The sequence below is a fragment of the Larus michahellis genome, chromosome 2 (genome assembly GCF_964199755.1).
Source record: "Larus michahellis chromosome 2, bLarMic1.1, whole genome shotgun sequence".
Classification (NCBI taxonomy): domain Eukaryota; kingdom Metazoa; phylum Chordata; class Aves; order Charadriiformes; family Laridae; genus Larus; species Larus michahellis.
Genome location: NC_133897.1, coordinates 17,047,810 through 17,278,193, shown reverse-complemented (window position 1 = coordinate 17,278,193; position 230,384 = coordinate 17,047,810). Strand labels below are relative to the sequence as shown.

Sequence of the window (230,384 nt, the reverse complement as noted above, 5' to 3'; positions counted from 1 at the left end):
ATAATTAAGAATTTTATGATGTACAGTATTTACATGCACTACTTACAAGAGTATTAGTAGCTTAGGGTAATAAACTGACTAAAAAGATTTCATAGTCTTAAAGCCTACATTAATTTTTTCATATTTAGCAATGTGGTATATTTTCAGAATTAAATCAATAGAGATGTTTGCACAGTAGTGCTTTTGCCGTATATCAGCACAAGTGGAAATGCCAATACATTGTAATAAAGGGGTGAACCAGTGTCTTCTGTGGCGCTTTGAATTGAAACCTTTATGGGGAGAGCAGCTTGAACAGACAACTGTAATGCTTCCCTCCCTCCCTCCCATCATCCATGAAGTTTTAGAACATTAATCGTTAATCTGCTGTTTTCTCTTGCACTTTACATGGAGGAATTTTACATCACATTTAGAGAAAATCCACCCACATGCAGTAAGGTATTACTGCATAGTACTGGATTGATTTAGACCAGGTAGAGAATGGTTTAGGTTAGTTTTGGTTTAGATAGTGAAGTTTGGAGTACTACAGCAGCCTTTGAGAATACTATGGGTTTTTTTAAAGATGATTAAGGTATTTAAATTCACTGCAGTAAAGCACAGACTCAAAGAGTTTGAGAAGCTTGGAAAACACCAAACATGAGCTTTGAAAAACCTCTAAGTACCAGCCTTCTCCTGCTTCCCACAGATTAGGCCTCCTGCTGGCTATTTGTACCTGTTAAATATATAAGACGGTTAGGCTTTAATGTCTGCACCTCCGTTCCCCTAGCTTTAAAACAGCAGTGATAATTCTGACTTAAATATTGTGAAGATACATTAATACATATGAGAAAAACTCTTTGAAGTTGAAAAATATAATGAGGTTTAAGTATATTCCTTTTTGTCATCATTAACCTGTCAAACCTTTAAATACTGAAACACTGCTTTTGAAAAAAAAAGAAAGCAGAAATGCCAGTTAAGATAATAAAGAAGCCAAGATCCAGATCAACTAAGCAGAACAAGCAAGTAGAATAAATATGGAGAAAAAGTCCAAGGAACAGAGCAGATCTGAAAAGATACAAGTCAGAAAAATTAGTAGAAAATCTAAAACAAATGCTGCCAGCAATTGGAGGGTCACTTAGTGCATTAGTAAGAAATACCTTTGCATAAAATTCAGATTTGATGAGTGTTAATGTGTCAGACAAGTCTGGGCAGCAATTTGTCTCCTAAAGTCTCAAATGTATCAATGGTGCCCTGTAAGTCCCTGTTTCTTCTCCTCTGATGAAGAGGACCCTACGGCAACTGCCTCAAATAGTTGAATCCAACCTCTTCAGAGTTCAGGTACCTCCAGCGTTAGAGTATGGTTGAAATTAAGGTTTTCAGATAGCAATTTTGATCAAATTTTAAAACCAACTGCACAAGAAGGCTGAGACTGAGCAGAGGTCCGTGAGTGAGATGGATGATAGACTTCAGTGTGCTGAAGTGGGAGAAAATAGACTTGCATGAGTAGGTAGAAGGAGGAAGGTTCACATTTAGAGACAACAAGCAGAATAGTGTTGCACACAAGAACACATCCCATTCCAAATCCTGGAATGGATCCAAGGTGCTTAGTTTTCCTATTTCCCCTTACAATAACGTATATTTGAAGTCTAAAGGTCAACAACATATAACTTCATTTGCACAGAAGATGAGAATCCATCATTGCTAGTAGTTAGCCCGGTAGCCAAACCAACAGAGGTCTGTATGGTGGATCACCCACCCAGCCATAAAAAAGCAAATACACGATAATTGCTCATTTAGTGAACCTTGTGTTCTGTTTTGAAATAAAAGGTGGACACGCATAACTAAGAACTGTATCATCATGCGTAAGTGCACAGAAGCCAAAATAATGCTGGTTGGCATTTCCTAACTTCTCAGGATGATTTCTCAACCTCCTGAAATTCTTTCAACACAGCTTTTGTGTTGTGATGTGTGGAAGGCCAGAATTTATATCCATTATTATTGCTTCATAGAAGAGAGTAGGAACATATTTTAAGTATTTATTATCCTTCTTTTGAGGTGACACTTTCAAAAGCATCTAAGAAATCATAAAGTAAGAAAAATCTCTCTTTGAACTGATTTTGTACCAGCTTAGGATGACTGATTTTTCAAAGACAGCAATAGATCTCAGCAACATGAAAAGCTTGACTGGTGATGCCAAATAAAAATTATTTAAAAAAAAAACAAGCTGCTTTTTCTAAAGTTTTCATTTTGTCCCCAACAAGTTGATCTCTGTCCTTCAAGGTAATAAAATACTGTGACAAGCCAAGAACACATAGTTCTTGTCTCTTTTTTTGTTTTTCTTAATGAGAAGCCAAGGAAACCGGCATGACTGAGAGGAAATCTGCAGGCTTGCAAGCAGGAAGAAGTAAACTCACTTCTCTCAGCATCATGAAATGCTTTTTACTAGTGCTGTGGACTAAAAAGCCTCTACAAAGAACTATAGCAATGGGAAGAAAAACAAAACAAAACCAAACCCCAGAACTTTTTGGAAATGGAAAGATGAGAGATATAAGTACATAAAAAAAAATATTTTTTAAATGGGAGGATAGAAAAAAATAAATGATACTTAAAAATATGGGATAAATAAGCTTTTGTGAACAGAATAAAGAGGGGGAAAGGGAAACTGAAAGTAAACGCATGTTTGAATGGGAAGGACAGAAAGGAATGAATCAGAAGTAGTGAAGACATCATTTTGTATTTGTTTGGAAAGAAATTTCCATGAACGTTGGACAACTTAGAAGTAACAAAAGATTTATAAAAATAGCTGTTCCTAAAAAGCAGTTAAGGAAGCATTTGAAAAATGTGCAGAGTTGTAAGTCCGTCAGCCAGCCCAGCTGCTACGCATCCTAGGGGATAAAAGGTATTTGCTGCAAAACTTCCTGTAGCATTGTCAATGAAACCTGAAAAGAGGGACAAATACTAGAAGACTGAAAAAATTCTTTTTCCAAAGAAAGCATGGAGTGCCCTTTGTAACTGCAATCCGGGAAATAATACTTCCCCACTATATTTTAGAAATGGTGTATTGCAATAGATGATGCTGTGCTTTGGAGACTGAAGGACTGAATTATTTTTGCATAGAATTTTGAGTTAGTTCGGGAAGCCATTACGCTGGTGATGAAGAAATACCTTATAAAAATACACCTTTGAATGAAGATTACGGCTCACAGAGAGGCCCTTCAGGGCAGTGACTGGAGCAGGTATCCTGCACAGATAGCCCTCCTTTAAACACCTGATGATCTGTGGCAGGGATACACTACCAGCTTTCTGGAAGATTTATTACACATTCTCATAAAAATCTTCATTTGCATGTGTTTTTGCAATATGTCTGTGCTGCAGTGGAAGGATGTGTATCTCTGCTTCGGTTTCATAATGCAGAAGGCTCACTCATTGGGTCTTCACTTCTCACGGGTGATCCTCCCAGAACACAGTTTGCACTGGACGTACTGGGAGTGCAAAGGTGGCAAACATGCAGCACCGTCTAGCAGAGCTGCAGGACTCAGGGTGAGAGAATTGCTCTTGAATCACAAGGTAAACCAATGGTTTTAATGAAAATTGCAGTCTCCTGTGTTGCTCTGGGACTTCTTTTACATCATCCTAGAGGTCTCTGCAAAATGTGTAGGAATGGGATGTGTGGGAGAGTGGACTGCGAAGAATTTTCTTCATTTTAACCTCAAGAAATTTAAAATAGTTCTTTCATACTTCTTAGAGCAGTTCTTTCTTACTTAGTATTTCCTTTTTTTCATTTTAAAGAAATAATTGAAATACTTTCTCCGTATGATACCCAGTGAGCAAGAAAACGATATTCTCCTTTTCCGGTGAGGCACCGAGGCGAGAAAGCCTTAATGTTATTGCAAGGTTCCTCGGAGGACGCCAGCCAATCTGTTCTGCCCAGACTCTTAAATAAGATGGAGGCTCCTCTTAGAGGCAAACCAGGTAGGAAAAGGATCCTGGTATGGAAAAGCTGAGTGTCACTGAGCTGTTGGCATTCTTCTCTGGAAAGTTTGGGGTTTTTTTTCTTGTCTGCTCTACATAATGTGTATTTCAAGTTGTGTTTATTGTTGTTTTCATTTACCATTACTGGCAATCTGTAATTTCTACATCCCTTGTCTTCAGTGTACACAAGAGAGTTATAAATACATCTAAATTTATTTGGTCGACTTCTGTGTTTATACAGTTCCCACTGAAGTGAGGTCACTGAACTAGAGAACTGACTCTCCGACTGCTTCTCAAACCCCTGTAGCATCACGCTGTCATTCTTGGCACGTGAAGCGTGACCTCTTGTCCCACAGTGGCCAGGCGTATTACCAAGAGGTTTTATCATAGTCACTTGCTCCATATTTAATTAGCAATTTTTTTTTTTCACAGCAGTGCATCTGCATGGCAGTTTTATTTTTTGTTACCGTGAATAACGCTATGGCCTGCAAATAGAAGTGAGAAATCAAAGGTCCTCATAAATGCTTGCGTTTCTGGAAAAACATAACATGAAATAAAAACCTGAAAATTATATTTGGATTTTATGTACTCCTATTCCCCAACTGAATTAAAAAACCATGGGAACCAGCTTTGGTCACTATGAAGTATCGTGTGCTGAGACCTCAGCACATCGACACATCACCAGCTAAGTTTAGAGTAAACTTCTGGATGCAATCAAGTGACCCGTGGCCTTGGCAAAGATCTGACTTGAAGTCTCATGGGGAAATAATTTCTGGCTCTTAATTTAAGACAAGACCAAAGGAATTGAGCCCTGCGAGTCCTACAATTAAAACCCAGAAATCCTGTTTTGATTTGAATAGTGAGCTTCTCTGTTGCTAGCAGGTATGTATGTAAGAGTTAGTGAGGCACAGATCTCCTGCTATTTTGCCCTTAATGTGGAAAAATCAATCACCCTTTTTAAACGGCAGACTTCAGATAAAACATGCAGTGCCTCAGTGGTCGTGAAAAGGCTCTCTTTTTCCAAGGTTTTGATAAGAAGAGGAAGTTAAACAGAATTTTAACCTTTTTTGTGAGTGCATTTGAAGTGACTGGAGACCTGATTTTTCATTTGCATCAAGGCTTCTGCATTAAGCTTAAAGAACCTTAAATGGGCATAAGCTGTAATTAGGACCTTGTCCCCTGTCTCTCCTAGCTTAAGGTATGTAACGACTCTGAATCTTTAATGTCTATAGATGCAGCTCCAGGGGAGAACCTCTAATGTCTGGAGATTCAGCTCTAGGGAATACTGACAGCCTGGCAATGGCCCAGAAACACGATTAAACAAAAGTCAGTCCTCTGAAACCCCCAGAAAATCAGTATGTTTGAAAGCATTCCAAATTTATTCTTTCTACTTGCTCTTTTCAGGATTAATGTCATACACGTATATGAAACCAACTATTACGGTTTCTAACAATTCTGAAGAAGCCTAATAATTTTCATAGTTTATTATCTGAGTATTTTACATACTGGACACATTTTTTTTTAATATGTATTATTTGTACATAGGTACGATAAAAAGGTATCCACCAAGAAAAAGCTTGAGCCGTCCTTTAAATGAGCAAAGCGGGGTTACATGTTTTACTTATTAATACAGCGAGTCCCTAACTTCAGAAAGTGTGTGTGAAAATAATCCGATGCTCGTATAGTACGTTGGGATCCTCAAATAGGAAAATTATACAAACACCAAACCTGATTTTAGCTTTAAAACCATGAACAGTATGTTCTTAAAAGGATAGCATAAGGCAAGAAAATAAGTTGTTCCAATAGTCTTAGAATTCCTGAACCTTGATTTCCTAGACGTTTGCCCAGTCCCATTCAGGACCATCCTGATGCTCGCAGGTTTGCAAGGGGCACCACTGCTACGGCAAGGATGCTCTGAGCTTGCTGGCACATCAGCCAGCCACTGCCACCTAAAATATGTCACAATTTATGTCCAGTAATCCCCCACAATGGCACTATCTTAGCTTGCTGCTCTCTCCACTACCTGCATATTGCCACAAAACCAGTAAGAACACCATTTCTTTTGAGACTCTACCTCTTTCAGATGTAGACAAAGTTTCTCAGTGGTTTCCTGTGTTACTACCAGGGCACTGAGAGGCACAAAAAAAAAAAAAGCCATATGAAAAGTAGTATTGCAAATGTCTCATTTCCTTAAGCAGCCAGGTTAAGAAAAGAAGCTTTTAAGTCCTGTGACAGTCCAGCTCTTGGCCATGAGCAGTCTAGCAGTGAGAGGAAGGAAAAGCCCGGTAATACTGAGCTGTGATTCTTCAGTGCAAATCCTGTGCCAAGACATCTGTGTCCTGAGTAGAAAGAAATGGAACCATTTTAGTAATTTGTCTCCTGGGTTAAGGGCAAAATATGTCACAAGAAGGATGCAGGATATCCTAGGGAATTCCTACCAATTATAGTCCACATAGTAACAAGAACACAAATGAAGGGTGATTTAATATACTCATTGGATTACTTAGCAGATGTAAGGGAGATGAGACGAGATGCCTGGTCTCAGGAACGTCGCGAGTAAGAAGTAAGACAGATCCTGGTCATTATGCGATAGATGCAGCAGAGGCGTGAGAAGGATCCGTTCAGTTTCAAAGCCATTGGGATTGTTTCCGTGCCAGGGGCTTGTTGGGACCTCAAGTCTCCCATGGCTGCTTCCCCCCACACCGGGTTCCAGAGCAGCAGGGCCAGTCGGGGAAAAAAGTGAGGAGGGCTCTTTTCTTTGGCACAAGCAATCTAGCTAGAATTTCCAGCTGGTGGAGTAAAGCTAAAGAAAGGTTTTAGCCTAATAGTGACAAGTATACCATATATAATATATAGAATAGTATATCGTACATAATATATTATCATATTCTAATAATACCATAATAATATATACAATAATACTATAATAATATATATAAACTGTAGCTAAATTTCTCTGTAGAAACATAAGGAGTATGAGAAATGGATAAGAATGGAGTACTGAGCAGATCCAAAAGCTGATGTATTTCAATCAAAAGGTGTATAGAAGCAACCTTCTTTCAGCTAGCGTGCAAGGCAAAAGTGTGGAAAAGCAGCATCAGTTAAGAACTACAATTAACGTGTAACGCAATCTTACCGACAGCATTCAGTGGGCTGCCAGTTCATCTGGCTCACTGTGTGTCTTCTATTGATTATACTTTCAGATGCATTTAGATGTTTACCTGGATTCAAAGAGCAAGTGGAAAAATTCTTGGCAGAAAAATCCACAGAGGGCTAGTACATGCAAGAAACTGAGCTCTGGGCCAGGTAGCCCCAGGGCCGCAAGTTATGGAAGGTGGAAGAGTATTCCAAAGAAGTACTGAGAAGAAGTACAAAGGAAGTACAAAGAAGTACTTACTCTTCTTGTAGTACTCTTCCCTTTATATCTGCTAGGAGACGGGATACTGGAATAGATGAAACTTTGGTCGGAAAAGTGTTTTGTTAGTCCATTTGTTCATACTTGAATTACTGAGATTTAAAGTTGAATGTTTCATACTGTAGTCAAAGGAATAATTCAGTAAAGCTCTCTTTGATGACAATGATAACATACACCCTGCTGTTTATTTCCTTTAAAAAAGCAACAGCTATCTTTTAATTCATGAGAATGCATGTTCCATAATTTAAGTTACATGAAACTGAGAGTCAGAGCATCATATTTAGAGATGAAAAGTAATGGATATAAGTTACAAGTCTGAAAGAAAGGCTGAGTGTGAGGGAGCCAAAGTTTGATTTACATCTGGAAGGAAGAAGGAGAAAATATAAGTTTTGCTATTACCAGGTTTTTCCCAAATGACAGACAAAAAGGTTATTTAAAGCATCACTAATTAATTGGTGTTTACACTCAGTACAAAACTGTCAAGCCTTTAGGACATAGGTGTACTCCTAGATAACTTCAATGGGTGAATTTGAGAAGAAAACAAAGGTTCTAATGTGTGTGAATGGCTTAATATTTATATGAATTATCTGCTTTAGTCTTGAAAATGTAGTCAGAATTATGTTGAAATAAAAAAAAAAAAACATAAAACAAGGAACAGGAGGTAAAAGCTGAAGTTTAGTTACTGTCACTAATGACTCTAGATCTGATGCTTTCATGCATAGCGTACAAAGCCCAACGAAGGTGCACAATGAAAAATGTCACTGAATTGAGGATGTTAATTTTTCAGGAGACGTTGAGTTGGTGTCGTCTTTTTTTATATATTTAGCTAGGAACACATACCAAATCATGTTCCATGTTATGTATGAATAAATACATCCTTTCCCCCATGCAGAGAGATCGTGTCTCTGAAGTCGCATTGGTAAAATTCAGGATGCCAGAATATACACAATGCAAAACCAGAATATGGGAGAAGGGCTATTTTGATTTTTATCATAAAAGCTTTTATCGCTGCAGAAGAGAGAATGAAATGGAGTTATTGTAGGAGTACTCCTGATTGGAACAGGCTGAAAAATGAAGTGTACAAAATTAGAAGTCCCCCCCATGGACAGAAAAGATGCAGGGAGTGGGTATGCCATGGGGAACATCAGTGGGAAATTCCTGGATACGTCTACTTGTGGTTGTTCCATTGGAATAGTTTATTCATTCATTAAAAGTGCAGTAATTAAACTATATTAAACAGAAGTGCACCCATACCACTTTTTCCCCGCAGTCAAGGTGCTTTTCTTGTGAACCATAAAATCTCCACAGCTCTACATCTATGTGAATAAATACTTCAGTACTGCATGAAGCTATTCCACAGTGGTTTTACTAATGGTGAATTCTAGGACACCTACCACACACTGAAAGAATTTGGAGATTGGACTTAAAACTAACAATTCCTGTGATTCTTCTGCTGGCATCTAATGGTTTTGCCTGTGCCGCTTTTGACCTGGTGACCGACAGCGCAGGGGATGCTGCTGAGTGCCATGAGCGTGTCTCTCAGGGCATCCGCGCACTGGCAGGCCTGTGTTTGGCAGCGTAGTTTCATAGGGCTTCTGAGGACGTGGGAATATGCTTAATGAAGAAGGAGCAGGGGGATGATGACTCAAGAGCTGTTTTTTCTGGAATCACTGCACATGATATGAGACGCGTGTGGACTCAATGAGCTAGCAGGTCTCCTGGGACAGGCGGTGAAGCAAAACTCCGACAAACTTGGGGTCATAGCATATTGTCAGAAAGACAGGGGGGATTTCCTAGAACTCTGTGTTCTAAAAGTCACCGAAGAGTTGCAGCACCAGAGCAGCAGTGTGAAAGTTGTCCACACTGCAGAGGAAATAGGTCACTTTGCTCCTTGGGAAGCCGGCTATCCCCACTCACTGCCTGCTAGTAGTAACCAGGTTGGGGCTGGCAGATCAGCTTCTGGGCTTGTTGCCATGGAAGATTGAGATGTTTCTTTGAGTAGTGCTGCTCTACCAGGTGTATACACAGGAGGAACTGGCATCTCTTCAGAAAGCAGAGGGGAGATCTTTGTGTCCACTGATTTTTGGGAGCACCTTTTCTGCTTCATTTGCTCTGACAGTGCCTTCTAGATGTTCGTGTTCAGTGAATCCTAGATGGAACTAAACGTATCGCTTCTAAAGGACAGGATTGAGCCCAGGACCTCTGCCGCAGTCTACACACGAGCACGGCAAGGCATTGTTGATTACTGCCTGGCACCTATGGCTAAATTTGCCTCAGACAGCAGTAAAGGGTAAAAAAAAGGAAAGGACTTTCCATCTAGCTGTCTTACACAGGTGCCACTTACAAACACTAAAATGCAGCCAACCCTTTCAAGAGCTGAAAAGGAATAGAAAACCTGCTTGGTGATGTTCTGGGTGAGCAAGGTAACATAAGAAAAGGCAGAAACTTCCTTGATGAAGCTTTTGGAAAAGAAACATAAGGATGGCATGTAACTATACAGGCTGGCAGAGGCAATGGCAACAGAAGCTGCTCCCCAGTAGGCTGGACACTTTAGAGAACTTCACTGCAATCCTCCTTTCTCCCCGCTTCTACTCTTGTTTTTACATCCTTATTCAGCTGTAAATAAGAACCCTTAGTTTCACTTCTTCCACTTAAATGAATGAAAAAAAATATTAGATATATCTGGATCCCAATCTCACACGTGTAAAACAAGATTAACTTGGTTGACTTTATTGCCATCAGTGGGGACTTACGTTACTGAAATTTATCAACAGTTAGATCCCTTGGCTTAAGTCAAATGTATAAATAACAAACGTATTTCCACTGCTTTCTCTGTAAGGTGATTTCACTTGGCTGTCCTTGGAGTCAGTCTTTACCCTGAGTTCAAAAAGACGTGGATTTCACCCAGAGGTGTTCCATCAGCATAAATCTGGCTTAAATGTTACCAGAATAAGCTCTACCAGCTTCTAGTGAACCATGCGAACACCTCTTCCATTGCAAGTTTGGGGCTTTCAGTACACCTGTCCAGTACTCTGCTAAGGTTGAAAGGGAACACGTTCCACCAGTGATGGGAAAACAAGAGAAGAGAAAAATATTCGCAATTCAAAAGGAACAAAATGGAAAAGCATTGCTTAGAACCCTCCCCCCACACACACACACATCCTTGCATAAATATCTTTTGTCCATGGGTCAGGGCTAACTTGTACTGTACTCTTTGATGTGGGATTTTATTTTCATACCACTGCAAACACAGACTTCTTCAAAGCAACAACTGTACTATTTACTGCATGCCACAGCCATTTTTAGAAAGAATTGCCGCAAAATGTGATTTTAAAAGAACGTTCATGTGAGGCCCACGAATCTCTAAGTCCCCTTACTGAATAGTACATCGTTCTATCAAAAAATAAGCTATATTTAATTTTGCTCACTTAATAATATCAAGTTATTACATAATTCTTTACCTCGGTAGACATCAGCGCTCCCTCCTTTTCCTGTATGTTCTGGGAGGGAACAAGAGGTTGCTTTGATTCTGCTTTACCTTGTCATTATGTATTATACTTATCATGCAAAATAGATGCAGGCTACTATTGGGTACTTGAGCAGCTTTCTGTGCACAGTTTGCAACTAGTTTGCCCAGACAGCTGCGTACAAAGCAATGCGTGGGAGCATCAGGGTCCCAAACCCGACCAAAGATATGGACCTGAACTGAGGGCCATATCCCTGTATGATGTAAGTCAACATCTTTCTATTCTTAATGGAGCCAAGTTTCCGAGGATAGGGTGTGGCCATAGGGGTCCTCAAACTGTTAAAGCTGAGAAACTGCAGCTGGAAACCAGAATGGGAAAAAGAGTTTGATGTCCAACTTTTCATTTGATTGTACTGAAGATTAATTGTCTCCTTTCATTAAATGTGATTTGAAAAGGTAGAAGACAACTGATGCAAAACAATAATTGCTGCATCCCTTTTTTCCTACTTGTGAGCAATCCTCTCTCCTGAATCTTGGCCAGAAACCTGTCTTTCCATAGAAAGCTTTGTATAAGACATGTTTACTCAGTCTTGTAGCAAATTTGACTTAGTTTCTGCACATAAATAAGAGATATTTCTTCTTTAGTCTTTGTTTTGACCATAAAAAAAAAAAAAAGAAATTACGCATTTAGACACACAACATCCATTTTCACCCTTATCTAACTGGAATCCCTGCTTATTCAATAACCTCAGACATGTGCATACAGCTTCTAATGGGTAAATTTATACCACTGCCATACGGAGCAGCACTGCGTTACTCGGATGAATAGCTCTGCCAGTTTACAGCAGTTGAAAGGACAGCCCTTGAGGTCGAGCACTGTCAGTGTCTGCCTGTCTGGGCTGCCCAGAACTATAGTTTTTCTAATGTGCTTTTCATGTTCAAGTATGAACAGGCCACTGAGGGTAAGAAAGTCCCCTCATTTTGCGCTTCAGCGCTATTGTATCCGAACTAGTGACAAACACAGTGGACTGAAACCAAGTCCTTTAGCTAATTAGAGCTGTCATCTAGACAGGCCTTGCAAAGGATAGAGGGAACTCCAGCATCTTGTCTTATCTCATTTTGTGCAGCTGTCCTCGCCACCATTTTTTTTTTTGAGATAAATACAAGCAAATATATGTTCATATTATCCACAATGTTATTTTATATAACTCAAGATTTACCTGCTATTTATATGCTATATATAAGCACACGGAGTATTTTCTAGCAGAAAATTTAAGATGACAACTGAAAAGCTACTTCTAGGAGAAACGCATATTTTCAAAGATGTGAAAGCGCTATCCGCTGAGGAGCAAAGCTCTAAGCAATGTATGTCATTTTCTCGCAGACCCCTTTCCTATTGTACTCCCTCCTCTGCCTTTATTGATGCTACTGCACCATAAAAAAAACAGTGCTCTAGGGTAGACCTCGGAGCCCCAGTTTCTGCCAGCGTCTTCCTTCCTTATTCTCAGTAGCAGCAGCCGCTGCAAGGTTACTTTGCGATCAAGAAAAGAAGTTTGTACAATGCCCCAACTCTGCAGCTTTCAACTGTTCCTTATTTTTCCAGATTAGTGCCTTAATTAAGTCCAAATGTTTTTCATTTTCTCCCTTAAGGTCCCTACTCTGAAACCTGATGCTGGCCATGGACAGTGTCCTCTGGTGACCTTTTCTCTTCCTGTTCCTGCTGCTGACTGGCTTTTAAATTGTGAGCAATAGTAAAAGGGCGACGGTTGCGCACTTTCTCAGTCTCCACATGCACCTGGGGGCTGTTCACTGTGTTACTGAAGTCGGAACCAGTCGGGAATCTACTTTGCTTTTTTCCCCTCTCTGCGAGGCAGAAGAGAATGGATTTTCAGCTGGTGCGTACAGCAGTTCATACCATCCACCTGAGTCACTCTCGGTATAAACTCTTAATACGATGCAGCAGTAGTTTGTCATATCACGTAAAATGTATAAACCAGGTTTCTTAAGACCGGCCGTTGATTTCAAGGTGGTGATTTTTAGGCACCTGTCTTGCAACTTGGGCCAGCAATTTCACAGAAATTATTTTAGCAAACTGCATGGGTGCCCACGAGGGCAGGAAGAGAGCTCAAAATATTCAGCCCAGAGGGAAGATTTCAGTAGAACAGAACAGCAGAAATTTTAAGTGACTCATTTCAAAGTTAACTTGTAACGATGAAGGGCAAATTTGGCCAATGGAGTAAGTCAGCAGAGCCACACAGAAGACAACAGAGAAAAATTAAATCAGCTAAGAATATGGCCCAAGAACTTTAGGAAAGAAAAACTAAAGGAAATAAAAAAGGGCTTGGTGCTTTTCTTATGGCGTGAGTAGCCCCAGTTACTGGAACTCCACTGATGTAAAATTGGTTTATGTAGCAGAAAAATCAAATCATATGTCAACTGGAATTGCTTGACTGATGGTAAACATAAAAATTAAGCATGAAAACCATGGTCAGTGGAGAAACTGTTACAATGTGAGAAAGATGGCAGTAGCATCTTGAAGAACATTTGCATGAAATTACAAATAAGTTATTTTTTATATATGCAGAAAATAAAAGAGAGCACTTGTAAAACTTTAATAACTATATTTTATCTTAATACAGACAAACAGCGTGTTCTGCCTCTCAAATAAAACTTTGTATCTCCTACCTCATTTCTCTATGTGAGGTGTAATAGGATTTGTAGAAATCATGCAGATGTGTCCATAAGAATTGCAAGTACCAGAAGATGAATGATGTACAGGAAAGGTAATTGTTTATTTTTTTTTTCCGTGAGGGGTTTTTTCGTTGTTCCCCTCAGGGAGACAGATGTGCAGACAGTATGCACTGGGTGAAATGAGTACCCCTTCCTTTTTGACACCTTTGAAATTGTTAGAATTAAATCTATACTTTGCTAAGTGAAATGTTTCAATTTAATGAAACTGTGCTGTCATGACTATACTCACGTTAAGAGTTTAAGAGCCCTACTTTGCCCTCAGCTAATCCCTCACATATGAGGTTTTCATGGTTAAATTGTCTCCTGTGTAAGTAATCAAGTACATATGAACTCTGCTGCTAGGGAAATTGAGCACAAGTCAAAATCCCTAAGAATGAATTGCTAAGAAGAGCGGGGTTAAGGAAAAGAGGAGGAGCTGGCCTCAGCCACCAGGCCCTCCTGATTCTCTTTCCTACCTTGCAGCTTGCTCTGGTGAAAATCTTAAAGGTGAACAAAATCTGCCCCTGTATCATGAATTCATATTCAAGCAGTGTGCTTCTGCCACCGCCATTCATTCTGTTAATCGTTCTCCTCTTTATGTTTTGAAGGACAAACACCCGTCGCCTTAAGATTTTGAATGTGCTTACCATTAATCTAGTCTCGAAATACTCTTTTTTTTCCAAGTACCTGTTTGATATCATCTATCTAGGAACGATAGCATAATACGGATAGAAGCAGTGATCCAGTTCCTCCTTCCTAATTTTATTTGCCATTTAGAATAGGTTTGACCATGTAAAAGGAGTTACATAGTCTCAACTGATGCTAAGAATTAGTGTCTCTCAAAACAGTCTATGGAGCTGTATTCTATGCAGACAACATAGGCAAAATAATGCTGATCCGTGGAAAAAGATGCAAGACCTGAAGGACAGGGATCACTGTGTAAGAGTTTCCAAGTGGCAGCAAAGCGTGCCCAGCAGGAATGGAAAGGGCAATAGCAGAACTTCCAGTTCAGGGGATTTTTTTTGTAGGATCACTGGAAAATATTGTCGTCAAAAATGCAGGGACTATAAACCTGAAAGCAAGTAGGACAGTTCCAAATTTTAAGGAGGACAGGGGTATACTGGCCAAAGCAGGACCATCATGAATTTTAACACTAAAAATCCACAGAAAGGAAGTGATAAACAAGTAAGATTTAGGCCTCTATGTAATGAACCCCCCCAAAGGGACCATGTGAACAAAATGCAAAATTGAACGATAAATGGACCATAGTTCCATAAAACCAAATACATGGCTAGAAAGATAGTCAAGAGATCATGTAGCCCACCGCTTTAACCACTAATAGGAAAAACTATTTCCAGATGAATTTAGACAGTTGTCTGCCTTCCCTGTTCCTAAAAACCTCCAGTGATGGAAATCCTGTGATTTCTCTCCTCACAAACAATCTAACCTAGCTCTCTCCCGCTTTACCACTAGAAAGTTTTACCTAAAGCTGAAATTAAAAATTTTGCTATAATCTAAGCCTGCGGTTTTGTAAAAAAGAATTACTTATTTTTTTATGGGTTCTTTTATCTATTTGAGAATAGTTATCATGTATAACTCCTTTTCCCTCTGTCTTCTCTCTGTGTTGTTTCACAGAATCGCAGAATGATAGGGGTTGGAAGGGACCTCTGGAGATCATGTAGTCCAACCCCCCTGCCAGAGCAGGGTCACCCAGAGCAGGTTGCACAGGAACACATCCAGGCGGGTTTTGAATGTCTCCAGAGTTGGAGACTCCACCACCTCTCTGGGCAGCCTGTTCCAGTGCTCTGCCACCCTCAAAGTAAAGAAGTTCCTCCTCATGTTTAGGTGGAACTTCCTATGCTCAAGTTTGTGCCCATTACCTCTTGTCCTGTCCCCGGGCACCACTGAAAAGAGCCTGGCCCCATCCTCCTGACACCCACCCCTTAAGTATTTGTAAGTGTTGATAAGGTCCGCCCTCAGCCGTCTTTTTTCCAGACTGAAGAGACCCAAATCCCTCAGCCTTTCTTCATAAGAGAGGTGTTCCAGTCCCCTAATCATCTTTGTAGCCCTTTGCTGCACCCTCTCCAGCAGTTCCCTGTCCTTCTTGAACTGGGGAGCCCAGAACCGGACACGGTACTCCAGATGCAGCTGTGCTTTCCTCCCAGGTCATGTTTCCTACTGCTAATCCGTTGGATTGTTCCGTGTTGGTGTCCGTTGGATTGTTCTGAACTAGTTTCCATTCTTTTTGAAGGTCATTGGTTAAAATGGGGTATGGTGCTCCAGCTGATGCCCTGACAATGCTCAGAGGTCCCAGAAGGACCTTCCTGGGCCTTCTAATGTATACCCCTGCTTACGCAGTCCAGTATTGAGTCTGCCTTTTTGAAACAGCGTGACTGCGTTGAGTCCTGCTCTGCTCATGAGCCACTGCAACTCCGGACTTCTTTTTGAAGAGCTGACAGGTAGCCAGCTGCCCCCACAACCCATATTTGTTCAGGTGGTCATTCTTGCACAAGTGTAGCACTTTAAACTTGTACCGATTCATTTTCATTCTGGTTTTTGCAGGTCATTTCTTCAATAAATTTCTTCAAGATGATTTTGAATTCTAATCCCATCGTGCAGTCCATCTGCAGTCCCTCCAGCTCCATGTCATCTGCAGACTTATTAAATATGTTGCATTATTCAGGTCCTCAGGAAAGACATCAAGCAGAAAATGAGCAAGAACAGATGCCTGTGGAAGTCCTCCAGAAATATACCTGCACTGTAACAGAGAACTGCTGATAGATATTTTTTTTCTGGATACCTTTTCTAACCAAGGTTTTGTGCCATCCACAGATGGAGTTTATCAAGCAGGTGCAACTGATCCGAAAGTACCTAACCTTGTCTAAGAATTCCTTAATCCATTCTCTGTTCTAAGCCCTGTGATTATCGGTCTTAATTGTGCTAGACAGCTGGTGAGAGCTAGTCATGTGAGTTGAAAACATGCAAAATGATCTAATTCATCCTGCTTGGCTTTATGTCTTCCCTTCATTTTTAAGTAGAAACAATCACTTTCCTTGGATTCACCCTCATTCACTCGTTGGCCTCGTGTCTCTTGCTCTTTGCATCTAATTTTGGATCAGAAAAGACAAAGCACAGATTTTGGTCCTACATGATCAGGCTACTTTTTTTCAGTGCCCTGAGTAATCTGACTTGGTTTTATTTTAGTTCCTTTGGGCATATATTATGAATGATCATAGCTTAACCAGTTTGGTCTCTTTTTACACCATCTATAGTTTCTCTGATGTGGAATAATGTATACTACTGTCCTTAGAAACATTTTTTTGAGGCATTTACATCTGTCTTTAATGCTTATGTTCACTTAGCTACCAGCTATCTAGTAATTTATTGAAGCCTCTGCAATTCTACTCCATCACCTTTTTTTGCTCTTCTTCATTTCCTTTCCAAGGATCATATACCCTCTGACTCCAAGGTTACTTTTACACATGTTATCTTTCACCTTCATGCTCTTGCATAATTCTTCACTGCTTAGCATCAAACCTGGAAAAATCTGTGTTCTGACTCCTTCCTCCACATTTTTAAAAAACATTGCCAGTAATTCCAGGAACTCACTGGACATCGATGTTTTGTTGCATTCTTTCACCAGTGAATACCTGGATTGTTAAAATCCTTCATTAATATAAAATCCGGTCCTTTGGCTGATTCTGCTTTTTGGACACAGAAAGCCTCCAGTCTTCCTTGTTTGATATTTTGCAATCCCCGCAATCAAAGCCCTCATATTTTTTTCACCTTTTACCTTCTCAGAGATTGTAACTTCCTCCACATTCTGGATCTCCCAGCACACATATGTACCCTTGAATGCACAGCAGTATATCTCATTCCGTCTAATCTTGCCTGTCCTTTCAGAGCAAACTAATGCTTTATTTATTAATATTCTAGTCATGCCGCCACCTCGGCACAATTTGTGAGTGTACCGGTGAAAGCAGTACCCATTAATGGGTTAAAAAAATCTGAGTGCCATTAAGAAGATGCATTTGTTGGAAAAAACAAGGACTTAAAAAACTGAAAAATAATTAGGGGAATCTTCTGGGGAAAAAGGAAACTCTCAGAAGCAGAGGACAGAGCAGAGAGGGTGCAGCATGACAACAGTTCATAGCACTCACCTTGAGGCAGGAGCTAAAATGGGACTGGATAAGTGCTCTGAGAGAGCTGAGAAACCGCGAGTGGCTGTGATTATTGGACACTGCAGCAGGGAAAGACAGGAGCATTCACTTATATAGAGAAAACCAAAAAAATGAAATAAGTATGTTAAAAAAAGAATACTTTCCACTACCTACAAGGAGAGAAATCTTTGGAGACGTGGCTTGTGCCAAATATTTTCCTATGCTTGATGCATCAGCAGGATTCTGGCAGGTGTCCTTAGGAAAACAGAGCACATGTTTGTGCACATTCTGCACCTCCTCTGGGAGACACTGTTTCTGCAGACGGCTCTTTGGGCTGTGTTTGGCACCCACAGTATTTCACAGGCCAACACAGAAAAAAAGCAACAGTGATAGTGAGGGTACTAAAGTGATAGGTGATATTTCCACCTGGGGAAAACAGTGGAAGAGCATGACCAGAAGCTCTGAGCACCCAGAGCCAGAGCTTTACCTAAATACCAACAGGTAATAGCGGTTAGCAGAAGTAACACATCTGGGAGAAACATTAGGCGGGACACAGATAGGCCACTATAAGTCCACCCGGGACACATTTGCTTCCATAGACAAAGGCAAAGAGCATGTTCCCCAGCTGTCCCTGGCAGGCAGGGGAAGCACTGGCCGCTCAAGCTGTCCAACCCCAGACCTGCAGGGTGCTCCTGGGCAGAGATGTCCTATGACCGTGGCCACTGTGACTCATGGGGGGCAGCCCATGGTGGCTTATCAGCAGCTGTGGCAGCTTGCAGAGCAGTGGCTTTGGTTGGAGCCAGAGACCCACAAGTTGCACATAATGGGTACAAATAGAAATGGTGTCACTGCACTCATAGAGATGGAGGCTTCAGCCTGAAATCATGGGTGAAAAGTAACTAGGTTCCGTAGAAAGCTGGGGCTGTGTTGGCTGATCAGAAACCATTGTCACTAAGGACCTAGTAAACTTCCTATAAGGATTTGAAACTTATTTTTGCAGCTACACATATCAGATTTAAAATCAAATGCAAAGCTGGGAAAGATTTATAGCTGTGAATACATTTTCTATACCACAAAAATGCAGAGAGCAAATCCAGAAGTAAATTTCTCTTGGGTCAGTCTGATAAAAGAAAACAGTGCAGCCTTGAGCACAATGATCGCCAGAACCTCAAGTACATATTAGGCAGAGCACCACTATACTTTTTTTACACTCTTCTCTAAGTAATCACGACTGATCTTTGTTGGTGACAAGGCACTTGGCTAGGTAGACCTCTAGTCTGGCAGCTATTTTGTTCCTCTGAACCACTCGTGAGAACAGGGTGTACAGAAAGCAGTGACATCCATGAGCAGTGGTGTAGCTGGTATGGCTTATTTCCTTGCCCAGAGAAGATGAAGTTCTCATTGTTTGGAAGTATTTCGTTTAAAGGCACCGAGTAGTGATTCCAAAGGCACCACAAAAAAATGTGCTTAAAAGGATACGTGAAAGTCAACCAAGGGACTGAAAAATCTAAGAGAAGGGCCAGGGATGTTTCATATTGGCCTTAAATAAACAGTGCCATTGTGGGAAGTTAAATATGGTAGCATCTGCCAAAAATACTATTCAAGCAAAAGAGCCTATGTTGGTAGCAAAAGAAATATCACCCCATCTCTCCTCCCCTGGCATGAAGCAGGCATAGGTTTGTTTATGTTGGCTATATAAACTTCGTTGCTCCAAGAGAATTATTCTCAATTCCTGAAATAGCCTCATTTGAAGATATTAGAATAAAAAAAGACGATATCGTGTACCAGCTTTGTTTCACTGCAGCTGAGTTTTCTCCATTATGGGGCATTATGCTTAAGATGACGTAGGGATTTGGATGTGTGACTGACACAGAACTAGGACTGAATCAGTCGTATTTTTCAAAAGAGCCTCCAACAGGCAGCGATCCCAGGAGGGTGAGAAATTTGAGTCCCAGAACATAGTATAAGCAAAACAAAAAGGTTTACAACCAACCTGAGAACATGAGACCTGTGGAGCACGATTTGTCCCTCAACTGAGTAAACACAGTAGCTGCACTTTACAGCTCCGAATTCGAGAGGTCATTCCTGCCTGAAAAAGTACCACCATGTGTTTAATGTCCACTGAAAACCACTGTAATCTGAGCCCTTAGCCAGTCCAATAGGCAGGTCACGGAGCAAAAATATCTTCAAAACACAGTGAGATTTCCATGTAGAAGGACAACGCTCATGCGTCTAGAGAACCACAAAGGGCAGAAGAGGTACAAAGACTTTGCCTAATGTAACTGCATCTGAACAATGACCAGGAATCGGCTTCTTACATAAAGCCAAATTGCACAAACCACAATTTCTTCTCTCTGGGAACTAACAGAGCAGTTGAGCTAACCACCTGCGTGCAGCTGAGTTTGCTATTTTCTGCAAGGAGAACACTACATTGAATCCAGTGGGGAGGTCCTCATTCAGTTCTCTTCTGAATGCTGCCTTCAGCGTAATGTTTAATGATTCAGGCTGCCCTCATACCTTTATGAATATAATATAAAAGAGATGGGAAAAGAACTATTTGCCTCTAAGATTCATTGCCATCAGATAAAACTATGATTTTTATGAAGTGTATGATACTAAAGAACATTATTTTACTGGGTCATAGCTCAGTGCTGGCCAGAATCATGAAAAAGACTCTTAATTTCTGGAACTGCTGTGAAAGACTGAAGAAATTTATTATTTTGGTGTCATAATAAACAATATATACATTTAATTTTTATCCCATAAAAGGCCATATACTAACATTCAATCAATGAGACCTTTTCTTTTGTGTTTGTTTTTTTTTCCCCAGGGATTTTATTCGGGTCACACCTTGGAAATGAACAATGAGAACATAAAATTTAAACTTTTACATTAAGTTACTCAAGAGCTGAGTAGACTGAGTGCATGTGGAGAAAAATGCAAAGGATCTTCTTTTCTCCACTTAATCACGCGAGTTACATTTTACCATTGTTCTGACTTGGAGATATGCAGGAAGCAAACTGTATTTATAGCATAAAGTAATTTCACTTGCCATCCTTTATGCTTTCAAATGGAAGATGTTGTGAAAATGCCACAGGCTGAGATTTTTAGTCATGTAAATATGTATCGTTATGTTTCAAGTGTTTATCATGCCAGGAGAGTATAAAGAATTGAGTTTGACAGTTAATTTCTAATCACCTCCTTTATCATCCCTTGCAGTGCAGTAATAAATCCTACCTCACCTCTCCCGTGGACTCTTTTCATTCTGGTCACTGCGTTTCGATGGCTGTTGTTTTCATACATCAGGCTCCTTTTCTAGGCTCTAATGTGTGCTTCAGGATCCATCATCAGAACTCCACTGACTTGCAAAGCCCACAAGCACCTATTATTTAGAAATATTACATTAAAGAAGGGAAGGAGGTTTATAATTGGATTTTCCTCAACGTATTTTCTACATTTGGTGATGTATATCCTTTTAGCATGTCATCTTCTGGCATGATTCACATGAGAAAATGGTTAGCAAGTAATAAAATAAGTTGGTGAGACCTTATCTGGAACACTGTGTCCATCAACAGCCCCCTGGGCCAAAGGTGACCTGGGAACAAGGGCAGCAAATAGGTACTGTGGTGATAGGGGATGGAAAGCCTACTTTGCATAAGGAGGCCAGAAGAGCTTGACTTATTTAGCGTAGCAAAACAAAAGCTGATATGGAATGTCTTTGCTTTCTATAAATACACCAGGAGGTTAAACATCAAGGAAGGAAAAGATCTTTTGAAGATAAAGTACAGCATTGGCACAAGAACAAATGGGCAGAAACTGCCCATGAATGCATTTTAACTGGAAACTGAAAGACATTATCTAGCCAGTTGAGCAATCAACGCTGGAGAGAACAGGCTTCCAATGCAAGTATGGGGGCACAAGAGGGGTTGTAAGAGGGAGTGCGAACAGATGATGAAAGGCATTGTGTGATGTGGCCTGGGGCTCGCGGGGGACTGGTTTTGGAGACACAGGGGGTCCCTTCCAGCCCTCTGTTCCTTTGTTTTAATTTTCCTCAAAGGTATTTGGAGATTCTGCATGGTGATGTCTCACAGCTGGTAAAGGATATGGCTCAGAGAAGAAAAAGAAATAAGCAACATGCTTTAGCTCGCCAGATGTATGTTATTACTTTATTCCCAATTCACAGGAAATGAACAATCATTTAGTACTGACAGGTACATACTAGAACTTACTATCTTTCTTTTAAACCTTAAAATAATGTACTACAGAAGTTTAGCATTAACCTTAAAGCAGATTTCACATTTTTGCCAAGGTTACTGTGATATCTTGTGAAACCTTTTGAGGAAAACAGAAGAAGGAGGCAGCCGGCAGAAACTGTATGAATCGCTGCCAGCACGGCTGAAATGTTAGCAAGGTTAAAAAAAACATCATCCGGAGCTCTTCTGCTCATAGAGATACCTTGTGAAAGGTCTCTTGGGAGCTGCAGAAGGTTAGGTATGTCTGTCTTTAATTGGGGTGTAACCCAAATTACCTTCTAAATAGACAATTAGACTTAACACGAAAGTAATGGTAAAAGCAGCAAGTGTCTCACTGAATCAAAGGACTACAGTTTGTTAACTGCATGAAATGGAGGGGGTTACAGCTATATAAGGGTAGGTCATTACAGGTCTAAGACAAGGTCAATATGTTTTGCACTTGTTTACCAGGATGATTCAGTTTGGCTTTTTACATAACTTTTTAGTGTTCACCTCTGAAAAGGTGAAGGTTAGGTATGATATCAACCAAAAAAAAAGTCAGACCAATACTTTCTAGCCTTGCTAGAGAGTTCAGCATGCCTTTCTTTAAAAACAGAGAAGGCTGGGCTGCCAGAAGCAGGCAAGTATCCAGCTCCACCAGCAGCCAGTTCGTCTAAAGGAGGAATCTCAACAGCATCTGAAACCCACCACCTGCTGCTCAGAGGGCCACCGTCCCACTTGCTCCTTTTCTGCTGAGCAAGTAAATACCAGAAGTGACCTCAGAAAGTCTTGGTTTCCCCACCCAGCTCTTGAATGGGCAGGTCAGGATGCTTTCTAAATAGCAAATAGGAACAGAAGCCTTCAGGTTGAATGGAAATCACCTTGCCCAACGTGCTCGTCAAAGCAGGGTTAACTTGTCCAGCTGAGTTTTGAGTATCTCTAAGGTCAGAGCTATCACAACCACTCTGGGAAACCTGGCCATTGTTCAACCATTCTCACTGGGATTTTTTTCTCCCCATTGTCCAATTTGAATGTCCCATTCGGTTGTTTGTCTTACCTCTTATCTTTCTGCTGTGCAGCTTCAGGAAGAGTCAGTCCTGTCTTCTCTACAACCACACCTTACGTAACTGAAGACAACAGTGAGATTTCTCCTTATCCTTCTCTTCCCCAGGCTCAGCAAAGCCAGTTCTGTCAATCTCACTTTATGTGCCTTGTGCTCCAGCCCCTTGAGCATCTTGCTGGCCGCCTTCTGGACTCTCTACCATTTATCAATCTCTCTCTTGTACCAGGGGACCCCAAAACGGACACATTATTTCATAGAAGGTCTCATGAGTGTCAAGGGGAGGAGAAGAGTCACTTCCTTTGACCTGCTGGCTTTACTCTTCCTAATACAGCCCAGTATGCAGACGGACCTTTGTTGCCACAGGGCACACTACTGACATGTCCGCCATGTTGTAAGCCAGGATTGCCAGCCCCTTTCCTGGCGAGCCACCACCAAGCCAGCTGACTCCGGCCTGGTCTGCTGCATGGAGTTAATTCAGCCCAGATGCAGGACTTGAATTTCCCCTTTGTTGAACTTCAAGAGTTTCCTCATGGCCCATTTCTCCAGCTTGCCGAGGTCCTCCTGAATGGCAGCGCTGTCCTCCAGCATATTGACCACTCTCCCCAATTTGATATCATCTGCAGATTTGCTGAGAGTGCATTATAGATTATTGTCCAAGTAACTAAGTAAGACATTAAACAGTATCAACCTCACTATTAACTCCAGGAAACCACTCAACTGGTTACCAGTTAGACTGTGAATCATTGGCTGTGCCTTGAGCCTGGGGATTCAGCCAGTTTATCACACGTCTTCAAGTCCAGCCTTCCAGTCCATATCTCCCCAGCTTGGCTACAAGGATGCTGTGGGAAATAATCTTCAAAGTCTTGCTAAAATCAAGGTAAAAGCCATCCATTGTACTCCTCTCATGTGCCGAGCCAGTCATCTCATCACAGAGGGCAATCAGGCTGGTTCAGCACAATTTGCCCTTAAACAATATAATTTATTTTTCATTCTGAATTTCATATTTAAGTTATGAGATTGACATCTTTTTCAACACCCTCCCTCCAACATTATCTCACTATATATCACTTCCAGTATACCACTAACGTGATCGGGTTTCATTCTTGAGGAGGGATGAACTACCTAAGACTTTCCGATCTCTTTCACCAAATGTCCTGGATCGAGATAGAACAAAACCAATTTTCTTTTCAGTAATTCTACTTTTTGGTGAAGTCTCTTCTAACTCACTGTGCTCTCTGAAATTAACAGTATGTTTTTCAGTGTCTGCTTCTAGCAAACATATGTAATACTATATATACTAAGTATATAAGTATATAATACTATATAATACTAAGGAATGGTATGCAGGGAGGCTCTTGCTCATATTTATTCCTATTACAACCAAAGGCAGCTAACTTTTTTGTGTACCAAGTTGAAGGGCTGGAGGCAGAAGAGTGTAAAGGGGTCACACCTGTGGGGAGGAGCGGACAGGACAGGTGACCTAAAACTGACCAACAGGGTACTCCATCCCATCTGCATCATGCTCAGTATAGAGCTGAGGAATCAAAGGGGTTAACTCAGTGGCCAGCATCCAAGGAGGACTCTGTCCGTTCTTCTGCCTTTGATCCCAACCTGTGTGTTTCTGAATCCAGTTTTTAAATCCAGTTCATGTCTGACACTGAGTCCAGTCCCAGTGCTGGCGGGTGATGTGACGGTCATCCTGGGAGCTCTATATTGATTTTGTATATATTTGTATATATTTCATTATTTTCTTATTAATATTATTATTTTTTCTTTTTATTGTTAATATTTCATTAAAGCTGGTTTAGATTTTTTTTCAGCCCATAAGTCTCTCTCTCTCCCTTATTCTATCTCCCTTTCCCTTCTGGGGGGAGGGAGGGGGGTTGAGAAAACATCTGTCGTTCGTTTAGTGGCCAGCCCAGCCTAAACCTTGACACCAAGACTGAGAAGCTATCCTGACAATCATCCTGATCTTACTTGGCTCATGAATCTGTGTAAACACCTTTAAAAAGAAGGCTAAGCAGAGGCCCCAGCCCTTCCCTTATTAATTCATTTTAGGCGAGCCAGATTTAAAAGATACAGGTAGGAAAGCTAAGTTCACTTTTCACTTTCCATCTTTGTATTTTTCCCCTGTGTGTACTTACATTTGTTTCACTAGAATCTATAAAATCTTTTTTTCCTCTTTTTACGTTGTGCTAGGAAGGATATAAATGGACTAGCACCCTTTTTTAAGCTTATGCACATTCTGATTTTCGTTTCAGGATTTTTTTAATGGATATTCACGTGGCTTTGACCAAACTGAAGTCTTGCAAGTAACTGTAAGGCTGAACTACCTGCAGGTAATTTTTAGTACCCTCAGAGGAATGCAGTTAACTTCAACTCATCTCCAGTCTGAGTTGGTGCTTTTTGAAGTAGGTCTTCATGGGGTGAACAGGAAGACTATGAGGGTTTTATTATAGTTGGCTTCCTTTACTGCATTAGCGTTTATATTTTCCCAGTAGAAATCCCCAAATTGAAAATATAGAGGTGTCAGCTAGCACCACTTTAGTTAAGGTTGTGTCAACATTTCCTATAAACGTTGTTTTTCTAGGGTTTATAACTAGACCGTAAAAATGTGCTCGGCACAGAAACTTGGCATAGAAGTGTTCAGCCTGGGAGAGAATTTTCACAATTAAAAAAATAAAAAGTCCGTTCGGCTGTTTTTAACTAATATCCATGTAATTAAATGGAAATTAGTTGATTTAAGGATGCATTTTTCTTCATCATAATTCAAAGCAAGCTTTTATTTAAAAGAGTAAATTCATCACGGGATTATTCCGTTAATGTTGTCTTGTTGCACTTGGTAATTTTGAAAAAGTCAAAATTACTGAGCTATTGCACACTAGGAAATAGTGACTACATCTGCAAATGCTAGTTTGTATAAAGCTCTTTGCTACGCATAAGGAAATATTTTTAATAGGCGGGGCTAATAGTTCATAATATGAAGTTTGCCCAATATTTCCTATTATAAAACCACATTTTGAGACTTTGTCAAATTTTAACCATTTGGGCTGCTATTTTATATTCCAGGTGTATGCCTAAGGCTGAATTTTTGGAAAAATTTCTGTCAAAACAATGTAGCGGATTCTGGGAAGAGGAATTGAGAAAACATTTTGTTTTGTTCATGTTAGAAAAAATGATAAAAAACTGCTTTTCAAAAAGGTATAATTTCTTAGGGGTTTGTAGCAGTGACTCAAAATGCAGGAGTGGAGGCAAAGGGGTCTTTTCAGTTGTGAAGTGCCCCTTGCTGTTTTTATAGAAGTTTCTCATTTAGGTCCAGTTAGCAACTTTCGAAATAACACCTATTTTGCCCATGCTAAGTAGAGACATTTTTATTTTAGGAACTGATATCTCCATATAACCCACCAAGGTGCACATGCAAGTTTCTCAGGGCTGCTGGAGCGAAGCAGAGAGGGTGCTGTTCATCCACACAGAGTTCTGTCCCCTCACACCTCCTGCTTTGGGACCAAGACAATGTGTGCACCATCTTCTCCCTGGGCTGAATGTACTCCATCCAAAGGCAAAGAAAGTGGATTTCTCCAGTAATGGTTGCTCCAGGTAAAAGTCAGGGATGGGAGCTCTCAGAAACGTCCTTGCCAGCATCAAGGCAGTGTAAACAAGGAATTCTTCAGCGCAACTGGAAAGGAGGCAAAAACTTGGCTAAAGGAAAACCACAAATAGATGGTGGGACCAAGAAGTACAAACTGGTTAGGAATGGGAATTCACTGACCAAAGATGGAGGGAGGTAACAGCGGTGGGGTCTGGACTGCTAGGTTAAGAAGGCTGAGGCTGAGAGCCGGGATCCGGGACTGTAGTGGATATTGTGAGAGAACTGGACAAGAAACAAATATTCTTTCTTGAGAAGTCCTTTGTTCTCTCTGACATTTCCCTCATGTATTATCCCTGTCATCTTCCCCAAGACTTTCCTTTCAAATGTCAAAACTGTCCCCTGCCCCGGCTCAATGGTGAAAGAGTGTGGAGAGAACCATGCTGATCCATGGTCCTGCATTTGGCTTGTGCCTTACCCATCTTATGAACTCTGCTTCACGTGCTGCATCCAAGGACATGCTGTTGAGAGTAAAGATGACCATACCCCAAACGAATTAACCAGGACGCACCATGTTTAGCATGTAGCACTTAGCAGGCAAGGTTTCCCTTGCTTTCCCTGAGATGGGAGCAGATTCTAGTGCCTGCAAGACTTCCCGTCCATTCTCTCTAGCTGCTGCAGAGCTTTCTTGAAAGAAGTGTCCCTAAAGAAACCTCCCAGCTCTGATCCCAGGTTGAGGGTTAGAGCAGTTCAGATCCAGCTGGCATCCTTGAGACATAGCTTATATCTCCAATGGTCAGGGAAGGCCGAAGTTTGACACACATCTGAATTTCAGAGAAGGGGTTGTGGACTGTGAGTGTGGAGTAAAGCACTGCTCCAGACTCTAGGAAGTCCTAAATGGTGACTGGTAGCAGCTGTGTTGGTAATTCCAAGAATTCATCATCTGGATGGTTTTCTCCTTCTCTGTTGTAATACTTTAAAGACACCCTACCTTATGGTGTACTGTTAGTGTCACTTTTTTACAGACACAATTTATGTGACTGAGGTAAAGATGTTCAGCCACCACTGGGGAAGGGCTGCTCCACGCAGCTGTGAAGAGGACGGCATGGTCTTCTGAGTGGAAACAGCAGATAAGTACTCACAGGGCAGCCTCCTGTAAAGTTCAAGGCAATGCTATGGATAGTCCTAGAGTCCTTGTTCCAGGTGAAACAACAAAGCTTGGTGTCCAGAATGTCTTTCTTCTGAGCACAAAGCAGAACAATGGCAGAGTGAAAGATCTAAGAGAAACCCTCTTTGGTGTTGAGCTCTCCAAGTTGGAAATACTGTATATCCCAATTAAATACAGCCAGGCTGTTTGAACTGCTGTGTTTTAGTAAGCAAGCAGTATATCACAGCAACACCTGAGGGTGCTGCTTTGATCACGGCCTGTCAGCATTTCCGCTGTGAACTTTGTTTATTAGAGGTTGGCTGCAAAAATCTCTCTATGCTGAAATTTCAGCACAAAGCCTGTGCAAGTCACCAGTTAGGAGAATCAGGAGGATAGAAGCTCACATCATAATGTCGTACTCCTACGTGGGATTTTCTTTTTAAATTTGAGGCTTTTTTTCTTTTCTGGAAAGTAAAGTTTTTATATCATCTCCAAAGTGCATTAATCCTTACTGCATACTGAAGAAGAAAATCAAACATCTGAATTATTAAGAGAGGTGCTTGAATGGCTGAAAAACTTCTCATCAAATTTTCATCCATTCATTTTGTACAGTTTTCAGGACACAAACGAAGCATTCCTCAACCTGTCTTCCTGCCGGACTCCGCGGTGGTTAAACCACATCTAACCAGCATGAAAGATGGCGTGGGGGAGAGAAGAGAAAGGAAGTGTCACATCCTCCATTGTGAATAGCTAACATGCTCGCAGCCGTGCTGAGCCGAGTGCTGGAATCCTTCATCCTTCATCAGCAGATCAGGTCCTTCTGCTGCGAACCGTGATCTGTGAGTCTCGCTGCCCGGGTCTCTCCCAGGCTCCCCTGCTGAAGCTGCTCCCCTTCGTATGGGCTGATTAAATGTTCAGAGGATGGGAGTGAAAAGGGCTCTGCGGCTTGGGGTGAGGGTGCTCATCAAGGAGGCCGGCTCCTAGTCCCTGCACCAATGAATATTTAATTGCTTTGTACAAAGTGGAAGAGTTTCAAAGGGAATCCCTGAAACCTGTAGCTTGGCAGCTCGGGTATTTAACCAAGGAGAGCCTTGGGTCGGAGCCCCGTTTCAGTATTATGCAGGAGAAGGGATTTAAGAAGTAAAACCCTGAGAAGGGCTTTGGCCACTACAGTCTTCTGGACACAGCTTCAGGGGCGGTGTGAGAGCTGGCTCCGGTACTCACCTGAGTGGAAGGAGCGATTTCCTTCCCACCCCGAATTAGCCATACAGTGCTTCTCCCAGGCGCCGGCGTGGGCAGTGCCATGGGTGCTTCACTGGCCACCGAGCACTGCAATCCCCTCCAGGCGACATGCAAGGAAAGTGAGGCACCTGCATTGCACAGGCTGCGGCGGGGAGCTAAAACCTCGCCATTGCAATGCTGCTAAGTCCCCTTGTGACTTTTGCGTTGGGGCTGTCACTTAGCAGTGTCATTTTTCACCTGCCTGACAAATGCTTAGCTATTCCCTTCAACAGCGGTGAGGTTGCATGCTTGCTTCAGACGAGGCACTGCTTGCTGGGAGGATGGAGTCTGAGTGGGTCCTCTCAGATCAGGATGGACACACAGTGTTGGTCAACTTGTACTGCTGTCTTCTTGCTCTGTGCTTGTCCTTAGGAAGAGAGGAGACTTTAGACAGCCCAGCATCTTTCGTCACTGCAATATTCATGGAAAAATGAAGAGTCTCATTGTAGATGTTTGGCCTCCTGTTCTGTGATCACAGCAATCTTCCCTGTGTATTTTTATAACTGCATAGGAAAAGGTAACTATGCTATTACAGACTGAGTCGATTTGTATCTACACCTGTATCTATGTAACCTACAGATACAAGCATACATACAAATAACATATACATACAAGCGTGTACCTGCGTCTGCATCAATAAAACTTTGGTGTTTGCAGAGCCTGGAAGTGATCCTGCCTGGAGATGAACACAGCTGTCCTCCCCAGCTCCCTGCCAAGCATTGCCATAGCTTATTGTATCACTTCAGCAGTCAAACAAGTCCATTGTGGATGAAACCCCAGCCTGCATTCGGCGAAATGCTTACAGATGTGCTTAACTTGCCAGGAGTGAAATCCCACCCCTGTTCAGTGACACACTTGGTGTCGGCAAGACCCAGCTGCTGAATCAGGACCTCCACCCCTGGTCATGCTGGTCCTTCTCTGGAGCAGCCTAGGCACACCAGTACTACTTGCAGATTATTGGTTTTGTACGGGGGCCTGATGAAAAGCAGACTTGTTATTCCGTGTCAGATTTAGTGCCGAGGGGAATAGAAGCAGCAAGGACTGAGTAAGGGACCCCAAAGGGGCTCCCTCTGTCCTACCACCGGAGCTCGGAGCACCCTGCCCTGCCTGCAGCACTCACCTCCTGGCACTGCTCCTCCTGTAGCCAGGGCATCCATCAGCCAGTGTGGGCCCCTGTGGTCCCCAGGGGGCTGCGCTGGCACCCCCCGCACCAGCTGAGGCGCCTGGCCTTGGTGCCTTCCCACGGGGCTGCTGCTCCCCCCTCCCCAAGCAACGCGACACTCGGGGAGCATCCTCCTCTGCTTTCACCCCTTCTCTGCCGGGTCACAACCTCAGTGCGAGGAACCGCCCCGGCGTTTGGGTGAAATCGGACCCGGCGCTCCCGGTGAAGGTGACCAGATGTCTCGGTGTCACCAGCTGCACCAGCAGGGAAATCTCCAGGCCACCACGACGCCCCGCTCTGCCACCCCGCCCCGTGCAGATGGCCAACTTGGAGATCCCGCCCCAGCGCCGTGGCGGAGGAGATGCCGATCGGCCAAATCTGCCACCGTCAGCAAAAGACAAAACCTCTGGCAATCCTCGCGGCTGGCGATAAAAGGGAGTGGGCCACAGGAGCGGCCCCACAGAGGCCCCTTGGGAACAACGGCAATCCTTTCGGGAGCCGGCGACGGAAGGCCGGACAAAGGCACACACTGCCCCCAAACTCCAGCTGCTGCCTCAGCACAAAACCCGGGGGTGGGGGGTAGAAATCTGGTTTCTCTCATCTAAATCCTCTTGGGCGGTGCAAACGCGGAGCGCGGGCGTGCACCCTTGCGTATCACGCTCCTTCTGGCTGCCATCAACGCGGGCAGCCTCGAGGGCCAGGTGACATGTTATTGCAGGTTTGTTTGACTTCATGGGAATGAGGCACTTTCCGTGGTGGGAGCAGAGCAGGGAAACAGGCAGCAGAGGGGCACGGAGAGTATCGTCCTGAGCAACCGTGCCTGCCCTGCGCTGTTTTGCCTGGAAGAGGCTGAGCTTTTCATGTTCTGAAAAGCCAGATGAGCAGCACAAGTCATTAGTCACCCAGGTATTTACAGTGTTTTTCCTATTTCCTTTCTCCCATGGCCTCTGTGGTCAGCAGTATAAAATTCCTAGGCACTCCCACCTAAACACAAGTTTCCTGTTTATGTTCTCAGTGGCTTTTATGTTTAGCTGTTAAAACCCGTTGTCTAAAGTACCATAAAACAATATGAACAGAGACTGCAGGTGAGCAAGGGGCGGAGGGAGAGGGGGAAAGCAAAGCCACGACCAGGCTGCACGGAGGTTGGTCTGGACGGGGAATGGGGGCCGGGGGGAACAAAGGAACAAAGATTGCCGACCGCCAGCCTGCTGCCCCAGTGCCGCCCGACATGCCGGCACCGCTGCCGAAGAGCTGGGCTGGCTGAGCTCCCTCATCTCAAAGCAGCTGAGAGCACCTGATATTAAAAATTAAATGCGACAATGGCTAAGTGAGGCTTGTGGTATTAAACGATGTAGGGTTATGACACTTTTTTAAAGTATTTTCATTACAGTAACCGCTCCTGCTGCTCCTCTTTGGTCTCTGTCAGCATTTACACTATGTAAGTTCCTCTTCTAGTGTCAGTAATGTCTGCTTCATCCTGAAACCTAGGATAAAAGCCGGTGGCAAGAGCAACGCTGGGACTCTCTGGAGCTGCAGGAAGGGAGAAGCCCCAGCTGATAATCAAACTTACCCCAGAGCCAACACAAATTCCTGCCCTGCTGCAGACTTTCGTACACCTTGGTCAGACTGCACGAACATTTCAAGTCATGCTGACATCAGGAGCATCCAGTTTAAGACATTTTGTTGTGATCACATGAGGTCAAAATTGCTGAAGACACAAAACTTGGTAGCAGTCACGCTGCAGATTTAGATTGCTCTTCCCAGAACCTTTAGGTAACTTTATATATTTGTATTTATATCTATAGCTATATCTATCTCTCTATCTCTCTATATATCTATATCCATATCATTTATATCTATATCACCTATATCTATATGGTAAGGTGATATTACACATTTGTCAACTCATTTTAATCCCCCCCCTCAAATATGCCAGCTGTTCAATATAACATTCTCGTTGGCTTTTGTTACCATAAAAATTAAAATGAATAATCATAAAAATGCAAAATAAACCTTAATCTACCAGAAAATTCATAATTAAAATTAAGGCGATTTCTGTGATAAACTTTTATTCACAACAGTGTGATGTAAGGGCTTTGGTCAATATTATCTTTGAATATTTTGCTCGATTTGGTTTAGCCAGACACTTACAGCTATTTAAACATAGTTTTGTGTATTTAATTATATCATACATGATGTCATTTTTTACTACAGACACCTTTGACTTTTAATTTATTTCAGCCAGTAATTAGTAAAGAATAATTAAGCTTTCACTACTATAACTGCTTTTCATGAACCTTGTATCCTGTAGAGCAAGATACAGCAGCAGCAGCAAAGTTTATGTTTCAGATTTTAAGATTTATTTGCTTTCAGGTTATACATCAGTAATTTTACAGAGTTTCTGTATGCAAAGGAAGGACTGGGACAAAACAAGAAGAACCTATGTATTCCCTTACAGAGATTAGCATGAGTGAAGAATAGATCCACTGTGTTGAAAATCACAACGTACTCATGGAGACTATCTTATGTGTATATGTACATATATATATATAAAAGTACTTATTATCTATATATTACATACATATTAATATATATATTTTCAGGGGACTAAAAGGTTTCTAAAATGTCTAGAAGGGCTTCATATGCAATATATGTAGCAGCTCTTAGATGGCTCTGTACTGATAAGTATCTCATGAGCGATCTGTCGCTTCACAAACATTTTTCTAAGCATGGTTATTGGCCATAGATGGTCTTATTCCCAAATACAATTAGATTTTCTGTGTATGATGCACAGTGGAGCAGTGGCCACAGTTCCTTAGTTCCTGCTGAAGGTTTGAGTTTTTTGTTATGTTAAGCCTAAAATTCAGGCCCCTCAGCAGCTGCCTCATGGGAATGATGTGCTACCTGAAGTGTGGTACGGACTGAATATTTGTTTGTACATGGAGTGCACCAAGTGGGCTCCTGGAGCATGTTTTCCAGCGTGTGTTTCATCTGAAAGGCACTGGGTTCATCTCTTCCAGATCTGCTCCACGAGTCAAAAGGAAGCACGGTAAGTGGGGACAACTGGGAGACTGGCTTTGGAAGCTGGCTCCTGGTCCAAAATAAGACACTGGTGTAGATGTGCCAAGGTATTCAAGTTGGGACCTTACTGTCACGGTTCCTTTGGATCCTCCATTTAAGTGCACAGACTTCACAACAGCGTATTTCCAAACCTTGTCTTTTGATAACCTCTTCATAGACCTCCTTCCCTGCAGCAATTTGAATATAGTCCTCCTGGTCCCCAGCTGACATCACTTTCTCCCACTGCAGAGAGGGGAAAAACATCTATTTGAAAGCACCTCTTTGGTCTGGCCATCAATGGAAAATGAAGACAGTCTGCAGACCGAGCTTATTTGTAGATATGATGAACACCTACAATAAGGGGGGTGGGGGAGGAGCGAAGATGGGAAATCTTTGAAAAAGTCAACAAAAAGGAAATACTTTAATGTAGGCTTGATTCAGCAAATCACTTTGGTTTCACGCTCAACATCCCAGCAAAGCTGTCAGCACCTGGACTCTGTAGGCAGAAGGTAGACAGGGAAATGACTCACTGGTGCAGGAATACAGAGGGGAAGCCACCGAGCATCAGCTGTGGGAACCTTTGAAGGGAAAAGAAAGTGTCTCAGCTCACGGAAGGTTACAAACCTTCAGAGGCATTGCAATGAGCACATCCGACCGCAGTACCATTTTCTTTTCAGAGCAGCTGAGAAAGCAGGAGGAGAAAAGGCTACTTTAAGAAAAGTGATCTGAAACCTATGTTTAATTTTACAAGCAATAAAGCTTTTGCCTGTGCTGAGGCAAAAGCAGATCACAGGCAAAAGCAGACCTGGCAGAGTGTGGTCTTTGCCTTGCTGCTAGTTCTCAAGTGAAAGCAAACAGGAGTTTCTAGCAGAGGGCATTTTGTCTCCTCTACAAGTTACAGGGCTGCTACATAGCAAGTGAGGACCCTTCTTGTGGTCGTCTTCCACTGTCACCAGCAATGGTGTATGAGTATGTCCTTCATTTCTCAGTCTCTTAGAGTATGACCTTCCCTTTCCCCTGTCACAGAAGTTCTAATGCCAATAAAAATATAAAACAGGAGTAACACATTTGTTTCTTTGTCAGGTCACTCAACAGCTGCGCTCCTGAAAGCCGGAGGCCTGTCGGTGACCCCAAGGGAGCCAGGCAGTGTCCAGGCTGGCAGCACAGAGGGCAAGTTGAGGCAGAGGAAGCAAGACTGCACAGGCTTGCTTCTCGAGGGCTCACACCGGTGGCAATGATGCTCCCCGTGGTGGTGGTGCTGATGCCTTGGTGGCTCTTGCAGGCAGGGCTGTGTCCGCCAAGCTGAGGCTCCAGAGCAGAATTTTCTCAGGTGACTTGAGGCTGCCCCATCAGCAACCCACCTGGGTGATGGTGTCCCTACTCTGACCATGCTCCCCGCCTCTGCCACCTGCATTTCTAGGAGCATGTCCTACCAATCACTGCGCTGCTCCGTACAGCAGGCAGGGTAGAGGGAGAGCAGCATCTTGATGGTTGGACTAGATGATCCGAAAGGTCCTTTCCAACCGAGGCAATCCTATGATTCTATGATTCTATCTTCCCTCCCCAGCCCATATTCCCCGTCGGGCTGGAGGTCGCCCCAGGTGAGAGGTTTGTGTGGGTAGGCAGGAAGGGGGTGAGGGGCAACTCTTAAGAGGCAGCCCAGCTAATGCTGCAGTCGAGACAGCCCCTGCACCCACGGAGGGGAAGCCGTCTCCCCCATGCCCAGGCACATTTATAAAGAGAGCATTCATCCGCTTCCTCCCTGCGCTGCATGATAATCCACAGCAACTCCAGAGATTTCCTCTCTCTTCTCTCGCTCACCACAGAGTTGCTCCTCACAGCACCACAGCTGGAAATTCAACTTTAAAAGAAAAACATTGTTTTCTGTTCCACTGACATTCAAAAATGGAATACCAACATGGGTCTGGACACAAATCTGATCTTCCCTGGAGATGCTTGGGCTGGGCCCGTTTTTAACTGCAAAGAGTAGAATGAGTAAATGTGTGTTCCCTACATCCTGTAGACATACTGCTTTTCCCCCCCTGAATTTCACACATCTCTTATTGAAGAGTAAAACAGAAGTTCCACTATTTGCTGTGATTATGGCTATTATTTTTGCATTTTGACTCAGAAGTTCCACTATTTGCTGTGATTATGGCTATTATTTTTGCATTTTGACTCAACCAATATCACGGGTGGTCCAGCTCAGACACGAAGCTTGACTTGTTCTACCCCTGAGCTACAGCTGGGTGTAATGAGACATGAAGCCAGGTGGACACAGATACGGATCCCAGGCCAAGTTTGACTCTAGTTTGCAGAGAGTCACAAGCCTTTCAGCAGACATGGACCAATTTCTGTTTCCAGGTGGGAGTCAGACAAAACTCTTGCTTTGTCTGTTTTTCTGAAAATCCCAAAACAAAGCACAGCTCAGCAGTTTGAGAGAAGTTTGGCTGTGTCCTTATGAATTTAATAGGGAACAAATCCATGCAAACTATAACTGCGCAAAATAACTTCAAGAACCCCTGAAGCTAGGACTGCTGAGATTAATTTACTGTCCCAGATTACTTCCTCGGTGTAAGTACACAATGATTTCTGTCGGACGGCTCCCATGAAGTCAATAGGAGTTTTGTAACACGTTCCATTGCTACAGTCACTTTCCATTATCCATGGGTGGCTTCTCTGTTGGCAGATAAGCTGCATCCCAGGCTTGAGCCAGCTCAGCCGAGCTGGGGCTGTTAGCTCAGCCCTGGCCCCACACACCTCTGGGTGACCATGGAGCAGATGCTGGAGCTGGCTGCTTCGCTCTGCTGTGAAGTCGGGAGAAACTTTCAGAGGATTGGGAACAGAAAGCAGTAACAGGGCTGGGAACAAATAGATATAAGCCTTTGAAAAATAGTTAGATGTAAGATGTGTACGTTGAGAATTCACCCTTCACTCGATTCACTATTGGTTGCATTTTTTTAAGTGGAAGGAAAAGACTTCTTAGGTGCAAATTCCTTTTGGTGCTTGTGAGCTCCAAGGCACGGGGGAGGCATTGCAGAGCTGTACCTCCCTGTGGGCACCAGCCAGCCTCATCCTGCCTGGGAGAGGATGCTGCCCGCTCTCATGCCCGTAGGCGGACGTTGCACCACTCCTCCACCCATTGCTGGGCATTGGCGGGGCACAGCCACAAACTCCACTCCTGCGTGGTTCTTGCATGTAGTTCAACCTTCCAGGCAGCTTTCAGACGCTGATACTGCCAGTACAGCTCCATGTACAGCCTCAGCCAACCTTCTCTACTTCTGCTGGAGCTCACCACCCAGATCTGCTGGCCTGGGGTTTTGGCTGTTTTGCACATCTTGCCTAATTTACACAAATGCAGCAGCCTCAGGTCTGAGCTATCACTTATAGTTCAGGCACCCCCAGGTAAAGAGTCGATCCAACGGGGATGAACCTTGCTCAAATGAGCAATTTCTACTTAGTCTCTTTCTAGTAAAGAGCGGAGCGAGAAAATGAAATACAAAAATCATCTGTTGCCCAAGTTCACACTGCTGGTAAACAGCTCTAATGTATACAGTCCTGCCTTTATAGATGACGCCACATACACTACACATATACATAAATATACACACAGCCAGATGTTGCATGGCAAGTTATCTGTGGGATGGTGTCTTGGGGATCCATCAAGTCAAGGAGGAATGCACCTACATAGATTTTGGGAGAAATTCAGAGGAGAGGTTTTATTGTTCACTAATCCAAAGGAAAGAGTGTTAACAAATACTTGGAGTACATGTAGTAAAGGTTAAAAAAATAGCAAACACAGAAAAAAAGAGGAACTCAACCTGTCAAAAACATATAAAACAGGTCACTTTAATCAACAGTCTTTTTATTTCCAAGCAATGACACTGGTGTTCACAGAGCTCTGCGCCTCCTAGCCTCAAGTCCCCTTGGTTTTAGAGAGTTTGCATGGCAAGGGAACTGTCTGTAGCAGCACAGCATGGACATCTTTCATGACTGTCACAAGCAGCTTTACCCCAGTCCCCCAGCAATAACAGTATAATATTTTCTTCCCTCTGGACTTTTATATCACACAAAATTTCCCAAAGGTGCATAACTGCTCTAAAAGTTATCAAACCCCTGCTAGCCAGTTTTCAAATGAGATGGACACATGAAATTGCCTGGGCTAGGACACCTCCTCTCGTGCTGTATTTCACTGAGCGTACAGACACCCTGAATGGTTCCCCACTGAATCCAGAGCTGAAATGCCAGGTCTGCACAGAGGTCCTTTTTAGGCTCTGATCTGGCACTTTCTGTCTCTCAGTGATGGACAGTTGCTGACACTGGCTCCTTCTCAAACCCAGCTGTGTGGTAAAAGAGAAAGTTTCCTCCGGTTAGTTCAAAATAGCCAGAACAAAGTGCGCTTAGCAGTGATTTGCAGATGCCTTTGCTTCCTCCAGGTGCCACCGAAAGCAGCTCTCTCCTTCCAGCACTATGTGGTTTCATATCCTCAGGGCTGTCACTCTAGGGCTGTGCTGGGGGCAGAAGAAGGGCTGGGACATACCCTAGTCACGTACCCATCACGTGAGCCTTATGAGGGCTTTCTCTGGTCAGTGCTCCAGGCTTCATTCCACAAAGTTGCAAGAAACTTCAGTAGAAATTCTGAAATTACCTGTGAGGAGCACATTCCTGATCAAAAATACCCAGGAGAAGACAGAGAAGGTGGCTTGGGACTCTGTAGCAGGTCCTGGGAGCATATTCTGCAAAGTGCTATTGAGCTACATTGCTCTTCTGCATTCTGTGCAGGGATGCAGGCACATCAAATCCTAAGAACAAGAGTGAGGCAAAAGTGTCCCCAAATCAGAACAGCAAACATCATCCTAACGAAACTACTCCAAATTGTATGGTCACACAGCAGAAAGTTGTAAATATTGAGTAACTTCACATGGCTGAGAGTGCGTGACTGATGTCATATTTTTTGAACAGAAAGACTTAAATCACTTCAAGCTGAAAACTGCATTAAGGATCAGAGAACAGTCAGAGTCCCTCTTGTCTCCTCCCAAACATGTCTCTCCTTGATATATGGCTCCCAAAGTATCAAGAGCAAGAGGTTGCACAAGCAACAATCAGCTCAAGGTATGCGGGATGAGAGGAAAAAGAGCCTCAGACACAGATACTGCTGGAGATTTGGCAGTGTCTCGTATCAAGCAGAGTGAAAATTTCAGACATCAGCAGTTTGGTCTAAACCCACTGTTTTGCATGTGGGTTTTACAAACCCAAGCTTGTACAACAGATGTCACAAAACGTCCCCAGACATGTCTAAGAGACAATTCACAGGCAGCTCCCTCCTTCCTACACATTTTATGGATTTAATCCATAATCCAAGAGTTTGATCTCAGACATGTAAATGTTTGAACTAAATGCTTGATTTGGACCTGGCTCCCCATCCTGTCTTATTTCTGCTTGGGTTTGTTGGGAATACAAACCTTCAGACTGTGGATGTGTCATCTATTTTGTTTCTGCTGACTTTGGCATGTGAACATATCCTGCTTGTAAAGACGACAAGGCCGTCCCCCGCTGTGGCCAGCTGGATGTATCTCATAAGGGACTACCTCCTGTTGGAGTAAATTGTTTTTTTTCTCAAACAGAAGCCAGGAGACTTCTACAATAAATGGCCAGAAATACTGGAATGCCTGAAATCTCAAAAAAAAACCCAGGTTGCCAGAGAAGTACATGTTGGGTCTGGGGAGTAGCGGCCTGCTGAATTAGCCCTCCCTAACTATGGAGGACCCAGAACTTTGTTCTGCAGATTCATACTAACTGTTAGGGATAAATTTGACAAAACCCACAAAAATTAAAAAAAAATAAAATAAACTGTCTACTATTTTGTGTGCTGGATCTACATAGATGCCTTGCAGAATAAAGCGCATAGTGGGAACCAGAGAACTGTTACTTTGGGTATGATAAATGATGCCAAAATCCGAGCACTCCTGCACAAACCCTGTGTGCCCAGAGACAGCAATAGCCATACCGAATACATTTATTAGTGTTATTTCTAAATGCACAGTTATTATTCTATCTTAACAAAACCCACTGTTGTGCATTCTACACCTGGGTGTTTGACACCTCTGCCCATAAGGACTGAGTCATTACATTTCAGAGCAAACACAGCCCTGCTCGGAATGAGGTTTTGGGGAGGCAGTAATGTAGGCATTTCACATGATAAGGGGGGACAGGTCACTTCAACCAAGGATGTGGGGAGAAGTGGGAAAAGGCTGAAGCTCCAGCATGGTTAGGTACCACTGATTCTCAAAGACTCATACTCACAGAGAAAATCTGCATGATCATCTCAGGGCCATGCCCATGTGCTGTAACCCAGCTGGCAAGTACTGCCCAAAACCCAACAGAGGTACGTTGGGCAGGAGCAGCTACTCAGCTGTGCATCCCTGACCATGCTATAGCTCTAGTTAGGCCTGTCCTATATGAATTTATGGGGCACAGGAAGTGGAGAAAGCTGTTCTGCCTTAGTGTGACTTCCAGGAGTCTGGAAAGGGAGTTTGTGTAGCTACTGTAGCATAGATCTACACCGTAGTTCACTGTGCCTTAATGTCCCCCAGTCAAAAGTAGTATAGCCACCCATCAAATCAACAGAGCAGTCAATATTTTCACATGTTCTCCTCTTTTAAGTTTTTTATGCTAGATACAAAATGTACTTGGCCCCTGAGGGTAATGGTCCGGAGAAGAGTCAGATGCTTAAGCCCATGTGCACCTCAGCCCCATCATCACTCTGTTGCATGGTGGCTACATTACCAGTTAGAGGAGCTCAAGGAAGGTCTGAGAGAATACAAAGGATCCAGATGAAATTTTACTTACCACATGTTTGAATAATTATTTCTACAGTACCATGATTCACTTTTCATTCTTTGTAAATTCCTCCATGATGTACTCCTAGGAGTCCACTATCTGTTCCAAAAGCTGTTGCATCCTCTTTTTAATGAGTATCAGATGCATCCTTGTAATTTGGACCAGCTTATTCAAGTTCGGGCTGTTGCAACCCAATGCTAAGAAACATGTTCTACATTCCTTTGGGAAAAACATGACACTGAAATGAAAAGCACAAAAAGAACTGGGCCCGGTGTCCCAGTGCTGTGTTTGGAATAAGATACTATTCAACCTAAAAGAAGCCAAACAAAACCCTAAATGTTTTTGTTTGATGTTAAGTGAGAAGGTACCCGCGAGAGTTGCATGTGTTTCAGTGTGTGCCCATACACTGGATTAGCCCCGCCACTTTCTAATCTGCTAGATCCCACCTCCTCTCTGTCCTGTCATTTCCTCTCCCTGGAGCAGAGGGGATCAGTCCTATGGTCTGGGATCCTGGAAGCCCAGACACATCTGAAAACAAACAAGCCTTTCTTATCTGCCATTTTGCCTCTAAATTCCCCTTCTGCATTAAAGATCCGCTGTGAATACAGACATATGTTTTTAAAGAGACACAGTTTTGTCTTGCTGATCGCAATGTAATTAGAAAGCTATTTGGCACATACAGGAACTTCTGTACTAATTTGGCACTATCCCATCCTGCTACTGGCAGCGTTGGTTTTGCTCCCTGTTGGCGGTTCTCCTAGATGTCTTACAGCTCCTGGAAACATCAGCCATGCCTATTCAGGGAATAAGTCTGGCAGGATGCTGACACCTTGTGTGGCACATCCAGCAGCAACGTGGCTGTGTGGTGTTGGCTCATTATCAGACTCCACCACTGTATCTTCTGATGGGGCATGGCATTATAGAGACAGGTGCATGGTTTGCATTATGAAAGCCAGCATGATGTTTCCCATTGACTCAGCTTCAATTACAGGGTTTTATCTGAGTTATGCTTTAAAATGGGGTCCTATGTCAATTCCTCATTAGCTTTTTGCTGAAGAACGTAAAGGAGAAAGCGAACATTTTCCCCTTGGTCGTCACTTGCTTTAATAGGAAAGGACACATGCAGCTCCTGAGTTATGATGTTTCAGATTTCAGAGGTCTCAGATATTCTTGTTGACGATCCACGAGGACATGGGTACCTCTAATCAAACACACTGTCTCCAGCATTCTCCTGTCACTTACACCAATAATGAAAAAACATGTATTGCTGTTTCCTATGTGGCAATTCTGGAAGAGAAGGTCTCATAGCCTTTACACAAGAATGTTCTTTATCATGATAACTTGGCCAATGACTACTTTTTTCCTGCTATTTGGATATTTTAGCTGTCCCTCTGAATCAGAAACTCCATGTCCTTTAAGTGACCGCATTCAAAACATGAAAAAAATCCAGCGTGCTGAAGCATTCACTTGCTCTTCTGCAGGACTGGGTCCTCCTTCTTGAAGCTGCTGATCTTCACTCTCATCAGTCCTTTGAAATCCAGCCTCCCTTTTCTGCTGGGTTATTTGAGCTTCTTCCAGAGACTTTTCACTGCCTTCTTCGGAAGAAGATTTGGGGAGATTTAGAGCTGCTTTCTATTTCCTAGCTCTTTCCTCTGTTTTCTCAGTCTCTCCTTGTGGCTGTTCGTACCTCCTCATGCCCACTGAAACATTCCTTGCAATGCCCGTCAGCACCAGAGGTTATTCTGAGTATTGCCAACACCAACCACTCGCATATTGTGACCTGTCAGAACCAAACGCGTGCAGATTTCATTAGTTTTTTCCTTTTGCTTTTCTGAGACTTAAGCAGTAAGATTTCTAAGCTTGTTTCTACAGGTATGAAAGCAAGCAATTGACTTCCTTCTCTTAAGGAAAACTTTGATTTTCATACAGTATTACCTCCACGGGGAAAGGCCACAACAAACAGCATTGGGATGAGCTTCATAATAAACGAGGAGGATTGCACAGCAGAGTATGTACCTCCTACTACCCCTCCGCTTGAGCTGAACCCAACCCACCACGCCAAGCCAGGCCTGTGCTGTCTCCAAGAGAAAGCATTTTTGCCCTCATCGTTTGCAGCCACTGTAACTAGTGCAGCTGCAAACATCATTTGGATAAATGGTACTTTTCTAATCCTGCAGAATCCAGTAAAAACTGTCATCAGTGAATTCTACAGGTTTGCTCTACCTTACTTATTCATGGTTCTCTTTATCTCCTTTAAACGTATCACCTTGTAAATGCGAGCATCCCCTTTTCCTTGTTTTCTGGGACAGGCAGAACAAGAACATCTGACTGGCAAAGATGTTGATCCTCTGTGCTCATGAAAATGTGGGAGGAATTAGGCCCTTCCTGCAGATTTGTCTGCATTCTCCAGAACCTAAGCTTTCATTTAAAAAGCTAATGAAGTGTTTAGCCCTTCTGGTTGCAAAGATAACCATGCTTCAATTTGCGTTTTGAGGAGGTTATCTTGTTGCGTCAAAGTCAGAGAAACTGCAACGAAACCACAGAGTTATGAGCTTCCTCTATTTATCTTAAAAGGGAGCTAACTGTAAAATGGTGTGTCAGGGGTGATGGTGCATCAGAGACCCGGAGACAGAGAAAAACTTTGCTGAAGAGAGGCTGACTGAGAGCTTGGTCCAGCATGGATGGGGATTCTGCCGTCTCCTGCTGCCTCTGCTCCTTATTGCTCACTGGCATCGCTCTCCTCCAGCTTTGTCCCTCAGACATTCGTTGCACAGTTCCTTCATGAGTCCTGGCTGACACCATTTCACTTTTCCTTATGGGTTTATGAACCCAGACCATACGTATGACAATAATTAATAAAAATGGGAGGCAAGATAGGCCATGATCCTGGTTGGAAAATAACAGAGGGGGAAACTTCGGCAGAAGCAATTGGATATATCCTGAAAAGGAGCAGCAGAGCCAATGCTAATGTGGAGTCTGAGTGCTCAGACATCCCTTATGCCAACCCGAATCTTTCCAGGCTCCCAACTTTTGGTTCATTGCCAGAGGGACTGGCCGGGTCCTAGATGCAAGTGACCGACTTTGTCATCCTCAGCCCATCTACTCACCTGGGAAAGGGTGAATTGTTCAAATTGTTTAAATATTCTTATATCAAGTTCACGTTTTACATGCTACATCTAAAGTCGCATGCAATAATGAGGCTGAAGAGCCACCCCTCTGTGTGCACATGTGGCTACACGTGCAGCCACATCCGCGCACCAAGGTAGGTACGTTCTTGCTCTCTTCTTAATGCATCCCCCCACTTCAGCATCTCAGACACATTTTTTTGCTTCTGCTGCTTAGTATCTTCACTGAGCTGTTCGCAATAATGCTCAGTTCTTTTCCCCAGAGATTACAGTTAATTCAGAAGCCATCAGTGTGTCAGAGTAGTTTAAATTATTTCTTTCAAATGCATTACCTTTTAGTTCAAGTTCATCTGCCATCATGTTAGGACAACTACTGGTGGTATTAGAGTTGTCTGGTGTTTCAAACAATCCTTTGCAGCTTTTTCTTTCTGATCAAGCTTTTATCAGCGACATATTTTGACATTTCATTGTTCATCTAATTCTTAGTCTTATTAGGAAATGCAGTACTTAGCAAATCCACTGAAATTATGATCACGGTCTTAAGACATAGGAAATAATTCTAAAAATCTCTAAAAAACCTAATGGGTACATTTCTTATCTGAAAGTCCATATTTGTCTCCTATGTGTTGTAAAAAGATCCTCAGAGGAGCTGAAGGAAATCAGTGTAATATATGTACAACACAGTCACCCCCACATGGATGGATAAAAAATAGTCCTTATAGACATCCTTAGGGCACTTCACTCTTAATATTTTTCAGCCTCAGGCTTCAGACATTTATTCCCGCTGCCAGCTTGTCTCTTCAGCAGTTGTTAATCCAGGACAAGATTTTACCTCACCTTCTTGTTACCGGACTCCTTTCATAGTCTCATGGGCAGAATCCTATTGAAAGCTTTTCAACACTCTAAATAAATTATATCCATCATCTTGCCTTAATGTACTACTTTTTCAACTCAGAGAATTCTAGGAGTTTAGGAGAAGCATAATTTGCCTCTATGTATGTCACGCCGATATATACTTATCAAATTATAAAGATTCTTGTGCTTTATTACTTTAATGATTTTCTCAGTTTTCTATGCACTGAAGTATTTGATTCAAAAATTGTCCTTAGCTCCTCTTCTAAATGTGGGCTCCATATTGAGTGCTTCTACTTGTATTTGTGCCTCAGCTTCTGCTTCACGTGAGGCAAAATTCTCTAAGCTTTTTAATCACAAACTACCTTCAGATGTTACAGTAACCTGGTCAGCTCTTGGAATTGACTGCAGCGGAGAAAGCAGCATAGCTTGAAATGAAAGCTTTCAACAATTTTTTTAAAAAGATCATTTACAGATAAGTATCTTACTACAAATGTCGTCCACTGTTTTAACAAATCCTGTTATAATAATTCACTGGTGTTATGCACAAGCTGCTGTGGCACAGTCATTTTCATGAATGGCTTTATTGGGAATATTATTGCAAACTGAGGAAAACAAAAGCTCTGTGGGAACTTTAACTCTACCATCTAGACTACTGTACTTAGCTATGAGGACTATTATTAACCCAGTTACAGAAACAGTTACTTGAATAATGAATGAGCTATTACTGCATGCTGTAGGCTGTGAGATTTAAAAAGAAAAGCTGAAAGTGTTCACTCGGAGCAGTGGAGGAGAAATAAGGAAAAAGGAAGTCTGGCATATTCTTTTGTCAAATATTTAATTTGGGTTTTAGGTTAGTTTCAGAAAGGTATTGAGCAGCCTCTGAGGATAGTGATCTTCTTCCCAAAGACTATGATGAAAACCAGTCCATGTGAGAAACTGCACCTTTGAGAGGTTAGAATATAAACTAACCCTCGGACACAAAACTCCTAATTTTTTCTTCCCTGCAGAAATGGACCCTCTCCCTCACTTTTATCCACAAAACACAAAGCCATTTTTTATCAAACCTCCAGGAATGTCACAGTCAGGCAGTGCCAAGGCAATTGCTGGGCAGTCCTGACCCCCACCTGGGATCTGAGCTCCCACTGCCTAGAAGGATGCCCAACAGCACCGCCGTGCCCCGGCTGGCTCTGGGCAGAGAAAATGGTACAGAGGACCCAGAGTTACCCTGACCCCGAGCCTCAGGTACTTCCTCCAGGCCACGTCCAGTCACTTCTGGTTACGCTTTCCTCAGAGTGATCACCCTGGTCATCCTGGTTCTCTTTTTGGAGCCGCCCAAAGGCTGCATTTATTACTTAGTCCCATCAACTGCTCCATGTGCAGTTCACAAAAGAGGAGCAACGTAGTTTGCACCATTTCCCAGCATGCATAAATAAGCTTTCGCTGGAAGGTGATGGACACTGGTGTGTCCTCCCACCATGAGACAAGGTTGTTTGTGTGTTCTATGCAGAGTGAAAGTACTAACTGGGGAGGGGCAAGAGCATCCTGCCCTAGCCATTGCCTAGGAGCAGAGGGGTCACAGGAGAGAAGGAAGATCTGCATCAGTTCAGCTCACAGCATGATCTACAGGAGGAACATGAAGGAAGTCTCCTACCTTGTGGCCTGTAACCTTCTCCAGGGCTCCTCTGCTGCTGAAACAGCTCTGCTTTGTGCAAAAGTTTTACATCGTCACAGAGACAGTGTGAGGAGGACCCCCTAGCCCTCTGGTCAGACACTTTCCTGAGGCCTCTGTCTCACTGAACTTTCAATGCAAGAAGCTGAGAGTACCCTTGAGTACTTCATGGCCATCTCTTTGGGCATTTCTGCAAGGTCTGGTTCTTTCAGAAGGAGAAAGGGTTTAGAGTTGGGTCTCTCGTGTCCCAGACAAAGGCCAAGGTGAGGTAGAAGACAAAGGAGGATGAAACAACACCTCCCCTTATGACTCCCTTCCTTCCTTCCTTCCCTCCTTCCTTCCTTCCTTCCCTCCTTCCTTCCTTCCTTCCTTCCTTCCTTCCTTCCTTCCTTCTCTCTACCTTCTTGCCAAAAAAAAAAAAAAGAAACAAAGTGAAACTCTTTGGGTGCCTGAAGCTGGACTCATAAATAATATCAGGACATTCAAAACCACATTTCCATGTAAATTTACTCTTCCTACTACGATTTAACCAGTTTCTTCCTCACTCCAAATTTTATTTTCTGACTGGTTAGGGTGCGTTTAGAGCCTAGCAATGAGTCTATTGTTAACACTGCTCAGCCTTGGGTTTATTGGGAACAGCTTTCCTCCTCTGTAGGGCTGACCATGAACTGTCTTGAAATATTTCAAGCTCCTTGCAATCTCACTTGCACCCTGCCTACCTTTTACTTTTTGCCATCTCTCTAATCATATAATTAATGCATATTTTAATCGTCCCTTTTTCTAAAACACTGTTTTGATTTGACCCAAGTTAAATTTTTGCCCAGGTGAAAGTTAACCACTTACTCCCATTTTTTATTTTTGATTAGGCTAAATTCACACACACCAGTTTTGTAGTGATAAAACTGTCAGCTAGGAATAAACTTTTCCTAACTTAAGGTGGCATTATACTGTAATTTATCCCTTCCCTATCCACATGGTAATAAGCTATCCTGTTCACTTCCCAATGAGTTCACTGAATCCCTTGAAAGCAGCCTGTTGCCAACACACTGAAAAAACCCTTTTCTCTTCTTTTCTCTATGTTTTTTTTTTATTATTATTATTCTTTCTAGGGCTATTTTTGCTGCAAACACACCCTATAATCATTTCATATTTACTGTATCTTTTAATATAAGACTGTTTGTATTTCTTCTGGTGGACACACAAAGGAGGGATTTCCATTTTCCAAAGGGTACCTGGATGGCTCCAACAACCTGTTCAGTCTTTCTGCTTAGCCATCTGGCAGAGGGAGCTGCAGGGACCCAGCCCTGGACTCTGCCAAATGCGGTGCCTGCTCTTCTCCCAGTGGGAATCACCCTGCCATGTCCCAGGGCCAACTTGAGCTTCATACTGATACTCTCATCACTCATTCACGAGATGAGACTGAGATAAACATTCACCAAACAGGATGTGTGAGAGAGCAAGTCTAGATCAGGGGAAATGTGCCATGGAGAGCAGAGGAGCTGCTTTGCACTGGGAAGACCTCATTGCTTTGAAACTTCTGGCTTTAATACACATTTTTATTGGCTTCACTTGCCAGGTTTTTTTTTCTCCCGTCTCAACCCATCTTGCCACCCAGAAAAGAATCCAGAGTTTGTAGAGTGACACAAAAGTAATTTGAAGTAAAACTAGATTACTAGATTAATTTCTATATTGCAGTCATTCCAAGGAACAGCATAGCTAATATCACGCCTGAGGGTAAAACATATTTGGACTGCTTTCATATTTTAATGAAAAGTATATTCCACTGAGTATTAACACTAAACAACATTACCTAGAAATATGTTAATAATAGTTTTGTAGCTTACTGGAAGATTAAGATTTGACAATTCCCAGAGAAGCACAGCATTCTATGTAAATTCCTCTTAAACCTTGACAACAGTACTACAGAACTGATAATTTATTTATTTTAAAAATGTCAGCAGGATATGACCACTGAGATGAAACATCTCATTTTCAAGAACATCTTCAGGGATGATGGCAAATTACAGGCACTCACAGCGATGCACTTGGCATTAAAGAATACAGTGTATGATCAAATATGACAAGTAGAGGACTTGGGTTTTTTTATAAACAGAACAATAAATTTGCTTAAAAGGTAGATAAATTGTGATAGAATGTAATATTCTGTATTATGATGTTCTAGTCCAATGGCTCTGAATAACTAAAGAATTTTATTTGTTTTTTATTTCAGAGAATTTAAACGCTGTCATCTTCACAGCTCTGTGTTAGTTATCAAACAGGGCCTGGTATTGTGCTAGACAAAGAAATAATAACCTAATAATCAGCAAAACAGTTTTATGCAACTGGATTTTTTTCACTTCTCCCTCTCAGCGAAACTGTCATGGAATTTCCTGCTGCTACTTTATATAAGACATTGCTCTGGGGTTTATGTTTTCTCTCTCATATGAAGTACTTTTAAAAATCATTTTATCATTCATTCTTCTTTGAGATTTTTTTTTCACATTAAAAAAATCTCAGACTTTCCACTGTGTTACAAAAATGATCCTGTGATCAAAATATAACAATGACACACATAAAGTTTCATTTGCTGAAATAAAAACACAGATGCTTTAAGGAAAAAAAATCCACTTTCCATCAGAGCAGCAATGGTCTGGGCATTACCCTATCAGTAATTATGCATCCAAACATCAGAGAAGATAGGGAAACATTTTAAGGGCTCAGTGTAAGATTTTCCTCATGAAGAATGGCATGTTGTACTTTTTTATTCCTTTTGGCAATACTGGCTTTGTAGAAAGATGCCTTGTCTCGAAAAAAATAGACACAAAGAAAGAAGTGCTCGGTGCTGTACATCTCCCAGATAGAGATGCTATCACGTGTTTTAAAGGCGTTAGAGTCAGACTCTCACCTGGGGTAGGTCAGCATGGCCCGACTGACTTCAGTGCCAGTTTGTATCAGCTGGGACTTCAGCTTTCATGACTTTAATGAAGTCTCTGTACTGTACAGAGGGTTACAGATTAGAAATACTTTTAGTTTTATTGAGTACATGAACGTTTCCAAAGTGCCTGACGTTGAAACACAAGTGTGTTGCCTACAGAACAGCCGTTTCCCCCTGTTTTTTGGCCACTGCGGTGGCCGCTGACAGAAAGACCACTGCAGGGCCGTATGGACCTAGCAGTTTTGTTTTCTCAAGACTCACTTGCCTGAGAGTATCTAAGCCTCCTGCTTGGGTGCCGGACATTGCCTGCCTTGCTCCCTGCAAATGCGTTTTCCCCGTGCTCACACAGGTGTAGCTCTTCCGTGGGTGTGCAGGACCAGGGCACACCAGCTGGGACCAACAGCGCAGGACCAGGGCACACGGGCCCGCACCTACAGCAACCCTCTCTGTGGCACAAGGATGACCTGGCAACACATGTGAGATCTTGTAAAGCTGTGCTTACATCAAGTGACACAACCAGCGATTCTGCAGAACCTCCCGAGCGCTCAAGTGTCACTCCTTCAATGGGAAACTATTTTTCCTGTCCCAACAAGGGCTGTATTGAGGGAACAACAGGTGATCACTGCTGAGCGTCTGAGCCCAGCGCAGCACCGGGTGCCACCGGGTGCCTGCCAGCCTGGTCCCGCCTCCGTTAATTTACCATACACTGCTAGTCACCCAGACAGACCAACACCCCAGAATTAAAGTCATACCAGCCCTCAGCTGTGGCATAAATGACTCAAATACTGGAACAAAAAATCCTGGAAAGGATCAGATTCATTACACTGATGGGATATTTTGTGCTGCTTTACCGGGGGAAACCTTACTTCAGTCTCCCCAGGACTCCCTGCAGTAGGGGAGTCATTGAGTAGTAAAAGCTTTTTCTGTTTCTCCTCTCCCAGTCCCAGAACAGGGATGATGATTAAGGAAAAAAGGTCTTGAGAATGTATTTATAATCCCTCCAATGTCCTGCCCCTGCCACCGGCCTTGGGACATTCAAAGGAACAGTAAGACAGTCTCAGGGTTACTTTTACATACATCAAGAATGGCACCAGTCCGTTATTTTCCTCCTCCTTCTGAGCTACACTGGATGCACCTTGGCCATTGCTGAGCTTTGGCCTGCAGCCTGTGGAGTGCTGGTTCGGCATGAACTCCTGCTGTTTTCCCTGTTGGGAAGCTTGAGATGATCATCTGTAAAAATCCTTGCAGACATTTTAAAAGCCTGGTTCATAATTATTTTGTGTCCCGTGCCCACCCCACAGCTGGGTGGACCTTGTGTTCTCTGCCTGGTTCTCACTTTCTGTCACGTCCAAGCACAGAGCACCAATGGCAGAGAAAATACTCTTCTAGGGCTTCTGCCTTCATTTCAAAGCAAAGGACTGACTGGGGTAGTGTGTATGCACCTGGGAGCATGGCAGGATCACAGTGAAGGCTGATTCCTCCAGCAGGCACCTGCACCAATTGCCTTGTACACCAGCTATTGCCCACAATCCTCTTGCCTGCAGTTTGCAACCCCAACAGAGAAATCTGGGTACTCAGCAGAGCTGAAACACACACCGCTGTCTGCTGCAGCTGCATCCCACATCCTCCAGCAGCCCAGTGGGCTGGGCTTTAAGGCTGAGTCCTGAACATAGATGTGAAGGAAATACTTTCAGGACAAGCATGTCAAAAATTGGATCAGAAATCTGTATCCCAAACAGGGTAAAATGTGAGAAAACAGATTTCCACTCCATGCTAGATTAGAGGGAGAGCCGTAAGAAAGAAAATAAATCTGTACAAAGATTGGAAAGAGGACCAATATACAAAAAGAGAGGAACAGAGCTAATCTTAGTACTGCTGAAGGAAAACTGAGATTGATCTCACGAAGCTTGAGGCAAAAGAGCAAAAAAAACTATGGATCCAGACTTTGCCTCAGTTTCCCGCAAGAGCGATGCGCCCAGTCATGAGAGGAAAAGACAGATGATGGGAACAAGAGCTGGAAATCATGGTGGAAACAAAACTCAAGGAGTTCAATGTACTCAGTTCAGAGAAACTGGATGATCTCATCCCTGCGTTCTGAAAAAAACTGGCACAAAAAATGGCAAGACGGGTGCTTCAGAAGGAAAACAAAGTGCTCAGATCAAGTCTAGACTCATTAGTCTGTCTCAGCGGTATGCAGGGTTTAAAACAGATTCTGAAGAAAATCATAATTAAAGACATGAATGTGAAGGGAAGATGTGATAAAACACAACAGGAGTGATTTTAAGGTAGCTTTTGCCAGATTGCCTTTGCTAACACATTAAATTTATCTAATAAAGAAAATGTTCCAGTCAAACTCTCTGGACTTTAGTAGGACATTTTGCTATAGGTCACATGGAAATCCTTTCTTTAAACTGGAAAAGCTGGGGTCAGTTGGGAAAGTGAAAGGTGAGTAAGAAGCTGGCTTAGAGATAGGAGTGTTGAAGGAAAAGGAGGCAATGAGTAATCCTGTGAGAAGTATGTGGCTGGAGGGAGGTTACTAGGCGAGACTCCAAAGTCTTAATATTTTGATAATGACCTTGTCAAAACCATTAGAACTGTGCTGATAAATTAGCTGGTGACCTAATGTTAAGGAACATCATGAATACAGAGGAACAGCAGAATACCATACAAAAAGAAGTAAATGGCCCTCAGGGCTGGAGTAAAGGAAAGGGATGAAATCCTATAGTACCAAAAATGAGCTCATGCACTTGGGAACAAAAGGTCTTCATACAGACCCAGTGTTAGCTTCAAACTAAGGCATTTGCTCAGTCACACCAGCCTAACGCAAGAGTTATCTAATTCTCATTGATTGGAGTGGGAAGAAGTCTCCAAAACACCCTTAAATTGTGGAACATAGAGCAGATAGATAGACATCAAATATCAGTCCTTTTCCTGGGCAAAATTCACATCGCATAGGCAAGGCAAGAAGAGGTAATGGTTTACACTCTGCTCCAGGATGAACGGGGGCCCCATCAGAAGCACGCTCATAAAAACCTCTTGTGAATCACAGCCTCAAACACAGGACCGGTATGGCTGCTGGAGCTCCCTGCGCTGGCAGTTACCCAGCTACTGGTGACTGACTACCCACATAGAACAGTCTGTCACCACTCGCCAGCCGGGCACCAGGCAGCGTGGAATCCCAGGAGAATGAGGGTGTCCAAACTGCAAGGACTGTCTTACCACAAGTTTCTCGACAGTCATGCTCAGGAACAGGGGGTTTGGAGCAGGTTCAGTAACAACAGATGGTCAACCTCAAGGGACAGGTTTTGGAGCAGAGCGCTCCCAAATCCCTCAGTAAGAAATAGCAGTAGCTATTTTTTTCCCCTGATGTGGACATGGCAGCCTTCATTTCTTGGCACCTTTTTTTGTCAGTCTTCATGTGCCATGGAGGGCATGGGCACGGATGACTTTTCGCAGAGCAGTTTCTCTTGTGGCCTTGCAAAGCGTCAAGGAGAAGCACAAGCCAAAACGCAAGCAGAAGCAGACTCTGAATTTGTTCCATTGCCATATTGGTCTGCCACCACAGAGGCAAGCAATTGAATCCAGATATAAGTATACGTGTTTGCAAAATAACAAACGCATTTCCCAGAGCTAGAGATACTTTGCATAAACTGAATGGAGGCAGTTTGGATTAACTTGGCTATAGATCCAGCACGGAGCCAGAATTTGGGACTTCACACACAGTCGGTTGGAGGAAAAAGGAGACTTCTCTTAGCTTGCTGAATAGCTGCTGAATAGCATTTTCAATAATCTTTACAGAGCATCTGTAATGATTAAATCTGATTCTGTAAGCAGTGGATGAAGGTCTCTGAAGGACTGAAAAGGTAAATATTCTAGATATCAAGTTCTAGCAAGGTGTGCAAAGGGCCGGGTCTGTATGTGAATAAACTATTAAGGTATTTGTAAAAAGCCGGAAAATAACCTGCCCAAAAATCTCTCAGGTCAGAAAAATAAATTTAGTGTGTATTTTTCAGCTTTGAAGGAAAGGGTGTCAGAGCTTTATCCAATTTCCACATGTTAAGGCCTCAAAATAACAGTCGAATATGGCTTTGCAGACATTACTGCTGCAATACCAGGGCTTGTCTATAAAAAATGCACAGAAAAAGTTTGCCTGCAGAACAGGAATTCTGATGACATGGTATCAGCAAGGAGCTTGGTAAAGACCCCAAACACATCTATAATACATGGGCTGAAATCATGGTTTAAATTTATTGTGCAATTACAGCTTCAGGCTCTTGGAGTTCATTGCTGCCAAGAAATATATATGACATTAAATTATGGAATATTTTGTTTAATATTTTAATACGTTTGAGTACTTGTAACATTTTATTTAAGCATATTATTCAGAGAACAGAAAACATTGCTCTTTCCTAATTAAAGTTGTGAGTCAGCAAGACCAATAAAATGCTTACTCCAGCGTTGGAGGAAACTCTGAAGAGGGAGAGAAATCCTATTAGAAAGTCTCTATTATCCTGGCAATGCCTGCCTGAGTGACATCTCAATGTATTTTTGCTGAGTTAAGCCTTACAAGGCCCATCCACTTATGGCACAAGATTTCATTTCACCATTAATTTATTTGATTTGTCAAGAGATTAATAGGCATGTGAGATGTTAGTTAAAATTTCAGAGCACATTGTGAGGCTCTGTCAGCTAGAGGAAGGCTATTATTAGCAGGAGCGTAGATGCAATTTGAAGGTGGAGGGCCACAAAAATTGAGGTAGCAATGGCCACCTTTTATGGGAAGGGCCATGCAGACAGTGAGCAGCACCTTCTTGCTGCTTTGGCCAATGAACCCTGTAGCAAAACTCATCAAAAAAAGAACCAGATAAGAGAAGATATCTTAATTTCCAAAGAATATTCTGTCAGGGCTTGAGGTACTTTACTTCTTGTGATCACACCTGCAAGACACACTTGACCATGTAGCTCTGGAGAACTATGAGGAGTAGCAGACTAACAGTTTGATCTCTCACTTATAAGGTTGAACACACGTCTGAAGAGCTCAGCAGCTGCAGGCTTGGCCAACTGCATCTAGACTAGGCAGGCGGACTCCCTGGGGCACTCAAGATCTGTCACCCAGAGCAACGAGAACCAGTTTTCTTTTACATTTTCCCTTCTTTGGAAACCACAGCAGACAATGAGTGCATCCAGGTCTCACCCCTGTATGCCTTTAGCATGTCAACAAGCTGTGTAGCTGGAAGTGAGAGGTATGAAGTGCCCTTGATCCTGCAGTTTAGATGGAGTTCCGTGCAGCCGCAAAGCCAATCCACAGGATTACTAAAAGAGTTTCACCTTTACTCTAGCTCTTTTCATTGTTGGATGGATCAATCATTAAAGCAGCTCGGATGGGACTTTCGAATGTTAATGATTTGCAAGCATCCAACTTCCTCCATTTCATTCAAGTAACATTAAAACGACTGTCTCTGATCTAAGCTCTGTTAATAGGAATCCAGTATTTAAACCTGGATCCCCTCTTAGCTGGAAATTTTTAATAAAATTTCTAAATGGCAACATTACTGTCATTAGTAATGAAGTAGATACAATTATTGCTAAGTGAGCAGTCGATATGTATTAATAGCGTCTCATTCAAACATGCAGGAAAATTGCATTAGTTCCAGAATGTATCCTGCAGGGAACAATCTCTCACTGCCGCAAGGCCAGATTCCCATGTTGTTCAAACCCATAAACTAGAGGAATAATTCTGCTAACTTCTGATAGGTGTGAGGGAAAAACATTTTCAACAGCCTTCCCTAAACCAAGGCTCTGATCCCTTGTGCTTGAGGGGTATCCACAGTGGAGTATGGCCACTGGAGTGCTCTGCACCCCACTTCTACTATGTAGCCTCCCTGATATTCACTGTAGCCCTTCACCCTAAGTTAGTCAACTGGGTGCACTTCAAAGGAGAAGATGATGGCCAGAACCCCTTCAGGCAATGACAGCATCTGAAACCAGATTTCTCTGTCTTGGAAGGTCCTCCTACCACTAAAACATCAGGTAAAACCAGGTGTCACAGGGCAACACAGCCACCTGGTTCTCAATCTCTGCCCAGCTGGGTGCTGAGCCTCAGGAGAAGGCTTCTGCCTCTGGGCTATGCCTGGGCAGAGACTAGTGACATGAAGCTCTGAGTCAGTTCTAACTCCTAGAGAGCAGTGGCACCTCTGCTATTTTCTATAGCCTTGTTCTAGGCAGATCCCTCAGCAGCAACCACAGTTTTCTGAGGACCCAACCCTCCCACACACTCTGTACGTGTAAGCAGGCTAGATCTAACTCTTGCTTCTGCATCCTAGTTTGAAATACCTTGTTTTAAATTACAGCCTGAATCGGTGCCACCTAAAATAGCTTTTTTGGGTGGCACCGTAATGCATCACAGCCCCGTAGCCTTTTGCATCTACCAGTGTTTCATCTGCCTTATAAGAACTGAACTCAGCTCCTCTACCTACTTTTAAGGAGTACTCTTTAGTTGTAGCTACAGCCATCTGTTAATGCAATAGGTGTCTGGTTTGTGTTCAAAATAATTAGCTTTTGTGGAAGAGCTTGTATCTCTTCCTTGGGCTTCTGGTAATGCTCTCTTTGACCATAAGGGCCATATACAGAGATGATGATCTTCTTTACTGTAGCCATCCTTCTAGCACATTTTTCCAGAGAGCAGTGTTGCTAGTGTACCGATCTCCTGAAAACAGCTGGCTGCTGAAGTCTGCTGTATCTTCAAATACTTTATAAAGTCCTTATAGAAGTTGTGGCTGAAATGAAAGCTGGTACAAGAGTCTGGTAGGATTTGAAAAACACAATTCACTGAGAGTCATGACAGTCACTTGAAGCAAACCTCTCTGAAGTGGGTTAAGTCATTCCTCTGGATGAACATATGTTTGCCTTGTCCCCGTAGGAGTGGAGCACATTCTCCGTTGACGCACAGTCTCGTTGTTCTAAAGAGGGTTTTTCTGAACATCAGCAGCTTGTCCAAATGCTAATCCTGAAATTATTGAAGAAATTCTCTAAAGACTATTATTTTCCCAATACTTGTTGGAGTGTTATCCTGAACACTGTTTCTCTTTTCATTTATCCACAAAACCTGCAAGAGATTTTCCTATTTAGGGCATGAGTCTGTGCCTTTGAATTTCGTAGGAATGTTATTATTGAAATAATATAAATTAAGATTTTTTTTACATGGTACGTAAAATAGGACATTTACAACAGCCATGACTTATAAACATCATGTATTTTCCCTTTTTTTTGATGGGGAGTGGCATAGCAGTGTTGCCAGAAGATAAATATTCCCTGTTCTCTTTCCATTTCCCTCATGCACACACATTTATAGTGAATGTCAAGAAAATTACAGCGCCGTAACTGTGAGTTTAGAAATTGCCCAGAACTATAAAAACGTTGGACTGAAAACAGGCAGGAAGAGCTTCTGATTTGCTGAGCACTGACCATGAGTGCCACAGTGGAAGAAGATGGACATGGAGCTTGCAGTAAGAGACTGGCAACCTCTTTAGTGGACTCTCACTCACTGTAACTGAAAATATCGCAGATAACACATATCCCCAAAGCAATTTAGGCTGAGACATAGATCTCCTCCTCCTAGTACCAGAACTGGATTTCTGCACATTGAGAGTGTCAATGCTAGTGCTACTAGCCACCACGCTTAGCTCTTTCCCTTCTAGGCAACTCCATTAGTATAATGCCATATTTTTTATCTGAATAAGATCATTTTTATCTCACAGTTAAAGCCCCCAGTGTAATGTTTTCAGAGGAGTGGCAATCTAGGATTTACCTGGAATGTGTGATTGCAGGCAGAAGAGCTGATGGTAAATGCTGTGGACTAAAGAAGCAGATCCAGACATCAAGGTCTTCACTGTAAGCCTGAGAGCACTGCACCCTTGATGCTGTAGCTCCCATCACATCCCATATCTTCCCTTTTTACCATGTCTTCATTACCTCTCTATTTCCATCTTCAAACATCAACATTGCATGGGCGTGGGATGGTTTTAAAATGTCCTTGTCCATCAGGGGAATACCAACACATTTATCCATAATATATTTTCTTAAGGATTTCATTTAAGACCAACCTGTCTATATGGCAGACATCAGATTTGAGCTTTTCAGAATCAGCTTCAGCAGAATGTATCAGAATAAGGCACAGAATATCTTGGGATACCTGCCTTGCTTTTCCCATATATTTGGTAAAGGTGGGGATTCGAGACACTGTGACTCCATGATTTGCAAGAACTCTGCAGTTTTCGGAGTTTCAGTTTCACATACAAAGTAATGACTCCCTTAATCCTGAAGATTTTCCCTTAGTCTTCCAAATGCTCATGATTATTTGGAAATTACAACAGCAGTGGGAATTTTGTAGGGGAAAATGTTGTTCAGGTAGGTGAATTTACTTATTATTTGAGGAATACATCTGTTAGTGGTGGGTGGTTTTCCCACAGAACCTACCAGGAGGATGCTGCTGTACACCCCCATTCTTCATAAAAATAAAAGTCTATTCTAAAAGTCAATGTGCAGAATGCAGAGTGACCCATAATGGTTCATAATTTTCTGAGAATAAGCAACCCAAGACTTGAGTGATCAGAAGGGGCAAACACCTTAAGCACAGCAGTTTTGCTAGTAGCCACCTGAGGTTAAATACTTTGCTTGAACCTCATCCAGACAACCCTGTCATGACCACAAAACCACTGTGACAAACGAGAGATGATGCTGTGTGAGTCCAAGGACATAGCTGAACTTTATACGCTTTGTTCCTGGAAATGAGTCAAAGACATTCCTATCCTTTATTGATCTTGTCATTATCCCAACACGAAATTGGGAAATAACCAATACAATGAATTTCTCCGAAGAAGTGATCTGCGTGAGAAGATCTGAGAGGGTCAAATGCCTCTGCAGATTTTCCTTTGAATTTACTGATTTTTTCCTTTGAGCTTTTTGCAGGTGGAAATGTTTCCTGGGAAAAACAAGGGTCCTAAAGAGAAGTAAGCGCACTGTTGCAGCAGCTGAAACCTTGGAGCCATCCGCAAACATTTTCACAGGCTGAAGGAGCAGCCAGGCAATAGGCATTTTCAAATCGCTGCTATCTACCTTAAATCATCCAGCCTCCAGAGCAGCCCCGCGTACTCCCAGCCTCCAGTTTTTGGCCTGAGGCGCGGGTTTCTTGGGCCTCCTGGAATAACTCCAAATCCCAGCCGAGGTGACGGTGCCAAGGCCTTAAGTGCTGCAGCCCTGCTTCTATCGCTGCGCGGGGCCGGGGAAGAAAAGCCATCTGGGTCCTGCCAAGCAGACCACAAATGACTTGCTGAGCCCATTGTTGGTTCATTTCCCTCAAAATAGGGGTTCTCTTCTTTTCCTCACCACGTTTTGTACCCGTATGCAATGCTGATTTGTTCCCTAATGTGAAAGGAGACCTGGGGGGGAGGGGGGAGGGGGATGTGTGGGGTGTGTGTCTCTGAAACTGCGGGGGCAGGAGGCTTGTCAGGCGAAAGGAAAATCTCACACTTGCTTTCCCAGCCTCGCCGGAGCTGGCGGCCGTCTCCAGTGGCAGGTGGATTGCCGCCCTGCCGGGAGCAGGCCCCACATCCACCGTGTTTCGGGTTAGGCCAGTCCTGGGTTTCCGGCTTAGTAGTGACCCAAGTGACAGCAGCAGGAAAGGCTCCCTTCGGCCCTCCCGACATCCCTCCCGAGCCCTTTCCTCATCCCACTTTCCAGCTCTCCTTGCAATGCACGGGTGGCACAGGCTCTGCCGGGCTGGAGGTAACCAAAGAGAAGGAAGGCATTAGGGGCAGTAAATAAGTCCGTGTTAAAAGTTAACGCCATCAGTCGAAAACCTCAGAGATGGAACATTATCAATCTTTAAAAGTTATTATGGAGAAGCAAACTGCTGAGTGCATAAATATTTTATAGACCTTAAGCTATTGAACAGTTATTGGAGCTGGGATTTAATCTCTTTCGGCCTGACTTGACAAAATAACAAAAAAGGGGGTCATACTGAGAAAACAGACTGTAAACCCATATGATGAAACCCTGGACTCCATCCAGAGAAGCCATTCTCCTTCCATGCTGGTAATTGTTGTAATTCACTGACTTTAATGAAGTTACTTTTTCTTCACACCCAAACTAAGTGTGAAAAGAATAGAGTGCAATGCTTTTTATTAATCTTTGAGAGATCTGTAATATTTGAACCTAATCACCTGAGATGCTAAGGGCATCTTCTGCATGGTAAATATTCCTAGTGCCCTTCAGCTGCAGGTAGGGGCTCGGAGAGATTTTTCATTTCATCATAAAATCAAAGGGATGGACTTGATATATGAGGGCCTCAACACAGGCCCTAAAATTCTTCCCAGAAACATACAGGAAAATTCTCCGTGTTTTCCTGAAGGAGTGACTTACACTGTGACTATAACCCTTTCCACCACCAAGCTTTATTCACCATGGCTTTATTTGCTGCCACGGCTTTATTCGCCGTGTAAATTTTAAGAAAAGTTGGGAAACACCCCAGCATGGCTTTCCACCTGGTATCACTGAGCTTCTCACAGCTGCAGAGAAAATCCCATGCATTTTCTCAGCTGCACAAACCGAAGATGAACCCACTAAACTGCAAACTGGGCTTTGCAAACCCTTTCCTTTTCGGCTGTTTCCCACGCACCATGGAAGAGGCTCTGCTGATGAATTCTGGACAATTAAAATTCGCTGCCTGCCTCAGGGGCAGCTGCTAAAGCACTTCCACCTCCCATGTGCGACCCACGCCAGCTGCCCATGGTGGCAGGCAGGCTCCTGCCAGAGGGCTTGGCGGCTGGACTGGGGCCCTGGTGCTCAGCAGGTATGCGGCCAGTGGAAGGTGGAGCTGCCTTGGATGGAAAACACAGCATCAACCGCTTTCCAGTGAGTGGGCACAGCTCACCCTACCTGCAGAGTGTCCCTGGAAAAGTCCCTCTTTCTCCCCAGGATGGGAAGAGCAAGTTCTGCCAGTCCATCTCCTACTGTTGGGAGCCTCTGACTCTTCTCTGCCGTGACCAAACCTTCCATGGGCTTGCGGCACAGAAGGATGCTGTGGCACAGAAAATGCACAGCCTGACAAATGTCTTTTGTTTCCTTTTTGATTTTTTTTTTTTTTTACAAATCTGTGTGTATGTAAGGAAGGTCTGCTTTCCTGGACTTGCTCTATAAATGAGTTGACAAGCTCTGACCCTGCGGTAGAAAGACAAACTCCTCTGTTAATCTATTAGAAAAGGGTCTCATTCACGTTAAAGGGAAGCTGGTTTCTAGCTTCTGTTTTCACTGAATATTCTCACAGATTTTCTAATGCAATACACTGGAGAAGATTTTGCAGTAAATGTTAAAAATCCTTTTCTTTAGGAAAAGTGTCCCTTTCTATTACTTTTAAGACCTATAAGCCTTGGTCATGCTGAGGAGAGGTGCACAAGGAGTGCAGTACCGGCACTGATTGGAGAAACATTGAGCAGGATTAGACCATGTCTGTATGATAGCAGCGTAGCCTAGACCCCATTAAAATAAATTAGACTCCCCATTAAATTAAATTAGACTCCTCTTTACTTCTTGGGCTCACCTGACAAAAAGAAAATGAATTGCTATGATTTACATGCTGCTTTGGCTTGTACCATCTTTCAGCCTTTTGACGTGTGTCCTCGTTTCAGCTGGGAAAGAGTTAATTCCTCTTTCTAGTGATTGCTGTGAAAGGAATGTCAATAATACCTGTTTTCAGTTGTTGCTAAGTGATGTTTACATTATTCAAGGACTTTTTTTCAGCTTCCCATAGAAGAATAGATAGAATAATGGAATGGCCAATGAAATATTCCATACCATAGATGCCATGCTCAGTATCTAAATGGGGGTTAGCCGGGGGGTGGGAATCTGCGACCACTGCTCGGGATGGTGCCAATTCACTGGGCGGTTAGAGTGTCTGGTGTTATTGTTATTATTGTTGTTATTGTTATTATTATTAGTGGTTTTTTTCCTTTTCTGATATTATTCTATTAAGCTGCCTTTGTCTCAGTCTATGAGTTTTTTTCCTTTCCCTTTTTTCTTTCTCCTTTTCTGCCTCTTTTTCCTTGCGGGGGGAAGAGGGGGTGAGTGAGCGGTTGCGTGGTAGGGATTAAACCATGACAACATGTAAGACATACACATTTTAAACCATGTAAAATGAAGTAAATGAAGGTAGATTGAAGGAAACACAAAAAGGATGCAGCTTTAACTGCCTTGTACCTGAATTCGTCTTACTAGTCTCGGTCCTGGCAAAGGGAGGGAAGCCTTAGAGGGCGCAGCAGGATGAAGGCCCTTCTCCATCCCCTCCCTCACCATGACGTGACACCTCTCCTCATTGCCACTTCTGGCTTTCTTTGGTTTTCCTGAGGGATGTGGAATGGTTTTTACATTCCCCCCCTTCCTTCTTCATCCTTCCTTACTCCTACCCCTATGGCAAGCACAAAATCATATTTCTTTTATTACCACTGAAGAAAAACTTTTAACATTTCAGTCACTCATTAGCAATATTTGGCTCTTGGTTCCCTCCTGTGTATCTGTGAAGCTGGGTAAAGAAGGAGAGGCTGGCTACTTCATTTTGTCTTCCTGCCTACTTAATATCCCTCTCCTGTTCTTATGCAACAGCACAGCATATTATTAAGAAATATTTTCTACATTGGAGCGACTGTTTCCAGAAGCAGCTGGTACAGAAACATTCTGTTAAACTTAGGCTGTGTTTTAGTTTTAAAGATACTTCTCCACAATGTAAATTCTGACTATGGAAATTTCCTTCCACTGTTTAATCAACCCTTGGGAAACACACTTGCAGCAGCTGCTCTTTTGAAGCTGGCACACCAGATCAAGCTCTGTGTTAGATAAAGTGTGTTTCTCATATCTCCATTCAGAACAGTCAACATTTAAAGGCTGAGTTAGATATCTTCCAGCCTCAGCAGTGCTAACAAGAGTCTGCTCAGCCTGTGCCTTCAGCTGTATAGTTTCAGACATTCAGGACTTTATAGAGTTCAATACTTCATCATACACTAATTGTGAATTTGCCTTAGCCCTATTTCCTTACCTGGGTTTTTCCTTTTGTCTGATTTTTCCTCCCATTCGCAGACACCTGCTTGCTAATGTCTACATATTTGAGGGGGGCATCATATTTCCTCTGTGTCCACCTTGTACATATTCAGGAACTGTTCCACATGATTCTGGAGTTTTCAAAAGCCTCGACCTGGGGCTGCAAGAAATCCTACATTGCTGAAATATAACTTCATCTGAGAATCCTGCTGAATTAAGCTCGATGTCAATGATGCTGGAGGGAGCTCAGTCTTCTTCAGAACAAGTTCGGGCCTGCGTAGGGCATTGCTGGGAGAGGTGCTGCAGTTCTGCCCCAGAGAGCTGAAAGTACCGGCTGCATCACAGGATCCTTTCTATTATAGATACTTTAAATCACTGATTTTTCATAAGAAAACATGAATAAAATAGAAAAAAGATATCCATATGCTTGCACAAGCTAGACCATACTCTGCGTCCTTGTGTTATGCCATACTTTCATTGTAAAATAACAGTCTGGTTTTATACAGCCCAGCATAAAGTTGATCTACTTTTTCTGCAACCTTAAATTCACATAAAAGTGTCATTCAGTAATATTGATTTCTTTTGTTATATATAATGTCATGTCAGTATTGGAACAGCTCAGTGTGTCTTTATCAGCATGGGCTAACGCTTTTGGTCCCAAATGCAACGATATGAGTAAAAATAGTTTCACTTTTAGAGGCGCAGAGAGCAAAATGCCTCTCCTGGGAGTCACCTGGAGTGGAGATGTCCAGCAGTACAAGGACTCAGGAAGTTCTAAGACTCTCCAGACTGAGGGTCTCTTTCAAGACAGATGGATGTAGGTAGACTACAGATGCCAGCAAGTGTTAACTATTGTTTTAGGCTTAAGTTCTGTTGGGCTGGTGAGCTGCAAGGTGACCTGCCGATAACTGCGGTCTTGCTCACGTATGGTCCTGTAGATAACTAACGGCCCTGGCCCCTGCGTGCACAAAGCAGAAACAGTCCCTCTGTGCTACATCTACAGAGGAAGATGACAGCAATGGCTGGTGAGAGCATGTCAGAGGCAGCAGAGGATGCCACAAGGATGATAAAGGCGGGGGACACAACAGCCAAAGGCCAAAGCCCTTTGGTGCATGGCAGGAGCTGGGAGGAGACCCCCGGCTTTCCTGCGCGGTGGAGTGTGATCCCTATACTCTCCCCCTCCTCAGCCCTAGACTCAGCTCAGCATGGGTTACGCCGTGTGGCACTCGCACAGCTTGGGGTTTGTTAAAAGATTTGTTAAATGATCCTTTCCAAGGTCATGAAGCTCTAGTGACTTGCAAAGTGTTGTCGGCAGGATTTTATTATTTATAATTCCCAAACCAAAAAGAATTGGTCAAGATCCTACCAAATCTTTTGAATAACTTACATCTGCTCTTGTTGTGAGATAAAAGATTTAGTGAAAAAAGTAAAATAGATGCACAGCCCAAAATACATCATAGCCTGGCTAAAACGGCCAATGAAGTTTTCGGATTTGACCATACATGTTCTTAGAAACTCTAGTAATAAAGTGTCTCAGGCCAAGAGGTCGATAGGAGGGGAGAGGAGAGGAGAGCAGAGCAGTGGATGCAAAAAATGAGCAATCATGCACAGGTGGACAATGCAAATGATGAGATCTCTGAGAGTGCAATTAGCAAGAGAAAAATGGATGACCTCAGAATTAAAACATGAATTGGAGCACTGGCATTTGGGAAATAAAGACCCCCATGATTATTAGGTGGAAAATATGGAACAGTTTGTTCCATATGTTAAGAAATAATATACAAGTCAGCTGAGTGGAGTCCTTTGGTTCAGCCTTTGCACACTGCTACACATTCTTTAGGGCTCAGCAACTTAGAAAGTACCTAAGAAGTCTTCCTTCATCTTTTTTTTTCCCCTTATGAGTCTTCAAAATAAAGTCTAGTATATTTTTCACTCACTACTTTCATGTCAGGGTCTTGTACACAGTTTAAGAAACTGAACAAAAAAGAAAGAAATTTAGTAATATGTACTAATCCTATGCTGTTTAGGAGCTTGGCAAAAATGCTATTGAATATATGCTTTTCAAGACTCCTAGCTTGGCCAAAGCAAAACCAAGAATGTAGCTCATGAACACTCTCTAAAAAGCTTCATTCTGACTACAGCATGTGTTTTAAATGGTCTATAGCACTCAGTAATCTACTTTCTGGTTTCCTTCCAGGCCTCTTCATTGCTATCTCCACTTGCTGCAGAAATTGAGTACTTGTGTACGTGGGAGGCATGGTGTAGCACGGATTTATCACAGAAAAACAGAGCACTCCTTATTGGAGGCACACTGCTAATCCCTCTGAAAGGCTACAGGGCCTGGTGGAGGGGGCTTAAATCATCCACTGGTATTTATTTCAGCTCAAAGTTATGCATGCAAAATAGCCATAAAAAGGGTGGCTCGATGAATCTTTCCTGCCCTGAACTTGCTCTGCCCCTCCCAGGTGACCTGCTCTGGCACAGATGCGTGGCCCACAACCTCTCCCATTCCTGTCCTACTCCCTTCTCCTCTTCTCCCAGCAAAAGAACCACCACGAGGGGAAGCTTTCAGCTGCAAACCTGCTGGCCGTATCCTTCGAGGCATGTGAGCCTCTGGCAGGGGCCCAGTGGCCCAGCAACGCCTGGCTGGAGCCATCCTGCTCCTCAGCTCAGACTGCCTGCATGGGGACGCCATCCCCAGCGCCGGGGTCCCTCTGGCAGCCCCCCCGCCCCAGCCAGCCCCCTCGAGCAGTGGCATTGCCGCTGCTTTGGGACATTTAGTTGAACCTTAGAGGTCTGTCGTTCTCGCCTCACGCCACCACCTGAAACAGTTGCTACATCTCAGCCCAGATGCTTCGTTTCAGAAGCGAACGGTGTGATTCCTGTATACATTTGCTTTCTCAGTTTGTCAAGCACTTAAGTGCCTTTCATCTTGAAGTATCCTAAATGATAATATGCACTTATATAGCTCAAGCTCCTCTAATGAATGAGGTTCTTCATAAACACTCAGTAATTAGGCCTCACAACAGCCCAACGAGCTGGGAATAACTCTTTGCAGTGGTGCAGAGGAATGAGCTGAGGCTGCATGGAGACAGGCAGGGTTCAGGCTACCAGCTGGACACGCAATAGCCCAGTGGCCATGAGGCGCTGCGAGCTGTGTCTGCACCAAGGATGGTCCCCGTTATGTCCCAGAGGAAAGAGCATAGAAACCACAGTCTTTTTCCCAGAAATTATTTTCCACACTAATGAGGACAGTGAAAACTGAAAGGTTTCTGCTTCCTCAGTCCCTGCCTGCTCCCTCTGCCAAGATTCATGGTGGCCCAACCCAGCCCCTTGCCCTAGCATTGGTGCTGCGGGTGGTGGGACAGGGACCCTGGCACTGCTGCCAGGTGCTGCGGGGCAGACGCTGGACTCCATCATCGCAGCCTCCAGGGAAATTCCTGTCCATTTTGGCCAGAGAGAGACAAGAGGCTTCTAGGCAATCAACCAGCTTCAGACATGCATCTTGAAGGAAATAAAAAAGGAAAATGGCGATATTGGCAACTGGGCATTTCCCATCAGAAAACATTCCAGTCAAAGGGAAAAAAAAAAAAAAGCCCTAAGCAGGTCTGCCCGCAGACTCCTCTTGTTCTGGCTCTTTTTCTACCTTTCGCAGCACTGCTGTCATCTGTCACTGGCAGCTCTACTGTGGGAATTTCCTTTCTCTCTGATTTTTTTGTAGCATTTTCAGCACTGTGACAATCAGGAATTGTATGTACCACAATCGTAGCTTTCAGCTAAAGGAAAGAACCTCTTCTGCAAGGTCTTTCATTGTGTCTTCTATAGTCTCTCTTCCAAAGATAAAATGAAAACTACTTGCTTGAGTCAAAGGAATTGGCGCAGCTCAGATGCATGCAGCTGCTTCTTTTCCTCTAGCGGCGTCTTACACAACTTCCAGTAACTGAACTACCTTTTGCGCGTGATCTTCCTATCTCCTTGCTTCTGCCACTTGGTTTTTACTGATCCAGAGGATTCAGGTCTCCTGATGAAATACATGGAGACCTGATGGTAGTGTTGTTGCCTTCCCCCTATGATGACCACGAAGAAATAAACTTATGCATTTCTCATTTTTCAAAGCCCTAAAGTTACCCACCCCAGCAGTACAGCAGGAGTGTGTTTTGCCTTGATGATGCAGCAGCAGAATTAAGACACCAGCAAGGCATTGCGGGAAACAGTCCCCATGCTTTTCCCAACTCTGTTGTGTCTTTGCTGGTGCTGCCTTTTTGGTGGCCTGCTCCTGCCTGTCCTCCTGCTCTGTGGGGATGATTCTCCCTTGCTGTTTGGGAGCTCCTTGCTGCAGCTTTTAATTGAGTTTGCTCTTTCGCTCTCCTGCCAGCTCCCCCCTTCATCTCCTTCCCTCTGTGCTGATGGTTTTCCTGCCCTCTCAGCCCTGCTCCCTGTCTCTGTTTGGCTCAGCAAGCCCTGGGCCTCGGTCCCCAGTAGTAAGGGACACCAGCCCTGTCCCCCTGCCCCGGGCACACGCTCACCAGCAAATTTGCACTAATGCTTTTCTTTGCCTCCTTTTTTTCCCCCTCCCTCTCTCCTGAGGTGGAATCTGTCTCTCATACCAGATAGTGTGAGCAGAGAGAAACCAGACTCAAGGCAAAATTCCCATTAACTTCAGTAGGCGCAGGATTTCACCTCAAGTGTTTCATGTTCTGGGCGCTGGTCAACAACATGAAAGGACTCCACACTAGTAAAACCTGAACCGCCGCAGCCATTCGAGCCAAGCAAATGCAGATGCAGTTCCTGATGCCCCCTCCAAGCCCCTCTCCGTGGCCACGCATGCTCTTTCCAAGACCTGTGAAGGTCGTTAATCTCTCCTCTTAGCTGTTTATTGTCGCCATGTTGGCAGCTATTGCTGAGCGCGTAGTTGCCTCTGCATTGCCTGAACCAGGCTCTGACTTTTACTGCTACCGCCCAGCAGTACCTTGAGCCTTGTTGTCTTTCAAGTGTGCTCCCCTTCAGCCCAGTCTTCGACATCTTGTTTGTGTTATTGCTACTGATGGGGCTTTACAAGCCTCTTTGGCTCCTTGAGTCCGGATGGCTGGTGCCCTCCTTCTCCTCTGGCTTCTTGGGACGCTCATTTCCCCAGCATTCCTGTGTCAAATCAGTTAATTCCTGAGATCTTGCCATGTCTTCCTTCCTCTCCTGTGTGCTTGCCAGCTGCTTTCTGCTCATCTGTCTTCAGTTTTATCTCCGCTGCTGCCCTGGGTACCAGCTATGCCCCATGTCTAGCTGCAGATCTCACTGTTGCCTTTTGCCTGGTTGCTGGTCTTCCGCTTGGTCTCTGTCCTATAGTGACTTCACCCTCAGCTCTTTTTATTTTTGCAAGACACTGATCTATCCCAGCGTTGTCGTGCCTGTGGCTGTGGCAGCCTGTCTGTCAGCTTACCCTGGGGTCTCGATTTTCCTACTTATCGATCTCTTGCTGAGCTGGTGTTTAGTCCCTGGGAGGGTTGCTGCAAGAGCACAGCATTTCCAAGTAGACATCTCTTCTTGTCTGTGCAGTTTTTGCTCCTGGCTCTTTACTGTCATTCCTGCCTTTCACTTGTTTTGTAGGAACCCAGGGGAAGAGGTCTTGTGCTCAGATTCTCAGGGTACTGAATCATTTGAATTTTGCTGCAGTGCATTACAACCTACTGTCTGAGAAAATATACCTTGCCTTTCATGATCTCGGTACTTGCTTGAATGCCCTCCACATAGCTCATTTTTTAGAAAGAGAAGCAACAATTTAATATGGCCATGTAGTTCCTGTCTTTAAAATGGAACAGCTCAGTTCTGACTGTTTTAGGGCTGGTATTTTCCTGGCCTCATCACTCAATGCTCACACAGCTCGCATGGTTTCATGTACATTAGTTGAACGTCCCAGTCTGGCTGGCAGAGACACGCGCTGGCTTGCCTGCATGTCCATCTCCTGATGACAGTCTGCTGGGACTACTGCTCTACCTATTCTCTCACCAAGCAGCAGGGGTAGTTTCTTTGGCACCATCCCCTTACAAGTGACCATGGGCTGCCTTACTCTCTATAGCACCCGGAGTTCTTCAGCTTTGACCTCTCTGGGATACTAGTAATGATCAAAAACTCAAAGCTAAACTAATGAACCCAAATTAAATAGAGGAGAGGAACTCTTCTCTCGGTCTTGCTCTCTTATTGAGTATGCTGGGTTCCTGCTAGCAAACTCCCAGGGCTGCTGGATTTTGGTCTGCCTTATTCACAGTTGTCCTCCTGGGCCAGCAGGCTGGAGCTCTGGGTTGTCTCATAGGGACTGAGGCTGGTGGTTCACTGAGGAGGCCCCCAAGGTCTCCCTACCCCTGTTCCTGGGCTTTCCAGAGGAAGGAAAGACAGCTGCCTGTCCGCTCAAATGGCCAGATTTCTGCTTTTGTTTGGGGCTTGTCAATCAACATTCTCAGAAAGCAACAGACATCACACGTAGAGGACTAGCATTGGGCTAATTTTGCCCTAATATTCTCCTTCTGACCTTTGTGCTGAGGTTGCAGAGAGCAGCGACACATTCCTGCCTGCTTCCTCTGGCACACGGCTCCGTCTGCGATACCCCCGCCATGCCTGGGAGTCACTGGTACGGGTCAGTTCATGCCGCAGCACCCCTCCGCCTGGCCTGATGCCCGGGGGCTTTTCTGCCAAGTTTTACTTGCCAGGAGCTGCGTCCGGCCTTGGTAGGTGGCTGAATGGCTCATCTGTCTCAGAAAGCCAGGACCCGTTACTGGGCCGCAAGTGGCGCACGCTACTCCATGCACTATTAGCTAGCATTTCCTCATCCGTAAATAATTCTCTTCGATATTCAGTTTAACTGCCTTCGGCTGGTGCAGATGCTTTGGTGACCTGACAGTTCTCCCAGTCGCAAGCAGACCCACTCTGTGCTGGGGTTAGAGGATGAACTGTGCCTGTTTTTGCAGGCCTGCTTGTCCTTTATCACCATCTCACCAACATAAATGGTCTGCAGCTCAGCAGTCACGGGTGCACCCTGTGGAAGAGAGCTGGGGAGACTACTTCAAGCTTCAGCCACATCTTGGGCTCTCAGAGGCTGTGGTTCCCCAGGTGCTTCATCCCAGCAGGATCTTTTCAATAGTGCCCAGTGATCCACCCAGCCTCTCTCCTCCAGCAGAAGCACTGGGTGATCCTGGTGACAACAGCTCCAGCTTTAGATGTCTCAAGGGCCGCCTGCATCTCCTTACTGACCACAGAATGGGTTTGTGGTATGGCCCAGTTCTTGGTGGCTTTTCTCCACCTAACCCTGCTGATCAGCAGTGTCCCCTTCACCTGGCTGCACCCACCACCACAATTGATGGGTTTTCTGACAGTGCAAAAGAGGACAGACAGCTTTCTCTAGTGTCCCATATCTGTTCTGCCTTCGTGTCTTCAGTTTTTTTCCCAGGACAGTTTAGTGGCCCTCACTATTTTGAGGCATTTGTCTGTGTTTTAGAACTGTTTCTTTCACCAATCATTCCTGCAAGCTGGAAGCACACGTCTCACAAATGACCCTGTCATTAACTGGGGAATCTTTAATGTCTCCAAATTCACAGAGGATGCCAGATTTCTTTTTTACGTAGTATAAATCTCTATTTTCCTCTTGGGCAGCCTTCAAATAGGTTATTCATCCAAGACTGTTATCCACTCTTTTTGTGTTCTGGGCATTATTTTTTGCTGAACTCTCACTCATACCTTGTAATTTCACATGTGTGTTGAGAGAAAGAGAAAGGAAATAAATTAAAAGCTCTACCTTTGATTTCTTATTTTCATGGCTGTGGCCATAGCTCTGTACAAGCATTCAGGTTTCGCTCTCACTCGCCCCCTGCTCAAAGTATCTTTTGCCTGGAAATCAAGTCCCGACTCTCATTCTGCCAATTTATGCTGCTTTATCTACGCCTGGAATCTGTTTGTTAATCCCACAACCTGCTAACAGAATGTATCAAGTGTTGGGGCCAAAGCTGGAAAAATAAAGGCGATGATACACAAAGGCGTTGCACCTGTGGCAAACACCGAGCCATGTGCACACGGATTGACCTTTTACTGCCTTCTCCAAAATACTGTGCCTTGCAGGCTGGTTTCTTCCCCCAGCTTCTGTGCAGGTTCATATATCCAGAGCCTAGCTCGAGACCTCCTACCAGCATGACCTCCTGCCTTGAAATCACTCACTTTATTAAAACATTCCTCCAAGGTAGTCTGGGTCTATTTCACAAACAGGGGACCAAAAAATCCAGAAATTCAACTCTTTTCGTGGAAGAAAAACAAAACAAAACAAAAAAAAGAAGTTGTTTGATTTGAATAAAAAAAAGTGATAAGAAAGAGGCAAAGAATATTTATTTCTATATAAAAAGAGCAGAGAAGAGAAAGTTTTAGATGGTCTGGTGCAATGGCAGATTAGAAAGTCAGACATTTCTGATTTCTAATTCATCCCAAGCTAAGAGCAAATGGCATAATATAATTGTTTTACTATAAACCATGGATAACAATAGTCCCGTATTGGGGATGGTGGGGGTGGAGGAGCAGGAAGAAAATTCTGGGACATCATGGCATTTGGACTTTGTAAATATAAAGCATTTTATGGAGTAAAAGTTACTTCTGCTAGACTCTTCTGTTTGCTCCATCTAGGCAATACAGGTGCTTGCAGGTCCCACTCCAAACATATTGCATGTCTTGTATTAGGGCAGAATCTGGCTGGTACCTTGAACTAATAGAGTTCTCTCTGTCTTCTGCAACAAAGAGAAACCACAACTTCTTAGAAGCGTATTTTGGAAAAGTAAATAAATAAGGAAGGAAGAAGCTGTAGCCTCTAAGGAAGTTTTAAAGTTTCAGTGAAGGAGAAGGCTGATACTGAGATTCTTTAATTTTAATTATGTACTTTTCTAAGTAGCAAGAAAAAAAATGCAAAATTAAAATAAAGCCTATCAATAACATAAGGAAAGAAATGAGCTTCAGACTGAAGGATTTGTGTCAACATCTGGACGTGGGTCTTGAAAACTAGGTGGCTGAGGTCATTCTATTTTATAAACCCAGTTTATGAACGGTATACACAGCATATGAACAAGTGCAAAGCCTGGAGTCACATAAACAGTGTATTTCATTCCTGGACATTGAAATAACAAAAAGGGCAGAGTCAAAGGGCTCCTCTCAGCATATGCACTTTAAATATATGTGGAGGGCCCATGTGACACTGAAATAATAACACTGGGAATATGGAAAATGAGACTAAGCAATATTTACATTACCCTTTCTTTTTTACTGGGGTGAAGGGTTAAGTTTGGTTAATGATAGGCTGATTTGGTCGAGAATACAGGCTCCATCACCTTTCTGAAGTTCTCTGAACAAATAAATAAATAAAATTTTCATAGGATCAAATTCTCATTGTAATCTGAAGACATTTCTCCCAGAAAACACGTTTACTTGCTAGAGCAAGTAAGAAACAGAACACACTTCCTTTACAGGGCAAACTGAAACAAAAAATTTTAAATGGTCTCTTCCTTTGACATCCTGTTCTCCCGTGTGCCTTCCCGTTCCAGCCAGGAGGTCAGAGCTACCTGCTAGTGCACAGGGATTAAATGTGACAGCTGTGTATTTCACCTACCACTATATTAGCAAGAAATCTGCTCTAGTCTCAAGGTGACAAGGGACACCCGTATCTGCGGCCACATATTGGCTGCCGAGTGAGCCTTGTGCTTTTTGGTTGAAATTAGCAGGGTAAGTTTATGGGCAGATCTACAAGCAGAAAGCTCTCCACTCTCTAGAAAGAACAGGTCCGTGTCTCTGAAAACCAGGGATGTTTCTGCGACAGCTTAGTCTGAACACACCAACTTTAATGCTCTGCAACAGCCAAAAAGACAAGCAGCCTGTAAGGGTTATTAGGAGAGAAACAGCAAGCTGACCAGAAACCAGTGTGCCACTGCATCAGTCCTCAGTGCTCCTGCTTCTTAAATGCGGCCTGTGGGTCTGATTATCTCATTTCAGACAGCATGCAGTGGAATGGCAAAGAATAAAGGGTGAGGATCAGTAGTGTGGAACCACGTTTGTACGGGGAACCTGCAGTGGCCAGGACTTTCAAGGTCAGATATTAGATGTCTCCTCTTGTAGAGGGCTGTAACAGAAATCTGTGAAATTATGAATGGTTTGCAGAAACAAAAGAGGACAGTTAGATGCCAGCTGTTACAATAGGATTGGGGTCTGCCAATGTGTTTTTCCAACAGTAAGTTTAAAACAATCAAAAATAAGCCCTTTTTCCTGCAATTAATAATTAAGTTCTGGAATTTATTATCACGGGATATAGCTGAAAGTATAACTGAGTGCAAAAATGTGATTTGTGGTTTGTAATTAAATGCTATCATAGAGGATATGTTGATCTACAAGTGATGAGCCCAGTGCTCCAGACTGAACTTCCTACTGTAAAGTTCCTTAAAATACTGACTATTATAAACTGGGACGGTATGAAGGAGGCTTATTCTGTAGTTGTCCCTTTCTACATGGGGCTGTAACATGGCTTATAAACACACTAGGAACAGGACTGGGGGCTGAAAAGGAATGAGTCTGATTCAATTTGCTAGTTTTCGTATTCTTAAGAGAGCTACAGGCAGGTATGCAACCATGTGAACGTCTTCATGGTCAAAATGTGAACATACAGACTACGGTCAGCGTGAGCTTGGAGGTTTGAAGAAGGAGCTTGGAGGGACAAGATGGGTGGTTATCCCCACAACCGGTCCCCCGACATCACCAGGCCCGAATGCTGGGGATGTGTATGCTACCCCTCACAGGGAATAATTGTGTTCAAACTCAGCTTAATTCACTCTTGTCTAAATAGGAGTGAACTGTGATGGTGATATCTTTTTGATAGATACTTATTACCTTCACCTAGCTGATGACCCAAACTTTTTCAAAAAGCGTGCCAATGATTTGCGTGATTCATACCACAAAGCTTCTGCTTAAGTTTGTTTCACCAAACATTGCCACAAGGCAATCTTTAGCTAAGACTGTCTTTAAAATAAAAACTTGTCCACTTAGACTTCAAAACTGTTTGTCAACCTTGAAAATAACAATTGGAAGCTCTTTTCCCTTCTCTGAACCATGTTTGGTTTTGATGCATAAAATCATACGCAAGCCAGTGCTGTCTTTCGGTGAGGTTGGACCACGATTCTGTGACAAATAAACCTCCTGGAAATCATGGACCAGAAAGCAAATGAGAGATCATAGGTAGGTGAGAGATGAAAGTGTGTTACCAAATTGTGATAGCTTTTGATCCTGTAAGAGGCACTCAGCATGAGTTAGCCAGCGTGATTTTCAAGGTGTTAATCTAGGTCTACAGATGTTATGGAGGGAGCCAATCTCTGCAAGATAAATGAATCTGGTTGACATACACCAGCCTTAAATAGGGCCAAAGACGAAGCAGAAGAATTGAATGACTCAGGGAACTGCTAAGGAAAGAGAAAACCTTTCACATGTTGAGGACTGGTAGCAATCAAAAGCTGTTCTCAGCTGATGTCTGTGCTCATTTAATAGCATACGAAAATTGCAACCCAGATGGCTTTCCTTTGGATGTCTGGATGAAACCAAGGATTTATTAGGCCTCAAAAGCCACAAGGCTTTATCCTGATGACACTGGTTCTTTGGGCTGGAGCTAATGCGCTGCTTGTGGGACAGGGAGGAAAAGGCTGGGGCCCCACTGCAGCTGCTTGGTGGATGGGCAGAAAAATCCAGCTCAGTTTTACACGAGCACTAAGTCCAACAAGAGGAAAGTCTTAGGTAGAAAGAGAAATGTTGTCCCTTCTGTTTTCTTCAAAATGTCACACTATTTCCTGAACTCACACATTCAAAGAAAAATTTCCAAGAAAGCTGATGAGATATTTTTATACAGTTTGTCACTTGAGACCTATATTTTCATTCTTTGAATTTTGCCAGTCATTTCAAGGGTTTCAGCATAGCGAAAAACATCTTGTCTCCATAACCACAAACAAATAACATCACAACAAAGGAGATACCTCTTCCAATTTCAGACTCAGTGTAACAATTTCTCAGAGCAAATCTTTTACAAAATTTCTGAGGGATTTGGTTTTGCTGCCATGAAAATTTTTTCTTACTTAGATTTACAGGTTCAACATTTCTGCTAATGTTGCATTTCAGATGCTGTCTGCTAGGTGGATGCTTCTGCTGTCTTTTTCTTTCAGGAATGGAAGCCAGTGACAATAGACACTTCAGCTATCTGTGGGTTTTTGTTGAAAAGGGACCACTTTAGAAAAATCTGTCCTGCTCTTCCAACGTAAGGGTGAACATACTTGCTTAACATATGCCTTTCCGATTCTCCCAAAATGTATACACCTTCCCTGGTCAGAAAAAAATAATGAGACAGTCTTATCCTGCACTCAGGAGGGAGGCTGTACATCACTACAACTTTGCCAAACTCCGTAAGTGTGCAATGTATAGTTTTGGCTCATTTTTTAAAAATTTGAATAACTTTTTTTTTTTTTTGCCTATTTTTCTCCCTAAATCCTTCTTATGACAGCTTGTGTATTTTATTATTAATATTTATTTCCTTCCCATTTCTTAATGTCCCCCAGAGACAGCAAAACAGCTTGGCTATCAGTTAACATAAATTTTAAAATGGACTCCAAATAGTTAATTGAATTGGTTGTGTCAGTGACTTAATCACCTAATTGCTGGGATTCTAATTCTGCGATACAGATTGTCAGTGAGTTTGGAAGATCAGTTACATTGCTGGAGACTAAAAATAATCTCCTTCCAAATAGTTGAACAATCCAGGCAAAATATGCCCTGAATGTACATCCAATGCAAACTTTGGCTTAAACAAGGCAGAACACCGTGTCTGGTTTTCTTTAAATTGATTTTTATAGAATACTAGGTGTCTATCTGAGTTATACTTTAAGATGGTGTTATTAATAACCTCCTTTTGCATGTATATGCTCAAAACCACGTTCATGATTATTTTTTTCCCAAGCGTGGTCTTGTATTACTTGGATTAAAGATACAGGAGCAAACAGCTCATTTTTAAGCACATGCAATCAATATCACGATCTTCCACCATTTGCAGTGCAGGAACAGGGAGAACCTGGAGGGTTGAGGCTTTTTAATTCCAAAAGGAAATATGACAAGATGAGAGTGAATTAATCTTTGGAAACTGCACCTCCTATCTTTGCCTTAAAGATGGATTCTAGATAAAATCTCATCAGCCTTTCTATTTTTATTGAAATCAAGCATGTTCTTTAATGGTTAATAACAGTATCACTTAGAATCTATATGTTATTAGATGTTATATGATCTAAATGGTTTTTATAATTGCTGGTTGGTGAGTATATATCAAACGTGGCAAACTTGGCTAGTGCTCACTCAGTTCCTCAGCTCGCCTGCGGATGAAGAGAGAGACAAAACACATTCTTGAAACTGGAGGAGAAAGCCTGAGGTGTGGCACGGAGCAAGAGCAGGGTGTAGATGTGCTTCATAACAAGGTGTTCTGCCTTCTCTTCTAATAGTATTCACCTTTTAACCAGTAACATCTTTGGAAATGGTAACTTTGTGCCAAATCCAAGGATGTAAATTTACACAGGTTATGTTCCACTACCAGTAGGAGAAGAAAGCCTTGTGATAACTCCAGGAGGTTTCCTGGAAACATTGGGTGAGGACTTTGGGTAGGTGACCGCTGCAGAGGAGGAGGTTTGTGGCTGCGTGGCAGAGGCCCTGCCTCCCCATCACCTGCCGAGCTGCGGCTGAGGAAGGACACCTGGCCTCAGGGACCATAACACTATAAATTCCCAACAAACCCAAGGGGAAGGCATGGCAAATTCAGTCTCTGAGCGTGAAACCTGATGACTTTATCAGCTCTGCTGTTTATGGGACCTTTTCCTACGTGACTGATAGGAAACCAAAGGCCGGCCGTGGCCGTGGGGCCCCCCGAGTGGAAGGCAGCCCGGCTCTCTGCCCGGCCCCTGGCTGCAGGGACCAGTGTCTGCAGGGATGCCCATGATCCCGCTGCCGTGTGAGAACGAAGGGGAGAGAAGAGCCAGCCCTGGCAGGGGCCATAAGAGGCAACGCTCACACTCTGGGAACTGAGGGTGCAAGCATAAGTGAAACAGGCTTCGTTCCTCACCATCGGAGCAGGCGTGGGGTTGGGTTCTGAACCCGCAGCAAGCCGCCCAGGAGCTGCGCTGAGCTCTGCTCACAGCCGGAGCAGAGGGAGCAGAGGGAGCGCTACCTGGAGAAGTGCGATGCCTGACACTTCTGAAACTTCCCCTTTGCAGTGTGCAAAACTTCATGGAACATTTTAGACTTTGACACACTTGGATTTTATGGTGACCTGAAAAAGGCGAGGCTGGAGCAATGTCTTGGGGAGGCGAGGCTTCTCTATGTAAACCCACTCTGTCGCTAAGAACCTAAAGAATATTAACTTGGATGCAGCCAAACAGATATTGTATTGTTCTCACTTTTTGTAAAATAAATTCATTGCCAGACTGAGACCTTGCGTGCCAACTTTCAGACTGGAGTGCATTTTATGGCTGAGTTATAAACCCCTGGAAGAGGAGGTTTTTTAACATAAATGCTGACACAGCCAGAGCTATAACAGAGTGAATGGTATTGTAATGATATCTTATTTACCTCTAGCAAGGAGCATATAAAGAAAACTAAATAATGTGTTCCTGCTGCTACAGATCATTTCACCAGTAAAACTGATCCCTGATTTTATTTGGTAGGTTAAAACTACAAAGTTCGTGCATTGATTAAGAAGAGGTCTGTAGCAATGGTCTGCACATTCCTATGTATCACAAGGTTTACAAAACTGCATGTGATAAAGCACTCACACATTTACTTAAAATTTATTAAGCGCTATTTTACAGAAAAGGACAATTCAGAAAGAACAGAAAAGTGTAGCACAGAGAAAGCAAAACTGCAGCAGCTTATTTTAAATGACTGCAACCATTACAAAAGGGATGTATAGGTGACTGCTGTGTGTGATTGAGTACCCAAATATTAGCTGGTGCTGCTTTTTTTCCAGGTATGAATAATTTACAACAGAAACCCCAGAAATACTCTGCTGTAGTGTGACATCTGCTTAATTGAACAGGAAAGCATTGCATTGAGCACGCAAGTTAAAAACAAGAGGACGGCTGTTCACAGGGAATCTGAAGAAAGCGGTCTGGAAATGGTGGCCACTGACTGCCAGTCTCTGCCACTGACACACATACAGCAGGTCCATTGGGGATGTGCACGGTGCGGAATTTGCTTGATCAAGTTCTCTCTAGCTTGGTCTGGTACCAGAACCAGTGCCTATACTTTGGCATTTCTGTACCGTGACCTCCCTGCTGCCCATTACTGGGTCTGGAAACCTGGGCTTGGCAAGCTGCACTACAAAATAAACCTACTAATTCTGAGAAGTGGTTTTTCAGGCACCACCGTCGCTTCTGCATGAAATACGTTCAGCCCTGTAGAGTGGACAAATAAGTCTACCCATGCAATGTGTAATGTTTTCTTTTGTTCTTTACAATAGTGAAACGACTGAAATAATATTTCAGGAGAAGATTTTGCTATCCTTGCCGCTGTGTGCCTTGGCAGTCCCCACGCTGTGAATAGTTCCTCCAACTCCAGTGGAATGCCTCTTGGATGTAAGATAGGACTCACGGTGAATGTAGCTGGCCTGCTGCTGCTGCAGGAATTCAGGGGCACACTTACACTTTATACAGGAAAAATTACACAAATGTCCAATGACGAGTGTATATTGTCAACACTGTATCCAAGAAAAACCCACTGTATACATTAAAGAATGTGTCTTTTTGGCACTTGCTGAAATAAGAACAGTCAAGAATTTGTGGTCTGGGCTCTTTTTAAATCTTTACACGATGAGATCGAGTAGCAGTTTCTGAGCATTTTCGCAGCACTTCCCTGGATCGGTCCCCTTCCCTGCTCCCCTCGCCAATGATTCTGTACAGCTTGCTGAGCGTTTGCTTGAGCTCGACCGCTACTGATAAATCTTGCACTTTTCTCCTTCAGTCCCTTTTTGCTTAGGCACAGGACTCAAACTGAAAAACTCAAACTGATTTTCTTTTTTGTAACTTGTTTATTTCTCCGCCTACAAAGCAAATGCAGTCTTTGCTCTGTAATTTAATGTCCGCCTCTTTTTCCGCCAAGGTTGGTTTGGTATTTCCTTTACAAACCTCAATTGTTGGCATTAAAAACTTGGCCATTTCAACTCTACTGAACTAAAACTTGGCAAACAAATTGTCAGCTAGCATTTAAATTGTTCTACTAAAATTTCTTTCTTTTTATGAGTAATCTACGACCAGTCTTTATCCCTGCAATCCTCACTGCACTTCTAGGTCCCCTGAAGGTGAATCACTGGAAGCGACTGGCTTGAAAATGCTGCTGATTCCCCTTTCAAACACTTAAAGCAGAGACTGCAGAGCCCAAGCTCTGTACCAAAATGCAGATATCGTTCTGTCTGTCTGTCTGTCTGTCTACAGGCAGCCTTTCTTATGCTTCTCCATATCAGGCAAAAGTCCCAGCAGAAGCTACAAGGTAGAGAATCCCTACCAAAGTCGGAAGGGCAGAGAAGCAAGAAGGCACGTAGTAAATCTCTCCTGGTGATCGAGGGCTAACAGCACAGTCTCGGCAGCGCTTCCACCCCTGGCTTATTTGTTTTGAAGCAACAGTGGTGTTGTGAAGAAGACTGAGTAATTATAATACAGAAATGTATTCTAATGGGATGTGCATTAGTCTCAAGAAGTACAAACAATTTTAATATGATTCTCTTCCCTCATATTTCTTCCTCCTGCAAAATAACAGCAAAAAAATGACAAAATGGTACAGGAGCGTTATAGGAGATGTGACCGGGACCCGGCTCTTCTAGGCAAACACCCATCATGATCCAGTGCAGGGAGAACAGTATTTTGCAAATACAGGAACTTGGCTGTAGGCAATTGCTGGGCAAATGCATAAGCGAAGCAGAATATGCTGCTCTTCCACCGCTGCAGGAAAAATTATGAGTCATAAAAGTAGACCCACTTTAGCAAACACAGAGCCTACCTCAAAGCATTCAGCTCAGCGCAGCTCAACACTCAGGCGTGACCAGCAGCTTTCCTAAAATCCCGCAGCCGTTTGGAGGGTTTCTGAAAGGCTTGAGGGAGTGCTGAGGAATTAAATGAGACCCCCTCCCCAACATATGCAAGACGTACTGTCAGGCTTCACTTCTCAAATCAGGAACTTTAAAAACTATTGACAAAAACTATCTGATTTGAGATTATGAAATTAAGTTACATAGAAAAAATGCTTAATTTTGGTACAAGTGTGTTCAACTTTATTACCCATCACCACTGAATCCCTAATACACTGGTTGCTAAAGGCTCACAGCCATTAAATTGCTTTGCCACTTCTATAGTGAAGATCATCTGGTTCTCCATCCAATATGAATGCTGAAAACTCTAAAATATCTGTGGAAACAGAAAAACCTGTGCTTAGCTCTGGCTTTAGTCTATTTTGATAGCGACGATCCTCTGAAATAATAGACATAATAGACATAACATCTTGTGAAACATTTTTCTAATTTCAAGGCCATTGCTGTATTTTGTTTGGGATGCAACTGTTTCCTTTTTTAAAGCCATCAGAGAAGGCAACAGAAGAAGAGATTTGTAGATTTGTGCTCATTTTTCATGAACCGTTCATGCAAAAGTAACTTTGATATTAGGGAGAATTTTGCCTAAAAAGCATTTTATTATATAAATATTTATTACCAGGTTTTATGTCTTTCTCTGAAGCTTTGGTGACTCGTGCTCCTTGGCTGAAGATGCTAGAGTGAGTAGGCCATTAATCAGACTGAAATCAAAATTCCTACTTTCCTGTAGCGTGAACTCAAGGGAAAAGGCAATTTGACTTCGAACCCTACTCTGCTAGAGGAAGTAGTACTGATACAACACCTCAAAGATGCAATTTGTAACTTAATGTGAAGTGTACCTAAGCCCACTTGAATGCTAATGAGAGACAATCCTGACCTTCCCCGACCACGAGCTGACAGGTCACTATGCATAGTGTCTCATAGCATAGGTTGGCCCTTGCCCAGCCTGCCACATGAGTGGGCACATCAGCGTGGCATCCCAGCAGCATGGGGAGCTCCCTTAGTGTGGAGCCAGCCCCACTGAAAGGGAGGAAACCAAAGGGCATGGCCAAGTGCAGCACGTTTGCCCAGAGCCATCTGGTGATTGAAACCTGGTCTGAGGAAAGAGAAAAAAGAAGGGAAAAAAAAAAGCTGGGAAAAATAAAGTGTTTGTTTGTCCAAGAACCATGGGTGGAATAGGGTGGAGCTGCTCAAAGAGGCATTATTAAGGATGATAGTATTTAGTTCTCTTCCTCAGGAAGCCATGGAAAGGCAAGTGCAAGTCCTGTCCTCCACATCTGTGACCGCCACCACCTCATGGAGGCTATGCAGTTGGTGGGAGCTGGATTCACTTTGGAGGAGCAGCAAGAACAGGGGAAAGACTTCCTGACCATGACCTGGTCATGAGATTCCCAGGAACCGTAGCAGAGACTACCTGATTCCCAGCAAATCACAGGCACAAGTAATTGCAGTTTGTAAAGGAAGGCCTCTTCTGTAACTGTACATTTTGGAAGGGAAGAAGATATTCAGAGGACTGTGATTTAAATTCTGGACAGCAACTCCATTTTTGGTATTCTAGCAATGAAAGGCTGCTTGGTTTTATGGTGCACCTTAAGTTCTCCCTGATTGACATGGGAAAAACTGTTCAAAGCTCAGTATGCCAGGATGGATGACATTATTTTTCTGAACCCAGTTGCAGGGTATCCTCTTGGGATAGGTGGCATAGCATCTGACTCATCCGCTGGTGGGGAGTGCTGCTAAGTGACCACAAGTTAAATAAACTTGAATTCCTCAGTCATGACTGAAGGATAATGAGGAAAGTTTCCTCCTGCTCTGCAAGTAGCTTCTGCAGGTGTTGGACATCTGGAACTCCCTCAGTTCCCAAGATCTATTAACCACAGAGAAGAGAACAGATTCAGTAGATTATTGCCGGTTTTGGATGATACAAGTAATCAAGAGACCTTTCTGATGAACAAACGGTGTTTGTAAGTGCTAGCTACAATCATTGTTCCCATGTTAAATGGTTTTTCTCTAGTAATTACCACAAAGTCTTTGTTTTTCATGAAACCTACATAAGCTGAACAAGTTACCTGGTCAGGACAGTCCACATAAAACACCCAAATAAATTCTCAGGCATGTGAGTCATTTATTTTATCATATGTCAGTAAAACAGAATATAAAGCCACATCTGTAAAGATAACTTGTGCTGAAATTCAACAAAGCATGTTATTTTTAGTAGTTGGAGTTCATAAGTGGACATTTTACAGAGAAACCTACAAAAGTTAGTTGTACTTTCTGCTAGTAATTACCTCCCACAAATATGACTCACTTCTGCAGTTTAAATGCAATGGTTTAGTGTCCCAAAATCAACAGTTTTATAAATAAATCTCTGAATCACAGACTGAATGCCTGAAGTGTTTAAATATTTCTTACTGGCCTGGGAAGTAGTTTGCATTTAAGGCTTTTACTTCATAACAAATTCCCAGTGAGCAGTACTGATACTAAAAGGGAGTAAATGCAGACAAAATAGGAAGGCTGCAGTGAGCTCTGTAGCAGGACAGCATAAACTAAGTTCTCCCAGTCTTTAGTATTTCCGCTAAAATGAAGTGGGATTGCCAAGTTAGATGTGAATAGGACCCAGGATGGAATTGATTTTCCTATTTCACAGCATCCTCTTTTATGGGAAGTGGACCTGGAGCTGAGATCGCCTTGTGGCATGGTTTTCCGAGCACAACTGGGGGACCCCGGTTCAGGTCTCCTGGGGAGGCAATGCAGATCACCTCTGCAAAGAAATCCCAGCTGTCTCACTGACGAATGGTAATAAAAGAAGAGGCCTCTCCTCCAAAAGCCAACTCATTACAAAGCTAAAGAAGAAAATAATTTCACCTTCAGATCGTCGGGTTTTATATTGTGAAAATTATAGTACTAATTTCTTTAAAACGACGCCAGGTGCCCAGAGGTTTTTCGCCTGTTCGAGCGTAGGTGAATGCACTCAGGTTTGCCCCCTGACATTTAGCACAGAGGCGTTCCTGCAGGAGAGCCACGCGCTGCCGTCGTGGTGCATGCACCATCCCACTGGGAATCTGTTCCACGGTCCAGGGTGCAGAGCTGCATCAGGCATCCTTCGTCCCGACCTCTGCTGCTCAAAGTCAGTTTTCAGCTCTTTCTGGGTTCGCTTCCTGCTCTGCAGCTGTTCTCGCAGCCGCTCTGTCTGCCCAGAGCTGGCAGGACGCGGGGAAACACATCGGCTCGGCGGCCGCCAAGGAGCCGGGATCGCTGCCGGAGGTGGCCGAGCCTGCCCAGGCGTGGAGAGCCGGCTCCTGCGCTGCTCCTCTCACCCCCGGCTGACCCACCGCTCCCAGCCCCAGCGGCCGTGGAAGGATCCGGCTCACACCGAAAGTCCAAGCCATGGCAGCGCTACACCAGAGAAAGCGTCGTTGCTGGCTCAGGCAGGAAGTTTGCTGACAGAGCCACGCTGCCGCAGCCATGCTGGCAGCCTTGCCTCATTTAGAAGCAGCGTACAGACGGTTGGAAAGGGAAAAAAAAGGAAAAAACAAACCAAACCAAACCAAACCACCAAACAGTAATCTTACCTGTAGAGCTTTACCCAAAGGAATATAAGATCTCCCAGGAAAAGCATGAATTTTTATTATATCCTTGTGGGGATTCTTCTAGTTTCACTGCACATTAAACTCATATTTTCCCCAGTCAGAAAGGAAAAAAACCAAACAACCCAATCACTCCCCTAGCTCATATTGCTCTACCGGCACAGCTTCCTTGACTAGAGGTGACCTAAATAATCTGATCAGATATAAAAGCAGAAATATTTATACACGTACACATGTAACAAAAATCCTGATTTACAGACTGTGAAGTTTGCAAAAACCACCCAGAAGACAAGAAATGCAGATATGCAGTTGAAACCTATAAACCTTCTATCTTTTATTTAATTACAAACTGTCAATTAAAATCACTACTGAGTCTGGGGTTGCTGGTGAGAAGTTATATATCGTAAGTGACAGCACAGAACATGCAGCCCTTTTTATTTATATTTAATTAGAGAAAAAAAATAAAGAGAAAAAAGGAAAAGGCAAAAGAACAGAAAGCTAAAGAAATAGGAGCTGAATAAAAGAAAGAAGGAAAGGAGCAGGGACTTTTCAGATGCCAACCTCTAGCAATTAATCAAAAATTTCTAAAAAGTTCAAGCACTGACTCCGCAGCCTTATCTTGGTTTCTAAGTCTCAGTGTGATCTACAAAGCAGCCCACTTATGAGAAAATGCATTCACCTCCTGGCTGACTCATCCTCAGACATTTGCCTTTCTCCTTTATTTATATTTCAGCTCCTATAAAATCTGCACCGCTTCGTCAAACCCACCTTTGCAGGACACGCGGCTCACTGCTGGTTCTGCTGCATGACCACCGGGAGACCTGCTGTACTGGCCCCCTAAAGCAGCAAATCCTCCACCTGTGACTTTTTAACATATTTTAATGGGGACAGGACGGGGAAATGATACTCTCTCAGCTTACCTCCAGCAATTGGAAAGGCTGATAACTTTGTCAGGCTTGGTTATATTAATTTACATTTATTTTATCTAGAAATAGACGTTCCTCTGATATTATGCAGGCAAAGATTAGAACAAAGCACATCATTACATATATTGTCAAGCTCCATTTTTGATGACTGTGCACAATATCATTTAATCAATTGCAAAAAACCCTACAAAGATTCCCTGTGAGCTACAGACTCTGTGTGTATTACCAGCTCTGCAACACTTGCTTTCCGCAAGCTCCCAGCCCCGGTGCAGGAGGCAGGCCCACGGTGTCTAAGGTTATCTGAATTGATGCCATTAAAAAAAAAAAAAAGCAAGGTCTCCTGATTCTCCTACTTTGAGTTTTACATTATTATTTTACATAAAATACCAGTGCAGAAAGTGAGATCAAGAGCTTCAACTAACAAGAATGAAACAGCAACAACAGAGGAGGGAGATGAACAGGAACGTGCTGGTTGATCACAGGATTACCCTAGCCTACCGGTCAGGGCAGTCCTGAGAAACGACGAACATGATCATAGGATGCAAAACGTATAAAGAAGATACAAAGAAGTGTTGGTAGAGCATAAGGAGAATTTAGGCTCTTGTCCAAAGCATTGGTGACGCCTCTCCTGAAATCTTTTGAATACCTGGGTTGCTCACATTCAGAAGGGACAAAGTCAAATTGGGATAAGTGCAGAGGAAGGTTACAAGGTTAAACAGTTTATTTTATGAATAAACTACCTTATGAGACTAAAAAACCTGGTAAATAAAGACAGAGAGGAGATATGATTGCTGTCTTTAGGTCCCTTCCAACCCAAACTATTCTATAATTCTATGACTGTCCAGTGTTATTGATGCTGAAGGGAAAAAGGGGCACAGATGCAGAAATACTGTAGCAATGAAACACATTTGCAGAACTAAATGGGTTTGAAACCCCACGCTGGCTTTTCCAAACAATGCTTGAGGGCTGTGCAGGCACAGCAGCCTTCCCAGAGCCAAGTCAGGGATCTCTGACTGGGCACAGTCAGGACTGGTTACCTGGGTCCAGAGATGGAGCGTGTGGCAAAGAGAGCTGGCAGATGACCCGTATCGGCTGTGCCCAAACTACCTACCCATTTCTGCCTACTTCTACCCCTTAGTCAGTCTTACAAAGAGTCTGAGGCCATGGGGGTTCTTTAGCAGCCTACAAATGCTGCCCATTTACTGCAGAGACCCTCTCCCAGCGGGAAGCAGGTTTCTCTTAAATAGCCTTGGGAAAGACTATTTGTCCTCTCTGGCATCATGGGTCTATGAGGAGGAGGTAAAGGATGCCTAAAACATAAACACCCCAAGGCTTAGCCCTTCAGGGAACAGAGCTGGGATACGGCCTCCCCTGCCTCTCTAGCCGAGTGTGGCTGCTCTGCCGTCCCCTCCGAGAACAAATGAGTCGCGAAAGGACACGTTTCTCGTTGGGGACAGGGAGTTCCTGCGCAGGTTGTGCCCTGGGCATAACCGCAGCACAGCACCCTCTGTCCTCACCCGCTCCCACCTCCCTGCAGAGAGGCCAGGCGTAATTGGGTTCCTATTTTTGCTCTTGCTGCAGAATGCCTGAAAAGGAAGAAAATTTTCTTCACAGTGAAAAGAGATTTGAAAGAGAAGAAATGCTCCCTGAGTCGGCTGAGCTCAGTCACTCCCGTGGTATGCTCCCTATACGTGTTTAGACACTTAATGTAGATGCTCCAAGCCTTCCTCCTGGTATATCTGCCTCTCTAATGCGCTGTGTAGACATTGGTCATCCGCTTGGGATCGCAACCAGGAAATGCTTCAAGCGGCAAGTGTGCCGTCCCAGCCCTGGCTGTGGTGGCAGAGGGGACAGCTATGTAACCGACGGAGGCAGGAGGCTGGCACACCACCCCGAGAATGCAATCCAAAGCAGTGAAGAAAATGGAGTCTGATTAATGCATCTGCAGTGCAAAAAATGGACAGTGATTGTCCTTTGTGTCTCTATTTGTGACTTTGCAATGTGGATTTGATTACAGCGGTCTGAACTCAGCAGATTTCCTCCCTGCGAACGGTGGAAAACATTGATGCTCTATTTACAAAGAATTTCTGGGAAGCCTGTTGCACATACGTATCAACAACTACTTGCTTGGATGGTTTTTATTTAATAGGGTTTTGAAAAGCATATGGAGAAAATTTCTGCTGTGGTGCATTTAACTTAGAAATGTGCGGTGCCTGGAGGAATAAGCTTTTAGGAGTTACAATGCTTTTGTATCTGGGTACAGTGTGCTGCTGTAGGGATGCGTATTTGGGCTGTCATTTTATTGTAACCTCTGGGGCCTGTGGCTGGATTGCACCTTGCTGGGGATTTCAGCCTCTATGTAGGCAAGGCTCTGTGCAGAACTTGTGTTTGTTAGAATTTTTCGCTCAAGGCCTTGAGTTTTATAACATTTTTTAGGACAATTGGCCTTTGGAACAATACCTACAATACATTTGTTTTCCTTTTACTCCAAGCTCCAGCAATCACCCTAAAATGGCATTACGTAACATAGCACATCTGGCCTGGAAAAGGACAGTTCTATATTTGGGTCACGATCATTATTTTAATGTAGGTCTAGTGAGGGGATTTGAAGATAGATAATGTCTCGAAAATTTGAAAAATTCTACTGCGTCCTTTTATGGTATTTGTTTTACCTGACCTTTCTTTGTTTCTAGATCACAGGAGAGGCCCTTCAGAGGCGACACACAGGAGCAATACGGGGCACAAGCAAGGTCTGTCTAGAGTCTGCAGGGACCCAATATGGTTAAATGAGTGGGAACTGCAGCCCTCCGACCCCACAGCATTTAGTTACACTTGAATTTATGATTATTTGCTCCTTTAGAAATGGTTTCTGAATTTCCTAGTGTGCAGTAGCAAGCCTGTGCGCACAAAAAGCAGGTCACTGATATTTGGACAATTTTTATTTCAAAATAACCCGGTATCTGATGCAATTCACTTTAAATAGTACATCCTCAAATGATTGTTTTAAAAGCTTCCTTAAAAATTGTCAAGGGACTTTTCTGTTTCCCTATTGAAATTTACAGCGGTCTTTTCAGCAAGGAAGAAACTAATCAGGGTCCCAAATCTAAAAAGTCTTTACACAGACAGTTAACCAAAATAAAGTTAAATATACATGTAAAGTCTTTGCACGAATCGGACTCAGCTAACCGTAGAAGAGAAAGTATAAAATCTGACTATGCTGTCCAAAGCACAGAGCAAACTGAAAAAGTGAGACCATTTAGTAACTTAGCTCAATTTAATCAAGCTGCAAGCACGTGAACTACTCATTTATCCATCAGCGCTGTGATTTTCAGGTGGGGGGCAAACCTTCAGGATAATTCCAAACAGGTCTCACAAGTTATTTAAAAGTGTATACCCATTATTATATAGCTAAAGTATTTGTCTTGTTTCACTTTCAGTGAAACTCACATTTTAAATTTTTATAGGCTTGAGAAGCATCGTTCAGGCCAGGTAAAGAGCGTGCTTTCGCAATGCAGACTGAAAAATACAGCGCGCTCATGACACAGCAGGCAAATATGAAGGACAAATGCATACACGCTATGTGCGAGGCAACGGGTCTCACATTGGGAAACAAGAGGAGGAACTGAAAGAGAAAAGACTGGGAAGTAGGCAGAAGAGGAAAGAACACAAGAATAAGCACTAACAACCTGAGTCAACATTAACAAGAAAAGACTCCCTGAAGGGAAGAGGTCCCTTTCTCATGACTTCTCTGTTTATTGATTCAAATGGAAGAAGACAGATACCACATTGTGGACCCGTTTTCTAATTAGAAAACAAACTAAAAAAAAACATAATTAAAACATCTGATTTAAAGAATGCATGAAAAGCAACCTTACTGTTTTGACTGTGACCTGTTTAGTCTGCTTTGAGCCTTTTAGAAGCTCAATATCAGGGGTTATGGAACAGATGGAAAATAATAATGCCAGCACATTTTTTCCCCTTAAGCTAAATAATAGGACATGCACTAGTAGACACCACGTAAGTGGTAGACAAACCCTTGATTTAGCTTCTATAACTTGTAAACGTCATAAACGTTGTGATTTTTAATTACTGAAAATCAGTAGTATATCTTTAGTCTAGAAAAAAAGCCAAACAAGACTTCCTAGATTATTTTAGGATGCAGCAACGCGTTAAACTCACACATCAAAAAAGTCCCTCTTCTATACCTTATATAGGAGGGATGCTTTCACCACGCTGTATACCAATTGCATACCCAATGTCATTAACGTTAACGTGGTCCCCAACAAGGTTTTGCAGCTCTGCAGTGCCCCTGGTCATGCTCACAGCTTGCAACAATCACGACTAAGTTGCATACATACTCCCACCAGGTTTTCCTAGGTCCAACGAAGCCACAAGAACATATGTGTTTGCGCTGATCCCACGCTTAAGCTCACCGCAGGAAAAGCTGCTCAGGCTTGCTCTAAGCCTGCAGTTAAATGGAAGAAGACGGATAACCTCTAGGGCCTGACCCAGTATCCACCAGCATCTCAAGGAGTCTTGGCAATGATGGCATTAGCCCGTCGGTCAGGCCCCTTGCCATTGGGTGTGCTGTACGCCCAGCTCAAAGAGCTGTTTTCAAACCTGGAGCAATATGGCTCGTTTAAAACCTGTCGGTGTGTGGACTTATCTCCAAATACTCCCACGGGAAAACAGTGAAGTGTCAAAACCCAATATCTTAAATTATTGACATATGGAGTAACCTGTGAAGGAAAACAAACACATTTGCTCTCTTATAATGAAAACAAAAGATTGGCACTGCTTCTGTAAACAATAGTAAGGTTGTTTTTTTACCAGTAGTAAGGCAGGTTCTATGCCTTTCTATTTCTTAGACGATTTTATTGATGACAGAGAAAAACTAATAGGGGGAGGATACATGGACATTGAAGAGCAGAAGGAATTTTTACTTTGCTAGAGCACTGAGGAAGCTTCAGAACCAGAGCCTCTGACTACGGCACATTAATAATATCCCAGTTTGGTAGGAAGGGGCTGGTTACCAAAACCAGATTTAATGGAGAATGGAGCTAAAACATAGAGCTATATACAGACAATGTCAATTGATCTTCACTGACCAAGATCCCAAAATTTTGTCATCTTTAGACCTTGTAGATATTTTTATTGATATGGTTTAAAGTGTTGGTACCCAAAGAGCATTTGGTAATGCCTTCTAGAAAAACACATAGGAAGAAGTCAGTGAGTCAGAGGGTCACGTTTTTGGCTTTACGGCAACGCTAAAGACAAAGTTCATTTATAAGAAAGAGAATAAAGTCTACCCTTCTGAAGTTTTGTCTATATTAGGGAATTTTACTTGTAAAACAGGGAAGCAAAATAACTTTATACATTCCGCCAACTAAGCCCCACTAACGTGAAAATTGCTGGGAGGTTAAATATGTACATGTTTCTGCTGCCTTTCAGCATTTTTACTGGTGGATCAATCAAGTGTTCCTCAGTGAGCTAATTCTGTCCCTGCTTTGGAGTATGCTCAGGCTAGATGGATTTATTTCTTTTTTGCACATCCATGTGCTAAATTTGAACAAATCTTTACTGCCTGTGTATCAGCTGAGATTTTCCACAGAAAGCAGAAAAGACATTCCAACAAGAGAGTGACATCTTAGCCAAATTTTAAGCAAGATGTTTAGAGCTTCTCTATATGGTCAAAATAGTGTATTTTTGCTTGTTTTATGGATACTGATGAACAATTTGCTGAACTTTTCGCTCTTTCTCTACTTCTTTTCATCCCTCTGAAAAAAGTCATATTGCAGGAAATATCCTGAAAAGGAAACTCCTGCCTAATCAGTTAAAATTTAAACCAACCAACAGCTGAAATTATAGCCAACTTAAACCTGCCTCTCATAATGGAAATGTCAGACATCCTTAATTATAGGTCACCACCAGTTCTGCCTATAACAGAGTGATTTTATTTTCATCCATAGAAATTAATGGAGTTTGGGGGTGGGGGGGAAATCTACCTGTTAAATCCAAAATCCAGGCTGCTCCTTCACGACCGCTCTGCTTCGGGCCAGCCGAGCAGCTACAGAATTCCCACCCCACTTGTTTGCTGTGGTTACACAGTCCTGTGTTATTTCCACTATCTCACACACAGAGCCAGAAGAACTTGGAAGATGAAAAGGCTTTTGCTTTCAAATATTTTCCTTTTAAAAGCAGAAAGCTAAGTGTAATTCTATTAATGCATTATTATTTTGGAGGGACTGCTGAAGTCAGGAAATTCCAAGTCAATGCTATATTATATTCATTGTGCAGATGTACCACTTTCTATTCCTCTTTTCTTTGTTAAATATAACCTGTTGTGGCGTATTTTTTTGTGATGGAATGTGCAGTGGGACATTTTCTGCAGCAATACTGGAATCACCACCCAGGGGAGATCAGTTACATCTGAGAGTGGATGGACAAAAATGAAGTGTAAAAAATGGCTGAAAGCAAGGCAGTGTGTGCCAGAAAATGAAGATCATACTCTATTGGACCTTCACTTTGATAGATTCAAGACATGGCTCATTTTCAGAGAATTTTCTGGGAGGTCTCCCTGATGTCCCACTACAGGTAGCTTTGTTATTTTTTTTTTTGTAACGCTGTGTATCAAAAACTCGTAGTCAAAATACTGGGGATGATTACTAGTTCAAATATTTGGAAATTCTCTTGTTCTTCACCTGTGCTTCACTATTTTGGAGCACTTCATTCTAAAACACTTAGGAATATAAAGTAAGCATATTTAAAATGAGTGAGAAAAGAAACCAAAAATGCACACAGAGAAACAAACAAACAAAAAAAGCCCCCCCCAAAAAAAAGAAAAAACCTAAACCTCCAAAATCCAAAAAAAACCAAACCCAAACAAAACCCAACCCAATTATTCTCAAGCTACTGATACTGACTTAAAGCCCAACCTTTACTTCACAGACATAGGTCATTATCCTGCCTCAAGGCTCTTCCTAATTGAGGATCCTTAATTGCCGGCTGGTGCTTTAGGCGGTGTTCCAGCCTGATCCGGCTGCTTTGTTCTGCTGAAGAGGCGCTGATGGGTGCTGTCCCCAGGCTGCAGGGACGGGTGGCAGAGGGGTGTCCTGGGGCTCTGGGCACCGGGCAGGGGCTGACCTCCACCCCTCTGTGCCCTGATCAGCTCTTGAAGCTGTTGGCTGCCAAATGAAAATCAGAAGAGTTTTCAGAAACCTCTGGTTTATGGCTCCTCCAACCAAGCAGGAATTAAACACCAGAAGGCAGTTTCTTTGCTCGCCGTTTCAAGCCTGTTTTTAGCCAGCACTTTGCCAAAAAAGGTTCTTTTGCTGGACTTTCTCCCCAAAGCACATTTTTACTTCTCCTCTTGCCGCTTCTCTCTGCCTTTTCCTGAGTAGCTTCGCAGGCTGTATGCCAGTGACACCCACTTCCACCCATCCCTCCTTCCCTCTGCGCCGCTGACTCCAGATGCTATTGCCTACCCTTAAGTTTTGGGGTGATGGAGTTATTTCAGCTGTGTCACTCCAAGAAAGGACCATAACTGCTTTCTACTTTTTACTGCCCTTAGATGAATGAAGGGCAATTACAGGGTGACTACTCTCAACAAGTTGCACCGAAGCACTCTCATAATGTTATAAATTGTTACAAAATAATAAATATACTAAAAAAATAATCAGATCCCATGTAAGTCAATTTAAGCAAGGAAAAATAGACACTAAGCACCAGCAACTGCGTGTACAAAAGACACAGCACTGATGCTGGCAAATCTTATAGTAATGCCCACTACAGACAGCTCTGTAAGGACTTGCTACTGATCAATCGGTCACCCCCAAAATCCTTCTCCAACAGGAGTCCTACAGATGAAATCAACAGGGGTGCAGCTGGGTATGGCCTGCAATTGCAGTTCTCGACTGCCGGGGGTCATGAGTCCCTTCTTGTGTTTTTCCTGGATATTCAAAAGAAGAGGCTATGAAAGCACTTCCAGCCCTCCTGTTTCCTTCCATAACTTCCTGAGATCCTCAACTGTAATTCGGACTCCCAAGGGAGAATTTGTATTCACTTAATGCTGACTTGACTCAGCAGAATGTGGTGAGGCACCAGCAAAAAACCTCCTTGTGTTCATCTCAGAGAGAGCTGCTTTCCGGGGAACAGCCGCCTCTGTCTCTTCAAGTGCCTTTCGTAGATTCCCACTCTGGAAACGGTTGGATAAGCAGCCCTCTTAGGTGAGGAGGGAACATGCTCTGAGAGACGGAGACGGATGCGCTGCCAGCAAGCAGAGCAGCTGACAACTGGTCAGGTGGGCTCTGTTTAGGAAACACGTGGTTGGAGCTCGACAGAGCAGCACTGAAAATTTCATAATGGAAAACGATAACAAGGAGATGACCTTTAGCCTTGTGGAATGTGATCTAATCCCTAATGGGAGAGGTGCAGAGACAAACCTGACACTCTCTTCAACGTATATCTTAGCATCTTAGCTATATGTCTTAGCATCTATCATAATTAATATATCTTAACATTTGTGTGTTTTATTATTATAATTACATTTAACTATATCATTATTACTATTACATGACTGCTCCTTATTATTTTCTGCATAACACTAAGCCAGTAATTTCTTAATCTCTTTGAATGTCTTTAGACAGGAAGGTTATACTCACTTAGCATCCAACGAGGAGTTTAGTTTTCATGTGATACTGCTTTGCATCTTGCTTCAATATGTTCCGATTAAATATGGCACGCTGAAGTATTCTTTCTAATACTGGAATGATGTTTTTCTTATGAAAGGATCCCAGATGGTCAGATAACAGAAGAGAGGTCTCTTACACTGAAATGAACAGTAACTTGAAAATTGGAGAATACTAGTCCCTAACATCAAATGGCATCTTCTAATGGGAAAGAGAGAAAAATGACTGTTACATCATCATCCTGAAACTTATATTCTCAGGCTCCAGACCAATGTCCTGATATTAATTAACCCCTATGTTTTATTTTTGAGATCATATCTGTAAGTAGGAGGTAGGAAGGGCTCTACGTAGTCTGGTGATGGATTGCAGTCCAAGGAGCACTGGATCCTCTTGAGGAAGCGTGAGCATTCCCATGACTTCAGGAAGTGATGGATCTCTGTAATGAAACGGCATGCTTACCTTTCAGAAACTATCCAGGAAAATACAGGGAAAGCCATATGGCATCTCCTAAAATTAGATAGCACTTAACATAGTACCTAATTGTAAGGCCACAGAGCCTACATCTGTTGGAACTGGGCGTAGCATGAAATGTCAAATGCATATTTAGATCCAAGTAGGACTGCAAAAAGGAAATTAAGTGGTTTCGACATTCTTTTAATTGAGTAACAAAGAGACTCTGATTAGTTTGTTGAGATTCTGATGGGGAAGAGCAAAAGGTTTGGAGAAATCTGAATCTTTCCCCAGCAGGAATGGGGAGCTTTTCTGTTAGCTACTCCCCTATGCTAGTCCCCCCCAGAGATGTACACCCCTAGCTATTAGCATTATAGTAGATGCTGTTGGAACGAGAAAGTCCAAATGAATCCTCCAACTTGTTTAAGGATTGGTTAATCCTCTTCTTGGTTAAGGAATTTCCCATGTTGTGATTTTGGCTAGTTTCTCAAAGCATTTGGGAAGCCAACCCTGATGAATGAAATGTGTCTGACATGATGTATGACCTTCCATATATTGCATGTCATATAAGTCAAAATCAAACGTAAGCATCTGCCTAGAACTGTCTTCCATAGAAGTTGCTAGATTGTCTTTAGACTGGGGTTTGCATAACCTGCATGATTAGGATTAGAACTATTTTGAACAAGGAGGAAAGATTTATTAATACATTGCCAAGTGGCACATCTTCTCAAGGCGCAGGAAGAGATGGGGTAACATAATAGGGGATAAAAATTAAAACTCTATGACTGAAAAGGGAAGCATTAATATTTCCATTCTGTAACGAAGCCACGCATGTTGGACATAGCTGGAGCAGCTGAAAACAACATTGATCACACAACTGGAAACAGTAACCTCTCTAAATAAATGGGAGAAAGACTGAGTCTGCAGCTGCTGGTCCAGCACAGTACTTTTAATTTGAACTACCGTTGTTTTCAGTTTGCTAATACACAGGGATTTGTGTACACAGGGAATGGCAGCCTCGGCTGTGGTGGTGGTAATCTCTTGGGGAGGGATGGGGCAGGCAGATGTGGGTATAACCAAGGGATCACGAATCTAGGCCAAGCCCATGACTTTGTGACCTTCCTAATCTTTAAAAATAGCTTTATGCATGTGTGTGTATACAAACAGATGCAGTGTAGTAATAGATATACACCATAAATGTTATCTAAAAATGTTTTGCATATTTTTTAATATTCTGAAAGGTAAGAAAAGCTAGTGGAGAAAGGCACCCTGAGCTCTCATGCAGAAGGGCATGAGAGACAGCATCGAGTAGCACGCAAGAAAAAGCACACACAGGTGAATTTACATAAAAGGTTTCCGTTTCAGTTTAGCCATGGCTATTGCTCTGGTACATTTGCTGATCCCTGGCTGGCTGGATACTCTGTCTAGTATTTTCTTCTATGCATGAAGAATGGTCTGTTTGCTGAGTTTGGCATTTCGGTCTAGGTAGTCACAGCAATGGACGGCTCTGTCTGTTTGCTTTTTTTTGTTCAGTCTTGCCCAAGTCAACAGAAAGGGTTATCCGTCACTGTACCATAGGAAAAGCAGGCTGGGAAAAGAGCACCAAAACCTTTTGCTTGGGATTCATACCAGTGTGCGTCACTTTGAGGAGAACGGAGACCCAAGCAATGCAATGTCCTTCAAATGCAGTTTCAGAGGCTGCAAAACTAATGTGGTGCATTACTATTCAAGAGAAAATGTGACTCTGATTTAGTCTGACTCAGATTAAGACTAGACTGTAGTTAAAACGTCTTGAAACAGGCTCTGAAAAATAGTTGTGCATAAGCCACCTCTCACAGGGGAAATTAACAGTAGTCGCAAACATAATTTTTCAGACCTTCTGGAATAAACATTTAAGTGAGCAACAATGTTGAGATAAAAACATCACAGATCCTATAAATATTATTTAGGAGCAGAGCAGTGTTTATGAAGCAATCACCAACTAAAGATAAAGCAGTCTAAGCTGAAGCATGCAACTAAGTATAGTCTTGGATTCATGGTGAAGATGCTATTGCAGTGAGGAGCTTTTCCATTTTGCAAATTAAGCTTACACCTAAAATCAGCAATGAATCCCATGAAGTTCTTTACGTTATTTAGAATAAATGGCACGGCACCAAAGTACTACTATTAATAACAATTAAGCAAAGTTCTTCTGTCCTCTTCAAGATGCTGCAATGATGAATCCAAATACAAGCATGCCTGGCTGCAGGAACAAACTTTGAGCTTTTGAATTGTACATCGTTGCAGAATAAGGTTTTCACAGCTATCCTCCCTATGCTAAAACGGCCCAAATGTTTTATAAACATTTGGCTGGATTACAACTATTAAAAAACAAAAATAAAATTTCATGCCATTAGAAATGCTTTTGTTGCCCTTGGTGTTGTGCGATATATGGTACATTATGTGAAAATCCACAGAGCTGATATGGCCTTATCAAGGAATGGTGTCTAAAGATACTTGGCAAAAAAGACACCAATTGCAGGTGAGGCAACAAATTCTAGGACTTTTCACCCTACAAAGCTGGGAGTAAAATTCAGAGCAGAGAGATGAAGTCATTTCCATAAACCCCAACAACCTCACGACAGGAAAGCGTACCTCACTGGCTGGACTGCTGTCAAGAGTAAGAGATGGGGTGGGATTCATCTCACTTACCTTTAGATGCCTGTGAGGTATACCAGGCCCTACTGCCTAGATCCCCACTAGCCACAAAGGCAGCCTGGAAGGATTAGCCCAGACGCAAAATTCTACATAAGGCAGATGAGTCCCACGCATGATCACCTACTACGGTTACCAAACATGAATTAGTCATCGCCTGCAAGAAATCAACTGCTTCAATGAATGCCCACCAACAGCTACTGAAATAGGTAATGAGTCTTTTAAATAGAAATAAAATTACCTAAAACACATCAAATTTTAATTTTACTATTCCAGATAGCTTTTGTATTTGCAAAACAGATCCTGTAGGCATCTAAACACAAACAAAGCTCTCCATTACTGCTTTCAGCTTCTAGGTAATCATAGTTACTCAGCGTTTTCAGTTAAATTCTCTGTGTACATGAAGATCTGCTTCTGGTCAACTCTACGGCTGCCAAGCTCTTCATTCTACCTAACCATCTGCAGCTCTTCAAGCTCGGCTTTTCTCTACCTGGCTGCTGTGCAGAAACTGATCTGGGCCATTCAGAACATGCCCTGTGTGCATGAAACGTTGGGTTGTAATCCATCTTTAATACGAAATCCCAGCTGTCACTGAGTTCCCCCAGGATATTAAAAGCCAAGGTTCAATTCTATCCTCTCCTCAAAGAAGTATGAATCGTCATCATTCACCAATTATGCCAATTCACCTTCCTAAAGACAACAGTTCAGGTGGTCTTTATCTGTACTGATGAATGGTTTCTGTTTCTATAAAATACTTAAGAACTAAAGATTATAACCTAACAGCCAGAACATTTACCTAAGTGGTGCGAGGAGTAAAGAGTATTTCAAAGTACTTCTCTAAAGATGACACGGGAGCTTTTGTCCTTCTTCCAGTACTTTCACAGTTAGTCAGGATCCATAAGAGAAAATGAGAGTTCTTCAGAATATCTACAGCCCAGTGATTTAGGGTACTGCCCACCATACACATCTCTGTTCAAACCTCCCCAGTAAGAAGAGGGAACCTAACAAAGGGAATTTTCAAATAATTTGGTTCATGGAAACCCCTGGACCACCTGCTCTGCTTGTAACAATTGCACTAATACAAGCTTTTAATACTTGGGTAAAAAGGACATTTTCTATTTGATCCTGTATAAAGTCTTTCTAGGCTTTTACTTCCACAAGGGAAAAAAGAAATGTTTATTGTTTGGAAGGATCCAAACTACGCTTTCCTTGTTTGATCTTGCAACCAAAAATTCCTGATATGCATAGCCTTACATGAGAATCATCAACCCTTTCCAATTCTTTATCAACACATGATCATTCTTGCATTGAACTGCTTTGCTCCAGTAAACTAAACTCAGATATAATTACACTAGATTTTACACAGCTCTATAGTGCCAACAAATTTGGTCTCTGCATCTGAGTTTCAAACATACTATTGTCCATTTTAACACCACATGTTTGTATCTACCAGAGAGACCCTTACCTTGCCAAATAGGAGAATCAGACCAACTATGCTGAGTACACCAAAGCTTCGGTTCGCATCTCAGAAAATAATCATTAGAGTATCTGTGTTTCTCGTTATGGCATTGGCCAATTATTTGTTGAGGTCTCTTAGCAAAATTAGACTTTTAATTGTATTCATTTGTTTGTTTTAGTAGACTCTCATATTCTTTTTTTCTGGCTTGCTTTATGTTAAATCTGTGTATTCAGAATACACACTGCAAGCTCCAAATCTATAGCAGCTCCAAAACAACAGCTTTCCTTTATGTATTACCAAACATTTCCTGCAGAAGCATTATGCACTTTGCAGTGAGAAAAAAAGACAAATGAGAGATAACAAATGAATAACATCTGACATTAGACTGTGTTGCAGCAATTAAAAACCCCAAATATAAATGAGAAGAATATGCAATGAAATAATTAAGAAATCAATTTGAAGTTGCAATTTAAAGAGCTGAGTGAGCCAGCTGTACGGATATCATAACAAAGAGAGTAACTCCAAACGAGAGCCAAATGAGCAATCGCACAAAACTATGAGACAGCAAACAGCAAGAGGGCTGGGGAGCAGACCTAAATCAGAAACAGAGTATAAGTTACAGAAGGAAACAAACATGAACCATATGGGAAAATATTCACAATACATTAGTGTTTAATTAGATAATATAACGGATAAGGACACTTATGCAGAGTCATCATAAACAAAGATGAATGGAAAATGTGCTACTAATAAACCCGGGAAAACTAACTGCACTACAACTGTAATTTGATCGGTCACAAGTTCAGATGTAATTTAAAACAAAAAAATAATATTTTGATACAGTATTTTGCTACTGCATCTAGTAGTAGAAAATAAAATATTGAAGTAGACATTCTCAACTCAAGTTCTAGGTACTCTGAAAGCAAACCAAAAAATCACAACTGTTCACAATCCAATGCTCGTACCCAAATTTGCATTCCAATTCCATTTTGAACACGCAAGATTTGCCTTTTGGATGAAGAATGTGGAATGACCTTTTCAAATTTTTTCCCTTTCTAAAATAATTTTTCACTTGTGTGAAAGCTTGGAAACAGAGAACACCTCTAAAGTTAAAATTAGCATAAGAATGGAATTGTAGGTCCTGGTTATGTTTCCGTACGTTTATTTTACCCAGCACACCAACCTGGCATAGGTATCGGCATAGGTTAATTGCTTTCAAGTGAATAACAATATGCAACAGGTAGGGCAAAAGGAGAGCAAGAGAAACAAAATGATTTTGAAGGCCTTTCTGATCTTCACAAACACTTTTTCTTAACAAGGAAGATTTTTGAAAAGTCAATTGCATGTATGCAAGTCATTACGTCTATATATAGCTACGCACACATTGATGCTTTATGGCAGTTTACATCCTTATGCTTAAATCTTTCAAGCAGGTACAGCCGTCTGAAGTTGTGCAAGACACGACAATTTATTAGGAATCATAGCTTCAAGCTTTAAATGAACAAATAAATTCATGGTAAAGTACAGAAACAGAAAAAAAATTATAAGGTGAGGAAAGTGAAAAAAGGGTAATTTCTCTTGATAAATATTTACAAACTCCGCTCTAAGTGAACATGCAAATTTCAAGTGGCTTTACCATTTTTTGAGACTGTACAACATCGCAGGGTACACGTTCAAAATGTATTAGATTCACTTGGAAGCAAAAATAGAAATTGAAAGACCATCTGGAAGGGCACTAAAACTGTATGTTGATATCTCTAAAATCCATATTTTATTCAAGATTAGTTCCTCAGCTAGGTGTAGCCAAGCTGCATATTTCTCGGTCATTGTTCTCCTACTAAATCTTTCAACTACAGTTTCTATGGAGGAGTAAAAGCATATTTCCAAAAAAGAAAAGGAATCATCAATTGAAAAGTAAATTTTAGGAGCTGACATTCCAAGAAAATACATGGAAGTGAAAATAGTTTCACTAATGGAAATCAGAAAAAAAAAAAGGATCTCCACAAACCAGAAACGAAACAAGAAACAATTGACTGAGTTATTTTCCACTGTGATTCTAAATTCATTCAACTAAATGAACACCATTAAATCCAGAATACTCAAGACAGGACGTGAAACTTCATTTCGTAAACATGAATAAGGAGTAAGCATACAAACAGAGGACTGAATGCTTTTACTTAATAACACATACTCATAAACCTTAACATGATTTATGGTTTTATGATCATAAACCACAACATAACATATAGGACTATTTTTAAAATGGCAAAAACCATCTGTAATAATCTTTAGCTGGCTTTCGAGCATCCATACTCCAGCGTGACTACTGAAGTATTTTAATTTCTGTCTTCAGACAATGAAAATAAATTTCAAAAAAGGTGAAGTACAGCAGCTATGCAATCTGACATTTCAACTACATTACACCTATTTAGGTTGCCTAGATTCCCACACAAATTCTGTCACTGGAGATGAACAAATTGTTATGGATGACCACTGTCTTAGAATTCCTCATTTAAAGAAACGTATTCTCAAGCCAGCCACATTTAGGAGGATGCAGAAAATATAATGCTTTGCCAAGGTTTTGCAAATTAGTACATTAATTAATTCCTGCATCCTTGACTGAAAAGTCAGACTGAAAGCTGTGCACCATAAAGAAAAGACAGGATTTTTCATTCTTGCAGCACAAACCAGTTTAAATTACATATACAATGTGCTTATATATTGCAGAACACTACAAAGATAGCAGGAACTTTAACTAGTGGGTTTGCATCCATGATTAAAAGAATTTGTTAAGTCAAAACACTTTGACAGCGGCTGCATCCTTAATTGTGATGCTTTTTAGCGCAGTAAATAATGGGAACTTTGTATGCAAAGACATGAAGTGCCCAGTTGCTTGGATCAAATATATCAAAGTTTAAAAAAAACCCAAAACCCAAAAAAACAGACTATCACATACCTATTTGCAAGTTGTGAATGAGACACTTTCCACAATGAAAAGCGATTGGGGTAATCAATAACTTGATGCAAAATACCATCCTCCGCTTTTTTAGTTTCTAGACCTCCTTGGTATCAAAAACAACATATACAAAGATTGCTTTGGTTTTCTCTTCTCATTTATCAAAACGATAGCAGTGTGGAGCTAGCAATGCTCCTGCCAGTTTCAGTTCTGCTCTTCAGAAACTAATGGGCAGCAAGAGCTGTCACCAGTTTCTTCTAGCTGCATGGAAATCTCAAGAAACCAATGCTCAAACAGACACTGTGGCTATTTGAAAAAAGGCAGTAACAAACACCAGGAGACTGTTTCTCTCCTCATTCTGTTAGGAAACGTAAATTGCTCAAAATGAAGAGACAAGAATTCTTATCCAGAGGTGAAAACTGACAAAACTCAACGAAAACAAGCTACTTGAAAGTTGCTTAAAGAGGGGCCTGGAATTTCGTGTGGGCAAGCAGGGGAACATTGTTACAAATCTACAAACACATACCTTATTATTTTAATTTTTGCAACTACCTTCTACAACATAACAAATTTTAAGGAAATGAAAACTTAGCATGAAAACCTGTACATGATATTTCGGTTAAATTAATCCACAGAATGATAAAAACATCCAAGAATTCGAAAACAACTTAAGCCCTCGTTTGCAAGCAGTTTCACAGCCACAAGTATCTTCTGTACAAAAATTTGTCAAGCAAGGATGCTGAACTATTAAAGCAGGACAAAAACAAGATTCTGCCTTAAACTTTGCAATTCACTCACTCAAAATTTTGCTGACATGTTTCATTTTTATCTTGTAGTTGGTTTCATGTTGCGGTTCTTAGCTACCCTTGTATTTGGGGTTTGGTACTCCCAGCTAACGCCAAATCTAATGCTTTTAAATGACTTCTATTAGTCCATCAAACACGTTGTACTGTTTGATTCATTACCCTTCTTTAATAGCTCTTGGGTAGATCCTCATTAAGTTGTTGAAGTCAGCAGCCAATTCACACTGGTTAAAGATACATATGTAAAAACCCTACACCTAAATTTAACAATTTTTGAGAGACAGTACACAAATGGATTGTACCTGTAAAGAAGGGCAACAGCTGTTTTCATGTGAGTACCCAAATCCACAATTCATGTACCTTTCTGAGAGTATAATTAATTTTGAAAAAATCCCACTAGAACTTTACCTAACTCTGCATCCATTTTAGCCCTGTACCTCTTTTCTACGCATTTCTGATTGTACTGACTTCTGGGTAAGCTTCAGATACAAGGTACTTGCACAAACTGCCAGTGTTCAATAGTTCATTTTTCTAGAGACATGCTATGCAGCTTCCATGAGACAAGGTGATGTGTTACAGCATGTGAACATATCGCACATAGAGACAGTGTAGAATAACTAAAGGCCTCAAATTCAGTAGTGTATAAATTATTTATTAAAATTATCACATTAACAGAAATGCTTTCACTGAAATTTAATTTGTTTGCATAAAAGAATTCCCCAGAAGCACAAAACTTTAAACTCTACAGAACCATCCCAGGATAAGGATAAAAAAAAAAAAAAAGAAATAAGAAAGCCTAGAAACAAATGGAAAGTTATTGTTATTTTATTGCCCGAAGGGAAAAGCAAGAGCAAATAAATAGTATAAGTGTTTGATGGCGATGTTTTCATTTTTAATACGTTGAATATATTTATTAAGCCCAAACAAGGTTGTTTATTAATTATCCGTGCAAAAAGGCTCCCCTCCCTTTTTATTTTTTAGGGCACAGAATTTTCTACCTCCTCTCCTCTTTGTAAAAGCGGGAAGCGTGACTAAGGAAAGCCCAAGGACGACAGATTTCGCACTCGGTGGGAACAGCATCGCTCTTCTCCAGCCGTTTGTTCCTCGCCCAGACCTCTACGGCAAGATGACCGGCACGACCTGAATCCGCCCCTGCCCTCCCTTCCCCGGCCGGCTTACGGTAAGGCAGCCCGCGGGGGGGCCAGGCTGCCGAGGCTGGTGGGGGGAGCCCCACCGCTGCCCTAAGGCAGGTGCGAGGCAGCGGGGGCGAGAGGAAGCGGGGCCGGCGCAGGCTCGGCCCCGCCGGGCCCGCCCGCCCCCGCGGTACCTGGGGCCTGGCGCCGGGCAGGCCGCAGGGCAGCGGGGCGGGAGGCACCTGGCAGCGGGGCGGGGAGGCAGGCGGCGGGCCGGCCCCTCAGCGCGGCCATGCGGGGCGGGCGGAACGCCCCCGCCGACGCCGGGGATCCCCCTCCGCCGCCCCGGCGACCACCCCCCCTCCGCCCCCCGGCTCCCGCCCACTCGGACCGCCCCGTCCCGTGGGGATACCCCCACTGCTGCCGCCGGCGGAGGGACGGGGGTCCCCCCTCCTCGGCGGGTCGGGGGTCCCCGGGCGGCGCTGCGGCCGCCCCGCAGAGCCCCCCCAGGCCACGGCCGCCGCTCCCGGTACCTGCGGCCGCAACTTTTCCCCCGCCGCCGTTCAAACGTCCTGCCGTAAAGCGCCCGTCTCCCCTGGCAACAAGGTTCCGGCCGAGCACTAGGTGTAGGAAGGTGATGTAAAAGTAAAACCACCCAGTGTCGTAAACCAGGTCCGGGGGGGAGGGGAGGGGAGGGAGGGGGGAGGGCGGGGGAGGAGGTGACTGGAGCATTTAGACACAAGCGAGAGGATCATGGCGGATGGCCCCAGGTGTAAGCGCAGGAAGCAGGCGAACCCGAGGCGCAATAACGGTCAGTCAGCCCGCGGGGCAGCGGCCGGGCCGCGCCGGGGTGGCGGTCGGGGCCGGGGCGGGGGCCGGGCAGAGCCGTCCCGAGCGCGGAGGGGGGAAGGTTGGGGCGGGCGCGAAAGTAATTCCCCCGCCGCTCCTCGCCGGGAGCCCGGCTCCCTCCGCACCGTTATATCCGCTACCTGGTGCCTCCCTCCCTCGCCTCGCCGTCCGCCTCCCTCCTCCGCCTAGCGGTGCCGCCTCACTCCGCCGCCTGTCCGGGACCGTTACACGCTGCCTTCCCCCACACGCCCCGCGACCGCCCCGCCGGGGACCGGGATCGGGCCCCCCCCCGCCCCGGCCGCGCCGCCGCCCTCCGGCCCCCGGCGGGGGACGCCGAGCCCCGCGGGGAGCGGCGGGGAGGCTCCGCCGCCCGGCCGGCCTCGGCAGCCCCAACTCCGAAACTTGTTACCTGCGCGCCCCGGCGGAGCGGGGCCTCCCCGCCCGCCTTCCCTCCCCCCAACCCCGGCCCTACGGGCGGGATCCCCCCCGCCGCCTGCCCCGGAGCGCCTGCCCGCCGGAGTTCCCCTCGCTCGCCCGGCAGCGGGCCGGCTCCTCGCTCCCGGCCGGCGCCGCGGGGCGGGCTGGCGTTCGCCATTCGGGGGGCGGCAGTGGGGGACACCAGCCGTCACCGGGAGGGGGGAACGGAGCGGAGCGGGGGGGCACAGCCGGCGGCGGGGGAGGCACTGTCGCCGCGGCGGGGGCAGCGCGGCGCGGCCGCCCCGGGCCGGCGGGAGGGGACCGGCGCCCCCGCCGCCCGCTCGCCGCTTTTCGCCTCCTCCTCCTTTTCCCCGCCGAGAGTTGGTCCCCGGCGGCGCCCCGCGGCCGCGCCGCCTCCCCGCCCCGGGTCCCGGTGGGGAAGGGAGGGAGGGAGGGAGGGCTGCTGCCGGGCGGCGGGGGCGGGCGGCGAAGTTTCTTCCCTTCCCTCTGGCTTCGGAGGTACCTGTTTGTATAATAATGGGTGGTAACGGTTTGGCCGGGGGCCCCCGCTCCGCTCTCCGTGCGTGTGTGACCAACTGCTGCAGTCTATATAAGGAATTACATTTACATTTCAGACTTAAGGGCAGCTGTGGGGTTGGGTTGCGTGTGGTTCCCCCCCCCTTTGGTACGTGTGTTACTTTAAGATGCATTTGGAAGGTACACGGTGGGGGGAATAAACGCTCGTAACACCCACTCTCTACTTGTTTTCTGGAAAATGGAGAAGTAGTTCGGTCCTCGTAGCGACTCTTCGCAGTAGGATGTAAAGCAGGAGATTTTGTAACCTTCCTTGGCAATTTTAGGTTTTATGTGGCATTTCCTGTGCAGGGTCACAGATAGGAAGGCTTTCGCCTGCGATCCGAGATGTTTTCATACGCAGTGAACGGTCTCTGAAATAGATCAGAGTCACGATCGGTGCTTCTCCTCTCTAATCCTGGCTGTTGCGGGCGTAACGCGGTGATAAATAACGGCCTTTCCGGGGGCGAACGAGTTGATTTGATTGCTTTGAACTTAGGAGGGTTTTCTTATTTTTGCTGTGTGCGTTTTCTAGCAAGTATTTTTGTTTGCATGCTCACGTTATTAATTCCTTGTCCTAGTGTAAATATTTATATTTAGCTCAGGATTTGGCTGTGCTAAAGGTAAGTTTGGAAAGTGCTTTTCTTTTTACCTTATTAAAAATGTTGATGATCGGAGAAAGGGGCTTTTCTTGTTGCTGACGACATGTGTGTGACATGTGAGTCTGAACCACCCAGCGTCTGTGCAGGAGCTGTAAACATGTTTACCTGAACAGGAAAGAAAATGGATTTTTCTCTTAAAGATCCAGTGATGTGAATATCATACTCTTAGAGCATATCAACAGATGACTGGAGAGGGAAATTCTCTGAAAACCTAGCTTTTGAAATCAACGGGGAAAAGAGGTTCTTGATCGCTGCAGCAAATGGCAACTTGTGCAGGTAGAAAAAAAAGATGGTGTTTAGTTTTCTCCTGCATGCATGTCAGCCCCCTCCTGTCTGCTGCTTTCGTTCTCAAGGGAGGGATTTATTTACCAAGCTTGCTGTCAGTGTTTTTCCTTTGTGCTTAATATTAGAAAACCAGATTTGAGGCTGTTTAGCACAAAACGTTTTGTCTGCAGCATGTATCACTCGCAGAAAACAAAAGGTGTATAAGATGTGGTATCATTCCAGGTATCTTTCATCATTCTCACTTTTGGACCTTATCACTGCACCCATTTTATTACAAAAAGCCTCTGAGTCTTTATCAACTAGTGCTGCAAGGTAGAATTGTAGTGTGTCTTGGTTTAGGCTGGTTTTGGTTCCTTTTTTTGAGGAATTAAAACCAACTTAAGTTATTGTGTGTTGAAGCATCAGGATGGGTTAGATAATAGATTCTGGATAATAGAGATTTCTCAGCAGTGGGTGTATGTTTGACTTGCAAATATTTACTAAAGAAATTGGCTAGAAAAATGTTAACCCTTTAAACTTTACAATAAATAGGTATGAGATTTTTTTCTTCTAAATCTCTAAATGCACTTTGCTTTTATAGGTGGGTATCGTCTGTTAACAAGACATCACTGTACAGGAGATGCTTCAGCAGCTGGCTTGTTCGTAGTATATACTAAACGAATTTTGTGCTCTTCCAGTTGCCTTTTTTCCCCCCTTTCCCACCGAATGTGAGTTTATTGAGGAGAGATTGGACTTGATCTTAAAGGTCTCTTCCAAGCAAAACGATTCTATGATTCTATAGTACTTCGCATGCAGTATACCACTTAATAATACTGGGTTATGGCATTTAGTAACTATATTGTAAACTTTCCTTCTGTTTATTTGTTGATAAACTTAACACAGCTGTTCTTGTACTGTAAATTTTTGTTGTTTTTTTTCTTCGGTTTGTTTTGTTGTTTTTTTTTTCTCTGGGAGCCAGAACTTATGGCTGCCATCCTGATGCATTAACTGTAGCTGGAAAGACAGTCTTATCTTCTTAACTCTAGAGCTGGTACCTTGTTTATTGGTAGCTACAGGAGATCAGCAAAAGAGCTGACTGGCGCTGCCATTAAAGCTTCCACTTACACAAAAATCTGGCACTTCATACCTGAAGAAAACTATTCTGTGTCATTGCCGTTACTTCTGTCCAGTACACAAAAACATCCAATACAGCAAAAAAGTTAGCAAACTGTTGGGATGATAGCACCGTTCTGATAAAGTAGGCAAACAGCGCTGATTGGGGTCTCTTTTCCTATCTACCTTTTCCCCTTCTCCCTTCCTTTTGATAGAGAAAGGAGGAGGAGAAAAGTGGGATGTGATTTTTGCCAGTCATCTGCATTGCCACACTATGTGAATCCTGTGTGGACTTTAAATAGATTCAGTATCGGCAAAGGTTTTCTTACTCTGAGTTGGCTTGCAGGATCAGGATTTCTTAGCTTTCTTAGCATCTTTTATATATATTACAGTATTGTCTTGATTTGTTTTAAACAGCAAAATTAAAAGTAACACATCTTGTTCTTCAGCAATGCTGTGAGACAAGTAAAGCAAGCAAAATATTTAAAACTTCCCTTACTACAGGGTTAAAAAGATACCAGCCTTTTATATTGATGTTCTGAAAATAACGTGTGCTTTCTGTTTTTCAGATGCATATTTAATGGTAAAAAGAAGAATGTATGAAACTGAGTAAATTCTGCATGCTATGAGGCAGGCTTTTTTTTCTTGTTTGCCCCTGGTAACAACGAGTAAAAGGTTATATAGATTGACTTGTTAGTGTGCTGTTTGAGTTGCTTTACAGTTGGATTTCCTCTATTTTTATTAGATAATCATTTCATGTAAAGTTTTGTTACAAAGCGAAGGGCTGCAAGAAGATCAGAAGTGCCTTTGAATAAGGCAAAAGCATGGCGTGTTTCTGTTAGCTCCAAGGTGTGAACTACTGGCAGGATGTCAGGCGTTAGTGATGCTGGGGATACTACGTTCCTTGTCATGCCTTTCTTCTCTTGCTCCCCTCCCTTTCTTTTTCACTAGGTACCGTGTTTTCACTCCAGCATTAATTTAAATTTGCAATTTGGGAATTGAGGAATGTTTCCCGAGTTTAAATTCCAGGCACGGTGAACAGGTCTACATGGACAACTGAATTAACTGTTTGAGTCCAGGGAAATCTTCTCTCATATAAACAAGTAATACTTTTATTTTCATGTTAACTACTGAAATATTATGGGAATACACTCAAAAATGTCATTATCCCTTCACTATTCTCTCAGTTATTTTTAGTTTATTTAGCTTGTTATTTTAACAGTTGTAAAGCAGGGTGTTTTAAGGTAATTAGCTACCTGAGGCAGAATTTTCTAAGGTGATTAGCCTGAAACAGTTTTCCTTGCTTAGGGGACTCTGGTGAACTGGCTGCTGAAACAGTTGATGAAAAGTAGCAAGCAGATGAAACTTTTCCTCTGACACAGGCTTCTGTATAGTAGAAGTCATTTTTTTACTTAAAAGTCTGAGGATTTGACTCCTCTGAACTCAGCCCAAATTTTCCGTTGAACGCTTTCTGTTATATCAGATATTCCTCACCATTGAGTCTTTCTGTCGACTTTGGGCTTTATTACAGGTCCCGTTAATTAGCAGGTTACGGACTTCCATTAGGCCCTTGCTCTCTGCAAGCAAGCTCCTCGTCGGCCGTGTGGGGGGAAGGGGTTCTACAGCAGGTTCTCCTTCCCCACTGGGACTTGAGTGGTGGTATTAAGCTGTCATTTCTTCTTACAGAAGTTTTACAGTTTGGGTAGGAGGCTGGAGTAAACTAAAGCGAAAAATATCAGTGTGATGCCTTTCTTCACGTGGAAATGTCTATTTTAATAGGGTTTAAAATGCCAGCGAGGGATGGCAGACGTTTTTAACACGCATGGGACTCTATTAAGTATGTTAAAGAAATAAAACCAAGTTCTCTGAAGCTTGGGTTGTGGGGTTTTTGCTTGTTTGTTTTTTAACTGATTTTTGAGCAAATGCTCCCTATTGCAGGGAAACTGCTGGAACTACAGTATCTGGCCAAATGGCTCTTAAGAATCCCTACTTCTAAATCCAGTCATTATTATTTACCTAAAATATAAGCTCATTGCTTTCAACTCATTAGCTGTTTGTAGTCATTTCAAAAACTCTAGGTAATTGATATTGCAAGCTGATTAGAATATGGTGTGCTTCGTTGACTGTAAATCCAATATTTAGCAGTACATACTGCATCTCTGGAGATCGTAATCATAAAGATTCTACTTGTGATAGGTTTCACAGAAATACACAAAGTAAGAGGTTGAAAAACAGAAGTAATTCTGGTTTTATATAGGCTTTTGTAGTAATTTTCAAAGTACAGTCCCAGATGAACTTTCAAGTGCTTTATATCGATATTCCTGATGTTCTGGTCATACGTCTCTACGTTTTTCAGAAGATCTCACCAGGTAGGATCTTCTCCATTATGGGCAAGTAAGCAGGACCTGGCTTGCATCTGTGGTCTCAGAAACTTTGCTGCTTCATTCTGGCAGCTATAATAGGCCTGTTATTTTTGAGAACTAAATTCTCAAGTGACTTACCCAAGGTCACACAGGAAGTCCATAGCAAGACTGAGTCTCAATCCATTTTTAATCCTTGGGACTGCCCTTGCATTTGGCTTGATCTAGAGCCTTAAAGAGAAAGAACAGATTTATCATTTAGCGGTTACTATTCCTTTCAGTTTAAGTATTTAAACTCTTTCATATTTATTGTTTTGAAATACTTGTGCTTTCAGCAAACAAGTGGCAATATGCAAAACTTAATTTTCTCTGTAGTCATTTTTAGATGCTATTAAGGTAGTATCTTTACTGGTGGTGTTTCCTGTCTGCCTAGTCAATGTTGATGTAATGATGTGCTGGAGAAGTAGAATTTTGTCTTCTGGTGTTTTTTGTATTCCCAAGTTCAGTGATCTGTAGGTAGACAAATGCAAAATACAGTAGGAGGGAACTGGCTTAAGACCTACACTGTTAACATCCACATCCCTACTCTGATGTGTGGGGTGTTTAGAAGACTGTTTTCTTAGAGGTTAGCATCCAGGCAGAGATGGTTTAATCAGATATTGGTTTTGTTGGGACAGTAATGACTAAAGAAGAGTCTCAGCATATGGCTGGTATTTCTAATATTTGAAAATGATTGCTACGTAAACTTAAAAAACGTAAGTCCTCCTTAAAACAAAAATTCCTCAGGAGCACATAAATAAATGTCAGGCCTCAAAGTCAACTTGACTGGGACAAACACACGCCAAGTCTAGGTCTTACCATCACTACTGTTTGTCGCAGGGGGCTGCTGCTGCTAAGGCAGAGCCATGTGGGAAGTGGCTATGGGTGCAGGTGGGTGCTGCTCCTGCCTGGGGGGCCTGGGCAGCGAGAGGCACGGCGGGCATGGAGAGCAGTCTGGTATCTTCATCAGTGAAGACGTGTGGTTAGCTCTAGTCAGGAGACGGGGCGATAGAGCAGTTATGATAAGGGACTCTTTCTTGTAGAGGGAAGTACTGTTTGAAATAATAATTAAATATCAAGCAGAAACCCAAGCACACCATGGAGAGCAGAGGGATGTGTGCATGAGTGGGCAGAGTGCATGGGCGAGGTGAAGAGCGTGTGTGAGAAGGAGGGAGGATGCGATAGGGAAGGGAGTAGTCTGCTTCTTGCTGAAGGTCTGATACCTTATTTCTGATGCATCTTTGTGGTCTTCCAGGGAGTGATGAATTTGGTGCCTGGTTGGGTGCATAAGAAGATCACCGTGGGAAATAGCTTTGACCTCAGTTGACTAGATGATGCCTTGATGCACTGGAATTGTTGCGGGATTCTGAAGGAGTTTTGTGCGTGTAGCTTTCTGTGATGCTTTCTGCTTCCATGTGACGTTGGCACGTTTTTTAAACCTCTCAATAAGCCATTGCCTCTGATATTCTGATCGAGTGAATTTCTTGAGCTAATTATCAAGCGCACAGGTATTTCTCACAGTCTCAGTTTGCTTTTCTGGCTGTGTAGTTCCTAACTTCTTATTTTTAAGTTATTGGGAAGAGTGACAGAAATTTTATATTTTTAAAAACTCTTCACAGTTGTAGCATTTTAATCTTTGCTTGCCCTCCTGTTTTAAAGAAGGAATAGAGTTATTTTCAGTTTTGTGCTGAGCCTCAGTTTGTTTATTAAATAATCTATTTGTCCCTTTCTTGCATATATAAGTAGAATTCCTGTGTGGCAGTGGAGGAAAATGGGAAGCCCAGTCAAGAAGAGCGAGACTTGGTGGGTAAAATACTGACTATAGTTAAATGCAGCATAGCTTTATAAATCTATTTCAGTACTCCTGAGAAAAATATGACAGTATGTAAGGACCTTTCAGACAGTAAAAATATATGTCCTGAGTCTTCTCTTCCTATATCTGGGCCTGTATATCTGATTCCTTGTGTGAGTACCGACAGATTACATTCACGTATTAGGAGGATAGGTGGTGGTAGAGCAGAAAGAAGAAACTTGTTAAGTTTGTATCTGTCCATGTGGAGCAGCCAGGCGGTGATTCAGATGTTTCAGTTGGTTAGTGCTGAACATATTAACCAGGGTTCTTTAGACTTGTACATTTGTCCCTCAAGGAACCTCAAATAGGGAAGAAAGGAGGGTTTTTTACTTTGTCTCGCCCTGTGCTTTTTTCTGATGCAATTACTGTAATGTAACTGTATCTTTTATTTTAACATGCTTTTTCAGAGCAACAGAAGTTAACTAAAAATATGCTTTCTCATCTTTGAGAAGTCAGTACTGTTTGAAAGCAGCCTGTTTCAGTTCTGTCCTTTTCAGCTGTCATTCCCAGCTGTCACAGTCTCCTTGATGTGAGGACTTTACCCCTGTTGTTGCAAAGCAGTTTGGTTAACAACTGCTGTCACCCAAAGGTTAAAACCTGAAAACTGGCATCCTTTGTTGCTTCCCTTACAAATGTTTGCTGTTTGGTAGCATCTCCCTCATTGCTTTGCCTTCAATGTGTTCCATTTGTTCCAATGTGTCTATTTTTGGAGAACTATGTAAAGCAAATGAACATGTCTAATGATGAATGTATTCTTCCGGATGTGTTAGGGGGCTCAATTATGACTGAGGAGAGAAAGTAAAAAAGAAATTCTATCCTGTGCTGAGATGACATTCCATCCTATCCAATTAGGATCTGTAAGTACGAGTAGCAGTCCTTCTTGAGTGAAAGGGCATGTAAAATTACTTCTTTAAACACTAAGAACCCCATAAGAGAGAGACTGGAGTGTATCAGAAAGAAAAGAAACAACTTTTCCTTAACTATCTCTTATGTACTTCTTTTAAGTATGTTTTTGGATTTGATGCAGATATCCTCTGTCTTTTTGCAAGCTCTTCTGTTTTTTAGCTTCTCACAAGTCAAGCATTAGATTGGGAACATTGGAGGAGCTGGCAAGAGCGCTGGAGATAAATGGATTATAAATCTGTCCTTTCACTGTGATCATCCTGAGCATGACTTTCATGGACGACACTTGAAGTAAAGGGGTTAAGAGAGTCTGATGTGGTAGAGAGAAGATTTTTACCTTGAACTAGTGTGCCTGTCCTTGTTAGGATCAAATGCTACTTGGGCCAGTGACGCTAAGGAGCACCTTCAGTTATTGTGATATGAAATGTTTTCATTATTTCAGCAAACATCCCTTTTCAAATTCTGTCAGGCAACTGACAGACACTGAGGGCGGTTTTCTGTTCCATTTTGTGGAGACATCAGTCCACAGAGTGTGTATCGGAGAAAGCAAAATGAAATTACAGAACATCACAAATATGGCATGATTGAAAAAGGCCTGGGGAAATCTGTTCCATCTGAAAAAGTGCAAACTGAAGAACAGAAAAATCAGACTTTAATTACAGGGATTAGGTTGCTTTTTGCTAAACTGGTACATTTGACATAAAGAAGCAGGTTGGGGTTTTTGTTTGTTTTCCTAACACCTTCCCCCTCCCCCAGTCTAACGTAATTTTCTTAATGCCCAAAAACATAAGAATGATGAGTTGTCCCTTTTTCCGAATACACTTCATTTTAAACAGTTTTTCCCAATGCTTTGAGGAATTTCTGCCTTGTGTCCTTTCAGGTATACATCAGGTTTTTTTCCTTCTTCCCACCTTCTAGTCCATTTTATTCTTTCTCTTAAGTTCCTGTATGCTATCTACTGTAAGTTGTGTGAAGTTCTAGACTGGAAAAGGAGGTACTATTCAGTATCTGTAACCTGTTTATTCTTCTGTCCTGTTCTGTTTATGTCTTTCCATAGCCTGCCCTTTTTTCTCCTAGTATTCCTGGTACAGCTATTCGGTAAATTTAAGCGAAATAGAACTAGTCACATACTACTGGATTCATTCTTATGTTATTGTTCACAGGAAGGACCTAGGTACAGTTGGCCCCGCAAAGAGCGTGAGGTGTTGAATAAGGGCTTTGAAGCAGAACTGGAGCTGTAATGACTGGCTTCCTTCCCTGCTGCTGTCCCTTCCCCTTCCTTGCAAAGCGTTTTCATTTGAAAAACTAAGGTGTGGTCATTGGGCATATCTATTCTCAACTTCCAGTAATTTTTTGCTCACTGCTGAGCTACACCATAATTACATATGCAAATGTAGTATTTTTTTCCCCCCTCTTACCTTGTACATGTGGGAGAGAAAGATAAGGTTGCAGAGTGCCGCCAGGGATGGTGCTGCTGTTGAGGAGGTGCTGCAGATGGCCACAGAAGGAGAGAAGTACTTGTCCTGCAGGACAAGACTCATGGGGGATTTCAGAACTTCTGTGACTCAAAGGCAACAAGAAAACACTGTTCTTGCCAACTTTAAACTTCAGATAGGAGCACATTGTTGGACGACTTGTTATAATAAGCTATTTGATACTTTCTAGCTACTGAGTGCTAAGAGTGAATTTGCATTTACAATAAGAACTTGTTTTGTAGATGTATGTATGTATAGTTGCTATATCCAATAATTTAATCTATTAAGCTGCCTTGTATGCTCCCTGTAGTAACACAGGGTAAACTCCTGTTGTTCATAACAGTGTTGTAATGATACTAAAACCACAGAGACTGAATCTGTGGAAAAGACTATTCTGACAACTTCTGCTCTTCATGGTAAGATTTACCTTGTACTTTTTCCAGATTTCAAATTGACTGATGTACTGTATTCCTGAAACCCTAAATATAACTTACAACAAACAGTGGAAGTAAGATAGAATCAGTCCTATATTGCAGTAAAAATGCTGCAAGACTCTTTCTGCACAGAAGTGGAATAATAACTTAAACAGAAACGAGAAGCAAAATTGAATTGGTAGTTGTAGCATAGGAAAAGGGAAATAGTTCCAATGACACATAGCGCAGTATAACATGCCACAGTTCTCTGTATTTCACCACGTGATTAATCATGCCTTCAGGGATCAGCCTGCATAGCTGATGTGGTAGTTACACGATGGAGAAAGACTTCTTAAAAGGATGAGCCGGGTTTGTACCTCAGCATGCGAGTGACTAAAACTAGTGGCAGCCTTTCTGTTTCTGTGAGCTAAGCCAGCTCACAAAAGAGGGACAACTCTAGCTTTCCAGCTGCAAAGGATACAAATAGACTTAGTCGAATTAAAATCATGATACACAACAGAGGTTTATGATCCTCACAGAAAAATCTTACAAGGTATGTGATGCAAACTGTTCCCTGTAGATCTGGGTCTCAAAAAATACTTTTGCCAGTACTGCCTCTGAATCTGGTGAGATGCTTTCCTTCAGAAACAAAATAAGTAAGGTAGTTAATTCCCATATTTGCTGGAGTTCTTTCCTTATTTTGGTATGAAGTGGCAAGCCTTCTCCATTTAATTGCCCCAAGCTCTTTAAAGAAAATAATTAAAAAGCTCCTTCTTATGCAGTATGATATGCAAAAACAAATGCAGTGAAGTGATTTGCATATGTATGGTGTCACAATAGTTTGGGATACAGGAAAGAATATACAACTTTTTACAAACATCAGAGTTCTTTTCTGAGCAGGTAAGAAAACAGAAATGATGAAACTGAAAACTTGCCCAATCTCTTGTTCTAATAGTTTATAGTTGCTTATATGTAGCCCTTATTTCGCCTTTCTAACTTTTGTGAGTATTTTTTTTTAAGCATTTTGAAGGTCTTGTATAGCAAATCCCTAGAACAGAAAGATATTTGTGATACCACCCCCCCGCCCCCGAGTTCCAAGATGCTTACTTACTAAGTAAAGCCTTCCAGGTTTGTGCCTTAATGTTTCTTAATAGGCATCCTACTTAAGCAGTTTTTTGTTTGTTTGTTTGTTTTTTTTAAATGTCTTCCCCAGCCCATCTACCTTTACAGAACTCGTATGTCTTCCTTCAACCACAGAAGCATTAAGTAGGACTGCAATCAAGTGTGTGTCTTGTTGGTTCTTGGGTCTACTGTCAAGCGCTTGGTAGCTGAAGTGTGTGTGCGCTTGCGCAACCGTGTGTGCTGTGCTGTTTTCCTGCCTTTTCCTTTTGTCTGTCAAGCTTCTGGCTGATAGCAGATTAGCCATCTGAATGTGGGCTGCAAAGAGTAATGGGCTGCACAAAATGCCTGAGGCTTCTTGCATACAATAAAATGACTCCATTATAAAGCGAAAAATGACAAGGCTGCCATGGAGGATATCTGTATTGGGGAGATGGAGAGAGTAGCCTTTGGTTTATGATCACATTAATGGGCGTAAAATAAACTTAATTTTTTTTCAACTGTCAAAAGTATTCCTAGGTGCTTTGCAGAGTAGTGCTGAAGATCCTTCTAGCAGGAAAATGCAGATGAGCTAAATGGATGGTGTACTACTACTTGCTGTTCCTGCTTGCTCTATATGTGTCGGGGAAGGAAGGGAGTAATAGCACTATGGCTCAGTTTCATTTTCACCATGCAGGTGTATTTATTTTTTTTCTTTTGTTTCAATTTGTTTATTTCTTGTGTTTTGATTAGTTACAGGATTACCTAATCTGCCCTGCAGAGTGTGTGGGGTTTATTAAGTCTTTTGGAAGATGTGCTAATACAGACTTGAGGGAAAATGGGCCAGAAACGTGGCTGACTGAGACAGAGGGAATCCAGATGCTGGAGGAGGGTATAAAATACAAAGCTGTAGTGAGTTGGGTCAAGTAGAGACACAAGTCTGTGTGCAGGAGCAGTAGCAGGAAAAATAGCTGGGATTCCTGTCAAGGCTTTGACAGCTATACTTACCCACTGTAATAATCTGGTGTTTTTTAAAAGCAAACAAACAAAAAAAACCCAAAAAACCCAACCAACCCTCTCGATTGTCTGCAGTTTACTGTATCTGTAAGCAATAGTGACTGCTTTTGCCCTCCTAACTTCCAGTTACAGCTTTCAAAAAGATTTTTTGTTTGTTTGTTTGTTCTATGGCATGCGAGCTCTAAAACGTGTTCTGCCCCCAAAAAAGGTGCACTACTGTCGTTTATGCTAAATGGAGGATCTTTCTGGATTGTATCTGCTTGGGAAATGAAGACAGCTTCTGATAAACGTGGGCTTCCAAACTAACTGGCAAGTCAGCATAAAAACAATTTGGTATGTAGAATATGGAGGAATTATTAAAACACGGAAAACTGGTCCTAAAATGCTTAATTTTAAAGAAACCTCTTGACTGATATTTGTTTGTCTGTCACTTGTTGGAGTCTGTTCAATATGTCACTGTGGGTACAACCTCAGTGGACTCTGGAAATCTGTGCTTTAGCAACAAAATGTACAAATTACAACTTGTAATAAATAAAATAGGAATACCATTTGAGTAACCTGTGTGTTATTTTTTTTCTCATTCCGTCAGCTGCTGCCTGGTCTCATTGTGGCTGTTCTGGATGTATATTCCACTTGTTATATGGACCGTGTCCCTCGAAGATCTCCTTTTAGCTGCACTTCACACGCTAACTCTTCCCCAGTCTCTTGGATTGATTTTCCTTAAGGGAAACCACTCCTCAAAATGTATACTTCATGCTTACTTCTTTCTCTCCCTTCCCCTCCCCAATAAAGTCATCCCTCCCCCATCACCCCTAAAGAAAAAGGAAATAGAGTGATTTTTGAAACTGATCATACCATGGAGCTCCGCAGATGCTGCTCCTTTGACAGCAGTATTAATTCACTTTACATGCATTTTTACTTTGCAGTTCAGAATTGTTTCTGTGATCATATGAGCTTTTTATGGTGCTGAAGACTGTAGCTGCTTATGAAGAGAGCTGGCGATAAAACAAAAGCTTGGTTAACTGTCTTTGACAGTGGCTAGTCTGTAGATGGTGACAACTAAAATATGTTCAAGGCTAGATTATTAAGAGAGGATCTGTGGGGGGGTTCTCATCTCCTTTCCTCTTTCCTTGCCCCATGTGATTGGTGTGGTTTACAATAGGAAGCCACTAGTTTCTGCAGTCACAGGTGGGAAGGAAGGTAGTCACTGGTAGGTAATGCAAAGACATTTGAGTGAAAATAAGAAAGTCAACTCTTTTATGGGAGAAGGAGGTAGCTACACATTTTACAGATCTTTCAACATCTGTAACTTAACTGGCACTACTGAAAGCAGTATATTGCACAGTAATGCCACTTAGGGAAGTTGCATTTATGAATATGAATTTAAAAAATGTAGAACTATTCTTGTGTCTTATGTGACTTTATAATCATACTGAGAAAGGTATTGCTGCCTTGGCCTGACATGACTACTGTTGTGCCATGGCTGGTTTTCAGTACAGATTTGGGAAGTTGCAGAATACTGAATACGAAGTGGTAAAACAGTTCAAAGCTTTACTTAACCAGAAGGAGAAACATAGGAAATACAGTTTTCATTGTCTTAAAGGTATTTAGATAATAGAGAAAAATTATTCTTTTGGCAGATAGTTTTACTTGCTGTCTTCTGTAGTATTCTGGCTATAACAGTTGAGTAGCTAGTTGAAATACCACGTATGAGGAAACTTTGCAGGTATGAAAGAATCTATGCTAAAATATTCCAAACATCCATAAAAAGTCTTGCGACGGGGTATACCGTGAGGAGAGGGGGGGAACTTACAGTTCTTGCTTTCTAAAGTTGCATGATTGCTTTTAATCAGTGGCAAGTGGTATGGTACGTCAGTCTGTCTGACCAAGCTGTAGACCATTTCCAAATATCCCTTTTGGACAAATTTGCTGTAACCAGGAATTTTTGAGAACTTTAACTGGGTCTTGAACCCGCTAGTTTGAAAATAAACGTTTAGTTGACTGGTGTGGTCGAGGTTCTATATTTGAAAATACACTAGTAAAATATAGTTGTGATACTAATAAACAGGATTATCTTTCAGTTTTAACAGCTTTAGGGTTGATAATATCGCTTTGTTATTTCTCATTGGCAAGTACTAGTGTAGCAGAGTTGGAATCCTGAGTTTAGGACATGACAATTATGGCCACCAGCCACAGAGCTATAGAGTGCCTGAGGTAGTGTAGGGGAGAAGTCTCAAGCCTGGAAATTCATATTTTCAGGTTTAAAAGGTAACCAATTTGGAATATTTATCACTAGATTTAACTCAAAGTACAACGTACTTTGAAACTTTTGTCTTTTGTTGCTTATTGTAGTGAGGAGAGGGAGGCAGGATCTTAATGTCTTCTCTGTAAAGATGCAGCACTGAAGATGCAGTGCTTGACACAAAATGAGATGCCTGGAGGATACAGGCCTGCAAGATGCCTTCTTGTATCCTCCCTCCAGTTCTGCTTTCTTGAGACCTGATGGACAACCCTTGCCTTAAGCTTTGGCAAACGCAGTGCTGTTAATATGTGGAAACTCGTAGGTTTTACAGGGATTTGCTGTTGTACCCTAGTTCTGCCCATGTAGTTACCTCAGTTTTATTTGTCTGCTGTTTTCCATAGGTAGAACAGACATGTGTTTCTGCAGTAGAAGGACTAGAGTATGTGGTTTTGTTATCCGAGATACTGTTTGTTTCCATCTTTTCTGTGTGTTGTAAACCCTGTGTTAGTCCTGGTGACTCCAGTTTTGTGGGGTTTCTTTTCTGTGAGTAGAAAGAAGAGTCTCTTAGATGTGCTTCAGAGACAGATGTTAAAAAGCCTCATGTGTTTTCCTTATCTTAAAATCAAGTAGTTCTTATGGGAAGTTAACAGTGTCATTATGATGTTGCTCTCCCTCCTGGCTGAGGTAGTGAACTCCATCGTGCTATCTCATCCAGCTGTCCAAGAACTTCAAGATTTTAAGATACGCAGAGCTACAGTGTATTTTCATCTCCTTTCTTCCCCCTCCTCCTCTTCCAAGCAAGACTATTTTAGAGAAGGGAAGAAACTGCTACCAAAAAACTCAAGCTCAACAAAAAAGTCAAATAAATGTTTTTGAGCTTAAGTAAGGCTTGTGATTATCTCTGCTGTAGTAATAGGTGGTTTAAGTTTCTTGGAGCAATTCATGCAATTCTGCAGAACCTATGTGACTATTGCGGAGTACTTCAGTGGACAGTGGCTGTTATAGTAAGGAACTCTTAAATTTGGGTAACTTGCAAAGACTTGCAGCAAATCAGCCTGCAGTGTAAGACAACAAGGAGTGTCAAACTCTGCTTTGGAGGAAGTATGTGTTCAAAATTGGATTCATTCACATGTGCTTGCCTTTAGATTTCCTTTTGATTCATAAGGGTGTTCTGGAAAACCACACAGCCAAAATCACGTTGATATTACTGCCTTGGATGCTGTTGATGATATCCGATCAATACCTCTGACGTGTGGTTAGTTGGTTGTTTTGGGGTTTTTTGTTGGTTTTTTTTTTTTAATTGAATCTTATTCCTCTGTACCTTACAGATTCCTAAAGTACCTGGTAGCCATCACAGCCATCTAGAAAATTCAGAATATTCTAAAACTAATAAGCAACTGCACCAACATGACAAATCTGCTGTCTTAATGCAGCATGATAGAATAGGAGGGATTTTGATACTATCCTGAACACAACCTGCCAGTCATTAGGAAAGCAATGTGCTTTCTTCCCACTGGGGGACAGAAGGGATCTGGAGAGAACTGAGCCCTGCCTTGCCTTGTGATGTCTGTGTTGTCATCCTCGTAGTAACACGTGAGGAAGAACAATGTTTTTTTAGTCACCTCTCCTGTCCCAAACCCTTTAGAAGCGTGTCCTTATTTTTGATGTTTTTCTCCATTTCTGCAAGCTGGTCACTCATGGAAAGCCTGTTACATATGGGTTTCCGTTTAGGCATGGAAGCTCTGGAACAAAATATTCAGTCTTTGAGATGATGTCAATCTTCTATTTAAATTGGATTCTTAGTTATTCATGGGGGAAGGGTGCAGATGAAGTCCTATTGGGCATCTGGAGGTTTGAGAGGGGCAATTTCCCTAGCCAAAAAGAACAAGCATGTTTTGTGTTTCTTTGAGAGTTTTTTTTTTTTCCCATTTGTCAAAAGGATAAAGGCTGTCTTCTGCCCAAAGGTTATTTAAATTGATGCCTGAGTGTATGAGATGAGAGCATGTAATGCAACTAATTCCTGTCAGCTAATGGCACGCATCCCACTAAACACGGGCTGTTTTGCTGCTTCCTTGAGAAGCAGCCAGTTGCGGGTCCTGTATCGTTTGTTACCAAATTGTGTGCCATTGTTGGAAACCTCAAGGAATAGAGGCTGCTTTTTGACAGATGCACTCAAAATGCCCCTGCATAGGAGCTAGGAGTAGTGGTAGGAGATGTTGATGCCCTGCCACTCAACTTTGGGGAAGTCTAGGTTGCTAATAAAGTGACAAAAACCTGTCTTGCTTGCCAGCTATGGCAAACCAGCATCCTTATGTGAAACCACGTCCTGTAGTAAAGTGAGGTTTGAGATTTTCTCCAGTAAAAAAAGTCTACCGATGTTTACTGGTGGCAACATGCTATATTATACGTAATACATAAAGGCATGTAGTTGCTCCTAGAAAAACATTGCCTCAGAAATGCAGCTTTTTAGCAAGCAGACCTCTTCATCAGCAGTAAAAACAAATAACAACTTGTTTGCTGAACTGTGACCTGTTTTGGAGTGACAGTCTTGCAGCTTGCTGAATCGACAGCTGGGCTTACCACTGTGCTGCCCGTAGCTGAGAGTGCGCTTCACAAAGGCTTTGGAAGAATACATTTGTTTTCCTGCGCTGCTGTTATTTCTCAGCGGGTTTTCAGTTGCTGCTCCCCCACTTTTCATAGCCCTGAAGCTGCCCAGACTGCTACTGTTTCAAGCTAGTTTCTAGCTTGAAACCTTCTTTAAACATCCTTAATGAAGGCTGGAAGACTCGAATAATATTTGATAAACTGAGAAAATCAATGAAAAGTTATTTAATAAAGCTTTGAGTTCTCTGGTTTAGCTAAGTGATTTAAATGTGACTTTTTTTTTTTTTCTGCTTGAATCAACTGATCAACCTTTAGTTAGGTAGAAAAAACTGTGAGGTTTTTTTAAGGGGAGTAGGCATATAAATGCTTTGTTCAGACCTTCTTTCTAATAATAATTCAGTATTCTGCACATGTGTTACGTGAGTTGACATCAAGAATCTGGCTAAAAAGGAAAATTATTCGTCTCTTCTAGATGAGATGGTGCCAGTTGTGAGGATTAAATGTTTGCCCAGAAGTTTATATTATCTCTGAGCTAAGTTTTGATAAGCACGCTATAAAATATTCTTGGCTGGCACAAACTATATGTTGGTGTCTGTGGCAATGGAGGTTTAAACTAGTTCATTTTAAATCCTAGCAAGCAGCAGCTGAAACGCTGCTGAATGACCTTTGACATAGGGACCCATGAATGCCCCAAGTATGATTTCACTTTCACCACGTTCTTTGTGAATCTGAATGCTTGTCAAATCAGATGTGTGTTTAGACCTTTTCACTGAATGTGCTTAGAGGGAAAGAACAAAGCCTGGGGTCAACTTGGCATAATCCCTGCGTTTATCTTTATTCTATTATAGTGGCTTGTGGGGGATGGAGTAACTATTCTCTATGAGGTGAAAGTGCAAGTAGAGTGTAGGTAGGCTATCCGTCTTTTCTTCCAGACTTTCCCAACAACCTAGCTGGTCTCCCATGATTTACTTGCATTAATGTATGGCTGACTAGGCAGATTGCTGGTTGATCCATGTGATCTGCTATTTGTTCTCCCCGTAGTTATTTTGTAGCTGCTGCACCTATCCGCTGATGTGAACAAATCCATATAGCTTGTCTTGGGTAGCACATGCAGAAATGGGTCTGTGTTACACAGTGCTTTGTTCTCCCCAGTGGAGATGGGACAGGAAATAGCATGGATTTTTATACTACAACTACTTCTGCTTCAGTGCAAATCATCATTTTATTTTAAGAGATGAACAGCTTAATATACTGTACGGTACATATGTATTTTTTGCTTTTGCAGGCTGTTAGTCATACTCAAGTAAGGGGTGACTAAGTCTGTTATTACCCATTCAAATTGGGAAAGCCTTTGTCTCTAAGGGAAGAACCGTAGAGTTCTACTAAATGATTGTTATAGACTTTTTGCAGTATTTTTAGATTTTACTCCTGTGGTAGATTCACTTCACAATACAGGATTGTTTCTGTGTGGAGCTGGAGTGGTCTGAATCTGTAAACGAGCTATTGTGTGGTAAAGTACAAGTGGGTGGAGGAACTATATGACAAAAGGCCTAGTTACCTTTACAGTTTGTTCGCTGTACCTCATACACTTTGTTTCAGAAGAAAAGCACTATTCAAAGACTTGAGTATAAGGAGGCAGTCTTTCACACGAGGCTTGTGGGAAATTTCTCTCCGACTTGTGGGTTTTCAGCTTGTGTAGATTTACCCTGCGCCTTCTGAGGCTTTGCCCGAAACGGCTTAGCGCGGCTCTGAAGCCCCCGCACCTCGGGGGTGAGCACTTCCTAATCTGACACTTCGGCCAATATTTTCCACCTCACATGTGCACTTGTTTGGTATTTTTTCTGTTTACTTTTTAATCAAATGTTGCAAAGCTTATTGTTAAGTGAGGGTTTGTTGGTTTTTAAGGGCTTCCTTAAACTCTCATAACTCGTTCTCATTAACTTCAGAGATTAAAAGCAACATTAAGCAACAAGGACATCTCTTTTTTTTTTTTTTTTTAACTGATTCATTTTGAAAGCGTGAGCGAGCTTTTTTTATTTTTTTTAAACTAAACTTTGAAACTTGCTGTTCTCAGTGTTAAATCTGCAGTTCCCTTCAGCTTCTTCCACACATTTCACTGTTTACTTTCTCTTTTCATAGCTTAGTGGGTAAGTGCTTAAAAACCTGTTCATTCTGCTTGAAAACAAATGTGCTTCACTCAGCACCCAATTTTCAGGTTTGAAACACTTTCACACCAAGGCTTGCTGATGAGCTGGATGGGTTTGGGGTTTGTGTTTTTTAAAGGAGAATTAAGTTATTTCAGTCCACCGTGGAAGAGAGGAGAAAGGAGTGCTCTGGGGAGAGCAGGGCGCTGCTTCTCTTGCCCGACCCAGGCGAGCTGGGCTGGCTGAAGAGGAGCGACTGCTCCGCTCCTCTGCGGGACATGAACAGAGTGAGCACCTGCTTCCATCGCAGAAACGACTGAAGGAGTCCTCAGGCTCACAGGTTACAGCCCGGCACATGAACTGGAACTAACAGGCTCCAGCCCAGCAGAGTAAATTTAAAATGAAGCAGCGGAGGCCTGGACGTTTGCCCGCGTTAGCTGTCTGTGCTATGGAGGCAGTAGCCACTGGCAGGAGGGCAGAAGAGGTATTTGGGGTTAGGAAGCAGTCTGATAGGGTTTCAGTAATGGCTTTCATTCCTTGTTAGCTGCATCCTTTCAAGTTTTGCATGTGTTGGAGAGACACATCTTCAGCCTCCAGTCTGTTTAGCGCTACCAATAACTGCTCTAGGAGAGTGATTCTGGGGAACCTACTGTCATTGTCATCTCTTGCTGCTTTAAGGAATAGGTTTAGAGCCTTTGTTCAGCACTGCCAAGATAATTTTGCTCAGAATCTCAGACAGGTGGAGGAGCACGGTGTGCTTTTTTGTGTGAGTTCCCCACTGATTTGTTCACCCTCCTCTTTCCCATCACAACCTGCCGTACTCCACTTCTTTGGATGTTGCACTTACATACCTGAGTGTCACCAGCCTGCATCCAGAAGCCTATGTATCCAACTGTGGTGTCTTTATTGCATGCTTAATTTAATTGTGTAATGTTAATGGCAGCAAGAACTTGCATCTTAAAACTCCCTTACTCTTGCAGGCTCTAAATGAGTAAGTTATATCTAGAATATCCATCTACAAATATATGCCACAGTGTTTACCAGTTTCACAGTACAGTAAAACTCTGAACAAATCCATCATAGTTGAGTGAAACTGATACATGCTTTTCAGAGCTGTTTATGAGCTCTCATCTACTAATCTTCGGTACTTGTAAATAATACCAGAAAATCCTTTGCTTATATTAATCAGAACTAAAAGGCAACAGTCAAATGTTCACTTTTGCAACAACAAGTTTTTTTTAATTGGTAAATCAAGCCTCGCTTTCTTAAAATGCCACTTATACTGTTACATAATGGCAGCTTTTCTTCTCTTCTTTCTGCCTCCCTCCTCTTCTGTCAGGCTGTGAAACTACATGCTGTGTAAGAGTTTCTCTTTTCTTTATGTTCTCCTTTTCAAGACTGTTTCAGTCTTGAGATGGGAGGTTTTCTAGTAACTAATCACAGAATCACAGAATGATAGGTGATACTCCCGTGGCTGGTCTACTGGCTGCAAAATCTGCTGAGTTCCCTCGGGGTTTTTTAACTTCTACTGGTGTGAAGGTGGGATTTGGAGAAGCATCTCTACCAGCTGTGAAGTGAAAAGGCAAAACGGGAGGAGCAATGCTGAAGGACACAAACCTGCTGTTTCGTACCAAGTTGCGAAGTAGTACATCTCCTAGTTGCTCTTAGGGCCTTCTAAGAAGGTTAAAATAACTGTTCTCCTTCTGCCAGCTTCAGATGGGAAGACATGCAATAGGGAGATGAAGCAAGGGAGTAAATTAGTGGCAGAACAGGTAACAGACAATCAAACCTGCTATTAAGCAGCATTTCTTAAGTGATGTGAATATTAAAGAGGCAAAGCGCTCTTTTTTTTTTTTTTTTAACTTATACAATGCTAAAAATCCATCACAGAAACAGCAAAACAATCTAGCTGTGTGCTACTGATCTAATTTCACAGTTGATCACAAATGCAGTTTAAAGAGGCAGCGATATACTTTAGTAATACCAACAGTTGACAATTCAGGAATGTAAACTTAACATGTCTGATTTTAAATTTCTCTTACTGTCCTAAACACAAGTGCCTGGGGAAATAAATGAAGTGTAATGTGCCTTAAAGGCTGTCTAATTTGAAATAGTTTAGACCATAAAAGCACAGGCAGAAGTGCATTCAAAGCCACCATTCCTGGCGGAATAGCTGACCAGAAGCCTGCCATGTGGGGGTCCTTCAGCTCATCTGCCCCTGCAACTTGCCACACTGCAGAATTTGCTTGCTAATTTGGAAAGCCTGTCTTCCGAGGCCTGGAGCCCACTGGTATAAAGAGTTCCTTCAGACTCTACTGAAATCTGTATTTGCAGCATTACCACTATGCCCCACTATAGTTTTGAGCTCTTGAAGAATGTAAGTGTGTTGCACATGTGGATGGCCTCATCTTAAAATGTGAAAGAAGTGGTTTTGACCCCAGGTTTCCCCTCTGCCTGGGGACAGTGGAGTTGAGCATGCCTGGCTGCTGACAGACCCAAGGTTTTTGTTTTTACTTTGAGCTTTAGCTAAATATTAGCATTTGGTTATGTTGTAGAATACTTTATTGCAAAGGGAAAGCTAGAAGTTACCTCACCTGTTAATTTAAAACTGATTTTGGTCTTTTTTAAGTAGCAACTACTACAGACTTAAACGAGCTGACAGCTCTGCACTGCTCTTATTGTGGAATTGTTTTCTTGGGTTTTTGTTGGTTGGTTGGTTGGTTTATTTTTTTTTCTTGAAGCCAATCCCATCCCAGTAGCTAAGAGGGAATAGAGGGTGATGAAAATAATTACAGATTTATGTGCTCAGGCAAAATAACAGAAAGGTTGCTACTGGGAATGGCTTGACAAAGTATTAGATGAAGGAAATAAAATTCCAATAAGCAAAGGTTTAGGGAAAGCATTAGCTCTGGTGGTCCTGATGAAATCTTAGTAAAAGTGTTCATATGACAGCTTTTGTGACACTTCAAGAAGACAGAATAATGCAGAATCAATGTCACATTATTTGCAGTAGTATTTCATTCAAATCTCCCTGTATCTGCTGCTTGAATCTATGATTTTTACCTCCTGGTCCTTGACCAAAAAATCATTCCTAGTCAAGCTGGAAGGCAACCCAAGAGAGAAAGAGCTGATGAATTGTAGAGAGAGGTGTCAGTCATCCTCTACCCTGTAGAATCATGGTCACTGAGAAAGCTGGGTGCAGATGAACGCCTCAGTAGGCCAACTGTTGGCATCTCAAGGGTCAAGAACGTAGCCTGTGCGTTTTCTCTTCTGTCCTTTTCTGTAACTGTGTGATATTGAGGGACTGAGAGAGAAGGATGTTAGCCTGCATAACTGTCAAACCTGTGGTCCAAGCGTTACTCTGTGGGCAAGCAATTGAGGCAGTACTTGGCTCTGTCAACAAGTGGATCTATGGAAAGCGTAGGATGTGGAGATTGTACCCTGTGTTTATTTTACCTCGTAATTGGGCCAGATTAAGAACAAGTGGTCAATTTACAGCAATTCAGGGAAGTGGTACTTTATTGTCATATTGTAGCATCTGAGCATGCCCTAACTCAATTTCTCCTGGCTTCTGTGGTGTAGGGTGTTTTGTTTTGTTTTGTTTTTTTAAAGAATAGATTGTTTTCTTTCACTCAACCTTTATTTAGTTAGTTAGTTAGTTTGGAAGTCCAGTGCTAACTACGTATATATAGCAGATGATGAAAAATGTGGCACAACTATAATGCTTGCTTATTAAAAAGAGAAATACTTGTCAGCCCTTCCCTGCTCACACAGTTAATGAATGAGGGGTGTTTTCCCTGACCAGTTGCGCGCTGGAAATCATTCAGATGTGTTGCTATTTTTGAAGACAACTTTTGTAGGGCAGAATCTCTCCCTCCTTATGTATATCTAGAAACCATTTGCTTTTCACGCAGACTGAAACTTGTATGGAACGTAGTTCAGGAACTCAACTTGTGCTCTACTAGCAGGCTTTCCTATTATACCAACTCACATTTTCTCATGAGAGTCCTTGTGCAGAAAAGGGTTTTTTAAAGGACCGTTGTCCCAGCAGTTGCTTACAGCATGTGTATGTTTGGCCTATCAGCATGCCCATGTACTTTGGCTGTATAAACTGTAGGGTTGGCTCACAGACTGGAGCACCTAAATTTAGATGACAGGGTGTGAGATCATTGCCTGCGCTCCCGTTATAGTCTGCAGAGATCTAGTCAGTGAACCTGAAGAGCTGTTCAGCTGACTGAACATAGGTATCTGCTTCATGATGAGCAGAATAGTTCTTTGGATACCATTGATTATAGTAGGAACTTAAACAGGTAGTTCACGTTTAAATTCCTAAATCTAGGTTTTGTTGTCTGTGAGCTGTATCTCACCCTAATGCTGTTTTTATCTCTAACAGCTGAAAAACTGTTTGTTCTTTTTGCTATAAGAACTCCCCTTGTGAAAGTGTTACTTTCTTTTGAAAATTATAATCATGGTTGAAATTCCTGAGTGCTAAAAGCTACGCCTTGAAGATGATACTTAATGCTTTCTCTAACAGTCTGACCTTAAGTATCTTTCAGTTCTGTGGAACTCATCAACTGGTATCTCAGTGCAGCTGGGAAGGAGGCATCCTGCCTTGCCCCTGCCCCATGCACCTCCCTTCAGAGCATCTTGGTGTTGAGCTGTAGCTGACCCATCTGACTCAAGTGAGGTTTCTGCTATCTCATAATGGGAAACGAATGAGCTTCTTGCAATCAGTATGCTGCCTTGAAGTCTTGCTAGGAAACAGCAATTACATTGTTATGTTTTCTTATTCAGTTGCATGTGCTGTCAGAGTTGGTCACAACTAGCTTTTAACTTATAATGTTAATTTCTGTTGATTACTTAAATAGTGCTTTTGTACTGAATTGGTGATCACAAGCGAAACTGATATGTGGGGCATGGGAGCAGAGAGGTTTGGTAATGCAAAAAGCTGCTCGAAGTGTGAGATGTCACTATGAAGAACTAAGGTATATTTTTTTTAAGAGCATTTAATTTTTCAGTGCAAGGGCATTGAGTTCAATGTGGTTAAAGTAATTTCTAGTTGTTTTCAGATCAAGGAAGAGGCAATTGTCTAAGCAGCTTGGACACCAAAGTGTCTTTTCTTATTCCCTTGTTCGTTCTTCCTGTTATATTAATACTTTGTTTTTAAAGGTTTCTTCGTAGCCAGGGAGTGTCCCTCTGGATACGCAGACATCTTGGATTTTGCTATGTCCTCGATATGGAGAGTGCTCACTAACCACCAGGTACATTCTTTACGTAATTAGTGAAGTGATGAGGAGAGGGGTCAGAGGCAAGAACCTGAAGAATGGTGCTTAAACAAATAGATGGCTTTAGTTTTGTGCAAAGCTCTAGCTGAAATTCCTCCATCTTTTAATGTTCACGCTGTACAGTGGGTTTTTACTGTCTTTTTGCCTTTATTTATGGAGATGAAGAGACTTATGTTAGAACAGGATTAGGTTTGCACCATTGCAATAACTTAGTTTACTGGTGAAACACACGGTAGGTGTCCTGTAGGAATTCAGCTTGTAACTGTCTCTTGTAAAATCTCGGCTTCTGACAGCAAGTGATGGGGTTGTTTGAACCAGCCCTTCAGGTGGAGATTTCTCGGGAGGAGACTAAGCGGGGACTGTAACTCCCTTCTCTCTCAAACTTCATGCTGTTGTGTTTTTCAGTGTCTTGTTCAGCAGATACTTGTCGGGCTGCATGAATTTGTATCCTTGTGCTTCCTTCTCTTCCTTCCCGTAACAGTATCAGAAAAGTATCTGCCTGCTTTGAAACAGCAATTGGTATCTGTTTCTTCTGTTGTGGCTTTTACTTGAGAATTGTCAGGTGACTTAAAATTCCAGAGGTGCTAAGTCTATCTGCATAACTATATTAGAAGTTTTACATTAATTTCTCCAAATTGGCCTTGAAAAGAACTAGTTTAATTTCATGGACTGAACATTATATTAATATATGTCTGTAGAAATCAAAATCTCAAAGTTACACAAGATCTGTTAAAAGTCACCACATTCCTTCGATAGTCTGCAAATGTGATGTTTGAGTGAAGATGGTCTATGCAGTTTCTTTTGATCCTCTTAAGTTAGTGTAAATTTTAAGAAGACTTCAGGAAATGACGTTTTTGGTTTGTTTTTTTTTTTTTTTCAAAAACATATTTTTATCTGTTCCAAGTATGCTTTTGAAGAATTCAAAGCCACCTGTTTGATAGCTAAACTTATGAAATGTAACATAGAAGAAACTGGTGGCCTGAAAATAATTTGTCCAGTATGTAGCAGTAAGTAAGTGAGGTTACCTACTCAGAAGGAATCGTCACTTGCTAACTTTTCGTGTTGACCTTTTGGGGATTTCAATCTTGAATAGCTAGCTTCAGCTACAGTGTAATTACAGAAAACACTAGAAAGTTCTTCACGCTGTAGTTGCTCACTGCTGTTAATGTGTGCATACCTTAGAAGGGGTAGTCCTGAAAGACATTGATGTTTGTGGTGGCCAGCTGATTGTGGACTTCCAGGACTCTCAGAAATGGCTCCTTGTTTCCAGGAAAATGCTAAGGAAGTGTATATATGTCACTAGTGAAGACCAGAGCTAGGATATCATGCCCGCTGCTTGTGCCAGCTCTTCAGAATGGTTGCCAGCATAGCATGATATACAGGAAAGATTTGTGTCTGTGTTCATAACAAAAACAAAACCAACCGACCAACCAACAACAAAAAAAACCCAAAACCACCACCAAGAAGAAAAAAAATTTACATAAAAATTGCAGTAAAACTACTAGTGCTGTGAATAAAGAAGCATAGTTTGAGTTTACCCGAAAGAAGGATAGGAAGTGTTGTGGTAAGTCTCATAGCTCAAAGGAAGGAAGATGTGAAAGCTGAAGTTGGGTAGTTCTATCAGGCAAAGGTAGATATATATTGCGTCTCAGTAGTTACTTTTAGCATAGCTTCTGCTTCTACATGCCAGGTTTTAAAAGACGGTTAAAATTGGGGAATTTACCAAAAGTTGGCTTGTGATGTCCCTAAGTGAATTTCTTAAATGGGCTTTAAAAAAAGCCTTTCTAAATAGTAGGTTCCAGATTAACCAGAAACTGTAGACTTCTTGAGTTGGTGGGTGAAACTTCTGTGATCTGTCCTACTCAAGATATAAGACTAGGTAGTCATGCTGATATCTGTTTTTTAACTAGGGGTGGGGGGAACACAGTCACACATTTGTGAATGAATTACGGTCTAGATAAAAAATGTCCAGTATTTATCTTCTGATAAACTTTTCCAAATACTGGTTACTTAAGAAAAGTTAATAAAAACTTACTCAGATGCCGTTTAGTTAAAATAACATGCATGCAATGTATCTCTAAGTTTGAAGAACAGATGCAGCCTTTTTCGTAAATATTCTTTTATAATGTGTATCTTCTACACTATGTCTTTACTTAAAATGAGTATGCCTGCATCCCTCTCCCATGGCAAAAGTGCATTGCTGTGAAAGAGTTGGTGGAAAACCATCTGTGATGGTCTTCGTAGATAATCCTGGGAAAATCTGGGAGATGTTAGGGGGTTGTTATTTGTCCCAGCAGCCAAATGAGGAAGTGAATTAATAGCTGATTCTTATACCACTTCCACTACTGAGTTGTGTGTGATGTCTAAAGGGTTGTAGAAAGCTGTCTGGGTTCTTGGGGTTATATCAGGAGAACAGCAAGTAAAACTTCTACTCAGGTAGAAGCATAGATTATTTGCATTATTTATCTGTTCAAATATCAGACCTCTGAGTTTTTGAATAATGTACCTGGCCGTACTTTCTCTAGGGGATGGACGCTGACAGATCCACTTTCTTGGTCACATGCGCAGCAAACTGCCCGCAGTAAGCAGGAGATGCTGTTGGTCTACACCTGGTATCCCACATTTCTTTCCACCAGATTGCTGTATGGGGAAGAAAAATGGATAGTCCCACTGTACAATGCATTAGTTGCTGTTGGCTGCTAAACACTCAGCAAGGAGTGTACTGTTAACATCCCTCTGTTACAAGGTATTTTTTTTTCCCCCCAGATGTTTGAGTATTTTTTTAAAGCTTTAAACATGACACGCTGTTGACTGAGGCGGAAGGGGTAAGCAAGCATTGCTAATACTGCAGATCTTCTTTTCTGCTGTTTATTGAGTGGAATAACTGATGAAGGTGATTGATCCTTGCTAATGTGCCAATGCACCTTAAACCTCTGCCATTACCAAAAAAAGGGGCATTTTCACTTTTTATGGCACTGTGCAGATCTAGTACTAGATTTTAAAGCAAACACCACCACCACATCCCCCACTCCCCCAGATATCAGCTAGATATTGCATCTTCCAGATGGGAAGAAATGCAGTTGCTGTGCTTCAAATGGATCATAAGGAGAAAGGAACTATGCTGGTAGCCAGCATCTCTGCAACTCTGTAGTTGCCAGTTATTTTGCAAATAGATGATGACAATGTGAAATCATCATCTTTTTCCCATTCCTCTCTTGAATGTACTCTTCTATAGGCTCTTGCTAGTGCATTTGGTAGCCAGTATGTAACGGACGTAACCTGCAGTGCAGCAGATCCAGCATGCTTGTTTTTCCTCTGAGCTGGTTTTCTGCTGAATGCATGTGCTCTTTCGTTACATACTCTGTGCTTCAGCATACCTAAGGTGCCTGGCCTTCTGGAAGCACAGCCCAACCTGACCCTTAACCGCACAGCTGGCAAATGGCACCAGTGTTGGCCAGGATCAGCTTTGAAATGCTGCCAGCCCCAGGAGCCTGTCTGCTTTCTGTATTGTGTGCAGGAGTTGTCTGGGGGACTCTCCTTGGTGACAGTAATACTGTATGATACTCCCCACAGATCAACCAACGTCTGCTTTACTGGATATGAAGAAGTAATATTTCATAACTTTACTTAATAACATTCTCCTGTAAATGAAACAGAACAGAGGTTTTTGGAGGAAGAGTTACCTGATGAGGAATATCCACATGCAGTGCAATTCTGTTCAGTGTACAATGTAGCTCTTTGCAGAAGTCAGTGAAAAGTTACAGTCTCAATCATTGCTTGCACCTCTACAAATTACTTTGCCACAAGTGACAGAGTTATCGTTACTTTGGTTCAGGAAATCTGGTTCTTTCCTAACTTGATAAACTCTTGAGAAGAACAGACTTACTTAGGGTCTAGTCTAGTGTGCACAGTATGCACCCCTGGCTTTCCACAACTGCATCTTGTTTAAATTGAAATGTCCGTAGGAAGTGTATCCTACTTGAATTATTATTTTTTAGTTTTGGGAGAGTTTTCTTTTACCTTCTCAGCTAAAAACTTGTGCTTTCAACAGTATAAACCAAAAATATCATGAAGTTCTGGATGTTGTGGGGATTTTAATGTATTTGTTCTGTCCCAGGTGTAGGCATATACGTGACAGGAAAATGTTTTGGGTTTTGTAAATTGCTTAGACTTACTCCTTCTTTTGGAGGATGTGATTTGGTGTATTCTTGTCTAGTGTGTAGCAGTAGTTGAACTGAATCAATGCTAGCAGTCTCTGTTGGTGTAACTCCAGCACTGAGATGTTGATCACGTGCATGGAAAATAATCCATGATCTATGCTAGAAGAACTCAAGTTTATACCACACTGCATCCATTTCATCCCAAACTTTCTCTTAACTAAATAGTTCCTTGTTCCCTTTTTTTTTTTGTCTTTTTCTTTTTTTAAACTGTTCTCCCAGTTCTTGTATTCTTGCTATGCTCTTTCACTATTTTTCTGTTTATATTGCAAAGATAACGAAAAGTGGATGCTTTTTTGGTTTGGGGCCCAGGTGGGCCTTACCGGTTCTGGAACTGTGTGGGTTTTTTTCCCTTTCTTTCCTCTTCCCCTGCTCTGCGCCCCCCCCCTCCTCCAACTTAACTGGGGTGTTTAGCTCTAGCAGTGGTCTAAACCTAATTTCTAGGGAAGTAAGAAAAAGCTTCTGCCAGCTGTGCAAGCGTAGATCTGTACAAATTGCTAAATGTGATGAATATACCAGATACACAAATATGAAATTCAGCCTTGGTTTTGTTTTAGGATGGTGCTCAGGAGTTAAACTTGTAACATTTTTGGTAAGGTCAGTAATGACCCAGAACAGTCCTGTTATAATCATGTAGAATTGTATTGTATTTTACATATATCTGTAATACATCTGTATTAAATAATTGTTTTTTATAATAGGAATTTAAGTACCTTCTCATTACTTTGAAGAGGTTGGGAAAATGTATGTTGTTTTTAAAGTAAAAAGCAAACCTGTTGCTTACAACTTCAGTATTTTAGTAGTTTCCTTACAGCCAAGTTACAGCAGCAAGTTCCTGTTGCCGTGGAATCAAGATAAAAAAATTAAATAACAGCAGTCTTCGTAACTGATAGGCATCTCTTGTCCTGTGACTGGATTAATTGCTAACGACATTATCGTAGCTGTCAGTGATTTCCTTTGAGGTACATCAAGCAGTTTTTGGTAAAGTAAGATGCCTGTTGTGGTGTCTACTGGAGTCTGGGCAGCTGGTCGCTATTTTCCAGTGGCTATTTTGAATTACCAAAGCAGAGTTACGTACTAAGGGACCATTTGGGACCTGTGTGGTCTGCACTTACTTTAGTAGAGCTGTTTAGTCAAGTGAAGCAGCTTCAAATGAGTCAGACAGTTTTTGGGTATGTTTGAAGCATTTCCTGAGGAGTAACTTCTGAAAAGGGACCCATAAGGAATTTCTTTTAAATGCTTGGCACAGGGTATCAAAAACTTTGCTGCAACAGGTTTTTTAGTATAGAAAGCAGGCAATTGTCAGGCATGGTTTGAAAAGTTAATGAATGTTAAGGGAGAGGAAAAAGTTCTATTCAGATGAGAATTTCTTATCCTAAAACAATTAGCACTACCATAGATCCAGCCCCCCGTGTAACGAGTATAAGAAGCATGGAACAAATGCAGGTTTTGCCCCAAGCTTACAATGTGTAGGAGTTTGGGAAAAGTCACATAAAGAGTATTTCTATAGCTTTGAGCTTTAAAAAAAAAAAAAAAAAAAAAAAAAAAAAAAAAAACAGTTTAAAATGTGGTTGGGATAGATGAAAGAAACCATGAAGCAAACTAACGCAAAGATGTCTGACAGTGTTTTGCAGCTCATTTCCAGGCAAAACGTGTGGCATTTAGCTGGTGGTAAGAAGCTGTTCAGACTCCAGTTCAGTAATTCAGGGTTTCAGAATCTACGTATTCACATTTAGAAATAAATGTCACTGGTATTAGTTTTGCTATTTCTGATTCCAGGTTGCCACATGCTATTGTTACATTGATAAGTAGCACCGCCAACAAAATATATTAGGTATGGCAAGAGGCGCTATTAAATGCTTTCCCTGTTACCCATGGAGGTGAGCTGTAAATGAACAGCTCAGCTTGTGTTTTGAACTGGAGAATACAACTTTGCTACTGTACGTTCAGTGATCCAAACCTGAAAGCTGTTACCTTGTTGAGTCAGCAGCTTTTTGGGATTGTAGTGCAGCTTGTTAAAAAATCATGTTTAAAATGACCAAACTTCTTGAAATGTTGTGATGCTCCTATGTTATTGCACTATAAAAACACGTTGTGCTGCCTCCATCCCTTCCTTCCAGTCTACCCCTGGAGTAAGACAGGCAAAATCAGTAACTGCCTTCTATGATACTGTGCTATCAAGAGTTTCAGTAGAGAGGGCTACTGCAGTGCTAATTGCAGTCCTGAAAAGTTGAACTGGTTATGTTTTGGCACTTCTGTAGTATTTGTATGGATGCCTTTTCAGCATACACAAAAGACACCGAAGGACTGTATTCTCCAGGCAATACTAATCTGGACATGGGTGGCCTCTTGATGTTTTCTGTTCTTCCCCCAATTTACTCCATTCTTATGAATGTTAGCGGAGCGGGGAGAGAGAGGACCGCGAGGAGGTGGTTATGTCTGCTTTAGCTGTTGAACTCTTAACTTCTTGAGGTGTAGGAATGATACTTAGCCTTATCTTGAGTGGGCATTCCTGTGGTTCTTTTATTGTGCTCTAAATGCTTTTAGTGGCATACTTAACAATTCATGACAAACTTTCTGCACAGAAATATCTTCAGAAGCCAAGTTTTGTAATTTGCTTCTGTTATTTAGACTCAAACCTTTGCATTAGATAAGCGGTTCCAAAAGTAGCACGTCCCAAGGTTAGGGTATTTTCTACAGATAACTGCTAGGTCTTGTGTCAGGAGAGGAACCCCCTCTTTTAGGGCATCTCAGAAATAACTTTTTCAGCAAGATCAGGAAAGTAGATGCTGTGATATGTTCTCGTTGTCCAAGTAGTGTTAATGTGGTCACTTGGGATAAGAAATAAGGACAGAGTTGGTGGAGTAGGTTGTAAATCAGTTTTTGCTGTTTCTCAAGCATTAGGCCACCACTGTATTTGCACAAAAGTAATTGAAACACAGCTGCCTGTTCACAAGTTGCTTTATGAAACCAATTATTTCATATTTACCTATGTAGATATCTAGCAGATTTATACAGCGTATTCTCACACGGTGTCTGTGTAGTACCTAATTGTTACGGTGAACTTAGATTCAGTCAATGTTCCTGTAAGTCATCTAGGAATGATCAAATTCAGAGCCATTAAATAAACAAGATGGATTTCCTCATTCCTGTAGTTTTGCAATACCTGTACATTTCAAGTTCTGAAACTTACTGGTCTTTTCCCCAGTATAGAAGCATCTACAGACTTTCCTCAACCATAATTAAATATATTAAAAAGTAATTTATTGTTTTTCTCCAAAGGTGTCACCTAGAGGTGGAAAATGTCCTTATCCTGATACTGAAGTATTTATTGTAAAGTATTGTTCTCTGACCTATATGAAACAGAATGATTCTCTTGATAAGCTTTTGGTGTGATCTCTCATGATTGTCATCCCTAGTCTGTTAATATAAAGATATATTGTATGTGTTTTGATAAGAAAAGAGAATTTTGCTGTTATATGCAATTAACTCACTTCAAATGCACTAGTTAGAAGGGAAAAGAAGTTTGGCTCAGTAGATGGATTTAATTGTGAAGTACAGAAAACTTGTCTGTGAAGCTGTGGATGGGGGAAATGAAGTTGACGTTCCAGCCATCCGTTGGTACCTAGTCCTAAAGCACTACTGTACTTCAGAGAAAGTAGGACACCAAAGCCAAGATAGTAGTGTACTGAAAACTCATCCTGGTTACAGTAGTTTCAATGGTGTTGCTAAGAGGTGTGGCAGTGATACAGCTATGGCAGTAAAAGTTCTCTAAATGACATAGGAGTTTATATTGACAAAACTCTGATTTTCCTCAAATTTTCACATTTGGAGATACTAGCTTGGAGATACTTATCTAGCCAGTAAATGTTATTAGAATTGTCCTTTTCTTAAGCGAACCGTGTGGGCCATCACTTGGCTGGTTGTATTATACTGGCAAAGCCTTTCAATTACACATCTCATGCTGTACAGAGTGGAACAGGATTCTTGAGTACGTAGAGCACGGCCTTGCTTGCCCATGGGTCTGAAGGATGGTGTAATGCGACCTCCCTTTTGTGCTGGTGTACGGCGGCTACAGCGTTTGTCTAACTCACTGGCCGAACACAAGAACCTGAGGGCTGTACCCAGATAAAACTGCGATTTTGGAGAACCAGGCTTTTCTCCTCATGCCTGATGAACCAGCAGCGTGTCATCAATTTAACTTCTGCTGTGTCATGCCCTTTATTTTAATAGCCGTGATTCACTGTAGCATATTTTGCTAGGTTCAAATAATAGCCTTCACTGGGTCACGGCCGCGGTTCTGCATCTCGCTGTAGCTGTGCGCGGCGTTGGGTTACTCACGAGAGGAAGGGCGTGGAGGAAATGTGATAGGGCTTGACAAATGGCCTGTAACCCTGTTAGCCCGAACCTGCCAGAACGTACACGCATAGCCAAGGCCATATGCTGCTTAAAGATTATTTTATATCTGAAAAGAGAAGAGCAGCTGGCAGCGCAGCTAATATAAGGGAGTTTGTGGAGTTGAGATGGCGCAGGCCTGAAGCTTCAGGCTTTTGGGAACCGGCCTTGTTGCAGGAGAGCTGACGTGACTTAAGGCTGTGCTTTAATTCAAGGGGAGAAAATCAGTTCTAAGGGTTTTTTTAAAAGGAGCTTAAGAAAAACAGGAAGAATGACCAGAAATCATACTTTAAGTACAGGTGGTTGGTGTGATGCTTTTTCCGCGGGAATAGTTAACTGATAAAAGCAGAATGAAAACACTCGCATACAAATGGAGGGGCTCATAACATGTTTGAACATACACTATAAAGCCTGAATGTGGAAAAGCTGCCCTAAGCGAGAGCTGAAAGCATTGGAATAAGATGTTTTCTGCTTCTTGGCCCATATTGTTTTTGTATTTTTCCCTAACAAACTCACAGTTTAATAGCTGAATACTGTCATCGGTTTTCAGCTGATAGACGAACTCAAGCCAAGCAGATTCATGCTCTTAAGTCTCTCATAAAGATCTCCTGCCTCCATCATGCATTGAAGAAATGATCCCAGGCATTATGACAACTTAAAAACCCTCGAGGAAAGTATGTATGCAGCTGTCAATAAACACTGTCTTGGGAGGCTGTAGGCTTTACTGAAGTCTCAATGTTCCTCTGACAGCCTTGTTTGCCATCATGCTACTCAAAGAGCAGTGAAGGGGATGACTTTATTAGGGTGTGACCAGAGAAGCACTGGAAAAAGGAGCCGTGTTCTCAAAAACATGAACTGTGGGCATTTTACAACCATTTCCCTGGCACTTACCTGGCCTGAAGGTGTTTCTGTGTAAACTATTGGTTTGTTGCAAGGTCACCCCCTAGCATCCACAGCAAGTCTTCTCCTCAACTGCTTGTCTCCTTCTGTATCATAATGTGGGTAAAGGAGAAAAGCAGGAATATTTTCCAGTTTCTGGGGTAGATTCAGCCAGGAGTGGCCTTGGGTTGTGTTTCGGAGCTGCTGCACCCCTGTAGGGAGGTGGGCTTCAGTGAGAGGGCTGCACAGGGAAGCAGGCATGAAAGGAGACATGGCAGACATCCTGTGGGATGAGGGATGAGGTGCACTGGTTTCATCTTAATTTAATGTGAAATGTGAGGGAAGGCTGTGGAGGGGGGTTGTAAGCTCTGTATTACATAAAGGTATAAGATTCTGGAACTTTGTGTGAAGGAAGCATTATGTAACAGAATAAAATATTAATATGAGATTTTCAGCAAGCAGACAAATTTAAGATTTAACACAAGTAACACGTATCATAGTCAGCTGTATTAAATCAACTGGATTTGTAGAATTCAAAAATATAAGAACTGGCTGTTAATGTTCAAGGGAGTCTCTCCCTGTGTGTCTTCTGTACTCCCATCCTTTCGTCTTTCGTCCGTTTGCTTCCCCTGTTTGGGGGAGGGAGGTGTGACGTGACTGTTACGGATTTGAGACTGGCTTAATACACATAGATTTGCAGTAACTTTTTGTAAATATTAACTGTTAATGATGGTTTCCTTCTCCTCCTGAAAATACATTTTATGGTTGGGCAACTTGTGAAAAAATTCATTTAAGTTTTCTGACAGTGGTTTTTAATGCTCCATTTGCTGCAGGAGGGAGGGGGACAAAGAGGGTAAATCAGGTTGGCTGCAAATTCCATGTTGGATGTGTTTTGCTAACAAAGGTCAATACATACATTTTCCCTTCAGGAGTGTTTGGAACTTGTCTTCGCTAGACCTCTGGAAGAAGCAGTTTGTTAAGCTTCATTGCCTATTGAATAGGATTTTAGTGAATGGTTAAATTGCTTTGCATGTGAACTATGACTCTTTTATGACCTGTTTAAAACTAATTAACACGCCACGCTTGCTGGAAGCAACTTGTGAGTTTTGACTTTGAACAAAAAAAACCCCAAAAACTTCAGCAAGAACTAAACTCTTTCAGTTAGACTTTAGTCCACTTCAAAAAAATTTCCTCTGCATCAGAAGTAGGAAACCAACACCCTCTACTTTACTCTCTTATTTTATTCATCCTTTTTTCTCAGTTGCAGCCAGTCACAATAAAATACTTCATTCTGTTCTACCACGTGAGGGATGGCAATAGCAGCATATGTGGAAGTTTGACCTTTAAAGGTCCCTTCCAATCCAAACTATTCTATGATTCTAAGGTTCAGGGCAGAAGCATATACAGTGCTGCTTCGTAATTCATGTCCAAATAAAACTTTCATTCATACTCTAAAGTTGGAAGGCTTAAACTGTAAACAACTCAATACTATATAGACTTTCTGTACTTCTGCATTAATAGTGTGATTAATACTGTTACCCATAGTTTTTCCAAAGTCATGAATCTGAAAAAGTTTCACTTGACTGATTTAAACATATGATTAGAAATTACCTCTCTAACTGTTGAATAACTCTCCTATGGAAGTTAAGTCTTCTGAAGATTTTTATGAAACTCTAAATTATTTGGTAGGTGGATCCTAAATGAGTGTTCCCCCTCCAAATCCCCCCCCTGCTGTTAAGCAGAGAACTTAGACAAGAGAAGGAGGAAAAAGGTATAGAGTACTTTAAATCATGATACGAGTTGGGGTATGCTGCTCTTTAGTTGAGAGAAGATTTTCATCACACTTGGTGTTATAAAGAAATTTAATTTGTAGCAAAAAGGAAATGAAGTATTACTATCAAACTTGAAATCACAGTTGATGGGGTTCTATTTTTTGCTTGTTTTTTGGTGTTTGTTTTTTTTTTTTAACTTGTATGTTGGCTTCTTACTTCTTTTACTGATCATTTTTGCAAGTCATGCATAACATTTCAGGAGCAGTATAAAAATAGATACATTCAATTTCTTTATCTAAAAATGTCATTCTTTCCTTTTGGGCAATCCTTTTTCTAATGAATGCCTGAAAATTACTTATAATATCAACGTCAAGGATGTCTTAAGTCGTCTTTCCCCTGTCTCAATGTCTGTTTAGAACATATAATTTCAAATAGAGCTTCTTGTGAGGCTTTCGCAAGCTATCTGTCTATATTAAATATTGGAAAGTCAGTTCTAATCACTAGTATAATGGGCAAGCTTGCGCCGCCTTATGTGCTGGAACATGCAATTGTGGCACATGCTGCCAAGAAGAAATCTGATTTCCAGTAACTGGGTGGCAAAGAAAGAGTCTGAAGCCACTACAGATAAAAAATCAAGAACCTGAAGGGATGAAAAAAATAGGCTGAGTTATATGTTAGTATTCCTTTTTAAATGTTCTTCTGCCAAGAAGTGAATGTAAGTTTGGAAAAAATAAAGCAATTTTTTTTCCCAAGTTTTGAGACATAATTCCAGCTTCATTAACATTCAGCACCCTGGATCACTCTTTTATCTTATTAAAAAAATACCCACAAATCATGATAGCATGACATACAACTATGTGAAATTTTTCTGGGGATAGGGGATAATATTAGTTTTAAAGCAAAGATTTGTACAAAAGTTTGAGATCAAAGTGTCGTAGTAATGTTAAGGGTCACAGTTTATGCTTCTCAAGCCTGAAAAGGTAAGTAAAAAATACTTGGGTAGAGGACCAAGACATACATCTTCAGATTTAAGAGCCCTCCAGTGGCTAAGTGTATCTTTCACTTATGCAGAAGAAAACAGTGTGGACTAATAAGTACGTTTGTAAGATCTCCTTTACATTTATGTCTGTTTAGGCTTTATCCTATTTAATGCCCTGTTGTGTTGCAAAAGGAAAAGGTGGCAGTAGTGTCTTTATTGCGGGAATCTTCCCCCCTCCCCACCCCCTGTATTTGTTTGTTTGTTTTAGGGCTTGCTGATAAAGTGGCAGCATTTACCAAAAGCCTGTGAGATAATTGCTTTTTTAAACAGGGGCTTGCATTTATTGTTTCCTTAATGTCATGCTAGAGTTATGCTGAATCTTGATTCTAAGAGTACTGGCACTGCTAGTCAAACACTGAGTTACTGCTGTGAGCGTGACTTGCTGCTGTAGCATGATGTAAGGCTCCCTCTCATCCTCGCTAAACAAAAATAATGGTTGCTTGGAGTTCCTTGCAATTGTCCTGTCCATTCCTCTTTTTTTTTTTTCCTAGTCTTTTCTGGAGAACACTATTACGTTTTCTTTGCTGTGGTGTTGCATGTAGGTAGGGGTTTGGAGAGTTTTGTGTGTCTTTCAGGAACTTCTGTATATTAGAGACCGACAGTAGAGACAGCTGGCTGATTGCTCGTGTGGTCTTTAGCAGGCAGATGGAGCAAAAAGCATGTCAGCCTTTTTGGCACTATTTCAGCTACACTTACCCTTTTCACAAAGGACTTTTGTATTTTCCGTTGCACTGAGGATCGTTGTATAGCAAAACAAATCATGATGGGAAAATTAAGTATATGGGATATTTGTACCCCTTGTGACTCTTCATTATTGTAATCCTTCTGTTCAGTTTGTGACAGACTTCATGTTTTGAAGCCTTTGTTCTCTCCCAGAGAATAGTGCAAGGCCTCATCTTGCATCTTAGAGTAAAGCACACAATATCTAGAAGCCTAGAGGTCCAGACTCCAGAAGAGCATGCTGTTTCATGTATGCTGGGGAGTAACGTCTTTTTATATCTCTACAAACAAAACCATGCAAGCATCTCAGAATTTGGGAGCAAGGGGTGCTGGAGAAAACTATTTATGAGACTGTTCAAATATTGTTACAGGGAGGTAATTTCTGCTAGGCATCAGCCTGTTATTTGGGTTACCCCAAGAGAATAGCAGGAAACTTTTTTAAAGTGTGGGTTTTTTCCCTGCCCTCACTGTGTTCTAAACTCTGAAGATATCCTCACGCTAAAAAGGTAAATTGAAGATAGCATCGCATCTTGAGGAAGTTGAGACTTGTTCCTTTAATTTACAGACTTTAGTATAAGTTTTTATCACTTAAGATCTAGAAACTATGACACAGACTTAGAAGAAGTGGAGACTGTTCTCTGATTATGATAGAGGAAAAAAAGTTGGCAGGGGGAGGGTTAGTAAAGTCCTTGAGTATTTCTGGCTTTATATAAAAAGTAGATTTGTGAGGCTATTTGTTTGCCTTTTCTGGCTGCCACTGCTGTATCCATTTTCTGTTAGAAATCTTTAATGGGATCACTGACTACTGACACCTTGCTGAAAGCTTTTTACTTTAGAACAGTGATGCCTCTGAAGGGGATGGGATACGTCCAGAACCACTTCTGCACGTGATGAGTTGTTTCACTATTTCCTGAAGCAATGGCCTTGTTTAAAGTTTGACAGGAGGTCATGAATAGGGAATCTGGAAACAATTAAACTTTTGTCTTTTTGCATGTTAACTACGTCTTCATCCCACAGAATTTATCTAAATGAACTCCTGGAGGAAGAAATCTAGCTTAGGAACTTCTGTCTGGTGGACAGAGACCAGCATCTTCAGACAATCAGAGTTACATTTTCTTGGTTTTGTTTCTACTTTATTTTCTATTTCTCAGCAGAAGAAAGCTGATAATGTTTTCTTCTGAATCTAAAAACTCATCTGTATTTAACCATAATGTCTATAATTCAGTATAAGATATGCATTGTTTTATCTAGACACCTCTTCGTGCACCAAGTACAGAATTTAACCTGATAGTAATTTTTCTCCTCACTTAAAGTTGGGGTTCTGGATTTCTGGATCTGTAAGTTTTAGGATTGAGTTAAGAAAACTAGAACAGAGTTTTGTCTTCTATCTGTTTTCTATACAACATGAGGTAGCATGTGCACACAAACTGTGCAGATACACGGATGTGTATTGAGAATGGGAATTCCCTGTGCAGTGTATGTATATATAGATATGTTGAATGAATTAAAGGGGTACATATATATACGTTGAATGCATTAAAGGGGCACAGGTGCATTGCTGCCATCTGTCCAGAACTTCTGCATAACTGTGCCAAGTGTAAAACATCTTAAATGATCAGGCAAACTACTCATGCAGTATGGTTTAACTGAGTCTTCAGAGTAGACAGATGTTTTCAGAAAATAATTGAAATACATATTCTGTTTATTACTTTCATTGCACAAGATGTAAGAACAAATACTTGTTAAAGCAGCTTTAAGCCTGTTTAGAAAAGTTGGGTTCAGGTGCACTGAAGAGCTCGGTCTTCTATGTCTAAAATGAGAGTTAATATTTTTTCCTGGAGTTCTTGGTGTTGTTCCCCACATACTACTGTGTCCATCGGGTGCTTCTGGGACTGAATAATTGTAGCCTGAGGGGTTTTTGTGTTATCTGTCTTAATGTATGTGCCTGCAAGTGGTGGGGTGGTATGTGAATGTTTTTTGGGGGGGGTGTGTATATGTTTAGGAGGGGATGGTATTGCTTTAATCTGTGTGCTTCTCTGAGCTACCTGTAATCCTTCAAGTTGGTGAGGTGGTTGCCGCTCCTCAGCAGCTCCTGAGGATGGAGGATAACACTTCTATTGCTTGTCAGCCTCTGCTTTGGTTAGAAGCATATCTCAGTTAAGCTAGACAGCCGTTTACACCTGAGTTTATGTTTACAGTGGCTTACTTAAACCTAGTTTAAGTTTACAGTGGCTCTTTCAAATGCATTAAGCAGAGCAGCCTTTGAATCTTGATCAAGGATGTATGAAAGAAATGGCCATGTTTCAGAAAATCCTCAATTAAGCTACCTTTGTTCTGAAGTTGAAAGAAATAGGATAGTTATGTTTTTGATGTTGAAAAAGGGTAACTCATGGCTTACCTAACACTGAACAATGAAAACTGGTTAAGTTAAAGGATGAAGCATACCACAGCCAGAGTTCTGTGAAAGCATCAAATGTAATGTGTGGTCAAATCGTGAGGAGTAGGGGTTTTTCTTTTCTTGTATAATCCTGCCTCAGGGTATTGAAGAGTAAGTATGGTATTGAAGGATAAGCGTTCTTTTAAAGTGATCAAAACCAACCTGTCTTTAATAACCTCGATCTACCTGGTCAAATAAATGAATGCCTATCTTGCATTACACACTTCAAGAAATTTCACAAGGTTTAGAAGTTGAGCTTAATTTAGCTAGCTGTAAGGAAGCCTGGCTTTTTCCAGCTAACCACTTCAATATTTCCACACTGAATCTCACTACTATTTCTGTTAGTCATTTTTCCACCTTTCTTTTCCTTTCTCTGCTAGTGTGTGAGTGTGGGTAAAGAACTTGCTGACAAAGTGAAACAGGTGACTTCTTTTAACCTTGATGAAACTGTCTGGTTTGAAGGATTTGGAGGTTTGCTGTGTGTCCTCCTTGTAATAAACACTCACTCTTTCCTCACAAATTACACACTTGCTCTTCCTTGCTACCCTGAAAGAACAGTAGTGAGGAAGAACCGATCCACCCTATGGAGGAAAAAGTAAATCTCATCTTAATTTTTTCCTAGTGTCTTTGACTCTTTCACTGTCACCAGATTCAAATGAAATAGTTGTGTTCAGTTTTCGGTGCTATCTAGCTCTGGCAATCAGGGTCTTCCACTTCCGAATGAATAATTTTCCAGGATAATGGTAGACACTGGCTTTAAGGTTGCTTGATGGTGAATGAAGAGTGTGTGTCTGGTTTGGGGTGGGTTTTTTTTTTTTGCTTATTTATTTTGTTTGTTTGTGTTTTTTTTTTATTTGTTTGTGGGCTTTTTTTTTAATTTGACCAACACTATGTAGAGCATCTCCCACTTACTGTGCCTTTGGATATAACTCTGTAACTTAGAGCCAGTTGGGTAATTTGAAGCCCCTGAGTATTGTCAGCAACATCCAACTCCGTACAGCAGCTGGCTGTTAGGTATTAGATTACTACGGAAAATTCTGTACAATCATGATAGTCTGCATTCTGTACTTATCAAGAACATACCCTTCTAATATTTAGGGTATTACTTGCTGCTTTTGACTGCCATTTTTATATAATCTTTAAAAGTACAACATAGGTTAATGGGGAATCACTTGTTTTGTTGGTAAACAAAGAAGAGTTGCCAGCTTCTTGCAGTAGAGTAGATGATTGAGGAAGTTTCATGTCTCTAAGTCAGAAATGAAAAAGGGCATCAGAAGCTAAATCCTGCTAAAAAGTTTCTAACAATTTCAGAGACTCTTCATTTCTGACTTCAGTTCCTTTTAGGTAAATACAGGATCCGAATAAATAAATACAGGATCAGAAGTTAAAACTTGGTTTTGGTGAATGGCGTTTTCTAGGCTACCCTGATTCCTTCGTAGTGGATGGGTATCCTTGTTGGAAGTTCAGAGACAAGTTGTAGGATGTGTTATAACTTTAATCTACTCAAGGAAGCATATGCAAGAGATGGTAAAATCTTCCCAGGATGTACAGAAAATGCTAACTGCATACAGTAAATGTACTGCTAAGTTCAACTCAAGCTGCCATAAAGTGATGAGGAAATTAAACCTTACTGTTTATTTAAGGGTAGTGATGGACTGGAGCCATTGAGAGCAGTCCGTAAAGCACAGCCATTTTGAAAATTGATCTTTTTGCCAAGTCTGTTCTTAGTTTATTTTGTTTACCTAAAAAATTAAGGTTAAAGCACGTGAGCCACATTATTTACCAAGTGAAACACAAAATAAGAATTTGAATGATAGTTTTTATTAGTATTAAATCCAACTGTGACACTCTAGAGATGCCTGATATAACAAAGGCAGAAGTTATCAGAAGACATATCAACTAACTCCATGAACGCAGTTTCAGAAGAGAAGTCAAAACAACTTATGTTCATGGTTTGAGTAAATACTGAACTGGAGTGAGTTCCTCTGCATGTTTTGTGAAGTACTTTGTAGCTCAGAGTAATACTCTTTGTGGAGAACAATTGTACACTGGGGGCATAACTAGAAGTGGTGTTATTAATACTGCAGATGCTCCTAAATTAAATTCAGTTTATATTAGCAAAATAATAATTTATGGTAGTACATGTTACAGTATTTCCTGAACAAAGTAAATTTGAAAGGCAGTTTTTGTCAGTATAATTAAGGCTTTTATGGTATTAATATATCTAAATGATACCTGTCAAGATTTTAAATCTAGACCTTCATAGCGAGACCACATTGAGAAATGCGCTGGCTTGAGCAATATAAAAATAGGCACATGCAGAAGCGTATGAGCCTTTTTTGTGTCTGTTTGTATTAATGACCTTTTCTCACACTGTGCAGGATGACAAATACCCAAACAGACAAATTATTGAAATAATAATGATGAATAACTTGAGATACTTGTGCTATCAAGTCTGTCAGCTATAAAGCTTTTAGTACGTGTATAGGTCACTGAAAGCTAGGTAGTGTAGTTGTTCAGAAAGTTAAAAGAAATACTCGGCTTATCCACGTTCTTCAAGCTGTAACAGTTTGTGTTTGTCAAGCTTTCAAGTACCATCATAAGGCACTTCAATACGTGAAAGAAAAATGCTTCTGCAGGGGACTCTGTAGTCTCACAGCAGAACTGTGCTCACTTGATGTACTGTTAGCACCCATGCCTGCGGAGATTCCTCAGGCCTTCGTGTCCTCCGCCGGTTTCAGCTTGTCCTTAAGACTCCATCTCATGAATTAAGTTAAAGCTGGCAGTCTTCAAAAGAAGGTTTGAAACTGTAATTTGTGTTTTTTCTACCAGCTGGTCCTCTGTTCACTGAAGTTGCAGCTGTGCTTGGGAGCCTACTTTTGAACTCCTGGGTGAAAAGCAGCCGAAGTAATAGTTTCTACAGTGTAAGGGGTCGTCTTACTGACTGAAGAGGCAGAAAGAGTATGCAAGTGATTTACCCATCTAAGATGGGAGTGACGATGGGAAACAGGACAAATTAGGCATGTCCCCTATTCTGAGAGGGCAAGAAGGTTGCTGAACTAATTACACTAGTTTGTGTCCTAATATATCAGAGGATCTTTGTGTTCTGGTAAGATAGGCCCCCTAGTAAAGTTAAAATAGCGTTCCCCTATATCTTGTTATGTTCCTTAAGGAAAGTTTGAAGAGAGGAAGGGCCTGACTTTAGGCAATATTGAAAAGACTGTCATTCTGTTGCAGGGATTCTGTCGAGGAAAAAGCCTCCCAGCAAGACTGATGCTGCCTCCCGTTAGCCTGGCTTATCCTTCCAGTGGTCCAAGGGCATTCCTAACAGCCCCTTTTGCTGAAAAAAGTTTCATTTATAATGACCCTAGACCCTTGTTGGCAGCGTGGTGTGTATTTACACCACACTGAAAGTGAGAGAAGTTTCAAATGTGAGGTGTAGAAGCGTAATGGTGTTGGACCACTGCTGTGGTTATGTGTGGGGATGGCCTTGATTGGTAACTGCATTGTCCTGGGGGCTCAACTGAGCGGTCTGGTAACTGATAGGGTTGTGGGTAAATGACGATAAAAGAGTCCTTATGGTATTTAGATAGGACAGAAGAGCATGTGTTTTGCAGTCTGAAATAATTAACTGGTTTTGGACTTGGTAGCTTCATTTTAAATAGTGATGATATGTCTCCTAATTTAGATGAGGTGCAGGAATGAGAGGGTAGAATGAAGGTTAATACTTAAATTTAGATACTGAAATTCAGACTGATATTTGACCTTTTTGTTTTTCTTTTTTTAAACTGCAGCCCTCTATTTGTCTCTCTTCAAAGTTGAGATATATTGATCTCAATTTTAACGTCAGTTTTGTGGTGGTGTTTTGGGGTTTGAGGGAATTTATTTTTTTTTTTCAAGTTGGAAAGGGAGAGCATTTCCATAAAACTGGCGCTGGATTCTCTGTAAAAATCTCCTCATATCAGTTAATATTTGTCAAACACTGTCTCTGATACTCTGTTGGTATGCATGGGCATTAGTGTTTAACCTGGTATGCCCACCTTTGTATTTAACTTAAGTTGCATTGTTTATGGGGAACTTGGGAATTAACAGGATAAAAGATGATCCTTCCAACATCTAATCAATTCAGAATAGGATTCTGATCTTCAAGGTCATGGTATTTATTGTCAGTTGGTGTCTAAATTTCTAAATTTGTTGAAGAAAGCTAAATATACGGTCTATTTGGGAGGCTGTTCATAGTGGGGGGACAGGGGGAAGTGTTTTATTACAGGCTTATCTATGTAATGCTTGTTGCCTTTCATCATCTAACTGGGCATCTTCTTGGCTTAGGTAACCTACACTTCTACCTCTAACTAGCTTTTTCCATTTATCCTCTTGAAAAGTGCTACTATTAAGTGTCTTTCTGCATTCATTTAAAGTTAAGAGCATCAGGATGAGAACAGTATGTCTCCTGTAGCCTGTTGTAGGAGTTGCCTCTCTTAAAAAGGCAGTTGTCCTTGCAGAGAGAAGTGTAGAACTACATATTCATCTCAGATAACAACTGCAAATCAAGTTTCCGAAGAATGTATCATGGTCTACAAAAAGTGTTTATGTTTCAGGGAAAAACTTAAAAAGCAGTGCAGAACAGACATTTCAGTATCCTTCCTGAGCAATTGCACTCCTTGCACACAAGCAAGTGCTGTTGCTCTTCACTTACTTGAATGGAGTTGTTGAAATTATTCAAAACCATTTGTAAAAAAGCATGACTAGCCCCCACTATAACAGAAAAACTTAAACTGTTGCACTTCGACTAAATCTTTAATTTCGCATGGTTTATTTTCAGCAGAGCAGATCGATGGGTAGTAAAGCACAGCACAAAGTAGATATTTAAGCTTTACAAGCATTTCATGTTAGTATAATAGTTTGCAGTCCCATACCTTGTGGAGGCATTCTTGTGGTAAGATTCATGGGGTTTGGTTTTGGTGGGGTATTTTGTTCTAACAAATTTTAAGTTATTCTCCCTCTTTACTCTTCATTTGTCTCTATTGTAATCTTTCCTCATCCATATGTTTGTGCTTCTTTCAGTTAAGTTACTGCTCACTCATAACATTTCCAGATACTGTCTAGTTACTAATTAGCACCTGCACTAAACAAAACAGATTTTTAGAAGAACACATAAAAGCTAAGTTTAAAGAAGAAAAAGGCACAAATACAGGCTGGGGGGAGAATAGCTTGAGAGCAGCCCTGAGGAGAGAAACTTGGGGGTGCTGGTGGACAAGAAGCTCAGCGTGAGCAGGCAATGCACACTTGCATCCCAGAAAGCCAACCGCGTCCTGGGCTGCATCAAAAGAAGCGTAGCCAGCAGGTCGAGGGGGATGATTCTGCCCCTCTACTCTGCTCTGGTGAGACCCCACCTGGAGTACTGCGTGCAGCTCTGGAGTCCTCAGCACAAGAAGGACATGGACCTGTTGGAACGGGTCCAGTGCAGGGCCACAAAGATGATCAGAGGGCTGGAGCACCTCTGCTATGACGACAGGCTGAGAGGGTTGGGGTTGTCCAGCCTGGAGAAGAGAAGGCTCCAGGGAGACCTTATAGCAGCCTTCCAGTACCTAAAGGGGGCCTACAGGAAGGATGGGGAGGGACTCTTGATCAGGGAATGTAATGATAGGGCATGGGGTAACGGTTTTGAACTGAAAGAGGGTAGATTTAGATTGGATATCAGGAAGAAATTCTTTACTGTAAGGGTGGTGAGGCACTGGAACAGGTTGCCAAGGGAGGTTCTGGCTGCCCCATCCCGGGAAGTGTTCAAGGCCAGGCTGGATGGGGCTTTGAGCAGCCTGGTCTAGTGGGAGGTGTCCCTGCCCATGGCAGGGGGGCTGGAACTGGGTGATCTTTAAGGTCCCTTCCAACCCGAACCATTCTATGATTCTATTAATTAAAAAATTTTTAAAAAATTTGATTAAGAATGAAGGAGATTGATAGAAAAGTAGGAAAATGCCACTTGTTCTGCATGTATGTAACTTCCCATTCTTCGTTTTAAGCGCACAAACAGTTAATCTAATGTAGCAATCTAATGTATGTTTAAATGTTGTGTGTTTTTTCTCTTCAGTCTGTTACTAGTACAAATGCATAGTGTGTAAAATGTAAAGCTACTGGGCCAAATTTAAAACATTGTTCTCTCTGGCTTCCATAAACATCCTCCCTCCTTATGGAACACAGTTGAAGACTACAGCTAAATAGTGCTCTGAATTAGTGATGTAAGTCTGCACTATGTATATTCACTGTCAGTTTGGTATTATGAGAGACTTAAAAAAAAAATCCTTTCAGACTATGAACTGTATTTCTCAGTGTAAGCTGCCATCCCCTGTACTAGCTTCCATTTTTTTTTTTTTGCTTGCATCTCCCTCATCAGCATGTAGAACAGCAGCAGGAAGAACTAGGAAAGCAAGCTGTATGTATCTCCATTGCTGAACAAGTTACAGAACGTCCTTGTAAACTAAAGAGGCTCTGCTGCTCTTGCAAGGTGTGTGCAAGCGTTGGTGCTAATGGAAACTGCTGCATCATACGTTCGGCCCTGCACAACCAGGCATGGCCGCTCACAGGTTTTGCTTTGTAATCTGCCAGTTGCTGCGGGACTTCCACAGGGGAAGGCTGGTGCATTTCTGCTTGTGGAATTCTATTTGTTTATAATGGGTTGTCATTGCCTGGGAGTCCTTCAAATGTACAGCTTGAACACACATTACTCTAGATGATCTCAAATTCAGGCTGACGCCAACATAATGAGTTTTTAAAACCTACATATTTTGAATTGAACTTGTGAACACTTGCAGCAAACCATTCATTCTGCTATGGAATAGGCTTGGATGCAGTTATTGCATTCGTGTTTGGTGTGTAGGAAGATGTAAAATACATAATCTTGTAGAAATTAAAGCATGATCTAAATTCACTGTTAATAGAGAGGCAAAAGTTTATATTGTATATCTGTGGCTTTAATGGTTCATAGCTGAAAATAACCAGTGGTAATAAATGAGAATATTTGGCTAAAGCTTTGTACACGAAGTAAAGAGCCTCTGCAATGCTGTTGTCATACTGATGTTAAAAAGTGTGTTGAAATAAAGTTGTTCCAAGTCCAGCGCAGTGATGGCATTAATTCCTATTACTCTACTGTGCAGAACAACAATAAACCCTGCCAATCTCTGCTGTTTGGGAGGGACAAAAGGGTGGGGAAGAATGTCAGACTGTTAGCATAGCTTTCCAGTCCCGTTTCAGATATTTATTGAGCCTGCTAACAAATACGAAATGAGCCAGAGTCCTTGTCAAAGAGAGGGCTTGACTCCTTCTGTTGCCCTTGTGCCATTGTGTTACGCAAAGTTACACAGAAGTGGGTCAGAAAGATAATTTCCATGTTCTGTGATCCTCATGGCTCTCCATATTGTGTATTGAACACTTTAAGCCAAACAGTAAATCAAACAGGCTATGTTTAAAACCGCAAGTCCGCAAGCGTTTTTCATATTAACATTGTTGTTGAGGGCTTTCCTTTTCCCCCAGCTCCTGGCATCCTTAATTGGTAATTTTGGTTTATAAAAGGCTTGGAACCAGGATCATTTCAGGTTAAAATTCTGGATGATTTGGCTAGGGAGAATATACAGGCAAAAGACGAGGATCGCTGTTAGATGATAAAGGTCCTGAACTGTCTTCCTCCTTTTTCCTCCTATTTGCGGTGTTCTAGCTATATCTTCCGACTCCAAATAATGTTTCTGGGCTAGGGATAGTGCGTCAGTGGAAGCAGTGCCTTAGTCAATGAGGGTGGACCTTTTCTTATGTTACTGCCAGTAATCCATGCAGCTTTTCTTAAGAACATTAAACATTCAGTGGATTCTAACTGTGTTGCCAGAAATAGTTATTCCATAAACACATGAGGAGGAGTGTTATACCTGCTTCACCACAGGTTCTGTTTTGGAGAACATGTGTAGCTTCTGAACGTTGGGCTCACACCACCGCTCTTGTCTCCTAGTTTTCTACTGCTGCGCTGAAGAGGTAGAAAAACCCAGATGAGCATCATATTAAGTCTGCAGTTTTGGATCATAGTGCAAAGTGTGTGCAATAAGTCATTTGACGCTTCCTCACAGAATAACTTGCAACATAAACAGGAGCTCCATATGCTTGCTGGTTTAAAAGTACATACACGTATATATGTGTATGTATAGATATGCTCTTATATAGGCTAACGTATTTGTAAGAAAACTTCAAATGAAACTGTTGCTTATAGAAATTTCTTACATATCTTTAATGCAATGAGGGTATGGGAGATGGGTTTTTACCCTCTCCTGTGTAGGAGAGGAAAAAAAAGTAGGCAAATGCACAGATGGAGTGATATTACTGAACACGAGAAGATTTCAAATTTATAAAGCTCATGTACAAATGTAATAAACAGAATTGCCAGAAGGCTGCATGTGTCAATTAAGCCAGAAGATGTGGAGCGGGGGGGCCATGATGGGATGGGACAGGACTGTGAGGTACCACTGCAAATCAGTTTTTTTCCTGATTTGCTGATTGAGAGCACTGTCTTTGCCTGGGTTGGCTTCTCAGAGATCATAAACTTCTCAGAGAGTCAGGGCACATCTTTCTGCTCCAAACTGTCAGTGTAAATTTTTTTTAATTAATTCTTGTTTCTCCCTTTTGGTCACTTCACCTGTAATGCCTTGTAAGGGAATATCAATTTTCCCTAAATACTATTTCATAATATACAGCTGTCTGAAAAGGAGCTGTAAAGCATTAACTTTCTGCCCTCTCTTTCTGGATGCAGCTTCCTTGTGAAGGAGTGTTGTGTGTACTGTGTGCGCAGGTTTAATATACGAGTTACCAGCTCCTAAGTCTGTGGGCATCTTTTTGGACTAAGATGAAAACAAGATACGCTACTCTCAGACTTCCCCACAGCTATTGTCTGTCTCTCTGCCTGTAAGAACCAAAGTAAACTGAAAAGTTTGTACTAAAAAGCCAACAAAGTACAAATCTTGAATTTTTATGCTTGGTATTTTGATATTACCAACTGAAAACAATTTTATAATGAGAAATCTTAGCAATGTTCCCAAAATTATCAATTGCATGATTGATATTTAGCTGAAGTGCTATGCTCTTCTGATTTCTAGACATAAGTATCATAAATCAATACAATCTCACCTGGCATTTTATAGAAGACATATGCAGGGAGGCTTTCAGCAGCGTTTGAACGAACGGGTACAGGCAGAATCCCTATTTTGGAAGTCTCCTCCCTGCCATCAGTCTTTCAGGAGGAAGCCTACTGAAAGCATCTTTCTTGTGGGGTGTGTTAAGAGATAGAGAACCCGTGATTTGCCATTTGTATTGATGCAGGTTGCACTGCGTGGGTTTATTTTTTTTTTTTTTAATCCCATATATGTACACTTACCCGTTTAAAAAAAAAAAAAAAAGTCTTTTTACTGCTATTTTTTTTTTTTTAATAAAGCACACGTCTAAGCTTGAGTAAATAAAATAAAACTTAGAAAGCTTGTCATTTTAGGATGTCTTGCATATCTATTGACTAAGTTTCAGCAGTAAGTAGGTGTGGTAGGAAGCCGCTGGCTTTGGCATTCAGTGCAAAGCACAGCTGTTGGTGACAGTGAACCAGAGTTTCTCCTGGACTTGTATAGAGAGCATAGTTCTTGATGTTCTCTGTACTCCCCAAGATAGGAAAATTACTGAGAAAATTTTGGAATGTAATTTACATGGACATGCAGTACTTCGCCACTCTTAACTTTGTATGATAAGCATCTTTATTTTCAAATGACAGAAAGATTCTGCAACAAGAATCCGACCTTTACTCAGAACAAATTCATTACCACTTGTCCCTCACGCCCCCATCCCGTTACTTGTTGTGGTATTTAGTGTTTAAAATCTTTTTATCTGTGAGAAAATCCTAGTTTGTTTTTATTTTACTCCATAGATGAAAGTCTTTACAGCTTCATAATCCATTTTCTTACAAGTGTTAATTGATGGGCAACAAACATGATCCAGGCAATAACCCCTTTACGCAGGGCTTGGGAAGAATAATTGAAACTGAAATAAACACCAATAAACATCTGAAGTCTGACACTGGTTCTCTACTTCATCCATTTTAAGGGAAGACTGATGTTCTTTTTACTAATGTTTAGATCTTTTCACCTGATTCAAGTTTGACTTAGTATTGTCCAGATTGACATTAAAATAACATCTCTTGTGTTCCCCTCGTCCTCAGTCCGTTGTCGTCCCCCCCACACACACACTGCACACACGCTCACAGACAAACCTTGTAGCTCTTCATTTTTGCATGTTGACTTACCTGCATGGATTACACTTTGGCGGGGGCTGGGAGATGTTAGAAAACCGTTTTTTAAAGGCAGGTTTAAAATTTGTACTACCAGATGCCTAAACCATCTCTGCAAAGATGAAAGCTTCGTCCCTGAAAGCATTGCAGGCATATCACCTACATCAGTCCTCAGGTGGAGAAGTTTTTTTGGTAAACAGTATTTTTAACCTTCAAATGCTGTAGTCTTTCCATTTATCTGTACAATAAGTCATTAGTAAAGTAGAGGCTGCAGGGTGGGTTACTTCTTTTGATCAGATTCAGGGCTGTGGAGTTGTTCACGTCCTGATCTCACAACTGATGGAGAAGTTCTGGTGCTTTTGTGTGGCTTTTAGGAATTTATTAGTCAACAGCTTACTTGTATGTAACAATCCTAAACATTTCGTAGCTTACTTTCAGATTTATATTTTTTAATTTGGTTTGGGTCCAAGTTCTGTTCATTGCTTTAAGGTGCTTAAAAAATTCAATTCTGATTCTTCAGGAAGTTTCAACCTCTTTCAAAGAGCAACTGCACTTAACCGTACTGTCTTGACCTACTTAGAGAATTGTATGGAAATATTTGTGCAAGTCTTTCCTCAGCCTGTGCGGAGGTATAGCAAACTTTGCTGTTGTATGTGCTTGTATCTGTATCAAGGTGCTGCTTTCTGGGACTCTGATGTCACCCTTGAGGAGGTCTCTCTCTCCTGTTGGCACCTTAATTGCATGCTGAGCAAATTCTTTTCTTTTTTTTAAGTTTTGTTAGTTTTCTTCCTAAAACTAGTATGTGGTTTAAAAGTAAATACTTGTCTCATCTCTTAATTTAAACTAGTAGTCTGGGTCTTTCATGCCAGTTGTTACTCTGAGAACTTCAGTGATGGGACTGTTTTACAGTTTTGAGTATGTCAGCAGTGTGAAATGCTTAAGAACTGGAAATTATAAACTTAAGCAGCAGTGGTGTTTATTAAGTGTAAGTAAGGCAATTCTTTAAGCAGATGTTGTTTATCCCGGGTAATTAAGCAACCTGTAATAGTCACATTGGAAAAGCATTCAAGCTCATCAGGCCTTGGCTGAGCTTTAATATAAAAAATATTAAAAATAAAAAGCCTTCTTTTTTCTTTTAAGTGTTCAACCTCTGGAAATGCACATGACATTGCTTGTATAATACAATTTCAAGAGCTAAGCTATTGAGGCTAATACCTAATGTAAATGCACCTTATATATATACGTACCTGGGTGGTATGCAGACATTCTACTGCCGTGAGTAGCAATCGCCATGTTATAACTGGGAAGTCACAGGTGATAGCTATATGTTTTCTCTGAATTTCTATAAAACTTATAAATATTGCTGTTTTGGAGTCTGCATGTAGAACTCTGTAGACACCATTTGCTTTAAAATACTTAGTGTATTCTGTTTTTCATATGAATTCTTGCTTGGTTTGTGTTACAGATACCAAATAAATAGTCCTTTAGGAGAAAAGCTTGTGTATACATAGTACTCATATTTTATTTGTCAATACCTGTGTGTAAGATGAACATGAACGGATTTTATTCTAATGAAGTATTGGGCTACATTTATAATTTAGTACTTCAAGTACCTTCAGTATTTGAGTACTGAAGTTACACATCAGTATCTTTCTGTGACCTACATACTTCTTCCACAAGCATGTTTGTGCAGAAGCTTTAGAAAGTTAAATAGGCAATTCAAAGGAAATCAGAAAGGTCAGGTAGAAGAAGGGACTTACCATACTTTATAGGTAAAGAATGCTCCCCCATCAAAAATCCTGTCACACATACATGAAGATACAGATGCCACTGTAGCATTTGATGGTTTTTTGGGCCCCTTAGCCAAACGCATTTTTTAAAGCATTTTTTACTTCCTACCCTTTCCCCTCGCTCCTGTGCCCTTTATGAAACTGTTCCTAACCTCCAGTTGTTACATACTTTTCTATTATTAACTTGTTTTTAAATCTTCACAGAATGGTTTTATAAAATGTCCAGTTACTACTTTTGATACTGCAAAAGATCTCTATATTCCTTCCATGCAACTTGAAAGAGGAAAGCCCCCGAAAAAGGATCATTTTTTCTCCTCCTCCTCCTTTGAATTAATCCAGAGCAAATCCTGAGAACTAACAGTTTTGATTTTAACCCGTGTTTTTATTTCCTTCTTGCTTTCAGATTAAAGATGAAAAGTAATTTTGCGCAGCTATGGTATTATTGATGGCTTTCAGGTGTTTAGATGGGAACCAACAGCATTCAAGAAACCATTATCAAAAAGACTGGGTGTTCCTGGAAGTAGGCAAAGAAGTATTACTAAATAGTTAGATATAGGTATCAAAACATGCACTATAATGAATAGTAAAGAACAGTACAATACAGCCGAAGGCATATATTGCATGAATTTTGTGATTATATGACTGTACGCAATTGTGACTTGTAAATGAAAATGAAACGTAAATGGGGAGGAATAGATAACAAAGTCCAAATTCAGTTTAAAATAAAATTAAAAAGAACTGACCTGTTACTCTAAACTTGGAGACTAAAGTTTCAAGGAGGGTTTGAAACATCTGTGAATAAGAACATCTGTGTGAGCAAAGGTTCAGTGCCAAACTATTTAGGATATTTTCTGTTGAAAAAACCAAGGTAATAGAGTACGATCATACTATCTTAATCAGATCAAATGATTATAAGGTAAAATACATATTTATTGCCTATTTGTGAGTAAGAGGAGTTGTTCTGACTTTTTGTCCTGCCTCTCCACTCTCTCCTGGTTACTTAACCCCTGAAACACAGTGAAGTTAACATAAGCTGCCTGTGATGTTTACTCCTGTATGCTAAATTTCAGTTCGTGTTCTTGTCTATTTCTATTTTTTAATAGAACCAAATTCTGTACTTAAGCCCATTAGAAGTTAACAACAGGCTTTCAGTCTTCTGTCCTGAACTAGAAGCTCTAACTTTCTTGCTTGCATGAATCAGGTACAGTCTAGTAGTTTTTTGGGGTTCAGTTTTTTTGTGGTTTGGTTTTTGAGGGGGTGTGTATAATAAATAGTTTCAGCTATTCTTAGTACCACATCAAATGTCCCATGGCCTACGTTCAAAACCTCAGAGCTGGGGTCTTGGTTACTTGTGCAGAAAGACCACAGGATGGTTTTGTATAGGACTTGAGGCAAGACCTTGGACTTGGCCAAATATTCTCTGCTGTCTTCTTGTTCTGATATTGCTTTGCTGTATCAGAACAGTGCACCCTTTGGTCTGTGCTCTGCAACAACTGTACCCCTACTAACTAGGCACTGAGGCTTTACCCCGTCACAGATGGATCTCCCATCCTTCCCATTCCTGCCTCCCTGCCTGATGCTCAGTAATTTCCAGTGACCCAGCCTTTGGCAGCCTTTCTGTTTCCTCACTGCAGTAGTTGGTGAACTCTTGCATGTCATGTCTGAAGAATGCATGGTAAACTTGGATTAAAACATTAGTCTTAAACAAAAAAAAAAAAATCTTTATCCAAATAGGAAAAGAAAAAGATGCATTAGTGGCAAGATCCTTCAAAAGCAAATTAAGATGTGCAAGAGAATAGATGAACTTTGCTGAGCTTTCAAACTTTTTTTAACCTTTTTTTGTCTCTGAAGCTGCTCTCTAATTTTCATGACTGGAAAGCATCCATAATTTCCATTGAAGCTGAGATAATTACCAGTGTTTATCATGAAGCAGAACCAGCTTCCTTATTTAGTAACTTAGCTGTAAGTCTAATGGAATTTTCTTTTAATCAATACGAAGTTTAGAAATTCCCTAAATGAAAATACGCACTTCAGAAGTGGGAGGAAAAAAGCAGTGCAACTTGGTAGTATCAAGGCAACTTGAAAACACTAATAGAATAATGTTCCCCTAACTTGTTTACTAGTTAATCAAAAAAATATTTCTCCTCATTTGGAAATCATATTAGGATTTTCTGTATGGCAAACATCTCCTGCTGCTAATATGTAATTGGTGAACAGTAGTTCTGATAAGGATTATGGTGTTTAATGAACACGTTATAATTCTTCATATTTATATATTCATACATCTACTGAAAATATTTACCTGGCTGAGAGTTCAGTACAGTATCCAAACCTTTATGATTCAGATATTTGAAAATACAAAACTCGGAGTTTCTTCAGCTTCAAGATATCCCATCAAAATGGATATGAAATATTTGTACATTTATTACCTTTGGTGTATAACTAACTTCAAGATTTGTCTGTGAATAGTTTTAATTTTAATGCTGATTTGCCTTAAAGTTGCTTTGATTTAGGTGGGGCTTTTTTAATTTTGTTTTTTGGATACAAATAATCCTTCAAATTTTACTTCATGGCTTGAAGAAACCAAAGGAAAAGGAAAAGATTAAATGCATATGAATAACAAAATCTGAAAATGAAGTTCTGTAAAAATTACAGTAGATAATAAGTTTTTTCACTTACTCTTTAAACGTGTTTTTTTTTAAGGAAAGCTGGCAGGCTATTTTAGTTACAGTTTAATCTCAGTGAGCACTACTGAGATGCATAAAAGTAATTCTTGTTTTATGACTATGGCTGTTGGTAAGAATTTTTTTTCTATACAGCTGTCCCTAAGGATTTTTTTTCATGTGTAAATGGAGACTTGCGTATCATCTCTGCTAGGTGACATGACCTTAAACTTCTGACAGTGCAGCCTGACACTTGTAGGATTAAGGTTAAATATGTTTGCAATGTATTGATCTTGAAATCACTTAGTTATGTATACGATAATACAAGTGTTGTTGGTTTAAGGATCTTATTACTTCCAAAATTTCTGTTTCAATCATGACTTCCCACCAGTCAGTCCAATCAGTACTGAACTGGATAGTATTGAATGCAGATGGACCTTCCCATAGGTATTTCTATTACGAAAGCTAATTCTAGCTGCATATCTCAATAGGAAATGTGATTTAAAAAAAAAAAAAAAAAAAAAGGCACACCTGAGTCATCTTATTCATATATTTTCTGTGCTTTTATTAAACAAAATAATTAATTTTATTAATGCCCAAATTTAACACAAAACAATTTGTTTTCAAAAGGAATGTTTAATTTGGTTGTAAACATTGCTGAGTTCTCACAAACTGAAAAATCTTTTAGCACAGTATACAGTGGGGAAAAATTATTACATATTTAATTAGGTACTTACAGTGGAGAATACAGCACACAAGTGAGCTGCAGAAGTGCAAAAATAAAAGCTGTGATTGCTGAAGGGGGGTGATAGAGCTTTCAGTTCAGGCTGCTGTCATGCTCTGGCATTAACATGTAAATATATGCACATACACACAATAACATCGTCCCCAGTTGAACTTTGTTGTCCCCTCAAGGTCACAATAAAATCATTGCCCACAGTGACTTTATTCGTAGATAATATAATTTGAAGGATCTGGGGCTGACTTTTAAATTATGTTGTTAGACTGCCAGGTTCCAGAAAGACTACAGCCACCCTTAGTCCTCTGTTTAGAGAGGATGCTAAGTTTGTGCAAGGAGTTGACAGTATCCCAGTACACAATTTGATACTTTCATCAGACAGCAAAAATATCATAGACCAGATTTTTGTGGAGCTTGCAAGGAAAACTGGTTTTGAATTACCCTAAACTATGTGCTGAACCCAAGTTAAGATATCGGAAATGCTGCTGTTGAGGAATTTTCTAAGAGTGATCGGGCTGTACTTTGTTCCTGCAGGGGTGTTGCAACCATCCAAAACAAGTCCTTTGTAGTTGTGTTGAAGCCCCCCCCACACACACACACAACTGGGAACTCTGTAAGAATATTCCTTAACCCTAAAAAGAAATGAAAAGGGGCAGGTGCAAGTGGTGTGATTTTTCTGGAAGCCTTGAAATTGCCATGTAACCTGCAAGTAGTTGACTTTTGTGAAAGATCAAGAGAGTTTGTATGATTAGATGCTGTAATTAATGGAACTACAGAAAGAGGAAGACAATCTTCTCTCATAAAGTTGAAATGGTACTCAGCATCAGGAATAGGAAATACGTTAGGTCCTGGTAGGCTTAATTTAAAAACACCAAAGAGAAGGCCAAAAGAAGATTCTGGGGAACAATTTACAAGGTGCCTGAAAACTATTAAAGCCTGCCTTTCAAGCATGAGAATCAAGAAGCTTGCTGTAATACTAGAAGCTGATTAACGTATAAAAGTGGCACTTGAAGAAAATAAGGTCACAAACCAAAAAAAAGCGATGCTTTTAGGTAATTGTGTTCATAGTGTAGGAGGCTGAGCAAGTTCACTTCAGTCCTTTGCCCTTGCAAAAGGAAACTGCCTTAAAACAGGTTGTTAAGAGTTTGGAGGTGGGGGGAGTGATCAAAATGAACAACAAACCCCAAGATCAAATGTAGTCTTCCTCATGAATGACATGAGAATGAAATCACAGAATGGTTTGGGTTGGAAGGGCCCTTAAAGATCACCCAGTTCCAACCCCCCTGCCACGGGCAGGGACACCTCCCACTAGACCAGGCTGCTCAAAGGCCCATCCAGCCTGGCCTTGAACGCTTCCAGGGACGGGGCGTCAACTCAGCTCAAATGGCTGAGCTATCTGTGGTGCATAACATGTTGTCCCGGACTGCTTCAGTATAGGGCAGTTGGGAGGGAGGGTCGGCTCCAGGGCACGTCTGGAGAGCTCCAGCCCAGCAGGCTCGATGGCACACTCCTGCCTTCTCCAAAGGAGTCATAGAGCAGGTGGACAAGGGGGATGCAATTGACATAGTCAACCAAAACCGTTGTTAAAGGTTCTCAAATCCTAATCTGCAGTAAGATAAGGAAGTTCTTTGGATAGAGAAATTCATTTAAAATTGAAGGTACTAGAAAAAAAGGGAGGGGTGATAGAATAGTTTTCTGCATTTGTGCGAGCGTCCCTTCTGGAATCTGTGCTGCTCAATACACTGCTAATGTTATAAATGATCTGGAAAAGGGAGTGGCCAGTAAAAAGAGTAACGTTGGCTAATGATGTAAAGTTTTTCAGGGTCATAGAAACAAGGGTGACATGGAGTTGCAGAGAGATTTCATGCTAGAAAGGCCAAAAGGACAAATGAAATTCAGTGAATTTAAAAACTCTAATACTGAAGCAGAATATTTGTCCTACTATAAAGGACAAGTAGCTGATCTGTGATTCCAAATACATGCATCAAAAAAACAGGCAGTTGTCTCATCTTGCAGAGAGACTAAAATCTAACATGATAAATAACGTATTTCTCAACAGACATTCATGCAATAAAAAGAGTCAAGTGCTGTAGCAGCTACATCAAGAAAATAAATATTAAATGTAGTACTATTAAAACTGTGGTGTTTTTTTTCTTTTTACAAATTAGTCACTGTTTTAAGAAGCGTATGGAAAGTAGAATCAGAGTTCAAAAGAGGTGTAATGTTAATCTGAAAATCCAAACTGGCAAATAGAGTATAGATACAGACAAAAGTAGAAAGCAGAATTAGAAAACACTTGGACTTAGACCCAAGAGAAATTGCCATTTCATCAGAGTTGGGTTTTGCTCTAAGTTTTGGAACTAAATATTACTGCGTTCTAACAGCTGATTGTGAGATCAAGTATGTAAAATTCATTTTTCAGTAGTACAAAATCAACTGACATAAACTGTATGGCTGTTGCCAGTGTTAAGAAAATTTTTGTAAGCATAGAAAGTGAGAAATAGAGGGAACTGGAGTGAAACATAGTAGAAATTCTGGTAGGAAAGCTCCTGACTTCCCTTAGAGTCTTGATTTATGTTTTAAGCATTTATTTGGGGCAAATGATTCTGATTACTAGAGTTGTAATTAGAGGATATGGATATGGAGGGTATGGATACCATCTCTGAGGATATGGATACCATAACACACCAGGAAAACAAACAAAAATTGTGATACTGGCACACTGAAAGGGTTTATATAGTTCATTATATATCAGATTATCATATTTACCAAATTACATAAAGGGAAAATATCAACAACATTTCATCAAGTTTGTAGCCAGCGTAATCTAATTTAAAATGAGTATGATACAAAAACCAGTGCATAACGGGAAAGAACAATAAAAGGAAAATGACAATCTAAGAGGCAAGTGTAATGCAAGAAGGAAGAAAAATCCTGCAATATAGTTGCTTTACACAGTTGCTGCTACCTCAGAATTACTTCTTTTGTAAGAACAACCAAAAGAACAGATTAATTCACTGTCAAATCAAATTTTCCCCTTGAGACTACACATAACATTAAAAATGGGAACAGTGGATTTTTAGCAACTCTTCATCTGAACCAAGGAGTGCTGCAGACTCCAGAGAGTCCATCTAGTTGCCATAAATTCTTTCTTTTTCAAGACCAGTACAACGCATACCGTTCTTCAACATTCCCTTTTCTGTTACGTCGTATATGAGAATTTAAAAACTTCTTTTAAAATACATTTTCTGTTCGGTCTTCAACTGCGGGAATGGAAATATTTGTTTGAAATGAAGCACACCCGCTCTAAATATGCACTACATGTTGGATTCCAGTCTTTCTCTGTGTTTCTTTTTTATCCTAGGGCAAACGTTTAAGCCCAAGCTTTTCCAATACAGCTCAAGAGAATGCATGTAGCAAACGAGAGAACGTGTCAGCAATTCTGTTAATTTATATTTATCCCCTAGAAATGATTGACAGGTGTTGAAGTTTATTTTGGACAAAGGGTTACTATATTTTGCAGGGAGATTCATCCTTACTCATGCCGTTGATATGCATATAAAGTGAGTCACCATCACCCGTTCTTTATTCACAGCGTAGAGGTAGAGGAGATGACCTATTCCCTGTCTAGCATTAGTTCCTTCTCAGCCTTTGGCAGATCTGTGGATATTCTAACCAAGAAACAAACACTTACATCCGACCAGAAAAGGATTGCTTTTAAAAATTGGTGGCTTTTTCCTGGTAATTTTAGTTATTAAACTTTAGCATCAAAAGAAGCTTCTAATGTTTTAAGTGGGCCGTGAACATAATTTACCACTTTGGGCTTAATTAATTGTTGATATCCAAATCTTGTCAAATGTAATTTGCTTTGAAAGAAGCACGGCAGCAAATGGAGTACCTGGAGATTGTACCCTAGGACTTGAGAGCCGTGTTCTATTAAAAAGAAAAAAGAACCCTTGAAGCAAGACCCCTCTAAATTCCCGTCCTCCTTGATCTACATGCTCTTACATCTTAAACATTTTTATGGCTTTAAGTGAGCATTCAGAGGTTAAAATACGGCAAACTACACTGTTAATTTGTATCTCACTATTTTTCCCTTCTGATTTGTCTTTCTCCTCCAAACACAGATGCGCCTATTCTGCAGTGAATGTGTGTGCATGTATGTGTATGGATAATTGCAGTTAATTTCCTGATCACTTGTATTTTTTCCACAGAACTCCAGTCTCAATGCAGATGTGTGTTATATATTTAATCAAAAGCTAGTCACAATGGTTTTCCACCTTATTGTTCCACGTCTTTCTTTGTGTCTTACGGTATGAAACAAAAATGATTTCTAAATGAGTATTCGTAAGACTTCACAATTGTTGTCTCTCTTCGCAGTGCTTCTTTGAGGTGGGATTGTAAGGGGATGTTTTCCATCAATTTTGGGTGACTTTTTGCATTCTTAAATACTTCAATGCTTAAACCTGCTTAACTTACGACTGAAGCACAGAAGTACTGTGTAATACCCAGAACAGCTCCCACTGCCTGTAGCTCCAGCTGATTATTTAGTAGCTGTTTGCTTAAGAAGCAAATTAAGTTGGATATCTGAAAGGCGGAGAAAGTAGCATATTTAATAAGGTCTAAGAAATTTTATTTGAGTGGCCTGCTTGCCATTAACAGAGACTCTGTAGCAAAGACGAGAATAGCATGCGGTTATATCATCTAAGAGACCGTCTTACTGCAATCCTTGTGTCATTCACAGCTTTGCAAATTCTGCAGTAAATGAGCCAAAGATGCTAAAGTCACGTACAGTTCCTCGTTCTTTCCCAGTGGAGGTGCATCCTCTACACTGAGTAGTAATACAGTTTTGGTGGGAAGGGCCGGGTAAATATTGTTTTCATATTACTCCATTGTCATGCGGGGTGGGAGAAGTGGAGTTTAACAGCCTCAACTGATGCCTTTTTCACTTTCGGTTTCATTCTGTCAGGCTGTATGCAGTTCATCAGCAGGTTGTGAACCCTTAAATTCCACAAGAAATTATAATGCTTGGGCTATTGCTACTAGTTACATTGACGACCCTAGATTAGGAGAAGGCATGTTTTTTTAGCTACCTGTATAGTGTTTGCTAAAAGAAAGATAACGCTTAGAAGTTATGTGTTCCAGCAGAAGCTTTGGAGAAGTCTTTCTAGAAAGCATAGGTGCTTCTGCTTCTTTTCCTGCAGCTCTGAGCATGAAAATTTCTCCTTTCTGTCTTGCTTTCACTCTCCCCCCATCCCTGCTCCATCTTTGGGTACTCATCTAGTCTTCTTCGTGATACCCAACTGAATTATTCAGAGTTCCTGTATCAATCACACTCTCTTTGTTCAGTCTGTCATCAGTATCTTCATGGAAGCTTACCCAGTTCCCTTCTCCCTTTTCCCTTTTTCTGACCGCCGTTCTTTATTTCATTCCTTGGAACTGTTTGGTTTTTCTTTTTTAAAATTTTCCCCCTTTTTGATCTGTTCCTTCTCGTTGGGCCCCCACTTCACCTATGTCTATCAGGAGAATTGGAAAAGAGCTACATGAATCTATCTTCTTCCTGCTGCCTTTCAGCACCAATGATAGTGTCTCCATGTCCCTTTCCTTGCATTCCCAGAGTTTCCTAGCTCTGGTGGTTGTCCCTGCTTGTGACTTTCCTTCTGTTCCCAGAATTTTCCCACCTTCTCAGTGTTCCCATTCTCCCTCTTCATCTGACTGCTTGTTAGTTCTTTATCTACCATTTTTCTTACTGACTTTTAGTCAGTCGCCTCCTCTGTCTTCCATCCTCTTTGCCCAAATGATTTGGCTTTCCACTGACCCTCCCTCCAGTTCCCACTGGCCTTGCCAAGTAGGCTCAAATCCTCCCTTGCCAGCTTCCTGCAGCTTCCCGCTCACCAGATCTGTTACAATCTACTTTTTTCCTTTTCCTCGCTTCATTCATGCCCTTTGCATTCTAGTCACATTTTCCTTTCTGTGTTGCCTAGGTGTCAGCACAGAGTAGTTGAAAGCATAGGAGAAACTTCCTGGCTTACCTAACCAAAGGACTAAAACTGTGAGGAAAATCCGCTTTTAAAAAGACGAACTTTATCCTTGAAGTCATGTTTGTTAAAAATAGATTGTAAAACTTTTTCTTGGTAAAGTTCCAAAACTTTTTCTAGTGCCAGTGTGGCAGGACTCTTCCAAATAATGTCAGTGCACAAAAGATACTCAGTTGTTGGGGCTGTGTCTCTGTACTACATAAAACGTTTTGGTGCAGTAACTCGGAAGCTTTTACTCTGGGGAAAATGGAGCATGGAGACCCCTGACAATATTGGGGGGTGTCCACAGTTTGTAGAAATCTTAGCTGATAAAGTTGAAGAAATCCACTGAGACTTGTTATGGGGTGTTGTGGATCTCAGCTTCTTTTTATGTCATTAGTATGTACAAATTTCCTATTCCACAAATTTCCTGTTCTTGAAGATGTATTTTAGGCCATCCCTGGGGGACAAAAACAGTAAAAGGCAAATTCCTACCCTATAAGTTGCACATTGTTAAACATATCAAGTTCCTCCTACTAAAAGTAGAGGTGCCACCGTGCTCAAAGATGAGGTTTCTGTGTGTGTGCACACGCATTTTGCTCAGATTTTAATTTTTTTCCTGTATCCAAGTTTCTTGAAATGATTGGAGCTGTTTTATGACAGATAAGCTCCAAATTGAGTATTTGCCTCAAATCAGATTATATGTCAAAACTCTAACAAAGTTGGCTGAGGTTACTTTCGTAAGCAAGTGAAAATACGGTATGCTAATAGCAACTTAAGTATAGAGCAGTCTTCCAGTTTCATTCTACCCTGCATAACTTTAACCAGTTCTCTTGGAATAACAACAAATGCCTTGATTCCCTGCTGGTCTGTTAGAAGAGGGAGCTATCCCTCAACCATGATGACAAGATAATTAAAGCCTCTCTTCTGCCTCTTGACCTCAGCTGTCCCTTTGTTCTTGCACCCTTAGTGGTGAGAGAGTGCAATTCAGTCAGAGACAAACTAGTAAAGTCTGGTCTAGGACTCAGATTTTTAGTGTCTTCTAAGATAGAAGTTGCTCATCAAAACTGTTCCCTGTTTTTTCTGCAACTCAGTCGTCAAATCTGATTATAAGTGCTGTCTGCACTGAGTCAGGCTAAGGATCTAGCCCAGTGGGTATCCTGCACTGGTTCTCTGTGTGGTTTTTGAGGTCCCCCCTGAATGAAGGGTGGGAACAGGACCTGGTCTGAATCTGCATTCAGGTTCATACCTTCTGCTTCCAGGCTCCACAGAGATTCCTGTGTGGTGGAGGCTCTTCTGTGTGGAGCATTCTGGCGCAGGCTTTCCTCTGTCATGTCTGAGGGCTCCAATATAACCAGCAGCTCTTTACCCTCTTCTCAAAAGATCTTTTCAAGACTGTTCTGAGCTGTCAGTCTTCCACCAAAACCACTTTAGAAACGGAAAGCTTCTCAGAACAACTGGATCTCCCTTGGTCATCGAGAGAGTGGGCAGAAACCTTTCTAAGAACCTGCTGCACAATCCCCAGCCCTGCATGCAGGCCTGAAGGCCCCCTTTGCCATGCTGATGCTACCTTCTGGCAGGTAGCACCAAAAGTAGAGAGCTCATAGACTATAGTTAGCTAGCTTTGGTGGATTGCCTGCTGCTTGTCTGGCCCACCCACCGCCAACTCCCTCTGCTGCAGAAGTTGAGGGCTGCCTTATGTCTTGAAATCTTCTATCTCAGGCAAGTCCTCCTGGGTCATATTTCTGGGCAGAGCTCCACTGGGCATCATCCACCATCTCCTTGGACACCTTCAAGGATCAATAGGTGTAGTCAGGGCTGCTATGCTTGGTATCTCCTTCCAGTTCATCTTTCAGTCTCCAAACCCTGTCAATTATTGAATTTCTTGTTCCTCTACGACAGTTGGGCAGTTTGATTTTGCTAGGGTGAGGCTAATACCCAACCATAAATGGAGAAAAACCTGAAAGATAGTGACTAATACCAGATGCTAAGGGAACAGCATGAAAAAAGGAGAACAGCATATCATCCAAATTCAGCAGTGTGTGGCTCCAGTAACTTCCTGAATCAAAATCTCTGCATATATTAAAAGCCAAGCTAGAAGGATTTATATATCTCTGCTCTATGGAATGTCTTCTATATGATCTAGTATGCTATATTATGTCGCTATATGAAGTTTTCTCATCATCCCTGTGTAAAGGTGTTGCCTTTCTATTTAGATCTTCTGGTTTTCCCTCTGCTTTTTTCAAATTGTTGGGTTTTGCTTGTAGGGAGAGATTTTGTAGTGGCAAACCAACAGTAATAACAGCTATTTTGTATAGTAGTAAATTACCCGCAATGCCACTTTGTTTTTAATGGATAACAACTGATATTTCTACCTGAACTGTCACACACTTCATAATTGTTTTGTTTAGTGTGTTAAAATAAGCAGTGATTTCTACATCTGTTTTGAGTTAGAGCTCTGTAAACATGAAACAGCTATTATGAAATGCACTGAAAACATTCGCAGTGAATTAAGCAGTGAATATGTGTATGCTTGCAAAGATTTTCATTTTCTGTATTAATGTGGGTGTATGAAAGTTGATTTCCATGTTTAACCTTTTGTTTTAGAAACTTCATTAGCATAGTTTTGCTTTTTACCAACAACCCATAGCAATACTCGAAAGGCATTTGATGTGGTTGTTTCTATATACCTTTATTTGAATTACACTTGCTTTTACCCCGGTTTCACTATGTGTAAAACTAGTTTAGCATTTCAGTGCACTGACTTTTAGTGTTATCCCCTTAAATGCACAGATGCACATATGTGTGTATGTAATTTTTTTATAATTATAGCTCTTTGAATACCTGTTTTCAGTAAGTAAAACTGTCTTCTGTGACACAGAGGAAAAAAGAAGTAACATGTGCCATTACATAGAAAATACTTTGGTGAAACTTTGTATCTTCCTCCTTTGATAATTTAAGAATTGTTCCTTTTCTGGATTTCTCTGCCTCTTTCTTAAGTCTTAAAAAAAAAGTCTTAAAAAAAATTCTGGTTTCAATTAATCTGGGAGAAAAAAAAACCCAACTTGTCTTGATGGTAGTAGCTTAGGATTTCCTAGCATGACACATGAGCTGGAATTGGATGTGACAGCTGGAGTAACAAATGGTCTTGAGGAAACTGATTATTTTATTTTGCCTATTTATCAGTTTCATGCTGTTTTAAATTACGTACACCTGTAACACTGAAACAGAATATATTTCAGTGCACTTCCTTAGCCAAAATGTAGAGCATTTTTAACGGAGTAGTGTGGTGACTAGTCAACTTAACCTGTTCTGCTTGGAAATGTTGCTAATTTATTTTTTTCTTAACACTGCTTATTTCTTCCTTTTTGTTTGCTCCTCTTTAACCTGTAGAAATCGATACTCCCTTTCCCCTGTTTTTCAGTGTTTAGTTTTACGTTACAGCACTAAAAACATGACCCTTTCAGATGCTTCCTGGCTAACATAGGCTGATGTGGCACACATCACTTCAGGCAAGAGGAGTGAGAAGGATCCTGTTTGAGCCCCCCCCGCCCTCTTTTCTTGGACCAGCTTCAGCTTGTGAAAGTTGTCATAGTTGCAGCTTTACCCTGCAAGTGGCACTTTGATTTAAACATTTTAAGTCTAGAAAAAAGCAGGAAGCAGTGGCTAAAAATAGCTGTAAATATTTACTTATCTTCTAAAGTATTAATTGACAAAAATCTATACTGCCCTCATCTGTTCTTTTCCTTTCAGTTCTTAAACATCTGCTTCAACAGCTTTTCCACATAACAGCAGTTCCAGACTCTGAGATTTAATCTTAGAACCAACATCTGACTAATAGTTTAAAATAAGTATTAAATACATGCAGCACCTGGGTAACACTTTACCTTGTAAAAACAAGATTTATTTTTTTTTGGTTGCTTATTGCTTTGCGAAAACTTCAGTATTCATGCTGGAGTTTGTGTTACATTTCCACCTTAGCGTGCATTTCTATTAAAAATTCCTTTTTGCTGTGGAACAACATCACAAAGTTTGATGAAGAGAAAGTTGAGCAAGTTATTTGTCTTGAGCTCTGAATGTAGTGTTCTGTAAGGTTTGATTAAGGATTTTTATTTGCTTTTTAACTGAAAAGAGGTATGTATATTGTTACAAAAGGATAGTGGATTCAGGGTCAGGAAAGAAGGTTCTAATGTGGCTAGTAATGTACCCTTGATGGTGCTGTATTTGAAATTCAGAGTTCTCAAGCGCAGTTTATACATGTGTACTCTTGTTACGATTTAGTTATCATAGAGAGTTGTTCAATAAGGTATGTTCCCTCTTAAATAGTTAAATGATACAAAATTTTCGCTACTAATCATAATAGCTCTTATAATTTCAGGAGTCCCCAAAACAAGAATTTTTAGGTGTCCTTAGTATCTCTCAAATTGAATCCATTGCTGAAAAACCACTCTACTCAGCAAGGCTTTGCTGCTGACCCTCAGAGATGAGTGCGGTTCTATTTAACGTGATTTCCTTAACTGCTTATAATCTCATCTAAAAAGAAAAATAATAAAACAATAAAGGTTTTAAAAATTGTGGAAAAACTGCCTACAAAACCTTAATTCAACCCCGTGATGCATGCATTTGAGAAAAGGCTTGGCATAGTATTTTTTAATTGAATACTAAATTCTGTGTGCCTCTCGCATTATTTTGATGCTACGTTAACCTGTTTGAATTCCGTGGGTTAAAATGAAAAGGAACTGTAAAGAGGAAACCTGCAAACTAACCGATGGGGAAGAGAACTCTCTAAGGAAACAATCACAGAGCGGGCTCCGGCTCCTTGCCAGGGCTCGTATTGGCCAACAGGAGGAACATAAATCTTTGCAGAGGGTTTTAAGGTGCCAGAGAATCCTGTACAGGTAAAGCTTTGTCTTTCAAACTTTTCCTTTCGTTCACATCTCTCTTGAGGATTTAATTAATAGTATCTTTTGAAGATTTCAATGGAAGGTTATTTCAGATTTCTGATTGGAAACTCTTGAGAGCCGAAATTAAATTGCCAAGATTACTTGCAGTGTTGAGAAGAAAGGAAAGGTGTGACTCTGAGATCCAGCCTGAGCATTGAGTTATTGGAGTCGCTACGCAGAGCAGCAGAGATCCAAGAGATCAGCCCGGTCACCAGCCAAAGGAGAGGAGCATACGTAAAATGTGAAGCGTGGCTACTCCATACTTGGAACAGTAGTGGTTACGATGGTCTTTAATTATAGCTGTGTACTTTCCATCACATCTGTTTCTCCTTCAGTGGCCGGCAAACAGAGGTTGCTCCGGCTGCGTTGCTGCCGCTCAGGTCACTTCAGTAGAAGCACTTGGTGTTCACGGGAGCAGCTGCGCTCTGTTGAAATTCTCATCTGCGCATATATGTGGCTGTCAAAAAATAATTTTAAAAACTTGGACTTTAATACTTCAAATTGAACTTTTGAATTATTGAGCACTTCATTTTGTGGTTGGTTTTTTTTTTCTTAATCTTTTTAATCTGGTTTAACTTTCTCTGTCAAGTGGAGCCAGTTCTTCCTATTGTCAGAGGGATGTTGTGAAGATGTTTAAGTACATGGATACAAAGAGGGAATGCAAGAAATTTTGGATTGAGTGAGTGATCACTCAGTGATACCTGTGCAAATTAAAGCTGACTGTCTGCCTAGTGAGCGAGCGTGGCCTATCGTGTGCGCTGAATGAGACAGAAGTCACGTGGAAACATAGCAGGTGGCCATGTAAGTGAAACCTCTGTAGGAAACTGTCTCAGGGACTTGACCTGAAGTTACAGAAGGAGCCATTATTTTCCCCTCAGCTGTGCAGTCTTCTTTTCTTCTGATTATGGGGGTTTTTTTGTAATCTATGCTGAGTTATTTTTATATGCTGAGTCCGCTCTTATCTCTTCCACAAGTCTCGAGGCTTTTCAGATTAATCCCTACAACTGTGTATTAGTCAGAATGTTGATGTATCACATGCCATGCAGAGGGTATCTGCCAGTGGCTTTCAACATTCAGTTTGTACGTCCTAAACTTTTTCTGAGGACGATGCAGATGATTATATTATGAATTCAAGTTCATTAGTACGTTTTGCTAGATATCGTTAGCAGGTTTCTTAAAAATAAGTCTTTTAATTGCCCTCTTTACATCCTATACACCACAGAAATTGAACACTTGTGGCAATACAGTTTTCTTTTATTGAAACCAGTAGTTTAGCCTGTCCTGCAGAAAAGCTCAAAAAAATCAACTTCTAAAGACATCTTAACTAAAGCAGGGAAATGAAGCGCTGACCTAAAGAAAAACTATTGAAGGTAGATTTTTGAATCTTAAAAAAAACAAACCCAAAACTTAGACCTGCTTGAACTTTCTTTTCCTTTCACATGCATGATTTTCTGCTTTTCATCTCAAAGGCAGCAGTTACGCCTGGTCACATGTCTTTTTAAAATGGAAATTTAGTACAGTATCAAAATTAGAAAACATGTTTCCAGATATGACAGTTTTTTCTTCGCATGCTAAAAATTGTTCAATACTATTAATTTTGGTTTTGCTTTAAGGTGCCAACTATTTTTAGCTTCTGAAATTTCAGACAGCTTCATGTCCTTCTGAGGTATCGCTTGCTCACCCAATGGCTACGGCACAGCAAGTGGCTACAGGATTTTGCTTTTAATAAGTATCTAGAACAATAATGCATTGCTATAATAAACCAGGAAATGTTAAAATAGCTTTGTACATGAAAAGGTACAACATAAGAATTATGTCTTGCTGTTTTGAAAACAGGATATTAATAATGTTGAAAACTCCAGGAGCACTTCTGTGAGCCGCTCCTTGGAGTTGGCATGCAGTTTCTTCTTTGTCCTGACATGGAGTCCTCTCTTCATTCCAAAAATGAGGACCCATATATTTATAGCAATTTTGTTGGCTGTTGAACACGTTTTTTTGAATGTAATATATTCTGAAAGTAATTTTTAATTTAATTAAAAACTTAAAAAATAGAATATCAATGGATGGGACAGCATAAATTTGATTGAATGAATAGTGAAGCACTGGGAAAGCTGCTTGCATTTGAAGTTGACACCCATCTTGCTGCTGAGAGCTGCTTAATGTCTTGGAGAAGTTACTCAGTTAGCCAGAGGCCTGGAAGAAGCAGAAGTAAAGAGCATTCATTTTGCTTTCTTCATCCCAGCATACTTACTCCATAATCAGGGGAGTTTGTCCAGCTACTTCTTCACCTGTAGTCTCTGTTTTCTTCTGCTTTGCAGCACAGTAACATGTCTCAGACTTCACTCAGGCTGTAACAATTTCCTATTCTCATAGCAAAATCTAGCGACAAATAAGACCCTGAACTGTAAAGGTTTGAGAGGAAGAGTATCTTTTGCTGTCAGAGGTGGGAGGCTGGCAGACCCATGGAAGAGGGTGAGGGAACTGGCAGAGCAATGCCACAAGAAACCCCTTGTGTTCCTGCCGCTCGGTGAACGTCCACCCATCACTCCAACGAACTCCATCATTTGGTGCTTTGCAATGTGATCAGTTGGGCGGTCAAACAGTTTCCCTCTCAAGCATCTAATGCACCATTATTTTTCAAGTATGTTTTGTGATGCTTTATAGTTTAGCTTTAAGATATTAAACAAAAGCAGTAGAAGAAACTATTGCTTTATGAGGGTTTCTCAAGTCTGTTTTGGTTTGCTGTCATAATGGTGGTGTGCATGTAGAGGGCAGGACCTACAATGAGCCAACATGTTTACTGTTTAACTTCACTAGATCCAATTTAATTCTCCTATCAGTGAAATCCTTAACAGGTGACGATTCCAGCTATTAGGTCTGTCACTTGGATCTTTTTGTTGGAATCAAATAATATGGTTGAAGCCTTAATTTTTCCCACGTATGCTGTTGCTGATGTGAGATTGTACTGTCACATCAAGAGCTATACACTATTTCAGTGTAGTCACACCAAACGTTTCAGAGAAGGACAGTCAATGAGCTAAGTCTCAGGGTTTCAATATGCAAGTGTTTACTTCCCCCCCCGGCCCGATCTCAGATTATATCATGAAATCATCCTAAGGACAATGCATTCAGATGTGGTGGGACAACTGCAATTAGTCTGTACCTTAACAAAATGTCTCTCACAATTTTATATTGGAACAGAACGTGTAATATTTCTGTAACATGCCTTTGAAGCTCATGAATGTGTTTTCTGATATAACTAAAAATGGTGAGCATTAGAAGACTTTCATATAAATCCTGCATTTTTGAAGATATGCACAAATAAGAATACCTGGTCACTCTGCTGTTCTGCTTGAAGCGTAAAGATGTCCTTGACAAAATGTTGAATTTTTTTTTAGCCATGCATATGGTCATACTTTACTGTTTCTGCTTCTCCTTTACTCATCGCAGAAAGCTTTTTTCAGTGTTGAAATGGCTTCTGTGTTACTGAATGCACAGTTGCTCCTAGCAAGTGCTGTAAAGACTCTATCCGTTGAAGTGACAGTCATGATTTCCTTTGTGCTTTGAAATTGCTATCACGCCTAAAGAGGAATATTGTGAAGAGGTTTGTTGCCCTTACTATTGAAAAATTAAATATTTTTTGTGGAAAAATTAAATATTTCAGGTTTGAAATCTGGGGTTTCAAAATTGTAAGTGCTAGCAGGATTTGTTTTCCAAATTTACGGGCAGATGTAAATGGTGATTGCCAGGTATCTTCTCCCAGGTATGTTCTTCATTAGGTACCTTGTCATACTGGGCAAGAATCACCTGTGCTAATTAGTTGTGAGCATTTTAGATGCTGGAATCTGAGCTAGTCCTGCTACATTCATTTCACTTGGTCTTGGAGAGAAATAAACACTTCTACAGGGCAGCCCACCTCTCCTGCAATGGGTGGCTGTCAGCGTACGCTAGGCATCCATTGGAAGCACCAAATATATTCTGTTTTTAAAAAGTGTGAAATTCTTTGTTTGCATAGCCACCGAAGAGGAAAATGAAACAAGAAGACATAATTTTATGTGTTGTTTACTACTGGTTCGTCTGATGCTGTATCCGGTGGAGCATCCTGATCTAGTGGGAGGTGTCCCTGCCCATGGCAGGGGGATTGGAACTAGATGATCTTTAAGGTCCCTTCCAACCCTAAAAATTCTATGATTTTATGAGTATGTTAAGGTGTAATTGATAACACACTGTTTCTCAATCCAGGCATTGCATCATGACTGGGAGACATGTACCTGTCCTTAAACTATTTAATTCTATGTAATTTGCATTAGTAAATCTATAAAACTGTACCAAATGAGTTATAATAATGTAGATAGGTATTTAAGAAGAGGTAGGTATATGTTATTGATAACAGTAATAGCTTGGCTTGAACTGTGCTATCAGCAGGTAAGATGACTGGGAAGTGTTTAAGCAAGGAGACTCAGAAGTGAGAAATGAAGTAGGGCTTTTCATGAGCAGGTCAGCAGACCACCTCGTGTGTTTTTGAAGTTTATCTTGAATAGGTTAGAGTAATTTAGTAACATTAATTTATATAGTTAAAAATCATTTTATTATAGTATGATGAAAGGAATGAATGTAGTGCTTTTGGGCAGTGTTCCTGTTGCAGTGGACTCGTGTTCATGTGCAGATTCCTTTTAGCGTGTGCCCCAAGATCTTCTTTGAAATGTTATCTCTAAGCTTGAATTGAGATAGATGAGAATTCATCCCATGTGGGCTGCCCACCTGCTAGTTTTTAAAGTTTTTACTGTGTAAGTATTGGTTTTCGTTCTCATGTACAGTTCATATAGGCGTAGCCATTGTGCTACTTTCATCTGTGCATGTGTATCACATTCTTCTCCACTTATTGTGTCGTGTTCCCAACATATTGAGTCATGTTCTTTATCACGTGAGAGTTGGGTTTCTTTTTAACTCTTTTGGTTCTCAGCTGAGTTGCATCTTCTCTGTTTCGTTGTTCCCTTTTCCATTCCTGCTCTGTTCTCAGCTCAGGTGCTTAGAGTACAAAGTTGGGGGGGGGGGAGGTCTCCTCCTTGCAGGATTTACAACAATTTTGTGCACCCTATAGGTTAGCTGACTGTCAAATAGTTTGCAATGCTTTTCAAGGATGTTAGGCACTTCATAAATAATTGTGGTTATTTATATGTATATATGTGTATATAAATATACATGTGTATTCTTTAAATATATTTTATAAAACTCAAACCATATTTTTCTTTTTTACTCTTCATAGAGGTCACCTCTGATACTAATGAATACAAATAACAGGTACAGTTTTATTATGTTTTATGTTTTTACTGCTTTTCCTTGGTTTTGGGGCTCATCTTGCTCTAGACCCTTTTGTACTCTGGGGTGCACTTGCTTTTTTTGGTATTGGGAAGACACAGCATCGTTATTGGTACCCCAAAGGTCATGGGATTTGGCCAGTTTCATTTGCATGATCCTTTCATACTTTCTTGTGGGGTGTCGCTATGGGACTGCAACTTTCTTGATCTGACGATCAGCTTTGTCCTGAAAGATCTTCACAGTTCAGACTTGTCACCTCTCCGGTTTGTTGTGCTTTGTGGATCCGAACTATGCTCTTCTCACTGTAGCGGGAAACGTGTCATATTTTTGTCTTTTGTTTATCAGAACTTAATATTTCTCCATGGCTACTCCAAGCTTGTGAAGCAGCTGAGAGCAAACTATCATGACACTCACAGCAACCACTGAAACTGCTGTACACTAGAGTTCTTACAACTACCAGGTTGTAAACCTCGTTCTGTATGGAACAAGAAGAAGGGTTTCTGTTTTGTTGCAGGTAGTTCAATGACCTTGTCCTCTCAATACTAGAAAGACCTTGAACCTCCCCCTCCCAAAACGTTCCTACAAGTAAGAAATTGCTTATAGTTTCTGTGTTTCTTCCAGAAAACTGTGGTGGTGAACATACTGTAAACAGCATGTAAGAGGCTTTGTCATTACCACAAGTTGTTAGGATGGGAGTATAAAAAAACCTGTCTCCTACAGAACAAATGGAAAAATCAGGGATGGTTTATCAATGAATGTAGAACAACAGAAGACAATGTACTTCAAGCATTTAAGAGGCATATTTTTGGAGGGAAAAAAAAAAGAGTTTCTATTTAGTCATTCATCCATTTCCCTGACATAGATAAAAAAGGCGGGGGGGGGGGGGGATTAATGAAACTTATGCCAGCTATCTGGCATTCTGGCATACTGTTCTAGCTAACAGAAACAAATTACAGAACTTCAGGTAGATGGAGGCGTACACCTAAGAAAACAGTTTTCGGGCTTTGGGCCATGAACCAGACTTAGGTGGTGTTAAGGTTGAGAAGGACTGTTTCTTTGTGTAAGCTATTTCCAAACTTCTTGTTGGTGTCTTTCGTTTTTTAAGTATTCAGTAGGGGCTGTTGTGAGGGAGATGATGCTGAATAGAGGAAAAAGTAACATGTCTAATGCGGAATGAACATATTCTGAGATGCCTGATGACATTTGAGCCTCTTCTACTTCTGTATTATTTGGGAACTGAAATAGCAAAGTTGGTTCCTTGAAGTCATGCCTTTTATGTAGATATTGCTGTGGTCAGCTGCAATTTTATCCCTTCACTGAGTAAACTGCTGTAATGTGCTTTGTTTAGGACACGGGAATCCAGTTAGAAGGTATAGCTGCGTAGAATAGCAGTACTGCCTTACTGTGGGAAAAGCCTGAGAACAAACCATCAGTGGATCCTTTACACTGATTTCTAGGGTGTTTATGGGTGTAGGTAAAGGTTTCGATAATTATGAAGGTCTTAATTGATCTGAATACCTGGGAGGTCACTCTCGCTTGATGGTGAGAACATGAAAAGGCGAGAAGACGCAGCTGGGCTGTTGGGTTAGGCACGGTGCCGTGGAGATACAGCTTCTGGGCATGGCCAACTCGGAGTATAGGCAGAATGAACTCATGCCTCCTGTGTCCATCAGATGCAGAAATGCCTAAACATGACATTGTCACATGGAATATTAAGGTATGTTTCTAGCCAGGAAGATTTAGGCTTGTTTGCTGCTCATGTGAAATGTGTTGGGTTTTTTTAAGAATCAGATGCACAGCAGCCTGTGAACTAAATAAACTTCACCTCACACTCAAAATGCCTTTCAGCTAAATCTAAGAAATAAGTGAGGCTTAAATTGTTAATGCCTCAGAAACCAATTGGGGGGTGTGTATTGGGCTCCCCTACTCATGGAGCTCATTTTCTGGAATGAATTGTCCCCAACAGAGCAATAAGGACTATTGATATTCAGGCTGATACAGCACAATGTATCTGTAGGTGTTTCTTTCATAATTTTGAAAAACTGCAGGTAATTGCCTGTCTACAAAGATGAGTATCAAGTTACAAAAACAAAACCTGTAATAGGAAGGAGCTTTCCCGTACTTATCACAGTAACAACTCAATAAGATGATAACAACTCAATAAGATAACTTCAGTAAGATGGGAACTATTCAGTTATTTTTTCTTCTAATTCTAAGCTAATTTGTAAAGATTTGATATTAGCATTATTTTGCCATATCCTTTTATCTAATATATCCTAATCTGAGAAAAACTGTGGAAAAGGGGAAAAAACAAGGACTTGCTCCTACTTATGCAGTTCTTTTCTTGTTTTTCTTCATGTATTAATTTCCAATTATTTAAAATCTCAAGAAAAGTAGAAAACAGAGTCTCATATGAATCAGGGTTCTACGCAAGTTGTTTATTTATGTTTTGCTTCTGGGAAAGCACAGAGGAGCTGTTTCATCTTCCTGTAAAATCTTTGTGTAGTAGATTTGCTCATGCAATGCGTGTATTGTATTAACTTAATTTGTATTACTGTGTATTTGTAAATAATGCTGTTGGAGCTGGATCTTATAAGCAAGTCTTAATAGTTTTCATTTCTTGCAGATCTGTTTGCAAACTATCACGTAATTGGGCTGCTTTATTGATCTCACAGAGATTACGCATCTGACACTTTGCACCAGTTAATAAACGGTTTTGTTGGCTTTCTTTAAACTGAATATTTGAGAACGCACAGTTCTGTTATGCTGTAGAATTTAAATTGCTTATGTGCTGGAATATTTACTACCCTCTTTGTTGTTTCATTTCAGAATGACCTTATTTAAAAATGTATGAGGCTATTTATAATCGACTCTGTGGCAGTGATTAAAGAGGTGTGAATAATAGCTTATTGGAAGTTGACAGCTCCTTGTTTGCTAAACTGCTGTTAGAACGTTTATGCTGCTCAGTTGTACCTCATTTTTCTGAGGGGAAGCTGCATTTTGACAAGTGCATAGAACAGGTATATGTGGCGGACATTTTTATTATTAAAAACAACATTTTATTTTTATTTCTTTAACTGCATAAAGTTAATTAATTGCTTACCTGATGTTTAAAGATCTCTTTAGTGTGTTATTAAAATAAGAGTGAAGAAATCCTTTTTTACTTGGAAGATCAGATGTTCTTCCCAAATAGAAGTAGTAGCTCCAAACGAATTTGATCAAGCAGTCATCTGCCTTTCTGATGAGATTAAGACTGGTCTCTGATGTTTTTTCTTAGATTAGGATTCTAAATATCTCGAACTCCAGGAAGGCGATCGAGTACGTTTTTCATTGCCATTCAAAAATAAGAACCAAGGAAAAAAGGACTGTGACTTATTTAGTTGCAAATCACGTTGAAGTAATTCAGGTTTTTGTAACAACATACATAGATACCAATGAGCTTGTAGATAAGATTGATAATCAGATAATACTCAGTGTTTATGCATACAGCTGATAAGCACAAATAACTTGTCAGCTTATGCTTTGCCATTTCTAGTATCTCATTTGACCTAGTAGACCTATTTTAAAGGTGAACAGTAATTAAAGCCCCCATTCAGTCTTGTGTCTTGGCTAATGGGAATAAGTAGTTCATTGTAGGTCTGTACACCCCATGGTGACAGTGTAAAACATAAGACATTTTAAATTATTTTGGAGAGGGTATGTCAGAAATTTGCGAGGACTTTCATGTGCATATTGAGTTTCTTGCAACCAAAAATCGGTAATCATTTTTCTTCACTTCAGTGTTTTCTTTTAGCAGTCACCTGAACATACTTTAAATCTTACTGCACGCATCAGAACTGTTTATTCAAAGTGTTTAATAAGTGGGGCAGAAATTCATTGTTTCATATTTTCATATTGGCTTATTACTAAGAACGTGTTACTGATATTACTGGACTGTCATGCTTAATGGTACAAATCACACTAGAATTATAGAAAGAATTTATGATTTTGCTAGATCCTTTAAAAATTCTTAACAGAATAAGCGGTTACTAATAAAAAGCTATTATACAGGGTATCTCTCCCTAAGTGTTAGCTCATAATTTCACAGGTTTTACCCCATAAGGCACTAAAATGAGAGAGTGTAGAATCAGTATTCCAAGTGCGTTGAGTTAATAGACTACTGTAGGATCTAGATATTGTTTAAATAAATATATAGTGAAATTAATTTGCATTACTTCTGTTCTTAAGAACTAGATTATGCTTTACACAGAACAGGGATGCTGTTTCATAAGTGTGTTCAAATTATATTAATATATATTCTTTCAGTTGTTCTAGTTGATAACACCACTCTTCACTCAGCCTCCTCAAAACGCCACTCTACTTTAGCTGGCCCAAAATGAATGTGATGTTTCACTCGGGAGTTGTCTGGTTTGTGGCGTTGAGTGTTTCCATTCTAGGTAGTCAGTCAAAATGCCTGAGAATTCTCCTGGAGAAAGGAATCTGAATATCCTGTGGCTTGAAGAAACGAGTATGTAGCTTTGCAAAACAGAGAGACTTTAATTAAAAAAAAAAAAGGAATAACAAAATTCTGGAACTATGTAAGTTTTTCTAACTACTTAAAATGCTTTATATTGCATTTATATTCTTTATTTGTGGCTTATTCTCATAAAAATGCCCTAAGATTGTACTTTTTCACCTAAAAAAATATTAGCTGAACATCATAGGATAGGCTTTAATATATACTTTCGTGTCTTATTTTTTTATTTCTTCAAGGCTCCTAACTTTTCTGACCTCCTCTTGTATGTTTAACCTCACTTCTGTGTTACTTGGGAATGCAGTACTGCTGTCCTTTCAGTACGCTATTTATTGATGGTCAGCAGCCACGTTACGATTTGACCAGCTCTTGAGCGGAGTTACCTTAAGTTCTTCGTCATCCTGGCCAACCCAAAAGTTTTACGTCTCCAAAGTAACCTGTCATTGTTCAAAACCCCTTGTCAGAGAGAGTTTATATCTTTTTTGTGTTAAGGAAGTTTGTTTCCTTTTACAGTTTTTAATGGCTTTAAGTTGATAGGAGTGGTAGTACGGCATTGTAATAAGTCAGAGAAGGAATCTGGACTGAAGCCAACGTGGGGAATGTTCGCATGTGTTTCTATGCACCGTGTAGTAATATTGAGCTTGGAAAAGTTTAATTACCCACTCTGTTCCCTCTTTATGGTTTGTTTTTTTTCTTTCCTTACTGAATACTTGTGTGGCCTTGAGTTTGTTAATCAACAGACCTCATAAGTGAGCCAGATGATGTATTGTTACAGTACCTTTTACAGCTGCTGGTTTCCGGAGTACAGTGATTACCTGCAGTGGCCAAAACTAGTTATTTCCTATTAGAGTACAGTGATTACTAATTGATCTAAATTTAGCTGGTAAAACAAAGTCAATTTTCACTTTTACACTGAAGAGTTTTTAAAATCATGTAGTATTTAAACTGTAAAGTGAAGCCTTGTGAGTCTGTTCTTAATTTTTTACTCTTTATCTCTCTGATTTCCTCATCCTCCAGAAAGAACCAATTTGTCATTTATATCAGCTTGCAAAAAGATGGTTGTTCTGAAGGCAAGGGTGAATTTACTGACTCATATTTTTGGGGAGGGATATTTATTTCACCTCACATGTCTCATGTTGGGCTTTAAAAAAAAAGAAAAAATTGTGGGAAGAGATTTCATAGGTGTGTCTCTCAGTTCTGACCAGTCCACAACAGATGTCTCAAGCTTCTACACAGTGTCTTTAACCACAAAGGTTCATCCTAATAGTACTCTTCCTTAACAGTCTAGGAGTCAAGAAAAGCTATTGATCTGACTTTGGATCCCAAGAGCAGTATGGATGTACTTGGTTATTACTGGTATATACCAACATATTTTCAACTATTTCATTAGACTTTTTACCAGGCAGCGCTTCATACTGGCTGTAGCACCTTTGAGTGATGTACTCTCTGCTGGAAGGAAAGTTAGGACAACTGTTAGACGCGGAATCTTTCCATACAATCCTCAGCACAGTGGAAACGGATCTTTTCCCCCTGCACTCCTGCCTTTCCCAGAAGTGCTATTTCTGTCAGGCTACCTTGCGGGGTTGTGGGGTTTTTCTTTTTAAACGTTGCTTATGTCATCCTTCCACCTTAATTTTGGCCGTTTGTCTCTCATGGGCGTATTGATTTCCTATTCAGTCACTTCTTCTCAGTAGCCTTCTGCTTACTGACTGTGCTCGTGTCGTAATCCTTACTACGCTTCCCTGCACCTCCCGTTCTCTAACGGCATCACAGCTTTCAAAAAACTCAGTTCCCCTCCAGAAGTGATCAGGGGTTGACTTAGCCTCTTCCCTAATTCTGGTCGTTTTAGGAGATCATGGTCATGTTAGTTACACTTGTAACCATAAAGATGTGTCAGGTATTTTTAGGAGACTCAGAAGATTAGATAGATCTTAAAAATGGATCTGAGTATCTTTTGGAAAAATTATCAGAGATTGGAGAACATATTTTTCATTTTAGAAGATCCAAAACTCAGGTCAGATCACACTTTAATGCTTCATTATTCAAATTCTGTGTCTCTTTGTTCTTTTTGCCTTAGGATATAAATGGTTGTAAGCCTAGAGATGTTTGATATCTGAGATATTAACAGCCAACTATCCATTATTAAGATTCACAAATGGAGTAATTGGTTAAAATGTTTTCTATTTATTAGCATTATTATTATTGCTGTTATGCGTTTCTGTAGCATGTCAGCTGATCTGATAGAGCAAGTAAGATTCTTAAAAACTAAAATTTCCTGTAGAAATACTGTATGTAAAATTAAAGGATTATGTATGCCAAAATAGCTACACGTAACACTATGCCTTTGCTGTCTTCAGTATCTCTCTGGCTTGTAATTTTAACCAGACAGCTCTTGAGAAATTTCTAAGAGATTGGCTGTGAAGCAGTCACAAACAATTCGCAAGGCATTTGAAAGTTTTTCTCCCTTTATAGAAGTTCTGTCTCTTCGTAAGAGACCAGATACAGTAAGCTTGAAAATCATTTGCCTCGTCAACAAAATAGTTTTATTTTTAAGCCAGACACTCCCATTGTGGTTTGTTAGTGCTCAGCGGCTTTTGTAGCAGCCTTTACAAAGAGAAAGTCTCTGTCTTGAAGTGATTGACAGATGTGTCTTAGTGTCCTCCTCAGTATTCATCTGAAGTCAGGCGTGTCTTTGTTACCTTCTTACCGTCTTTTCCATTCATTGACAAAAGCCTGACAAAATTAAGTTTAAGAATGCCTGTAATGCATGTAAGGTCATTTACATGAATAAATATTGGGTTGGATATTTTCTCCTTTTTTTTTTTTTTTTTGGAAACTGGTCTCTTTATTTAAGCTACCCCATAGTTGATCCTTTGGTAGATTCTTCTTTATCACTGTTCATTCACCTTACAGTGAATTTCAATGTCAAATGGAACGGATAAGCTCTTTTAAATTAAAGTCTCAAAATGTTTAAGTTCATTCTTGTGTAGACAGTGGGAATTTGGAGGTGTTGGACTAAACTGAATACAGTTATTCATCACCATTAACAAGTCTTGGAACATACATGCTGTACAGTAAATTGCTGTATCATAGTTAAAATCTCACACTTGTCTTTTATGGACTGATATTTTAAATCATCTTCATTTGCTAGACTCTTTTTTAAAGTATTTATTTGTTGGGAACCTTTTACAAGCTTTACTGTGCTCTGTGTTGATCCTGTACAAACATGAGCACATGCTTTCTTGGAAATTCAGTGTATCATGTAGCTGCATACTATAAAAAGTAATTATGAATATTTAAGAAAGGTTTTAGCATTAGCTTATTAGCTACTATCCATTCAGTTCATATTACAGTAATGTTGCACTAACTGAAGAATGTCAGAGAATGGTTTGGGTTGGCAGGGACACCTTCCACTAGCCCAGGTTAATCAAAGCCCTGTCCAAAAAGCTCTCCTTTCTCACTTCTGCTGTGTTCTGACAACACTTCATTTGTCCCTCCAAATAATAATTATAGATAATCTTCAGTCTCTCTTATATTAAAAAAAAAAAAGGCATCAACAAATCAGTGGAAGATTAGAAATATTTTGTCTGGTTTTAGGTTTGGTTTTTTTTTTTTCTTTTTTTAATCTGTGACAGGAAAATCATGTAAAGAATGATTCAGTTTGAAGTTTATAAAGACACAAATGTGAGCCTGAATGAAACAAAGCAGCTGAGGGAGCTTCTCCAGAGGCCTAGCAGAGGACAATGGACAGAATGGCTTTTTCTGAAACTCTGTCACGTTACAGAGATAATTACTGTACTTTTGTTCAGTAAGGAAAGCTATTTCACTTCTGATTGGAAAATGATTTCTTGACTGTTGCTTCTTTAAACTAGATAAATTCTTTAAATTAGATAAAATTAGATAAAAATGTTGGAAATCCTTGCCCTTGTGCCAATTATAACCCTGTCTTCCTGTACTGGGTTTGTTTGTGAATTCCACACCTCTTTTGAGGGAGACTGAGATTTTTATTTTTTTTTTCTAAATCATTGATTAATATGCAAATTTTCAGTAGTTGATAGGAGCTGCAGTTCCTGATAGGATTCAGAAGTACAGGAGTGAACTGCAATCAGTGTAATACAAGGCTTAAAGGCGAGAGTTGCCATACAGAAAGTGACTTAATGCTGGCGAAGGGAAGCAGAGAAGAGGAGGAGCCCTACCTGGTGCGTGCCGCTGGCGAGCAGGTGGGCAATGGCCTTCTGGGCCAGCTCCGTTTGTTCTTCAGTTCACTCATATAGTGCTTACTTAGGCTCAAAGAATTGGACTTACCAGATTTCCAGCTTATAGTCATTGACAAATCATCAAAGTCTATGTGAAAGTGTGTTTTGCGCTATCTATAGATGCAAATAGCTGTTAGGAGGGGGAAAGGGTATGCTTGATTTGGCTGCAAGAAGTGGTGATGAGGAGTCCAGGTAGGACTAAAGCCTTGGTAGTATTTAAGCAGAACTGTGTGCTCTTCTGTGGCACGATTTTTTCAGTATCTATGTGTTGAATCAAGTGGTTAAAAAAAATGCTTTACGAGGAATCATGTATATACTCAATATTTTCACTACTGAAATTGCTTTAAGATTGCAAGATCCTTTTTTCCTTAATAATAGCATTTTCTGCTACATAAGTAATTCAGACAGATAATATGTCATCGTGTTACGTCTGCTCTGAAGTTTCTGTCTTTGCAAGATATTTTCTTATTCATTAAGACTATTTTGGAGAGATAGAGTATCATTCTTCAAGGCCAACCGTGCTGTTTTCTCAGGTTGTTATTCCACTACTAAGGAAAATAGTCTGCAGTAGTTTTCTAGTACATCTATCAGTTTGCTAGTTCGTCTAAACAGCTCTACTGAGAAGTGAATGAGATTATTTTTATTTTTTTTCGTTTAAGCTAGTGCCTAAATGTAGTGTTCTTTTGTGTTAGAGTACATTTGTGGGTCTGTATTCCAACAGGAGGTCTTGGATATTCTCCTCTTCAGCACTTTCTCAATGCTTGTTTGAATCTTCCTCTCTCTCTGCTGGGGAGCTGCTGTAGTGTCGCAGAGTCAGCACGGCTCTGCAATCCTGGAAGCTCGTGGCGTTCTCTTCTCATGCCTTCTTTGTGAACCTGACTTCTTCTGAAGCATGTGCTATGTCTGTGAAATGTTGTAATGGCTAGATGAAGGTTATTCTTCAACATGGGGGCTGGAGAGCTGGTTTGTCCAGTTCTCGGTCCAAAAATCTGGGTAAAATTGCCTTCACGGGGAGATTCGGTAGCTATCTGTGAATAATTTGTTGTATAGGGATGGAACACTGAAAATCCAGAGTACAGTTTTAAAGAAGTTTAACAACCCTGCCTTTGGAAGCATCTATCGTAAGTTACTTGATCTTCAGAGAAAAATAAGGTGTTGCTAAAGTGTGCTGTGGACTACATTCACGGCCTTTTGAAGCAAAGAGGTTAGCATGGCCAAACGTGTTTATTTCCGTAATATAGTGTCAGAAATACCCATTAGGTATCCAAGTAGATACAAGTTTTATTTAAATGTGTAGAAATTCACTAACATATAACTTGCCATTGTTGTTTTAGCAATGTATATCATCTTATGGAATGCATCTTTTGAAAATTAAACTTTTCCTTAAGCTTTGTACTTCCATTTAAACAGGGTAAGACCTTTCATAATCTCATGTATCCACTTGTTAAATAGAACACCAGGGAATGTCTACCCTTGAAATCCAGTAAAACACTCTAAATCCATTGCATATTTTTTGACTGTCTCTTTATTCATGCTCCTACACTGCAGTAGATTTCTGGGAATGATGGCTCTTCATTATCTTGCAAAATGAAGAAGCCACACTTAGAATGTAGGTGGTGCTTTATTTCCCACTTCACACAAATAAATTATATAAATGGTCAGTGATTTAATATTTTAAAAGAATTGAAAATCAGTAATGTGAAAAATCTGTAATGTAAAAATGCGTATTGTAAAAATATAGCAGCTAATTAAAAATTGGAGAGACTTGTCGTACCACTCCCAGACAGTAATTTTCTACTGCCGATGTTTTGGTTGATTAGCTGTGAATATAAATGCAAAAAATTATGTGCATGTCATATATGAATATGCGTAATAAACTCATGTTATTCAAGATGCAAAGCTACATGAAGCAAACCAGATCATCCAAATTACATAATAAAACTGTGTTAATCTACATTTTGGTATTCTAACATCTCTTTGTAAACTTTATTTTCAGGAAGAAGTGAATTAGTAATGTTTGATACAATGATCTGTTGTGATAAGAACATGTAATCTCTACAAAGTAGTTACCCTGAATCCAAAAGTCAGGCCCCACATGTTGAAAACTGAAACCCAGAACACCATTAAAAATGCGCTTCTGTAACTATGTGAAATCAGAATAAAGCCATAATGTAGCTTGTCAACTTATAAGACAAATTTAAAAAAAAAAAAATCCCTTCTCCTGTGTCAGAAGCAGGGGACAGCCAGGGGAGTTACGTGAATACTGGAGTGTTAAACCTATAGTTAGGCTAAATAGCTGAGCATTATGCTTTTGGCAAACCAGCTCTCTTTCAAGAGGTCTATTTAAGAAATTACTTAGATGTTAAGAAAAAAAGTTGTGAAATATGAAATGAAAATAAAATCACACTTTCTAAATAAATTTATTTTGCTGATTTATTTATAATGCTTTGAACTTAATGATGGTGATAATGGGGTTGAGTGTTTATGGGTAAGAATCAGGGGCAGGGCTAACAAGGCGGATATCGTAGTAGGAGTCTGTTATAGACCGCCCAATCAGGATGAGGAGGCAGATGAAATATTCTATAAACGGCTGGGAGAAGTCTCAAGATCGCGAGCTCTTGTCCTCGTGGGGGACTTCAATTTGCCGGACATCTGCTGGGAATACAATACAGCAGGGAGGGAACAGTCTAGAAGGTTCCTGGAATGTGCTGGGGATAACTTCCTGACACAGCTAGTGAGAGAGCCAACTAGGGAAGGTGCCCTGCTGGATCTGTTGTTTGTAAATAGGGAAGGTCTTGTGGGGGATGTGAAGGTTGGAGGCTGTCTTGGGAACAGTGACCATGAAATGATAGAGTTTTCAATTCTGCGAGAAGCAAGGAGAGGGGTCAGCAGAACTGCTACCTTGGACTTCCGGAGGGCGGACTTTGGGCTTTTCAGGAGCCTGGTTGACAAAGTCCCCTGGGAGGCAGTCCTCCAGGGCAAAGGAGCCCAGGAAGCCTGGATGATTTTCAAGAAGGAAGTCTTAAAGGCGCAGGAGCAGGCTGTCCCCATGTGCCAGAAGACAAGCCGTCGGGGAAAAAGGCCGGCCTGGCTAAACAGGGAGCTAGTGTTGCAACTTAGGGAAAAAAAGAGGATCTATGGCCTCTGGAAGGAAGGGCAGGCCACTCAAGACGACTACAAAGAGGTAGTTAAGCTATGTAGGGAAAAAATCAGGAGGGCCAAAGCCCAGCTAGAGCTAAACCTCGCTTCTGTTGTCAAGGACAACAAAAAAAGCTTCTATAAATATATTAGCAATAGGAAGAGGACTAAGGATTATCTCTGTCCTCTAGTAGATGGGGCTGGCAACATAGTGACCAAGGATGAGGAAAAGGCTGAGGTACTTAATGAAGTCTTTGCCTCAGTCTTCAGCAGTAGGACCAGTTGTTCCCTGAGTACCCAGCTCCCTGAGCTAGAAGACAGGGATGGAGAGCAGAATGAAGCCCCTGTAATCCAAAGGGAAATGGTGAGGGACCTGCTTCAGCACCTGGAGGTGCACAAATCTATGGAGCCGGATGGGATCCACCCAAGGGTATTGAAAGAGCTGGCGGAAGTGCTCGCCAGGCCACTTGGTATCATTTATGAGCAGTCCTGGACAACCGGGGAGGTCCCAGCTGACTGGAGGTTAGCAAATGTGACACCCATCCACAAGAAGGGCCGGAAGGAGGATCCGGGGAACTACAGGCCAGTCAGTCTGACCTCGGTGCCTGGGAAGGTCATGGAACAGATCCTCCTCAGTGCCATTACACGGCACATGCAGGAGAACAGGGTGATCAGGCCCAGTCAGCATGGGTTTGTGAAGGGCAGGTCATGCCTATCAAACCTAATATCCTTCTATGATAAGGTGACCCACTTGGTGGATGAGGGAAAAGCTGTGGATGTTATCTACTTGGATTTTTGCAAAGCTTTTGACACTGTTTCCCACAGCATTCTCCTGGAGAAACTGGCTGCTCATGGCCTGGACAGGTGTACTCTTCGCTGGGTAAAAAACTGGCTGGATGGCCGTGCCCAGAGAGTGGTGGTAAATGGAGTTAAATCCAGTTGGTGTCCAGTCACAAGTGGTGTCCCCCAGGGTTCGGTGCTGGGGCCGGTTCTCTTTAATATCTTTATCAATGATCTGGATGAAGGGATTGAATGCACCCTCAGTAAGTTCGCAGATGACACTAAACTGGGCGGGCGTGTTGATCTGTTTGAGGGTAGGTTGGCTCTGCAGAGGGATCTGGACAGGCTGGACCGATGGGCTGAGACCAATGGTATGAGGTTCAACAAGGCCAAGTGCCGGGTCCTGCACTTGGGTCACAACAACCCCATGCAGCGCTACAGGATTGGGTCAGAGTGGCTTGAAAGCAGCTCGACAGAAAAGGACTTGGGAGTGTTGGTTGACAGCCGGCTGAATATGAGCCAGCAGTGTGCCCAGGTGGCCAAGAAGGCCAACAGCATCCTAGCCTGTATCAGGAATAGTGTGGTGAGCCGGACTAGGGAAGTGATCATCCCCCTGTACTCGGCACTGGTGAGGCCCCACCTCGAGTACTGCGTTCAGTTTTGGGCCTCTCACTACAAGAGGGACATTGAGGTGTTGGAGCGTGTCCAGAGAAGGGCTACAAAGCTGGTGAGGGGCCTGGAGGACAAACCTTATGAGGAACGACTGAGGGAGCTGGGGTTGTTTAGCCTGGAGAAGAGGAGGCTGAGGGGAGACCTTATCACCCTCTACAACTACCTGAAAGGAGGTTGTAAAGAGATGGGGGCTGACCTCTTCTCCCTGGTGACAAGTGATAGGACGAGGGGAAACGGTTTCAAGTTACGTCAGGGGAGGTTTAGATTAGATATTAGGAGACATTTTTTCACTGAAAGGGTTATTAAACATTGGAATAGGTTGCCCAGGGAGGTGGTGGATTCACCATCTCTGGAGGTGTTTAAAAAAAGGGTAGATGGGGCATTGAGGGACATGGTTTAGAAGTGGCTCTTGTCAGGGTAGGCTAAAGGTTGGACTCGATGATCTTAAAGGTCCCTTCCAACCTCAACAATTCTATGATTCTATGATTCTATTAATTTAGATTATAGTTATGCAACAGCTGTTCAAAGTTGCGTAATTTATTGTTCTTTTAATTTAGGAATGAGTAAAGAAAAATGTAAGGGCTTTATAAAGCATGAGACTCATTACGGTGGTATCTCTACCCTGGATACAATTTCCTAAATGCTGAAGACTTTTCTGGTGGCACCTTATGATAGTCATAAAACTTGGGGGAAAGAAAGAATTGCTGTAATTGGCTATTTTTGTATATAAAATGCGGCACTTGGGAGTATCATTCTCCTGCCTTGTATCTAAGAGGATCTCAAAACTTTATAAGCCAAACTGGTACTGCTGTATTACAGTCTTTTTATTATCTGTGAAACAAATATATACTTTATATAAATCTAGGTAATGATGTTATATAAAATCACCAGTATTATGAAATACATAATACACATTTCTGTAAACATGTCAACTGTGTCTTCCTGAACAATTAACTTGGCCTAATGATGCCTGAATAAATGGCACAGGATTCGGGCCAATTCAGGCACGAGTGGATGTTCCGTAACTGATACCCATGCAAGAGTGCCATGAGGATAGAGTTATTTCACACAGTGACTGAGCTAGCATCGTGGAGTGATTTTGGTTACAACTGATAATTTGTACTAACCTGAGTTTTTATATATAACGCTAAAACACGGCAGTTTTTGAGTATGGATTAAGGTAATTATCAAACTGTAATTCAGATTAAGTCTTTAATGAGGGTAAATCTAAACAACTGTATTACAGTTATATTCAATTTATGCTACAGTTATGAACAGAAGTAGGATATTGCGCTTTTTAAGCAAGTTGGTCAGTATGAGGGAACTTGTATGTAATTTTGAAGCCTCCTACTATGGTGTGTGTCTGTATTTTATGCCTATATGTCTCTTACAATGAGTATCTCCATCTTGCTGCAATCAAATAAACTCCTGTAACTGACCACATTCTCCTAAATGATTGGTAGTCATTGGTACCTAGTACCAATACCCATTGGTACCTAGTAGCAATTAATGATGAGACAATTATCTGTGGCTCATCTTAAACTTGGTGACGTTTATCTGTGTGCAAGAATTAATTTTCACTGTAGTAATAAATCATCTATTTTTAAAAATCTGTGCCCGAGAATGTAATTCATGATCTTGCCTTTCAAATATGTCTCTCAGCTAACTTTTTTTATATGTGAGAAGTTTTATAAAGGAAAAAATTGTCAAGTATACGGAGTACAATGTGTTAGAAACAATGTGGTTATCTTATAAATAGAGCACTTTGGACATACAACAGAGTGCTACGGTCACCAATGTACCCGGTGTACAGATAATTTTTAAAGAGTAAGACTATGTAACCCATGGAAATATACTTCTTCCTCTCAGCTTCACCTCAGTTTAGTTTACTGTTTCCAGTTGTTCAGTAATTGGAGGTACTAAAAGATGAAGGCTTCATGATATTTATACATCTCGTGCTTAATTTTAATGATCAGCACGCTCAGTTATCTCAGAGCCACTAAACCATTGTGGCCGTCAGACGGCACTTGGCTGTGAGCAACACCAGTCGGATGTGCAGATTGGTTTCTCCAGTCTTCTGAGTAAAATGATCGACTATAAAACTAATATTGGTGACAGAAATGCAAACTTACCTGGGATGAAATAGGACACGAGGGAAAGGTTCCTACTTTTCGCTTCTGTAATTTGGAGCAGAGAATGACGAGATCATTGCTGCCTACCCAGAATTGGTCCCCACAGCATAGTCTTTGAAAATTCAGATTTTTTTAAAAATCATAAACATCAGGATTTTATCTATTTGATATCTATGTCAGTATAATTTTATGGGAAAATTATGTGTTCTTTAGAAAGAGAAAAATGGGCAGAGAGCAGGAGATTTAGTCAAAAGTTCTTGCCCGTGCGTTATATGGCTATCCCCACCTTCTATTTTGTATTTATTTTGTTCACATGCATTCACAAAAATAAATACTTGCAAAAACTTCCATGTTGCATAGGAGAGGTTTTGTCACCTATAATGAGTGAACGCTCTTCTGCGTTTTTTGAGGCTACCTGAGGGACAGCATATCAAATGGGAGAGCTGCGAGAGAGAAAAATGACCAAGGTATGGCTTCCCCCCGATGAATGTTTAAAGCTGCAATGAAATTATTGGAATATTTTTTTTCTATTACATTAATAAAAAAAAAAAAGCACTGGGAGGGGATATGTTCACTACTCTCAGTTTTTTTTAAATACTTCCTTAAAGTATTAAACTTACTTTAAGGTTTTGTAAAACTTCCTGACAGAAGCAGTTGACATGGAATTACACAGACGGAGTTAAGTTCTCATTTGTAGAAAGCTCTGCAACCTTGGCTTGTGTAATGGTGATTACAGGCAACAGCTACAGTTACTTTTCTCATATACCTTCGGCTGTCTTGTTTCTGAATGTTGATTTTTTTCTTATGGGGCCATTTTTAGTATTTCCAAACCTTTAAATACCTTGTAATAATACCATTTTTCAAATTATGCTGCCACTGAGAATTTTCGTATTTGCATGTAGAATTGACATCAATCCAGAGACTAGAAGGAGAGAATATTCGGACAGTAGTTAGCTTTTTCATTAGAAAAACGACCATCATTTGCAAATCCAATAGAGAAATTGCCATTGCAAGCCCCTCTGTCTCACTGAGAGACTGAAAGCCTTCGTTTTGCAAAGCTATAAAGCTTCCATTTTTAGCACAGAAGAGCTGCAGAGTAATGAAAACTACGTTTCTTAAGTTGCTTTTCTGAAGTAGCCCTAATAAGAGAAATATTTCAAAATCAGATTATTTTTATATGATAGTAAAGGTATACATATATAGATATACATTTCCAAATCTAATTTTAGGATATCAAACCTGAAAATATATATGTAGGTATGTGTATGTATGTCTAAATAAATAAACATACATTTTCCTGTTATTTTAAAGTTATTAATGGACTAAGACTAAATAATTGAAATCCTTGTCTGTGTACTCTTTACTTCTCATCTCTGGGCTCATGTCAATTCTACATGCAAATAAATTCTCATTTGAGCACTGGAGTTGATTTTAAAGTTGTTTCCCACCCTTGCAAGTTCTATAAATTTTTAACATGTAACACGAAGGCACCATGACAGCATCTGGAAAGCCATTCAAAGTGGGAGCGTCTAGTGTTTCTAGGAAAGGCTTATATAGTGTCCCAGGGTATGGGGATACTGTATAGCAGCACATCCCTGCTGTGATGGTATTGCTCAGGTGATGGACAGTTAAAACTATAAGGTATGTGGGCTACCTTAAGAGCTCCCAATTGGTGATGCAACAGTCATCTATACTAAGGCCTCTTGTTGAGAGGTTTGCCTGTGTAGTTTTGGTGATCCTGTCTAATGAGTGTGAAGCCACTGTCCCCAGTTAAGCTTGTCATCTGCAGTCTCAGGAGTTACCTAAATACCTATGGTTGCTCTGGTCAGGTCTTGCTAGGTGGTACTTGGTAATGTTCAGAGTTGTTGCCAGTCTGCACTGCACATGGGAACAACCATGCCTGTGGTCTTAAGATATTTCAAGCGCATGGACGAAAAGGTTTTCATTCAAGAAGCAAGCCAAAGGGAGGAGATGGTGGTGGTCTCTCTTGTACTGGACTCTGTGTACTGCATTTGGCGACTTGTTACCAGTCCTAGAGCTCCATTGCCATTCACTCACCTATAACCCCGTGCTGCAGTACTGAGTGATTTTGGGTACTCTGCCGTCCATGTCTTCTGCGCCATCGTTCTTCTGTCTCCCAAAGGTCCTTTTCAAGCTTTCGTGTGTTGCTATTGCAGCTTCTCTGTCAGGATGTTGGTTAGTAGTATAGATCCAGACTCTTTTTGGCGAGTATGGGATTCAGTCCATAGAACTTATCAAACAGCCTCATCCACTTTCATCTCTAACAGACGATGGTAACCGCTTCTGGCCAGCATCTGGCACCACAACCTCTTGGCTGTCTGGAAAGACCACATGTAGCTTTCCTTTCAATTGCTGGTATGTCCTGCACTCAGGAGTCTGTCAAGGATTTGATTGATCCTGTCAAAAAGTAAATTGTGAAAGAGAGTATATGACCTGGTTGCTTGTAGGAAGGAGGAACAGGGTAGATGGCCCAAGAGTTCTCTACCTTGGCTGAGGTTTTGGTGCCAGTCACATTTAATCATTTTTATAAATGGAAAGACCAATGGAAAGTTCTATCCTTCTGACTCTGCAGGCAAGAAGTGTGTGTCCCTTCCACAGGTGTTTGGCTGAAGGTGCACGTCCTTCAGTGTCTTAAATCAAATCAGGACTGAATTTTTGAAGTGAATCTCCTGATTGTCCTCATTCCCTGTGCTTTGACTTGGGAGCATGCCTTTTCTCTATACGAAATGAGAAGGTAGGCTTGGGGAGCTCTCTTACGTGGGTGGCAGCCACTAATGAAAATTTACTCCAGAAGATCAGACTAGAGCTAGTTTTATTAAGAGACAGCTCTTGAAACACAGAGTGTGAGGATTAGGTCCTCAAGGTCAACAATTTCACCATAAATTTCTGTTTCTCTTCCACCACCCTGTCTGCCAGTGCGGGTACAAGTTCGCTGTCCTTGCCGTCAGAACCAGCGACTCTTACAAATCCTTCACAATCAGTGGGACTTGTTTTCGGATCCCTCTCCTGACTTGGTGTTGGGCTCAGCAGCCCAGAAATGATACAGGAGTAACATTTCATGTCTTAGGAGTGTAGTTTGAATAGTTTGGGAGGGATGGAGGGAATACATATATTCTTCTGCCCAGAACTCATCTTAGTTATAGGCAAAGTAGGTAGTTGGCTAAAGCAGCTGCCTGCCAGGAGCAGCCAAAGCAGCAGATTCCCCAGCTGCTCTCTGACTTTATTCACTTTCATGGCCAAAACTCCAGCGTGTCTGCCCCACTGGGAAACCTAGAGCTGCTTCAGCTTCTGGGTTTCTGAATCATATAGTACCAAACTCTCCTGTTCCAATAGAATTGTGCATATGAGACTAAATTAACCCTAAATCAAAGTAACGCTCAGATGAACAAAGGCAAGCAGCAAAAAAATTAATCACTGAGGCTGGAATATTTGCCAGGTTTGCTCCAGGTTTCACTTATGTCATCTCAGAGTGTGGTGCCAGAGCTGTACCATCACCCCAATGCTGGGGAACTGGCCCTGGCTGAGATCATCAGGCTTTGCTCCAGACTTGGCCATATCAATAGAAAAATTCCACATTGAGGGTCAGTTTGCTTTTAATGTCAAATACTGATTGATTTTAAAACCATGATTTGAAATTGACAAGCAGAAAATTTGTAGTTACACCATTGATTTTAATGTGTGTTGTGGAAGCCGAGCCAAACATTCACTCTCGCTTTTGGTACAGCATTTAGAGCACGTTTGCCTGTGCAGTCCACTTTCAAAGCATTTATTTTAAACTCAAAGTTTCTTTGAGTTGACCAGAAGACCAAATAATCCAGTACCTGTGTATTGAGATGATTTATATACCTTAGTGCATATAAAGATTCTTGAATTTTATGGGTTTTACTGTGTCAGAATATTCAGTCAAATGTGTGTCGAGCTGTATTTGTCTGGACATTAGCATTCAGTTAAGAGGTGCAGAAACCGTTTGAACAAGATTTTTATTAGTTAAACAAAATTATCAGAAATGTGCTTGGTACGTGTAAATATTTAGACTTACATTTTTACAACTATTTATGTATTTATATAAACACATGTGGGAGTTGTACGTTTGATCCCTTCAGGCAGAGGAAGGACTAAATTCAGTTCCCCTTCTCCTGTGTGAGCGCGCTCACCTGTGTATGTGTCTAAATAAGCAGTGAGTCAACTTGTTATATATAAAATATGGTTCTGTTCTCCAGCTATAGTACATATACTGTTCTTAAAAGCAGAATGACTTTTCTGAAAATTACAGGTATGTTTTTAAATTAAATTTTAAATGGATTATTTCAGAAACTAATCTCTGGCAAGGTTGTGGGGTTTTTTTCTTGCCTGATTTAATTAAGAGTAGAATAAAGTTTCCTCACGCTTTCCACATAACGAGATCTCGTTGTAGTGTATTTTTCCTGAGTTCAACAAGCTGCTTTGGGTAGTGTGTCCACTCCCTCTGTAGTGCTGCTGGCTGTCCCGATACCGCGGGAAAGTCGCCCTGCTGCCTGATGACATGATTGGGAAGCAGCGAATATTTTCACTAGGGGTTGCTTGTACTTGTTCGGGAAATAATGACGGTGTTTCCAAATAGCCAAGCAGCAGTCAGGCAGATAAAATTCTAGGTAGATAAAAGTGAAGCAATGTGTGTGGAAGGAGGAACAGGGTCCCGTGAGAACATGACTTGCATTATTAGAAAAGGGATGAAGAAGAAAACAGCAGGTTGTTCTGCGGCTATTCTAATCCATGATGGGTGTGCATCCGCAATGCCGGGTGCAGTTCCGGGTTGCCATCTCTCCCTCCTGTAAACACAGTGGTGCAGCAGAACAGAAGAAGGTCCAGAGAGGTGCAGCAAAAATGATCAGTGGAATAACTTCTGCATGAGTAACAAGCGGCCAAGGACTCTTCACGTTGGAAGGGAGGGCTGTGCAATGAAGCCTATAAAGTCATGAACAGCATAGAGGGCACAGGTGGGGAGGATTTAGGGGACACCCACTGAATCTAAGTGCAGGTTCAAAATCAACAGAAGAAACTTATTCTTCCCACAACACAGAGCTGTGAAACTGCTTGCCTCAGAATAACGTGGATGCCTACATTTTCATGAATTCAAAAAGCAACCAGACAAATTCACAGAAAATGAGGCTATTGGGTATGAAGACAACACATGTCATTTAGGAATTCCAGAAGCCAAAAAACTACTGAAAACACGTGAAGAATTTTAGGAGAGGCATCGACAGATGCCTTCCCTTTTCTTTTGTTCTTCCCTGTGTTTCTACTTCAGATGGTGATGTGGTTCTGTATATATTATTGCATGGAAAGTACTTATTAATTTCAAGTGTATGTATTAAACTGAGATGAAAAATATGAAAAGAACATAAAGGTCTAACTTTACTAAAGATACAGGGCAGCTTATCAATGGAGAGGCAGAAGTATGACATTTCATTCAGGAGTAGTAATAAAATGAATAGTATACCCTAAAAGCTAAATATAAAATACTGAATGTTAAATTATCAGGTTTCTGCCTTTGCAATATATGTTGCTTAGAATATTTTTAAGATTAGACCAAAGTAATATATAAATGCAGATTTTCAGTTGAGCTGACAGAGAGTAAATGGTTTTGAAGAGATGATTGTAGGCTGTCAGAGCAGAAATCCATGAACCAAGAATGCACTTCACAGAGCACACGAGCTGTTCCAGTTTGTGGAATCAAAGGTTTCTTTTCTAACAGGATTCATGAGTAAGCTTTCAAATTTTTATATTAAAACTTGGAAGGGCTTTTTGAAGTAGGGTTTCTAAAAGATTGGAATCCCTCACACCTGTTCTAGATCTCCAGCATTTTCAGTGTTGAGATACTGAGCCCACACAACTCAAATGTGTTGGTTACATGTGTCCAACATCTTGAAAAATTTAAGAGTATTTGCATTGACTCACCAATTCCTAAAAGTTTATTTTTTCAATGGAAGTAGGTAGGGTTTTTGATTAAGTATGGAGAGGTATAAAAGAGCCAGGTAGTAAGAATGTTGGACCAGACTCTACATAAAAGACCGTGAGCGCTGCAAGTATTGAAGAAAAGATTGTAACAGATCAGGTTCAGAGCATCCTTCCCTCTGTACACTTCCAGATCCTGGAATGATAATACATAGCAGAGATAACAGATTAGTTCTGTTGAAGCCTGTTCTCTTTTTAGTGCAGTTCTGTGCTGTTGCCACCTGATCTCAAATTACTCTGATAGATATGCCACCACATGCTTTTTTTCTTGTTGAGTAAATTCCTATGAGAATTTGACTGATAAGAGCTTCATTGGGTCATTCTTCGTGTTGGGAATGTCATCTTTCATGTCATCTAATGATTCAGAGGGCAGATCTGGAGAGGGGAGCAGTAAGCGGGTACCTGCTGCCAGCTTTTTGAGAAGCTTACCTTCTATTGCCACCCAGGTCACTTGCCTTTTTGGGGATTCTCCCATTATAGCATATGCTACGGAAACAGTGAGTCCTATAGTCTTTCATCACCGCAAGAGTAGCGTTCACCTGAAATTTCCTGGTTTCATTCATTTTAAATTAGAGAACTAAAGATTCCTTTCCTTTAAAATACTGTGTTTGAATTTGACTAGATATATGTATTGTGGTTTTGTAGCTGTATTCAACCAGCAAAATAATATATTTCCCTGTTTTAGCTATTTAATTGCTAATTCCATTCAAACATATTTCTTTTTTAATTAGAATTGTGCAGCATCATACATCTTCTCTGTATTTAGGACTGTAAAAATCCAGAAAGTAAAGCTCATTTTCTGCAATTCATTTTGCAGTCATTTACTCTTAGAGCAATGAAAGCTTCAACTACAGGTTCTCATTTACTCTTTAAGAATCAGGATACTGTAAGCAAGAAAGTGATCAACAGGAAAAGAAGTAATTATGGTTCAAAAGATATATTTTTCATGTATTGCTTTTTAATGAATATTTCATCTTTATTTCAGAAGATACATAGTAATGATATAGAAATTATTTTTATTGAATAAATATTTAATCTTCAGTGTCATTTGTAATACATATGTTGAAAATGGGGCCTTCTTTTCTATTTGTCTGTGAAAGCAAAGCTGAAACTAATAATGAAACTGTTTAATATAATCATGTACATTTTTATGCTAAGGTTACATACTATACAGTGGATAGAATAGGCCCATATGTCTGTTATATGTCGTATGTGCTTGTCTGGTGACCTGTTTTCAGAGGCTTACAGCCATGGTTCATGATCTGAGTCAGGCTTAGCTTTTACAGTTGAAGATAAAGCGCGTCTGAAGCAAATGAAGATAGCAGCCTGCTACTACCGCCCCTTAGCAGGGTACCAGCAGCAGATCTGCATTGCTAAAGCTAAGCTTTGCAGCCGTGCAGGCACCAGTGTGGTACCATGTAATGGGATTTTAATTTTAATTAGCTAAAAATACAGTAAATTACAGGGTTTGATTGTTTTTTAACCATCGTTGCTATCAGAGAATACTAATACATTCTTTGAAATCAAACACTTGACTTTGAAAGTCAAGCATTCAAAAAAAGTTGGAAAATGCCATAATGAAGATTGTTCAAACTGTTTTAATTTGTCCCTTGCATGTATGCATAACGATAAGATCTTTAATTATGTGATCACATAATTTTTTCGCAGGAGGAATGGTGCCCAGAGAATGAATCAGGGGTGTTTATTAAAGGCAGCTGTTGCCTCCAGAACCCTTTCCTTAATTGCTGGAAAGCATAGTAATTTAAGTAGAGGGCTGCAGGAATCAAAAGCACGCTCTCTGAGGCATTTGAAAGCTCCCCTGAAAGACTGGATTTTATTCTCTCTCTTTCAAGGCATTTTTATGTGATTCTGGAAGGTCACTTACTTTGGAGGTGATCTCTGTGTTTCGAGTTGCTGTGGCACGTGGGCGGGGGTACCTGGGCTCTGAGCACTGCTGCGTTGGGAATGAACACAAGTGCGCTTTGAATATATGAAATGCTGCAAAAATGCAAAGTCCTCTGAAAAGTAAGGCCCAAAATGCCTTACACTGACGTGGCAATGCCAGGATTGCCGAAAGAATCCTCTGTTTTTTAAGTAGCCAGTTTCTTCTCTGTAAAATGGAGATACCATCTCCCTACTACAGTTAATTATATGTTTTGAAGCATTCCTGCTGAATACCATGTCGGGAAATTATATATCATACATATATAATCCTGTAATTATATAATATGCAGTTATAATATATTGTATATAAGTATATATAATATGATATATAATGAGGAATCCCATTTTGGCTAACATCCTGTAGATGAGGCTTTGGGGAGACTGCTGGCTGGTGGGGATAAAAAGAACACGTAATCACTTTGCAATCTGAAAAAATGAGGCAGGATCCTACAAATACTCAGCTCACTCCAAAAAAACGAGCATTCCCTGCGTGTTTACCATCACTGCGCTAGATGATGCATGGATCCTGTAGAAGGAAAACAGTGTGTAATCATTTAGTTAGAGTTGCGTATAGATAACGTGGATATATGCTAGATATATCTAGCAATTTTAAGTGCTTGACTTTCAGCCGCATTTGGCGTGTGAGTTGCCTGGCCATCCCAAATGTGCCAAGCCCATTTAGATGCAGGTTTGGCAGATTATTTCCCCCAGATTACACAAAATCCTCCACAAGAGGAAAACAGGATCATTAGAGCCAGATTTCTTGCCGGTTTTATTGTGTTGCCTTGTTGGCAACTGATCTTCAGTGGAAGGAAACAAAATCCCAAAGAACATTTGTTCTTCGCTTTTTATGGAGGACAAGGAGGTTTTAAATCTTGCTGAGTTAGCACATGAGTCAGCGTAGGGAGAATGTACGAAAAAATAGAGCCATAATGAGTAGATTGTATTTAAAATTAAAAAATTTATGATAAGGAAAAGAAGAGACAGGTTTTGTCTGTAAGTGTAATTCTGCAGTACAAACTTCCTGATTATTTTTTCATTTTCCATAAAAAACTACTCTAAGTCTAATATAAGGGATTCCACTTAATTTCCCAAACTAAACAGGAAAATTATTTTTAAAAAATCAAGGATTAATTATCTAAGTTACTGAAATCTGAACATATGACTACATATATACATACACATACATACATATATATATATAGTAGTTAAATTTTGGTCCCTGCTCTTACTGATCTCCTTTATGTGTGCCAAAGGTAAATACGTTGTTGTTTTATATTAATAATCTTCTACATCTAAGTGTCACAGTAAAACCCAGCAAAGATAACAGGCTAAAATAATTTTTCCACTTCCTCCTGTTCTGTGTGTGTTCTTAAACTTTTTTAAAATTTGCATTTGCTGTTGCTCACGCAAATAAATTCATAAATCTCTTGTGCTTTGGTGAGGGAGTACATGTATGTCTTCTCTTTCACCCAACATTACAGTATCCCTTTCAGTACCTCTTTTACTTTGCAACATCAGTGACAGAATATAAAGTGATTATCAATTTATCAATTGAAATGGAGCAGATACTAATAATTAGGCAAGTTACCTAAATTTGTTGTCTTAGAAGATGTCAATACCATAAATAGTGGGGTGTACTACATTTTTCAAACAACGCTATGTGTATAAAGTATGGAGTGATTATTTTAAATTCAGAAAGCTCTTTTGTCATGCTTCTGCATGGTTTAGATGAGACATTTTTCTCCTGAATTGCGAGGAAATGAGATAGTAGCTTGTCAGTTCATAATGTTATTCACTTGCCCTGCTTAAATGCGTTTTTAAATGCCTAGAATATCTACTTTAAAAAAAAAAATAAGCTAACTTCAGAAGAGCAGGAGTCTAGTTTGCTATTTATCTACCTTAATAGGGAGGATGTCACATGGAAGAATCAGTCTGGCTTCTCATGTGCTACCAGTGACAGGATGCAGGTATCATAAAGTAGCGTGATTATGTGCCTCCCAGGTATAATTGTGACAACCACTGAGGGAGTACCGCAGCCAAGACAAGTCTTGCTAGTTTATTCATTGGTAAATTTATTCTCTTTCTTAAACTGCGTTTTGAAGCATTTCAGTAAGAAGTTCAAACTTGGCAGTCAAGAAGTAATACACATATAGATCTTCCATAAATGTTTAATAGTTTAACTTCAGTACGACTAACAAGACATTTCAACAGATTGTGAAAGTAATTTTTTTCTTACTACATAATCCTTACGGTTGAAATTGAAATGGCTGTAACCGATCTTTTGTGCTTACAAATTAAGGCTATTTTAATAATAATCTGCTCCCGTGTGAGAGAAACATATATCGTTGTGTAATCCTTTATCTGCAAGACTCTCACAATATGATCTCCAGGCTGAAAAAGTAGAGTTGTTTCCTTTTCATGGTAGCTGGGGAAGGCGTTATGTGAGATTTCCTTTCCAAGTCACCTGCCGAATCTTTAGTGTGGTCTTTGGGTGTAGCTAGAAGAGCATTTTAGCTTGGATGAGGAGAGCTTTAGCCCTTCTGAATCAAGTCTCGTTATTGTTCCCATTTATTGCTCCTTGATCCACATCCCGGACCGTGGGGCTGGCATCGGTTGGAGGAAGAGCCAGCGCGAGGTCGGTATGGGGGAGCAGAGCTACTGTGCGGAACTGCAGACAGGGGCTTGCTCCGTGGGACCGGAGCGGAGCGACCCAGCCACCCTCTCTGGGCTGTGCTCAGCCTGCGGCCGCCTGGTCCTCGCTCCCAGCGGTTTCCCTGCAGTTTTGTTCCTGCCGTGTCCCCCTGATTGCTGTATACATACAGCCTATCCTCATTATACACATCTGTCTGTAACAAAACGTTGTTTATGAGCATTAAGTGTTTCACAGACTGTTGACTGGGCCATAATATTCTTAAAGGAAACATACAGTAATGCTGATATCCAGATTGGAATGAGGCCTAATGCTTCATTGGGGCCCAGAAGACAACTCTGGAGTTGTCCACTGCCTTTTCTCACGCAGCCTTGTGCTGGCTGTGCAGAAATGAGAGATACTGTGTTTCCTCGCAGTGGTGGAATCCCGGCAGCGGTCAGATGTCTCCTTGTTCGCCGCCATTACATCCAGGTTGCTCACAAGCCGCTGCCATCCCCATACGGAAGGAAGAAATAATAATGTGACTCCATAGAGATGCCCCAGATAAAGCAGTGGACCACAGTACTGAAAGCTTTGGACCTCTGTGCTGTAAATTAAGACTATGTTGATTGGCATTTTGCTTTTTGTCTGTCCACAGTCACCAATTATAATAACGTGGTAGAAGCAAACTCAGATTCAGATGATGAAGATAAATTGCATATAGTGGAAGAAGAAAGTGTAACCGATGCAGCAGACTGTGATGCTAGTGTGCCAGAAGATGACTTGCCAACAGACCATACAGTATTACCAGAAAACAGTGAAAGAGAAGGGAGTACAAACGGTTGCTGGGAAGATGAAGGTATGTTCGTTTTCACTGACGATGCTATGTAGGGAAAGGTTTCTAAAGTAAAAACTCAATAGAACTTGTTTTTGTCACTTTGTCACTGAAATAACGTGTAATATTCACAATTAAAAAAAGAGGTTTTCTAACATATTTATTATAACATATTTTATGTTCTTTATTTAATATTTGAGGCAGACTTGGAGGTGCATTCATTCCACTTGCATTGTTAAACAGAAGCTTCAAATCTGCGGACACAGCGTTCTCAAGGGTGATCAGAGACTAGTTACTTGCTTTTAGTTTTTCCAAGTCTTTTTGTGTTGCAGGTCTCTGCTGTAGCTCCCGGTAAGGTTCAGGGTTTGCTCTGCTTCGGGAGTAAGCAGTAAGCCAAAAACATGAAACAAAATAATATTCAGATGTAAATTTCTGCCTGTGAGCTGCATCTGCCTTTTCCCTTGTAAAATATAGCCAGAAAAAATAATGTTTAGATTATTAGTTTTAGAATTGGCTATCGTATTCATAATGAATCTGTATTTTGAAAACAGTGGAAGGAGGTAAATGTTGTACATATTATGCAGCAGCTTTAAAAGCTGAAAATTTGAAGCAATCAGGAAATGGGCCCTTTTTACTGTGGAATCAGATACTGAGTTTCATAATCTCACACAGTATGCTTACATTTGAGCCAAATTGGGATAAATGCATAAATTAGTGGAATTTATTGCGGAATTTGGCCTTAATCCCCTGAAAGATACAGAATATTTTCCGGCATATCCATGTTTGTGTCTGAACTCCAGCCGCAATTCTTTAGCATCCACCTTGTTAAAACTGGTGGTTTAAGACAAATCGCATGACCTCACATCTAAATAAACAGAACGCAGTCATATGGTCCCTAACTGCAATCCAGCTGAGAGAGAGCAGCTGAGAGTTCAAAGAATAGCATCAACTCAGCCTGTTTTTACATAGCTGCTATTGCCAAGGGATGCTGTGCAGGGAAATGAGTATTTTGGAGCTAAATTATTAGGTAGGTAATTTTCTTAGTTCTCCTATAGTATCTTTGCGCTACTGCAGGCTGTATCTATCAGGAATTGCAGTTACATAAAAATGGGCTGTGTGTGGACTATTTTTTCAAGCATAGGTGTAGGAAACCTGAATTATGGATTGAAGAAGAGCACTGGCTCACAGAGGTGCTGGGTCAAGACCCTTTGGACAGAACATTCCCTGGAGATGTACCTACAGGTAGTCATGGCACAGCATCTTGCCTCAGACAGCCCTCTGGGGTTTTTCAGAGCTCTAGACATGTGATGGCGTCTTTTTTGACTCCTTATTTCAAATGTACCATTTCTAAACTTTTAAAATTTGTTTGCTAAAATGAAACATTTGAACCAAATTCTACTGTGATTGTAGAATCACAATGTAGGCAGTGTTTTCTCTGCGTTGGTCATTGCTGGTGAAGACAGGTTCATCAGTGTTTAGATAGACAAAAGGTTAAACAATTTCTGTACAGGCTTGCTCAAGCTACCATAAATTTCTTCTGTAAAAATTGTGTAGTCAGAAGCTTCTTTTGTAGCAGTCTGGAGGGTTTTTCATTTCATAGTAAGTTTTTTTTTAAATAAATTGTTTGAATTTGTGGTGATGAATGCATGAGAAAAATGAAGGCTACATTAGGTTTTATGGAGCTTTGATTTGCTATTGTAAAGTACTATTTACTTTTTTATAGCTTTCCTAGAAGGAAAGGTGTGAGCTGAAAATTGTATCATCAGTCTTGGTTGCACGTTAGAAATCTGAAGAGAGGGGTACTAAAAACATGATCTCTCATACAGGGAAAGGCACTGGGGTGGGTGTCCATGCAACACTAATACCATCTTCAGGGCTGGTGATTATTTTTAGAAAACATACACTGCAGCAGTTTTAGTAAGTTCGGTTTCACCAGTAGAGTAGCACTGAAAGTTCCTGGTTTTAGTTGAACTTGACAGAATTAGTTTTTTACATATTTATTCTGTTCACGAATGCCCAAGAATAGAAACAGCACACGTAACATTTCTTTATCAGATCAGTTTCCTTCCGTTTCCAGTCATTCTAACTGAATTTCTAAAAGACCTTCGGAACAGGTGTTTTAAATATAAGGTGTGTATCTCAAGAGGTTTAACTGAAACAGTCATACGGGTTTGGAAAAGTGAACCACGTGTATCCTGCACGAGCTGTTGGCAGTGGGCCAGCATGCATGTGTGCAATGATTCTGTAATACGATTTTAACTTTTTTTGCTTTAGTTTAAAGTAAAACCTACTCTACGATTAAAAAAAAAAAATCAAAGGTTAAACTTATTGACATCTTATATTAATGCACTTTAAAAGCGTTATTATGTATTGTAAGTATTTTGCAAATCTAGAGATCTCAGATCTGGAACTAAGATATCTTTTAAAAATTTAAAAATTAAAAAAATTGTCCAGACCTTGTAATAACCTTTAAAAATTAATGAAGTTAGGTTTTATGTTTATCTCCTCCTGGAACTCAAAAATACCTTTAACTCATAAAATTTTAGGTTGAGCTTGAGTGCTCTGAAATGGATTGTGTTCTTTCAGTGTGGCAGGTTGCTGAGGAAGGTTGCTGTGCTATTTTGTATTAATTTCATTTGGGAGGAAGGCTAAAAATGAGTGGCATCTTTTTGATCACCGAAGCAGTACTGTAAGCTGTAAATAACGGTTGCTAGATGCAAGTTGTATATCAGAAAATTAGCTCTAAAGAATTTAAATTAGAAGCTCTTTTGATGGATGTTGGAATTTATTCCCTTCTCTGAAGATAACACTGCGGTGGAAATTTCAGTGAAGTTTGTGTTTCTACCTACAACCAAATTTTCCGTTTTGCTAGTGGTTTAAATTTGATCAGTTATCTTACCTGGGCAGAGATCTTTACAGTCCGCCTATGACACAGTGATTGCATCGTGCACTGCCAGAACATGCTGTTGCCTGTGATCTGAAAATCATTAGCATTTAACCTGAGGAAGTCCCACCGTATCTCTAAGCAGCTGCTCATAAGCAATGATGAGATACGGAACTCCAAGAGCATGTTTTACAATTATCTGGTATGTCCAGATGTAATGCCAAGATGGATATTCATGCCATAGATGCTATTCACGGAGACCTGTATTTAAGCAGTCGTTCAGCAGGTAGCTCAAATTTCTCCTGGAATTCGTAGCTGTGATTTCTCCTTGGTGTAACAGTGTCTTAAGATCTGTCCCCCCATCATCACGTCCCTTCCCGTTGCTCCCCAACAGCTGTATTTGCAGCATGGTAATTGGGCTTCTGAGGGCACAATTGCAAAGTTGCCTTCCTATGCTGACCAGTCATAGCTAACGTTATGACTTAACAATTTTCAAATTATTAATTATTCCTGCAGTATTAAGGAAGATCACCCGCTGTGGAAAAAGGCTCCTCCCTGTCTTATACCCCACTTTTATGATTACTAGAACTGAGAGGGTTTTTAACTTCACTGAGATTAATCTATAACGCCATCAATTCCTTGACGTTCCCTTGGGAAGCGTATCTTTTATTTGCACTGAAGGCAGTGGGATTTACTAGAGACACTATAATTTAAATTTTTCTGAGTGATAACTTACTGATATTCCCCCTCTTCCATAGAACCTATTTCATAATGGAGAAAAATCACAAATCCGTTTTAAAGAAAAACAGTGGGTTTGCATCATGATTGTTTTTAAGAAATTAAATTTTGGATTCAAATTTGCATTGCATGCAGTCATCCATCTTAGAAATTCTGAACCAAGTCTCTGGTATCATGAGTCAAGAATATAATTAGTTCACAATCCAGTATTGACCAATAAAATATGGACTGTTTTGGAGAGGTTTTTTAGATGGCAAATAAAATTAAAGTAAGATTTAAGTGCTACAGTTTCCTGTTAAGTATATTTCTTGTTCTGCAGATATAGCTTCCACGTATGTGGGTGTGGGACATCTTAATCAAAATAGACAGAATTAACAGTCTTTTCCTTTGAGGAAGCCGTTTTTATCTGAGAAATTAAAGTTGTCCTAGAATATATCATCTTCCATATAAAGGAGAAATTGACTTCTCCTGTAATTAAGAAGCTGGAATGGGGGTTTGACGGGCCAAAGCTAAGGATTTTTTCCTGCACTGAAGTAGAGTGAAGTAAGGTAAATAAAAGTATAACAGTTGCTGTTTCAGGTGATAGCGTTGTGTAGTCTAACCTCCTGTGTCACGGGAGGGGCTTTTTCTGCAGCATGGCTCTGAAGCACCTAAGGTTTCCATATGAAATAGTGCTTTAGTTTCACATATATTAGCACAGCATACCACTGATAAAGGAGTGAAAAAACCAACACCGCTTTCCTACGTGCCCCTGCTGTAAGCCAGTTACTGACAGAAGTGGCAGCAGTGGCCTTTCCAATAGGAACTTCCCAGTCGAGGCTACCAAACGTGTGTAAATTAGGAACAACTTGGGACATTTATTGATTTGAACCCACAACCTGTAGTGAGTTAAAACTTCCACGCTGCATCCTTGAATGCTGCAGCTCGGCAGGAGCTGGTGGAGCTTCGGAGGCTGGTGGGCTCCACGGCGTTAGTTCTACAGACGTCTGGTACCTGCAAACCCATACTGGGTATTGGAATTGGTATGTGAAGCATTTTCGTAGTGCAGAGTTGATCTGACGTGGGGAGCAGGTATTTAATATCCTTGTTTGTTTAAGCAATAGCAGCCTGTAAGTGCTTTCTAGATGATTTACAAGAAAGGTCATCTGTTTGCAGACACTATCAGCAAATCATCAATCATTTCCAAAAACTGCTACTTGGAGAAAATAATGTAAACATATTTGGTTTATGATACTCTGGTTTCAGAAATAATGCTCCTATGTATCAGATAGCTGCATTTGTAGATAGAGTTATTTAAGTAGCTGACTCTGTATTTACTGGAGAAACACACCATCCCTGTCTTTACCTCTCTTCAAATAATGGTGTTTAGTATTGCTTCCTTTTAAGATTTTGTTTCTTTAACCATGGAATATCTTTGTGGTTCAACTGATTACACACTGCTGAAATAATGTGGAATTCATATTTTTGGAAGAACATTGTGTTTAAATGCAGTTCTTTAAATAATACAGAAACAAAAAAATGCTGAAGAAATAACTCAAATATATTACATTATTGGTGTGTGTGTGGCTTTTTTTTTTTTTAATATTTATTCTTCTTTTTGTGAAATTTACTATTTCAGCTGGAAAAGAAACAAAGGAAATCCTGGGGCCTGAAGCTCAGACAGATGAAGTTGGATGTACAGGTATTTCTTTGTTAGTCTGAGTCCCTTATTCATAAAGTGCTATTGAATTTTGGCTAGGTGAGTATCCTCCTGAAGTCTTTGAAGTTCTCCCACCTCTCTGCTCTTCTATGCTAGAGGTCTGAAACTGTAAAGAGTGTTTTAGCTGAGGAAGAACCATCTGGGCTCCTTTTCGGGTGTGCTGGGTGCAGAGTTGTGGCTGGCCGGTGACCCGGCACGGTCCTCTCGCACCAGGGCTGACCGCAGTGCCGCTGCGGCACCGCATCTCCTACAGACCTCAGGAATGGGAGCAAAACAAGCAATAATACTGATCTTATGCGTAGTTGTTCAAAATAAAAGTACAGGTCAATAGATAGCATTTAAAACTAATAATGAATGTACCAAAATAAACTTAAGCTGATACTGTATCTTATTATCAGCTCCTCTGTACTGATTATGCAGAAGGCAAAATAAAACATGTTTATTTCAGAATCAAACCAAAACAGATACTTTGTTATTTGTTATTTCCCTGGTTGACAAAAAATTTAACACATAGCCCATCCAGCTTTTTAAAAGACTTTTATACCTTTTTTTTTTTTTAGTGCCCTTAACATTAAATAGTTAAGTATTATCAAGGTAAGCCTTATTTTAAAAAAACCCAACAACTAAACATTGAAACGCTTAACTGTATATTCACGCATTCTTTTTAGTTGCTATGAAGTCAGGTCTCCTCAAACAAGTACAAAGAACTGCATTATGTATTACATTACAGTCTATATATGAGAAAGACTGTCTCATGTCATAAAAAGACTGTGTCAAATTGTAAATCGAGTATGTGACTTCACACTGAAAGATGAATCGTAAAACTTCTCCTTCCTATTAAAAATATACTTCACGTTATTAATAGTGCAGGAGATCTGTCATGATTAATGCGCCGTAGGTAGAGCTTCTCACAGAATGTTCCACCAAGGTAAAAGTAAACTCTATCCCTAATGCATTTAGGCAAATAGTTGGTAGCAAATATTTGTGGTACAAACATTAAGTAAAATACTTAATTTATTGTTTTTTAACTTTTAAATACAGTCATTCATTGATGGTTTTCTTAAGTTTTGAACTAGAAAATGTTGAAGGGTGTTAACTAGATCTAAAACTTTTCAGATACCCCTTTCTGACAAAGTTCAAGTTTACTGCATTTCAGCCGGCCAACTTGTTATTCAGAGTTTAAACATCTTCTGGGTTTGCGCTAATGAACGGGTCTTAAATAACATTAAAAATTATGTCTTGAAGGCAACAAATTGACTTTTGCAAACATTGGAGCCAAGACTCTAAGTGGACTTCAAGGGCGAAATCGTAATTAATGTTGCATTTAAGATTTCTAGGGAAGCTGAGGGGAACAGATAAATCTAAAATTATAAAAATTCACTGAGTTAAAGAGGCAAACTGTGCTTTTAGTCAAATTCTTAAATGTCATTATGCCACTGGTTCATTGTTTTAAAACTTGGCATATTCCTGCATCTTAAAGGGCTTGACCAGTACTAGTATTTATAAAGAGTTTTGAAATCCTTGGGTAGAGGGTGATCTGGCTGTGTGGATTACTGAATCTCACTTATGTTCTTTTTAAACTCTTCATTTCGTATCTTGTATCTTGTTTTTGACTCTTAGTAAAAGAAGATGAATGTGATTCTGATGCAGAAAATGAACAAAACCATGACCCTAATGTTGAAGAATTCCTTCAGCAAGAAGATACAGCTGTCATTTACCCTGAAGCACCTGAGGAGGACCAGAGACAAGGCACGCCAGAAGCTAGTGGTCAGGATGAAAATGGTAAATCTGCCACCAGTTCAGTTCTAATGAAATAAATTGCAGCTAACTACCAGACCCAAAATTTCTCTTGTAGTTTGGAAGATGACAATGCAGATACCTGTAGCTTTGGAAAAAAAAAAAAACTAAGATCTTAGTTAAAGAATGATAAGGGGATGGGATCATCATGCAAAAAAACATTACTACTTAATTCTGTGAAGCAAGATGTGCACTGGGGTTCAGTTGTTTGGGTACCTAAATGATAAACCTCAAGTAACTGGAAATAAAAATTCCAGCTCTCATAAATCCATTCAGTAGCATTATATGAAATCAACAGAACAAACATTTATTAAATATAAAGGGAATGAAGTAAGATAGTGTGGTTTTATGTAAGAATAACTTTTTATCTTTCCTTTTGTATTTCTAAATAAAAACCCCCAAACGATGTATTAGATAGGAGTTCTTTTACCAGGAAGCCAGTCTATGACAAGCTTTTTTTTTTTTTCCTGAAAAAACAGCAGTGGAGAAAAAAGAAACAATGTTTATACGAACTGTTTATGTGAAGAAATAAGGACCTGTTGTTACTTTTAAGTAGATGTCTTTTTTCTCTGAGGAAATTTCAGGCTTAAGATGTTCTTCTGAGTGAGATGAGAAGTCACACTTTGTTCATGTCTTAATCATGAAACACTGCAGACATCTTCATCAGGAAATATTTGAAGGCAAAACCTGTTCAGATTGGGTTTGCGTTCTGCGCTGCTTTCTGAAGTGTTCAGCTTCCATAACCTGTGAAAACTGCATTTCAACCAGATTGTGTTCCTTTATTGGAGTATTTCAGATTTTTCAAAAGAAAGTAACATCCTACATAAAGTGTTAGGAGGTGGTGTGTTCCAGTCATTTAAAAAAATGTACATAATGAACAAAAAATGTCATTGTAGCTGTATTACTGTACTGGAGTCTAAGGGAGAGCAGTGAAAGGGGTAATGCTAACAATTTTGTTCTGCTTTTCCAGAGATTTTATGTTATTAGAGATTTTAGGAAAAAAAAGAAAAAGTAAATTAAAATATTCGAGAGATTGAAACTGTGTACATGCCTATTTATGTACAGAAATAGGACCTGAATTACCAACATTTTGTGGTTTACTTTGCAATTTTTGCAAAATTCAAGTAAGATATATGCTCAACAGTAACATCCTAAACATTACATTTTAAGTAAGTTAAGATTTTAATCTGTGGTTGCAGTGGCACAGATTGTCAACTTAGTTTTACAGCCTTGGAATATGATTTCCATGTAAACGTTAAAAATACACATTTGTATTAATAATTTAAATTGGACCTAGGCCAGTAAGCTCACAGGGAAGTATTCTGAAAATCATGATACTGAACAATAATGTTCAGTATTTTTATCATTCAGAACAGAAAATGCCAAAACTGTAGTGATATTTGCTAAAGATACATGCTCCCAGCGTGGGGAACTGGACAGGAGAAGTGACGGAGAATCAGAGTCTTTAGTGGCTTTGGGAAAAACCATTGTGAAGCCACTTACTCCAATGGAAATAGAATTTAAGTTAACATGCTCCTGATGTTTCCACTGAGTTGTATTTGTGATGAAATGGAGTATTCTTTATGTCAGGTGAATTGAATTGTAGATGGAAAAAAGAGAACTGAAGGGAAGGATACCGTGTCCACACACGTGGGGATGGGTTCATTTTTGAACAGCCTGGCGAATCCAGGAAAAGCAGAGAGGGCTGGAACAACAGGGCAACCAGTGCAATGTGGGCGTTAGGTTGCCTGTTGCCATAATGAGTGTAGGAGAACCTGTGTGACAGAGAAGACGTTATTTTTTAGTAATAGTGAAAATTGGTCTGACTCTTCCACTGTTGCAAGGACAATGGCACGTTCAGTGAAAATAAAGTCAGTAAATTCCACATAAACAGAACAAATTGCTACTTTGTAGAGCATATAATCAATCTATGGTGATAACTGTTGGGAGAGGTCATGAAGATAAATAATTCAGAACTGCTTTCTAAAGTACTGGTTAATTTTATGAGTATTAATAATGCTTATAGTTCTGCAACTTAAAATGACAGTGCGTACAAGTTTGCCCCTTATGCTTCAGAGCATAAAATGATAATCAGTAAATACCTTCCACCTTCCTCTCCTGCTCTCACTCAGCCCAGTGGATAGGTGCATCCTTGCAAAATTTTCTTCCCATTTCCCTTGAAGCATGGAAGAATAGCATAGTCATTGGAGGACACCACACCTTATAAACTGATAGTTTGATCAAATACTGCAAAGCGGACATTTATTTAAACACACTGTTATCGATCTATAAAGAATTTTTTTCAATCCTTTAATAGATGTAAATTTGGAAACGGGATTTGAGGATTGTCTGTGATCGAGATCTACAAAGATTACTAGCTCTTAAACTATGTTTCACAATTTTCAGACCACTTTAAACAGAAATATATATCTAGAAGCTCTAGTGCTGTGTTGTGAAGTCCAACAGACTCGCTGTGAGCGGTGTGGGTTTGGGTAATCATATTGTGCTGACTGTCTCCAGTGTACAGTGGGGCAACTACCGTACTCTAGCTAGTAACATAATATCTGTGGGGAAAGAAAAATAAAATATCATTATTCCTTTTCTTAAACAAATGGAGCTTCTAGCAGCTGCTTGTTTCCCTACAGTAATATATGTAAATCTAAAGCATGTTTGTTGATGTGCGTGAGTTTGGAGCTGTCATAGTTTCAGCTGGGATAGAGTTAACTTTTTCATTAGCAGCTGGTGTAGTGCTACGTTTTGGATTTGGGATGACAAATACTTCTGATAGCACACTGGTGTTTTTAGTTGTTGCTGAGCTCTCATGGCCTTTTCTGCTCCTCACACCACCCCACCAGTGAGGGCTGAGAGGGCACAAGGAATTGGGAGGAACACAGGCAGGACAGCTGACCCCAACTGACCAAAGGGCTATTCTACGTGGTATCATGCTCAGTATATAAAGCTGAGGAAGAAGCAGGAAGGGGGGAATATTCGGAGTTAGGATGTTTGTCCTCCCAAGTCACCATTACGCGTGATGGACCCCTGCTTTCCTGGAGATGGCTGAACACCCGCCTGCCGGTGGGAAGTAGTGAATGAATTCCTTGTTTTGCTTTGCTTGTGTGTCCGCCTTTTGCTCAAGCTATTAAACTGTCTTTTTCTCAACCCATGAGTTTTTTCCTCACTTTTACTCTTCTGGTTCTCTCCCCCATCCAAACTGGGAGGGGGTGAGTGAGCAGCTGCCTGGTTCTAGCTCCTGGCTGGTGTTAAACCACGACAAGGAGCTTACATTTATTTAAATGTGATGTATTGTCTCTCCTCTGTAGGAACGCCCGATGCATTTTCCCAACTGCTTACTTGCCCGTATTGTGATCGAGGGTACAAGCGTTTTACCTCTCTGAAGGAACACATTAAATATCGCCATGAAAAAAATGAAGATAACTTTAGTTGCTCCTTGTGCAGTTACACGTTTGCGTACAGAACGCAGCTCGACCGCCACATGACATCACACAAATCAGGAAGAGATCAAGTAAGTGGCTTTTGAATTAAGGATTTGTCGTCCTCTGTAACAAGCTGTGATTTGTTATGTGAGCAAAAATGTACAGAGCAAGTAAGCTGTTCATATCAGATTATCTACACGCTGAAGTCCCCGTCCTGAAGCACGCACTTAAACTTGCTGCTGAAGTTAGACTTTTTCCATAGCTGTCAAAGGATGAGATCTGAATTCCTGTGCTTTCATTTATCTAGGCAGTATGGTTGGGTTTACATTTTAGTTTTCCGAAGTGCTTTATTGCATTTATAGGAAATCAGTTTTTTTCTGTTCGTTGTCTAACATTACATAAAAATTGTGACTCAAATCTAATGGTAAATCTTTAGTGAAACAAATTTTTCTTTCATAAATCCTGTCTGGCTAATTCAAAATTTACTGTACCCATTTTTGGCCTTAAGAAACAAATCGTCGTGTTGATGCGTTTGGTTGAACTGTGAGACAAGAGTTTTTAAAGGCAATCCATGCTATAAGACAACATACAAATGATTTGTGCATAAAATACCACGTTTCAGTACTAAATGAAGCAATAAAAAGGGCTAAAGATATTCTGAGCTTGTTTTCTGTGGTTCATGGGATGACCTGAGGTCATGGTTTCTTGAAATGCCTTCCATGAGTTAGCCACCTCGTCACTACGGAAGGTCCCGAGATTCTGTTCCCCCCTCCCTCTTCTTCTTTTATTCTTTTATCCCCACAGTTTCTGATCACCCATCCCCAATTGCATGCTTCCATAGCTTACCAGAGGCGCTCTGAAGCTCAGGAAACAACTGAAACAGTCAGCAATAATCCAGGGAAAAAGATAGAGATTTTTCACCACCAGGTTAGAGAGAGAGAGAGGGGCTTGGAGATGTTCCCTTCTGAGGACAGACTAAAAAGGTGGATATTCTTCAGAGAGGAAACAGGAGAGAAATATCTCGTAAAGATGCAAAACAGCGAATAGTGAAAAGAATGCAAAGGGAAAGGTACTTCAATATTCCTTGCAGCTCTAAAACCAACAGAACTTTGGTAAGCTGAAAGACTGTAACAAAGAGTAAAGGAGATGCTTTTTTACACATTGCATATTAACCTTAACCTCCGTTCTATAAAGTATCACTAAGTCCAAGAATTTAACAGGCTTAAAAATGTATTAAGCTTTTTTTTTTTACCCGAGTGTTTACATTCATGGGTAAATTAAATAAGAAAAATTGTTACAAGAAACATCAGCCGTCCTACTGGAGGGATTTTACTGTCTCACAGGGTTCGGAATAACCTTGCCAGCGTATTCTGGCATGACAGTTCTTCTTTATTCAAATATATTTCCCATGAACAATTTATTTCTGTCTTGCTCTCTTACTGGCTTGGCTGCCACTTTAAAGTTACTATCATTTTGTATACATCTTGTATTTCTTACTATGAAATCTGTGAATGCTTTCTGTACGGTGCTTTTTTGTGAGCTGCCACATTTATTTTCCCGTTTTTTCCAGCTAGAAGCCTAAAAGCAGAAGAGTATAGTAGTTGGAAGGGCTAGAAGCCTTTCCCATAATTGCATGAAGTTCGAATGAAAAGAGGAAAAATACGAAGCGAGTAAACAATCTCAGAAGAATTGCTACAAAGGGAAACTCAAATTGTATTCCTGCAGATATATTTTAATGGGCTTATACTTTTGAAGGCACAATTGCATTTGATAACTGTTGTTGCTATGAAGTATCTGGAACTCAATATTATACCCATTTAAGTGTGGTTTTTCTCGAGAGCCGTAGCCAGAATCAAAACTACAATAGTTTAGATATTTGGTAAATTTGAAATGTGTATTTGTTTATGTTGCTGTCACAAAGTTGTTATGTCTTCAAAATTGGCTTCGTGTGCATGTAAATGATTACATCATGTGTGTAAAGAAAAATGATTTTTTTTCCATAGTAAAGTATAGACCTCCTGGTTGTGGATCTTAAACAGCTGCATCTTCAAAACTTAATGTCTTATTCTTAAAGGACTTCACCTGGAAGTAGATTATTTGGATAACTTTGCTAGCCGGTTAATGGCCAGCATGTGACAATTTTGTAATTGTTCTGTGCAAGGAAACAATGAGCAAAGATAATTCCCTGTGTAGTGAAAGCAGGGGAAGAGGTAGGTGCACACTGTTCCTGCCCCTGCAGAAGGGGGAAATACGCCAGACCGCGGCTACTTCTGCTCCAGCTGAGAGCTGAGAGCCATCCCAGCATCTTCTCCTGCATCCCCCTCTCCTCCCCGTCCCCAGCGTCCCTCACGGCTCCCCTGTTTGGTAGGAAGCAATGCTGCATGCATATTGTCTGCTTTCACGTGTGAAGCACCAAAAAAGATGTTGAAGTATGAATAAGTGCTTCTTACATTTGTTTTATTTTTCTTCTCAACAGTTTACAAAGCACGTGTAGGTAGTCTGTTAAAATTCCTTATTGTCATGGACACGGCAGAGAAATGGCATTTCTTGAAGACCATGATCAAACTGGCTGTGAAAAATCCCTGATGTACCTGTAGTTCCTGTTCTTCAAATAACTTTTGAGGATTTCCATTAATTAGTTTCAGTTCTCTGTTGTGAAAAGAGTGGACTTTAGTCCTAAGCACAGTAAATACTTGATGCAGGGATGTATTAGTGGCTAGTTACAGACCTTAATGTTGTTTTTTGTTTCGGTCCTAAAAGGAATGCAGAGGAGTATTCTTTGAATGCCACGGTTAATTCTTTAATGAGTGGAAGACAGCAGTTTTGTACAGTTCATTAAAAATATATCACACATCAGAGACACAAAAAAAAGTGGATTTAGCAGTATTAAAAGGGGGAAGCCCATTTGAATCTGAGAAAATGAAGGAGAAAGGGTATCAAAGGTGGTACTTTAGAGAGGAGTTATGATTTCTCAGATTTAAACATCCTGGAGAGTGACTCTGAGGATGTCCCAGGTTTAAAAAAGAAAAAAGAAAAATATAGGACAGACAGCAAGAAAGCAGAATAAAGCATCACCAATATAAGTAGGTAAGGGAAAATGGAAACATTGCCTAGCAGAAAGTTCAAGGCAGCTTATAGCTATGACCAGGAAAACAGGAAAACTCATTAAAAATTTGGTAAGAGAAATGTGGGCTTCCATGCCTTGGAAGCAGAACGTTGCATTTTCAAGACTGGAGCAGAAACATTTCTGACAGACTGAATACCTGCAGTAATATTTAGTATGAATATTTATGTAGTCCGGCATCTGCAGGAGCTGTATGTATGCTGAGAGCCTTTAACTTGTATAATCTCAAGTCAAACAGTAGTAACTGATTCTCTGCAGGCTAAAGTAAATCCTGACACGGTCCTCTAGACTCAGTGAAGTTGGATCATTAAAGTGCAATGCAGTGAGTCAGGCACAATCATCTAGAACATCATCTTCAAGGGACTTAGTTAAACAAAGCTGAAAAGCCGTGAGGACTAGCAAAAGACAGCCGCCAAACCTAGGAATAAGGGTCAAGCGCTAATGGGGATAAGTCAGAGCGGAGACCTCAGTGCAGAGGCTGGGAGGAGGCGGGAAGGAGCCCATCCCGAGGAGGGTGGGAGCGGGGTCTGCTGAGAGGTGAAAACTGCAGCTCAACCAAACGCTTATCCCAAGGGAACTGTCGAATTAGAGTACTTGGAAGCAATTTAGATTAGCTTGTTTCAATTTGTCTTCTGTTAGCATCTGTATCGAATAAAGGAGGACGGGGTGTAGAACGGGGAGGGCTGATAATTTGGACGGCATATCTCATAGCAGAGCGCTCAGGCTTTCATCCCGCAAACAGGTTCTTCAGATCTAAAGGCATAAATCAGAACAGGAACATCACCCTGCCTTTTTATTCATCCCCGCTTCTCCGGCGCAGATCTCGGCTCCCAGCTGCCGTGCCTGCGCTCGGGGAGCAGCCTTGGCACTCGGGGAGCCTCAGCAGACCAGGATCAGGTGTAGGAGCTTCCTGACACCGTTGGGCACCAGAGGAGGTCAATACACGTCAGCCGACTCGGGGGAGCTGCCTCCCCAGGCTACGTGAATAGCTTGATTAATGAGTTTATGAAAATACTTGCCCCGGTTACCAAAAATCTGCAGCTGCATCCAAATGGTGGTGGAGTATCTTTTTGCAAAGTGAGCTCTACTTAAAAAGGAGCGGCTGCTTTTATAGTAAACAATTTGTTTGAACAGCAAAAATTTTTATTCCTCCGTTTCATGGTGGTAGTTAAGCCGCTCCAACTTCTAAAGTGTTTGTAATTTTTGTCTTCAAAAATACGCATTCATAGTTTTACACAGTTTGTAATAAAATTATATATCTTGCAGATACATATCACATATATACTACATATATTTACATGTCTTCCTTAGCTTTTGCGTTTTTTTAAACTAGTATAACAATAAAGATAAATTAAAAATAATTCGAAGCTTAACAATAAATGCTCTCACAAGGCAAAATACAACAAAAATAACCACAGAGAAATAGCGAAAAAGTGTACTTGGGAAATCCCTCAATATTGTTATTTATTTTAATTAAGTTTTTTGCATTTATTTTGAGAATTAATTGTGACTGAGAGTGCCTTTGTTGTCACTGAGCCATCTTCTCTTGAGCAATCCCGTGGCATCATTACATAGAGGAATCCAAGGCCAACAGTAAGCGCTGGAAGCATGTAAATGGAAAAATCAAGTCAACTGATTAAATTTTAAACAGGCTTTTATATGCTTTCATGTTTCTCTGTCCTGCCTGACATACTCTGTGGGTGGTGGGCTTGGGTTTTTTCTTGGGTTTTTTTGCTTTCACAAGTAGAATTAGCATGCATCCTGGAACTTCTTACTCATAACGTGTCAGTGCAAGCTTCATCTGAAGTTAGGAGAAGGGGCAAATGTATTTTGTGTTTGTTTGTTTTTTTCTTTTTTACTGTACCAGATTTATTCAGAAGATCCACGTGGCTCGGTTTTAACCTGACTTCTAATTTGTTTCTTTTTCATGCATAACACATACCACCTTCAGTCTCTTAAAATTATGATTGATTCTTTTCAGTTTTGTATTGCATTTTCTCTGTTACAATGTGAAAACACAAGATGTTTTTCCAACACGGTCTCCTATGCGATAATTACGAATTCTTTCTTACAGAGACATGTGACGCAGTCCAGTGGTAATCGAAAATTCAAGTGCACTGAATGTGGAAAAGCTTTTAAATATAAACATCACCTAAAGGAGCACCTACGAATCCACAGTGGTAAATAAACCAAGCATTGAATTATGTGCTAATGTTTCCATTTCTACTCTTTATAACTTTGATGTGATATCAGTCTTGTAAGTCTAAGTTTAAAATACTAGTGTTCTCCTTTTTCTTCCTCTGGGACTCTGTAAGCACTGACTGCAGCCTTCAGCTGTGTGCAGGAAATACGTAGGGTAACTCAGGAGGATTTACAGTTACAGCTTCAGCTCTGACAGTTAAGGAAAACTTCACTTGTGGCAGAAGTGGGGCATCCTTCTGGCCCTTTTTCACTTCTCTGTTTTTTCTCAATGTTTGCAGACCGCTCAGCGTGTTAGGAGCCTTTCTAGAAGATTTTAATTGATAATAATCGGGACGTAACAACTATGCTTCCTACTGTTTGTGGCTGTGATTTTATTAAAATATCATATTAAAATATTAAAATAGCCTCAGGACACAGGTCGGGAGTTGTGATATACTGTCGCAAAAGTTTCAATTTATAAGAGAAGTTCCAATTTGTAGGAAATTTAATATATAATATTATATATTAATAGATAATAAGTAAAATGTTTTCACTCAAAAGAGATTCTCAATTTCTCCCTTTAACTCATATTTGCCCATTGACAGAGTCTGAAAACAAGGTTTCAGGCCATCTTTTCCTTTCTTATCAGTTGCTCAGTCCAGATAACAACTATTAAGAGCACCTCGGTTAGAAGTCCTCCTTCAGCAAACATAATTTTATTTCCAAAGGGTAGCGGCACCGTGCCTGTGCGTGAGAAAGCCTCAGTCAGTGCACTTGTCAATCTGAAGCAAGCCAGCGGTTTGGACTCTGTCCCTTTCCTCAGTAGCACAGGTTCGCTGAAAAGCCAACTCTGGCTATGGGTGTAACCGTTGCATAGTTGTGTGCATCTTCCTGGCAATTTCACCTGATGTTCATCTCTGAAGGCAAACACGCATTTCTCTTTTGTGTGTGTCTCGTTTCCCTTTACTTAAACTTTGCCTGTTTTCATTCAGCTGATGAGTATCATAGGAAGATATGGATATATTGTATTTGAGTTTACCGCAAGAAAATGTGCATAGTTCCTTATATAATTATGGCTTGCATTCGTGGAATTTGTATTTTTTTCTCTGCTTAATCATATTCTCATTTTTTCCATTCCGAAGTAGTTTATGCCATTTCTGAAGTTAGTAGTGGTACTACTTGAATGGAATTTAATGAAATCTGCAAGTATCATATAGACTCATTTAAGTGATATGTAGGCAGTTACTGGGAAATACTGGAACGTATCATGATCATGTGGGCTCCATTCTATATCTACTACTGGATCACAGACTTATTAAAAGACACTAGGATCTGAGCTATAGATGACATAATTACTCTTACTGTTCAATTCACTGAATAAGACTTTTTTTTCCCTAGGACTCTTTGACAGGTCATTGTGATGTCGTCTTTTCTAGTTACTATTATGCTGTGACCTAGTAAACTGTTGCATATGCCTTTTTTCTTCTTTTTTTTTTTTATCTTTAGGAGAGAAGCCATATGAATGCCCAAACTGCAAGAAACGTTTTTCCCATTCTGGTTCATACAGTTCACACATAAGCAGTAAGAAGTGTATTGGTTTGATGCCCGTGAACGGTCGAGCTCGGTCAGGGCTCAAGACGTCTCAGTGCTCCTCCCCTTCCCTTTCTGCATCACCCGGTAGCCCAGCAAGACCACAGATACGACAAAAGATAGAAAATAAACCCTTGCAAGAGCAACTTCCTGTTAACCAAATCAAAACTGAACCTGTGGATTATGAATTCAAGCCCATAGTGGTTGCTTCAGGAATTAATTGTTCGACCCCTTTGCAGAATGGGGTTTTTAGTGGTGGTAGCCCATTGCAGGCAACCAGTTCTCCTCAGGGTGTGGTGCAAGCTGTTGTTCTACCAACAGTAGGTCTGGTGTCTCCCATAAGCATCAACTTAAGTGACATTCAAAATGTACTTAAAGTGGCAGTGGATGGTAATGTAATAAGGCAAGTATTGGAAAACAATCATGCTAATCTTGCATCCAAAGAACAAGAAACAATCAGCAATGCATCTATACAACAAGGTGGCCATTCCCTCATTTCAGCTATCAGTCTTCCTTTGGTTGACCAAGATGGGACAACCAAAATTATCATCAACTACAGCTTGGAGCAGCCGAGTCAACTTCAGGTTGTTCCACAAAATCTAAAAAAAGAAAACCCTGTTCCTACAAATAGTTGCAAAAATGAAAAATTGCCAGAAGATCTTACAGTGAAGTCTGAGAAGGATAAGAACTTTGAAGGAGAGACCAATGATAGCACTTGTCTTCTTTGTGATGACTGTCCAGGAGATCTTAATGCACTTCAAGAATTAAAGCACTATGAAACAAAAAATCCTCCTCAGCTTCCTCAGCCCAGTGGAACAGAAGCTGAGAAGCCCGACTCCCCTGTCCCATCAGAAACTGGGGAGACCAACTTATCTCCTGGTCAGCCACCTTTAAAGAACCTTTTATCGCTTCTAAAAGCTTATTATGCATTAAATGCACAACCGAGTGCAGAAGAGCTTTCAAAAATAGCTGATTCAGTAAACCTACCACTGGATGTGGTAAAAAAGTGGTTTGAAAAAATGCAAGCTGGACAAATTTCTGTGCAATCTTCTGGACCATCTTCTCCTGAACAAGTTAAATTAAGCAGTCCCGCAGATAACGATGATCAAGCAGCAACTACAAATGTGAGCGAACCCCAGAACAGCACAAATAATTCACAAAATCCCGTCAGTACAACAAAATCCCAGACTTTACCAGGGGGATCAACTCTGAATGGTTCACGCAGTAGCACGCCATCCCCATCGCCACTAAACCTTTCTTCATCAAGAAATTCACAGGGTTATACGTACACAGCAGAGGGTGTACAAGAAGAGCCACAAGTCGAACCTCTTGACCTTTCGCTACCAAAGCAACATGGAGAACTGTTGGAAAGATCTACCATAACTAGTGTTTACCAGAACAGTGTTTATTCTGTCCAAGAAGAACCTTTGAACTTAACTTGTGCAAAAAAAGAACCACAAAAGGACAACAGTATTACAGACTCTGATCCTATTGTAAATGTAATCCCACCAAGTGCCAATCCCATAAATATTGCTATACCTACAGTCACTGCCCAGTTACCTACAATTGTTGCCATTGCTGACCAGAACAGTGTTCCATGCTTGAGAGCTCTTGCTGCCAATAAGCAAACCATTTTGATTCCACAGGTGGCTTATACATACTCTACTACAGTTAGTCCTGCAGTTCAAGAAACACCACCAAAACAGACCCAAGCCAATGGAAATCAGGTACTTCAGTCCCGCTGTTCCTGTGTGTTGTGTATGACGTGTTTATTCTGTATCCATACTGAACTAACAGAAAGCTGTCAAGATAAATGAAGTAAAATGTAAATATAAGCTGTAAGGTTTATTCAGCTTGATTGTTAATGGATAATAGATGTTACTGTTAACTCCTCTGCAAAGCCAACTAGATCGGGCAGCTTGAGTCCAGGCTGCCAGAAACTGTGCATGGATAAGTCAGTTCTTCACTACGTTCAGTCATTTGGAAGTGTCCTCTAGGACATTAGTGCTCAATATTTTAAAGAAAGTTTAATTCTTCTGATCAAAAAGCAAAGTAAGGCCATGGCTTGCATTTCTTGCTGGCTCCGTATCTCCTCTTTCCCCACATTCAGAAAATAAACTCTTTGGAACTTCTGGCTACTCCATTCATGCTGCTCTGCTTTCTTGGCTTGCAGAGTAGCTGAATTCATTCTACAACATGGCAGCCCTTTAAACAAAATTCAGATGTATTCTCAATTGAAAGTTGGGCAGGTATTTTTCTTCATCTGCCGTTCCTGTATCCTGCCCCGTTCCTCCCTGGATACAGCCAGATGTGATCTAATTGAAGTCAGTCCTGCTGAGAAACACCTGCGCATGTCGACGTAGGGACAGAGCAGAACAGAGGAGTGATTCACGTAAAGACTTGGCGTTTCTAATTAAATCTTAGAAATTGGCCGTTCAGCATTTTATGCAGGTTTCTGTATAACCAGAGACTAAGGAGCCTTGAAGAGTTACAAGGTTGCTTATATGTTAAAGTTCATCAGACAGATGACATCTGAGGTGGCTAACACGTACGTTTTTATATTCAGATTTGGTAATATATGATAAAGGTAATTCTGTGTGTAGTGACACTGCTGGTATCAGCAGAAAATACTGTGCTGCCTACAGGTGAGCTTCAGGGCTTGAAAAGCTTAGAAATAGACTACAGTTATGATTTTTAAAAACCTTTTATTAATAAAACATTTGAAATCCTCCAAATTTTGAGTTAGGTAGTATTTGTGGTAGTTTTATGAGGAAGAGGGTAGTCAAGTATGCAAATTCAAACGATAACTTAAATAGCTTTTTGTGAAAACTTCATCAGAAAATACAATCTTAACTTCCATAAAATCCACGGGGTAGCAAAATGCGGGTGACAAACATTAGTTGAAAAATGCAGTTAGATATCAACTTTTCTCTTCTGACTTACTGAGGTAGTTTATACGTCTGTAATCTTCTTTTCCTTCGTAACGTTGCGTTTATTTTACGGGCCCTAAAACGTGATGTGTCAGGGTAGCTTAGACCTGGCCAACAGTCAAATTTGGATGCGATTAAAGTCAGTCCCAGTGAGAATTCTGCATCTGCACGGTGGCAGGGACTGCAAAGCAGAGCGATGCAGCGGAAGATTTTTTTGACTCTCTAAGTCTAAACAATTTTGTGTGGCTGTTTATGGAATTGAATGAAAATAACAGCACGGCTTCAGCTTTTAGAAACTGTGTGCTGCGTCAGTGCATTTTTTTCTTGAACTCAACATTTTTCGTAATTTTTCTTAAGGATGAAAGGCAAGACACTAGCTCAGAAGGAGTATCGAATGTAGAAGATCAAAATGATTCTGATTCAACACCCCCAAAGAAAAAGATGAGAAAGACAGAAAACGGGATGTACGCGTGTGATTTATGTGACAAAATATTTCAGAAGAGCAGCTCATTATTGAGACATAAGTATGAACACACAGGTATGTACTAGGAAAAACAGTTTCTGATCGTTATTTCATTGGTAGTGTGTAAATAATAATCTTAACTGGAATCCAGTTCTCAGATAGTGTAGGGAGGTGTAATAGTCCTTCTTATCGTCTGCGCTCAGCTCTCTTTAGAAACCTATGGTTTTTATATTTGTTTGGCAAAACTGCAATTCAGAGTTCCCTTAAATTTCTAAGATCTAAACCCTGAATAGAAAAAGGGGAGTTTCTTCCATCTGGCTCATGGACAATCATCTGCGATCCACAGCCTGTAATCAAAGGTTTATTACTTCTAATTTACCTTCCCTGGTTATAAATTAAGCAAAATTAAAAATTAAAATTATAAACTAAGAAAAAGGATCATGTGTGTGTATGATACTTTCTTTACATGAAAGGCAGTGTGTCTACCTAGCATGAAGGATTTTCAAATTGAGCCACATTTGTAATTATCTGAAGTTAACAACCATTCATTACACATGGAATCCAACCCCAAAAGAACACCCTTTTGTCCTCAATTTTTATTTTTAATTTCTCATAGTTGTTCCTTTTGGCTCCATTTGTGGTATCTTTAGGCTTTTTTTTTTAATAAGTGTTGGTCTCTTATTTCTTCTGTAATGTCTTTAAAAAAATTAATTTTTTTATTATTTTTTATTTATTCTGCATATTAATGTTTTAATTTCATCTCACATATAGAATTGAACAGATTAAAAATTCCCTTTTGTCTTTTCCACTTGATAAAGTTTCTCAAGTTGCATTTAAGGCTATCTATTTTCATACCTTTCCTGTCCTTAGGCTCTTTTAACTCTTTTTCATAACACAATTGTTCTTTCCATTCTACTTCTAAATTAACTGCAGTGTTCATAATCGTAACATCATAGAATCATTTAGGTTGGAAAAGACCCTTAAGATCATCAAGTCCAACCATAAACCTTAACACTGCCAAGCCACCACTAAACCATGTCCCTCAGCACCACGTCCGCACGGCTTTTAAATACCTCCAGGGATGGTGACTCCACCACTTCCCTGGGCAGCCTGTTCCAACGCTTGATAACCCTTTCAGTGAAGAAATTTTTCCTAGTATCCAGTCTAAACCTCCCCTGGTGCAACTTGAGGCCGTTTCCTCTCATCCCACCACTTGTTACTTGTGAGAAGAGACCGACCCCCATCTCACTGCTTGTTTGGCAGACGTTGACACGGCGGGTGTTGATCATCGGTATAGCGTGACCAGAAAACTGCTGGCTTATTGTCTGTATCTTTTCTGTCAGGGCTGAGACTGTGCAAAGTCGTTTTGCGTAACCACTTTGAGTGTTGAAATCAAAATAACATTACTAGGCTCATGCTGTGTTTATAAGAGACTCTAAAAACAAGACAACAAAGTAGAAAGCTGGAAACAGAGCAGAAAGAGAGCTGAGTGAAGCAAAACGGATTTTTTCTAGTTAATATGTGTGTATTCAGCAAGTTTTGTACATAACGCACTTACTCGTGCCAACCTAGATTTTAGAATGATTTGCTTTTTACCTAGAACTGGAAGAAGGACTTGGTACGCGAAAAACAACATAAAAACTTAGCTGATTTAAAATTTCCATCAATATAGAAAAGTTAAAATGGTTTTGAGTCAAAATAATGTTTACTTCAGGAAAAATGTGTCCTTTTCTAATTTACTTATACTTGCAATTTTTTTGTGCTAAAAGTTACATCTGAGAATCTTTTTGTCCTTCTACATTCAGTTTTCCTAAAGAACTTACAAATTACCCTTGTAATTGTGACAATGTACCGTTGCCCCCCTGTCCTTTGGGCTCAGGTGAGAAACCCAGGCTGAGGATGCATGGAGTAGAACGTCTTGTTAAATAAAATTATTAACTGTTGGTAATATGTTCACCAACGGCATCTTCTGATGAAAACAACAGTATATGTTTTTAAAATTTCAGCTACAAGGTGTCCAATTGTTTGTGCTTTATTTTGTAGGTAAAAGACCTCACGAGTGTGGAATCTGTAAAAAAGCATTTAAACACAAACACCATTTGATCGAACACATGCGACTGCATTCTGGGGAAAAACCCTACCAATGTGACAAATGTGGAAAGCGTTTTTCACACTCGGGGTCTTACTCCCAGCACATGAATCATCGCTATTCCTATTGCAAAAGAGAGGCAGAAGAGCGTGACAGCACGGAACAGGAGGAGACAGGCCAGGAGGTCCTCAATAACGAGCATGCTGGTGCCAGGGCGTCTCCATCGCAGATCGACTCGGATGAGAGAGAGAGTCTAACCAGGGAAGAAGAGGAAGACAGTGAAAAAGAGGAAGAGGAGGAGGAAGAAAAAGAGGTAGAAGGACTTCAGGAAGAAAAAGAATGCAGGAAACTACAAGAAGTAGAGGATGACGAAGAAGAAGAAGAAGAAGAAGAAGAAGAAGAAGAAGGCAAAACTGAAGGTAACAAGAATGATGAAGCTGTAAATCAAGCAAGCAATGCAGAACCAGAAGCTACACAGAATGACAGGCAGGTGTCGGAAGAAAAAAACGAATAAAGCTTAAATGATAGTTTTTTCTATAAGGAAAAAAAAAATTGGTAATGAAGTTCGTTCTATATTATACATGCTTTTCATGGAAACGCAGTAGCCTGCATACTGTGATTTCTGTTCACTACTGTGTAAAAAAATATATATATAAAAAAAAAGAAAAAGAAAAAAAAAAAGAAATCCAGGTGTGCCTGAACCTCAAACTTAGTAATTTTTCACACAGTTTTCAAAGTTAGGAACAAGTTTATAACATGAAGCAGATTAGAAAAATACAGTGACTCTGGAAGCAAAGATTTAACAGGTTGTAGGAAACCTGATTTATTAGACAAGCATCTGGCATTGTTTGTTTTATCAGTATTAATTTTCATTCTTAAGTTGATTAATTTTTAAGCTGTACAATTGGGAGAGATTTATATGATTTTATTTTTTTTTTTTGATGGTAAAACATTTCCTAAATCCACTTCAGTATTTTCTTATGTTTTAAAATGTGAGAACTTCTGCACTACAAAATTCCCTTTTGCAGAAACCTGTAACGCAGTTGCAAACAGTGCTTGGCTACCTTTGTAAATTCAACCTAGAAGGTAGCGATTTATGACATTAGATGTTGTAGTAGAGCATATTATCATTTAAAGTGTATTGTTAGCCTTAAGAAAGCAGATGATAGAAGAACTGAAGTTTCTTACTCATGTGATTAAAAATGTAGTTGAAAAGATTGTCGTTGAGTTCTGATTGCAGGGACTAACAGTGTTAATACTGGTAAGGACAGCAAAGTCGTCAAAATCAGTGTTTGTAATTGTGTTTTGAGTATGTAGTAACAATATGAAGGATATGATATGAAGCTTTGTATCTCCTTTGGCCTTATGCAAGACCTGTGTGCTGTAAGTGCCATTTATCAGTATTATAAAGGCTCGGAGCAGCCTTTATCCAATGTGTGGCCTACAATAACTAGCATTTGTTGATTTGTATCAAACTTCTAAACTAATCATGGGGAAAAAAACACTCAGCCATCAGAGAAGTAAGAACACTGGTATATTTCATTATTTAATTATTTGGTGGTATTTTGGGTTAATACCTGACTTGCAGAATTTCTCTACAATAATTACAAGGGAAATTTTCTAATCTGCTTTATTGGTTTACTTTAATTTCAGACACATACATGACATGTTATCTGGCTCATAAGTATTTTCAAATGTTAGTTATTATGGACCCCATTTATTTACAATGTTAGCTGATTTTTACCTATCAGTATTATTTTATTTCTTTTAGTTTATAGATCTGTGCAACATTTTGTACTGTATGTCTTCAAACCTGGCAGTATTAATACCCTTCTTACTGACATATGTACCTTTTTAGTTTTAGAAAACTTTTATATTTATGTGTCTTATTTTTATATTTCTTTATTTATTACACAGTGTAGTGTATAATACTGTAGTTTGTATTAATACAATAATATATTTTAGTATGAAAATTTGGAAAGTTGATAAGATTTAAAGTAGAGATGCAATCGGTTCTCTTGCATTGAGATTTGATTTAACAGTGTTATGTTAACATTTATACTTGCCTTGGACTGTAGAACAGAAGAATTAAAATGGGAATGTATTAATTTTACAATTGCAATCAATTCATTTTACCTTTACCCAGTTTTTAATATAAAGCTCTTAAATTTTGAAATTCACTGTGTGACTAATAGCATGATGCTCTGCAGTTTTATTAAGAGATTAGTCTAACCATAAAACTCTCATTTCCTTAGTAAGCCAAATTAGAATAATCTTATAAACAGTGTTGGGAACAATGTTTAACATTTTTGTGCCAATTTGTTCCTGTATTCATGTATGTATGTTACAAATCTGAAACTTCATTTTTAAGTTCCTTGTTACATCATGGTCATTTTCTAGTTTTTTACCAGACTCCCCATCTCACAATAAAATGCGTCAACAAGTCTGACTTATTGTCATTATTCTGGTAATTTAGAAAATGGTTTTAAATTATTTCTATAGATGTTACTCGGACACGGTCCCTGCTCCAGTGCCGATACTGGGTTTCAATTGTACGGAAGGAGCACATGAGTGAAAGGGTTGACTTTGTGCGGGCAAAGGGATGCCTACGTGAGTTTATTGATTCTACAAACGTTAAGTAGAACAACTGAGTTTTCAAAACAAATGTGGTTTGGGGATTTATTTTTTTTCTTTTGTATCTGATATACAGTTTAATGGTCTCTTTCAATAAGAATGCTTTCAAAGGAAGTAAGTCTGTAACTGTTTTCTTGATTTAGCAATAAGCTTGTGCAAAGGTTGATATATATCTTGCTGTTGAACTTTCCAAAGATCCGGCACCAGCATTATTGGTATTTATAATTTCAGTAATGTAAGTATGAAGGCTTGAAAGTTGTATTACATATGCATGTTTACAGTGTTTTGCAGTTTAAGCAAAGTTTAGAGACTGTTCTTTAGGCAGAGTTCTGTACTTTAATGATCCCTAAAAGGGGATTTCAGTTGTTAATTTTTGTGTTTTTACATGTGCATCATGTAAGTTATTTTATATTCACATATCTAAGTTTTGAATAATTCTCAATCTCATTTTCTCAGCATTAATACATACAAAAGATTTATCTCATATATTTATTGTTTTACTTTGTATTTTTCTGTACAGTATGCCAAATATTGCACTTCTAAGTGGAGTAAGCTCCTGACTCGGTAGCATCATTGAGAGAAACATGAGAAAGCTATTTTGAAAAAAAAAAAAAAAAAATTTATATTGCATCAATAATGTTGCCTTTAATTATTATCATAACAGAATTGATCAGGTAGTTCAGGATTTCTCGCTGGTAAAACTGGCTCTGCTCTGTTCTAGGTAATGAAACACACCTTTTTGAATCTATTTTAAGATTTTTCACATTTTTCATATTCCAGAAACATCTTACTTGTCTGTAGTAATAAACCCAGTGAGACATTTGTTAGAAATGGGATGGAAATAATATTTTGCTGTCTTTAGTAATAAAACAAAGAATTTTAATAAATCCAAGTTTAGTCAAATAAGTGACAGCTGCATGTGAAAGGCCAGTAACTTTAACTTTGATTTCTAGAACCTTAAATGAAGCAAGAGAAAACTATGAATACAGAGCAAAGTCCAAGCAGTTTTGATTCAGGAAATGTCATCGGTTTGGGGGAGAAAATTTATATTCATTACTTAGACTACAAAACCGTTATTAACGTTTTTATCTTCAAAATTGATTGGTGTATTGAATTTTGCATCTTTTAAGCTCTGAAATGCCTCTGATGTTTGTGACCTTACAACATCATTTATTATCCATTTGAAAAACACAAAAACTGTGTTTTTTCTTCATTTAGCAGAGTAAACTCAGCTGGAACAAAGAGGTGCTTAGGAGACGCAGGCTTTCTTTCCAGCCCCATCAGTGAGATGCCTGCGGTGCAGAGACAGCCCAGGCAGCTGGGAAGGAGCCCACCGAGGTACCAGCAGCGGTCCAGCTGCAGCCACGTGAACCTTCCCTCTAAGTTAATGGCAAAGCAGTTTCAAGGAGAATAAGTTTCACACGTGAAATAAAAGTGAAAGTGTAAAGCCTTGTATTCTGTCCTTTAAAGATAAATAAAAGATGAAAAGAGCAGTAAAAATGGAATATAGTTTTAATAAAAACCTTTTTATGTGACCTCTTCTTTGGTCAGAAGACGAAGAGTGCATCAGTTGCTCTGTGTGCCCAGGCTATTGCCTGTGCCTGCTTCTTCCTCATGCTCACCTCATGCTCGTCTTAGCTAAGCTAAGCAGTATTTGTACGGCATCCCAGCAGTGATTCTGGTGGCATTCTCCAATTCTCCATATCCATGTTGCTGTCTACTTGCCGGTTATGTGGAGCAGCCTATCCATATGTGTAATTGGTAACACAGCAATGCTCAGCAATGCTGTATGCATGAGCTTGAAAGTTTGGGGTTTTTTAAAATTGTATTGAATTACAAATAATCAGATAAGTTAATGGACACTGAAAAAAGCAATTGGGAAGTTTTGCTAGTTTGGCTAATCCCCAAGGGCCTGCGTGTTTCAACAGGTATTCTAAATTTTAGTAGAAAAAGAATGCACCATGGCATATGAACCCAGAATGTGATATAGTTACCCTAAAAGGCACTATTCTTCAGACAGATTAAGTAAAAATTGCTTAAGCTGGCAAGAAGTGTTGTGTTTGCACTCTTGAGTAAAATTATTCTAATGCAATTATTGCTGTTAAACCCACCGTGGGTGTCTGTACAAGGAGCACTTTACTGATATTTTTGCTGGCAAAGTTGCCTGGGATGGTGGTCGCCACAAGACTGAGTGGCAATTTGAAAGCAAAGCCATTTATGAGAGACAAAATATGACACTACTAAAAGCACGGGTTTTGCCACAGCAAAATGCTGTATTGGGGCTTTTATCATCAAAGTGATGAAAGATCAGGAGTTCACACTCTGAACCAACATAGCAGAGAAATGAAAATACTTCCCCAGTGTACAGAAGACCATTAGAGGTGAGGGTAATGATTTGAGGATGAGGGAAGTCCATTTTGCTCATGGAGGCTGTAGTGAAGATAGAGGATGGCTTTTGAGCAGAGGAGGAGAGAGGAAAGAGCTTAATCTGTGCTGTCCTGAACACTTCTTGAAAATGTGTTCTTTTTAATTTATTTACTACCAGCATATAAATCCACACACAATTGTTTGCTTGGATAGAGGTTTCGTTGTATGTTTTGCAATTCACATTCTGGTACTTAAACACAAAAGTATTTGTGTTCTCTTTCCGTGGCAGAACAGCGTGGTTAATTGTCACTAGAATAATCTCTAAATTTTGTAACGGAAATTCAATATTAGAGTATCTTTCGAGACTGTGTTCTATTATTTATTGGTCATATTTTTCTTTGGCAGTTGTTCTAATGATATTTGCCCGGTCTGATTTTCACAAAAAAAAAGTCAATACGAAAGGGTTATGATGATCAAATTAACTCTTAAAAGTGACCAAATATCTGCAACTTTTGTTTTATCCCTCTGCTCTCTCATGACCTCTGGTCACTAATCTGTCACACAGCCTTCCTAATTGTGGGTATTATGTCTATCAAACATATTGTATGTATGTTGTTTCTAGGGGAAACAATATGTTATGATATATATCATTGCTTCACAAAAAAAAAAATCTGCTCTTCTTTTAAACCGTAATTAGAAAATAAACTGATAGTTGGGATTAAACATGAAATGTGCTGATGTGAGGAGCACTTTCGTAGTTTGCCAAATGTGAAAGTCATGTAGTATTAATCTACAACTAGTTAAAGTTCTCCAAGGCCTTACCTCTACACTAGCAGATCCCCCAAAAGATCTTTAAAAATTATGAGGACAATGGGAAGTAATCTTTAAAATAAGTATATTGAGAATGCCATTTTGATCTTTCATTTGGTTTTCCGGTGAGTCTCAATTTCTCCAATTCTGCTTTTAGATTTTAACACTTCTGTATCGGGGACTGTGCTTGGGTTTTGCTCATCTTTGTGTAAGCTAGGGTTTGTGTAATAATCACGAGATTTGCGTTGCGCGTTAATTCAGGAATTAAGGGGATAAATGAATTAAACCCTAAAAAACCTGAAACACGCCTACACTTTGTGTCATTCCTCATGCATTTCTGTTTCTCTTCAGCCTGGAAAGTCTGGTCGCTGTTAGCACACCCTGGGCCCAAAGGCAGACCACAAGTCTGACAGCACTGTGTGTGACTGGCTCCTGTTTCCATCCCAGGCTGCTCAGGAGCTCTCTCTTTAGGCCAAATCCCACATGACTATTGACAAATATCACTGGAACCTTTGAATTCTATGAAGCTTTCTAAATTTTTAATGACAGGTAAGCTGTTGCAGAGGTGTAGAGGGAG

At 40.8% G+C, this 230,384-nt stretch overlaps 1 protein-coding gene across 5 annotated transcripts; it reads left to right on the top strand.

The window, feature by feature from the left end:
- Nucleotides 1-101,528: 101,528 nt before the first annotated feature.
- On the top strand, nucleotides 101,529-226,443 carry ZEB1 (zinc finger E-box binding homeobox 1). Of its 5 annotated transcripts, XM_074574281.1 has the most exons (10): nucleotides 106,398-106,591; nucleotides 174,098-174,132; nucleotides 200,891-201,091; nucleotides 206,308-206,370; nucleotides 208,009-208,170; nucleotides 211,506-211,708; nucleotides 216,818-216,923; nucleotides 218,431-220,241; nucleotides 221,802-221,982; nucleotides 223,951-226,443. In XM_074574281.1, exons 6-10 carry the CDS (start codon nucleotides 211,679-211,681, stop codon nucleotides 224,508-224,510), a joined length of 2,688 nt encoding a protein of 895 aa, XP_074430382.1. In that variant the 5' UTR covers nucleotides 106,398-106,591; nucleotides 174,098-174,132; nucleotides 200,891-201,091; nucleotides 206,308-206,370; nucleotides 208,009-208,170; nucleotides 211,506-211,678; the 3' UTR covers nucleotides 224,511-226,443. The 5 variants fall into 5 exon arrangements, with proteins under 5 accessions (XP_074430380.1, XP_074430378.1, XP_074430379.1 ...); XM_074574279.1 differs by lacking the exons at nucleotides 106,398-106,591; nucleotides 174,098-174,132 and adding an exon at nucleotides 101,529-101,657; XM_074574277.1 differs by lacking the exons at nucleotides 106,398-106,591; nucleotides 174,098-174,132 and adding an exon at nucleotides 102,297-102,421.
- Nucleotides 226,444-230,384: the final 3,941 nt, after the last annotated feature.

Excerpts from the sequence above, each read along its gene's own strand:
- ZEB1 (XM_074574277.1), top strand. The coding sequence starts at position 102,364 with ATGGCGGATGGCCCCAGGTGTAAGCGCAGGAAGCAGGCGAACCCGAGG. Across the intron at positions 102,422-200,890 it reads GAACCCGAGGCGCAATAACG|TCACCAATTATAATAACGTG; the intron begins GTCAGTCAGCCC and ends GTCTGTCCACAG. Across the intron at positions 201,092-206,307 it reads CGGTTGCTGGGAAGATGAAG|CTGGAAAAGAAACAAAGGAA; the intron begins GTATGTTCGTTT and ends TTACTATTTCAG.